This window comes from Besnoitia besnoiti (genome assembly GCF_002563875.1).
Source record: "Besnoitia besnoiti strain Bb-Ger1 chromosome Unknown contig00018, whole genome shotgun sequence".
Taxonomy (NCBI): domain Eukaryota; phylum Apicomplexa; class Conoidasida; order Eucoccidiorida; family Sarcocystidae; genus Besnoitia; species Besnoitia besnoiti.
This window is the reverse complement of record NW_021703918.1, coordinates 1-273437: the sequence shown is the minus strand read 5'-3', so window position 1 is coordinate 273437 and position 273437 is coordinate 1. Positions and strand designations below refer to the sequence as shown.

At 58.3% G+C, this 273437-nt stretch overlaps 36 protein-coding genes and 3 non-coding genes across 39 annotated transcripts; 20 read left to right on the top strand and 19 right to left on the bottom strand.

The window, feature by feature from the left end:
- Window positions 1–1571: 1571 nt before the first annotated feature.
- Window positions 1572–7336, top strand: BESB_032850 (uncharacterized protein; the record flags this gene model as incomplete). The annotated part of the gene is made up of 6 exons (XM_029361877.1): window positions 1572–2733; window positions 3006–3110; window positions 3547–3769; window positions 4107–4782; window positions 5150–6507; window positions 6829–7336. 6 exons carry the CDS (start codon window positions 1572–1574, stop codon window positions 7334–7336), a joined length of 4032 nt encoding a protein of 1343 aa, XP_029215097.1.
- A 1393-nt stretch (window positions 7337–8729) lies between these two features.
- On the bottom strand, window positions 8730–11471 carry BESB_032840 (casein kinase ii regulatory subunit protein; the record flags this gene model as incomplete). The annotated part of the gene is made up of 5 exons (XM_029361876.1): window positions 8730–8981; window positions 9199–9291; window positions 9626–9751; window positions 10015–10125; window positions 10926–11471. 5 exons carry the CDS (start codon window positions 11469–11471, stop codon window positions 8730–8732), a joined length of 1128 nt encoding a protein of 375 aa, XP_029215096.1.
- Window positions 11472–13824: 2353 nt separating this feature from the next.
- Window positions 13825–17774, top strand: BESB_032830 (uncharacterized protein; the record flags this gene model as incomplete). Its single annotated transcript, XM_029361875.1, has 7 exons — window positions 13825–14838; window positions 14988–15054; window positions 15314–15450; window positions 16445–16566; window positions 16904–17036; window positions 17437–17503; window positions 17728–17774. 7 exons carry the CDS (start codon window positions 13825–13827, stop codon window positions 17772–17774), a joined length of 1587 nt encoding a protein of 528 aa, XP_029215095.1.
- A 7229-nt stretch (window positions 17775–25003) lies between these two features.
- Window positions 25004–29554, top strand: BESB_032820 (putative phosphatidylcholine-sterol O-acyltransferase; the record flags this gene model as incomplete). The annotated part of the gene is made up of 7 exons (XM_029361874.1): window positions 25004–25702; window positions 26065–26244; window positions 26434–26654; window positions 27165–27288; window positions 27793–28467; window positions 29082–29176; window positions 29278–29554. 7 exons carry the CDS (start codon window positions 25004–25006, stop codon window positions 29552–29554), a joined length of 2271 nt encoding a protein of 756 aa, XP_029215094.1.
- A 3168-nt stretch (window positions 29555–32722) lies between these two features.
- Window positions 32723–39646, top strand: BESB_032810 (MAC/Perforin domain-containing protein; the record flags this gene model as incomplete). Its single annotated transcript, XM_029361873.1, has 13 exons — window positions 32723–33088; window positions 33561–33855; window positions 34261–34437; window positions 34799–35216; window positions 35497–35693; window positions 36140–36417; window positions 36858–37010; window positions 37344–37507; window positions 37770–37896; window positions 38165–38276; window positions 38566–38657; window positions 39115–39220; window positions 39408–39646. 13 exons carry the CDS (start codon window positions 32723–32725, stop codon window positions 39644–39646), a joined length of 2724 nt encoding a protein of 907 aa, XP_029215093.1.
- A 2533-nt stretch (window positions 39647–42179) lies between these two features.
- Window positions 42180–43247, top strand: BESB_032800 (uncharacterized protein; the record flags this gene model as incomplete). Its single annotated transcript, XM_029361872.1, has 1 exon — window positions 42180–43247. The coding sequence occupies one exon, from the start codon at window positions 42180–42182 to the stop codon at window positions 43245–43247; it is 1068 nt and encodes a 355-aa protein (XP_029215092.1).
- A 2244-nt stretch (window positions 43248–45491) lies between these two features.
- Window positions 45492–47247, bottom strand: BESB_032790 (RNA recognition motif-containing protein; the record flags this gene model as incomplete). Its single annotated transcript, XM_029361871.1, has 4 exons — window positions 45492–45687; window positions 46054–46271; window positions 46557–46772; window positions 47170–47247. The coding sequence occupies 4 exons, from the start codon at window positions 47245–47247 to the stop codon at window positions 45492–45494; spliced, it is 708 nt and encodes a 235-aa protein (XP_029215091.1).
- A 3689-nt stretch (window positions 47248–50936) lies between these two features.
- BESB_032780 (uncharacterized protein) lies at window positions 50937–52628 on the top strand (the record flags this gene model as incomplete). Its single annotated transcript, XM_029361870.1, has 1 exon — window positions 50937–52628. The coding sequence occupies one exon, from the start codon at window positions 50937–50939 to the stop codon at window positions 52626–52628; it is 1692 nt and encodes a 563-aa protein (XP_029215090.1).
- A 2370-nt stretch (window positions 52629–54998) lies between these two features.
- Window positions 54999–65660, bottom strand: BESB_032770 (uncharacterized protein; the record flags this gene model as incomplete). Its single annotated transcript, XM_029361869.1, has 7 exons — window positions 54999–55955; window positions 56375–60873; window positions 61235–61692; window positions 61878–62013; window positions 62330–62651; window positions 63291–63371; window positions 63693–65660. The coding sequence occupies 7 exons, from the start codon at window positions 65658–65660 to the stop codon at window positions 54999–55001; spliced, it is 8421 nt and encodes a 2806-aa protein (XP_029215089.1).
- Window positions 65661–67764: 2104 nt separating this feature from the next.
- On the top strand, window positions 67765–70389 carry BESB_032760 (uncharacterized protein; the record flags this gene model as incomplete). The annotated part of the gene is made up of 1 exon (XM_029361868.1): window positions 67765–70389. The coding sequence occupies one exon, from the start codon at window positions 67765–67767 to the stop codon at window positions 70387–70389; it is 2625 nt and encodes an 874-aa protein (XP_029215088.1).
- A 1946-nt stretch (window positions 70390–72335) lies between these two features.
- Window positions 72336–72689, bottom strand: BESB_032750 (uncharacterized protein; the record flags this gene model as incomplete). The annotated part of the gene is made up of 1 exon (XM_029361867.1): window positions 72336–72689. One exon carries the CDS (start codon window positions 72687–72689, stop codon window positions 72336–72338), a length of 354 nt encoding a protein of 117 aa, XP_029215087.1.
- A 965-nt stretch (window positions 72690–73654) lies between these two features.
- On the bottom strand, window positions 73655–79282 carry BESB_032740 (sugar transporter ST2; the record flags this gene model as incomplete). The annotated part of the gene is made up of 10 exons (XM_029361866.1): window positions 73655–74001; window positions 74259–74376; window positions 74807–74986; window positions 75310–75414; window positions 75887–76057; window positions 76536–76775; window positions 77209–77300; window positions 77660–77798; window positions 78237–78356; window positions 78602–79282. The coding sequence occupies 10 exons, from the start codon at window positions 79280–79282 to the stop codon at window positions 73655–73657; spliced, it is 2193 nt and encodes a 730-aa protein (XP_029215086.1).
- Window positions 79283–80550: 1268 nt separating this feature from the next.
- Window positions 80551–82804, top strand: BESB_032730 (aspartyl protease; the record flags this gene model as incomplete). The annotated part of the gene is made up of 17 exons (XM_029361865.1): window positions 80551–80818; window positions 80878–80980; window positions 81039–81169; window positions 81223–81284; window positions 81343–81381; window positions 81440–81501; window positions 81557–81605; window positions 81664–81694; window positions 81762–81825; window positions 81885–81922; window positions 81984–82079; window positions 82139–82191; window positions 82249–82320; window positions 82382–82412; window positions 82466–82587; window positions 82646–82672; window positions 82730–82804. The coding sequence occupies 17 exons, from the start codon at window positions 80551–80553 to the stop codon at window positions 82802–82804; spliced, it is 1323 nt and encodes a 440-aa protein (XP_029215085.1).
- Window positions 82805–83449: 645 nt separating this feature from the next.
- Window positions 83450–84789, bottom strand: BESB_032720 (uncharacterized protein; the record flags this gene model as incomplete). Its single annotated transcript, XM_029361864.1, has 2 exons — window positions 83450–83601; window positions 83754–84789. 2 exons carry the CDS (start codon window positions 84787–84789, stop codon window positions 83450–83452), a joined length of 1188 nt encoding a protein of 395 aa, XP_029215084.1.
- A 2156-nt stretch (window positions 84790–86945) lies between these two features.
- Window positions 86946–90889, top strand: BESB_032710 (uncharacterized protein; the record flags this gene model as incomplete). Its single annotated transcript, XM_029361863.1, has 6 exons — window positions 86946–87122; window positions 87581–87677; window positions 87860–88806; window positions 89232–90329; window positions 90398–90598; window positions 90758–90889. 6 exons carry the CDS (start codon window positions 86946–86948, stop codon window positions 90887–90889), a joined length of 2652 nt encoding a protein of 883 aa, XP_029215083.1.
- A 1580-nt stretch (window positions 90890–92469) lies between these two features.
- On the bottom strand, window positions 92470–97086 carry BESB_032700 (uncharacterized protein; the record flags this gene model as incomplete). The annotated part of the gene is made up of 1 exon (XM_029361862.1): window positions 92470–97086. One exon carries the CDS (start codon window positions 97084–97086, stop codon window positions 92470–92472), a length of 4617 nt encoding a protein of 1538 aa, XP_029215082.1.
- A 6395-nt stretch (window positions 97087–103481) lies between these two features.
- BESB_032690 (uncharacterized protein) lies at window positions 103482–113937 on the top strand (the record flags this gene model as incomplete). Its single annotated transcript, XM_029361861.1, has 8 exons — window positions 103482–106353; window positions 106611–106986; window positions 107258–107338; window positions 108001–108077; window positions 108468–112029; window positions 112426–112522; window positions 113132–113333; window positions 113888–113937. The coding sequence occupies 8 exons, from the start codon at window positions 103482–103484 to the stop codon at window positions 113935–113937; spliced, it is 7317 nt and encodes a 2438-aa protein (XP_029215081.1).
- Window positions 113938–116637: 2700 nt separating this feature from the next.
- On the bottom strand, window positions 116638–129315 carry BESB_032680 (uncharacterized protein; the record flags this gene model as incomplete). Its single annotated transcript, XM_029361860.1, has 18 exons — window positions 116638–117023; window positions 117399–117655; window positions 117960–118493; window positions 118802–118980; window positions 119322–119573; window positions 119879–120127; window positions 120412–120477; window positions 120920–121052; window positions 121366–121438; window positions 121788–122202; window positions 122651–123094; window positions 123797–123942; window positions 124286–124369; window positions 124699–124846; window positions 125623–125938; window positions 126551–126638; window positions 127126–127381; window positions 127972–129315. 18 exons carry the CDS (start codon window positions 129313–129315, stop codon window positions 116638–116640), a joined length of 5370 nt encoding a protein of 1789 aa, XP_029215080.1.
- A 4571-nt stretch (window positions 129316–133886) lies between these two features.
- BESB_032670 (dihydrouridine synthase (dus) protein) lies at window positions 133887–135539 on the bottom strand (the record flags this gene model as incomplete). Its single annotated transcript, XM_029361859.1, has 1 exon — window positions 133887–135539. One exon carries the CDS (start codon window positions 135537–135539, stop codon window positions 133887–133889), a length of 1653 nt encoding a protein of 550 aa, XP_029215079.1.
- A 2778-nt stretch (window positions 135540–138317) lies between these two features.
- BESB_032970 lies at window positions 138318–138389 on the top strand. Its single transcript has one exon. It is a non-coding gene; the product is annotated as a tRNA-Asp (tRNA).
- Window positions 138390–138575: 186 nt separating this feature from the next.
- On the top strand, window positions 138576–138647 carry BESB_032980. The gene has a single exon. It is a non-coding gene; the product is annotated as a tRNA-Asp (tRNA).
- Window positions 138648–138989: 342 nt separating this feature from the next.
- On the bottom strand, window positions 138990–140409 carry BESB_032660 (uncharacterized protein; the record flags this gene model as incomplete). Its single annotated transcript, XM_029361858.1, has 3 exons — window positions 138990–139164; window positions 139443–139752; window positions 140229–140409. 3 exons carry the CDS (start codon window positions 140407–140409, stop codon window positions 138990–138992), a joined length of 666 nt encoding a protein of 221 aa, XP_029215078.1.
- A 204-nt stretch (window positions 140410–140613) lies between these two features.
- BESB_032650 (uncharacterized protein) lies at window positions 140614–153970 on the bottom strand (the record flags this gene model as incomplete). Its single annotated transcript, XM_029361857.1, has 16 exons — window positions 140614–141037; window positions 141471–141626; window positions 142015–142124; window positions 142420–142700; window positions 143159–144406; window positions 144824–145097; window positions 145414–145929; window positions 146243–146443; window positions 146846–147335; window positions 147596–148438; window positions 149132–149325; window positions 149534–149691; window positions 149981–150152; window positions 150991–151126; window positions 151982–152232; window positions 152549–153970. 16 exons carry the CDS (start codon window positions 153968–153970, stop codon window positions 140614–140616), a joined length of 6876 nt encoding a protein of 2291 aa, XP_029215077.1.
- A 2696-nt stretch (window positions 153971–156666) lies between these two features.
- BESB_032960 lies at window positions 156667–156738 on the bottom strand. The gene has a single exon. It is a non-coding gene; the product is annotated as a tRNA-Arg (tRNA).
- Window positions 156739–159946: 3208 nt separating this feature from the next.
- On the top strand, window positions 159947–171560 carry BESB_032640 (adaptin c-terminal domain-containing protein; the record flags this gene model as incomplete). Its single annotated transcript, XM_029361856.1, has 13 exons — window positions 159947–160195; window positions 160937–162944; window positions 163129–163334; window positions 163542–164703; window positions 165085–167187; window positions 167444–167877; window positions 168277–168546; window positions 169049–169228; window positions 169518–169579; window positions 169974–170107; window positions 170432–170502; window positions 170879–170997; window positions 171419–171560. The coding sequence occupies 13 exons, from the start codon at window positions 159947–159949 to the stop codon at window positions 171558–171560; spliced, it is 7140 nt and encodes a 2379-aa protein (XP_029215076.1).
- A 2072-nt stretch (window positions 171561–173632) lies between these two features.
- BESB_032630 (uncharacterized protein) lies at window positions 173633–175843 on the top strand (the record flags this gene model as incomplete). The annotated part of the gene is made up of 1 exon (XM_029361855.1): window positions 173633–175843. One exon carries the CDS (start codon window positions 173633–173635, stop codon window positions 175841–175843), a length of 2211 nt encoding a protein of 736 aa, XP_029215075.1.
- Window positions 175844–178350: 2507 nt separating this feature from the next.
- Window positions 178351–179932, bottom strand: BESB_032620 (putative U6 snRNA-associated Sm family protein LSm8; the record flags this gene model as incomplete). Its single annotated transcript, XM_029361854.1, has 3 exons — window positions 178351–178609; window positions 179069–179237; window positions 179902–179932. The coding sequence occupies 3 exons, from the start codon at window positions 179930–179932 to the stop codon at window positions 178351–178353; spliced, it is 459 nt and encodes a 152-aa protein (XP_029215074.1).
- Window positions 179933–187768: 7836 nt separating this feature from the next.
- BESB_032610 (putative eukaryotic initiation factor-2B, epsilon subunit) lies at window positions 187769–192820 on the bottom strand (the record flags this gene model as incomplete). The annotated part of the gene is made up of 7 exons (XM_029361853.1): window positions 187769–188323; window positions 188759–189052; window positions 189614–190204; window positions 190534–190710; window positions 191231–191419; window positions 191967–192256; window positions 192658–192820. The coding sequence occupies 7 exons, from the start codon at window positions 192818–192820 to the stop codon at window positions 187769–187771; spliced, it is 2259 nt and encodes a 752-aa protein (XP_029215073.1).
- A 38-nt stretch (window positions 192821–192858) lies between these two features.
- Window positions 192859–193680, bottom strand: BESB_032600 (uncharacterized protein; the record flags this gene model as incomplete). Its single annotated transcript, XM_029361852.1, has 1 exon — window positions 192859–193680. One exon carries the CDS (start codon window positions 193678–193680, stop codon window positions 192859–192861), a length of 822 nt encoding a protein of 273 aa, XP_029215072.1.
- Window positions 193681–199116: 5436 nt separating this feature from the next.
- Window positions 199117–203895, top strand: BESB_032590 (uncharacterized protein; the record flags this gene model as incomplete). The annotated part of the gene is made up of 4 exons (XM_029361851.1): window positions 199117–201294; window positions 201573–201769; window positions 202234–202591; window positions 202915–203895. The coding sequence occupies 4 exons, from the start codon at window positions 199117–199119 to the stop codon at window positions 203893–203895; spliced, it is 3714 nt and encodes a 1237-aa protein (XP_029215071.1).
- Window positions 203896–206713: 2818 nt separating this feature from the next.
- BESB_032580 (uncharacterized protein) lies at window positions 206714–207756 on the bottom strand (the record flags this gene model as incomplete). The annotated part of the gene is made up of 2 exons (XM_029361850.1): window positions 206714–206889; window positions 207228–207756. 2 exons carry the CDS (start codon window positions 207754–207756, stop codon window positions 206714–206716), a joined length of 705 nt encoding a protein of 234 aa, XP_029215070.1.
- A 3037-nt stretch (window positions 207757–210793) lies between these two features.
- Window positions 210794–218588, top strand: BESB_032570 (peptidase family M3 protein; the record flags this gene model as incomplete). The annotated part of the gene is made up of 13 exons (XM_029361849.1): window positions 210794–211536; window positions 212002–212095; window positions 212224–212454; window positions 212796–212880; window positions 213427–213625; window positions 213910–213979; window positions 214244–214335; window positions 214711–214777; window positions 215040–215194; window positions 215733–215839; window positions 216354–216818; window positions 217281–217854; window positions 218327–218588. The coding sequence occupies 13 exons, from the start codon at window positions 210794–210796 to the stop codon at window positions 218586–218588; spliced, it is 3144 nt and encodes a 1047-aa protein (XP_029215069.1).
- A 6161-nt stretch (window positions 218589–224749) lies between these two features.
- On the top strand, window positions 224750–227036 carry BESB_032560 (uncharacterized protein; the record flags this gene model as incomplete). Its single annotated transcript, XM_029361848.1, has 3 exons — window positions 224750–225321; window positions 225634–225759; window positions 226382–227036. 3 exons carry the CDS (start codon window positions 224750–224752, stop codon window positions 227034–227036), a joined length of 1353 nt encoding a protein of 450 aa, XP_029215068.1.
- A 3745-nt stretch (window positions 227037–230781) lies between these two features.
- Window positions 230782–242255, top strand: BESB_032550 (uncharacterized protein; the record flags this gene model as incomplete). Its single annotated transcript, XM_029361847.1, has 4 exons — window positions 230782–235318; window positions 235637–236112; window positions 236247–238917; window positions 239191–242255. The coding sequence occupies 4 exons, from the start codon at window positions 230782–230784 to the stop codon at window positions 242253–242255; spliced, it is 10749 nt and encodes a 3582-aa protein (XP_029215067.1).
- Window positions 242256–244702: 2447 nt separating this feature from the next.
- BESB_032540 (methyltransferase domain-containing protein) lies at window positions 244703–248947 on the bottom strand (the record flags this gene model as incomplete). Its single annotated transcript, XM_029361846.1, has 3 exons — window positions 244703–245322; window positions 245849–246524; window positions 246746–248947. The coding sequence occupies 3 exons, from the start codon at window positions 248945–248947 to the stop codon at window positions 244703–244705; spliced, it is 3498 nt and encodes a 1165-aa protein (XP_029215066.1).
- A 3960-nt stretch (window positions 248948–252907) lies between these two features.
- BESB_032530 (uncharacterized protein) lies at window positions 252908–256747 on the top strand (the record flags this gene model as incomplete). The annotated part of the gene is made up of 2 exons (XM_029361845.1): window positions 252908–253683; window positions 254359–256747. 2 exons carry the CDS (start codon window positions 252908–252910, stop codon window positions 256745–256747), a joined length of 3165 nt encoding a protein of 1054 aa, XP_029215065.1.
- Window positions 256748–258359: 1612 nt separating this feature from the next.
- BESB_032520 (DNA-directed RNA polymerase III RPC2) lies at window positions 258360–263459 on the bottom strand (the record flags this gene model as incomplete). Its single annotated transcript, XM_029361844.1, has 4 exons — window positions 258360–259654; window positions 259966–261715; window positions 262058–262105; window positions 262494–263459. 4 exons carry the CDS (start codon window positions 263457–263459, stop codon window positions 258360–258362), a joined length of 4059 nt encoding a protein of 1352 aa, XP_029215064.1.
- Window positions 263460–265186: 1727 nt separating this feature from the next.
- Window positions 265187–267419, top strand: BESB_032510 (uncharacterized protein; the record flags this gene model as incomplete). Its single annotated transcript, XM_029361843.1, has 3 exons — window positions 265187–266238; window positions 266342–266606; window positions 266970–267419. The coding sequence occupies 3 exons, from the start codon at window positions 265187–265189 to the stop codon at window positions 267417–267419; spliced, it is 1767 nt and encodes a 588-aa protein (XP_029215063.1).
- A 1331-nt stretch (window positions 267420–268750) lies between these two features.
- BESB_032500 (uncharacterized protein) lies at window positions 268751–273031 on the bottom strand (the record flags this gene model as incomplete). The annotated part of the gene is made up of 8 exons (XM_029361842.1): window positions 268751–268834; window positions 269267–269386; window positions 269954–270143; window positions 270538–270645; window positions 270993–271140; window positions 271615–271782; window positions 272005–272098; window positions 272843–273031. 8 exons carry the CDS (start codon window positions 273029–273031, stop codon window positions 268751–268753), a joined length of 1101 nt encoding a protein of 366 aa, XP_029215062.1.
- Between the last annotated feature and the right edge of the window lie 406 nt (window positions 273032–273437).

The window sequence follows — 273437 nt, the reverse complement described above, 5'->3', positions numbered from 1 at the left end:
GACGCACTATGGATTGTCAAAGGCGATCGCTCCGGTATGGCTATCTTCAAGCGGCTACTCATTCTGTGTCACCCGGCTGACCTTAGTCTTGTTCCGAACGGAGGTCTGGGTTAGATGGACGCTCTTTGAGACCTAGGGTAGCGGCGTCTCAGACATGCAGGTAGCACATCCTTCTGATTCGCGCAGCTATCGTGGATAGCCGCCGATCAGGAGGTCCCAAGGCTTTTTACACGTTTTGGAGAGCCTGTGCAAGAACTTTGGCAATTCTCAGAACATGTGTATTACTAGTCCAGCCTGGAACAGGTTCCGTGTTCTTCAGTTCTGTGGAGACCCTGCGTCGTATTTCTCCGACGCTCCTCCGGTATCCTAGACAGTGTGGCTGTAGAGCATTGATCAACTGATTATCGCATTGCTACATATGTATTTTAGTATCTAGCACGTGCCTACACACAGTACCAGTCCTGGTCTAGGCCACCGCATGAGAGCAGGAAGCATGGCAAGGCAGTCGCATTCAGGAAAACAGAGAGCAACGAATTCTTGTTCTTGTTCTCCAGGAGGACATGTGGGTTCTCCAGTCTTTTAAGGCGGTGCACCGGTGTCTCCGTGCGTTGAAGTCTCTCGCGCCGACTGCACGGCCCGCTTTTCGCGTCGGCACTTTCTCTTCCTCGTGCATGTGTGTTGCCGGCGGGCTGCGCGCCTGCCGCAAGACAAGGAGACAGAGAAGAGAAAGCAGTGACAGGGTACTGAGGGTTGCGGAGAGTAGAGAGCTCCACACAAAGCAGAATCTCCCACGTCGACCCTTGGATTCCTCGTCCCCGAAGTGCGACGGGGAAAAAAAGTCCGAGGCCAGACAATCTCCGTGCCTCTCTTCACACGACCGGTATCCGTGTCGTCTGCACGCGAGTGTCTCTCGCACAGCTTTGCCGCCGACTCTGTGCAGAAAAGACAGTAGAACGAAGGCCTATTTCGCTTGCCAAATTTTCCCAAGCTGCTGTCTTCTCGTCGAAATGGACTGTCGGCATCCTCACCAGGAGAGACAAACTGCATCTCAACGGCCAGTGTGACGTGCGAATATGTAGCCGTCTGTCTTGAATCGGAGCTTGTCTGAAGTATTTCACGCTGGTGTGTGTACGCGGGCATTCTTCTGTTTTTTCTCTTATGTAGATGCGTGCGCAACGGTCACCCTTCGTTTATTCTAGCTCACCATACCCGGCCGTCCGTTCATTTGCAGAGGTGTGCGACGCACGCGGGGGTCGCTCTTATTTGTGAAACCCCAAACGACAACCGCCTCCCCGCGGTGAATCTGTCGGCGCGCGCGTGTGTTCGAGCTTCTGATCTACGCACAGCGCAGTTCCTCCGATCCCGTCTGAGCTCGTCGATAACAAGAGAAGGCCTCCCCGCCTTGCTGTCAGGCCGCTCAACCGGCCCCCATCCCGCGGGCAAGGAATGAGAATGTGACGCCGGTACTCGAATCGAAAAGACAAGGCGACTCATGCAGGTTCAGTGTCTCCGTTGCCTCTCTCGTGCGATCATCCGCGTTCCGCAGCCTGAATCAGGACCTCGAAGACAACATGCAGGACGGGGCGGAGCGGAGGGCGCCGCCGTCAGGGCGGTGCAAACGTCTTTCTTTTTCCGGTACTTGCCGTCCTCTCTGTGTGTCGTTCTGGCGCGCCGTGTCTGTCGCATCGCTTCTTCTTCTCATCTGTCTTTCGGGCTCCTCCTTCTTCTCCGAGCCACGGCGCAGCCTGCTAGGCGCCGGTCTCTCTGTTTTCGCCTCCGCCTCGGGTCCTGCTGGCTCTGTCCCCTCTGAATTGTCTCTCGCACCCTCCCTCGACCTGCGGCAGGCTGGCCGAAGCTTCCCTGTCGCCTCGCTCCGCTCAACGTCGAAGCAGCAACGCACTGCGACGGTCGCTCGGCTCTCGCCGCGAATCGGCGAGACGGACCCGGCACCCTCGCCTCCGAAGTCTCCGCTTCTCTCCGCGACTCCGCTTGCGTTTGCCGGGCCGCGGCCTGACTTGGAGGCGAATTCCGCCGCGCTGGAGCCCAAGCGCGAGAAGGCCGACGAGGCAGACGCGGCAGGCGAAGAGGCAGACGCGGCAGGCGACGAGGCAGGGCTACTGCTGGACATGCCGCCGGATTCGCCTCGCCTGCCCTCGCAGTACGTGATTGCAGGATTCGCCGTCCGCGACTCGCGCGTCCTTCCGCACGAACTGATCGCTCGCGTGGAGCAGGAGCTCCGCGCGAGGGCGGCGGCCCTGCCTGCCTGTCAGGCGGCTCCCACCCCGCAGCTGCCGCTCTCTGCAGACCAGAACGCGGCGCTTGTGCGGGCGTTCGCCGCTGTCGTCAATGCCTGGTACCTCGAGAACGGCTATCTCTTCGCCCGGCTTCACCGGCGGCCGCGGTTCGTGCCTATGCAAAAGGAGCACCACGGATGGAACGAAGGCGAAGGACACTCGTCGCAGGACGCCGCTCCCGCGTTTCGCGTGGAGTTCGACTGCGCAGAGCCCCTCGTCGCGAACCCACCGCTAAAAATCACCTTCGTGCGCCGCGAGACGCCCCAGGAGCTCGACGCGCGCGGGGCGGAAACCGGCAAGAAGGCGAGGGCAGGCGCCGGTCTAGTGGAGACCACAGGGAAGCTGAGGGAGGACGTGCTGGCGAAGCACTTAAATCTGCGCCCTGGAGCTCCCTTCAAATGGGACGTGCTGCGCTGGCAGAGAGCCGCAGGCGAGTCAGGTAGGCGAAAGCAAAACGAATGCAGGCAGCCGCCTTCTCGCATCCATGAAACTGAAGCACCAGTGCAGCGAGTCACGCGGAAAGCTGCGGGTCTCTCAGGGCCATAGGGACGTGGAAACACATGCCAAGGTGCGGATTAAAGAGGACGCGAGCGCCTAGGCAGGCAGATCGCAGACGGCATGAGGATGCGCGATGAACGACTTGAATCTGATGCACGGTTGAAGGGCTCATTCCGCAGTTGCTTTATGTCGCGTAACTGGTTTCGCCTTCAGATCTTTTCGAGGACGCGCAAGCTAATGCCGCGGTGCTTCCCGGCAACGAAGGCATTCGTGTCGAGGTGGTTGCGCTCGAAAAGCCGTCGCGCACGCTGCGCCCAGGTAAAGGCCGCGCAGGCGGCAGACAAAACTGTGACTCTTTCACTCGTTCATAGGCATATATATATGTACGTATTTGTCTTTTTCTTTGCATGAGCGTCCCGCGGTACGTCACCCGCAGTGCGGGCGCCGAGGCCGCGAAGAACGCGCCGGTCTGTGAATCGTGTCGCAGCGCAGGCTCGCTTGATCACGTCCTCCGTTGTTTTGCGAGACGCTGGTAACAGACTGAAATGTGTCAGGGCTTAGGTAAAGGTGGCTTTCAGATGTGTGAGGCGATGCCACTAGCGCCCGGATCTTGCCTAAAACACTTTGTTCCTCGTGTTCGTTTGCATTCTAGCCGAAGAGGCTTTGCTTTCTTGTCGACTGGGCACGCCGCGGAGGATAGGCATCGGCAGTCCAGGACCTTTTTGGCGCGAACACTTCGGTCTGGCGTCTGCAGGCATTTCGTTTCCGTCCTCCGCGCCACGCGACGTCCAGGGGCAGCTCCTGTTGGAGAACCGCAACATCGCGGGCACGTCCGCCCGCGGTCGGCTCGCGCTGCGGCTCTCTCCGAAGTTCGATTTCTCGAGGGAGAAAGATAAAGCGAAGGGCAGCCTCGCCGCTGTCTCGCAGACTTCTTCATTCTCAGCCGACCTCCTTCTCAACTCTCTGTCGCTCGCCACGTGAGTGCAACACAGTCACTGAGAAGGCTTTGCGGGCGGGCGCGGACGCGCCCTGGGGGGAACACGTTTGCGTGGATATGCGCGTAGATACCTACGTGCGTGTACGTGTTTTGTATGTCTGTATCCCCGTTGCATCGATGGCGACGGCGACACGTAGCCACGCCGGAGGCTTGGCGTGCCTGCGTGTCTACCTGCCTGCATGAGTGGGCGCCTCAAGCCGGTAGAGTGACCAGCCGGCACACGGCGTGCTTCCCTGTGGCCCCGCGCAGGGGTCTGCGGGGTTGCAGCTCTGCAAAAGCATACTTGCGAACCCGCTATGTCTCGAGTTTGTTCTCAGAGACCAGGAGTCTGTGCGCCTCTCGGCGTCGGCGTCCTCCACGTTGGAGTCGCCGCCTCTTGTCGCGTCTCCCCAGCCGCCCGGGACGCAGGGCTCGGGGTCAGCTCCACTACGGTCGCGCCTGTTCGCCTCGTTGGCAGCCAAGAACCCGCCGGGCCCGGCGGCTTCTCCAGCGAGCTCCCCGAACTCGACCGACAGCTCTGCAAGCTTGCTCCTGCCTGCAGGCCACGTCCGCGTGAGCTTCTCTGCAGCCGCAGAGAAGCGCCTGGGCGAGGCCGGCAGCGTGTGGGGCGAGGCGAGTGTCGAGCGGCGGAAGGGGCGGTATCTGCACTTCGCAGCGCCCTCCGAGCAAGCAAGCGGCCTCGAGGCCGCGCCCGCAGCCCCTGGGCATGCAGACGGAGGAGACAGGCAGGGCAGCGTGGGCCCAAGCGCCGAGCCCAAGGCTGGCTGGACGGACAAAGTAAAGCAGACTCTCAGGCAGGCCCAGCCGCTGCTTTCGGCCGCCACCGCAGCCCATCCCGCCGTCATCGGGGCAGAGGAAGTCGCCGCTCTGCGCCCGCTGTCGCGCTTGTCTGTCGGCGGCGGGAGTGTCTTCGGAGATCCAACTGTAGGGCACGACGTCGCGAAGGTTGCCGGCGGTGTGCGTCTACGTTTAAACTCCCGACCTGCAGACTCGGTAGGAAGCACACACGAGAAGAAACCGGAAAAAAAGTCGGGGATCTTCGTGTGTCAGTATCTTCGAACTGAGCTTGCGTTTATGGAACCCTCATTGGCAAGTGTATTCTCTCTCATTTGGGCAGTTCGCTCCATCCGCCTCCGGGATCGGTTCAGCGGCGAGAATGCGTGAACGTTCTTTCCGAAACGTTTTTAACTCGTGCATCATCTTTTCGACTTGCGAAGGACCTCGCTCTTCTGCTGCGTCCGCTGGCATAGCCAATCGCAACCTGCGATAAGTATCCTTAGTGACTGCTGCAGCAGGGCTTGGACGTATATTAAACACTTCATCGGGAGTTTTGTCTGTCGATGTTTGCTGCGATTTTCAGCTCAGAGAGAGGCCCTCCAGTCCTTCCACGTCAGTGGCCTTCGAGGCCTCGTCGTTCGCAGGTGTATTTACCCCGTACACGGTCAGCGATGCTGCAGCAGCTTTCTCGGTTTCTGCGGCTGGTGCCGCGCCATCTGGCGCTTCTGCGGGAGCACCCTCGCCTCCCGCTTCGCAGACATCGTGCCTGGGGTATTCATGGTTTCCTGGGTGGCATGCGGCAGCGTCCGAACGGCAGGGGGGTTTGTCTTCTGCCCTGTCGTCTCTTTCCTCGTCCGCTTTCTTTTCGAATCTCGCGGAGCGACTTCATCTCAAGCGGCTGCTTCACGGCTCCGCGCTGTCGCAGCACTACTTGACGCTGAAAAATAAGGTCGGTCCGGCTGTCGCCTCCTTCTCCTCTGCGGCTTATACGCGAGCCAGACAAGCAGGCGGATGGGTAAGGGACAGAGCGATGACGACGGTTCCCTTTGCGCCTCAGTTGTTGCCTTCTGGCTTCTCGCACGCACCGGCGTCTTCCCTGTACCGCACATCGCCTCCCCTTCCTTTCTGCGGCCTCTCCGCGTCGTTCGCTTCGCGCACGGTTCCCTTTCTCCAGAAGGCGTCTCCTGCTTCGGACTCGGCAGGCGGTCGGGGCTTTTGCCGGCGCGTGCGCGGCTGCCTCGGCGCGTTGGCTTCTCCGTTTGACCTCGCACACCTCTCCCTCTGCACCCGCTTCCACCTCGATGTCCTACTCCCTCCTCGCATGCTGCTGGCCATGCTGTCGTCCTGCGTCCCTGCCGCCGCGGTCTCGTCGCCCGCGGCCGCCGCCGCCTCTGCAGCGCAGAAGGGCTCGCTGCGTGTCCTGTGTGAGCACGCGCGAAATCTGTCTCGCAGCCTCCTCGCGAAGGCGTCTTGCTACGTTTCCTCATGTCGCTCTGCCCTGGCGTCTGCGGAGGAGCTCCATAAGCGGGCGGCTGCTCCAGGCGCCATGTCTTCTCCCCTTCCTCATCTCGCCTTCGCTTCGCTTCCGTATGCTTCCTCTGCGTTTTCCGCTGACGCGCCTCACGGCGCGCCGCTCCCGTCTTCCTCCTTCTCTGCTTTTCCGCCGTTCCCGGAGGACAACGCGGCCTCTCGCGGGGGAGCCGCGCCCGACGCGAAGGCTTCTGCCGCGGCGGCCTTCTCCGCCCTGCCGTCAAAAGAAGACAGAGACCGGCTCCGCGCGACCTCCCTCCGCGCCGCCGCTGCACGGTTTCCGCCCTGGGAGATGCTCAAGCTCAAGGGAGAGAAAGGAGACAGGGTGCGTGGTTGGGGCCGCGAGCCTGTCGGGCTCTTCGAGGCGGTTGCCAGTGGCTCTCTCGAGCTGCGGGTCCCCATCGTCGCCAGGTGAGTGCGAGGTGGCGAACGTGACGCCTACTCCCTGGGTTCGTGCGCTGCTGCGAGGCTGCCTCTGAGCTGGGCTTTAAGGCGTCGGCGCGAGGGTGTCACACTTCGGCCTCGAGCTCACGTTTGCGCGCCATGGAGACACCGGCGAGCTGCGGACGCGCCTCTATAAAGGCGTTTGCTCTCGTGTTTCTCCGGAAGGGGGGTCCGTCTTGTTTTCTGCTGGATATTTGCAGTGTTAAGCGCTTCCTTGTCTGTTTTGGGCTGGGTCTATATCTTCATTCGTGTTGAGCTGTCTCGTTTTCCGTGGCCCTCTCTGTTCAGGGCTCGTCTAGGCCCCGCCGGTCCGCGCGTGCCCGTGCAGCTAATGGAGCTCGCGTTCTTCCTCGACCACAGTCTAGGATTCTCTCCATTCCTCCTTCATTCTTCCTCGCCTGCACCGCCAAGCGCTGCTGCCGCCGCCACAGCGGCTGCGGCCGCCGCCTTGGGCCCTTCGACCGCGGTCGGAGATGGAGCCTTGGGCTCCGGGGTCCTGACCGATGCAGCAGAGACAGCGTCAGGCCCCGGCGGGAGTCGGCCGCTACGCTTTCTCGCCCAGGCAAGACAGCGCGCCTCCCAAAAGCGTCAGGAGCTGGAAGGCAGGTTGAGGGGGGCCATGGATAGTCTGAGAGAAAAGACAGGCTGGAGCGCGTGTCAGTATCCTTCCGTTGGCATGGCTGTTCGAATAGCTCCCTTCTGTATCACCTTTGCAAAGCCCGTGCGGCTGGGAGAGACGGGACTCTCTTTTCTGCCTGGCCGATTTCACATAGGCATGATCAACGACAGCTTTTAGAAGGCGAAAGTGCAGAAGTCTGTGAGACGATATACATTGTCCGCTGCACATGACAGCCGGCGAGAAGTTCTCGTGGGCGTTTCTCAACGAGGCAGTGTTTTTGGTGAATTTGTTGTGACGGCAGGGCGTGATGCATCTCTCATCGGAATGCCACCTTAATCCTGTGTGTCTTCCATCTGCGTCTGGAGGGAGAACGCGAGACGCCATATCACTTGTGAGTGCCCAGTGGTTTATTTTTTACGTCACTCGAGGGGCGCTGGGGCTGACGCAGCTACACCAAGATAGTGTCTAGGTGCTGCATGTTTGACGGACGGATCATATTCAATAGACCCTTTTAGGAGCGATGACAAATATGCTGGTCTAGTTTTTGGCGACCACGCGTACAGTTCCTTCCTGTCGAATGTTTCTGTTAGGGAAGCCGCAGCGTGGTTCTTTGCGTTCCACCCACTCACGTCGTATGACGAAGTGCCGCGGTCGCAGCTACGAGAATGACTGCAAGATCGCTTGATGCAGCTAGGAACTGACGCACTAAGAGACAATCGCACAATCGCGGCTTTTGAGGCCTTTGCCAAGGGATGCGGTTCTCCTGTTGCAAAGGAGAGAGGGAGGCACTCGGGGCATGCCATGATCTAAACGCTGCAGCGGGAAATCTCTCGCGGCACGCAGGAAGCGCCGCTTGCCCAGCTCAAGGGTGCATGACGGTGCTGTGTGGCAGCGTATCTGTGGGTCAGAGCAGAAGGCTTCGCTACTGTCACGAGGAAGTAGCTCGCACTACGCCGTGGAAACACACTGTCGAATACCCAGTAGATTCTGATGCGCCACGTGCAATCTACAAAGATAGGCCAGCACCAGTATTCCACACGTTTCTAGCGGCAGGCTCCGACTGGACCTTCCGCGTGTCTGCATGCTGAAAAACGCCTGGCTTTCACTGTATCCAGTTCAAGAAAAGACGCTGTCGAGGCCCAGAACTGGGATACGGGGACGCGCGTTGCAGCTGGAGTCGCGCGCTGTGACGCTCCCGCGAAAGGCTTCCCAGTGAAGCGTCAACATTTGAGCAGCCGTCTCTCAAGGACAGAGAGATCGCACTAGTCATTGGTTTCTGGAGTCTAAACCCGAAACGGGAAAAACGATAGCTCGTCTCCGCCACCTCGTCTCCAAAGCAGCGCTCTGAATCCCTTCCCATCAGCCTTTCCTAAAGCCTTCCCAGCGGGCTACCGCGGAGTCCGCGTGCGTCATTCCCCGCCTGGTACCGACTACCCGATTAGTTCTCACATACAACATCGCTGCTTTCATCTTTCGTCGCCCTCTCCCCCTCTCTTTTCTGCAACAGTGACTCAGAGGCGCCTCTCTCGCCTGCCTGCCTGGCCTCCTTCTCCTCTCTCTGTGAATCAGGTTAAGTCCCGGTCTTCTCCCAGTTGCCGCTTGGGCTCTTGCTCGCCGCGACAACCGCGGGCTGCGAAACCCCTGCGCGAGCCTGCCCCTGCGCGCCTGCGACCGCGTCCTCGCCCTTCTCGGCTCCAGCCGGCGAGGCCTCGTCGCGATCCTTCCGGGCGGCGTCAGCAGCAGGCGAGCCTGGGGCCCGCGAAGTGGACAGAGGGCGTCCGCCCGCCGCTGAGGCCGGCACGCACTCTCTGCCATACTCGCCCTGAAGGAAAAGGGAAATCGAAAAATCCTGAGCTACGAAAGCCGAGACGCCGAGCGCGGGCACACCTGGAATCCTGAACCAAGGAGCCACGGTAGGCAAACCCCAGGCAACACAGTGGACGGAACACGGCGGCAAAGTGAAATAACGAGAAAAAAAAGGAAAACAGAGCCGCGCTACCGAACACATGGAAAATCAGGCTATTCACCAGCGTACTCACCCGCTCCAGCTTCAACTGAACGATCGACTTTTTGTTGTGAACGCGGAAACCGAAGATCTTCGACTGGTAGGGCACCGGGACGTCAAGAGGGACCTGGGCACAGACGGGAGCCAATAAGAAAAAAAAAACTGTACGCGAAAGGAGCTGGAAGCGCCAGCAAGGTGGGCAACTCGACGCGAAGAGTCGTATTGACGAGAGACCGAGAGGCGCCCGGACAAGCGGCGCCGAAAAACCCGCAAAGCAGCCTTCAGGCAACAGACGAACGCAAACAAAAACCGCTGGTACGAGCTCGTCCAGTAGAGCGAGGGCACGTTCCCGCGGACGAAGACAGCCAGCCGAAGAGCGTGGCCTCGTGCGCGTGTATAGGAGACGCGAAAAACCCCGAAAGAGCAGAAACGAAAGACAAGCTCAGGAGTCCGGATCTTACCAAATTGGGGAAGGTCTGCAAGAATATGTGCGGGAAGGAAGGGCCAAAGAAGGCGCCGTCGATGTCCTTCGCCTCCTCACTGCCTTCTCGCACCTCGTAGGCCTCTTGGCAGAGAGGACAGTACAGCTGCAAACACAAACAGAAAACGCACACTTGGCCCGCAGAACAAGAAGTCAACAAGTCCATCAAAGACCGCGAAAAGGCAGCAAGCGGAGAACGAAAAAGTGAATTCGGAAAGGAAACAGCGCCAGACAGCGAAACACAACCGCGCCACAGCCTCTGCAGGTCGCGAGGGCCGCTGAGGTGCAGCGACGGCTTTGAAAAAAATATGCTGGCAGGCGGACTCGGTGGCTTCAGAAACATGCCGATTTCTTCGAAACAGGACTGACCCGCAGGCGGTGGGAGCGGAGATCTGGAGAAAGGCCAACAGGCAAGACCGGATGGCGGTCGCAGAGGACGCGAGGGCATTCGCCGAACTGCCCCGCGATGTACTTCTCGCGCTGAGAAAAAAAAGTGCACGCAACGATTCACAGGCGCATGAGGAGAGCCCGGATGGCAGGACTAGCCGCTAGCACGAAAACAGTTGTGCTCGGTCACCCGCGCGCCACACAGCAAGGGCCTCAAACCGCCGGCAGCCAGGGATCACGAATATATATATATACATATATATATACATTTATACACATATATACATATACGTAAGCATACACTTAATTTATATACATATCTATGTAGTGACAGCACCCGAATGAGAAGGACAATGGGATGCACGGCTTCAAGTCGCGCTAAAGAGAAGCGCGCATGCATCGCAGCCTACGCAATCAGGCGTCGAGTCAAAGGGCGCGCACACTCGTTCCCCGACATGCCCTGGCATGCATTTGTTCGCCCATAGCAGCGCAAGGCTGGTGTGCCACGTGTACGACACAAGGCGGGCCCGCCGGACGTTAGCCGGGGGTCACAGGGCCCGCAGGGCTCGTCCCACGGGTCTCTGGGCCGGGGGCCGCCCCAAGGCGAACGGGATGCGTCCGAGCGGCGCCCGCTCTTTGGCGGAAGAGGCGACACACAACACAGGCGGCGTGCGCCCATGGCTGAGGGAGAACGAAGCGGGAGTACGTGCGTTGTGTTTGCACCACGTGCATCTCTAGAGAGCAGATGAGCGCCTTGTGCATTGACGGGAAGCGCACACAAATGTCCCCCTTGTGACTGAACGAATCCGTCGACTCCAGGCTCCACGTTGCACACAACCTGCTCTACGCCGCAGCGGCCGTGCCGCATCGCATCGCTTCGCATGCAAGCTTACCATCTGGGCGAGGCCGCGCGGGGTGATGATGTAGCGAGCGTGAATGAGGCCGTAGAGGTCCATGGCGTCCCGGTAGACCTCGAGGAAGTGTTGCTCATCGATGTCTTCATCGTCGGGCGCAGTGCCGAGAATCATGTCCAGTGCGGCGTCGTAGTTTCCGATGATAGGCTTCAGGCCAAAGAGGTTGAAGGTGTCTTTGATGTACTCCTCGTCGACCTCGCCGAAACACTCGTGACCCTCGAGTGCGCAGAACCAAGAGATCCACGTCTCGCCCTCGTCTTCTCCGTCCTCATCGTCGTCTTCGTCCTCAGACCGCGTGAAAACAGACGCCGCTGTCACTGCCGGCGCGCGAACCGTGGATGCAGGCTCTTCGCGAAGCATGCGGCCTCCCTCGCCTTCGCGCCGCCCTCCCAGCTGGCGCACCGCCTCCTCCCGCTCGCCTGCCCCGGGCAGCAGCGAAGACGACAGCTCCCCGGGGGCGAACTGGCCCGCGGACCGCGCGCCTCCCGGGCCTCCAGCCCGCGAACCCGAAGACGTGAGGGTCATGGTGAAACCGTGGGCGAAGCCTGAGAAACGGCGCGCTGGCAGCCGAGGCGGCAAACGGCGGAGGAGTGAACCGGAAAAAGACAGCGACGAGGCGCGGCGTCGCAGCGTCCCAGGCAGCGCGAGAGCAGATGCAGAACGTCGCTCGAAGCCGAAAGCGAAACTGGCGCCGCTGCGAGTAGGGAGAGGGAGACACGAGAGGAGGAGGAGGCGAGAAGACCAGAAAGACGCGGCCGCGACGGATCAAAACCCAAAACGCAGGAGATTGACTCCACACGAAGACGAGAAGAGGCTAGAACGGGAAGCCGAGTGCCTCCAAACGACCCTGGGGAGTTTAGAGTGCTACAAATGTGGATGGGACGCGGAAGGAAGGGTTCAGAGTTAATGTGAAGAGACAAAGGAGGGAGCTTAGTGCCCTCAAAGAGACGTGGCGCCGCCGCGCGCGGACAAACCGAGCAAAACAGAGAATGGTAAATAAAAAAAGCGTCCAGAGAATATGTTTGAAAGGGGAAATGACGACGAGGAACGCAAGCACGAAGACTAGAAACGAAGGACAGAAAGACAATGAATTAGATGGAGGGGAAAAAAGGTAAACGCCGCTTCCGCGAGCAAATCCCAGAGACTTCCTGCGTTGAGAACGCCAAATGGGGCACGTCAGCCCTCCGTTGAGTGGGTTCTGTCCACTGGTGCAACTTTACGAAGAAGGCAAACTAAAGAATTCCGTCGGCACGCGGGCGTTCCCCGGGACCGGCGAGGCCGTCTCCCGGACACAGAGGACGCGCCTCCAAGCGTCAGTGTGGATGCCTCCTCCGCGGAACCGATCCCAAAACACGCGAGCCGCGTTTGAGGTGCAATCCCGATAGCAGAGAAGAAAACACGTGAGAGTTCAGGTTTGCTCTTGCTGCTGATGCATGCAGTCGACACGGAGCCGAAACCCAAGTCTGGCGCTCTGACTGTAACTCTGCGTTTCACGCCGACTGAGGAAGGAACCTTTCGGGACGCGGTGGGGTGCTCGCTTGAAAGAATCGCCGTTGAACAAAAGGCGTAAACAGAAAAGAGGCATAAGAACGTCACGCGTTTCTCGCTCCTGCGGAGGATGAAGACGGCGGAAAGAATCACGCTGAAACGCGTGGTAAGCTCTACACGAGAACTCCGTAGTGGAGTCTCTGCGGAAGGATTCGCCGGCGTGTCGCGAGATGCTGCCTCCGAACAAAAAAAAGCTTGCTTAACAGGCGCGCGAGCTTCGCTCCTACATGAGAGACAACACTCAGAGAAGCCGGTGGAACCGGCAGACAGAAGGGAGTGCGACAGAAAATTGAGGCCTCGTTCCCGTCTCCTTGATCGGGGGGCCACTAAAAGCAAAATACAATGCGCCTCGCTTAAACACACACAACGCTACGGGGGCGAGGGTCAACGGGTGTCACGAAGGTCTCGCTCCACTTGTTCATACATCCGTTTGTGTCACTGCCTGCTCCAGTTTCTCAGAACCGCCTTCCTTGACACGTCCCTCTCAGCGCAGCCAGCATGCGTTTCCTCCGCGCAAAGTCCCCCCTTCTTTTCTCCAATATACCTCCAGGCTCGGCTTATAGTCGAGAAACCCCTGGGCGCTGTCGTGCGGAGGGTCTTTGCAGCGCCCCGTCCCACTCCCGCTCTTCTGGTCAGGTTGTACCGCCCCCCCCCCCCCCCCCCCCCCCCCGGCGTCCTTCGAGCGTGGTCGCCGGGACTGCGTTCGACGTTGCAGAGAGAGAAGCGCACACCTGTCGTTTGCCGCCGTTCTGAAGATGCGAAATCCGTGCGCAACTTAGTTCGGGAAATGGCGTCGCGCGAGGCGCCGCGCGGGGGGCGGCCTCCGTCCGCGACGAGGCTGGCGGGCGCCTCTCGCTCGACGCGGGCTACCAGAGGTTCCGCTCTGGCGGGCGAGGCTGGGCGGAGATTGGGGGGTCTCGGGAGGCCAGAAAACAGCCTAATTGGCTGGCGATCAGTTCACGAAGATGGCAGCGAACCGGCTGTCCGCTGCTTGCATCCTTACCCCCGCGACCAAGTGGTTTGAGAGCACCTGGGGTCAGCGCCCAGATGACGCTCACGCGTCAAACATTCTGTAGATCGCCAGGTCATGATGACCCAAGGGCGGCGCGCCTCGGGTGTTGTTTGGCTTGTGAAAGAGACGACAAATTCGTGCCAGGGTTTGAACTCGCGGCCTCGAAACCGTTCCTGCCAGCGACCGGGTTTCTGCCGGCAGCTGCCTGGTGTTGACGACGTCCGGCGTACGGGGCACGCGTGACTGGTGCGAACCCCCCAGATTCAACGTTATACCCAGTTTGAGCTCGATCTGCTTACGCTTTATTTCCCCCCCAAAATGGCAAGCTCGTCCCTTCGCTGGCTCCTGATGTCGCCGACACGCAGCGGAAGTGTCCAAGGCGCGTGTCCAGGGTTCCTCACGTTTCGCCAAGGCAGAGCGGCCCGCCAGTTGGCTGACTCTCGTCGACCGCCTCTGCAGTTATGGGCCCTGAGTGCTCATCGCCGCACTGCGATGTCGTTCTCGAAATGGCGACAGACGTCTCACGTTTTCCAGCACGCTTCGCTCCTCACCAAGCCTCCGAAGCGTTGTCGCGCTGCTGCTGCGGAGCTCACGCCGCCGGCCTTCGCGAGTCAGTTGTCACCGGCTCGCCGCCGTGCCCCTCCTGTCTTACCTCCTGAGGCAATTCCAAAGGACGCCGGAGTCCAAGTGGCCGAGAGGGCTCTTCTTTCTTCTGCTGGAGCGGAAGCTGCTGCAACCCCGCGTGGTCTTGTGCCAGCGACCCACGGTCGCGCGATGACTAGCCCCGTTCGCCAGGGCGAACACCGCCCGCTGCCCTCTTTCTCGGTGCAAGTGGCGGGCGATGCTTACATCGTGGACAGACCTGGCGAATATCAAGCCGAAAAAAAGAAGCCGCGCCAACCGCTCGTCGGATTCGTTGGACTCGGCAACATGGGGCTGCGCATGGCTACCGTGTTAGGGCGGTGTGGCGTGCAACTGTGTGTGTACGACGTGATGGCGCGATGTGTGCGGCTCCTGGAGGAGTCATTTGGCGCCGTTCCAGCGAGTTCTGTCGAAGACCTCGGGCACAAAGTCCGTGAATCCCACCTCGCCTTCAAGAAGAAAGAAAGCGCGAAGGCGCAGGCGGGCGCGAGGGGGACTTCCAACGCCACGCCGCGATGCCCCATCGTCATCTCCATGCTGCCAACTGCCAACGAAGTGCGAGACGTCGTACTCTCCAAGGGAGGTCTCCTCGATGGCCTGACCGGGGACAAAGCAGTCGAAGGGCACAAAGACTCCTGCAGCGGCCTGGTAGTGGACTGCAGCACAGTTGGACCCAATTCAGCTGTGGAGGTGCGTGCACATCTCGCGGGTCGCGTGTGCTGGCAGTGGACGTTCTGGAGATACCCATGAGACTCCGTATGCGCGACAGAGTCTCTGCAGGCGTATAGAGGGCCGTGTGATTACCTCGGGATGTCGCTTGAGTCTGTGCGTTCCTTCAGATCGCCCAGGAGGTGCGGGAGCGAGGCCACCGTATGATTGACGCTCCGGTCTCCGGAGGCATTCCCGGTGCGAGCAAAGACATGGCAATGCAAGGCGCGAAGAAACAGACACTCTGCGGTAGCCTCCCTGCGCCAGACCAGATGCCAAGAAGGAGGTAGTGGGGGGGAGGGGGGGCAGTCTCAGCATCGTTTGTGCACTGATATGTGTACACTGGTCTTGCTGCCTCTGTGAGCTGCCAGAGTCTCCGTAGGTCCCTTTTTTCGTGTCCTCTGCTGCTACGGCATATGCATCGCATAAGGCCACTCTTCTGTGCCTTACTTGCCAGGTGCGACGAATGGGAATTTGACCTTCATGATAGGTGGCGCCGCGGAGGATGTCGAGGTGGCTTCCCCCGTGCTTAACTTCATGGCCAAGAAGATCTTCCACTGCGGTGAATCCGTTGGCACGGGTCAGGTGTTCAAGGTAGGTGCCCCATTTTGATGCACTGCGACTGGAGGCGTGCAGATTCCATCTCGGCGCCTCTTCATCTCCACCATTCCGTGTTGCAGCTCCTCGCTACCTCCGATTTCAGTGCCAAACCTGTTTGGTGCTCGTCATCCATCACCTACTGGAGGAGGGAGGACCCTGGCTCATTTAGTCGCCGTGTTCGTAGTGTAAGGTGGAGAGACGGAGGCGGTTGTAGTCGAGATGCAAAGGTGCTGAGGCCGACGCCTTCATCCTTTTTGCCTCTAGAGCGACCGTGACCAGATTGCTCTCGTTGTTTGTGCGGTATTTGGTTGTGGAGGAACGGAGCACGCTTCGTGCAGTGTTACGGTCAAGCTGTTCAGCACAAGTCATCCATCACTCAGGCGTTCACGGGAGTAGGGAGGGCCCTGGCTCACTTAGTCCCCGTGTTCGTAGTGTAAGGTGGAGAGACGGAGGCGGTTGTAGTCGAGATGAAAAGGTGCTGAGGCCGACGCCTTCATCCTTTTTGTCTCTAGAGCGACCGTGACCAGATTGCTCTCGTTGTTTGTGCGGTATTTGGTTGTGGAGGAACGGAGCACGCTTCGTGCAGTGTTACGGTCAAGCTGTTCAGCACAAGTCATCCATCACTCAGGCGTTCACGGGAGTAGGGAGGGCCCAGGCTCACTTAGTCCCCGTGTTCGTAGTGTAAGGTGGAGAGACGGAGGCGGTTGTAGTCGAGATGCAAAGGTGCTGAGGCCGACGCCTTCATCCTTTTTGTCTCTAGAGCGACCGTGACAAGATTGCTCTCGTTGTTTGTGCGATTTTTCTTTTCGCAGGAACGGGTCTCCTCTGGTGGAGTGTTCCTGATGTTCTGTACTCCGTTCTATCGTTTTCGTCCAGCCTGTTAGCCAACGGCGGCTGCTCATCATTCCGCTGTTGTGTTTATGGAGAGTCTGCGTGCGGTTGACCGAGTTGCATGCGGCTGTCGGCTGGTGTCCGCCATCTTGCGCAGGTGTGCAATAATCTGATCCTGGCGACCACAATGCTTGGTGTGGCTGAGGCGTTTCGCCTGGGCAAATCTGCCGGCGTGGACTTAAAACTGCTAAACGAAGTTGTCAACGCGTCGTCTGGAAGGTACGCGTCTGGGTGTTTGTCCGGGGATGCGCACGAGATTTCAAATTCAGCATTTGCGGCAACAGGCCGGCTTGCAGCAGACGTCTGGTTGTTCATTTTCCGGCGCAAGAGCTCTCTGTGAGCAATGCCAGTTATGGGAGAGGTCGCGAGTTTAATATCTCATTGGAGGACTGAACGAGAATGAAATTCCCAAGTTAGTCACTGGGCTTCACGGAGGGCACCCAACCGCGTCCTCGTTTCTCGTGTCTGCGCCTTTCATCTTCTGCATGCTTATGGCGTGTAGAAGGCGAGTCACGTACAGAGTCGGTAGAATGTGCTTCTGGTTTTGCCCGTACAGGTGCTGGACAGCTGAGACCTACAATCCTGCGCCGCTCGCTGATATGACGGTTCCCGCGAATCGAGGCTACAAGAGTGGATTCTCTTGCGAGTTGATGGCAAAGGACCTGGCTCTGTGCCAAGAGACTTTCAAGGTGAACAAGCTGTGTAAACGGGAAGTAGAAGGGAGGAACTATTGGCAGTGAGCTCCAGCCGCGTTCGGCGAGTTCCTGAATTTCCTCTTTTAGCAGCGGTTCCGTGTGAGCTGCTCAAGTGGATGTTTGAGCAGTTCTTACAGCCGTTGGCAATCGGGGCTGCAAGGACGGGAAGAGTGTCACAGGCTGGACAGGAATACAGACGCTGTGCAGAGAGGGGGGGGGCGTGAGAGGCAGCAGAGCAGCTGTTCTTACAGAACAGAGGACTGGAGGAACATGCAGTGCAAATCGCATTACTTGAAGGCCGCGAAGGACCGTGAGGACAAATAGGGGTGCGCGAGATGAGAGAGGCAAGAGCTGCAAAGGTGTTCATCTCGGTTTTTCCATGTGTGTGTCTCAGGCGCAGAACCTCACGTGTCCCGTGACAGACGTCGCCTGCAGCATGTTCGGGCGACTGTGTGATGAGGGTGAGCAGATGTTCTTGCAACAAAAAGGTGGCGGTTTAGATGAGAAGGTGTTCGCCTCTGGTTTTGCGATGGTGCGCGGACCGCGAATCAGTAGCAGGCATGATTCGGAACCAAAGCACGGCGCAATGCTGATCGAATCCTGTGAGTGTCCGGCCTTTCTCGTTGCGTCCGACCTATCGCTTTATACATATGTTCGTTTTGTTGTCTACTCGTTAATCTTTCAGGTCACGCAAAGCTTGACATCGGATGCGCGTTCGTCCACAACATTTGAGCGCGGACACACGGAGACAGAGTCGGACGGGTTGTTGCCGGAATTGTAGCAAGCGTTTTCGGGCTCATACTGCAGGGGTGTCAATTCGACTAGCTAAAGGCGCGTATAGTGTTGCATCCAGTCGAGCGTTGCTAATGCTGGATGCGTTTATCTACGGATGAAGTATAGGCGCAGAGCATGGACTACTGAGAGGCGTTCGCGTGCCGCGGGTGCACACATATCCGGGAAATGCTTTCAGACGATATGGAAAATTACGCAAAGAGCGTCACCGACAAACGTGCATGTCGTTTGCGTGAGGGTGGTATTGCTCAACGCAGGGAAAAGAAAATGTTCTTGCCAAGTGTTACTCATACCATGTCTTAGGGAAGCTGCATCCGCAGCAAGTCGTGGTGCCACGTTCTACAGGCATCCTTGTGCGGGAGGGAAAATCAGGGAAGTTGTCGCACAAGTCAGTTCAAGTTGCTTCAGCTAGTAGTGCTAGCAATCGTGTTCATTAGGCAGTATTAGGGTCTTTCAAACTACTAGTGAGTCTAACGTATGCGCCGTACGATGCATATTGTCAATGGAAGACAGCGCTACGGCGTCACGCCATATGCGTATCTGAAAATATGTGCATTTAGGGTCGGGCAGGGCGGAAAGGACATTGTGTGTCGTGATTTCCAGCAATCCGTACCCGAACCAGAGGAAAACGTTTTAAGTTTGCGCACACGCGCAAGGGCCTTGTCATTCAGGGGCCGACGTCGTAAATGAAAAGGGAATGTTGACGTTTTCCTCCGTTACTATATAGGGGTTCCTTTTCCTGGACTCACCTTTCAGTAACTTAAAGGGTGTTTAGGGACAGTTTGTCTTTAGTGTTGGCAGTGCGTATGCGCGTCCAGTTCTGATCACAGTGTCGATGCTTGGCCCTAAGTCTGCACTCAAAAGCGTCTCGTGGCAGTGTGTTACAACTCTCATAGGCTTTCATATCTAGGGGATACCGACGGTGTTTGCTCACGTTGTGTCGCACTTTCTAGGAAACTTCATTGGGATCAGTCCTTGTACACGTAGAAAAAGCTTTCAGATCGTGTGCGTGTTTACGGGAAATTGCCTTCTTCTGGTTTAGGCGAAAAGCGCCTGCAAGCCCCCAAGGGGGGTTAATTGTAGTCGGCGTGATTGTGTCAGCCCTGTATCTCCCTTTGAGCGATTGGTACGTTCCCCTTTTCCAGTTTACTTTCCCCGTCCCGCCTTTTTAACATATAATCTCCATTCTCCGGTACACGTCGCAGATGGTGTCCGGGTATGGGCTCCAGGGAAGAGTTTTTGCAGTGTGTAGCATGGGCGCTCCCTCGAGGTGGCGAGGCCACCTAGGTTAAGGTGCGCTCGGCTTCATTCGTGGACGGATAACCAAAACAGACATGCAAACCTCACCCAGTTTTCAGGGCATTGTTTGCCTGTCAACTTCCGAGAGTAGAGGTGTTACTGTTCAAAGAAGCCTTCACTCGCTGTGAAGGCGGCTTTTTGCCCCTTCCACCCCCACAGAGCTCTTTCAAATGACGTCGGCGCCCCTTCGAGACGTATGACACGCTGGGAGTTCATGTATGTGTTACGCGCGCAACTCCGAAGCAGCACACAGGTGGAACCAAATCAAATGAGCGCAACTTTGCGGTGTTCAACTGGAGACAGTCCTTAGTTCTGTAGTATAACTCCCTGTAAGCACGCACTCTAAGGCCCTCGGGGAAACCGACAGCTGTAGGTGCTCTTCCAGTTTCATTTTTTCGTTGCGGTGAAGACCGCCCTGGAAGCTTCCATGCCAGTAGGAGATAGGCAAGAGTGCCTCGGGGGTCGCCCTGCACTATAACTTTTGAGGAGAAAGGTGCTGCCTCAATGTGGCGGCGCGGAACGCTCCGCTGTGTACGAAAATACCTCGTTTCTTCCGCACGCCAGCTTTCAGCTTGATGAAACCTTAGTTCGCCATAGATGGGACTTGCCGCTACCCGCCAAGTCGTCACGCATCTGTGTCGTGAAGTCTTTATGGAGGTCCTCTACCCTGTAGAGAAAATCACCACTTGAGCACAACAGTAGCTAGAAGCGAGCGCAGCGAATTATTTGGTGAATTATTTGACGAAGGCAAGTCGGAATGCAACTTTGCTCTCGCATTTTGCGCTCGACTTGGAGGTCCCGCCAAGCAGTGGTGTGGTATGATTTATAATTATATGAGAGGTGCAACACGCCATGCGGCACTCTGCACTCTCCACTGTGCAAGGATTTCAGCATGTAGCCGCCACAAGCAGACAGCAGCTGGGCAGATGGCTGCACACATCCGGCCGATTGCCCGATCGGCATCACCTTGACGGGAACCGAAAGTCACCTAAATACAGAGACTCACAGCGGGTGCCGTAAAAACGTCAGCCCGACCGGAGGACATTCTAGCGGGAACCTGAATCGGGGAGCCTTACCGCAATTCCCCCTGCCACTTGGTGCTACTGCAGTCAGACACAGCGACCCCGATCAGGTGTGGCGGGGGGCTTACCGACAGATCGCCGATGGAGGAGGAGTGACGAACGGATTGACTGTAGGAGCCAAATCGTACGACGCGGCGATCTCTATGAAGTTATCTCGTGCGCAGACGACCTGTTCACCAGCAGGGGAGAGGCGGCAATCAACAGATCGACAGCGAAGCTGTGTGGAGGACGTCAGAAGAGCGGGGAAGCACGAGACGGAAAAGAGGCTCTGTTCGACAGTCACGCAGTGCTGTAACACATGCTGTGCTTGAGCATCTCACAGCCACAGTGCAATCTGGTCAATTCGCGATAACGCTGGCGCGGGCGAGCACAACATCTCCCTCCCTGAAGAGTAAACACCTATTCGCCAGTGGGCAAGAGGGGTATCAACTATATGGTGGGGAAGGAACCAGTCGCACTGAGGCTACCATCGCGGCGTACGCCATGTACGGATTTGCGTTCGAGCTGCGGTTTCTGCGCCGCAACACTGATCGAGTACAAATGCCCACGCGAACGCTTCACGCTGAGGCAACCGGCACAAACATTATTCTGTTTCCTCACCCATGGAACGTTCGCGATGGCGGTGCAACCAAAAGGCGAATGCGCGGGGCTATCGTCGATGCTATCCGCTTTCATCGCAGTACTATGTGCGCTCTCAGGGACAACGCAGCGTTGTTGAGATCTCAAGAAGCATCTCTGTTGTAGGGGGACCGGCGGCTGCCATCTCAGCCAGTGCACCTGCAGACGCGATGCGGTGGATGGCCCTGCAGGTCGCCAGAGACGGGATGAGCACGCGGTGCGTACCTCCAAGCTTCTGAGGACGTCCAAGAGGACCAATGCCGCCTCCGCCTCGGTTGTCACGTCATCGCGCAAACCTGGCGACACCTTTGCCCCGTTGTTCAAAACATTGAGGGCCCCCGAGTTTGGTCGCGCGGGGATGAACCACCCGACAGCACGCCCCTTACAAAACGCAACAGCCCACGACATGTGTAATACACCGCGGCAAGCCGAATCGGATTGTTGAGAGGTGTGAAGAGCACCCGCCCCGATTCGCGGGGAGGTGTGCCTTTTTTCTGCATGCGCAGCCAGGGACCCCATTGTAGCAGATCGCCCTTCTGTTGAGTGAGAAACATCATGCAGTTGCACAGACACTTGACGTCTGGCGTCAATCCTCTGGTTCGCCACAGGGACGCTGAAACTCTGCCCGTCACGTCTACCTTCAACGCACTTCATAGTCACACTTAAATTGCAGGACGGAAGTGCATCTGGCGGCATTGTTCCTCCGGCCTCTGTTGGTGTTGCTGTGTCCCTTCGTGCAGAGAATCCGTAACGAGCTACATCATTGCTCCGTCGGATGGCCGAAATGGTGGCGGTACGCAGGAACTCTTGCAGGGGCACACAATTCTGCTCTCGCTTCTTGCACTCTCTTCTACGTGCCGCGTTGTCGACCTTGCAGAACAGTGCGCGTCGAATGTTGCCATCAACGGCTCGACCAGGCGCCGAGCGGAGGGCGCGGCTTCCGCCATCTGTAGTCTTGTATTCAGTTAAGATGCAGTACCGTCTCTGTTCTGCTGTCGCGGCGGTCTGCCAGTGTGCTCCACCATAGTCGCAGCTGCATTGCCGGTTCTCCGGCGTGGAAACCGTAAGTTCTTCGTTGTCGGCGGGCGCGACAACCGGCCTCGCAGACTTCACAGATGCCGCATACATGGGCAGCATCCCCCCCTGTCCCTTCACCTGCAACAGCGGAACCGTGACCAAGGACGTCGAAAGCAAGCGAAAGAAAAGCTGAAGCGTGTGGGTCCCGCGCTCCTCCACAGAAGAAAGGTGCCAGACAGAAGGCATGTCCCGCGTTTTCGAGTTCCATGCTGGACCTTCGACACCCCCTGCGGACTCAACTGTGTCTCCTTGAACAGTCTGTACGATTTGCCCCGCAAATAAATAAACGCCAAGGACGCCTTGTGCTTTGAGGGTGCCCTGCGAAAGCGCGCAAGGGAGCCATGGGCGGTAGATTGCTGCTATGGTGAAGAATGATGCAGTATGTGGTATTGTGGTTAGCTGGCTGGGAGGGGCATTTTGGATACCAGTCGACTGCGTTCGCCAGTGTGAAATCATCACGAAACTCTACAGACGAGGAAAGGTCCATTTAGTGGTCACCTGTCATACTACCCACCTCCAGAAAAACGCACACGAATTGCCACCGCCTTCGTGGTTTTCCGCGTGGGACGAAAGGACAGGCGGGTCCCCTGGATGCCAAGAATTCCTTGCGTGTAGCCGCCGCCGCCGCCTCTCCCACACGATTTATCGGCATCTCCGTGCTGTATGCAAGATCGCCGCCAGACGGGATGCTCAATCGATCCTGAGGTGCGTCCTCATATCTCTCCGTTTTCGGCAACCCATCTACTGCGGCCCATCCTGTGTGAGGAGGCGCAATCTTGAGGCATTTCATCTCGGACGAGTTGAGGTCCAGGAATTCGTCTGCCACCCACGTTCCCCGTATACCCCATCGACAGCTACGACTACATTCCTGTCTATCATGAGTTTTGCCAGCCCCGTCAGTGTCAGCGTCGCCATTCTTCTTCTCGTCTTCATCCTCCTCCACCGCCCTCTCCACCTCCTCCTCCTCAAAAATCACTGTTCGAAGGGCTTGGGAATCACTGCAACCAAGTGTAGGTGGTGCTGCGCGGTACGCGGCCAGCAGCACTCCGCACCCCGCCTCACTAGTCAGTCGGCTTGATGGCGCAGACCTTGGGGAAGCCAATTCGGTTTCTTCCCGCCTACTATTAGACAAACCGGTTTTGCTAGGGTCTGAGCTTCCGGCGGAAATAGTCGCTCCCTGGTGTTCCACCGTACGCACCAACCTCTCTTTCTCGTGTTGTCTGGCTGCACAGCATGCGCCACACAGGAACATCGAATCTCTGGAGAAGTATTCTGTGCAATATCGCACACCAGTATCACTGTTCGTCGCTCAGGAAACGTTTTCCCGCTGCAGATGGGTTGGTGACAAGGCTAGTGAAGAACCGCCTCGCGTATGCATGTGCGCCAGGGATGCATGTTCGCTCTTTCAACACCATGCACATTCTCTCTCGCTCTCCACGCACTTGCGCAAGTGCTACATCCAATGAGTCTGCTGCGGGAGGAGTGGCGTCGCGGGTTACGGAAAACGATGGGCCCACTGAAGTTTGTGAAGGGCCGGTTGAGTGTACACGTGACCAGGTTCTTTTCAGCTGCGCCAGTCCATTCTGAGTGGGAGAACTGTGTTTTAAGGGAGCCTTACAAAGCGCAGGGATGGCTATGGCATGGGAAACAAACAGTCGAATGCAGTGATTTCTTGAAGTTTGGCCACTTGCATCCTCAGTCCGCTGGACTTGCCCGGACGTGGTGCTGTCTTCTCGATCCTGGGTATTGCCTAGGTCCAACAGCATCACTTGGGCAAAGGCATGAACCACCTGCAACTCCATCGGCCGAAAGCCAGCAGATGTAAAGATTGAAGACTGAAGTATCGCTGGAAGAGCGACACCGGGGCCATCGCAAGCGCAGTGCGCCAGCAGTGAGTTAGACATGAACACCGAGACAAGCACGGACTGTTTTGCTTTTCTGAGCGGTTGAATCAAGATTTAGGATTGAAGTAAAGATTGGATTTTCTGTGGAGGGGATTTTCTCTACACAACAGAGGCACTTGCGAGTGCAGTCGAAGTTGGTTGCGTACACGCCAGGGTCACCATGGCCTGCACACGACGAGGCACGGGGATGAGACACCGTAAGTCTGCAGATCCTCTGCTATTTTCTGCGGACTTCGCGTTGCAGTTTTCCAACGGCAGGTGCTGAGAAAGAACGCAAATCCAGTGTTCCCAGATTTGCAGTTGAAAAGCCCGACTTCACGCCTCGCAAGGCGAAGAAGGTCCACGGTCTATGGAGAGCGTGGGCGTATCTGCTTTGCCCTGCGCGAGTCACTCCTTCGTGCGCGGTGCCCCCGTCCACAACATTGCCATTGCTCAACAGGAACAACGTTTTGGCTCTTCGCAGTGGTGTCCTCGCGGAGCCAGTACTCACTCTTGCCTGTGGACAAGCGACAAATAGTGTGTGAATAAAGAATGCAATGCCGATCGAGCTTCGCGCTCCATTTGAGCTCACGGAGATGCCACTTTCGCTGTGCACCGGGACGGAGGAGGTCTTCCGCCGCCGGACACGTCTGGCAGCTTCGTCGATTCTTCTTTCGTGCATAGCAGCTAAACGTCTGAACGCTGGAATCTGATACGGAGGGCAAAGTGAGAAAAACCCTTCATGACTTTGTGACTCATTTCCAAGTACCCAGCCGCATTCCGCGCCACTTCTCCACGTTTGTGCCGTCCGGACAGCCAGCGTGCTCCGGGGTCATTCGGCTGGGCCGTTGCGTGTTGCTTGGAAAACTGAATACGCTTGTCAAAGTGAGAAATCGCACTCCACTTCTGACCATGCGGGACTTGAAGCGAACCTGGGTTCGCTTCAAGACATTTTTTCTTGGTGAGATTGAGAGCATCTTCGGAACTGCAGTTTTATGCTCGAAACCCCGGGATGCTGGACCTGTCGTGGCACACGAGTCACTCAGAACTGAGATTTAGTTTAGAGACGGTGTCCTTCTCTGTTATGCCTATGTTTTTCCACTCATAGCCGTCCACTCCACTTCGTTAGTCGCCGCACGTCGTATCCGCTGTCTTTTTGGCGGTCCTGGCGTCTGTCATTGCACCGGTTGACGGCGTGCCTTCCCGTAAAATGTCGGTGATACATGCACGGTCGGGGAGGAGAGTCGCGCGCTCGAAGGTTTCTTTGCTCGCAGGCCTTCTTCTAAGCTCTGTCATTCTCTGCGGCCCTCTCGGCACATTTGGCTTCAAAACCGACGTTCCTGCTACATCCCCCTTCTCGCCATTCCGGGCCTCGATTCGCGCGTCCTCTTCGGCCTCCGAACCTGCCGGAAGCTTTCACACTTCCGCTTCCTTCCCGCCAGGAAGTGTTGACACACATGAACCTGGTACCCTGAAGACGGCCAGGAGCTCGGATTCCGACTCTGAGGCCCTCGTCCGCGACCCCGATTCCGCTTCTCACAGCGCTGCGTCGTCTGCAGCTCCGTCTTCTGTATCGTCCCCTTCCGCTGCGCTCGGCAAGTCGGCTGGCGACGACACGGATGGCGCACCCTCCGCCTCTCGTGTCCACGGCCCCGACTCTGCAGTGGACCACGCGCTGTTTGTCGTTCCCGGCATTGCAGGCAGCGGCCTGTTCGCCACGGTGAAGAACGCAGTGATTTCCGCCTGTGAGAAGTCGCCCCTAAACTACCTCGTCCCCTTCCGTGTGTGGGCTTCGCTGACGCTCGTCCTGCCACCCGCGAGTCACCAGAAATGTTGGATCGAAATGATGAAGATGAAAGTCGACGAGAACGGACAAGTGTACTCGTCGCAGGACGGAGTAACTGTCGAGGTCAGTGTGTTTCAGGACCACCCACACACTCGTGTCTAAGCGGTGCGTTTGCGTTCTTGCGGGGACGGGGGGGAGCGGGGGCGGGGGACTTATTCGACGGGGAGGCGGCCTCCGGCTGGCTCGGCGTGTGAGTCTTGAGTCAAGACACGCAGACTGTGTCTTTTTGCTATTGTCAGGCTCCCTGAAGGGAGCCTCCGTGGCGTGTGCGAAGCACGTCGCCCGCTCAGCCTCATCGGCAATGCGGAGGCGGCTGGTGTGCAGCGAGGGAGCGTCTCCTGAGGCGGAGTCCTCTTTTTTGGGTCAGTCCGGTGGCGTAGGACCGGCTTACCACTCGGGTTGTTTGGATGTGGCCTTGTCTGCAGGTTGACGGATACGGCGGTGTCCACGCAATCGACTACTTAGATTACTATATGAACAACACCTACGGCGTCCCTGCAAGCGCCTACATGCACGTGATGATCCGCACGCTCTTGTCGCTCCACTATGCGCAGTTCGTCACGCTCCGCGGGGTCCCGTACGACTGGCGCCTGCCGCCGTGGCAGGTGAGGACAGGCGGGGACGTAGACAGCGACATAGAGGTGGCAGACGGGGGGACGAGGAGCAATAAGCCGACTTCGCGCACAGGCACATGTATGGGTAGAAGCCCCAGGCATGTCCCGCTGCTGTCGGTGCCCTCGGGCTGCGTGTGAGAGCTCGCGTCGTGAGGGCTGCCTCTCTACGCGTCTGCGCAGCTCGACTACGGGCAGCTCAAGGCAGACATTGAAGACCGGTACGCGGAACTGAAGAACAGGAAAGTGGACCTCATTTCCCACAGTCTAGGCAGCATTGTCCTTTGCTTCTTCTTGAACCGGGTCGTCGACCAAGCGTGGAAAGACAAGTACATCGGCTCGATGACCCTCGTGGCGCCCGCGACAGGAGGCAGCTTCAAGGCAATCAAGTCGTTGCTCTCCGGGTGAGGAAGGCCGGAAGGCCGCAGCTCGGCGCTTCTTCTTAACCCTTTAATCGATTACGGCCGATGTCAGAAGCTCTAGCGGCGCGGATACCAGAACGTACATACAGAGGCGAATCGCCTGCCTGCTTGTCTTGCGTGTCAACTGAGTATGCACGCGAAGACAGACATATGCTCATGGGCGTTTGCGTCGGTAGCTCCAGTTGATCACACTTACACAGACAGGTGTCAAGAGGTTGCGTTTGTTCTCAGAGGGGTTACCGGCCTGTGGACTAAGCGCGGCGGGGCACACACTGCTGATTTGTTTTGTGGCTCGCACACGCTGCGGGCTCGATAGGGGGGAAGCGGGGGGGGCGTAAGCTGCCCCTGTGGCTCTCTGAGACTCTCGGACGCTGCACAGAGGATACAGCCGCGGCGCATTGTCTGGGGCCTCGTCTGTCGTGAGCTCAAGCGTACACGTATCTCTGTTTTGGTCCTTTGTGGAATGCGCATGTTCGCTCGGCGCTCTTTCAGATACGACGACGCAACCGACTTCGACATCTGGAATGTGATTGACATCAGTCTTTTTCCGTCAGTTCTGTTGCGAGAGCTCCTGCAGACCATGGGGTCCATCTACGCGTTGCTGCCAGACCCGGCGGTAGGTTGACTGAGGGGCGTGTGTGCCTCTAGCGAGGCCATCCCTGCTACCGCTCTCCAGAGAATCCGCCAGGTAGCCCGGAGTCGATTCCTGCGGCTGCGCCGGTTGATATGTGTAGGGAAGTGTTGCTCTATGCTTGCATCCACGCGCGTAACAGACATGCGCACGCGCGTTGAATTCGTGGTAGTCCGCGCGCATGTCACACCCGATACGGGAACAACAAGTTACTCACATATATCTTCTTCCTGGAGGGTGGATCTACATCACTGAAAATGGGCGCGAGCCCCCCGGTCATGCCTCGCCCGCCCCCCTCCGGCTCGCGCCACTTAGCGGCCGGTGCGCCGCACCATATGTTCGCATTCCTATTTGTATACCGAGGACTTCTCTCTCGAGGCTCCAGACGTTTCTCTGGGCTTGCAGGTGTGTGAGGCCATGAAGCGCACCCGGAGGCGCGTGCGTTTACGCATTCGCTTTGAAGTGTGCGGCCTCATCTGATTCTCGCAGATATATGGCCCTGATCGTGTGGTGATCCGCGTGGCGCGTCCGCCCAAAGATCGACTGCCTTCCGCCTCTCTGCCTGATACACCTGCCCCGCCAAATGCACTCGAAATCCAACCAGCACGCGCAGCAACGGCAGAGGACGCGGCAACGAGTGCGAGTGCCACAGCATATGGCGAGATGAGGCGCCTGGATGCCGTCATGACGCATGAGGAGGTTGTGGACGAGCGGAGCAGAGGCGACCGCGGGAAACAGCTGCTAAATACGTTCACAGGAGTTCCATCCAGTTACGCTGTAGGTGCGGAGGAGACGCAGCCACCTCAGGGTGAAGCGAATGCGGGTCCCCAACGCGCCCGTTTGCCATCCGTTGGAGGGGCTTCAGCAGAGGCTGAAGAAGATGCTGCCGACTTGGAAGTTCGCCGACAGGCCATTTTGCGAGAATTTGAGCTGCAGAACCGCTTGTCGCCCGAACAACGCGCTGCGAGACAGCGAGAAAGGCATCGCGCTTTTGTTGAGAAGGAAACCCGTCGGCTGGAGGACGCCTTGCGCCGAGCGCAGGAGCAGGGATTAGAAGAGGACGTCTACACGCTGTCCAACTGGACCTCGCTTCTTCCTGCCGACCTCCAAAGGAGAGTGAAAACCGCACAGGATACGATGGCAGGCGTTGTTTCCGATCCAGGGGTACGCGTCTGCAGAGGGACGTGGGCAAGCGAGATGGGGTAGGGGGGGGGAAAGGGGGGAGGGTGGAGGCCTCTCGCTCGAAAAAAGGTTGGCGAGAATCAGCAAACAGTGACTCGCACGGGCACTGCAATATGAGACGGCAAGGAGACGAGTAGTGCAAAAATCCCCACGAGGCGACTGCAGCGATGGGGAAAGGGGTAGCGGTCAGACCGGATACAGTGACATGAGGGAGCAGAGTCGAGTAGCCACCGGGTAGTCAGTCACAGGAGCGCCACATTTTAGGGGAAATACGAAGAGAGGATGATGCATAAAGGTCTACCCTGACGTACGCGCAGAAACCGCGATAAGCATGTAGAGGGGCACGGACGCAGGAAGCAGAGGCCAGTTTAGTTTGAAAAGCGTGGCGGCGGAAGGAAACTCGAGGGAAAGAGAACACAGGTAAACACGAACCCACAGAGCACGTCACCGGTGAAGGCGGAACCAGGTGAGAGAGGTGGCATGATGAGGAATAGAGGACAAAACCTGTGACGCCAAAGAGAAGGCATGCGCAATCGACGAAATATGTCGTCTGTATATGGCCGTACCTCGTCTGTTCCTGCGCCGCCGGTATTCAGGTTCCGGTCCGTTGTATTTGGAGCACGTTCGAACAGCCAACGACAGACGTGGCGTACTACTACGCGACAGGCTCTCTCGATCGCCATCCTATCAGGTAATTTTGTTTTATTTCCAGTGCCCGAACGTCGCAAGGCAGCAGAATGTCTGTGGAGCCGCTCCCGTTGCTCTTGCGATGTTCTCTGGCGCTTTTCTCAGGATTTTCGACTATGGAGACGACACGGTGCCTCTTCCCTCCCTTTCCCTCTGCGCCTCGTGGCCTTCCACAGTGCAGACAAAGGTCTTCAGCAACCTCGATCACATGTACCTGTTTACAGATCCGGAGTTCAACCGTTATGTCTTTGACACATTTTCGCCAGCCCAACCAAATGCGTCCGGAGGCTCTGCTGACAAGAAAACACAGCAGGACAGAGTGCCCGGCAGCTCGCCTTCCGGTCTTTCCGGAAGTGTGGGCGCCGGCGGTGAAAGCGCCTAAAACGCCGAGTGTCACGGCGAATCGTACAGTTAGTCTGCTCGCTGTCAAGGGGCGTGAACATGGTCAGGTGCATGGTTCCAGGATGATGCCTCTTGCTTAAAGGATAATTGCGCCAGTGAAGGGACGCGAAGAAACAAACTACGTGTCTTTTGTCCGTCGAGCGCATCCGCCGACGGCGACTTCAGGCTCTTTGGTTAGCGTAGAAGGAGGATCGCGCTTGAAAAAGCCGCTGGTTTGCGTCAACATACGCTGTAGTTCAGGGTGAGCCTTGCGTCATGCTCAACCCCAGCGGGCAAGCTGAACGGCAGCTCGAGCTTACAGAATAACCTATAGCTCTGGCCGCGGAGCTACTGCTGAGTTCTCGTGTGTGGGGAACCTTGCCACATGGTGGCGTCCAGATTCGGAAGTAAACGACGTATCCGTGGCTACATTCGCTTTTGCATGCACCGCCTTCGGGCCTCGTGTTGCCCTTGTGATTTGCTACTGTATACGGCGACCCACATTCTGCGTACTCGGCCTTCTGCGCCGCCTCGAGTTACTGGGGGTGATCTACGCTCCGCGAGCTCGCGCCCACAAGCTCGCGCTGGCGTCCGTGTCTGATAAAAAAGCCATATGTATCCCACCAGTTACTGCACATGCTCTTCGGTCACCATTCGGAACTGGCTCCGCAGAAGACTCGGTCACCTGCGGAGCGAGGTATCCTTACTGCGCCTGTTGGTGTTCCACGAGATCGTGGAAGCAAACCGAAAACCGGCCAAAGGTTTTTCAGTCATCCGCTTCGAGCCTCCTGCTGTTACCCCGCCGTGCCGGGCTCTGCGGCGCCTGGGCGGCGAAGGCGTTCTGTCGCACAGTCGACGGAAGCGAAATCTGCGGCAGGGCGAGGATAGAGCTGTGTCCGTCGACTTTCCGAGGGATGAAACTGGTATTAGTCAACCCAGGACACAGAACCAGTGGGACATTGCGCCGGTTTGCTGCGCAGGATCACGCGCTCAAGCATCCACAGAGGCGGAAATGAGCCATGCTGTCTGCATCCCCTGCAGAGACTGGCGAGTCCGCGGCGACTCCACCACCTGCTACTTGACTTACCTACCAGACACGCTGAGACGGTAAAGTTATGCCGCGGGTCCCCCCTCCCCCAGTTCGCGCTCGGTGTGTTCTCGCGAACGGCACGTCATACGCCCACTCTATGTTTGGCCCTGGAGTCCTTTCAGCGCTAAGACTGTCTCGCCAGTTTGACCTCGTTTTTCTCGAGAGAAATGCTGGAACAAGCAGCGCCTCCTTCACACAGTGCCCAGTCCCACGTTCGAGGGTCTGCAGTTGCCATCCTGCTGCGTTCATCGTGCACACGGGACGATCCGAAATGCCTAGTGAATTACGTGTCTAGTAGTATTTTGGTGGGATTGAAAACCATTTTTTCTCCCAGAAAGTAATACCACAGGCTGTTGCCAGAAATCCGCGTCCTCGTGTCACGACGGAAAAACAGTCCAGTTTTTTGTTCACTACTACTGCTGTTCTTTCTCATGCTACGCTTGCAGCGCGACCAGCACTGTTTCCTACGAAGCACTGCCCGGTCCCGGACGTCCCTCATTTATTATCTATAATAGACGCATGCCCGTCCAATGCACTATTCTATATGTTTCAGCCCCGTGGTACCGCCTCTACCACAGAGCCATACAACTGCATAGGGCAAGAGTGATACCGCCGCCGCTATATATACGTCCGCAAACCATCGTGGGTGACAACCCCCAAGGCTGGAAGCGAACCATCCGCTTCTGCACAGGCACGAGGCCGTGCTGTCTCTACCATTTTTGCATCTGCCCCGCCACCGCAAAATTGCCAGCATGCGTGGACATCGTTGCGACTCGAACGCAAGGCGATGCCACCACAGGCCACGAATAACACAGGCGACGCGGGCAGCCGCCGCTTCGGAGAGAGAAAACCCGTGCACCGGGACAGACGCGGACGGTTTTGTGGGGGCGAAGGACAATTTCGCCTGGCCCCTACCGTCTCCTGGCGGGTGGGGACTCGCTGGCTGTTGGGCGGGAAGAGGGCGCGCGGAAAGAGACGCCCGCGCTGTGACGACAGCCAACTCGCCGCGCCCTCGAAGAGGCGGGAGCAGAGTGGACTCGGGAGCAGTGTGGACGCGGGAGCAGTGTGGACGCGGGTGCACCACCACGCTACTGTTTCGAGCCAAGTAGCGTTGGTATCTTCCTCCTGCCTCGCGCTAAGTGAAGGATCCATCTCACGGCGCGTCGTCCTCAGGTCAACCAATCTACCTGTGTCTCTCAAACACGAACTCTTGCTCGTGCGTACGGCAGCGCAAATGGAGTGCACACCGCTCGAGGCGGTGCGAACCCCCTAGCTAGCAGCTGTGGTACGTCAGTGTACGCTTCTAGTCGTTTTCCGAGGAGGCGTTTGTTGCACGTAGACATCTATCCCACTGTCCTCTCGCGGTATTCATCGAACTGAGAGTTTGAACGACATTTCGGACGCCTCTTTCCGCGAAGCTGTTTTCCTGCACCCGGGGCTGGAGACGTGCGCTCCAAAGCCGGCTGCATCGATTTGACGTGGCGAAGATATTACAGCAACACCGACGGCGCACAATCGGGATCCTGCTCCGCTTCCTCTATCAGTAGACGATAAGTGATTGTCGTACAGCTTTCTGGTGCTGTTTTCACGGTGTTTTCAATTCCCCTCCGTGAAGCGGCAGGGGATTGCTAACCCGCCTTGGACTGGGAATTCATCCCCTTCCGCCCTGAGATCCCGTCCACACCCCCACGGGTGCACCGGAGCTCGCGACCTCCTGCCTCTGCCAGCTCTTCGGCCGTATCTGTGGCTTCTCCAAGCTCATTTCACGGTCTGGAATCAGTGGCTTCGTAAAGCGTAGGTAGGCAAATGCAGTTTTATTCCAGGTCTGTCCCCCTGCGCTTTTAAAAATTTGAGGTTGTATGCTCCGGAAGGGGTCGTATACCCCCAACTGGAACCCTGAAGCGGGGCGAGATCATTACCCCGCTTCTCCCTTCCCACGCGCTTTTTTTTTTCTGGCATCCAAGAACTGGCTTCGCATGCTTTTTCTCGAACAGAGAGCGCTGGGCCGCCTCCGTTCTTGTGTGCTAGCTCAGTTCACTTGCCGTGATGTTCGCCAGTCAATCTGGTTCCCGGCGGTGGATGCGCCACCGGGTATCCCCCTCGGTCGCTCCCGTCTCCTGCGGCAACTCCCGCTCGATGAAGCTCATCCAGCTTCTCACCGGTAGCTCCGTACTTCTGAGCGCAGGGTATGCAACCGTTTTATGTGCCCTGGTGGCACTCGCCGTATTCAATGCGTCAGTTTCGCCGGCAAATGGCATTTCCGTCCGATCGGACACCGGCAGGGTGCTTTCCGAAGCGGCGTCCAACGTCGACTGGCAGTTTGACTCCATCAAGAGCAGCGCCTCTGACGAGCTGAAAGCATCTGGAACCGATCGAAGTTCCCTTCGAAGCTCGATCCGATTGCACGACTCGCCGTCTGGATCTGCAAGGAGCCTGGCGCAAATAGTAGGCATTGAATATACCAGTACCGCCGCCTGTTAGATCCTCTCTATTCTGAAAGCACAGACGTGCACTTTGGACTTACTTTGGCAGGCACCCTTTGTAATGAATGCCGCTCCGCCACGTCGTCTTGTCGCTGGCAAGCAATCACAGGGGGGTTGGGTTTAGGTCTTGAGAGTGTTCAAGAAAGGTGGACTCCAGCATGTTTGCATCAGGTGTAATGGTCGAACTGCACGACTTGTGTTGCACTGATAGTCAGAACGTGCGGATCAGAAGCAATGGAATATTTTGGGCGTGTTTCACAATGGAACGCCGTGTCTCGCGTCCCACTTTGCCACCTCGTGCCGAATCAGTGAGCACCCAACTGAATATGCAGTTGGCGTTCGAGTGAACCGATATGCGTTTCACGAATCTCTAGCGATGTCGGCCTCAAAGATTCTCACTTGCTTGGAGCAAGCGTGCGTTTGTACTGCGGCAGGGTGGCGATGACTTCGATTTAGACCTGAGCTGGGACAGCGATGACGATGCAAGCACCAGCGCCGACAATAGTGATGTAGGTGATGTAGACTCGTTGGAAGAAACCAGCGATAAGGCCACACAAAAAGAAGATGACCTGTTCGGTGATGACGAAGAAACTGACGAGGACTCAAACAACTTTACGGCTTCATTGAAATCGGACGACAGGAACATCAATAAGACGAACAGCAAAAGCAGTCAAACCGTGAAAGATTTCTTCGGGACAGTGCCAGTCCAGTTTGACAACGTGTTCAAGAGTAAGCGGCAGGGAGGTGCTACGCGAAAGCTCAGCGCCATCCAGCTCACGCAGCATCCGTGTGAGATCTGTTTAGTCAGAAATATTAGAGCATCTGGTAGGTAGCCCACACACATGCTCCTTGCAGGGTTAAGTTGCAGCGGTTTATATTCCTTGCTTATAGCAGGTGCCTACCGAGCGTGTCAACCATCCTCAAATGCATAGCCGCTAGCCGAATCCTCCACTTTCCACCGTCCCAGCGAGAATCGAAAGGGCTTAAGAGAGTGCACTATGCGCGCGTCTGCCGTGCTCACGACGAATCTGAAGTACGAACCGGGCTGGCAAGTGACAGATATCTGTCTGACATGTTTGCATGTCGGGTTGTTTCGTATTGCTCTGGTGACTTCTCCCATATCGAATGTACCAGAACCATCTCCTCTCGCTGATCGTTTCGACGACAAGGCCTCTGAGGACAGAATTCGAGAAATAGACCAGCGCCGCGCGGATCGTCTGACGGCCGACACTGAGGGGATCCGATCGCGAATTGGTGCAGAGCCGCTGCAAAACATGTACACCCGAGCGGTGGAAACCTCGCCATCAACGAGTAGGGAGCTACATGGTGGTCAGAATGTTGCGGAGGCCCCGGTTGCCCTTTTGCGATTTCACATCGAGTGACACGCCTGATGTCTTTGATTCCACTAGGCGTCTAATGGTTAGCTGCTGGCTTTGTGCGCGTTCGTTTAGCGTCTTCCCGAAGATAGCCTACGGCAAAGAGGGCGCTGCCCACCAAGCGGGCACATGTTTAGCATCGACCAGCCACAGAAGGATTCTGCGATGGAACATGTTTGACGGCGTGCAAGTTCCTGATGAGCCGCCGCAGCGTGTCGTGCAGGCAGCGCCGAAAAGGTCCTACCTCCGGAGGTGGCATACCTGCGTCGTCTCGGTTTTCCTTCCGCTGCCTGCAGATTTCTTGGGAATTGGCTACGATAGCATCAAGGGAAATCCCATCGGAGACCCCGAGATGATGGTCGATCCGGGGCTTCGCTCCCCTATCATCGTCTTCTCATTTAAACAAGACGAAAACGGCGTGACAAACGACTTGAACTATCTCCAGCCACTTGGTGCGTACACACGGCCTTTTTCCGCCTGCCGCCAGTCAGAAACTGTCAACGAGTTGGATACCCTGGCAGACTACCAGAGTCAACTCAGTGTAGACGCTTCGCTGCAGGGAGGAGATCTGCTGGGAGTGAACAGCTTCTCGGGCTCAGCCGGCTACAACCAGTTCGCGCGAGATATCAGCTCAAAGGAAACAAAGGCCTTCATGATCAAGACCTACTGCATCCGTTACGAAGCAGGAATCGCTCAAACCGAGTCATTCAAATGGTGAGAACGCGTGAGACGCACGGCGATGCGAGACGTCCCCCCTGAACAGTGTCGCGTTGCGCGGACCCGAATTCTCGTGGACAGAGTAGCTTCGCTGTCAACATTGCTCAAGGATGTGCGCGTGCGCCGTTGCGTCCCGCTGTCGTCTACCCTAACCCTTCACTACGTCTCGTCCTGTAGAGCAAAGATCCAGCGTGTTGGCGTGCTGCAGTCCTCGCTCCGTGGTGCTTTCGCTGTGCTCAGAATTCTCTTCGTGCTCTGGGTGTGTCCGTCCGTACAGGAACTACACGCTTGCCTTCCAAAATGCAGTGGAAGCATTGCCCACAACTTTCGATGGAACCCAGGCGGATAACGCTTGCACTGTCGAGCAGTGGCGCCAAGACCACTCGACGGACCTTTGCCAAAACACCAACATTCCACGCTGGATTAGGTTCATCGAGCAGTTTGGCACACACTACACTGTTCGTCTGTTTGCAGGTCAGTCTCAGCTCCGAAAGGTGCGCAAGGCGTGCGCCGAGGTAGTGAACCGCTCGTCTACTAGCCTTGCTGCAGACCACCCCAGAGGACTGCTCTGAGCGCTGATGGCGTGTGAGGGTCGGTATCGACCCCTGCCCTAGTGGGTTCCATCTTAGCGTATTTTCGCTGCGTATCTATGACTCCCTTTGACTCTATATCACTGAAGCGGGTTGCAACTCTGCTTAGCTGCAGCGGCACCCAAGGGCGCAGTGAGGACGCCTTTGGAAGCGGTGTGGCCTGGTTCATCTCCCCCGTCTTAGATTTCTAATACATGCGCACTGCAGCGTTCATGCCCATACTTCACACGCCGCGGGTGTCATGCTGCGTTCTCTCGGCGGAGCAGACGAATCGGTGCCGTCCAGTCCTTGCTAGAGTTAGCGCTTTTCCTTATCCCTTGCCAAGTGCAGGAGGCAAGATGACGTACAAGGTGACCATGAAAGCGGCGGACGTGAAGAAGTTGAAAAAACGAGGTGTCGACGTTAAAGCACAGGTCAAAATCGCTCTAGGCGCTGTAGGCTTCGGTGGGAGCACGGCGACCTCATCGAACAAAGAAGACATGTCGGGCACACGCAGTTTGAACCTCGAAAAGGAAGCAATTGTCATTGGTGGAAAGCCCCCGGCAGATCTATCGGACGCGAAGGCAATTGCGAGTTGGGCAGATACCGTCGAGGCCCTGCCCATGCCCGTAAGTTTTTTCGGGAGGGAGGAACGCCATCAGAGCTGAGGTCGCGATGATTTTCGCAGGGCGTGGTCGAAATGCTCCGGGGGCCTCTATACGCCATGCTGAGCTTGCAATGCGCGCGGGCGCTCGCGTGAGGAGAGAATCTCGTTTCTCGTTTCTTCCGTTGCGTCAGACGTGACTGGATTCAGTCCGCCTGTCCCTCCCCAGGCGCGGATGAAGGGGTACGATGTGAACCGATAGCAACAAAATGCAGTATGCGAGTATAGACACACACGGAAGAAATTAACGTCGAGACAACCGGCGGATGTTATCTCCTTGGTTCTGTCCTCGTGTACCACCGTAACCTAAGGTGCTGCGCCGTACTCAACTGAGCGCGACTTGCGTGGCCCGGGCAAGGGGAGATGGGCACTCAAGAATTCTCTTTGTCGTCGTTCTTTTCTCAGGTCAAGATCGAACTGAGCTCGCTGCAGAACCTGCTGCCCAACGACAAGAAAGAGGCATTTGAGCAGGCTGTCGATTACTACGGAAAGGCGTATGGCATGTCTCTAATGGACATTCAGTCGCTTGAAGGCAGAGCAAGGGCGATTCAGGATGTGGTAAGGAGCGAGGTGGCTGCTTTTCCAGTGGTCATTCCGAACATGCTGTCTGCGCAAAGGAAGCTAGTCACGCTCCATTTTTTCACGAGCCAGGATTCATAGAGCCCGGTCCCAGTCTGTCAGTGACTAGGGAAGTATGCAGCAGCGTGCGAGGGGTAGTTCCGGATACAGCGACAGTATCTGGGCAGGCGCATGCATCAAGAGGGAGAGGACTGTGAGTATTCTTTATGTTGGTGGCCGTCGGGACAGACATTGTGCTCGCTGAAGACGCATGCGCATGCCGCGCGACATTCTGGTGCCGCTTCTGACTTTGCTGACTATTTTGCTATGCAGCTGAGAGACACGACCCAGATTGCTTGGGGAGGCGCCCCTCCAGGTTTCGCCATGTGCCCCAAGGGCCAAGTTGTTCTGTTTGGCTTTGCAATAAAGTTCAACTTCAAGGTGCCCGTGAAGGACAGACTTGCTGGGTACCACCTTGTCGCATGTACAGCAGGAAGGTAAGGGCTTAAATATAGAAGAAAAAAGCAGAATCCTTTTTTTCTGCTTCGCCATCACCCTAAGGAGGCACGGGTTCCAGCGCCTGCCACTTATCTCCCCTCCCGTCCGAACCTGGTCATTGTAGAGATCGAGAAGAGGTTCAGTGGTTATTAGAGGCATGAGTCCCGTTGTGTGTCGTGTGATCTAGCCCCTGCATTATTTTCGCCAGGACCTGCGTCCTAGTTTTCGCTGATGCATTGCATTTCTTGGGTGTGCTCTCAGAGAGAAATGCGACGGGACAGGTACCTGGAAGGAGGATAACGACGACGAACGAATCTACGTGGTGTGTGGGCCCGAGGTCGTGAACGAATTTTACCAGGTCGTCGACGAGAGCACGCCTGGTGAAGAGGTAGGTCCGGCCTTACTCGAGGCCTGTCGAGCGAGGCGCGCAGCAGCTCAGCATCTACGTAGGTTGCCACAGCCTTGCTGTATATCCTGCATCACGTCGAATGTGCACAACATGGCAGGCCTGCAACCAGGTTTCTCAGGTGTGCGTGAGGAATAGTGTCACAGATCGAGGGCATTCGCGCGGCTGCTGTCGGACTAATTCTTTGAATGCTCGGTTCACTCAATTGGCCAGGTCCCCTTCCATGGCCGTGTGGGTCTGTTTTGTGCAGGGCGCTGAAGCTACGTGTCCTGAAGACACCGAGATCGCCTTTGGGTTTGGTCTTGGCCTTCGAACAGGATTTTACAGCGCCGAAAATCTAGCGATTGAGCCCTGTACCGCTGGTAAGAACCTCTCGGAAACGAAGATGAAAAATGTGCCAATTGTCGCCACCCTACTGAGAATAGTGACCGCCCTGTAGGGAAATTCCGCCTGAATATCGACCCCATCTGAACGAAACACCCGGGCGGCTCGGTGCTGCCAGTGGCTACCCGGCAGCAGACGTTGTGAATGACTGCGGACAAGCGGTATCCGCCAATCACTTCACTGCAGCTCACTTGCTGTTTTCTGGGCGTGTGCAAGAAGCATGCCGCCAATGCAGGCATTTCGTTGCCCTGTTTCGTCTCGATGCAGGACAAACAAGTTGCACAAAGAATCTGAATAGCCACACAGCGAAAACTTACGTTTGGATGGTTTGCGCGGAGAAGACTTTCCCGGGAATCGCAGTAAGGAGAGGGGATGTACACTGCGTCAATCAATCTAACTCTCGCGGGGGGGGTCACGTAGCTGGACACACACTCCATCGCGTGGATGCGCAGGGCAGACAGCATTCCACATCTCGGGGGAAGCTAGAATGGCGGTCAAGCGAAATGTCAGCATCTCTTATAGTGCTGTTTCCACGCTCGGTAAAGCCTCAAGATACTTTGGGTGGGTTCTACGAGCTTCGTCTCAAAGATGCCTAAGTTGTGAAGAATACGCAGGGCTCCCAATGTGTGCGAGGAACCGTGAAGCGTCGTTGACTGCAGTGGGTGTGGGTGTGTCGGCAACAGGCAGGTTTCCTCCAGAACGGGATTCCCTGGTGTCGCATTCCTGTTACACGTTTGGCAAACAGCAGTAACAAAGGAAGGTATGCTGTATGTGCTCCATCGACTTATCCTCTGTTGTGTGGTTGTGTGGGTGCAGCAACTGCATAACGTCGTCGCTATTGGTTCCACAGGAAAGGCGTACAATGGGAGTCCCTATGGGAATGTAACGCTCACCTGTGACGCCAACGAAAGCGTTATCCTTGGTACGTTTGGACTGGATCGTTGCTGCTTTCAAGCAGACACGCTCAGCGCTTGGTGACAGAACAGCCACTGGCTTTCGCTGAACCGCTAGAGAACATGTGCCATATTCGATGCCACCCCTTGGACTCGGATATCCACGATGCCATCATCGGCCGTGATTCCGTCGTTCGATATGTCGCTTGTGCTCAGGTTACGCTCTTGAAGCACATACGCACCTAACATTGAACAGGCATGCCTTCCGGGTCTGTGACAAGGATGTATCGCCGTGTGAACTCAGAGGTTCAGGCATAAACAAAACGGTGTTTGGCAACGATCGGCACGGTCTCTTCGGATGGTTACTGTGTTCTGCCCCTTACACAAAGCCGGCGGAAGACATGGCCGGCGAAGGGGAAACAGTTGACGAGAAAACAGAAGAAAATGAAGCGTAGAAGCTGCCGCCTTTCGGTCGCTCAGATTTCGAAGAGCATAGGGGGGCGCGATCCGAGGCTGCCGTCTCTGTGCATCGGTCTCCTGTTTGCCTTGCTCCGCGTTGAGCAGCGGATCTGGCCGGGTAGTGCATGGCAAAAGCGGTCCGTCCATTCCGTCGAACAGAATAGCCTCATCGGCTGCCCTTCCTAGTTCACAGCGGCACAGCCTTGAAGACATGCCGTGTTTTCATGTTGGCTGCTGCCACCCGTGAAAGGTGAGGAAACACGGGGAAGTCGTTTGCGCCGGGTGTTTGGCTCTTGAGCGTGAAAATTGAGGGGAGACGCAAGTTCGGATAATGCCGAAGAGAAGCAATGCGCAACCACCTACTAGGGCTTTAGTCAGTAGCGCTTGCTTCGATGGCGGGTACTCTCTGTTTGGGGTTGCTCTCTGTCGGAGGTGATGGTGGCAAGTTCCCAAACGCATTTGGGAACTTGCCACCATCAGAAAATGGGTTGCGGGGCAATGGCTGGGCACTGCTTGAGCTCCTCCACTTTCGTCATCCCTATGCTTGAGTGAAAGCATGTAGTGTGTGTCTGTCAGTCCGCAGCACCGAATCCGTATCAGGTTCCGCCCGAGGTGTTCCAACGTGCGTGAATGCAGCTTTAGGGTAGCGGTAGTGACACGCCGAAACCAATGAATTTTTTTCGCGTGTCTCGTGTGGTGTGTTCCCCGCACACCCCCGAGTCCCGGTTTGTTTTTTTTTTTTAATGAAGCAAACACGTCGCTTGTGAGTCCGCGGAGCCTATTTCTCAGTGTGTGATTTCTGAAGCGGTGAAAAACCCCTTCAATCAATGCGCACAGGGCGCGTGTCCATGGCGGAGCAGCAGCGCACGCCGTTCTCCGAGATCAGGCGAAAGTAACACAGGTGCAAGCGCACGCTAACGTCTCGATGGACGAATGTTCTTTGTGCCTGCTAAGTGTGCGACACTGAAAGTGGCTCACACTTCAAATGTATGTAGCCCCAGGCGATGGCTGTAGCGTATAGCGTCATGGCAGAGAACGGTGGCCGCACGTGTGCTGAGGTCGTAAGCCAGTTCCACGTCCTCTATAGTGGGTTCCAGGACAACAGCAGAAGCCGTTTTGTCAGTCGCTAGAGCTAAGAGCCAACAAAAGCCTTTCTCCACCAACTCTGACCCGCACATTCGGAGTGTGAGCGACTTTCAGTGTCGCACACTTAGCAGGCACAAAGAGCGTTCGTCCATTGAGGCGTTAGCGTGCACCTGCACCTGTTATTTTCGCCTGATCTCGGAATCATGTGGGGGATTACATGATTCGTGGTAGCCGGGCAGAAGCAGGCAATTGCAAGGACCTGCACACTGCAGTGTCAGTCAGCGCAAGGAGGATCCAGTCAGTTCTGGTGATCAAATGCACAAGCTCCATCTCGCCGTGGCCCCCTAGTGTGTGACCACACCACCAGTAGCCTGACGGAGTAGACTAGGCACCGGGAGGCAAGGGCATTACCGGGCCGGAGTTTTAGCGAGTAAAGGGGGGAATACCATGAACTTAGTGTCGAATCGGGGAGGTGGACGCGCTCGCAGTAATATTCACACAACCAGGGAGATTTCTGATCCGCAGGTCTCTCGGACGTGTACCGCCGCTGGCCGCCTGCCGGTCATATGGTCGGTGCTGGTCACCTTGTGTTGTGTACGTGGGATTTGTTTGGTTTCAGTGCACCTTATTCCACGGCGAGAAACGTTTGCAGTTCCTTGGTACTCTGTGTCTTTTCTACAACGCATTTCTCTGCATTCGCCAGCGCATTCCTGGAGTGTGCATGGCTAGTGGCAGGTGAGTGACAGTGGTCGCTGCCGTCTGGCTCCCAGCCGCTCACTACCACGTTATAAGCCATCATCCCTCTGCTACTCCCACAGATGCACAAAATACATCCCTTGTTGCTCTGTTTGAGTCGGCGCCATCCCGAGGATAGCTTTGAGATCGAGGTACCGAATACGGATACTGGATAAAAGCAACACACCGTGTCTTCATAGCGGGACATCGGCGCCGCACCAGCCGCGCATCATCTCTCAGTGCCTCTCCCTGTTCGGTTACAGGGCTACTTGAGTACATCACATGTGATGTCCTCATCTGTTCAGTTTCGTTAGAGGGCGACACAGACTTCCAAGTTCCTGCCGTGCGGCTGAGGTAACTAAGACACTGTCGAAAGCGGAAAGAGGCGTCTTGGATCCGGCGCCTACTTAAGCTGACGCTGAGTAAAGCCACGCCAAACCGACGTATCAAGCGGGCGGAAGTGGACTACAGCAACTCCATTTGCCTGCTATAGGTAGGTGATGCTATTCTGCTGCCGGGCCCACTTGCAGGGTATTAACCCTGGCAATCTGCGGAGCTGCACCTGCCATTTCTGCTGAAAGGGAGGGGCGAGCAGGACAGCAGACGGTCGTCTGTGTGGATGATGGCCGTAAGAGAGAGACGGAGGTCCATACTATGCACGAAGATGCGGCATCGATGGCCTCAAGAAACTTAACAGGCTTGCATTTCATGAAGATAAACACGATGAAGAGTCACTCTCTGGATACCACTGGTGCTGCGGCTGAAGCAGTCTCAGACCTTTTGGAAGAGAAAGTTGAGCACGTCACCGACAATCGTCTTCTTCAGACAAAAGTGGATAGCTTAGAGAAGAGGTGCGCCGCACTCCAGCAAGCGATTGCAGAAGAGGCTCCAATAGGAGATCCTGTATGGGTGAAAGCGGTCTTCGAGAGAGTGTATGGAAAACACACTGTACAGTTTGACCAAGAAAATGCCCTCTCATACTTCCGACAGTCGGACAAGAGAATTGGAGAGAGAGGATTAGACGAGCTGTATCACTGGAGAGATCTTTATGATGATTACTTGCCGGCTGAAGACCGCGAGGTGGACCCAATGCTACAAGCCACCCGCCGCAGACTTCAGGCAGAACCAGGAGCGGAAGGTAAGAGGAACCTGAACAGCCTCCTATTATCACTAGCATTGATTTCTGGCTCCCGGAAAGCCAGCTGGTGCGAGCTTATTGCGCAGAGGCAGTATATTGACACGCAGGCATCTGTGGCAGAAAAGGGTGATCCAAAATCGGACTGCATTACAACGGCGCACTTCATAGCTGCCGTAGATCGGGCACAGAAGGTGGTCGAGCGGATCAGACGTTCGCATATACGTGAACTCGACTACTTGCACCAACAGGCACAACTTTTTCAGAAGGGTGGTTTCAGCATGAACTCTTCCCGACCCGTAACAACAAAGGCGGAGTCGGCAGGCACTCGAACAGAGGAATTTTATAACGACCGCGTGCTGGAATATCTATTCTCGGAGGTGGTTTGCATATACAAAACGTCCACGGGTAGGCCAGGGTTCAATAACAAGTGTATCGCGTTTCTTGAAGTCCTACGCAGGAGCCTCCTTGCTCAGCGAGAAGAGGTTTGTGCCTCCAAGGAGCTGCAAGGATGGGAAGAGGAAAACAGCGCCAGAGAGTCACTCGATGAGGCTAAGGCAACAATTTTTCTAACTGAGCTAGAGAAAGGCGTGGAGATGCACGTATTTTCTGCCCACGCGATTCCTCTGTTTCTGTACTAATCGTTCCTGTGTCGACTTGCGCGTCCAGCATATAACGGTTGTACGACCGCTGCTGCCGTTCACGGGATCTGACCGACAGCGCAAATGATTGTTATAGTTGCACTTTTTCTGTATTAGGTGAACGACAGCCGGGAAAGGTCTCACTGGTGCCCTCAGGATCCGAAAACCACATGTTATCGTGACATAGTCACCAGTTAACATAGTCACCAAAAAATGTTTCTCGACCGGCGTACTAGTTGGTTGTGTGCAGGTATGGTTCAGCGTCTGTGCCGGCGGCGTTACGTAGGAGAGTCGGCGCCGTTTCTTGACATAGCCGCCGTTCCGTGCTTTGTGGTCATTCACAACGTACTCCTGATTACGCAGGACTATTGACTGGACAACGGACGGCTGGTCTCGCTGCTGTGTAGGTGTGATTTTTTTATTCTCCGCGCTCAAAGACACTGCGCGCACCGTCCACCACCTCTGCGCATCAGCAGAGAAGCGCGCACGTCGTTGTGAGTTTAAGAGTGCGGTTAGGGTCTGATCACTGAGTTATGGCATCGTTCGAAAGAGGTGTGACTTGTTTTAGGGGCCATTTATAGCTCGTATGTCTTCAAGGTTCCCGCTATCGCGTCGCCCAGCGGCTTAGTACTGGGGGTCTAACCCTTGCGGTAAAGAAGTGGTGGAGGCGCTGCGGTTTTCATGAAACGACCGATCGACTCACAATACCCGACTCCCATCGCGTGAGCCTCTTTGCATTCCGCCCAATGACGCGAGTTAGAGCTGCACACCTGATGCAGGACGAACATGCTGATGGCGTAGAACATTGGATATCTTGCGGCGTGGGTGGATTCCAGGTTGTGCAGTGAATCAGATGACAACAGCAGAGGCGACTCTACTTTGCAGCTTCAGCGTGCAGTTAGCGCTCTGATATTCTTTTCTATGCTCCGCGTTTCAGTCCGCAGCTATTCAAGTGCTGGCAGGGTTTCGGGAGAGGCTCGCTGGGGAGTTCGCTTTCTCCACAGCCGATACGTCAAGCCACTAAGGAAGCTGACGACCCGCAAAAAGCATGGGTCCCTGCGGAATGCCGGTGATAGAAGGCATTCCCTGTGTATCCTCCTTGAGCATGGAGCGCTGCGTGCAGCTGAAGAAGACGACCCCAAATATAGGCTCGGGTCGGTCATCGGCTGTGACGTCCGGTGTGAATGGTCTGTTGCTGAAGTGCTCACGACATCGGCGTGCGGCTGTACTCGCTTGTCGAACACGTAGGACAAGCCCCGTTCGCGATGCTGGACCCAGAAGAGCGTCTTGGCGACAGCAAATCCGAGCTCTCATGTCTCATCAAGCGCCGGTTCGTCGACCTCACGGGGCTGAGCATGCCTCTGCTTGTGGCAGCAAGCGCTTCGTGCGCGTCACGTGCTGCGCCCTGAGTGTACGAGTTTTGTGACAGGTACCACCGATTTCGGGACGCAAGGGCCTCGACCTGAGCTAATTGCCACGCCCTGCGCACGCGGCGGTCTATTCTCCGGTCTCACCCGTGGCTGGTCCCTTTGGACTTTCCCCTGTGGAGCAGCTTCCGCGTCTCGCGCAGCACCTCTTTCGGCCAACCGATGGACGAGACCGACTGCTACTGTCTCTCCTTCGTCGGGGGCTGCACGTCGGTTTTTCGAGGGATGAATCCCTCCGCCAGTGACTCTCCTCGGCTTTCCTCCCCGCATCTGCCACGTGTCCTCCTCCTCTAGCTCCGGTCGCTCTATGATCTCTTGAGGGGCTTCGCGAACTGGTGCCGTCGGGCCTTTCGCGCCAAGCACTGTGACGGCTGCAAAGACGATTTCCTCTTTCTGCTTCCTCAACAAGCCGCCTGCTCTTCTCCTCCCCAGCAGTGTTTCGGCTTTCGCAGCTTCCTGTAGTGTGCCGAGCTTCACATGCGCGCTCCGGCGAACAGCTCGTTCGGCCACGAAGAGAGACTTCAGCCCTCGCTGGGTGATCTCCTTTCATCCTACGGGTGCAAAAAGGGTGCGGTCAAGCAGATGCCAAAAGCCGACGTGAGCAGGCAGCAATCCGTAATAGGACAGGAGAATGTAGGATGGATTTTGCCATGCACACAGGATTCAGTCAAAAATGCTATGTGAAATGGTCCCAGGGGTCCTGGTAGAGAACCAAAGCCCACATGCATCGTGCGCTGCACGGGAATCAACAATGTGGCCCCCGACACATCAAGGCGACAAGAATGCGGTGCACCTCAGGTCGTTTAGATCTGCTCTCTCATTCGCTTGCTCTACACGGTTGCATCACCTCTGTGTGAATCTGGTGTAAGTCGAAAAAATGAAGACCCAGAAAACCAGGGGGAAAGCACGACGAAACGTTACATTCGCACCTTCTTCTGCTTTGATCCCAAGAGCTACTTCGGCTCCTGGAGGCACAGCGCCGGTCTCGGCGGAAAGACGGACTTCTTCTGCGTCTGCGACAGCCAACAGAAAAATGCGGACGGGCTCGGGCTGAATTACTGGGGACTTCACTATGATCGCAAACCAGTACGGCAGGCTCAATGAAGATTCACGTAGACAGTGTGTTTGTTGATTCAGAGCTTGCGCTTCCCCGTCCAACTTTTCTACGTATCCGCAGAGATGCGGAACCTTCGGGTGATGTGGGAAAGTCGCTGACACAGAGTATATTCTATCTGTTACACTGAGAAATATGCAGTTAGCTGCGATGCGTACGGAAGAGCGCGTCGGGGACAGCCCATCATGATACGCGGATGGGGCGGATGGCGCGTGTGTCACCACGATGAAGAGAACCATCTAGTCAAATGCGTGAGCCGCCCGACCTCGAAGATGAGCGGCTGCTCTCCCTGCGACTGCGGTCCCTGCTCCAAGACCTGCATGGCCGTCGTGATGAAATCGAGCCATCGCTGTTGTTATGGTGGCGCCCTTCCGCCGAGTGCCTGCTGCGGTATGGCGGCGACCTGGACAAGTTCCAACGCCCTCGCGGGCCTGTTTGTTTTCTACTTGCCCTGTTGAAATCGCCGCGAAGCTCTCTACGTCTCTGCAGTTCCATCGTATACACAGAGAATTGTGGAGCCTGCCGAAAAAACTGGCTTGACCTCTTCGAGCCTCTATCCTCACGAGCGGCACGTTCTGCACCATATGCTTGGTCCGTAACTTGGCCCTGAGCTGAATTTACTGCGTTTGCAAAGCTAGGTTTTTCTCGGAACTATGTAACGTAAAGCTAACTCATATATTGCATTTGCTATGTCTCACTTTCTTTGCTAGGTCTGCATGTCCGCAGTCCGACTCTCAACAGGAGAAAGAACCTACTTTCGGCACTTACCATTTGCAGCGGATCTGAGCGGCCTTTTTTCGCTATTGTAACATGAATTGTTGACCCGCTAAGCACCGTATTGTGAAGCTGGTGCATGGCGTCATATGCATCTTGGCTTGATTCGAACTCAACAAAACCGAAGCCTCGTGGTTCTCCGGTGTGGTAGTCCAGCGGAAGATACACGTCGCGGATCGGACCAAACTCCGCAAAGGCCTCTCGCACTTCCTGCGTCGCGGCACGCATCGTCCAGTTCAGCCTGCTGGGATGCATGCCGCTACGGGACGAGCTACTTGGCTCATCTATGTACATGGTCCTGTTCTAGACAACAATGCTATCGAGCAGGCGCGTCTCTCATGTCGACGTGGACCTGTATGTACTTCATCAAACAGAAACCTGTGGAGCTATGGGCCTTGATCCAAAAGATCGGGTCGCCTCCATCTTCAGCGATGACTGAATAGTGCAGAAGTAGGAGCCGGTGCCTCGCCCAAAGGTACTGTGGAAGCAAGCAACTGTGACAACCAGGTCGCGACGTGACATGACTAGCCCGCTAATACGTGGAAAGTAGGTGAAACTCGCCCCTTTCCGCCGACGTCGTGCTCTAAATCCCCTTCAGTCAACTCACTTCCGGACTTGAATGGAAACTCAAGTTACGCACGAGGAGCGAAAGCCGGGGACGGTCGCTCTCGCGATCCCGGTCCATGATTCCGAGCTATTGTCCGCTGTAAACCAAGGTGATCCGTATATCGCGGACACTGTCGATGTTTCAGGATTTCTTATCGAGGAGCTTGGGTATGCCCTATTGCCTTCATGAAAGGCTGCACGCGCTGAACTGAGCCTTTCATGTAGGGAGGGCGGAACCGCTACAGCAGTAACGGCTTTTTCTTTTTTTTTTTTGGAAAATCGTCACTCGTCTTTCTGGATGAGTCCGCCGATCAGAGGTTGCGCCAAACAATATAATCGGTTTAACAGCTGAGGTCGTTTGCTTTTGCGCTGACTAGACAACTCTCTGCGCGGATGGAGGGGCGGGCGCACATAGAGGGCCGTGAGCACGCCTGGAGAAGTGCTTCGACTTCTCATCCAGCGCGGGCGATGACGCTTAGTGACACTTGTACGTCTGTGAACGTGAGTTAGAAGTAAAGCTACGAAGAGACGTAACTAGTTAAAGACCTTAAGGAAAGAGAAGTGACGACGTTCGCGATACTCAGAGTTTGCTGATACGGGATCCCGGAACTTGTGGCATATCAAAAATTTGAGCAAGATGGCCCCGCAAACGAGAAGCTGGCTGTAGGTGTCAAAGCAGAGAGTACGTTTACGATCGGCAGTTGTGTGCCTTCTCCTAGAAAAAAGAAACGCTCTGTCCTGTCACACACCAGTCTTTGCGAAGGATATTGTGCGACCAAAGTTTCAAACACAGCGGAGGGTGGGGGGGGGGGGGGGGCGGCGGCGGTGTCGGGGGTGGACGCCCAAAGACTGCAGGCAGTCGGGGGAGAAATGAACACCACCACTACTCTTTCACAAACTGCCGCAGCACTTCCCCGATATCAAGGCAGCGTATCCCAAATACAAACTCAGGAAGACCTTAAAAATAGAACTGCTGCCTGGCACTGTTACTGTGATGAACTCGCAAAACCGGTGCTACCACCAGGGGGGTGTCAGACTCGAACAAGCCGTTGCCGGCAGTGGACGAGATGTCTGCACCTGCGCTGCATCTGTGCAGTGCCGGCATGGCCCTTGAGCGTAACCCCTTATTGTAAAACGTGTTCAGTTGAAGACACAGGATCATCTAAGAAGTGGGTCCATCGCCGATAGATCTCAAATTTAAGCCGCAGCGGCAGTCCCTTAAATGAAGACACAATTGTGTCGATGTCCACGTGTGATACCGTGTCGCTCGCTCGTAGCGGCCATGTGCCCAGCAGTCCAGCACACGGCTCTCACACTCATCTATTTTAGTGCTATGAAGAATCAAAGTCTCGTTCCTTACAAATTTCTCCCTTGCGGGACAACAAGCCATATCGCAAAGAGTCATGACACGCCAGATCATATGATTCCCTCCAGAGAGGCACCGGGGGAAGCTACGCGACGATACTCTCAGGAATACGGGCTCGGCATCGTCATGTTCACAAGAGATCTCGCTTTCTGTCGACACCTGTCTACGTTCTGATTGACGGAATCACCTGGATAGTGCGGCCGAGGCATAGCCCGTGCTAGATAAGATGCCTTAGTCGCCCTTGCACGATAGGAAGAACAATTAGTGCCAAATGCCAAATCACAGTCCCTTTGAGCCACCAGTGTTCGTTGCAGCCGTAACTCCATTTCTACCTGCGAACTCAGGGTGCTAAGCGGCTCCTACGCACCAGCCTACTGAACGAGATATCTGCGGCTATCGGATGGGAGGACTGGAGGGGCGACTACCACTTGAAGGGGAAGGGCGATCTTTGGTCCGATTACGCGCTACTCTACGCCCAGTCGCTACATGGCCAGAAGCATATATTCTCTGCCGGCTAGTACCGTCGACTGCAAAATCACTGCAGGATACATCTGACGGTGATTGGCATGGCGTTGAGACGCAATGCACCGCAGCAGACCCCACTGCAGGGGATGTCGACTCAATGCGCGATGAGCAGCCGCTCCCTGGAAACAGCGTGTGAGCGGTGCTTTGACAACGAATAGCCCTGTACCATGACAAAACAGCATTCAAAGGGCTCGTTGGGACGACCATGGAGATCAGCGGATTCAGAGACTTGGTTCAACTTTCCACCGTGTTATTCGTATCAAAGAACGGTGGAAAACGGCGACTTCCTTCTTTATCTTCGGGCCGAGTGAACGTGGTTAGTGGGGTGCAGTACAGAGTAGCACCTCTGGCTCGACCAATAGATCCTTAGAACCAGTCACATGTGCTAATTCCTTGGTTAAGTGACGCTTGTAGTTGCCCTATACCTCGATCAGCGTCTCACAGCAGAATCAATATACTGCCACGCCATGATTCGATTCAGGGATTAAGACGCGTGCCTCACCATTGCCTTAGCAGTTACAGAACCAAGTCACATATTCGCGTCCTATTAACCCTCCAGTAAGATGCCAGAATATTCTACGCCTGCCAGTCGACTCGTCCCTAGTTTTCTCGCCAAGTGTGCAGTCATAGAACACGCCACCTTGTGAGGGTGAACGGCCGGGCCTCAGAGGCAGCGTGGACAACAGTCTAGTATAGACTTGGCACACCACAGAAAATGAGTGGGACTGAAGATCCTTCAAAATACAGCGATTCGTTTTAGTCTTTGCAGTGTGTCTGCCGTGCGGATCGTTATAAACTCGGAACCGAATAAACTATCGGTGACCACTGCTGGCAGCAAATTTGCCACTCGTTGTAAGATAGCCTCGAGAGCCGGTTTCAGCGCGGGCGCTCACCACTGAAGGCGCAGTCTCGCTTCGGTGAATGCTGCAAGTAGATTAAACACGGCATGGCAGTGCCCCCAATATTTTTCTCGCTGCAAAGGGGCAATAGTCTCAGGAACAATTCCGGCAGTCCTTCTGTGTCGTAGATGCAAGTGATACGGCAAAGCGCTCCGAGGGCATGCATGAGAGTCAACCCCTCGCGGGAGTTGCCGCAGCGCTTATCAGCGCGGCACGACACACGTGCTAGAGGGGAAAAATTCTGAGTCCTTGGCGACCCCTTCTAGTTCCCCATAGTAAACCTGAATTTATTATCTTGGTAGTTTATATATCTAAATACGCTGAATTATAAATCAGGCTCCGATGCTGTCGCGGGTCCGTGCCGATGACACGCTTGATGCTCGCAGAGCCGAATCTGAAGCTACCACTCAATCAGCCACAGATCTGAAGGCCTCGGTGCCAGCCAGACATGCAATGCGAATATTCTGCCTGAATCCGGCGGTCATTGTTTTTCTTTGACGGCTGGAAACGGCGCCTGATTTCTAGTGATCATAACCCGCGTCGCACACCCCCAGTTTTCGTCGCCGCCTTGAGCCGGAGCATTTGACTCTCAACGCTCACCAGTAGCTGCGGCCAGTCTTCGGCGCTTGCGCTTTCCTTTCGTGCCTCGCTGTTTGGCCAAAGCCCAAAGCCTCGACTCTGGTTTCGCGCGGGAAAGCGCTATTTCAGAGCTTCCGTGCTTCGTGCTTTCCGCCCGCGCCGTGACAGGAGCCTCGCGCCTCTGTGGTGGCGTTGGTACACCCCTCCCTGGGCATGCTCGCCCTGCAAGGAGCAGTGGTACGCGCGAAGAACTTGCAGCGACAGATCGTCATCTCGAGTGGCGTGTGATCTCTTCTGCCTGCCAGGTGGCGCCTTTTGCTGGCGCGCCTCAAACTTCGAGGGCCGCAGGGTCGAAAGACCCGACCGCGTACCAAAAGGAAGCGCGTACAGGCACGCAAGATGGCGGCGCTAGAGCTATCTTCGCGGCGACTCATGAGAGCCGCCGACTCTGCAACATCGGTCGAGAACAAGCTGCAGGCGGCGTACATCGGAGCTGGCGGAGATGCAGAAGAAGGTGCCACGGCTCGACCCTGGCAAACCAGGTCTCCGGACTGCCGGGCAGCACTAACAGTCGTGGGCGTGGTTCTTGTGGTATTTTCCTCTATTCGAGGTGCTGATGCGGCTTTCCGTCCCACACGACATCTTGCGCGTTTCAGGGAAGTATACGAACAGGCAGCTCGCCCTCCGGCTGGCGGGAAGAATACCGCCGTCGAAGATGGTGTAGCGCCTCACGGGCAGCAAGTTGTGCATGTTCACTTCCAGTCGAAGGAAGGCCCTACCTTCGCACTGCCCTTCGTTTCTTCCGAAGCGTGGCGTCCCGACTCTCGTGCTGTCCATGAGGCGCCTGCGCAGCCTGAGAAACTGTCTTGGGGTCGGCGCTGGCTGGCTAATGGCCTCGCAGTCACAGCAGTTTCTCTCACATTTCTGGCCATGAAGGATCTGTTGACATTGTACAAACGCTACAGAAGAGCGACGAAGGCACGCGTGATTGAGAGCCGTAATAGACGCCAGCGGATCTTCCTGATGGATCGCGTTTCAGACGTCAACCGGAAGCTGAAACGTTTCTCGGCCTCTTTGCAGGAGCTTGAAAGAGAGAAAAAGCATCTTAAAGAGGCAAATCTCCACGGAGCAGGTGGTAATGCCCTGGCCTTTGAGCTAGCTCAACAGGCCTCCTCGCCTGCCCAACCCACGCCCTCGACGACGTCGGAAGGGCTGGAGAAAGCGACTCGGAGCGAAGCACAGTCAGCTTCTCCTGACGCTTTTAAAGAACACCGCCAGATTCTGAATAGCGAGGGTGCCGCGGGTGAGAAGACATGGCATTTTCAAGGAAGCACAGGCGACCTCCAATCCGTTCCCCGTCCCGTAAACATCAGAGTGGGGCCGATGAAGATTGCTATTGCTCGGATGCGCTTGATCCGCCAAATTAAGGACGTTCTATCGGAGCTGTGGCATATACGAGAGGAGCTCCATGCTGCTCACGGTGACACGCTCCTCTTGTACATCGAGTCGGTGATTCGCGAGGCGAAGCAGCTTTTAAGGCGGGCTGAAGGTAGAGGCCGAGGCCGTGATCAAGATGCAGACGGCGACGAGGAGCCTGAGACGGGGGTCAACCCTAGTGCAGAGGAAGGAGAGCAGGAGGACGACGTGGATATGGATGACCTTGCCCCGTTGCCTCAAGCTAGGGAAGACGATTGGGTTTATCAGAACGAGAGCCACGGGGAGGGCCTCGGCTACGACAGCATGCGCGAGATCGTCCCAGGTATGAGAGGATTCGGCAACACCAAGGAACCACAGCCCGCTGCGCAGGTGCCGGATATGCAGCATCCATTTTTCGCGCACCTAGAAAAACCACGAGAAGCCTCGGTGGACTCGCGTGTGCGAAAGATGGAAAGAGTGCTTGAAAAACGGCGGGATGTCGATGATGATGATGATGTAGCCAAAGGAGCTCACCATCTTACTGGTGAAGAGTCTAGCAACACGGTGACACGCGCGTATCACGTCATGCGGAATAACCCTGGTCTGAAGCCTGCTCAGGTCCTGGCGCTGCTCAAAAGGACAGACGCAAAAGAGGCTTTATCTGGAGAGCACTAGGCGAAAAAACGATGCGAGCGTTCTGGAGAATGTGTAAGCCTCTGGTCTTTGAAGTTCAGATTTGATGGTTCCTTCCGGCCGGACGCTCCCTTACGCCGTTCTAAAGCGTCAGGTGCGTTGTATCCCTGTGCTGGGATGCCAGGTGTTTCTGTCGTTGCCGCGGCTGGCAATCCGAGGTACGCGGAGTTTTTCGTTTATGGAGCGTGTTGTGATCCCAGCCTGCCACGTCCGCGTGCAGGACACAGCGTGGCGCAGCTTAACGACGGGACGGGTACGTGGTCGAATGCAGCTTGCAGCTTTATCAAATGAAGCTCGTTTTCTTCAACGCCAGTGCATGGAGCGAAACTAGCTGGCTGGGGGCCCGATACAAAGTGGTGTCGGTGACAAGAAGGGCGTGTGGGAGTGCCGATGATGTAGTTATTGTGGCTGGCCAGGGAGGGAGGGGGAGCCGGGGAAGGGGCGGAGGGGAGATATAGCTGTAAGCAGGCGCTTGCTTTTTTGCCGCATGCTGGCCTTCGGGCTGGAAAGGAATGAAACATTTCTCAATAGGTCTGTTTATTCCCAAACATCCTAACTGAAAAGTACCCTACTTTGTCAGGCTCCTGCTCTTGTCGACAGCTGCTTCGATCATGTAGCTTCAGTACTCACAGACGCTACAGGATATCCCGCAGGATGTCTCAGAGCGGCGCAGGTCATACCCAGACTCAATGCCCAACAGCACGCACTCGGCGAGACTCGTGATACAGTTGCGCTTCCGCTACCGGATCTCACTGACCCGTCTCACCTCGCCCAAGGTATGAAACAGCCAAGCAGGAGGGTCAAGGTTCTGTAGATTGCAAAGGCGGACACTGCCGCGCATAGAACATCCTCGATACGTTCTCGTGCCTGCGGTCTCGGTTCCCCTAGTAAATGAATGTAAATTGTGTATCTAAAAACGAGACTCACGTGACGAGCCTCTCCTGTCCCGCCTGGATTTCCAAGGTTGCTAGAGTAGCTGCAGCCTCGAACCGTCACATCTCGTGACGCAGCGCTCTCTGCTCTCCATCGCCTGAGCTTGGCGCAGGGAACTGTGGCGCTACATGAAGCCACACTGAGCGCGACAACACCTCTACGATGTCTGTCCTTAACGTGGCTGTAAACGCTAGCCTACCAAGCGTGTAGACAGCGAACGCACACACTCTACACCAGTTCCCAAGCCGCTGTCTGAACCTTGTGGTTAGAGCTGACCATCCAACCACTCAAGCCGCCTTCGACCAGCGCCACACCGTGAGACATAAAATTGTCGTCCCGGACGCACAAGGTTGCTTTTCGCCTCCAGGAGTCAGAGCCACATGGCCCCCCACGCAAAACACGTGCGTGCTCACCCGTCCCGACAAGGGAAACAAAATGTCTGAGCCGGCGGCACAGTACATATACATATATATGGACGCACATATATATATTTCTCTAGATATATATACTCCTGTTGTTCCGCTTCCACCTCGCGAAGCGCTGAACGCGGGACATACGCAAACTGATGGCGGTTTCCCCGCATGCAACCACACGCAATGCTTCGCGTGACCCCGGTCCTGTGGCGCTTCGATGGCTTCGGTGTGCCTTCCTCGCTGAGCGACACTGCCACCCCAGGCGAGACGAGTCGCGTCAACACCATTCACTCGATAACCATCGATAACCATTTCGGCTGCTGCGTCCTCGGCACCAGTTTTTCCAGCGTAAAGCAGGATGTCTGCAGCCTGAAGCACGAGGAGAAAGGCCCCCGACTTGTGTCAGAAGAACTCTTTTCAGCTCCTCCGAACAGGATCGCACTGCTGTTGGTGCAAGAACGAACGAAGCATCTGCGCGATCGTCTGGAAAGAAGGCCGCCGGGATGCATTCTGATGCCAACAGTCTTTCATCAGAGTCCTGCGAAGATAGAGAGACAACACCAAGCGCGGTTCGACCCCCGAAAACTGTAACCAACCTACGTAGCCCTTTCACACACTGAAAAATGTGAGCACGTTTAATAGAGCGCTGTCGACGCCGCTCAACGCATTGGCTCCTGGCCTCTACTTTCCCGGTAAACACCCCTTAACCAGAAGAGATGACGCAGTGCACGGCTTGCCACAGGCCGTAACAACATAACAAAGCTCCCTGTCGCAACGAGCAGACACTCCCACCTACGCTACGCTTAAGTCTACGAAACGAGACGCTGCATCTGACGCCAAAAGTGGGGAAACACCGACCGCGTGCCCGCTCGATTTCGCGTTCAATCGAAGACGCGCACGTGGGCGTTCGATTCAGAGTGTCACATGTAGCCTGCGAGTAGCCATAGGCATGAAAATAGTCGTCTGAGGAGCGCTTGGCCCGTGTGTGTCTGAATGATTTCGAAGCTTACAAAAGCGGGGAAGGACAGTCGGCCGGAATGCGAGACAGATCTGGGCGTTCGCCTCGCACTACGTGTTTGCAAACTTCTGCAGGCGAGAACGGGACGAGGACGGACGCTCGCGGCCGTTTCTCACTCGCCTCTCTAGTTTTGCGTGCTCGCCGACGCTCGTGCGGACTTCGACGCTTCAAGGACTCCCTTTCAAAGTTCCCACGCTCTCCGCTGCTCTCCCTCCGTTTGGCCTCGGCATCCGTCTCGGCGCTGCGCGTAGAGGAGCCGCCACTGGACGCTGACGCTACGGAAGCTTCGCTGGCGCCCGAGGAATGCCCTGTGAACGCATCCGAAGGCCTCGACGAAGCTCGCGAAGATACCGAACGACCTGGGGACGCGCCGGCGTCTCTCTCTCCGCGCCTGGGTCTGTCACGCGATAGACCGACATTGCCTGATCTTCGCGCTCGTCCTTCCAGTCCTCTACACCGCATCGGATAATGGCTTCTCTTGACCGGCTGCGCGTTCAGCGGTTCCCGGCTTCCTCCGCGCTCCGCGTCCCCGTTGCCTCCGCACGCGGCGCCGGGCGTCGCCTCGGCGCTGTCGCTGCCCGCGCCTTCACCGACCTCCTCGGCGTCCGTCACTTCGTCCGCAGAGACGCAGTAGGGCAGCGTCTCAGCGAGGAGCTCGTAGAGCACGACACCGAAAGCGTAGACGTCGACCTTCTCGCTGTACTGCCCGGCGGCGATCACCTCGGGAGCCATCCAGTAGTAGGTCCCCGCAACCCCCGAGCGGGGGCCGCCACCGGCGTCGCCATCAAAGGCCCGCGCGCCCGGCGCAGGAAGGGGGCAGCCAGGAGGATGGAGCGCGAAACCGGCCGGCGGCGCCTCGCCGACGCAAGCGCCCGCCGAAGGCGACAAACCCGCGCGATGACCCTCAGCGACAGTCGTAATGCGGCTTAGGCCGAAGTCTGCAACCTGCGGGAAATGAGAGGGCCTCAAGCGCTTGCGGGTTCACGCAAAGCGAATCGACAAGTTCGTAGAACAGCGCAGGCAGCTGTAGAGTGAGGCGGATGCGCGGCAAAACACACACAAGCGACGTGAAGTGGACAAAGGAGCAAATCACCACACGCGCTGCGCAGAAGGACAGGCAGAAAACGGAACAAAACAGAAAACGCAAGGAGAACAACACCGGGGAAACGAGCGCAAAAGAGACCTGTGCCTGTCCCTGAGAGGCAGATGACTCAAGAGCCGAAGCGATGTATCACAGAAGAGAGAGATCTCGAGGCGTCCTGCGACGCACCAGACACTTTGCGCAAACGAAATGATAAAAGGAGGAGACGCGAGCCGCATTCTGGAGAGGCCGCGCCCTCGTGGATGACTCTGAAGTCCCTCACCTTGGCGTGCGGGACTTGCTGTGGATGCAGGATTTTCTCAGTGAGGAGGATGTTCAAGGACTTCAGGTCGCGGTGGATGATAGGCGGGCGGGAGCCATGGAGGTACGCACAGCCTTTGGCTACGTCAAACGCAATTTTTGCTTTTTGCCACCACGTTAACGTGATTTTCGATCCTTTGGCCTCCCGCCCGTCTCCCATCGCCGCTCCACAAGGCGACGAGGAGGGACGCCTCTGCGCCCTCCCAGGTGTGTGCCAGCCCTCGGCGTCGCCTCCCTTCCCACTTGGATCTCCACGCGAGTCCACGCCTCGCCTATGCTTCCTCCAGTGCGTCCTGCATCCCGCCCCCTCCTCAACGTCCACGTCAGCGCCGCCCTCCGTCGCCTCTGCCCCCGTCGGACCTGCTTTCTGCCTCTCTGTCGCCTCGTCGTGCGCTTGTCTCCGCTTCCCGAGCGCCTCTGCACCGCGTGAAGGCCCTGCGTCGGCGCCTGGGGCTCGCGCGGGCCTCGTCTGCACCGCCACCCGTCGCCCTTGGCGCTGGAAGACGCGGTGGCTGTGAAGCAGGTCGAAGAGACTGCCACCTGCACAGAGCTCTGTCACGACGAAGAGGGGTCGGGCGCGGAGGTTCGCCCCCATGAACAGGACGAGGTTCGGGTGTCTGAGGCGCAGCATGATCCCCATCTCTCGCTCGAAGTCGCGCACAGCGTTCAACGCCATTGCGTTCTGCGGAAGGATCACGCGCTTGATCGCGACATCCGTCCCCCGCCACGTCCCCGAAAACACCTCGCTCGACGCGCCGCTGCCGATCTTCGCCTCCACGCACAGCTCCTCGAGCGAAATCGCCCACGGAGACTGCTCGGCGTCGCACAAGTCCTCACCCGCAACCGCAAACACGCCTGGAGGCGCCGAAGGACCGGGGAATCCAGAGCACCCTGCGAGTGCAAACAGAGCAGGCCCCACCGCGCCAGCGTCTAGGGCGCGAGCCTCAGCCGCGCCTGTCCATCCATCTGGTCCCAAAACATCGGCAGCTGGAAGAGGCGGAGACGCTTGAGGACCGTACGAAGCTGGGGCGTCTGCAGGCCAACGCGAAAGTGGTTGATTCGCAGGACCCCCCTGCTGGAAGAGAGCGCCCTGGCACGGATCGAGAGGCGACCCGTGAGGCGGCCCTAGGGGCTGCCGCTGCGGCGGGCCTGCTTCGTATCTACGCGGCGCAGGGAAATAATAGTCGAAGACGTCCGCATGCCACTCTAGTCGCCCAACGCCGTGACCGTAGTCGGCGCCAGCAACGCGCTGCTGCGCGTCTTCAGGCCGGCAGAAATTCGCATAGATCTCGCCCGCATCGCCTGCTCGCGCCGGACGGTCGGGCGGCGCGTACACATACACGTTCGGATCTGCGCCAAGCGGTTGGACAGCAGGAGAGGGAAAGACGCACGGAGGACAGGGCTGAGCGGGACTGTAGAGAGGATGATTCGCGAGGGCGAGATCGGACGATGCATCGTGTAAACAGTTGAAGCCGCCCACGGCGGCAGTAGGCGCGCATGCAGCGAAAACCCCGTGAAGCGACGGCGAGGACGCGGAGAGATCTGGCCACGTCTCCTCAGCGCCGAGAGACGCCGCTGAGAAGCGGCCCATTCCTCTCTGCGCGTCCCCGTTGCACACGCCAGGACGCCCAAACGGGGTCTCTGGGGGCTGCGCAGCTCCTTCGGGCATCCGCTGCGCGCCCAGAGGGCCGCCACAGTAGCCAAAGCCATCGTACAGGCTTGAAGTGGCGTTCCCGGCGCCCGCCACACATGGCGGCGGACGGAGAGATGCAGCCGGCCACGACGGACGAGAGAACGCTGGTGCGGGCGACACGTCGCGAGAGGCTGGCGCTGGCGAAGGGTGGGCTGCCTCGCGCTTCTCACGCCGCCGCAAATGTCGGTGGCCCTCGCACTCCACCGTAGTCCCCCGTCTCTGCGGGCGCCCACAGTCGCCACGGCGTCGCGACCTGCGGCGGCGAGCAGACGGTCCGCCTCGCTCGCCCTCTTGAGGTGGTGGGCCGAGCTGCGCGGTTTCGTCGGCGTACGCTGCGTCACTGCTCCGCGAGAATCTGCCTTCTGAGTCCTGCAGCAGCGACGGGTCGACCTCGAACTCGTCCGCAGGGGGCCCGGCAGCAGCGAGGCTCTGCTGCGGCAACCTGTTCGCCCGCTGCGCCTCCACTTGCCGCGCACCTCGGCCGTCTTCACTGGAGCGTCTCGGCCGCGAGGGGAGCCCCTCGTTGTCGGCTCCGCGACGGCCGTGCGGTCTCCCCTGCGCGTCCTCGTCGCGGCGAGGCGCCCGCCTCTCGGCTCTCTCCTGACCGGAGGCTTCTGCGTCGAGCTCTTCTCCGCGGCGCGCGGCTCGCTCCCCGCTGCGCCCGCGCGCCGCTGGCCCGCGCTTCTGCGCGGCCGCCTGGCGGCTCGGCGCAGCCGACTGCTGGTGGTCTGAGCAAAGACTTGCTGGGGAGTCTGCGGGGGCGCTGCCGGCCGCGTAGCGCCCCTGCCCACTCCGGGCGCGCGGCGCTGCAGCATGCGGCTCGAACGGGTTGCGAGACTCGCGGGAGAGCGGCTCCTCCAGAGCTTCTCGCCGCCCTTTCCTTGAGAACGACAGGAGAACTTCTTCGAACGAAGCAACGGCGGACGAGGGGACCGCGTCGTCCTCATCATACGACGAGTCTCCCTGACGACGGTTTCGAGAAGCTGGCCTCGGGGGGGGCACGAGCTCCGCATTCCTGCCTCGGCCCCGCTGGGCTCCAAAGCTGCACTCGCTCGCCCCCCGGTCGTCCTCGGGCCAGGGCGGCCAGTCCCCGCCTCTCCCGCCCTGTCCCCCCCAGTCGAGGACCGCGCCTCCGCTGTGCCTGGCGAGTGGCGGACGCGACGAAGCCGCTGACGCTCTCCGCTGCGTCCTATCCCTCACACAGCTCCGACGCAGTCCAGCGCCTCCCCCTATTCCCGCGGCTTCCTCCTCCTCCGTGAGCTCCTCCTGAGGGCTGTCGTCACCAACTGAGTGCGAGGAGTCGCGGCAACCCGCAGCGCGCGAAAACGACAACGCGACTAACGCCGGTGCGGGCGCAGGCTCAGAGCGGCTAGGCGCGAAGAGTTGAGGCGAACGGTCAGAACTCAGACATCTGCCTGGCGCCCTAGCGCCGGAGGACCCCAGACGCGCACCCCTGGAATCTGAATCAAGGCAGAACGGATTGCCGTCGGACTCAAGAGAGGACAGCAAACAGCGCTCCTGCTCCGGGAGGTCGCTGCCAGTCTCGTCCTCTGAACGCCCCGAATGCAGAGGAGAGGACCCCTGTTTTGGTCTCTGCCTAGACCTCTGCCGTCGCGCTTGCAGCCGCGGAGTCTCCGCCTCGTCTCTCTCGGCGGAAGCCACAGACGGCCGCCGCAGTCTGCCAGACTTCCTCGACGATGCGCGAGAGGCAGACGGGCGCTCGCCATATGACAACGACGAGGACGACGAGTGACGCCGCAGACGAGCCTCACCGTCGTACTCTGGGGGTGCGATAAAGACCGAGTTGCTCTGCGCTCCACGCTTGCCCTCTGTGAAATTCACGCCCCACGGGAACGAGCAATCCCGACGATCTCTCCCGCGCTCTAAAGAGGGCTCGCCCCCCCCCAACGACGTCCCTACGCGCATGGCGGACACGAGAGGAGACAGCCGCGCCGCAGCAAGACGAGGGCTGCGAGGCTCCTGAGCGAGACCCTGGTGCCCCTGGAGCAGCCGCGCGCGCGCTCGTTCTCTGTTGTCGTCTGCTGTTCCCCCGTCTTCTCTCTGCTTCGCGCGTCCACTGGCAGCCCATGCACTCTCAGATACGTTCGGGGGGGCATCTCCCTTGCGGTCGTTGCGCCACTCGTTGATGCCCTCGTCGCAGATCGCGAGTCCGCTGGACAGCGAGACGGACAGTGACGACGGCAACGGGGGCGCGCCGGAAGGGCGCTGGTGCGAGGCTCGGGGCAACAGGCGTTCGCCCGCGGGCTTTGCGTGGGATTTGCCGATGCGTGTGTGCGTCGCGCCGTCCTCTGTAGGTCGCTTAACGGTGGAGAAGAGAGTGTAGAGGCCGAAGGCCATGTCGCCGCCAAGAAACGCCCGCCAAGAGCGAAAGCAGTCCGCGGACGCGCAGGACGCGCACGCAGCCGACGCGGAAGGAGCTCCAGGCGCGAAGGACGACGACGGCATGTTTTGAGAAGCGGACGCGGAGGAACCGGATGGGCTTCGCGCGGCGGCCCGTTCCTCGACAACGACGTCCTCGAGAGAGGGAGCAGGCAGGGGCATATGTGCCTCGAGACGCGTCAGGTCGAAGCGGACGCAGACGCCTCCACTCTGCGGCAGAGAGCTCGCCGCGAGCCGCAGTGAGGACGCGGATGCGAATGCGGAAGCCGGAAACTGGAGCAGGTCGCCGAGGACAGAGAGGAGACACGGCGACAGCTGCCGGAGGCGCGCAAGAAGCCGAATGTGCGACGATAAAGCACCTGACCATTCTGAGAAGCACAGTCAATCCCGCAGACACATGCAGAAGACCGTCCAATCATATACGAGTCGCACTTCCTCTCGAAGGCCTCCAAAGCGGAGCGACGACGTCCAGCGCAAGTCCCGTCACCACTGCTTTCCCCCCCGCCCCCCCCCCCCCCCGCCCCACAAATCGCGTCATCCTGCGCGCCCCGCGGCTCCGTCGGGCACCTATTCAGGCACACGTACCCACAGCCAGACAAACGAATAGACGACGACGAGAGCCCACCACACAGCTGTCTTCATGGCTGGCAGGACGGCCGCGAGGTCCCAGGTGGGACGCGGAAATGGCATTTTTCATATTGCGCGCAGCCCGTTTCTTCCAGGCCCTACCTGCAACCTCTCGAAGGCGCCGGACGGCCTCCACGAGCGCGGGTCGCAGCGCGTCGAGGCGCGCGGGCAGTTCTTGTTCCCTGCGCCTCCGCAGCGTCCCTTCCCTTCCTCGATCGCCGCGCGCCGCGAGCGCCTGGACGAAAGGTTCTTCGGGCGCGCCTGGACATCTCGCCGGCCTGTCCATCCTCCCTTCGCGGTGCGGGAGTGAGCGCGTCCGCGTCCTCGGCGCGGAGCCGCCCCTGCCGCCGCCCGCCGGCGAGCACGGGCCGCTCGGAAGCGTCTCCTCAGCGCAGGCGCGAAGCAGCGCGAACAGATGCAGACAGACGGAGAACAGCCCCCAGGCCTCGTCGACCAGGTGACACAGGAGGACGGCGCACAGCGGGAAGACGCGGGTCTCGGCCTGCGCGACGCAGGCCCGACAGAGCGCCAGCACCGGAAGCAGGAGTGTGCGCGTCAACCTGAGACAGACAGACACGCGGTACGCGGCAGCGACCCCGATACACTCCCCGTTCCCTCCGCGAGTCCTTGGCGGGGTGTCGCTCGCAGCCTTCTTCGTCTGTGGGTATCCCAGTCACCGGCTGCGAACCTCCGTTTCTCCCGCTTCCACGTTTCACGCTTCCCGCTACGACTTCGCGTCGCGTACCTCTCCAACACGCCGACCGAGACCGGCGAGAGCGGCGCGGCGTCGCTCTCTGGGCCTTCGCCGCAGGCGACCGCGGCGAGCGCCGAAAGGCTCTCGAACCCGTTGGCGCGCAAAAAACCTTCCAGCGACCAGTTTCCTGCAGCGAAGAGCGGAGGGAGCATACACGTAGAGACAGTCGGAGGCCACTGCGCACAGAGGCGACTCAGGCACCAGGCGCCAACTGGCTGACGCAGTGGTTGCACCGCCGATTCAAGACAAACAGGCGTCCACGAACCCAGATGAGGTGCACAGTCTGGGGCGCGCGCAGGCGGACAGAACGAGAACAGTGAATCAGCGGAGAGGAACAGGAAGGAAATATAACGAGGCAGAGAGCGTGTTGGAAGCCCTGCATGTCCACACAAGCAAGGGCGTGGACGACGATGACGAATCATAATCCATGCTCGCAGATTTACCAGAGAAGAAGATATCGAGGTCCTTCAACATCAGGCGTTTCTGCTCCAGCCATCCCGCGTATGCAGCGACGAGACGCAGACTCGTTCCATCCCTGTCGGTCTTGGCTCTGCCGTTTCCAAGTGCTTCGCGCTCCTCTCTCTCTCTCTGCTCCCTCCGGCCAGCCGCATCTCGTCCGCCGTCTCCACCCCCAACTTCTGAGTTGAGCACAGCTCCGTCTCGCCGCGTTCGAGTCGCCCCAGAGACGACGGAGAGAGCTTGCAGCAGAAGCAGCGGCAGGCGCTCGAGCGGCGCGCTTGGCGCTGACAAGAACTCCGTTGGAAGCTGTTCAAAATGAGAGACAAGAAGAAAGCAGATCCTTTGCAAGAGGACAGGACGATACAGACGTTGCAAACATGCGATACGAAAGAGAGGGACCGCACCTAGGGCTAACAAGGTCTGACGCCAAGGAGAGCGCGAGAGACGCACGCATCCGCTAATCACGCAACAGACGAAGAAAACCGTACGCAGCAACCGAAAGAGCGGCAATGGGGTGAATGCCCTCCACAGCAACGATGGGGGTGCCGCGGCGCATGCCAAACAAGATGAAGCCGAGCCGACAGGCATGCACCAAAGGACCCCAAAAATCACGTGCTGCGCAACCAGAGTGGAAGTCTTCCCCGCCGCGACTCGCAGGAGCAACGGAGACACAGAGACAGAGCCGACGCCCGCCCTCCGCGCAAAGCTCATCGCATGCAATCGAAGGGCGTAAAACCACAAGAAGATTCTTCTGTAGTTTGGCCGCCAATGCTGGCTCAGGGAAGAGTAGAGTCCTGTTTTGGCGAGATAGAGCAAACAACAGCGAAGTGTTGAGAAGCAAACGACACCGCAGGCAGCGGCCTCGACGCGCTGACAATCTGGGGAAGCTGAACGAAGGCAAGGCAAACGTCAGGTAGGTCGCATGCCACAGACAGGCCAACTGACCTGGAGGGAGAGACGATGCGTGACGAGAAGGAAGCGAAGAGCTGTGGCTGCGTCTTCCCCCGCGCGCTGCACGGCTCTCAGCTGCGATCGAACCGAAACGGAGGAATACAGAAACATAGTTAGGAAAGCCGAGCCTCGGGGTTTGGTCAGGAAGATAGGCATGCACGACGACGGCACCGTGTCACACCGGGGAGGAAGGCCGAGAAGCTACGAAAGGCGAGGCAAGTGCGAGGAGGAGCTCTTTTGAATTTCACGAACGGAGTTACACATTTGATTCTCTTCGCCCCCACACGTTTTAGCAAGTTTATAAGGTTACAGACGACGAGGGACACTGAACGATGGAAGGGCGCGGCTTATCGCAGATTGCACCGAGGCCGCTGTCGGCTGCGCAGACCGCCTCACCTGCATCGTTTTGGCGACGTGCCGCAGCGCCTGCACGACGGCAGGGCGCGAGCGCCTGGTCGCGGCGAAAGTCTCCCTGGCGAGCGTTTTTGAATCGCTTCCGCAGGCATCCTGCCTGAAGAGTACAAGTCTGAGGAGCCGCTTCAGCTCGCTCAGGAGCCGGCTGGCCATTTCGCGGGCACGCACCTCCTCGCGGATCGTCTCCGCAGCTGGCGACGCCCTGGAAGGCAGCTCGCTGCAGCAGAAGCAACAGCGAAGCACGCTCTCCGCCAGCGCCTGCTTCTCCTCTGAGCGCAGCGCGGACGCGGAGTATTCAGACGCGCGCGGCGAGACGCAGGCGGCAAAAACGTGCGAAGACGCGGCAGCGTGCCCACGAGATGCAGAGGGCTGCGGGGGCGCGACAGGGCCGACGGGCATTCCAGGCTTCCCAGTCCTTTCGCCCCGAGACCTTGAGGCCCGAGACCCCGGGGGTGTCCCCTCTTGTGTCGGCTGCGCAGAGCCCACGCTGCCCCCAGAGTGGAGGAGACTCGACGCCGAGGAGGAGCCGGTAGCGGGGCGATGCTTTAGCCGATGGAGGAACGTCGCCTTCCCGAGAGATGAAGAGAGGGCGCGCTTCCTCAGCCAGCGAAAAGGCGAAGAGAAGCTCCGTCGAGTCGCGGCGAGGGCTGACCGGGAGCACGCAGCGGGAGAGGACGAAGCCGCGGGGAGAGTCTCAGCCAGCCAAGGCGACGACGAGAAAGCGGGAGGAGGAAGTGAGACTCGCGGCGCGGCAGGCCGAGAAGCTGCCTCGCGTCCCGGGGGGCTGGGTGCGCGGCTTGCTGGATTTTCTGCCTCTCCAGCCGAAGAGTCAAGAGCGGCGGAAGGGCGAGAAGTCGCAGAGGGCAGAGCGGCCGATGAGAGACCGGCGGGAGGCCTCGACATGGCGGCAGGCGGTGGCCGGCGAGAGACGTCCACGCCTGGAGCCAGAGGTTGCGACGGGCATCGCGGTGGCGGAATGACTCCGGCGGGTCCCTCGAAGACACGGCGGAAGGCCTCCGGCGACGAAGCGACACCATCGTAAGCCGCGGAGCCCGCATTAACAGACCCCAAACCACCAGCTGCAGCTGCAGGCTGCCCCTGCGACCGACCCCCCGCGCGCTTGGCGTCGTCGCAGCGCCGTCTCCACTCCCCGTGCTGGCGATGTCGCAACCAAGAGGCGCACGGCCGGACGCCTTCAGCCACTGACGTGCCTTTAGCTTCTTCACCGTCTTCTGGGCCGTCGACAGGCGGCGCGCCGAAGCCAGCGACATCCGCGAAGGCGAGCGGCGGGTGCGCCGACCGCGAGAGTTCGACGTCGCCGTCTCCGCCCTCGGGCAGCCAGTCCCAGTCTCCGCTTCTCGGCGTAGACGCTGACTGCGCGGCAGACTCCGCCGGCAGCCGCAGCGAACGGCGCATGGAAGAAGAAATTGGGCGCGGAAGAGGAGAGAAGCGCACGCGAGCTCCGGCAGGTTGCGGGTCTCGCTTCGATTCCGCGCGGGGCCTGCGACCAACAGGCAGACAGGCTGCCCCGCTGCCTCCTTGCATTCTCCCTGTGTTTCGCCGCAGGCCGCCGCTCCCGTCGATGCGTTGACCGCGCCCTGCGGGCTGTGTTTCCTCAACTTTCCTGCCTTCTCTCCTGTGGCGTCGTTGCCTGCAGCTGCCCGGAGTCAGGCCGGCCAGCTCGGCGTTCACCCGCTCGCGGAGACCCCCGAACGACGCGCAGCAGAGACGAAGGAGGAGTCCCTCGTCTGCCGCTGTCCCCCGCCCCCTCCTGCCTGCTGTTCGCGGGTCTGCCTCTGCATCGGCGGCCTCGTTGTCTGCTTCATCCAGGTTCTTTCCCGCCTTAAACCGGTCTTCGGCCTCCTCCCGCGCGTGCCTCACGTCGCAGTCCCTCTCGCCGCCCCCATTCTCCAACGATCCTCGGCTTCCACGCTCCCCCTGCGGCGCCATAGCTTCTGCGTCTTCGCGAGCCTGGCCCCGCAGCGTGAGCGAAGACGATGCAAGTGCGCGAGGAGAGAAGAGAGAAGAGCGTCTGGGAGGGGCTCCGAGGGCGCTTGGCTGACCTTCTCCGTGGCTTCTCCACTCTGATTCCTCCCTGCCGTGTCGTCGTTACATTCGTCGTTCTCTCTCCTCGGTTTCCTGCCTTCTCCTGCTGCCTCATCGCGTGATGAGGCTGGAGAGCGACCGCCGCGCGACTTCGCCGCGTGCATTCCAGAGGCGGGCACGCAGCTCCGTGGAAGCTCCGGTATGCTGCCGATACCCCAGGGTCGTCTCAGATTCCTGCGAACCTCAAAACGGAGGCTACCGTTTCGCGCCACGCCTGGCGTTCTCCCTTTGCCTGGTCTGCTCGCTCGGGAGCGAAGTTGCGAAACGAAAGAAAGCAGCACGCCTTTTCAACGAAGACAAGCTGGTTGAAGGGGCGGAATGAAGAGAATAAGACGGAGTGATCGCAGAGGGTACGGTTCTGAGAATTCGCAAGGTAGAACGCCGGAGTGGTCGTGCAGTTTTCCGCACAAGAAGAGAGCGACAACACCGGGAAGCAGCACCCCTTCACCTCTGTTTCCTGTCCCTGACCACCCGCATTCCAATCTTTGTTCACACAAATCTCAAGGCGCTTCTTTGCGTCTAAATCCGCAGAGTCTGCATGTCGGTCAAGCTTCGCTCCCACTGGTCCGGGCGGATGGATCTGCTTGTCTCCTCGGAGCTGTTGGATTGCACAAGTGTCTCGACCTTATCTCCCCGGCTGTTGGGTTTGATCTCTCCTCTCCCGTCTCCTGGGCTCGCCGGAAAGCTCTTTTTTCAAATTGAAAACGGCGAAGGAGGCGGCAGAGTCCGGTACCGACTTGCGCAGCGCGGAAGGCAAGCGAAAGACCGAGCAGAAAAACGAGAGCGAGGAAGGCTCTACAAGCGACAAGAAAGACGAAGGAGAGAAAGGAAAAAAAGGCGACATGAAGAGAAGTCGTTCGAGGCAGAAGGCATGGAAAATACTGAAGACAAGAGAACTCAAAAACGTAGCTAGCGGCGCGAGAGACATGTGAACAATGGCGAGACTGGCGATGCTAGGCTTTCTCTGGGAGAAAAGACGGCCTCGAGTGTGTCACCTTCCATTCCGCACGAGGCGGAAGGGCGCCGCATGAGGGGGCATGTTCGACAGGAGACTTTTTCTTCAACTGAGCTGCATTCTTTTACGAAAGGGGCGATTTTATCCGTCCTGGCGTCTTCGGGAGAAGACTAGAACCCAGGGATACAGTCGCGGGATACGCACTTCTCACTGCGGCTGTTCATCCTTCGTGCCCTTCAAAGGGACAGCAGCGCCAAGACTCTCTCGTCTTCTCAGCCACGCATTCATTGTCGCGGCAGCGAGTCACAAATCTACATCTTTTTCACGTTTTGGCTGGCGTTTCCGCCGTTCCTTCCTTTGTCGCCTCTGCGAGAAGCGCAGCGCCGGTAGCACACGCGACAGCATCGACGGCGGTCCATAGATTCACGCACGTGTAAGCAAACTCATACAGGGGTGAGTCGATGCATCTACGCGCATCCGTGTACGCAGACGCGTGTCGTGTGTAGGAAACACGGCTACCGAACCTTCCCGCTTCTCTGCGAGAGTTCGCAGCGCCCGTCTTTGTAGGACTGTCGCGGCCTACATGTCTTCATCTGTGACACTACCCCCCCCTCCCCCCAGCGTGTTCTGCCGTTAGCGAGCCTCTCGTCCGATGCTTTGCCTTGCCCTTTCGGAGTGGTTGGGAGGCTGGTAGGCTTGTGGCGGAGGCGGCAAGTTTTTGAGGCAGCGCTTCTTTCCGGGAATATCGCACCTTCCGCAAGCCGTGCGGAGGCCAGGGCCTGCGTCTCCCTCGATGAGAGGTTCCTTTTATCTCGCGCGTTGTGACAAGCTCCTGATTCAGCAGGGTTCTTCTGGCGACGTAAGAGGCCGCGCGCTTACGCAGGGGCTTTCCGTGCCTCTGTTCTCGCCTCGCTATTCGGCGTCATTCGTGCCTTTCGTGTTCCGTGTTTCCTCCCGCTCTCCCTTGTATGCCTTTTCTCGCTCCCGCCCACCATGAGGGCGATCGCCACTCGCGTCTCTGGAGGGGGCAGAGAAGGCGCGGCGACAGCGCGTCTTCTCCTCCGCTTCCGGCCTCAAGCCCGTGTGTCTCTTCAGTCTGCGCCTTCTGCTTTGTCGCTCTCGTCCATCCATCGTCGACCGCCCCTCGTTCTCTCTTCTTCGCTGCAGCCTGCTTTCAGCGTGAGTGCTTCAGAGCCTGCTTCCCGGCGCTCCCAGGCTTCTGCCTGGCTTTCCCTCTCTGCTCGCGCCCTTTCGTTCTCGTCTTCCGCTTCCCCGGCGGAAGTATCGCACGCTGAGGTGCTGGTAGTGGGCGCAGGGCTGACCGGGCTCACCGCGGCGCACACGTTCTTCTCTCAACTGTCTCCCCCCGCGCGGCGAGCGCTGCAGCAGCGACTCTCTCTTCAGGATGAAGGCTCGCGGCAACGACATGCGGCAGCTCCTTCGTCCTCCTCCGCTCCCTCTTGTTCCTTGCAGCAGGGGTCGGCCGTGGTGATTGTCGCGGAGGCTGCGGCGCGGACAGGAGGCTGTATCCGCACGCGGACGTCGTCGTGCGGTCGGTTTCTGTTTGACGTCGGCGCCAACAGCTTTCGGCTGACTAGTGGCACCTTCGCCCTCCTGAGGGACTTGGATCTGCTGGCGCATCTTCAGCGCGCAGACACCAGACTCGAGCGCTTTGTCGGCTTTAACGGGCGCCTTCACTCGCTGCCCTTCTCCTCGCTCTCAGCGCTCTTCTCCTCCGACCTCCTCTCGCGCGCCGGCAAGCTACGCCTGCTGGCGGGCATGTGCGGCGTCTTCCCGCCGAGGTTCCTGTGGCAGATGCTTCATCCTCGTGCGCCCAGCCGCGCTTCCTCGCCGCCTTCTTTTGCGTCGCCCTCTTCATCCGCCGAGAGCGGGCAGTCCTCCGCGGGCGTGTGTGCCTATCTGCAACGCACGCAGGAGGACGAGTCCGTGGAGGAATTCGTTTCCCGGCGCCTGGGACCTGAGATGCATGCGAGGGTGCTTGATGCGCTGGTGACCGGCATCTGCGCCGGCGACGCGTCGCAGCTGTCGATGAAGGCTGCGCTTCCCGCGGCTTACAAGGCCTTCGATCGCGGGTTGATCTTCTACGCGCTTCAACTCCTCGCCTCGAAGCTCGTCTCCGCGGTGCGGGCTTCTCGCGCGGCGGCCGGCAGAGCGGCTGAAGCGGAGGCGGACGCAAAGCGCAGAGGCGAGAAAACACGTGACGCAGGTGTGGAGGGCGCGGCAACGAAGCGGAATCACCACAGCATGCGCGACGACCCCAGTATGACTGGTCCTGACATGCAGGGAATTGTGAACTTCGACGAGGGGATGGAAGTCCTCACGAAGGCGCTGGAGGCGCGGCTTCCTCTTGCGGCATCTCACGCTTCAGGCGAGTTGCCAGCGTGCTCGCTTCGCACGCAGTGGAAGCTGAAAGAGCTGAGTACGGTGGAGCCTCCGCGAGCCGCCGGCGACCTCTTGTCAGCCGCGCCCCCCTCGGGCGCTTCTTTTGCGTCTTCGCGACCCTCGTCTGTGTGGTTCGAGGCTCTGTTTGAGACGCCCGACGGGTTGCGGCGAGTACGCACGCCGCAGGTGCTGCTAACAGTATCGTCGGCTGAGACGGCCAGGGCCTTGCGCTCCTTCCTGTCTCCGGGCCTGCTGCATCGTCTCGAGACGCTGCCAGCGGTCTCGATGGCTCTAGTCACGCTGGTCTACTCCAAGCCTGAGCTGCGGCGTCTCTGCGGCGCGGCTGGTGCGCCCCGCGATGGCCTCAAAGGCCCCCGGCCTGCTGGCGAGGCTGCGGCGGAGGAGCCGCACGTCTTCGAGGACTCTGACACCCCGGCGGCAGCCACGAAGGCCAGCCACGGAGCCGCAGGAGGCGCGCGGAGAGAGGCCGAGCGCCGAGCCCGGAGGAAGTCCTCCTTTTCTTTCTCAGGGGCGTCTCTTGCGGACGGTTCTGAGGGCGAGAAGCCCACCGGGATGGGCTTCGGCTTCCTCCTCCCGAACGCGGAGCGCAAGCGTCGGCACTGGAAGACCCTGGGCGGCATTTTCGTGTCTGACGTGTTCGATGGACGCGTGTCGTCCTCGGCGAGCCTCTCGATGTTTGGGCGCGAGCTTGCGCCGGCAGAGAGCGGCGAGGAAGACGTGAGCCTCGTGACGATGTTTATCGGCGGCAGCCACGATCAGGAGCGCGTGAAAGAGAGCGACGAGGCCCTGGGAGTGGCTGCGACTGAGGATCTTCTACGCGCATTCCGCAGTCTCTGCGGCGCTTCGGGGGGCTCCTTTGCCCTGGCGCCGGAGGAGAGAGAAAAACTGAGGACGTGCGTGCGCGTCCTGAACGTCGAGCGGTGGCGCTCAACCATCCCTCAGTACGTTAAGGGACACGGGAAGCTCGTCGAGGAGTTGCGCCACGAAGTTGCGGGCAGCGTGCGCAGATCGACGGCAGACGCCCTTGGCAAGGCCGCAGGGGACGACGAGCGGGGAGGCGAGGAGGGCGGGTTGATCGTCGAGGGCACCTGGGTGAGCGGCGCGGCGGTCGGAGATCGCATCGACGCGGGCAAGAAGGCCGGGCTCCGCATGGCGAGGGCAGCCGCCAAACGCGCGACCCCCCCTGAGGAATAGATGGTTGAGGACGCGAAGAAAAAATGCAGGTTGAGGGTCGGACGAAGCACTGCGCATCCAGTCGCGCGAGGCCTGTGCGAGCTAGCACCGGCTCTCAATTTCGTAAATATATATATATATATATATATATATGCATATACACTTGTGTGAATCTATTTGATGATGGCAGTCGTCCCGTGTGTAGGTACTGAGTGTGTTCTCCAAAAGGCATGTACTGACTGAATTGCTTGGCTGTCTCATCACAGTTTTTTCCCTTGTAAGCGTTTGTGGAGTTACGTAGACTCTGTCCCCGTTTATGCTTTGCTGTAGTACCACAAACCAAGCTGAAGCCTTTCTCCGATCGCATGTGGGTGGCATTTGCTAGATAGAGTCTGCAGAGGTAACTCCTGTGCCACGCTGCGCCCCCCTTGACTACTAGAGGGCGCCCGCGCGAGGGGAGTGTGACATCTACTGGGAGTCGCTTGAGAATTTGTGTCTACGCACGTGTAAGATGACGGCAAATACATGTCTGGACAGCTGCCGTTCGATAAAAGCGAGTGCTAGCCTTATGCATGTGGAGCAAGACTCTGGGAGATCCGAAGAGAAACGCATGTGCGGCAGCCTCTGTCTCGTGTAGGTCTGCGGCGCCCGCCCTCCAGCTCCAGCGCCCCAGCGCCCCTTTCTCTGCGGCGTGGGCCCAACAGCGATTTCCCGACTGCACACGGATGCCGAGGGAATTCACAGCGCAGTTCTCGCGCGCCTCCCTCCCTCGTTCGCAGTGATCTGCTGGCTCGAAGCCTCAGTGCATGCAAACGCGGAGCTCTTCTTCGCGGCGAGGCCGTGGGCCGGTCGGGACTCCTTAGCGCCTTCAAAGGAGGCGAGGCGCGGAGCCGCGAACAAACTCGCAGGCGTATGTGACTGAGCGCAGCGAGCCGAGCCGCGGTACGTCTGTCGAGGAAACCGATGTGAGCGAGGGTCGCGACTTTCAGATCCTGCACGTGAGAAGAAACGGGAACACGCCTCCCGCGACGCTCGCGACTTTCAGATCCTGCACGTGAGAAGAAACGGGAACACGCCTCCCGCGACGCTCGCGCACCCACGAAGCGGCGGCCAGTAGCGGTTTAGGGTTTAGGGTCGCAATACATACGGCGACCCAAGTCGAGCTCTACGCAGTTGACAGGGCGCGCATGTCTGTGGGAGGTGTCCACGATCGGTGGAGACAGACATGGATGCAAATTGGGGTTCGAACGTTTGGTCGGACTGCGTCCTAGCCAGAAAGCTCTGTGTTCACGGCGGTGGTACTTAGATCCACGCTAGAAACACATCTGTGACCACACACGAAACGACGCATGCACACATTTACACGAACACCAGATACAGTTGCCAAAAAAACGATGCTTAGCTCGAGATGGTGACGCAATGCAGCGTGTGGGGGGGAGGCGGGGGCCGGAAGGGGGGGGGAGCGCAGTCAGCACTTCGCGACGGTCGAGGAACAGAGCCTCTGCCCCGGTATCTGCCTTCCACACACATGAATACGCATGTATATCTGCCCGGATTGTGATATCTGGTGCGCAGCGGATGGCCCCCCTGGCTATCCGCAGCAAGGGGGGGGGGGGGTGGGGTCGCTTTTCAGCGGCAGCCTAAACATGTGTCCCTCCATCTCTTGCCGCGCACATTTAGGCAGTTCGCTGGCATAGTCGGCGGCGCACCTGGCGCTGCGATAAAAGAAGAAGACGCGGGGCTTGCAGGATGCGATGTCGCGCCGCGACAAGCAGTGCAACGATGCGGACAACGCCATGGATGCGAAGAAGCTTGAGAGCCGCAAAACACGGAGCGACACTCCGGAGGGAGGAGAACGCAATCGGCATGAAGGAGAAAGAGGCCCCCCGTCTGCTTGCCAAAAAACAGTGCGACCAAAGTAGGCAGAACAGCCGGTCTTCCGCCGCCATCGTGCCGCAGGTGCGGTTTTAATTTATCAATTCTGCATGCCCCTCGCGCGGCTCACTCGCCACTTGGACCGAGCGATAGCCGCCAGCACGCACGGGGGCACGCGACCCGTCTCCGCCAAATACGCCGGCTCCTTCTACATCCCTTTTCTCAGCCAGTCGCGCGATCGCGGCCGCAGCTTCCGCTTGCAGAGCTTCCCATTCCTCCTTGGGCAGGCGCCGCCTCATCGTCGAGACGTTCTCCCCCTCGCGCCGACGCAGGACTTGCGCCTGAAAGGCTTCCCATACCGCGGCGTGGCAACGCGTGGGCTGCCCGCAATTTCGGGGTTCCTCAGCGCCGCTCCACCGCCGAATCACGGAGTGAAGCCGCCCCATGTGTCGTGCCGGGGTTCAGCTTGTCTGAAATTCACTAACGCCAGATTTCTCCTGCGTAATTTCACTCCCTCGAGGCTGTCGCAGCCGAAACATTTCTGCGACTCCGACGCACTCCGCGGGCTAATCGCGTCGTGAGGGTAGGTCGAGCGCGAGTCCCGCGGGAGCCCCGAGGCGCAGTTTCCTTTCTCTCAAGCTCAAATTAGTTTTTTAAACTCAAACGCCCAGACCGCATTAGGCGTTCCCTTTGAAGCCGCCCACGCACCAAAGCCGGCAGTGCTCGGAGGCGACGCGCTCCGGTTTGGGCTTCTCATCGAGTCCGCAAATGACTTCGGCACAGTCGCTACGTCCTTAGAGGCTGTCACCGGTAAATTGCACGGAGAAGGTTGCGAAAAAGGAGGGATGTCTGTATCTCATAACCGGAGTCATCTTCAGTACTCTAGGAACTATATTGTCTTTGTTTATTCGATTTGAGTTATACAGTTCTGGTTCGCGGATCATTTGTACCTCCTGTGCGCATGAACGCAGGCGACGAGGACGCACGCGCGACGCACAAAGGCTGGGTTCACGAAACCTCTAAACGCGTCCCGAGGGTTGACTCTGTCGGGAGCTGTCGACTTGTTGCCCCATCCGGAACTTCCCGCGCCTGTTTCTGTCGAGGGTTGGCTTCTACCGAAGCGGCGCGAGGAGCTGCGTCTCGCTGTCCGCTTGCTTCCCCCCAGGCCGTGGCGTCAAGCTGCTAGTGTCCAGCGGCACGCCTCCGAACGCCCCAACTCTCCCTTTGTCTTCCGCGTTGAAGCGCGCAGAGCGGGGAACACTCTGCGCGGCTCGACAGCCGCGTCCTCTCAGTCTCCTCTCGCTCAGCTTTGCCTCCGCGGCCGCTGCAAATGCTCGGCGTCTCTCCCCAAAGTTTCCTCCCTTCCAGGCGCCTCCAGAGGAGGCACTGGCACTGCATTTTCTCTGCCTGATCACGCCACCCGGCCGCTTGCAGCGTCCCCTTCAGCAGGCGCTGGCGTGGCGACTCTCGCCCATTGCTGCTTCTCATCGATTGTGAGTTTCGCTCCTTCTTCGGCCGCGGCCTGCGAAGAGGGATCTGAGCACGACGCAGGCGGCGAACCTTCAGGCGACGGCTCACCTCCCTGCAAGCCTGCGGCGCCGCCGACGGCGCCGTGAGACGCGCGACAACACGTCCGCGCCGGCCCTGAACGATTCTTTCTCTGCATGTCCTCTAGGGAACGCCCTTTAGCCTCCGGGACGAAGAAGCCGACAAAGAGGAGCGCGAAGAAATTCAAGCATGCAAACAAGCCAAAGGTCCCTGCACACACGCAAGCAGAACAGATCCAACATGCGATGACAGGGCCGCCACACGCTGCCCTCCAGCATATCAAGCCTGCGAGATCAAACGCCATATACAGATATATCTTCATCTGGAGAGAGAGAGCTCTAGGCACGCGAGCAGAGGAAGCACGGGCATAGGCGCACTTGGCGTGTATACATGTCTGCGGGGAGAAAACAACGTGAAGACGAGACCTCAGAACAGACGCGAGGGGCGGGGAATACAGGAGGCCTTACCAGGAATGGATATCGCTGAGAACAGAGGCTCCAGCGAAAACTGAACCACGAAGGACAGAAGCCAAAAGGTTGTGATCGTCAATCCCATGCCCAGGCCTCGGAGACTCGTTGGCAGAACCTGAGAAAACAGAAAACAAAGGGACGAAAGGGATAAAATTGAAAATACAGGTTTGCCCCGGCTAAAAGAAACCTGACGCGGGGGCCTGGTTCATATCTGCTCTGTTCCTGTGCTGCAGGCGAGATTTCCGACTCCAATGATTTCACTAGGCGCGTCATTCTGAGTCTTTTCACAGAGATGCTCCACTGCACATCCAGCGCGACACGCGTGCCTCGTTGCCGGATCGCTGACCCATAGCGTTCTGCCTCCCTCCCGTTTTACACAGACTGCATGACATTTCTGACTACAGAGATGCATGAACACACATGAACTATACGGGCATCACGCTCCTGCAGTGGGGCATGCGGGCACGCATGTCCATATGCTGGCTCGGTAGGCCCTACAGCCGTACTCATGAATCGGTCTGTAGGACGCGAGAAAGGGCACTTACCTCGCTGGCGACAACAAACATGAGCGCCGCCCAGCTCGTATTCCAAAAGAAGATGTACAGGAGGAGAGTGGAGATGAGCAGTTTCGCGGAGAAGGAAATTCCCTCGTTGCTCCCTCCCGCCGCCGCACACGCCGCCTGGGCCGCCTCCGCCGCGCCCCCACTCTGCAGGGCAAACCCTGTCTGCAGACAGAACAACCTCGCACAAGCCGACGTCGGAAGCAGATGTGGCTGCTTTGAAAGGCGAGTCACGCACGAAACAACATAGCAGTCACCCCCAGCCCTCCATGTGACTTTACACACGCCCCACGCGTACGCGCGGACACAGAAGTGCAAGTCCGTGGCACACGAGGACCGCATGCGGCGGCAGCGTGTGCGCACACTCCGCGCGCAGCAGTGCACACGCAGGGGGTGCCTGCAGGTGGGAGGTGCCAACGAGCAGGAGACTGAAATAATCAACACACGCGCAATCACACGCGGTGGAGGGCGAGCTCGAGGCGACTCACCACCATCAACAGATGGCACACGAACGTCCCCGCCGTGCCCGTGAGCAGCAGGACGCGCCTGCCCCATCGGTCCACCAGGAAGATGCAAACGACGACGCCGAGGAACTGCAAACACGAGCCGAGGCACATCAGGCAGGGCAACACACACACGCTCAGCTCTATCTGGGCGGAGGGCGCGGCGAGCAGACCCAGCCGTAAGGGGGCGAGAGACGAGCGAAACACGCAGGCCTTCGTGTGCACTCAGGCGGGAACCGCGGCAGAAATGCGGAGGCCTCACGCACGACACGACGACGGGGAGACGCCAGACTTACAGGGATGCAGGGGACGAAGGGGCATGCAGGTGGAGGTGGAGAGAGCGCGAAAACGAGACAAGACCCACAAGCCCACGTCCAGCACAGCAACGTGAGCCGGACACGCATGCGCACGCACGCGTACGCCTGCAGGATCCGGGAGCCGAGCAGCATTCTTTTCGCCAAGTCAAGTCGAAAAACAAGATCGAATCTTATATCTGCCACCTCTGGGCGCGCAATTCCTCAAGGAAAAAACAGCCCAGGGACGCACACACAGAAGCACTCACCTTGACAACTCCGACGCCGACGCCTGGAATGAGCGGGTTGCACACTCCGGCGAGGCGAAAAACATCAACTGTGAAATAAATGACGCTGTTCGCTGCCGTCATGTTTTGAGCAACCGCGCAGCCCACGGCGACGAAAAGACTCCTGCGGTGATTGCGAAGCCGGTCAAAAGCCTAGCAAAGACACGCAGAACAAAACGCCAGCGCCGCGCGACTAACTCGCGGCTCTCATTGAAACGACAGCCACAGGGGTAAGGCGTCAACACGCTCTGCCAACATGCATGTGTCTAGACAAGTGTGTGTGTCTACAACCATATGTATATATCGGAGGCGGATTCAGGCGAGTAACAGAGGACGGCAAAGGGCAGAGTGAAGACGAGACACCCGGAGCTGCACAGCGCTACTTCTATCAGCATGGGTTTCAACAAGGAATTACACATACGTACATGCGTTTGCCCGTACAAATGATGCCCTGTATTCGGGCAAAAATAATAGGTAACGCCGACTAAGGATAAACGCGGAACGGGACACGGATCGAGTGTCAGCTCGCCTTTGCTTGGCTCCACCAGGAAACCAGACGCTTTCGATGCTTATTGATAGTACCCCCCTTCTGCATGCGAAGGAATCACTCGCTGCGGCTGATATAATTTACCCTTGTCCACTTCCTGTACAGTTTCTCGAGCGGCCCTGCAGAGGCAGATTCGACGCCGTCGCACGCCCCTGCGGCCTCCTGGGAATGATCTCGATCTGCTTTCAGCTCCTCCACGATTCTACAGATTTCGGCCTCGTCCTTCATCCCCAGCTTCCGCAGCGAAGCTGCTGCTTGAGCGTCTTCGCCTCGCTGGACGAAGAAGCGCGGGCTCTCTGGCAAGATGAAAATCTCGCCTAAGACCTGGAAAGGAACCGTGCATGCACAGACAGGGAGAGGAAGGGGCTCGGTGCCGAGAAGGAAACGGAACACGCACGCGCAGGCCTTCACCGTGGGCAACGCGTACACTGCGCGGATTCATGAGAACTAGATTTCCCATTTCTCAGGACCCAAGAAAATGAAGAAGGCAAGGGGACCAAGCAGGGATGCACTGGCCTGCTGCGCATAGAAGAAACGCGAGAAAAATAGAGCACAACGCAGCCCGTGGTGCAGGCGGACGACGACACGAACAGAGGGGAGCGCAGCGCCCCTCTCACAGCACACGCAAGCAGAAAAAGACGCAGGCGCATACGGTGCAACGTATGCTGCGAGGACCGCAGCGACTATCATCCGCCATCCATCGAGGTGTGAACTAGGCGACAAACAGAGAAGGGACCCTTGCCCGCGTTCGGTTTACCTGCACGCCGGCAAGGATTCCGCCCATTCCGAGCAGATACCGCCAGGCGCCTTCTCCAAAGCATGCTGCCATAGCATATGCGACCAAACAGCCTGGCGAAAAGCAACGCGCAAAACAGAGCGCACGCCGGCGTTGGGTTTTACGGAGAAAACACTCTGGCGCAGTGCAAGGACCCGCGAGTCCTCGATGCGTGAACTGAACCCACCGACCCCGTGTCTTCATCTGACATGAACAACCGAGGGGCACTGAGTGGGTCACGGACAGAGAGAGACATCCAACGAAACTGTTGCCCCACCGGCACACGGCAAGCGCCTCGCCGGCCTGCAAGGAAGCGCTGCAAGGCTCCAGAGTCTCCCCACACTCACATTGACCGAGTGTGGTAAGAAGAGGAGGGGGGGGGACAGAAACGGACGGCAGAGAGCGGAAGGGGCCACGAGTCGCAGAGACCTACCGAAGCACTGCGCAACCTCTTGACAGGCGACCAGCTGTCCACGGCGGTCAGAGGGCGCGACCTCGCTCGTGTACGTCGCGTAAACGACAAAGCCGAGTCCCACTCCCATGCCGATGAGGAAACGGCCAAGGAGCATCACCTGCAGACAAAGCAAACGAGCCCGGGCACGCAAAAAAAGCGATGGTGCGCGGAGACGCCATATCGGAAAATCCGACGACGCTGTCGCGAACAGGGGCCTAGAAGCATCCGAAAGAACGAGATCCCTCTTCGAAAACGCTTATGTGACAGGCGAGAAGAGGGGCGAAACCGCCGTGTGTCGCAGGCAGCCGAGCGTCCAACACGTTTCGCTTCGAGTGTGCTTCTGGCGACGGAAGGCACGCGCAGATGGAGTATGAAGTGTGACCGTGTATTGGACTCGCTACACAGACGTCGAATTGAAGCAGTGGATAGTGGACAAAAGCCCAAAAATCCAGCGAATACGAACAGTAACAATGCGCCTGGCCCGCGGAGGGCGTGTGGCAGCGCGCGGGTTCACTTTCTCATATGTTGTCGCTGGACGGCTACAGACGCAACTTACCCAGAATGCTTCTCCAACGCCCATGGCCACGCTGCCTAAAAGAAGGCAAATGTCGCTGAGCGCCAGGCCAGATTTACGGCCAATGCGATCCGACATCCACCCGCCCATAACACTGCCCACCTGCAAAAGATATGCCACACACACATACACAAACACGCACAGTAAACGAAGCCGCCACATGCCTCATGCAAGAAAGGTTGCAGGCAAGCAGCCCCTTGGACGAGCATCGACTTCCGCAACCGACTTTGCAGTTGTAGCTGGCAGGCCCGCATGTTAGCTGTAGGGCGTGGACGAAACCCTCAATTACACCGAGGGCAGTGAGCGCAGCGCCGACATCCGTGCCGATGAAACCTTGAGGAACTTACTGCCGCTCCTGGGGCGAGAATGGCCACGAACATGGATTTTGACAAGCACGAGAAGCTGCCCCCGCAGAGATGGAAGTTTTCCTGGATTTCGCTTAGCACGGTTGCGACAACGCAGAGGTCGTAGCCCATCAGAAGACCTGTTAGGGAAGTGAAGCTGACAACAAGAATCATCATGGGGGTGAATCGTGTCTTCTCAGGAGCTGCCTCGCAGCTTGAGTGATTCTTTGACGTGTTCCACGTAGGAGACCGTTTGCCTCCAATGCCAACCTCAAGAAGTCTCCATGGTTGTTGCGTGCCACTCGCAGTGGGACTCTTCTCCAACTCGAAGCCAGACCATGACGGGGTACGTGCATTATGTCCTGAAATTGTCTTCCAGCATAATGGTATCCATTTCTTTTCCCGACTCTGTGCTTGTGCACCATCAGACGTGAGTACGCTCCCGCTCCCTCCTCGCCAACTGTCCGCTTCGGCGTCGCCTTCCGCGCTGCGCCTCGTCGAGCCACGTGAGGATCCATCAGAAGACTCGGCGTCCTTCGTCGTCTCACACAACCCAACAGGCGCTGCTGTCTCCGCTGCCTCATCAGAGAAGGAACCGCATTGTCCCTGCTGGCCCTCTGCGACGGCAGGTGTGTCTGGTACGGCAGCTGTGCCACCGACGTCTGAGCGTCCGTGGACCGCCATGATTTCCAAGCAGAAAAAAACCGTGAAAGCAGAGAGAGTGAAGATTGAATCCGAAACCCTCAGTCACAGTGTGCGTGACAAAAGAAAACTTTAGACTTGTCACGCCGGCCACCTACGTGGACCATCCCTGCCACAGTGAAGCATGTGGCACAGTTACACTCTCACAGTTGTGCAACACAGCCATAATGCGTGTGGCGCTCGATGAAAACAGAGGCAAACGACCCGTGCCCGTCCGGCGAAGCATACGACTCCTGGAACGCAAAATCAGTTCGACATATCTATCATTACAGTGACCCACAGACCTGCGAAACTGGTCCAAACTGTAGAAGGGGGCACGAACAACACCTCGGACCGCCAACTATCGAGAAGCCCCTCTACGCTGCACACTGGCGCTTCACTGAATCGTTTACACTTGACAGAGAAGGCTATAAAGGTCAGACTAACGAAACAGCTCCTCGTGTGCAGCATGTATCAAACATGGACAGGCAATTCCCCTGTTTAAAGCTGTGAAGTCGAAAAAGTCATGTAACCTGGAAAGGGCATGCTACACTGAGCTCCCTGCTAATGGGAGGCAAAGTCTGTCATACATCACTAGCCGTCGTCGCCAGAGTGGAAATCCACCCACACCACCTCAACTGACGGAACAGCCGATTTGACGGTGCCGACGCAACCGTGTTCATTGTGCCTTATGATGTGAAGAGTTCCTACCCCACGGGGCGTACTACCCCTCCCGTCGAAGAAGCGACAGAGCCGAGCCTGGCAAATAAGAGGAAATCCTCCTTAAAAGGATCCGTTTGCCAATACAACTGTGTACGTGTATGGTATGCGCGACAATGCATGCACAAATTTTTCGAGATGAATGCTCAAACGGCCTGTCGACGCCGGCAGTGCATGCAGGACTCTTGGTGACCAAGTCTTTCGCGCCCCTACGGCAGCTTGTCGTAATAGAGAAGATCATGTGATGCTGAAGGCTTCTCAGTTCGTTTTCACCATCATGGATAGCTCTATGTACGCCATGGTTCCAGCGATGCGACTCTGTGTGCAGCGTGCTAACCGTCGCTTACAGTTCCGCGCCACTGTGCCCTGGTCGACCCGCCCGTGGGCAACTGAATGTGGCACATCGTCAAACGGCATCGTCAAACGAACTCAACGCTCCTGGTGTACCTACGCCACATTCAAAAAAAAACTTCACCACATTCAGGCCCATTTTTCTGTTGGCCTTCTTTTGTCACTCGGAGGCAAGTCGATCGGCTCAGCAAGTCAACAACATGAAGGTTTTGAGACTGGCGGCTGCCACTGTGTTGTTGGTTGCGGCGGACGTCAGGGCAGCCAAGGTTCGACACAGCAACGTGTCTATTCCTTTGTTCAAAATAGACAGCAGCTATGAAAAGGAGCATGTGAAGCAGCTACACCAACTACGAAGTCTTGGGAGTCGAATGAAGTCAATGTCTCGATTTCTTGAAGTTCGACAACGGCCACTTTTTTCCGTAACGGAGATTCCGTTGCAGGATCAAGTCATAGCGTCTAAAAAATTGGGTACGATGCGCCGGAGAAAAGCAACTACTGCAGCTTTTGAGTTGTCCACTTTTTCGTAGCCACGTATTTCGGAGAAATTGGCATTGGGGATGGGCCGACGACGAACTTCAGAGTTCTGTTTGACACTGGCTCTTGTGAATTCTGGGTGCCAGACGAGACCTGGTGAGAAGCCGCCGAAACTACTGCGGCGCAGATGCTATGCACTGATGAAGTTCTTCAGTCTGTCCATGCAGTGCATGGGCCACAAAAAATACAGACGGAGTGAGTCGTTCGAGCCCAGATTTAATCAGAATGGCGAGCCCAGCCTTATGAACGTCGTCTACCTAAGTGGCACGCTGCAAGGCTACGACGGTAGGCACTTGTTTTCGCCAGATGATTTCGTGTCCACAGTAATGCCTCCGTAGGATACGACACGGTGCATCTCGGCAATGGTATTTCCGTGCCGCACACAAACATTGGATTCGGCGTAAGTATGAGCAATCGGGAAAATACGCTACAGACAGCCCCACTCAATGGATGTACAGACTCTTGTCGACATCCCGCTCCTCAGGGACCTTGCTTGGGTACGCGTTGTTTTGGATCTTCCTCTCGTTACTTTTTTTGAGCTTCTTCGCATCACAGGACGGCATAGTGGGCCTGGGATTCAAGAACCACGAGATAACTCACAGAGGTGTATTGCCGCTGTACGTTGGACATCTCAAACTTGACTTGCTGCTGCCTCAGCAGAAACATATGTAGTCTCGATCACATCGTCCAGACGAAGGCACTCGAATCGAAAAATCTCGGGGTATTATGTTTTTCACCCATATATGGGGCAGTCTCGGCTGTACCGGTCTGGTGGACAGAACCAATTCGCGTACTACCTGAGCGCAGATGGTGTGTTTCTCTGGCCGCTGTCGCCGTCGTTGATACGCATTGATAACTCTTCTGTGGATTCCTGCAGGTGGCTCCATGACATTTGGAGGAGCGGATTTGTCGAGAAAGCAGTTCCCCGAGGAGGAGTTTAGGTGAGAACTGTGGCACCCCCAGGGATACTAACAAAATGCGACTGACTTACTGCACACAGTTGGGTGCCTGTAGACCCTTCGAATAGCTACTGGACAGGTTAGGCGCATGTTCAGACTAAGAAGGCGGCAGGTTTCTCATGACAGAAGAGCAACACCAGTTAAAGTTCTCGGCGTTCGGAAAGAACCCCGATCATTTGGTTCATTTGCTACTGTGACACGGCAGTGGGCGGACTTGAGTCGATTATCCCAACAAGGTAAGCACCTTCGGTTGTTCACATTAAGTAAGGAGCTTCACAATGCCTCGGGTCTGCAGACGGCGCAAAGTCTATCGTTGACACGGGCACGTACCTCATTTACGCACCTCTGGTAAGAATCAACCTATTTCAAGCGATATACTAAGCAACATGAGTACATGCAACTCAGCAAGTCGTGGAACGCGAACTTAGTGGTATTTCGGTTACTTCCTGCAACGACAAGAAGCGACTACCTGATCTGGTACGTCTGGAGCCTGATCACTGGCAGTTATCTGGATTAGGACTGACGTTGCCCGACGCAGGTGCTGCAGTTCTTGGGTAACCCAAATGCCGGTATAGCTCAAATCTCTTCAGATATCTCGCAACTACTGCACGGCAGCGTGCAGGGGTGGGCTCTGTCGTGGAAATACGGCTGAGCCCCCAGGACTACGTGCTTGAATTCACTGAAGATGATGGTAGCCACGAGTGCATGCTAGGCATCGTGCCAGATGACGCCCAAGACGAGGACGTGAGATGCTCAGAGTTTGGTAGTATTACTTGCTCTAGAGTCCAAGTCTGCTTTCCAGGGCATTGGTGGTTGGACACTAGGGCAAGTACGGAAACTCAATAGCTGCTTTCTACAGGAGCTGACGCAACATGTCTCTGTTTAGGTCTTCCTCCGGAGTTACTACACTGTCTTCGACAGAGACAATCTGCAGATTGGATTTGCCCGCGCAAAGCATTGAAGCCGATGACTGTCGCCAGGGCACCCCATGTTGACAGCCACAAATTGCTCAAACCTGGCATCTCTGTTCGAACAGGGCTCGCGTTGGTGACGCGTCATCGCCTGTGTTTCGCGCCATCTGTTTGCGGGGACCTCGATGACATTCCCCAATATTTCGCACAGAGGGGCCAAATTCTCGACACACAAAGGCTGAGGGAAGCCTCTCTTGTTGCTGAAACGAGAGAACTTGCAAAGCAGCTTCGAAGCATTATTTCTCTGCACAGTCTGGTTCACATGCCACCTCTCACACACAGATCTCCCCTCCGGAACCGCAGCGCGTACGTATTTGCCGAACTGCACATCAATATTTTAATCCGCACACGCGCACCACTCCGCTTGTACTCAGGCTGTTGTGAAAGCTTCCCAAAACAGTATCTGCTTCCACTTTCGTTTCCCCACGTGTTTCTACTTCATGCAAAACAGTATGACACTGAAAGAATTACAGAGCCTTCATTAAACACGCGCCCAAGGTGGACACGTTTTTATGCATACTTAGATTTCGGGTACTTGACACACAACCAACGATGTGCGTACTCGAGACCTTTGCCCTGAGTAATTCGTCATCTGGCCAAACAGTGTAGCTCCTAGGACTCGTAGATATTCCCACTCAGTTTCGTAGCCCCAGAAGGTACGCACCAGTGTCACTCAAATAGAAGGTGCCTCCTATGAGGTAAACATTGCTACCAATACGGAGCTCCTTGTATTCTTGGGGGTCGGATGGGGGGACGTATCCTACAGGCCAGCCGCTCAATTTCGCCACTGCACGCAGCAGCACAACACACATGTCCGGTCCTTTCGTGAAGCAGACAGCTGCTCGCCTGGGTTGCCAGGCCCACTCCCGTACGGGAGCTCATCTCAGCAACCCGAATCCAGCAAGCGAGGCGAAACACGATACGGGTCATCCGCCTCACCACGAGTAGTTTCCAGAATCTCCTGGAAGTTGGAATGGGTAGTACTCGAGCTTTCAGCAGTCGTTGGCGCTTCCGGCGCGAACTCCGTTGCTTCCAGTCCCGCTTTTCCAGCAAATTTGCTCTCCTTTGCCGCGTCGCGCGGCGCCTTGCCATCAGAATCGGTTGCATCACCTTTGGATTGCTCGGCATCCTCTGATTTTGTGTTAACATCAGGATCTTCATCGTCACTAACGGAATTTCTCTTTTTTACCATTGCATCTTTGTCCTTTTTCTGCTCCAGCCCTTCTTCACCCATTGAGTCAGTATGATTGGTAGACACCAGGAGCAGCGACTCGTCAGACTCGGGTCCGTGATCAGCTTCCTTCTTCTCCGTACCACCGGCACTCTCTACCTGCCTTTGCTCAGAACCAACCTGAACAGCTTTCGACTCTGTCAGCAAGAATCCAGTCGTGTCAGCCAAGAGGGGCTCCGCCACGACATATTCCCACGCCTGCATGGGGTGCGCTGCCGATGGAGACTGTACTGTGGACGGCGCCAGATCAGGAGCCGCCACCCGGTAAGGCATCTTGAGTGGGGTCATCAGCCGAGGGCGTGCAGTGGCCTGCTGCGTGACAGTGTACATCGTAGGGCTGCTCTGGTAACACACCTCGGGGGCGACATGAAGAGGAGGCTTTTGCACATACTGAAGCGGCCCGCTATACAGCGGGATCGGAGTGAATGTATGACCATGCTGCCTGACAGAAACTAGCTGCTGAGGGGCTCCCAGCGGTGGCACGTATGAATGAGAGTAAACCTGGTCTTCAGGGACGTGAATGAGCCCCTGCCTAATAGCCTCTTCTTTCAGCGGCGTCGTGGTGAAAACCGCCTTGTTGGTTACGCCGCTCACGGTGGGGTACATTCGAAGTGCGTTCTCCATCCGGAATTGCTTTTCAGTGTTGAAATCTCGTGCAGGCCTTTGGCAAGTCAGGCAATCGATCAACGCGCCAGCAGCTGCAAATTGACAGGGGTGCCACAGGGACATGGAGGCGACCAGCATTTGAAGCGAGTGTGCGGCATCAATAGCCTGTCCAGGTCTATCTCCAAGCGGCCACTCAGCCAAGAGATGAGCAAGGCGAGAATCACGGATTGGTGCTTGTCATCGCCGTGGGAAACTTACTCGCGAATGGGACTTGCCAGAACGAAATCCTATCGGAGGCCGGCCTTTGAAGGACAGCAGGATCTTGATGAACGTACGCCATCCTCCACAGCTTGTTACGTCAACCCTGAGTGAGAAGCGCCAGTCGCAGCAAGGAGAACTGAGAGGCTCTCACGATGTCGTCTCTGTGGTTCAACATTCCCCCCCTCGGTTGCCGGAGCGGCACGCACGCGCTACACAACCTCCCTACCCAGGACAACGACCGCTCTTATGCAGGAATATTTTTCAGTTGGTAGACGGGGAGAGAACAACTCTAACACTCTCTCAGATGTCACTGAATCTGAGCGTTTGCACTGGCGGGAATAATTTGGGGGGTGCAGAGTCGCAGTTCGATGCGGCAGCGGTTCGTCGCACGCCGGAACAGAGGTTTAGCCCCGTAGCCCTTCAGATAAAATACTAAAGAGGCAAAGAGACGACCACACACTTTTCAAACGTCCAAAAAACCCCATTTTCTCTGCGTAGGGGACCCGCCCCTCAACCTCCCGGAGTCGACTCACCGAGATAGCAAGAGGGCCTTCGCGACTGAATCCCTCGAACGTACCTTCGCAACCGTCTCGAGGACGTAAAACTGGATGGCGACCACGACGCTTGCCTGTGACACAAGGTAGATTGCTACAATCGGAAACAAAGTTTGGCGACGTACAATGCAGACTAACGGTATGGAGTCGCAGTCGCACGGCTCGCCACGTCTCAAAGCGTAGCCCGGAAACGGTGGACTAGTCTCGATCGTGGAGAGGAGTGGGCTGGAAGGCTGGACTCAAGCGCGCCCGCTACGAGAGCCACGAACCCAAACCGCGCTCGATTCATCGACGCCGCCTCCAGGCTTACGCAAAACACTAGTTCGCGCGCCGAAGATCATCGGAAGCACCTCCATCTGGTGAATAAGTAGAGAAACGATGCACGTCAGAACTGTGTATATTTGACACTTAGCACACTGTCGTTGACAAAGCTAGCGGAACGACCCCCAATTGCCGTGCCACGGCATGGCACGTGCTGAAACTGCGGAGAGCAGCACCGAGGACGTGAACACACTCTCGGTTGTCGCCCTAGTACGGCTCGTTTCCCGGATTCTTCTCGGGAGGCGACACGCTCCGGACCCCCGAAATGGGTTAGAAACCGCACATTCAAAATCAGGTAACTGCGCGAGACAAAGGCGAGGAGGCTGTTTTGAGTAGGGGGCATGCGAGGCGAACCCGATACCCGCCTGGTAACGCAACCAGTGGAACCCCCCTGGCCTCGGGGGGCACTCAAAAGAAGCTGTGGAATCCGTCGTCTGGCGCCTCACAGTGATTAATAGCCTCATCAGTTTTCTCTTCGTCGCATGATGAGGTAGGTAGTCAGTTTGTTGCGGCAGCCTCTGTCGACAAACCGCCACTGAGCACGGCGCTGTGTCGGCCTGATTCGATTCCTGGTGCTGGTCAACTTTTCGAGGCACAGGTGTGGACAATTACACGAAATCTTAGGTTCTACGCTGGTATACAAGTACCACATTTCTCGTAGTGGGCACCCGACGAAGATCTTAAGGGCAGCCAAAAGTTGCGGTCGTCGTGTGTTTGGTGGAGTTCTGGTCGGACTCTGGGAAGATGTGAGCAGTCTCAGTCCGCCGCGTTCACTGCTTATCGCTGTGACAGCCGCTGCGAAGTTGGCAGTCGCTAGAAACCGAGGCATTGGCTAAAGGGGACATCCTCGATTGCGTTTCCCCTGAGGTGTGTCGGCTTAGGTTCCTCGTGCCGCGGCGCTCCTTCTGTGGGGCCGTCCCCAAAGTTTTCTGTTCAAGGCTTTCTGGCAGCGGTAGGAGAACGTCACGACTCAGCTAGTTCCCCGTCTCTGGGCGATACGACCCTCGCTTAGCAAGCGAAACTTACCTGTTGCTCAGTTCCCGCCCGAGCGACCGGAGCGGGCAACTGGCAAGAGAGCTCGCAGGGCTTTCCGCAGCTCCCCGAGGCGCCCCGCGTTGCCTCACCGACGTGTTGCTCTGGAAGACGCCCGAGCTCACAATGCAGGAGGATGACCGAAGGCCGGCTGAATCCCGGTTGCCGCACGACAGTCGCCACCGCACCTTTCTCCTCGTTCGAGACTGGATCGATGCGCACAGAGCGGGCATCTCTACCAGCCTGTACCTGGTCGCGGGAGCGTCACTTTGGCTTCTCAAACGCAGCGTCCGAGACTACAGAGTAGGCCAGAGCGACGCCTCGAACGAGGGACAGCGTCTTCTGGACAGAAGAGTCGGAGGGGGCGCTTTAGAGCACGCCTGGAGCTTGCGTCGGCAGAAAGGAGGAATTACCCAAGAAATTTGCCAGTTGGGGTAGCGACCAGCACGCGATGGCAACACCGAAGGGGAACAGCAGTGCGAGTCAAGGGCGAGCAGAAAGGCGACGATACATTCCGCGCTAGAGGGCGCTATTCGCGGGAGAATTGAAGGGGAAATGCGGAGTCTGTCGAACGGCGCTGGGTAGAAAAAGTCGGTCCTCGCTCTCGAGCGAACAGGGGCGGCGGAGCTCTAACCACGTGGGCGTATCTACGTTTGTTGTATCGTTGCATTCCGGCCGTTGAAAACGTGGTGTGGCATCGAGTGGTTTTCTGCGGCCTGCTCTCTTCAGCTGCTGTCGTTGCCGATTTCTCTGTGTAACAGGTGAACCGTATCCATCAGGTTGCCGACATTCCAGATTTCCTTTTGAAACGCCATGCTACATTGAAGGGCGTCATTGCCTCAGTCGAACCCCTTTCGGGTAAGCTGTCTTTTCTTGGTCGTTTTCTCTTTTTAGTGCGTCTTCTCCGGCAGAAGCAGGTCTGTTCAGTGAAGCACTTTGCCTGGCTCAGCGCCCGCTTCCGCAGTTTCCGCAGTTTTTTCTTTGCCCTGTGAAACGCTCGCTAGCGGGGACATCCTCCGTGTGTCTGTGCCTTTCCGCAGGGCTCTTATATTTCTACCACGTGCCTATGCTCCACCGGTTCATTCTTTGTTTCCTTCCTCTGCCCATTCTCGTTCCGCGCCCCGTCTCGCCCTCGAGTTCGGCTGGATCTCACAAGGCAGGAGGAAAATCCAGAGGTTGCAGCGAGCATCTGTCGGCTCTGGAGAGAAAGCGATATTCAGTGCTGGCAAGCCTGTTTCCTTCGTCTTCCGCATCGCGCTCGCTCCTGCCTCTTCGACTACATTCTGTTGACTTTCCTCATTTCCTCGCGGCAGGTCACACCGGGCAGACGATGCGCGGCGCAGAGGGGGCCGCTGGTGTGGATTGGGACTTTTCATCTCCAGGGCGCAGAGGAGGGCAGATTGTTGAGGAAGGCGACCTTTCGGGGCGAGGCAGGGCGAATCCGAGGTCAGCTGAGGACGTCGTGTTCGCTCTCAAAGAGTTCCTCGATGCGCATCTCCTCCAACAACGCGTCGCCGTCACCCTGATCCACAGAGAAGAAAGACTCAAAGGATGCAGGCGCGGAGAGGACGGAGGTGACAGTGAACTAACGGGGGAAGCCGAGCGGGAAGACGACGCCGGAAACAGGCGGAACGGGTTCAGCTCAAGTGAGACGCTGGAAAGCCGGCAGAAGGGGCGGGCATTCCACGGGCCTCGGCGCGGCGATGCAGGACGACGGGACTCCTCGCTGTCTCCCTGTGCGACACAGGAGCAGTTCGAGGCGTGGCCTTCTTGTCATGTGCTTCGTGTTCGGATGCACTACTTCAGAAAAGGCGTATTCAATCTCCGCCGCTTCGATCTCGAGGAAGAGCTGCTTCGCCGCGGACTCGCAGTCGTCGCACGTGAACGCCTGAGGGAAGAGCAGCTGCGCAGACCGGAAGAAATAGGAACGCTCGCCTCAGTGTTTGCCTTCTTCAAGCGGCGTCGTGCCGCGCAGCGACTCCGGCAGGTAAGTCCCGAACGACCGGCGCAGAAACGGAAAGCAGTCACAATCGTACTTGGAGCTCCTCGGTGTCACAGAGCCATGATGTGTGGAAGTGTGGAGTATCAGCTGGGTCGCGAGCGGGTCTGCACGCTTCTGAGTTATGTTTGCCTCCTCGACGTAGCCAGCGCCATTTGACTCTGCATCGTGTTCCCTCTGAGTGCGGCCGCGCTTTCGCCAGCAAATGCAGGCGGGGCCCGCCGGCGAAGTCTGGCGCCTCTGCATGCGGGGGAGTGTGCGGTTTGCCGACTTACCACAGGCACAGTGCCTACAGCTTTCCTCAGTACGGGCTCTTGTTGCGCTGGAGGGAGACGACGCGTGTAGGTGATCTGCCTTCCTCTCACCCCCCCTCCCCCCGAGAGCCTGCCCGATGCGGTTGTATATGCCTTCAGCTCGAGGCTCTTGAGGCGAAAGCCAAAGCGAGTGGACTCGGCATCTGGGCTGTCGACTGCCGCGGTGAATGCGCTGCTGAGCGGGGCGACCCTGCGAGTCAGGCTTCTTCTGGACCGTCAGCGTCGGTGCATCGAGGGAGAACAACGACCCGCATGCTGAGGACTTTGGTGTCAACGGTTGCGTCCGAGGCGTCGTCTCTCGCTTCTTTGCCTAAGGACGCGTCAGCTTCGCCTGCCGCCTCTTCATTTGCTTCGTGTGCCTCTTCGTCCTCGGCTTGTCCTCCAAGCCCGCGTTCTGCGGCTTCGACTCCGCTCGCCGCTTGTCGCAATTCCCATGCGGGTACCTCTCGTTCCGCTTCCCCGTCCGCTTCTTCGTGCTCGTCTCCTTCATCTGTGTCTTCTCCTCTTCAGTCGTCTCCGCCCCGCTCTGAGTCGACGTTTCGCCCGCATCTCCCGTTAGTGGGTTCGCTGCTGGGCAGGGTGCGTTTCGAGTTTCTGCAGCGTCTCGCCGAGTGCCCCGTAGAGCGTACGCGTGCGTCCCCTCTCTCTCCAGGCATGCGTGCCCTGAGGGCGAACTCGATTCCCCCTATTTATCCTCGATTCTCGTTTGCTGACTGTGTCTCTCCACCGGCGGCAACCTCGCCTCAAGCCCCATCCTCTCGCCCGAGTTCTAGCTCTTTCGCCGCCAACTCGGGTTCCTCTCCGTTGTGTCCTTCGGCTTCCGCGTCTGTCATTGGCGAGTCGGCGTTCTCGTCGACTACGAGATTCCTGAAATTCCAGCAGAGCGCAAGGCGAAAACCGTCGTTTCGGGGGGTGCGCTGGCCTTTTCTGTCATCGCAGGCGACGGGGTGCTTTGTGGAGGACGGAGTAAATCGCATTTCGCATCTCCGGCTTCCAGCGGAGGCTCTACGGCAAGCGAGCTCGAAGGGGGGAGGTGGAAGGGATAAACACGAAGCGAGCGCAGCGGAGTCGTGCGGATCGGAGGTTCTGAGCGGCGCGCGCCAGCTAGCTGGGTTCACACGGATGTCTCGAATATCCGGTGAAAACGTAACACGACTCAAGCACTTAGCGTCGCGCCGCAGGGCAGCGAGGCTTTTGGTAAGGATGCAAGCTAGACTGTAACTGACGACAAGTGCCGACGCCCCCGCGTTTTGTTTGCGCTGCAGTCCTTTCGAAGCGGAGAGGCTGCGAGGGAGGAAACGGCGGCGGCTCGAGCTGCGCGACAGACGCCGAGCGGGCTTGGGGGCTTGCCTGGGCAGGCACACAGAGGGGTAGATGCCATGAGAAAGGCGATGAATTGTCCAGTCGCGTATAGCAAGAGACGCGACAGAGGAGGCGGCGGTGAAGAAGGCGTCCGCGTTGCAGGAGTAAGGCAGAGTTCTGCGTGGAAATAGGGAATTTAGGACCGCAGGGCGAGAGAAGGGAACGGACCTAGACACGAACCGTGCTTTTTTTCGTGTTGCGCGCCGTCCGGGAGCTATGTGCATCCTGTGTGCTACTAATGTTTACCGTTTTCTGCCATTCAGATGGCTAGAGACGGCGCGTCTGGCTTGTTGAGCGGCCTGGCGCCTCGACAGCCCAAAGCAAGGGACTGGGCGTTAGCCGCGCAGTTAGCAGCGGCAGAGCTCATAAGGGTGTTGAAGACAGGATTGCTGTGAAGGCATGGAACCTGAGAACGACATGCGCGTCTTCCGCTCGGCTGCAGCCCCTACGTGGCAACGGCGCAGCGACTATTTGCCAACTGCTTGGCGCTGCGATGTATGCTTTGTGTAAGGATGTCGAGTTGAACAGGCAGAGAATGGGTGGAAACCAGTATCGTAGCGCATCTGGCTGCAAAACGACAGAACGCCGATAGGGCTGGTGTTGTTTTTTTCCGGCCCCGCTCGCCTTCAGTTGGCTCTGGGGATGCCTGACACTTTTGTTTTGCGTCGCAGACGAAAATAGGAAAGTGAAGAAAACTGCGACAGAGACACGCTTCTGCTGCAATAAGCATCCAACGCGTCTTGCCCCACTGTGCCTCACGTGCCGCTGCGTTGTTAGAGGAGGCGGGTGCGTTCTTCAGCGCGAGTTCCTGCCGACTCTAGTGACTAACAAATTGGACTTTATTGAAGAAATATTTTATACACACGCCGTCTCGAATATAGCATTTACGCGTCCACACACCAAGGCTCCACTGGCACTGACATCAGCACTGCGCACGCAAAGACGCACCTACAAACATTTGTGGCGGTGGGGCCTGACCCTCTCGAGTCGAAGCCCGCCGCCAGTCCCGGAAGAGCCCCAGGGAAGTGCACGCGCTTGGTTGCTCATATTGCACTTTACGAAGGAAGTCTGTATCTCCGTCAAACCTAGAAAGACGACCGACGGCAGCATCGCGCACTGCCTGTCCACGCAAGAGGCCGCTGCGCGTGCTAGCCCCGATACTGCCACGCATGCGAAGGATGCATGCCCTTCGTAAGTGGCTCATGCAAACAGGCCAACCCATGTACTCGGAGAACGGGACTATCCCGCACGCGATGTCTACAGAAGCCAACACGGATCTCAAACGCCGATACCGAATAATCGCGTGGATGCACTGCCAGCAACAACGCCTCTCGCACACCAAAACACGCAGTGAAGTGCATAGATTTGAGTCGCACCAGTGCCGCTCGTGAGGGCGTAACTATATACAACTTTGCGGAGCCGAGTCATGCACCGAAATCGATACACGAACGGACGATGAGGTGCTGGACGTCGGAAACAGAAGCCACGGGGAACTGGCAAAAATGACACGACGGCACAACACGAAGTCGCGCACTGGCGCTTCTGTCCCACTCGTGTCTCGCGGCCTCCGCATACTTCCGCGCCTTCGTGTCTGTAGAGAGGTCGGAGGACGTTAGCCGACAGAACCATCCATCTCTGCACTCTGCATTGTCACAGAAATAATACACGTTCCCACGAACGAAAAACTCTTGGTACCAAATCTGCGTTCCTCTGCACCGCTGGGCTGGCCCCGGGCACGCAAGGAATAGGGGGGGAAAGAAAGAATTCGTTAAGATTTTTCAGACAACGAAGTGTAAGGATCTTGCATAACATACCTTTAGATTTGCTTAGCATTGTAGAGCTTAGTCGTCCAGATCGACATAGGCGGCTTCTCTCGAAAGACGCACAACCCAAACTGAGCAATTCGCTCACACGAACAGAGTGGACAAACGTGGCTCGACTGAGAGAACTACACCGAGCAGGAACACAGGCAAAATCAGCGAAAGACGGTGGGCAAGGAAGGAAGATGGAGAAACCCTCTGCTTGCAGAGGGCGCAGCGAACCCCAGCAGCGGGTTTCTATGAGCTCCACGATGGTGCGGGGCGGTGAGAATGGGGTCCCTGCAGCCAGTCCGCGGAGTTCGGTCCTGGCCTGCCTCCATTTCGCTTTCTTCGTTGACCTCTGTCGGCAGCGCACACAGCGCATCATCTTCCCTCAGGTCAGCCGCGCTGCCGCAGTGCCCCTGTGGGATGAGAGGCGACTGACGCCTCTCTGGTGTGTCTACCAAAAGCTGCGAACGCGCGACACAAACTCCGGATCTATCCGAGGGCGCCGGATAAAAGCACGAATGCAGCGGCTGGTCTTCGTCCGCATCCATGATGTGCGCCGACGCGCCGCAGGGACTTTCTCCACGATCTGGCATCTGGGTCTCCGATATCGGAGTGAAGGCGAGGAGGGGCGGATGAGGCACACGCTCGTCCGCGGCCTGCAGTTTTTCCGTCTCCACGTCGATGTGTGCTCCCCCGGGAAAACCCATTTTTGCTTGACTTGATGGACAGGTACGCAGGGGAGCGAAGTCCCTCATCACGGGCTTCCCCTGCACACAGACTCTTTTGTCGCCATTCGTCGCTGCCTCGTTTTTCTTTCGAGTCCCCAGCGACCACCCTGTGCATGCAACAGGGTCCACCTGGGCCCACAACGGCGGCGGACGCCTCCCTAGGAGGGTCGGCAACGCCGACCCTACCTCGTCTGCTTCCGGAGCGTGCCAAGTCTTCGGCAACTTATCCGTCGCCGCGCTTGTCGCTCGGAGCCGTGTGTTGGCTGCCTCAGCAGCTCTGATCGGCGTGGCCTTGGCTCCGTCCAAGGAGAAAGAGGCGCAAGGCTCGTCTGCGGTTTCTGAGCAGGACTCAGAGCCTGCCGCCGCATCGGCGCACTGTACGGCTGCCATCCGTAGGCGGCTGCTCCACGAGGTTGGCGCAGGCGGAGGAAGCTCCGCCGCGCCGTCATCCATACTCGGGAGGGTCAGGGGCGCGGGACGACGCTTCGACAGGCCAGATCGGCTCAAAGAAACGAATGTCGGCCGTGTAGCGCCGCGTTTGCCTTCGCGTGAAGTGCCGGACGTTGGGGTCCGCCGACAGCGTTCCCGGGGGCTGCAGCCCCCCGACACCCCACGAGGCCCGCCCGACGACAACCCGGTTTCCAGCGGCAGCTCCGAATCGCTGGGCTGCGGCCATCGGTAGGGCGGCATCCCGCCGTTGGCGCCACGCGATGCCGCATCATTCCAGACGTAGGGGAGCGAGCTCTTGTCCGCACTCCCGGTTCTGGTAGAGAGATCTCCGACGGCGCGACTTCTCTCCAAACCAGCCGGGGTCAGGTCGCCAGGCACGGGAGCAGAATGCTTCGGCAATGGACAGCCTGTCGATTGCGTGCTCGGGCGAGGCGCTGCAGATCCTGCCTCGCGTTTAGGAGAAGTTCGTGGCTGGTGATAAAGGTCAAAGGAATCAGCTGCTAGTTGGCAGCTTGAGGCTGGAGGTTCGCACACGGTACAAACGCCTACCCGGATGTAGTTCTCGGCATCCTTGTGAGCGCTTGAGACGCAGGGTGCTGCCAAAGAGTTCGTACTAAAGACTGCCGAATTTCGGGCACCATCGCCATCCCCGGTGGCCTCGAAAGGAGATATCCAGCTGCTTTCTCTTCCGCAGTCACAGATAGTTGGATCACACTCGCGGAGCAAACGAGGGCTTGCCGCAGGCGAGCGATGCCGAATAGGAGACACGACAGACGCTGGGGAGGGCAGCGCAGGGCCACGTGGCATGAGCAGGGCAAGGCGCAGCTGCTGCTCCTGGCGCAGTTGCCAGGCTAGCCTTCGCATCTGAAGTTCTTCCTGGAGCCATGAGCGTTCCATCTCTTCGTTCTCAGAAGCCTTGGATGACGGCTGGGGCATCGCCACGCTCTTGCCGGCACTTCCACTGAGGTATCGAGCTCTGTCGCTGAGGGGCTGTTCATCCGCTTCGGGCACCCCAATGCCTTCGCTGAGTGGAAGCAGAGGGGATTCTTGGACGTCTGCATGCCCCAGGGTTCCCTGCGGCTCGAGCCCACTGCCGACATCAGCCGAAAAGGATTCCAAGTTCAGGGGCGCCCGACTGCGGTGCCCCGGAGTGGGAACAGGGAGGCCCCACACCGCTGCAGGGAGTCTGCAGGCGGAAGTTCCATCCAGTTTCGCTGTCGACCGAAGGCGAACAGGAGTAGGAGGGGGCGCCGCACGATGAGCGTCTGGCTCCGTCAGAAGTCCACAGTCTGCACGTAAGTTGAAGGCGCTGGAGTCACCTCCGTTTTCATGACTCAGCTGCCCTTCACAACGATCCGAAACGTAATTTCCATGATGACTCGCCAGAGGGCTTTGCACGCCAATAAAGTGCCGCTGAATGTGACTCGCATTTCCTCCCGGTCCTTCCTGCATCTGGGCGTCCCAGCTCCCACCCCCAAACTCAAGCTGGTGAAGCGCCTCAGGTCTGCTCCACCGTTTCCCACGGCGAGTATCTCCCCGCAGCGCTTCGCAGTTTCGGGCGAAGCTGCCATTTACTTGGGCGTCGTCGACCTGTTCTGAAAGGGCCTTCTCAGCTTCCTTCTCCTCCACGTCAGGCTCCAACACGGCGTCCACGGAATCTTGTTCGTCTTGCGGAGTCCAGTTCATTTCTGGGGTTCTACTTCCGCTCCGATTTGCCGATGTCCGCTCAGCCATTTTGGCCCGGACGGCTGTCCACACCGCCACCTGATCGGCTGCATTGACGCCTAGAAGTTGCAGATGGCGCAGGGAGCCAGACCCATTAGGCAGCGGCGCTCGTTCCTGAGACTCCTCTCTGTTGCGCTCTCTCAAAACTCCGCTTTTCCGCCGTTCCTCCCCCTCACTTGGAGCGCTTGCAGGAAACTCAGCAGCTGCCGGGCTCTCGCCGCTGGCGGAGACCGTGACTGCATCTTTCACGCGTTTCCGTAGGACAGTGGCAGTTGCAGGGGCACGCAGCTTTTCAGCGTCCACAGTGGTTAATCCTTTCTTTGTGGGAGTCCCCACCGACGAGAGCTGCTCCAGGCTCGTCTCCGAGATGAGCACGCATCTAATTCCTCCCGCCCCACTACAGGGGCTAGCAGACAGCCTGGATGGTGACTGGATCCCAACCAGGGCACTGGAGAGCATGGGCGCAGCCACGAGAGCTCGAGAGGATCTCCAGGCGGCGGGTGAGCGGCGAGGCTGCGGCAAGGAATCCACGGCCGCCGTCTGGCTTTCTAGCGCGGGGCGATGTGCCGTCACTTTCAGGGCGCCGCAGGCAGACTCAGCGCCGCTCCACAGGCGCTCCGTCCTCCGGGCTGCGTAGTATGGCGGCAGCCCGCCCGGCGACTCGTTACTCCGGGGGCTCGGCGCAGAGGGCACGCGCCTCCCCACGCTCAGGGGACTCCCGCACGTCGCCGTGTCAGCGTTTCTGCGCCTGCCGGAAGACGCTGTTTCATAAGAAAGATTCGGAGAGGGAAACCGGGCGCCGCCATCGCCAGCCCCATCTCGCCCACGTACTGCCTGGAAGCGGAGGCCTTCGGGCGGCCAGGCTCCGGTCCCAGGCAGGTCGTGCACATAATTTCCCGGCGCAGGCGTCGCGAAGTCTTCGAATGCCTGTCTCCCGCCGCTTCTCGGAGTGAACGTTCGCAAACAGGAAAGCGAAGCTCGCGAAGAGGCATGACAGCTCGACGCAGACATCGTGGAAGTCCGTGCAAGAGGAGTACTCTGCTGAATAGACGAGCTGTAGACCCCGCCAACGGCGTCTGAGTTGTATTCGGCGCTTGCGGGGTTCGGCGACGGCCAGGCCAGGCCCTCCGTTCGCCCCGAGCACACGGCGCGGAGGCCTGCGGTGATCAACGTGTCTGCCTCGGCTCCCGCACCCGCTGGGCTGCAGGAGCCGAGGCGAGACGCGTGTGAGCCGCCATCTGGCTTCCAGGCAGCGCCTGCGAAGTCGCGCTCACAGGGCAGCGCTGCCTCAGCCGAATGTGTCTGACCCCACGACGCAGGCCGCCGCGAGTTCAGCAGGCTCGCAGCGCCGCTGTGTGGGGTCCTCGGGCTGCTGTCCTCGCTGCCGGTGCTTCTGGACGAGGCGACAGTCATAGAAGCGCCGCGCGTCAGCCCGAGCCGCCGCTTCCGCGCGTACTCGCGCGGACAAGAAGACGTCACTTCCGTAGCGAGGGAGGAGCTGCTGCTTCCTGCTGAAAAAGGCGGTCGCGCTGCTTCGACATCGCCCGCCGTCAGAGCGTCAGGACGCAGAGCAACTCCGCGAGAAGGAGTGTTGAGGCGCGCTTCACACGTAGATCCACAGGGTGGACCTCCACGCGAAGAGCGCGCGCGAGAGAAGCGCAAGGCGCCCTCTGCAGACTGAAGTGAAGTAGGCACAACGTACGCGGAAGGCATTGCCGCCTTCGGCCTCGCGATGGGGTGTGGGCACAGGAGGGAGACGCAGGGAGGGGGAACGCATGCGTCTGCCTCGCGAAGAGCGGAGAGGAACGGCTGAGGCCCGCAACGATGTTCACTGCATGGAAGAACGCAATCCAAGCTGCTGCGCGGGGTCGGCGGCGACATGTTTATCGGACTGCTGCAGCACCCATCGCAAGATGGGGAGCACAGCGTTCTGCCGGAAGGTGTCTGCATGCCGGCGGGTGATGAGACACATCCTTTGCCGTCTGTGGCGTACCACCCGTGGCAGCCGCTTGGAGCCCCGCAAAAGGGCAGCAGCACTTCTGGGTGAAAAGTATCGCACTCCTCGTCTGCCACACAAAGCTCGGCCGTCGGCACGTTGGAAGAGCCGGACAGAAGGGGCTGACACGATTGCGGATATGACGTCGGCGACTGGCTGTACCGGGCAACCTTCCGCTGCGTCAGAGTCTCGACGCTTCATTTGCCAGGAGTCGCCGCATCTGGCAGACGAGTGCCCCCCGTCCTCGCTCTCTCGTCCTCTCACTGGACAGCAGCACGTCAGCGCTGCAGCGTCTGCCATCCTCGCGGCGGATCGACATCCGAGGGACCCAGTCATGCAGAATCCCGCAGACTGACTTCCACAGATGATGTCGCCACTGTGGAAATAAACCACTCGATGAACCAGTCAGAAGCGCTCATTCGCGCGTTAGAGAATAAGGCGCGTCTGTGTGGCGAGTGAGCTCATTTACGCTGGGGATAGTGATACGAAAGAGTACGGTGCCGAGGCGGGAAAGGTCCCCTACAAAGCGGCTTCAGCGAGCGCAAAGCGCCAGTGACCAGAGCTGCCAATCGGGCACTCGGAATCAGGCAACGAGCTCGTGGACAGTCATCAACCAATTGACAGCTACATCACGCCATCTGAAGGTGTGTATGCTTCCCTCTGACATCCACTGAGGCCACAGAACAGAAGGAAAGAAAGCGGGAGGGGGGGGGGGGGGGGGCGAAGATGAGCCTCGCAGTTCGGGTTACCCTCTACTCGACCTAACGCGGAAGAGGGAGAGAAGACAATGAACGCATGGACGTATACAAGTTGTGTCGTGAACTGAAAGATGCGTGGCCTGAGACTCGGAAAACAGACAACTACGTAGACTCAACGCTTGACGGTGAGTTGAAGTACGAAAACTACCGGAAGTACGTCGATACACAGTGAATCATGCAACAACTGGCTGAGTCAAGACATCTCGATACCTCGGCCGAAGGAGGACCACGGAGCATGTAACTCAGATCTACGCGCGCGGGACCAGGCAAAGAAAACACTGGTCGTCGGTAAATAGGGAAAAAACAAAATCGAATCCCGCCGCTCACCAGCGGCGTCCCCGATGAGATGTGCAGTCGTCAGCTTCTGACCACGATACAGGTGAGCGCATAAACGACAGCACTGGTGTGTTCAACACATGCACAACGTGAGATGGTCCCGTGTTCGGCATCGACTGCTGGCATTGACAGAAATTGGGAACAGAAAAAAATGCAAGCCGCTGCCGCATCCAGGACGCGGGCTGTTAAAACCATCGTAGCGTCCTCAGCCTCACCGGGAAACCCAGCCGGAGGACAATCAAAAGAAATACACGTTGAATAGAAACAGGCGCTCTCGGGAAGGCGCAAAGTTCACTTGCCTTCGGGGTGAGAGGAAGGCGAGGCCTATGTTAGGGTCGCCGAGCACAGTACCAATAGGTACGACGCCTAGGGAACACCACGCAGATCGACGATACCGGCCGCTGGTGCGAGGCAGTGTCGATGCCCGCAGGGAGGACGTGCGTAGGGAAGAGAGATATTACTCTGTTAGTCTTCCCTGGTTGTCCGAAGAGACTGAAACGAATTCTGTGTCACACAGACGGGGTAGCAACGCAGACGAAGGGTCCCGGGGTGATGCAGCAGAACGCGTGATTCGTCATGAAATCCGGGTCGAAACAGAGCCATGCTGAGCATGAGACGGCACACAACCCTAACCAATAATACGGCGAAAAACGAATAGTGAGAGACCGGTCGGCCGATGAAGCACGGATCCGTTTCACATAGGACCGCCTCCCCATATGTCAGCAGACGACGACGCAAGCAAGGTGCTGGTCGTCGGGGATGCCGCCGCCGTTGAACGTACTCAAATGCGTATGACACAACGATGCGCAATCGGTTTTGTGTGTGTAGTCATCAACCAACGGCGGTACAATCATAACCGGCATTGGTTATTGGGTGTTCGCTTCCTTTTTCGCGTTTCGCCCGACCACGGAGGAAAACGAAGCTCCCACTCACTCCATGGGTGACAGATGAGATGGCACCACGCAGCAGCTCCCGTTCCCGCGTGGCTCTGTCACCACGCCATACGAGGAGGTAAATCACGATGTATCCCCGTAGACGCAGCTCCAGCGAGTTCCGGGTTTTTGTGAAATGACTGAGACAAAGTGCGTACGGAAACCCAACTTCGGGAACATTTCGCCCACAGGGTGTGCTGAAACACGCGGGGAGACATGCCTCTCCAAATCGGCCGAGGGGTGTGGTGATGCGTGGCGATGTGCGGGGGATGAACGGCATAGCCACGAGGGACCTGGGCGAGCATCTGCCATTGCCCTCGCCGTACGCAAGCGAAACTCTCTTTCGGACGTCTCTACAGTCCCCTCAGGCTTGCTGAGAATCTGTTTCAGGATGCCAAGAACGAAGCGAAGATTCAGCTTGCTTTGGTGCCACTAGAAGTCCGTGCGAGTCCGTAGTGCGCCAGTTCGAGGGACCGGGGTCGCGGCCACACCACGACACACCAACACAGAGGAAAAGGCAGATGCACACCTGCTTACTTTGACTAGAAAGCCGTATCACTTGCCATACGACGGTTCTGAACTAACGGTAAAAGAGAACACAAGGCTGGAAATGTCTGCCCACGATACTATTGCAGTCAAAAGCCACTACTAGCCGGTGACCCTACCTACTGTCCCCCTCTTCTTCCCACCTCTACCCTCTCCCGCCCCCCCCCCCCCCCCCCCCGCCGTCCCGCCTAAACCACGTATGCGGCGCCTCGGCGTTCGATTCTATTCTGCGGGTTCTGGCCTCGGGAACTTCCATCGCCTGCCCATCACACCAGACGAAGCTGCGAATGTCACGACTCAACTGCAATGGCCAACTCAAGTCGCTAATGAATTGTGTTTTACCCCTCAAGGCGCCTGCACTCGAATAACAGACCTGCGTGCGCTTCGAACAATGAGAAGACAGGAAATCAACAACTGAAGCATGTGGGAATGAGTACTGAACTAGAATAAGGGTGGGTTCATTCTACTTAGGACTAGGCAAGGACAGAAAGGACGCAGAAGGTAGCATGGGCTGTTGCCCGGCTCGCGCGGCGTGCCCCTTCATGGCCAAGTGTTCTTAGGACTGTCTCAGCACCAGTTCCAATTGGGTCATAGAGGGTCTGAGGGTGCCGTTATCTCATGGAATACTCTCGCCTGGCTGTTGCTCGTGGCATTCCGGTCCGAGGCTGCAGACCCGTTCCCATGCGCCCGCTTCCCTCGGAACCTCAGTCTACCGCTCTGCGTGCCGTTTCATCATCCTGGCCACGGACGACTGCCACACTGTTGATTCTGATGGGTAATCTGCCGAAGTAGAAAGGTCGTCAGACGCCCGAACTCGTTATTCACTGGCAGCTGAAAGGCAATAGGGCACACCGCGGAGTGGTGTCGGCGTGGCGCGCAAAATTGAAGGAGCAGCTATGAGTATTCATGAGGGATCTCCTGGAGTTGCCGGCACATTGATCTAGTCTGTCAGGCAGCCTAAGTAGCCGAATGCGGATGGTCGTTCGCTTTTCCAGCTCTGGAGATTCGCCTCGTGGGTAGACTGGCTCCCTTGTGGACCAATAGGCTATCCTTAATTATGCATAAAAGTCGGGTTCGTGGCGAACGTTTGCATGCCATTGGCTGACGGAATTCTTGGCTGTGACGCAAGCTCTTTCAAAACCCCCATGTCGTACGACGGAACACGTTGGCGAACAGAATGAATGGAGTGACAGTGGATTTCAAAGCGCGTCTTCTTGGCGCTTCCGTCAGCACGCAAGAAGACGCGCTTTGAAATCCACTGTTTAGCCTCAAACGGGCATAGACATGAAACTAGAGCAAAACACATGGCCGTCAATGCTACCTCGAGGTCGTCTGCCGGTCTCAGCGCCTCAATGCCTCCCGAGGTAGCCTCTTGCGAGGATGAGGCTCTGTAAGTCGGTCGTCGTGTTTCCCTGGGCACAACTAAGCTGCATGCCCGAGGGGCGCCTTTCGGCACCGCAAGGTGTCGTCGTTGGAGGCTTCCCGTCTCCCGTTCGATGCGGCCGTGAGCGCCTTATGCGGTTGCAAAGCGCTTTGAATCTATTCTAGCTGCCCTCTTAGGGGAAGCACACTGCTCCTCGGAAGACGCAAGCGTATCACTGTTTACGAGAAAGAGTCCTCTCGTTTTCTCCTTCCAGCAGGTGTTGTCGCGTTGACAGCAGTAAACAAGTCAGGGTTTTACCCACCGCGGTGTGCAACAAAAGGGTTTTTGCGCAACAGCTGCGATCTCCAAAAAGCAGGATATTTTTGGCCGCGCGAGAAGCTCTGTACGTATTTGCCTGCATACATAATGTCGACTTAGCAACTCTTTTCAGGGCGACTTTTTTGTGCAAGTCTGTTGTTCGCCTTTGTTTCAAAACCGACCTGCGACTGCGGTATTCTAAACCTTCGGTGAGGCCGTTCTTTATCCCGTGAATAGTGAGCAGGCTGTGCTTTCATTCTTCTGCCAAACAGAGGGTTGAGCTGGAAAAACCGCCCTGCAGCGCTATTGGGGGGGCTGGTACAGAAGGAACGGCAAGTTCGTTGTTTGCCAGTACCTGGATACCAATGATGGGGAGCTCGTGGTTCAAGAGCAAGACGGTAGGGATCTGGAGTATTTCCGTTTAGAACACGAAGGAAAATTTGGCTTCAGACAGGTTTCAACGCCCGCTTTTCCTTTTCCGGGCCAGAGCCCGAAGGCCAAAAGCGACCTGTGTTATCTTGCGTTTCGGCCTCTTTTTCTGCACGCTGTTCTTTGCCCCGCACAGCGAACCGTCAGCTGAATCCCGGTCTACACCCATTTCGCGCTCGGCGTTCAGCGGTGTGACCATGGAAGAATTCTGTGGTGCATGCGGTGTCGATCTGACAGCAGGAATCAGGTACAAACGTAGTCCTTACGTAGTGTTTCTCAGCCTCTTTTTACGACGAGAATTGCAATACAGGAGGGCAGTCAAAAAAGCGAAGGCCCGTCTACGAACGCTGAAACACCCCCCCAAAACGTCTGCGTGAACAATGAGGGTTGTTTAACGAGGGACGGATCTACCCTAGAGAAACAAAGGACGGCTCAATGCCCACACCATTTGCGTCCACGGATGAGCGTGTTGCGAAAAGGTATGTAGGCTTCTTAGGGCAGTCCTACATTAACAGTGAGCTTTCTACCACGTCAACTACTTCCAACAAACAGCAAATGTTGCAGGCACGGCTGTGTACTGCGCCTGCCAAAGGCAAACTCCAGTACCTCTCTCATGGTCTTGCATGGAGGGCCCCCTAGTTAATTACTTCCAAGCGGCGGAGTGCCACGTCGGCTGGCTCCCGCTCCTTTCATATTTCTTCGGTACAAAAATCGTTAGCGCTTCAACAACCGAGGCCGTTCCTTCGAAGGAATCTGCTGTTGAGTTGTCGTCTCGAAGGCGTATGTGTGGTTGATATCCCTGCTTGCCTTCTCGGCGGGGACGATTCTCGCGTTTCCCTGATATTAGGCTGAGAACGATTCAAGGCTGTGGATGTTGCTGAATCGACGCAGGTGTGAGGGAACGTTGAAGCCTTTGTTTTCGGGACGTCGTGCAGGTTTTGTTGCTTCCAAAGAGCGTTTTTTCAAATGTCTTTGCTTGTATGCGTTCTCCATTGCACGGGAGCAGCGGCCGTCCTTTCTCATTCCCCACTGTTTCTCTTCCATGAGGGCGAACTAGCAACTGTCGAGGGCCCAGGCGAGGCTCCTGCACGTTTTCAGGTCATCCGCAGCATTCGTATCCGCCTTCTTGGGTCATCTCTCGATGCGAAGCCGAGTCTCCTCACTGTGACCACTCAGCTCCTATCTCAGCCATGCGGCAAGGAACGTCTTACTTGGCGAGTGAATTCCGTTTTCAGGAGGGGAGATTTGGAGCCCGCGTCCATATGCATTCCGCGAAGAGGGGGTAGAACCACGCCTCGGTTTTAGTTCTGCCCGCTGCATCAACGACTCAAGGATCTCTCCTACGAGCTTCAGGTGCGGCTCCTATTGAACATGGAGGCCTCCGATACGTGAGCAGGCACTACGTCGGCTCTCATACCTCGTAGTATTTTCTATAGCTACTCGCACAAAGCAGGTTTGGCTAGGAGAATCCTACAGGTCACTCCCAGTGCGCGGTCATTCGGAGACTGAGATGACATCCCGCATAATTCCGATCCAAATAATCTCGTGTACACATCAACCGCGAGTGATGTGGAGAGACGTTTAGCAAGGGAACGCTGATGGCTCTGACGCACTCGCCAAGTATTTTCGCCGCGCCGGTTGTACTTCCGATGGCGGCTGAGAGGCTCACCGTCCATCCTGTCTCCCCCTCTCTTTCCCTATTATCTACTGAGCGATCCTGCAGCATCTCCGACCACACAGTGCCTTCATCTGTTGCTGACGGCCGCTGTGGGAAAGACCTCTCCCAGCAGCTAGAGGATGTGAGGTCCTGTTCCCGGCGGTCGAAATGCAAGCCTGAGATTTCAACGGGCAACGGACAGCCCAGTTTACTTCCGCCAGCCGGCTGTCACACAGTGTCGCGAACACGTTTGCGCTGGCGGGCGACCACCACAAGGAGCCACCCAGCACCGTATGCAGGCAGGAGCGCGCTGAGCTATGGCCGCATCAAACTGCCACATAAAAATATGCGGCAAGCCTTGGACGGTTCATCTTCAGAGAGAGGTGCTTGCAAAACCACCTCTATTCTGCGGCGGACGAGGACATCCGCACCACGTAATTCCGCTTCTTTTCCCCGCTTGCATCTCGGAATACAAAGGAGCAAACATCCCAGTAACATACAGAGTTCTGCAGAAGGCTCGCTGACAGAGACGCTTTGTGGTACCGACCTTAGACTAGAACGAACACGCACCGCCCTCCGGCATTGGGCTGACGGTGACATATTCCCCAATCTGCCTGTCGCCTCTTCGCACTCAACTGCCACGCCGATCCACGGGGCCGAACAGGTTCATCCTGTCATACCCCAGTCAACATCCTTCCAGCAGCAACTGAAGCGATTCTGCAGAAAGGTCAGCGGGCGTCTTGGAGGAGGGCTTTTGCACAGACATCTACGCACCAGCACTGTAGCTGAAACTCAAGAGACGGACGATACGTCTCTTCGAGGGTCAGTCGAACGCTGCAGACCCTCGAAGCTCAGCTGTGGAATAAAAATTAGCTCGTCCTCGGATCGATCTGCGATGTTCAAGTTTGACTTCCCCAGGCGTAGAAAGCGGGCACATACACATGCGCGCAAGCGCGCCATAGAGTCACAGCGTGAGCAGCGTGCTGAGGCGAGCCAAGACGCGAGTGAGAAGCGTCAGGATACAAACGACGAGGACGAAGCCGCAGAAAAGCTCCGTGACGACAAACCCATGACTTTCAGTTCCTGTTACCGGGCATCCATTCACGACAATTGGACACGGTCGACACGAAGCGGCCGCGATCCCTCTGCCTGCGACAGCCGCGCCGACACGCCTTTAGATGGGAAACTGTCTGGCGGCTTCAGCTTTCGCGAGGCAACATTCGACAGACCGCTGGCGAACGCAAGCGGCACCCCAGCCGTTTCTGGCTCAGGACCGGAAGGCCGTGCAGGGAGGAGTCGCTGCAGAATGCTGTCGAGAGCTGCTCAACGCCGTTGTCGAAATTCGCCGAGCAGCGACTTCGTAGATATCGCCGTAGACTTGCCTACGCTGCCGCCCTCGGAAGACGACAACAAGGCGTCATCCGACCGAGATACGCTGCACCGAAGACCCGCGATGGACGACGAACTCGAACAGTCGCCGGAATGCTCGACGAAGACCGGCACTTACTCGAGCGAGGGCGGAATAAGTTCTCTCCTCCGTCGAAGCACTGGCGTGACGCCTGACGATCGCAAGCAGGACGGCGTCGACAGTTGGCGCCACAGCAGTGGAGTAGGAATGATTTTCCAGAGCGAGCCCTCTGGCGTTGGCAGTCCGCTGACACAAGGACTCGTCGCTGGCATGAGCTATCCGAAGCGCTGTCAGCTGCTAGCGAATGCGCTGAGAAGTCCTGACGCGCCTATGAACACGCCCCGCTCCCCCACAAAGAGAGAATGCTGGATGAGCGCCCCTGTGGCACTAGATCGGGGTGGTCAGCTGAACTTCGCTTCAGCTGCGGAGCAGCTTTTTCTGATGGAGAGTCCTGCGGGTCGGTGGAAGACGTCTGGGCGTGGAGGCGACTCTTTCGAGGCCTTTAACGTGTCAGGCGTGGTGGACCGAGTCGTCGGGCGGGCGGCAGCCGACGATGCGCACAGGCATTCATGGTCGAAGAGGAAAGGCGTTTCCCCTCTTTTCGATACCAGTGGTACCTTTCCTATACTAAGCAGAGTGGATACAGCTACAACCACAGTGGCGTCCACCCCGCTGCAACGACAGTCAACTATCTCATCGTGCTGCACACTTCAGTCTCTCCGGTCGCTCGGTTCGACAACCACCATCGTTCGGGATACTTCAGCCTACGACACCAGTTTCGACTTACCCCGCACAGACTCAGCCTCCCTGAAAACCCCTGTAACATCGCCAGGCTGTGCTCCTGAAAGCGCCTCAATGACCAACCAGCCTGTTGTTTCCGAAGAGTCGACGAGCCCCGTGGCTGCGGCGGCATACGAAACAGCTGCTTCGCAAGAACTCTGCCATCTCAGTGCCTCGCCGGCGTCTGAAGATGCTTTTTTGTACCCTGCCGACGAGCGATCTTCGTCCCCCGATGAAGCCGCCCAGATACCGCCTGAGGCGGAGTCATCCGGCGACTCTGTAGCGGCTAGAAGCGTTCTCGAGCCCTTACGAGAAGTCAGTGCCCGGGGCGCGGCGACCGGCTTGGATACCGGTATGCGTCTGCACCACGTGGATGGAGTCCTGCGCGTTGGACGCCTGCAGGACGCATCACGGATCGAGGATGGCGGGGCTCTGTGTATTGTTTCCTCTTTTAAGGGGACGCGCACGCAGGAAAGCGGAAAAAACCGAGGAACCGACGCAGAGCAGATCCAGCGCTGCATGCGCGGGAGCTGCGGGTGCGAAGACCCGAGCGTGGATGCGGTGCGGCGTCTGCTTGGATCCCTTCGACTGACCATCAGAGACTTCGAGCTGCTGGAGACAGTGGGTAAGCGCGACCCACCCTCTTCGTCATCCGCAGTGTCTGTAATATTCCGCGTGGACTTCTATGCTTGCGCAGTCCAACGAGGCAAGTCACACATCTGCACGGTTAGGCGGGTAAGCGAGTCTGCTGCAGCCCCAGCGAAGAGTCAAATCCACCCCTCGCGCTCAGCGCCACATGTGCGCTGTGAGAAGCTTCGCACTCGTGAAGTGCTTCCGAGGCGCGTTGGAGTCTGCTCTTCATCTGCTGCTGCGCCTCCGCAGGAACGGGTACGCTGGGAAGAGTCTATTTAGCTCGCCCGAAGCCTCCGAGAAGGAAGCGGTTGCCGTGGATCTCTCACAGCAGCGCGGAATGCAACTGGGTTAACACCGCGTCATTCGCAGACGACGTTTCAAGCCCGTCCGCTGCAGGGCAGGCCGTTTTCGCCTCGGCAGCTAGCACTTGTGGTAGCGGAGACAAGGGCGGGAAGGCGGAGGCCTCGGCGGCTGGGTTCGCCCAGAAGTTCGACTTGCTGAGGAGCTTTCCCATGGCGCTGAAGGTCATGAAGAAGCGGCAGGTTCTCGAGCTTGGCCAGGAGAAGCACGTGATTGCAGAGCGGAGTATCCTCCAGCAGCTGCGACACCGCTTCATCGTCAGCATGTAGGCTCGAGGCCACCAGAGTCACGGCTGCGGGTTCGCACCGGCCTTTTGTTTCGACAGACCATTGAGGCTCAGCAGCGCAGCACCAAACACACCAGCCTCATTCGCAGCATTGGCCCCCGCGCGCCAGGTGCAGGTGGATTCTGACAGTGGCCTTCCCTACAACTCTCAGAACCTGCCAGGATCTGAGAGAGTCAGTGAGGGGTCCAGAATGCGCAGACCCCGTCCTGCACGCCAAACGTGTGCGTGTTGCTTTCTTCCGACATCTCAGGATTTGTTCGTTCCAGGACCGACGCCACATCTACCTGTTGATGGAGTTCGTGAACGGCGGCGAGCTGTTTTCACTCTTGCGGTATGGACGCCACAGCGAGGCGCCCTTCTCCCTGCAGCGGCCAGCGCACTCGGCTCCGCAGAGCCTGTCACCTTCGTAGAGAGCGCTTTACCCTGATAAACGGAAACCCCTTACGGGCACTTCTCAGAGCGGAGCGGCGTCGAACTCTGCCGACAGAGAAATCCTGCTAGGACAGCCTTGCTGTGTAAAGATAGGAAGCATACGTCCCTCAGACATGTTGGGCATGCGGTCTGCAGCCTCAGAGAAACGTTCTGCGGGAGTAGGGCACGCGAGTGGCTCCACGGTTGTTTTCGCTCTGCACTGCAGCCGAGAATGAGAAAGGGGATGAGGGCAGGTGCTTTCTGCAGCCAGCAGGTCGCCAGTACTTACTCGGAACCCAAGGTGCTAACCTCCGTGCGACCGTCCACAGCAACTGCGCGGCGTGACCTGCTAACGCCGCGAGATGGAAGAAAAGAACATCTCGCGCAACTTCTGCTCGCTTGCCGAGGAACTTGTGTGTCGGGGGCGAGTCCAGAGTAGCGGCGTCAGGCCCCGGATCGGGGGATGTTTTCAAAGTCTAGCTCCTGTTCTTGCAGCTCCTCCCCTGCGGGGGGGCCATCGCCCACGTCTGTTTTTTGTGCTTGAATGCGCGTCGCGATCATCTGACATCTTGGATCTTTTAGGAGCGAAGGAATGCTAGACGAGCGCGACGCGCGCTTCTACATTGCGGAGATACTTCTCGCACTCGAGTACCTCCATGGTAAGCTTGTCTTCACTACAACAGAAGCTCGTGTTCCCTGCGTGTTCGCCCGCACACAAAGGACCGGCAAGCGGATAGCGATTTGCATGCTTGTCGTCGTCTACAGCTGCTCCTTCCTCCTCGAGAAGCTTTAGTTCGTTCTTCTACGAGAGCGTGGCTCTGTGAGTCTTCCGCCAGTTTCCTGAAGAAAGGGTGGCAGAAGCAGAAACAAGAAGCTTTTCTGGCCGCCTCAGATGAGTCCAGAAGCGACCGCCGAAGTCCTGCAGAGCCTCATGGGGGAATCCCTGGACTCAACTTCACCTGGGCTGTCTTCGACCCGGCTTTCGCGATTTTGTGGCAGTCCCTCCGCGACGTGAGGGCTGGGGCGCTGCGTCCTCTGTGCGCCTGCAGAAAGAACGATCGTGTATCGAGACCTAAAACCAGAAAACATCCTTCTTGATCACCGGGGCCACGTGAAACTCGTCGACTTTGGCTTTGCCCGGTCGCTCAATGCGTCGCCGTCCTCAGCGGCCCTTCCTCGAGCTGCAGACTCCTCCCGCGTGCGCGAGGTCAGTCCAGGCTCTCGAAACCGGCACCCCGACCCCTCGGCTAACCCGTGCGTGGTGGCGGATATTCTCGCCCAGCGGCGTGGCTCCACAGCGAGGCGCAGCGGACAGGACGCCGCGTCGCGAGACTCGTTCGCAGAAGAAGCCCCTGACGCGGTCCCCCCGAGAGGCGGTCGGGCGGCCCCACCGAGTTCATGTGGAGGCGCCTGGGACGCGGCAGCTTCAAGCGCATTTTCGCCGCTCCTGGGCACGCCGCCCCCACGCGAACGTGGCCTCACGGCAGCGGGATCGGATGCCATCTATCCCGTGGCGGAGTCCCTCGATTTTACGTCCATCGAAATGAACGTGAGTACGGTACCGGTGCAGAGACAAGGGGTTGCGCTGCTGGGTCAGGGCCCATTCGCGCCGGCGCGCAGCTGCGCGTGGCCGTCGCCGAGAGGGCCTGCGCCTGCTTCTTCCTCGTCACCGTCCTGCGGAGACGCCAGCGCGGAAAAGGATCAAACGTACACTGTGCTGCACCGCTTGTTGCCCCGGAGCCAGACGGGCGGCGGCGCAGTGACCTGCGGGGCTTCTCTAGCTTTCGTAGACAGAGCCAGGAGTGCGAATGGAGAGCACAGTGGGTGCGGACTCCTGCTTCCTCCTTCCCGGGCTGTGGCGCTGCCCTTTGGCGCACGCGCCCCTTCTGACAGCGACACAAATCCGTCATCGACTCCGACGGGGGCGAGCCACTCAGCGCTGCAGAGCCGTTGGCCTCCGCAGGAGAGTCTGTCAGCCTCCTCGACCACGCGGCCGGAAGGACTTGTTGTTCCCTCCCTGCCTGGCGCTCTCGCGGCAGTCGCGTCCACCCACGGGGGGCCCTCCCCTTCCTCCGTCGTCATGTGCGACCGCTGGACGCCGCGATGCGCCATGTGGGCGCGCGACCTCCCTCAGTCTCCCGCGCCGCATCTGCGCGAGCCTCCGCGCTCGAGGCAGGCGTTTGCCAACACGGCCAGAGCTGGGCACAGGGCAGAGTCAACGGACGCGACCCCCTGCCGCACGCGCCTCCGGTTCTCGGGTGTTGGTCAACTCCTACCGCCTTGCGGCTGCGGGACAGCCCCACTCGGCGCTTCTTTTCTCGGGTCACGGAGTTCGTGGGGAAGCCTCGGCGCTGGCATCGACCTGGCGAATGACGAAGGATTTCCGAGTCTGGTCAAGCGCGGAACGAGCCCGGAGTCGTCTGCTCCGCCGGCGCCCACTGCAGGGTCTCCTGGCCCGTGGGCCTCCGGGCATTTTCGCGTGCGCGTCGCGGCGCAGGGGCCGTGCCCAGTCGAGGGCGAGACGCGCGGCTCGGCCGGCAGTCCCCCGACGTCGTTTTCGTGCAGCGAGGATGGCGATCTCGACCGTCCTCTGCGGCGAAGCGCCTCGCTCTGTCGGCTGCGCAGGCGAGCAGCCGCAGAGGACGGGGCCTGCTACCTGCCTCGCTGGCACTCGCCGCGTGGGAGCGAGAGGCGGTGGGGCTCCTGCGGACTCTCCGGGAGCGAACATCTGGTGGACGGCGAAGGCCCGCCGACGCGCGCCACCAGCTGGAGTTCCATCCAACTCGATCCGCCGCCCGGCAGCCTGCCGGAGGACTCTCAGGCCGGGGGGCGACTCTCCAGCTGTCCCGCGGCTTCTTTTCTTGAGCAGTGGGCAGCGTCTGACCCGCACGTGCGACTGCCCAAGCGGACGTCCGCACCCCTGCAAGCGTCGGGGTCTGGTGCACCAGCGGCGTCCTACAGAGACGCTCTGTCGTGTTCGGGAAGGCACTGGCTCGATACACAGGGGGTGGAGGCCCGCTGCAGCGGCTCGTCCTCCGACGCGCCATGGAGTTCCCCGCTTCAGCCCAGGGAGCGAGAGGGGAGAGAAGAGGCACACGCCGCTGACGGGTCTCCGCGAAGGCCAGTTCAGGCTCGCGCGTTTCCTTCACCGTCCCGCCGTCTATCTCTTTGCCCTTGGGTGTGTTCGCCGCAGTCAAAGGCAGCGGGCCTGCCCGCAGAGTTGCCTCCGTCCTCGCGCGGCGAGGGCAGCGCCTACGTTCGCTGCCGCTCGCCATGGAGCGATTTAGCATGGCTCGAGTCTGGCGACTACGCAAGCACAGCTGCGCCCTCGTCGGCGTGTGCGTCGACGCAGATCAGCGCTCTCTCGGGGCCGTCTTGCCCGGACGGGTCTCAGCCGTTCGCCGCACAAGTCAGCATCGCGTCGCAGGCTGACGTCGCGTCGCCGGAGGCCTCGTTCTCCGAGGACGCGCTCTCGCACAGCACTGGGCGCGCGGCCCCTCCAGCTGACAAGCTCCCTGCTGCGAGCTCCTGCGGTGACCTGACAACGGCGGCGCCTTGGGCTTTCCCTCTGCGCTCGCCGACGTCCGGGGCCTTCCGTCCGCGCACGGCTGCGAGCCTCGCGTCGCCTTCCTCGTCCAGCAGCGCAGAGCTCTCCAGCTGCGGCGACTCGAAGGCGGTCTCGGCTGCCGGTTCGCCGCCCCTGGGGCTCACGCCGGGGACCCGCCTCGGGAGCACCCCAGGCCTGCCTGACGGCTGCTCGCCGAGCCCTGGCCGCGCGGAGACTGGCGAGTGTGCGGCGCGTCTCCCCTCCAGCCAGTCGGCGTCGCCCCGACCAGGGCACAGCCATGTGTGCAAAGCCGCGCAGGCAGCGCAGCAGGGTGCGGCAGCTGCCCCCCGCCGCCCCGCCGCAGAGACGGCGTCCGAGGAGGAACCGAAAACTGCGCCTTGCGCGGCAGCCGTCGGCCGAGGCAGCGCAGCGCCGTGTCGCCGTGCGCGCGAGGACTCCAGGCTGGCAAGGCACGCCTGCGGGCTGCAAGCTGCCGACGGCCTCAAAGGAGACCCTGGCTCTCTCGCCTGCAACGCCTGCGCCGTCCGCCGCCGCGTCGACGAGGTGCAGAGCGCGGGCACGGCCTCGCGCCAGGCCAAGGAGACAAAGCCGACCACCGGCGCCACAGCGGCGGGCGAAGGACCCTGTGGCGGCGAGATCGCATGCGGCGGCGTTTCGATGCGTCGGCGAGTGGCGGCCGCGAAGGAGGCGCCCGGGGCTCGAGAGAACGGCGACTGGGAGGGTGTTTCGAGTTGCGAAACGTCGCACGTGGAGCTTTTGGAAGCACGCGCTTTAACTGACGGCGCCGCAGCGCCTTGCAGCCCCTTCAGAAGCTTGGCTTGCTCGCCGCGACGGCTTGTCTCCGAGGCCGGGGCCTTTGGAGACAGCTGGGCGCAGCCGCGGAGGAGTCCGCCGCAGCCGACAGAGCGGGTGGAGCGCCTGAGGGTGTTTACGCTCTGCGGCACGCCCGAGTATCTTCCCCCAGAGGTGCTGCTAGTGACCGGTCATGACTGCAAGGCAGACTGCTGGGCACTGGGCGTCCTGATCTACGAGATGCTTGTCGGGTACGCCTGAGAGGGAATACGCGCAGCAAAGCACGCGGAAATGTAGCTGCTGGCTAGGACTCCGCCTCTCAGCCGCACTGCGCGCCTCGCGACGTGGCTAGCAGAAGCCGAAGAATTGCAGATGCTGCGGGACTGCAGAAAAAACCTGACAGTCGCTGGGATTCGCGGGTCGGTTTGAACTCGAAGTCCGATTGGGGGACTTCAGGTTTGTGCTGCGACAGCGGTTCAACGCGTCCTCGAGGGCTCTTTCTCTGTGGCGTATATCCTTTCTTTCTCTCTCTCCCTGCGCGGGTTAAAGCGCTTTGGCGCACCTGCAACTCTGTCAAGGCTATCGCCGTGACTCGGGTTGTTAGCATTTGCCTGCTTGTGTTTTTTCCGCATCTGGGCTATGAGCAGCCAGACGCCTTTCTACAACGAGAATCCTCAGGAAATGTACGAAGACATCATTCGCGCCCCAGTGCCGTTCAGCCCCCGACTTAGTCCCGTCTCCATGGTGAGCACCCCTCCTCGTCCGCCAAGAGGAGACACGCCTTTGCGCGTGCCCAGCGCCTGAAGTCCGCCAAGCAGCTCACTGGAAGGCTAGGCGTTTGTCTGAGAGAAGGGACCAAAAGCGGAAACAGAAATTCACGAAAATTAAGCGTATAACGCACTGAGGCTAGATATCCAGATTCAGAAGTCCTCCTTCTCACTTGCGCTTTTCTGCTGCGTTGTGGCGACCTAGCCCCGAGGGTCGGATCGAGGAAAACACGCTGAATCTACCCCATCTATCTATCTATCTATCTATCTATCTATCTATCTATCTATCTATCTATCTATCTATCTATCTATCTATATATATATATATATAGAGAGAGAGAGAGAGAGGGAGATACGTGGGTAGATAAATACGAATCGATATAGATAGATACGAATAGATATAGATAGATACGAATAGATATAGATAGATAGGTAGACTGACAGATGCGAACACATAAATATAGATGGATGGATAGATATATGCGAATACATATAGATAGATGGACAGATAGATGGATATGTGAGCGCAGCAGCTCGCCGCTGCCGCTTGGATTGCAACCTCCGTTGTTGCTTCTGTGGTGTGCAGGATCTCGTGGCGTGTCTTCTGCGCAAAACGGCGAGCAAGCGCCCGAGTCTGCGGGCTCTGAGGCACCACAGTTTTTTCACGTCCGCAGACTTTGACTGGGCGGCAGCCGCCGAAGGCCGCCTCGCGCCGCCTTTTGTGCCACCAGTCCGCACACGCACAGACACGCACATGTTTGACGAGTACCCCGAGTCCATCGGCTCAGGTTAGTTTATTCAAACAGACGCAAGAAAACACCTGGGCGGGGGGTGGCGGGGAGCGGGGGAGGGGGCGGCCGCGGGTACATGCAGCGCAGCACATTGGAGTAACCGTGCAGTGTTAATGACGGATGGTAAGTTCTATCCCACTGAACAAATAATAAACTATTTTCTCACGGTCTATCCAGTGTGCACGAGCTCACCGTGAATGCCCATCTTCGATGACGTCTCAAAACACTCGCAGAAGGCTTGCGATGCAGCTCGCCTTGCACCGCATCTCTCACTGATCCTGAAAATACTTCAGTTCTGGATTGGCGTGAGGGGCGTCTGTCTTCCTGGGAGTACGCTGTTTTGGGGGACGCCTTGCTCACGAGTCTCTGCGCAATGTCTGCTGCCCCCCATGAACATACAACATAGAAGGTAGAACTGAATAGGTTTAAACTTCACAATGGATGCGTTTCAATCTTAACTTACTGAACACCATGGTAGCGAGGATACCCTGATAGGTAACTCCGTCCATGGGCATCCAAAGAGCTGCTGTGCTTGTTTCTGCGGCGTGCAGAAGGTCCATCGCCGACGGCAGACGAAGATCACTGGTTTCAAGATTTCTGAGGCGTCCTTTCTCTCCATCGAGTCTCGAGTTCATTCCTCAGCCGCACGGTTTCTTTACTCCTGAGGCACCCTTGCGCGTTCTTTCTTGCCGTCCCGTGCGCCCGCTGTCCTCCGCTTTTCTCTCTGTGTCCCAATGTCCCAATCTGAGACATGCACGTCCGTACTTCGGTCTATCAGGTATCTGCGCGCCAGGTCGGCTCGATGCGATTTTTTTTTTCAGAGGCCGTCTTGCTGGGGCGGCTGAGGCGTTCAGTGGAAAAACAGGCCGCACCTATTTCTCTTGCAAGCAGCCGAAGATTGTTACCTTTACGACACGGTGCCACAGATAAAAATGCAGCCGCGTGCGTATGCCGAGGCTTCGCTTCGAGACAGAGCGAATGGCAACGCCATAGCTTCACGTTCGCCTCTCCGCCCCAATGGCAGCACAAATGTAGACAAACACGCATGCTCACTACGACAAAATTTACCTCCCAGCACCTGCTTCATCGCGCGGTTCGCTTTCAACTTAAGCGGTGACAATCACACCCCCGCTGGGTTGCGGGAGCGGCAGATCCTTACCGCTGGTGCACCTTGCATAGATACACACAGGCCACGCAAGACGCGCACCTGCTTCGGACATTCACTTAGCGCAGTCTCGAAAAAAAATGAAGTAGTAGTGAGGCAATCGCGCGACGCTCTCCTTGGCACAGTCTAAAGGCATGAGGACGGGATGCTCTCGCCTACTCCCGGCCGTGCGGAGGAAAGACGTGGAGTGGAGGCAAAGGGAGAAAAGCCGACATGTCCTGCTCTTGCGTGGAGATTCCATGCGACAGAGAAGGCAATTTCTAGTATGGTAGAACCTTCGGATGCGGACACGTACAGTTCCACGTTGTAGGAAACGAAACGTCACAGCGAAGAAGGGAGGAAAGCACAGGAAAGAAAGGATAAAACCTTGCTATCTAGCGGGGAGCCAACTGAACCGACAGGAAGCCGCGGACGTCGGTAGACGGGGGCACAGACGGCCGAAGAACGAGATAGGCAGTGAGACAGTATCAGGATTCGTTCGGCCGTAGAAGATCCACGGGATGCTCCCGCCCCCGGCATACACCTCTATGCAGAATGCGTGGCACCGAAGCGCGGTAAAGCCAGACTCGCGGAGACGCCTGGCAACCGAAACAGTCCACCCCAAGTCAGTTTTTCGTAAAGTAGCCTCCTCCAAATTCCGTTCCTCGGCGTGTTTTTCGCGCTCTCGCCCGTGGAAACCGCACAGGCCGCTTGGAGCCGCTCGCGCAGCCGCCTCCTTCGCGGGTCCGCGCCTACGCCACAGGGTCTCCTGGCGTGTACGAGCCCGTTGTTAGCTGCCTCCTCCGGCTGTTTACAAGCAGCACCCTCTTGTCGCCGATCCGCGTTTTCGAGGCGCAAAGCCCTCCTCTTCTTCCTCCTCTGCAACTTGCCTTGCGCGTCTCGTTCTCCGAACTGTCTAGCACGCGCAGGTCTCCACTTCTCTAGTATCGAAGAGGTAGCAGGCATTTCGCAGTTTACCTCTGTCGCGCTGGGGCGCCGTGCGTCCGCGAGTGCCTACAGAGAGAGTCTGCGCTAGCAGAACCCAATAACATCTGCCCGTTGTGCTCCTTTGAGCTCTAATCATAACCCAAACAAAGACCCAAGGCGCATATTCTCAGTTCAAAGTGGAACCGCACTCTGCATGCGGCAGGTGCGCAAGCGAAGTTCGCCACGAACCGCCTCTTCTCCGCCACGCGCAGAAAATCGAACGCTTGCAGCACTCTTTCCTTTGAAGCACTGTTCGCAGCGCCTCCTCTGCGAAGACGCTGCAGGGGACACACGGCGAAAAAAAAATCTACCTCTACTCGCACGCTACAATGCGTCTGTTGCGGCGCGCGAAAAGATGTGCCTCGCGGCTGTCCTCTGTCAGGCCGCCTTGTCACCTCTCTCTGCACTACCCCTCCACGTGAAGACCTTCGATGCTGCGCACTGTAACTGCCTGTGTTATTGTCCCTTCCTGGCGTATACACTCTCAGGGTTGCTTTGAAGAAAAACGTAAATAAAGAGTTGCAAGATCCAACGAACGCCCTCACGCGCCTCGGCACTTCCCTTTGCAGCATACATGCGTGTCTGTGACTGCATAAATGAACATGCACTGCTCGACAGACAGGTCACAATACAGATGACATGTGGGCAGATTGATACTGCAGATGTGACGTCTCCTGGCCTCTCCTCTTACTGCATATATACATTTAGATCTGCAGAGAGAGAGAAGCGGAAACCGCTTGCCTGTGCGGGCAGCGCCGCCGGAATCAATACGTGTGCGTAACTTTTCCCGCAAGACAAGGGTTGTTGCTACGAAACTGTGAGTCCTGCGCATGCGCAGGCGTGCGCCCTTTAAGACGGGCACGTGGTGAAGGCGCCTCCAGGGAAGTTTCGGCGCATGGAAACTGAGAAAGCTTCATTCAACAAGCGCAGCCAAGAGAGGTACAGGTATCCCGCTCTCATCTTGTTCCTGCGTCGCTCTCTTCGTACGCGTCCTCTACCTCCACTTCTGGCGTCCGCTTTGCGACAACTCCCGGTCTCATCCTCTTCGTTGTATCTTCTTCGGTCTCCTCTATGAGCGTATCCGTCGTCTCGCCGTCATTCTTCGCTCCCTCTGTCTCTCGCGACTTCTCTCTCCCCCCGTTGACTGCCTGGGTTCGAGAGCGGCTCTGTTCATGTGTCTTCCTCGTCGCTGTCGTCGCGCAGCATGTCAGCCACGAGCTCATCTGACCACTTCGGTTTCTTGCCGTCGGGCTCCGGGTCGCCTCGCGCCTCGCCTGCGCCCGACTCTCTCCACGACTTTCTCTTTCTTTCCTCCTCGCGGGAGCCGCCCGGCGCGCCCGTGCTCGCGCTGCTCTCTTCCGACAGCCCGCCGTTAGCGTCCTCCGCCTCAACCGTCCCCGCGCCCCACAAATTCCGCGGGGCGAGAAGGCCCTCTCGCCCCGCGGCGCGGGGACTGGTCCACGCCGCGTCGCTCTGCTCCGAAGAGGGCGAGGCAGACAGGGAAGGAGACAGTCCCGGCGGCTTCCGCTTCAGGGCACCAGAGAGCAGGCGCATGCCTGAGCACACAACCACCACACTCACGCTTGCGTTAGGAGGGCTGCTCCATAAATGCGCTCACGTCCGCGGAGGGGACGGCAGCAGGTGCAGACTCGCACTTGCATGCAGTCACGCAGGTTTAGGAAACGCAGAAACCAGCCAGAAGCGACCACGTCCCCAGAAACAGAGGCCCACAAACGACACGCAACAACGAAGAATCGTCATATATAAATGCATGACTCTACATCTGTATATGGCTCTATTTGTCATACAGGGGCGCCAAAGGCAGCGCTGGCCGTGTGCGCGAGGCCCTCATAGCTGCAGAGGATGCGCGAGGTGTAGGACGTGTGCCCGCGCATGATTCCATTCGCAGCAGAGTGTGACTGGATTCTAACCTGCAAGCAGTTCGCTGCCTTTCTCGCCGTCTTCCATGTCGTCGGCGTCCTTCAATCCATCCGCATCCCCGCTGCTGCCCGCGCTGCGACGTCTGTCGGCCTCGCCTTTCGCTGGAATGCGCCCCTCTGCGCGGGTCGCGTTTTCTTCGCACGAATCGCCTGCCGCCTCTGTCTCAGGCCCCGTCGCCTCTCCACTCCTGCACTCGGCGGACGCCGTCGGCGATGACGACGAAGCTCCCGCGGCACTGCCTCCAAGCCTGACATCGAAGCATGCAATCAAAGCCCGAAGTGCAGTCGAGAACCCGCCAGTCATAAACAAGGTTCGACCCAATGACATATAGAGATGTGCACAGAGAAGTGTGCGTGGATGCGCAGAGAGGAACCACCACCGCAGTTCCGGTCGTCTCTCCCTGTAGAGAATGGCCTGCTGCACACACTCCGCATTCGGCGTCCCTCGACACGAGAAACACACGCGTGTGCTACCATACATATACATATATATACATACATGTATATATGTATGTATATTTATGTGTATGTTGTCTTCGCGTGGAAGCTTACTTGAGTTTGACGGCAATCTTTTTGGGTCCGGAAGCGGGTCGGCCCGGCGAGGTGCCCTTCGAGGGGCTGGCGGCCCCTGTGCTTCGCGGCGAGCTGAGGAAGGGTCGCGCCTCCGTCGCCTGGTCATGGTCGCCCCCCGCGCTCCGGGATTCGAAAAAAGCGAAGGCGTCCTCCTTCTTCGCCGCGAAACCTGCCTCCTCCTTCGAGCTTGCCGCCGTCGTCGCCTCGCTTGCGCTCTTCTCGCTGCGAGTCTCTTCGTCTACCTTGAGCGGTCTCAGCTCCTGGCGCTTCCTCGTCGGCGGCGATTGGCTCTTCTCGGGAAACGCCTTCAGCAAGAAAGATGTGTCGTCGTCGTCGTCCTCTTCGTCGTCGCCAGGCTCGCCCTCGCGTGGGGCGTCAAGGAGGACGGCAGGCGAGAGAGCCGCGGGCGGTTTTCGGGACGCAGACGGCGGTGACGACGGCGGACTTTGGTCGTCGTCTTCGTCGTCTTCGTTGTCCTCATCGTCGTATCCGTCGACCAGCGAAGACGACGACCTGCAGCCGCCAAACGACAGAGACGCGACGCATGCAGGGAAGCGAAAAGACGATGAGGCCAAACTAGGAGTCGCACTCAGCCCACAGGGGGCCCCGCACGCAGAAGGCAGAAAAAAGTTAAAAAACGGGAGAAGAGATACTGAAGCACCTTCCCGTCAGAATACCTTGCACCCTAAACTCAGCGGCAACTGGATCACTGGCCGCCTCATAGTCGTCCTCAATCAATCCACGGAAAAGGATCCTCCTGGACTCGAAACGCCAATGCTTCGCTCGCCTGCCCTTCCTGCGCTCTGCATCGCCCTTCCTACCTGGGTGTGTGACTTCGTCTGTTCATGCTCGATTCTTCATCGTCGCTGTCGGGCGAATTTCGCGGCGACACCGAAGAGCATTCGCGCGCATCTGCCGGCGGAGAAGCGACCTCGTCGTCTTCGTCTTCGCGGTCGTCGGACAGAAACCAAGACTCCTCTTCCTCGTCCTCCAGAGATCGCTGAAAACGGCAAAAAATCCGTGAAAACGAAAACAAATTTGAGCAAAAACGAAAAAAACAGAATAGAGTTCGGTCTGGGACCGCCACGCCACCAGCTGCGTCTGGCGGCCACTTTCGCCCCGTCCAGACAGGTTCATCGAAGCTCAAATCCCTGACCCTTCAGCGCACACGCTTACATTCAAATGTTTATACACAGTCATATGTAAATACATGTATACATCTAAGTGCATATCTACATATATATGTGTGGATGTATTCAGACACGTACGGGAAGGAAAAGGTCTACACACCGGCGGTCGTCCCGGAAATGGAACAACCGCGTAAAAGTTGCGTCGGCTTACATTCGGGTCTCGGCGAATCACTCTGCCCAGGCTCGACCGGAGTGTGCGCGCGGGCGCCCGGCCGTTCTCGTCGCCGTCGCCTGCGGACCCCGCGAAAAGGTCTCTTCCGACTCTCCCTCCAAGCCCTCCCTTGGGCGACAGAACGCGCGAAGACGACGGCGAGAGGCAGTCCTGCGGAGACCTCAGGTGAAGCGACTGCGAGAGACTCAGAGGCGGCTTCGCGACGAACTGGACGTAAAGGTCGTGTAAATCCTGAAAAAAAACTCGCGCAAGAGGTGGAGTCTGCAGTTGCCTGTCTGGAGGCCCTCGGGATCTGCCGCCGTCGAGGCCCCGAGCCCCCCGCAGGTGCCCCGAAAGCGAGACTGTCCGCACGCAGAGGCGATGCAAAGCATGCAGAGCGTGAACCCGCGAGAAAAGATGCTCTTGGGCGTGACTAATTGAAGGGCTCGCATAGCTAAACTCTGCTGCATGCGTAAAATATACGTATACCGGTATGTAAATGTACGAATAGAGGTCAGGCGGCGGCTGTGGAGTCGACACGCGGTTTTCTCCCGTACCTGCAGGATCTGACAGGGGCGTCTGCCTGGATTCTTCATCATTTCTTTTTGAATGTCGCCAATCCAATGCCGACAGAAATCATCGGTGAAGAGGAACTCGATGATGTGAAGCGAATGCGAAGGAGACTGCGGCGACGCAAAGGACGTCGCGCCCGCGCCCAGGGCACGGAGACAGTCGAGGACGACCGACCCCAGCATCGACGAATGCTGGCGGCGCGAGGAGAACAGAGAGATGGAATGTTGCTCCTCCTGAACACAGAAAAAAAGAATGGAGGTATGTGTGTTCCCAGCTCGCCACACGCATGCACGTGCCGCGCAAACGCGCACAAATAAACACTTTACAGCGCCAGCAAAAGCGGGATCGGTAACGCCGCCGGGCGAGGAGCGTTTTTTTTTTCTAGACGCACAAGCAGAACACAGGGGGGGGGGGGGGGGGGGGGGGACGACCCCACCGCGAGCCTTCCTCACCGACAGGCGAGTGAGCGTTGACCTCTCCTCAGGCCACGCGACTGGCGCATCACGAGGAGACGTACCTTCAGCATCCAGATGATGGGACGCATGACTTTGTACTGCACAAGGTGTTTGTCGACGTAGGTGTCCTGCAAAAAGGAAAAAAACAAAACAAAAAAAAATCATATCCTCCAACCAGAAACGTGCAGGAGACACCCTCCTTGGTCAGTTGGCCACGTTCCTAAATGCAAAAAGTTGCACCATTTGAAAGTCACGCCAAAGCAGCTGCAGCCGCCTACTGCGAATATGCATCTGAAGCAGGTCGACCGAGATCGACGAACGAAGATTCCTCTCGCCATCCCCCCCCGGCGAAGACGGCACAGTCTGTGCGCGATTTGAAGCAGACCAACAGACATTTCGGAAACATGTTTTAACCAGAAGTCCGACTGCAACAGATACATATTGATATATATATATATATATATATACATCTATGTATAGTTGTATATAGGGATAGAGGCAGGCACCAAGCTCAAACTCACAGGTGTCTTGAGTTTTTTTTCACAAAGCATGAGGGCAGATCCAACTTACCTTGAGCGAGATGCAGGCGCGAATGAACTTCACCGCGAAGAGGGCGAGGAATTTGTCAAATGTGGGGCGGAGTGCAGCAAGGACCGCGCGAATCGGCACTCTGTCTTTTTGGATTCTTATCTTGAATCGATGTCTGCCAAGAAGAAAACGCACACCGCGGCTGCAATTCGAGGCGGCGGCGAGATTCTCTCCGCGAAGCAAAAGCGAGCGGAGTGCACACAGTCGATAAATGCAACGGCGTTGTGGGAAGACAGATGCTGCGTATAGAGATCGAGTACGGAAGGCAACTGGAGGGGATGAAGTACGAGAAACGTGAAAAGAGAGACAGCGGGTCAAGGCAGGAGGACAGACGGCGCTAAGAAACAGACGAGGTCACAAGAAAGTATGCATAGAGATACTGAGACCGGCCACCACGACCCAAAGTGAGACAAGGAAACTGCGCTTACTTGTGCGCCGGCACGCAGTGCGCGAGGATTTCAAGAATTTGCTGCTTCGCGTGATGAAGTCGGTGGAAGTCGTCTGCAAGAAAAAAGCGTGTCGATGCGAACTGAAGCGAGTCACGTGCAAAAAGCTTTAACCCTAAACACTCGCTCTAGTGCGTGTGCGTAACCAGGCTCTCGCTCTCAAAACACACGCAGACTAACAAACAGATAGACAAATACACAAACAGATAGATAGATAGATACTTACATACATAGATATAGAGATTCGCAGGCGAGTTGTCTGGAGTGGAAGCGAGGGCAAACTAGCAGCCAAGCACGAAGCAAGCAGATAAGAAGCAAGAAAAGCCGCTGCGATCATGTCCACGCGCCTTCGTTGTTCGCGTGAACGTGTGCGGCGCGATTCTTCGTGATTCGCTTCAGCTTACTCGGCGACATTTCCTCGGCGTTGAGCGGCAGGAAGAGAGTGTGAAGGAGTCGATCCATGACACCCTTGTCGTAGAAGAGCATGTGGATTTCGTCTTTCTCGGGGAGCTCCATGACCGGGCTGCAGACGACTTTGATCAAAATTTCCTTCACCTGAACTTGGACAGAGTCGCTGTCGCAGGTCTCTAGCGTCTCGGCGAGCAAGAGAAGCAGCCGCGACTCCTGCTTCGCGTCGTTCTTCGCCTCTGAGAAAAACGCCTGTCGCAGCAACTGCGGCTGAATCTCCGCGAAGGTGTTCAGGATCTCCGTCGCCACGCAGACTGGGTCAGGGTACGGAAGGCCCGAGAGATCGAGAGGGTTCGGCCGATACGACTCTGAGCCGTCCGTCAAGAGAATCTCCTTCAAACGCTCCTGGTACTGAGGGAAGACGCGGAAAAAAGAAAGACGGCACCGTGAGGCCGCGATGAGCATGCCAAAAAAGAGGACGCTCAGCGACGGCGCACGCACCAGCACACGCCCTACCGACAAAGAAAGCAGATGCGCAGCCTGCAAAAACACACGAGGGAGTCCTACGGACAAACCTGCGCCAGTGAAGCGCAGACAAAATCCAAAAGCCCAACCCCGCAAGGGCTCAACAGAGAGAGCGCAGCTGCTGCGACGAGCTGCGCAGTCCAGCGTATATGTCTATGCTCATCGCTGTGAGGTTGCGGGTGACCTCACAGCGATGAATCCACGCGTTGAGTCCCCGCAGCTCGGCGCGAGGAGACGCCTCTCTTAAGGCACTCGCGTTGTCCTCCTTTTCGCAAACGCTTGCACACAGTCTTGTCCAGTTGCATGCGTTTTCAACCGCGCGGATGGATCTTACTTCTTCGGCCTTCCTGTTGAGAGGGAGGAAGTGTCTGTTCCAGTTGCCGACGGCGGGGGCGGTGCCGTCTAGGTAGCCGCGGAGTTCAAGGAGAATCATGTGTTGTTTGATCTGCGTGAAGATCGAGTGCTTCTCAAGCATCTGCTGCTGCAAAAGCTTCGCGAGGTTCTGTAAAAGCTCGCGCAGGAACAGCGCCGCGAAGAAGTCCTCGCGAAGGCGCTCTCGAAGGACGGCGAAACACGAAGACGACGAGTTCGAGTCGGGCTGCGCGTGAAAGCCGAGAAGTCCGTGCGAGCCGTAAAACGACGAGGGCGACGAAGGGCAGCCTGGCGGCGACGGGCAATCCCGCAAGAGCAGGCGCAGAACTTCTTGGATGTTGCACGCCAAAACAGACTGCAAACGATTAATCGCCGCCTCATCCAGGTACCGCGTGATTGCCACGTCCTGAGCAGGGAAAAAGACACACACCGCACAAGCCCGAAACTCTTCATTCGCACAGATACACAGATCTAGATATATATGTATATGTAAGTGTGCGTGCGTATGAGTAATATATATATATATATATATAAATATATATCACATGAAATCGGAGCTGCGCAGCCCCACGCAGACGAGAGGATCGACTTCGCGTCCATCCCGAAACTCGAAAAGCGCTGCGCAAGCACCTTTCTTGCGACTTCACGGACGTTTTGCTCGCCCAGCCTTGAGGCGCCGCGGCTGCGAGGCTTCAGCCTCCTGTTTGCGCGCTGCACGTGCTCGGAACACACTTCTCATCCTCTAAAAAAACTTGCTGTCGAGGCAGATACTGGCTGCAGGGTCACAGAGTGTGAACCTGATCCGTCCTCTCAATTTTTCTGGCGGTTTTTCCCCGGTTATGGACAGAACACCTCGTTAGGCTCCGTCTCGCTATTACCAGAAATCTTTTTTTACGAATACAACAGGTATTATCTTAGGAATTACTGAAGAAATTTCATTTGTCTTCGTCTAGATATTCTGAATTAGATTCTGGTTTTGGAGTTGGCGTAAAAGCACCGATACATTAATAATTAGTCTAATTACAGTTTTCATGAAATTCTGTAAATTTAGTCTTTCGCGCGACTTCTAGGGCTGTTTATAATTTATTTTCACGTTTCCAGTGCCCACCTTGAGATACATGAGCCGATAGTGGAGATGCACATGACTCGTGAAGACGGGATCTTCGAGCTGAATAACGTTGTGGAACTGCGCGCGCTGACCAAAGAACTCGCTGTGGCGCATCTCCATGCCCTGATGCAAAAGATCCTGGTCATCTGCGAAGCAAAGCGAAGCGCAACGGCAGCTGCCGAGAAGTCACTCTCAGCGTCGAAACGAAGAGCCAGAAAAAGAGACGCAGAGGCCAGCTAAAAACAACAACGCGCCCGGCCAGGAGGGACAACGGTCTCACAGACGACTGAAGAAAGGTCTTCAGAACCTTCTTCCGAGCCGTGGAAAGGAGACGCAGGCCGAGACAGCCCCCCAAAAAGTACCTGAGATGGCAGGGAATGTGTACAGCTGTGAAGAGATATTTTCAACAAAAAATCGACGAAGCGTGGCGCCCTGAACGTCAGGATGTTTGGGCAGACGGTATGCAGACGTCAATTTCCTTTTTCTTACACTCGAGCGACTTGAGCACATCTGGCCAGAATTCGTCGCTGAGGAGGACCTCCAGGGCGTCGATGTGTCCGCTCCAAAACACCACTGCAGAAACGCATGCGCCACAGAAAAAAAACTCCAGTGCTGCTCGCCCTGACGCCGCTCTCCCCTACCTTGAGGAGGGAAACATGAGCTCTGAACGACTCTCCGTCACGACAAGAGGTTTTTCTTCTATCTTGTGCGGCGTCGCTCAATAGTTGCACGGCACATGAATGCATGCGTATCGCTTGTCTCACAGGGAACCGACACAGAGTCTACATCCCCCGACGGCATTCACGCATGCCGCTCTCGCGCTGCGACAGCTACGCACTACGTCGTTCGGCACTCTCATGCACCTCCTGGCAGAGTTTTCGGTGAAGGCCCTTCTTCCTCACGCATTTTCCGAACGATGAACGCAATTTGTTTGAGCTGCTCAATCTTCTCCGCCGCGATGCACTTCCGCATGAAGGCGAATAGCAGGTACAGCCAGTGACGCCCCAAGACATCCAACAGCACCAATTCTCCTGTCTGGGGATGCGGAAGCTGGAAAACAAAGAGAAGCGGGAACGGGGCGAATGCACATATGACAGGAAAGCGGCAAAACAAAAATCGCCCGGCTACTCCATGCAGATGCACCTATATGTATCCGAAAATATGTACCTACCGATATACACGCGTATCCACAGAAATATATATACATATAAACATATATATATATATATATATATACATATATATATATATATATATATACGGCGTGCAAATGTACACACCAACCTGTATCCAAGAATATGTGCATACCGATATAAACGCGTATCCACATAAATATATATACATATAAACATATATATATATATATATATATATATATGTACGGCGTGCAGATGTACACACCAACCTGTATCCAAAAATATGTGCATACCGATATAACACGTATCCCAACACATATATATACATAAACATGGCTATGCGTCGGGTCGAGTGTCACGCCTGCGAAAAACCAGGAGTGCATCAAACGAATGTGTGAATGCTTACACAAATACCTCTCCCACATGGACTAGAACTACATGTGGGAGAGGTATTTGCGTAAGCATTTTGCAAGCAGAAATCTATTCACTGACAAAAGGATTGCATGTGAATACAGAAGGATATGCATCTAGGTACACGCAAATATCTGCGCGCGCGTATTCAAGTCAATCGCACGAGTGGAAGCCGCTTTTTTGCAGCCGACTAGGCGGGAATCTCCCAGCCAAGTCAATCTTTTACATCAGGGGGCCTTTTCCGTGTTCCCCAGTTTTCCGCTCGTCTTGGGCTCTTACGTCGAACTCCATGCGCGTCATCAGCATGTGGAGGTTTTCTTCGTTCGGCGTCTCCAAGATGTGATGAGGAATGACGTCTGCGCCATCGAGGCCGACGACAAGCGGATCGATGCCAGCCTCGTCTTCCTCGTCGTCTTCCCGTTCCTCCCGCGCCTCCTCAGGCCGCAGGCCCAAAGTGCTTCGGGCGCTCTGAGCGCGCATGCGCCGGCAGTCCTCTTCGGAGCCGAGCGACGTCGCCTCTTCGCCCTCTTCCTCCTCCTCTTCGTCCTCCGTGCTCCCCGCACAGCGATCTGGCGCCTTCAGCGTCAAATACGTCCTGCAGCGCCACCAAGACAGCGAATGCTGTCGAAGTGGACATTATCTGAGCCACCAGCACGCTCAGAGAGCGCGACGGCGACTCGATATCGCGGGAAGTACGGAGAGGAAAACACAGAACCCGAGAAAAGGAGACAGAAAACGCAGTCGCACCCGTCGGGAAAACGAGAAGAGGGAGAAAAGGGCAGCCTGCGACCTGATGCGCTGAGCGGCGAGCCGACTGCCGCAGCGAACCGTCGACCCAAGGCGGCAGCCAGAGTACCGCAGACTCGCGATTGAGAAGGGACATGAACGCAGATGCATGCACACAGATCTATGCGAGATGGAAGTCCACAGGCCCGTAGGTCGATGTATATATATACACATACGCGTAAGTACTCATAAGCATAGATACGGTGTAGGGTTACATATATATATATATATATATATATATGTATACGATCGTCGCCCTCAGGAGGCACATGGGTGAGCAGCGGAGGAAAGCCTCGGAGGGAGTTGTGGTGCGAGGAAGGATGGCAACAATTTTCACTTCTCTTTCATTTGCAGAGGGAACGCACGCCATCGGAGCGAGAGAAGGAACGAAGAAAAAGAGGCAAGCAGAAGAAGTGCCTACCAGCAGGCGAAACAGCCGTGAGGGTGCTGAAACGACAACGCGCGATAGAGATCTCCCGTTTGGCCTTCTTGCCACGTGATGATGGAGTCTGGGAGAAGCATCGAAAAAACACGCGACGCACAATCAGTTGATGCTCGCCTGGTGGCTTCACAAGGAACGCATCGCCGGAAGCAAACACAGACGAGATGGAGACGGGGGACGAAAGACAGAAAAAGAAAAGCGGATTTTTGCTTCGTGCGTGAGCCGTTCCGTTTCAGCCGACTAACGGTTTCTGCCTGTCGTGTGGTTTCGAAAACGCGAAAATTGCCAGCCGCGGCTGCCCACAACTGGCTTTTTCCCTCGAGTCTATAGCAAGCTTTCGCTCCACCCCTCCCTCTTCTGGTCGTGTCCCCCGAGTCTCCCTCCTGTCTCTTCGTTCTTGAGCTCTATGTCTCCACGGTTGCATGCGGAGAAGCCAAGAGATCTCTCAAAGGAGGCGGATAACGTCGCTTGCCGCTCTCCCGTCGCCTGTGTGGCTCTCTCTTTCTCTGAATTCTATTCTTCTCGTTGCGCAGCGGTGCGCTCCTCCCGCGTACCTTTCTGGTGCTGGTAGGCATAGTTCTTCGCGATGGCGGTGTTCACGTAGACGCGCCCGTTCTCTTCGTCCTCGACGACGAGCCGCGCGAGGCCCGATTCGTCTTCTGCGTCGCGCTGACTGGTCTCAAGCTCATCCTCTTCGGCGCCGACGCTCAACCGCGTCGCTGTCTCGCGAGCCTCTCCGCTCTCGACGGCCGCAGTCCCCCGCCCGTCGGTCACGTAGAAGTGCCCCGTGCCTTTGTCAATCCATCGGCCCTAACGGCGAGAAGAAAACGGAGACAGAAAAAGTCAACGTCAGCGTCCAGCGCCCGCGATCCAGCAACTCAGCCCGCGACCGCGAGGCCTAAGCGCGCTGAAAAGCGGAGACGAGCGCGGAAACCCTCCACGCACGGGACATCCAAGAAGCGACGCGGACGCGCCGAACTGGAAAAAAAGGAAGGCCGAGAGAATAGAGAAAACAGGGAGAAGGCGGCGAGAGCCTGTCCCCGAAGAAACTGCACGCGCCAGAGTCACGGAAGATCCCTGAATATGCGAGTGTGTCTGTATCAATGTATATACCTCCCTATATATATATATATATATACACCTTGTACTCCCTCCGGCAACGCCGAGATGGAGAGGGAAAAGAGATGCGATGTCGATTGGGGAATTTTGCAGGAAGTCAAGTAGATACGGGCGCACATCTCCAGGCAACGACCTGTGGCAGACCGAGACGAATAGAGAGATCTCGAAACACACGCGCATAGATTGGCGCCATGCAGAATAGATGTGAGCACGAGGCCACAGGGATAGAGAGTGACCAGATGATGGGGGAGGCCCCGCCTCATTCTGTCGGGAGTTCTCACCGTGTCGTCGACTTCGTAGAGCTTGACTCGTCTGCATCCGAGACTGAGGGAGTTGACAGGGTGGACGCGTGTCTTTTCTTCCGAACCGGATTTTCTTCTCTTTTTCCTGTGTTTGTCGCCGCCTTCTCGCCGCCGCACGTGGCCTCTCCTGGTGCTCCGTTTCGCCTTCATCGCCATCTCCCGCCGCCGGACCGCCGCATCTGTCTCTCCAGGGCCGCCTCCGGAGTCGTCTCCAAGGTCGCTGTTTTCGTTCTCAGATCCGCAGGCCGCGTTGCCGTCGTTCGCAGCTTCGTCCAAGGCAGCATCCTTCTCCTTGTCGTTTCGCGCATCTTCCGCCTCCTCCTGGTGGCGGTCCCTCTCGGTGAGCGCAGGCGTGGCGTCCGCGGGGGGTGTCGCGACGTACCCTTCTCGCTCGCCGTCCCCCGCCCCATCTTCCGGACGCGCCGCGCGTCCTTCCGGCTCTTCGTCTTCGCTGCTGTCATCCTCGCCCGCTTCCTCCTCTTCTTCTGCGCTGCTGGAGACTGCGTCGTCGTCGGGCTTGCCGGCTGCAACGTGCGCAAAGTGCTGTGCGACGTACTCCCGCACGACCTCCGCGGGGGAGTGCAACAGAATGTCAGGGCGGAGCTCCTCAGGCAGCGCGTCGCTCATGTTCACCCCAGCCTTCGCCGCGGCCGGCGACAGGCGCCGCGCCGGCATCGCCGCAGCAGCGCTCGCGGAGGAGGCGGGAAAGAGATCCAGCGCCGACGAGGGGGTGGAGGCAGCCTCCGCGACCGACGCGCTGTCAGCTGGCGAGGCCACGGCGGCGCAGGCGACCGAAGAGAGCGGGTCGGACGCAGGTCGCCCCGCGGGAGGTGCCTCCTCCGTGTGTTCGGGCGAGCCTGCGGCGGTGGGAGAAGAGGAGCCCTCGCGATCCGCGAACTCGGCGGCCTCAGGCCACGCCTCGGGGATGTTTGTGGGCGCAGACGCGTCGACGCCCGAAGGAGTTGCGGCCGCGTCTGGCGCCGGCGCGCTCGCGCCACACGGGAGCGCGCCGGCGACAGGCGCCTCCGCGACGTTCCCTCCGTCCTCTGCCAGTGCCTCCCCAGACCCGAGAGACGGCGCGACCGACGGGGAGAAGACTCGCGGCTGGGAGCCCGCGGCATCCGCGCCCGCCACCGCCACGTCCCGCGTCGGCGAGGACGGGGCGGACAGCGGCTCGGAGTCGAGGTGGCTGGCGGTCGGCGAAGAGCAGTTGGGGGACGCGACGTCGTCGTCCTCCTCCCCATTGGCCGCGTGCAGCTTCAGGGGCGCGTCGTCCCGCCTCGCCGCAGTCAGTGCCCCCTGCGCAGCCTCCGGTGTCTTCATCTCCGCCTGCCTGGACCTGTGCGTTCGGATCGATCGGTTAGTACCCTCTCTCTCCCGCGTCACACTCTCGGCGTTCTCATCTTTCTGTTGTCCTCTGCCTCCCACGCCTAGACGTCTCTCGCAGGTGTGTCTCCGTGGCCGCCCCACTGCTGCAGCGTCAAGCGCGGTCGCTGCCACCGTCTGGGCTCTGCGCCTCCTGGAGCCCAGCGCGCGTCTGCGGCGCCTCTACAGAGTCGTCGAAGGGCGAAACCGAAGACGTCGCTGCCGTTCTTCACCCCCGAGAATGAAATGGCATCGCCGGAACGCGCCGGTGGAGACTGGAGGCGCGCCCCGCGGATAGGCCAAGTTGCTTGGCTCTCGAGATCGCCCGTGCGCCGGGGTCTCCTGCACCCACGCGCGAGGCCCCGAAACTCCGGCGGCGCTTGCCTGCCTTTCTGCGTTCGCGACCCGCCCGACGACGGCGAGTCAAGCGCAGAAACCGACTGCGTCCTTTCCGCGGAAAGACGGGTAGGGAGCCTCCGGGTCACACGTGCGCTACATCGGCGCCTCGCAGAGGCGAGCACGTGACAAAAAAAAGCAAAGAGGGTAACTAAAGCTCGCGTACGAGTGTCGCGCCACACGGAAAAAATCGGGAAACAAAGCGAAGAACGAGGAAGAAACGATGCAGAGCCGAAGAGGGGGGGCTTGGTGGAGTGACAGACAGACGGGAAAAGGCTGAACGAGCTGGCGAAGGATTTTCCCCGTTCGCATGCAGGAACCGAGCGTCGAGAACGAACAACTGAGAGGAAGGCCCTTTGAGCGACAAATACAGGAGACAAACAGACTAGCCGAGCAGCGCGCAGTAGTAGCAATCTGAGAGGATGAATGCCGGAGGAGGCAAGAGAAGCAAACGATCAGTTGCAAGCGGCGAGTCAAAACAGGCCGGGAGAAAACAGCCACGGTGTTTGAACCTGTATCTGCCAGCAGGAACGTAGAGAGTAGTGTGGTTCAAAAGAGAACGGAAAAAAACATAATTAAGGACAGACAGCGTCTATTTGCGCAGCCCACCGGGGACTGCCATGAGTACGTGTGTTTGCGGAATTCTAGTCAAACTGGACGGCAGCTGAACCCTGCAAACGCGGCGGCCTTCCGGCGCGGGAGTGCAAGCGTCGAAACGCGACGGGGGATCGACAGGAAGAGAGAAAAAAGCTTTAGAGCAGCGATGAGGCATTCCGCAAAGTGAAGCCGCTTGAGGCGACGATGCGGAGGGACGTAGAACACGAATCCCAGAAACAGTATGCTGCTGCAACACACGCGTTCCCAGCAGCACAACTTGCGTCCTACAGCGTCGCCATCCCTCTTATCCGGTCTAAAAGCCCATTCCGCGTAGCCGTGAAAAGATTCGAGGTTATACGAGCTATAGTCTCGTTCGCAACTGTCTTCCACAGCGCTGCATCTGTATGGATCGCCACGCAGGAAGTGACCGTAGCCTGCTGCATAATACTGATCCAACAGAAAGCAAGAGTTTCAGCAGAAATTTCCCTAAGAACCCTACGTGAAAACAGAGAGAAGTGAGAGAGGAAACAGCCAGGGGGAAGGAAAGCAGCTGATCATCTGCGCGACCCCCCAAAAACCATATCCCGCGTTGCCGGCGTTGTTTCACATCGTTCTCCATCAGTTGTTTCCAGCACAGTCCAGCACGAGGCAATTGCAATCAACAAAAGATTCCAGGAGAGATCCACGTAAAACAACGAAAGGACTGAGCCTAAACAAGCAGCTTCGTCTAGGCGACGAGAAAAAGGCTCGTGCGAAAAACGGCGCATGTTCAGTTCGCAGGTAAAAGTCGGTCGATAGGAGGGGCGAAAAGAGCGGAAGTGGGTTTTCGCAGAGCTGAGACATGACCGTCGAAAGACAGCGAAAAAGCCCAACAAACCAGGAATAAGCGAGGGAAAACGTTCTCTGGAGAGTCCTCGCTTCATACCGCAGTACAGGACGCGCCTGCCGTCGGCATCTTTCTGCGGACAGCGCGCTGGCGGGAGGCGCCTTCTTCCTTCAGCTGAAAGCGGCAAGAGGCAGAGGAGACGACGTCTCACCCGTGCCCTGTGGCGACAGTCTTCGGGAGGTTCCGAAAGGCTGCTCGACAGAGTTCGCAAAAAGAATACCCCACACAAACTCTGGTCTCACCCGCGTTCACTGGGAAAGCTGAGACAGCACCGTGAAGGAATTATGTCGCCGAAGGAGTCGAAAATGAAAAAAGACGTAGATCGCTCCCAGTCTAGCCGGGACGACCGTAGAAGACGAGCAGAGCAGGCCCGCGCTTTCTCTGCCTGCGCGTGGACGAGATAATGTGCCAGACACATCTGGGTGCCTTCTCGCCGTCGGCTTATACTCGGCGAGGCTTCGAGCCCTCGACACGCGCTGTGACAAACGGACCAAGGCAGATGGGCGCTTCCCGGAGAAGACTGAATTCTTCAGCAAGAAAGTCGTATCGATGCTTGGGTGAAACGGGCAGGCCAGCCTCTCACTTCTGCCGAGTAAGCAAAGAAAAATGCAGCCACGTCCCTCGCACCTGTGGCGAGCAAGACAACGCGTGGATGAGGCGGCGCCCGCAATGCCGGGACCGGGACGTTGTGCAGCGAACACAGGGGAATGGGACGAGTGTAGCGGTTTTTAATGTCGAATGAACGCGGTTTTTTTCACCCTGACGGCGGCACCTGCGCGCGTCCCATAAGTGTTTGGCTTCCGGCGCGGCGTCGCTACGAGATCATTGCCGCGGGCTCGCTCCTTCACCGCATCCAACCTATGCTTTGGTCGCCAACGCCTTGCAGTGGTGTACGACGATCCAACGGTTGGTGCTAAAATTTTGTGGATGCTCGAGCTTCCGGCTTCTGCTTCTCTTTCAGTGTAACTGGTGAATGCGTGGCGAAAGTTGTGGACCTCCAGGAAAGGAACGGATTCGCTCATCAGCCAGTCCCGCGAGTCGAGGCCCAGATAATGGTTCGATTCAACGAAAGATGGTTGGAGTCAACTGATGATCTCCCAAGCAACCACGGTCGACAAAGACCATGTTTTCAAAATTGAGAACGTTATGGATTTTTGAAACGAAAGACAGTTTTCTGTGGGATCGAGACTCTGGTGTGGCTGGAGCACGCACAAACTCCAGCACGCTTGCTTAGACCTCCGAGAAAGTCCTTTCTGTTTATTGGGATTATAATTACGGCATTTTAATCTGAAGGTTGGAAACGCGCAGCGTTCACTGGCACCCCCCACGGCGTGCCGTCGTTTCACCCCCTGCTATAAAGAAGAGCCCCCCTGTGTCTGTAGTATATCATTCACTACTAGTAGGTAATCGTTTATGTGCGACGGAGGAGTGGATGTATGCTGTCGTGCATTTCCTGGATGCCAAGTTTGCTCTGTCTACGGTCTGCTATTGCGCATGCACATACACGTGCAAGAACCGTTCGGAGAAAAACTTCCATAACAACATATCACATATCAGTTGTTCGTGCATTCAATCTATCTAGACAATCATACAGTAATGAGGTGCGCGTGAGAGTCCTAGTAGTAGTAAGTTTAAACTGATACATCTACCGAAATCGAAGGGGCGAACATGTTGTGAAGAGAGAATGATTTAACGCTTCTTTGACGGTATTTTGCATCATGCAACTGCAGAAAAGCCGCTACTACAGTACATTTGATTCACTCGAGAGGCGCTAACGCCGTCTGCTTGCGTTCAAGAGCACCCGGCTTCACTGGACGTGTCCTTTCATCAGGAAACCATGGCTATGGATGTAATTTATGGTTAATACTTGAGGGTAGCTGCTTGTGGCAGCTTCACAATCAGGGCGGGTCCTATACACTTTTGGTACGACTACAACAAAGCGTTCTCTATTTGCGAGAAGAAAAGCCTTTTTTAAGCCGTGCGTCTTACTCTATTGCTGCGGAGATGTATTTCGTACACCTACACTTTTGTTGTTTCGAACTCTCGTGGAGAAGCCCAAGTGCTCAACGCAATCGTAGCTCGCTGGTTGCCTCCTGATTGCTACTGCAGCAGCCTCATTGAGTACCCGGCATGTAGGCGGCGGAACTGTGTTCGACGCCATCGTTTGTTGGCAGAGCTGTAGAGTCCGCTGTGCCGTCATACGCCACGGTAAAGACAATGCCTCGAATAGATAGGGTTCGCATTCACGTCCGCTGCATGATATAGCGGGGTACTGTCACTTCTATTCACGTTTCAAATAAACAAAGGGAAACATCGAATTGACAACGGACAGTCGGTGCATGCGCTCGCTATCGGCCAGGCCAAACAGTGCTGCACCGGAATGATAGGAATCATTTTCACACTAAACAAAGTCAGACAGTGACCAGTCTGGCAAGCCGCCATCTGCTGTCGGCACTATGCCAACAGCAGACTGCCGTCTCTCAGTAGCTGGCATGCAGACGCCACGCGTGTTTCGGACTTAGCGGCACCCGCAGCGTGCCCAGACCATCGCCACACTGAGTTCTCCTCACACCTCTGAAGGCCGCCCCGTTGCCTCTAAGCACGCGAACTAATTTTCGAGTGGTTCCTAAGATGTGAGCTTAGTGTTCCATTATACGAGGAGGTCTACTGGAACAACCTCCATGGCCTTGCGAATAATCTCGCCTGCCGTCTCTGTCCTTGGGAACTGGAGCCCGCGGCCTCTCGGGGCCAGCATCTGCTTGCCGCATTCGCCTAAGTTGGTGCGAGCGCCCGTCTGCCCACGTGCCGCTGTTCTGTGACCAGCCTCTGAGCTGCAAGAGGCACCTGAACTACCGGCGCCGAGCTGAAGACTGTTCTTGAAAGCGCGACTTCCTGGCTCGCCGGCAAAGAGATTCAACAGCGGCTTCAGCAGTGCAGCTCGACTGCTCCGTTTAGGTTGCCCCTCCTCTTCTCGACCAAACTTCAACCGTGCTGTGCCCTCTTCTTGCCGCTCCTCTGCTGCAGGGGAAAGCCCCTGATTCCTCTCTACTTCGTCGGCGTACCGGGCATATTGTTCCAGTACTTCGGCCCTTGCCGGCTTCGCCTCGCCGTCCCTCCGCGTGCACCCGCGACCACTGCCTCCCGGGTTATCCCGAACTGTACACTCTCCCGGTGCAGCTCTCTCGCCTACTCCGCCACCTTCTCTGCGCGCCCGTGCGAGCCGCGCTCCGGTCGTTCCTCCGCGACCAGAAGAGAGCTCAGCGGCCAGACACCGCCGGCGGCGCAGCTCCTGCGAAGCAATGAATTTGTCCGCCTGAGAGCCCCAATACCAAGGCTTTTCCAGTAGACTCCGTCCCACCATGATTCCGGCGAGCGCGTCGGCTGTCTTGACCAAATGGTCCTCTGCTTCCTCGAACGATTCGATGCCGCCATTGAGGGTGAACGAGAGGTGTGGGAAGTCCGCACAGAGCCTGTAAACCCACTCGGGCCGCCGCTCAGGAATACTGCGATTCTCCGTCGGGGACAACTTGCCAACAAGCACCCCAGGACGGGCATGGACGACGAAGTGTCTCACAGGACTGTGCTCGGCAACGGAGGCAATAAACTCCGCAAGCTTCTCGTAGGTGCATGACGGAGACCCCGACGGTGCAGCGGCGGCCGTGTCCGCTGCTAACTTATTTGCGCCTGACCGCAAAAAGCGGCGATCCTCTTCAATCCCCACTCGGCATTTCACCGAAACCTGAAAGCCACGTACCCCTAGTGACTCTTTCAGCTGAGTCACTCGCCCGTCGTTGCCTTGTCCGGAGCATGTGCTGCTGCTCATAGCGGAGTCGAATCTCGCTGAGATCCGCGCGGTGGCGTTGCTCAACCCATCGAACAATGCACAGCATATGTCTGCGACGCGCGCGGGGTCTTCCATAAGGAGCAGTCCGAAGGATCCACTCGCGACGCGCGGGCTAGGGCAGCCGCAGTTCAGATTGACAACGAAAAATCGCCCTCGTCTCGTCTCTCCGCGGCTCCGTTCCTCTGATCCAGTTTGGCACAACGCCTGACTCCGAAGGAGGCGGGCGACCGCGACAGCGCCCTCCAGGGTCCCCGCACCCACCTGCAGAACTACGTCGTTCGGAACTGTGGAGAGACTCGCAGCTTCCTCCCGAAGCCTTCTTTTAATGGCTGCCGGGAGGTCGTTGTCGCCATGCGGAGACAGAGGCGCAGGAGGCACCGATACCATCTCCGTGTACAGAGTCATGCGCCGAGACATCAAGCTCATCAGGTGCCGCCAGTGGGTGGTTGTGTGATCCATCATCGGAGCAGCAGACAAGAGGTCACAAGAGTCAGCTGTAATCTGCTGAGACGGCGCGCCCTCACGCACACCATTGCAGAAGGAAGCGGAAAGTCCGGCAGAACGCGATGTCGCCGCGAGAAAGCTGGTATTTCCCAGTGAAGCGCAGAAGCGAGTATCCTTTGTAGAGAGCGACCCACGAGGCTGCCCTCTATCGTATGAGGCTTGAAAAGCTGCACTGCACGGAATCCACTGACACCCGCTACAAATGGACAACGCCTCCCGGCCGTTCCCTCTCATTCGATGTGGCGGCAATCGAAACAGCACGGCCGCGTGCTGAGAGCGCCCTTCGTGAGTCCATTTTCCCAGAAAGCCGGTTGAGGCCGCGGGGGGGGGGGAGAGGAATCCCGTCGCAGGCGCGCGCAACCTCCTCGGGCGCAGCATGTGGAGCACACCATAAGTGGACTGCCGTGACTTGAATTCGAACGGGTGCTGACGAAACAGCTGTTCCTCGCTCGATAAGGGAAAACGTCGAGATGTGGTCTCCTTTCCACATGCTCCGGAGCTTGCCGCATCCACTCTATGGCCAGCCGGCGCCGATGAGTGGGGCTTTATGAAAAAATGGAGGTAATGTGGTGCAAAGAGGCTCAATGTCAGGTGGGCGGTCTTTGCCGCACCATACCCAGCAGACGCGTGTGCAGGCAGTAAATGCGAGACGCGCGTACGGGCTCTTGTGGGCGCGGGCGCCGGCGGTTGACGGCGTGCATCAGCAAGGCGGAGATGGCAGAGACGGGCTGCCTCCGAGGCGAAGGGCGAGGCAGTGGAACACAGAAGCGCCACAGAGAAGAAAAGCCAAGCCAAGGCTCGGTCCGTCCGGCCTGTGTGGAAACGCCGCCGACGCAGAGCGCTCGTCCGGCTGTGCTTCTCGTCGTGGATGACCCGCGAGAATACATGACTGGAGTGCTGCGGAAATCTGCGGACCGGAGAAGCGCCTTGGACTCCCTCCATATCGCCTACCCGCCGGATAGAATCGCTAATAGTGGAACTGCTAGACCGCTGTGCAAATGTTTCGCCATTGTGCCCCATTATTTCGAGAAGAACCTTGCCAGACAGTCATGTCCCTCCGGTACGCATCCCTCGCGACCGGGCAGAGACGACGTGAAGGTGGAAGGCGGGTACAGAGTCCAATCATTATTAGACTCTGTATGATCAAAGACACCAACAAAGGAAGACACGTGTGCAGTGTGCGAGCTACCTCTTCTCGTCCAACACCGTGGGCGGAAAGCCACTATTGCCCGCTGGCTGGCCACCGGCAGAATCATTTGTCTTGATCGTGCATGCGTTCGGCGGCATGCAATGGAAGAATGCAAGGCAAGCCATGGGCAAGGCCAACCTAGGGAGAGAGAAAGAAGCCACGTTAAGGCAGGAACCGAAGCCGGCTTGAGCACCTAATGGCCATGGAATACCTGATTCCTGTTTTAAGGCCGCATACTGCCTCGTTCTTTGTCCAGTGTCGACTTCTTCGCTGAAAGAATCGAGACAAAACGCGCGCGTCACGAACCACGGAAACGCGGTTAAGCACACGCGGCTCTATTGATAGATGCGCCTCGTGCAATCACTATCGAACCACATCTCCAGCGTATAAACCTTTGTAGCCCTCCTACACTCGCTCGTGAAGAGTCTGGCTTACGCACAGGACAGTTTACCTCGGCCGCATGGTGTGCCAACGAGATGCCCACACACGATACCGCAGCGAGCGACGAATCGGCCCGCGCACAACAGAGCATGGGACCACGCCGAATCTATTTAGTGGGTACGGCCGCCCTCCATGACTCTTGAAGGAGTGGGGGGTTCGGGATGCTTCCCTTTACTCATTCAAGTGCGAAGACCTGCTATCCACCGATGTTCCACGCCGGTCGAGCTACGTCCGTTAGCAGAGGAGCCAGTCGGCGGTATCCATGAGCGATGATTTGTCTCCATTCCCATCAGTGATTGGTTCTTTTCAGGTCTCTTTATGCGCCATGAGAGCATGCGTGGGATGAGTTGTCAGTTGGAAGCCTCGGCCCCAGTAATCGTGTCCACTTCTCTACTTCTACTACCTCAACAACCTCTGATGTGCTCAACCGGAATTGCGTAGCGCCCCGACCGGCCGACCTTGGAGACACAACGGTTTCTGCAGCGGCCGTATGTCGAATTACAATTAATTTGCTAGCGGTCGTTCTGGGCTGAAGACAGCCTGCCCAGGTTTCCAGCTGCGACAGAACACGAGACGGAGGCACCCTTCACCAAGGACAGCAGCGCTCGGTCGAAGTTGAAGAACATCGCAAACAAGATGCCCCCGCCCCATTAGAAGTAGTTCCTATTTTCTGACAGTGCCATTTCTCGGATGGGGACCCCCCATGGCAGGGCGCACCAGTGCAGTAATTCCAATTTGCGGCCACACAGAAACAGCTGCTGTGTCACCCTGTGACGGTCTTCTTATCACACATTGCCCCCACGTGGAGTCTGGGAGCGCGAAGAAAATTCGTAACTGCAAAGAAATCTTCGTTAGGCTCACTGGAAGACTGCGTTACTTCTGCCACGCCCCCAGGGGCACTTGCAGACAGTGACAAAGGGACCGCACGATATCCTTCACACCTTGCATTTGGGGCATGCAGCTATTCTTGGCACTGAACTAAACATGTCGAATAGATTGCCTTAATCGGGGCCAGTATGAACGAACGTATGATCTCTGTTCTACTCAAGGCGGATGCCAATTAGGCCACGTTACATACCAGAGTAGAAAACAGCAAGTGTCAGTCCGAGATAGTATAGTGGCTAGTATTTCCGCCTGTCACGCGGAAGACCCGGGTTCAATTCCCGGTCTCGGAGATTGTTTATATTTACTATTGGTCCGAGTCTATACTCGTTGTCTAATCCAGGGGGGTCGCATCATATCGAATGTAGTTAATTCATACTGTGCACAGCTTTGCAATTTCGGGGTTTGCCTCTCCCTTCATCTCATCGAAATTTATTACGTCAGTAGAGCGACGTAGGATGTTCTCGTAACACGCCGCGTCCGAGATAGTATAGTGGCTAGTATTTCCGCCTGTCACGCGGAAGACCCGGGTTCAATTCCCGGTCTCGGAGTAATTCTTCGTTTGTCTGTTACATTCGTTGTGTAATTTCGTTTACTTGATAGTGCCATCAACTTTTTCGTTTGCGCTTAAGGTCGCCACACAACCGTTTCTTTGAATCAGCGCCCGTGCGAAGGTGCCAGTAGCGATATTTATGTTCAAGCGACCGATGTCTTAAACCTGTCGCAGTGCAGCGGGGCCGCTTACTGCGCGTCGGAGGGTGTGGCAACAACCGCCCCCTGCGTGGGGTGACCAACCAATGGCAAGAAAGAGTCCACGCGCTTGGAAATTGGAAACGTAAAAAGGGCGTGACCTCGGATGAAGGCTCGCATGAACTGAAAGTCGCGACGAAAGTCTACCTCAACAACTGCAGGACGTCTTCCCTGAACTGTGCCAGCTGCTCGATTTTGCGTGCCCACAGTCGCCTGTTGTGCATCTCCTCACGGTAGCCCGCTTGAAGGTGTTTACGCGCCTCCGTACTCGCTCTCCGCACCTCTTCAAGCGTGCTCAAAAATGCCGCATTGCGTACCCTACGTGCCACAGTGTATGAGAATCGGAAGTTGCGTTAACCACGTACCCTCCGAGCAGCCTCTAGCAGCGGAGCCAACGACGCTTTCGTCCTAGTGCACTGGTGTCATTTACGCGTGGAGGGTGATGAAAAACTATAGGTGCCTCGTTCTTAGAACACTACAGGCGACTCCAGTTCCCAGGTACAGACAATCAAGTTCTTCATAACTGCAGCACCTCGCCACCCCATGCTATTTATTGCAAGACTTTCCCCCTCCAATATGCGAACATCATACCGTACCTGAGCAGCTGTTTGTCGACAGGAGACGAGACCGAACACAGCGCCTTGGAGAAAGCGACGTCAGGCTCATTTTCGTCGGCTGCCTCGTCAGTGCGACTGGTACCAGGGCCAGTCTTGGCCAGTTTTCCCGCCAACTGGGGGCGGCGCTCCTGCTGGAGAGCTGTCTTCTCGTTATCGTGCGTGGCCGCGGCCGAAAGTGCTCCGCCCTCGAGGCTCTTTGCATACTTCGGAGGGCATATCGGGGGCAGCGGAGGAGCCAACCACCCCACGCTGTCGTTTGCCTCAGAAGCAATGTCCTCGAAAGTGGCATCTGTGGCATCCGCCGAAAGCACACAGGAGTCAGGTAGCGTTCAAGGCCGATGGAACACCTCCTTCTGCCAACAGCACGGCTCTGCCAATGAAAGAGCGCCCAAATTTCCCCCTCTGAACACGGGCAAGCACACACTAAACTCATTGCATACGCTCCGTGAGAACGAACGCGCCACAACACCACACTCGATCCTCGCGACTGGGTGCTGGCGCCCGCGGTGCAAAGTGCCGCCGCTTTGTCTCCCTAGGGCACTGCATGAGGTCGCTTTCCACGCACAGAGACTGTCAGCCTCTTGTCTCGCAGCGGTGGCCCATATTTCGAAACCACGCAGGCACGGCTGCAAAGCGGGGAACAACATTTCTCCCTCGACACCTTGCTCGTTACTGTGACGTTCCGGCTTGCAGCAGCGCCGGTCCCAGCTAAACCAAAGCCATCGCCGGCTTTGAGACAGAGGCCCTGCGAGGCCACCCATTTACCGAGGCTCCAAGGCTGACGCGGAAGGCCCCGCCACTGCTTTGCAAAGTCGTTTGAACAGTCCTGCCCTAAGTTCGTAGCTGAACCAAAGCTGGGGCTCCTCGTGGTAGTATCTAGGAAGGCGGCCACTCCGCTCCCGCCTTTGGCTGTGGAGGCGTTTTGCTTATTCGTGCTGGGGAGCATTTGTGCAAGGTCGAAGCTGCTGCAACGCAGCAGTGAGCTGTTCTGCCGGAGTCGCCTTTTCAGGGATCTCCTGGGCATCGAGTACGACGAAAAGGGAATATCGCTAGGGAACCGCAGACAGCCACACAGTCGAAAGCACACACACCCCGATGACAGCAACATCGACTGGATAAGACGCTGCGGCAGCCCCATGTTTCGGGAAAGCTACACATACGGCTGTCTGCCAGCGTAGGCGACACCCGATGTAGGCCTGTTTCGTAGCAGCCTGCCGCTGCCGGCAGGATACGCATGTCCGCAGGTTATCGCGGTCGGCTTCGGCACCCAGAACGCTAATGTTTGGGGCCTTCCACATGTGTAAGCGAAAGTATTCCTGGACACTAGTCTTTTGTCGTAGCCCGACGGCGGCAGGCGCTGAAACTTTGCCGCAAGGAAGTACCCGTCGATAGGCATGAAGTCGGCTGGCTGAGGGAGCCTGTCCAGCACTGCCACGAGGAACTCGAAGTGACCGATGCAGCCATTCGTGATGAACGCTGAGGACGCATTTAGCATCCCGGCAGCTCCTGAACACAGCTTGAGCAGCAGCGACAACATCTGGCTTGAGCGTTTCTCTTCGGCGAGACACAGTTTCCTGCAGAATACCAGCAACGCACGACAACAGGCATCGGGCGAATGTACGCGATTGGCGCAGAACAGCCATTCAGGGTCCAAGCGCTGGACCCTGTCGGGGTCAGAGTTCCAGAAACGTGGTTCCAAGTGCATCAGCCTCACGAAATCCTAGGGAGGGGGGGGCGTTAGGTTTATCTCCTCAGCTGAGTTTTTGTCGTGTTTCCTGAAACAGGCTGCTCACGGCCACGCGGCATGCTGCCCTCTCCCCAGTCGGTGCTGCTGACAGGCGCCTGGTTGCGAAAAGAGAAAGCAGAATGGCCAGCGAGGAGACTTCACGCGGGGGGGGATGCGGAGGCGCACACGTACCGCAGGCCGCAGCCTGAGGCTGGGCGCCAGAGTTGCATGGGCTGTTAGGAGGCCTCGAGATTCGAAGCGCGGCGAGTACCCAGCCGTACCTTAAACTGTCGTTGACCTCGGTGCATTTCAAATGCGCGTCGAGGGCGCGGCGGTTCGTCTCCCACTGGCTCTTTAGCTGCTTGATCAAACCCGCGTCAACGGGATTCAGGCGCTCGTCCAACGGCCGGCCATTCCCGAGGTACCCCTGAAGCTCTCTGCGTTCACAAGACGCGCCGGTTCAGGGCAATACGAGAAGACGGCGCACAGCCCGTCTCTGCGCGACGCGGGTCGACTGTGAGCAAGGTGGAACCCACGGGCCTGCGGCAGCATGCTTCCCGAATTTCCAGCCCCTTCCGCAATCTGCGCCAGAGGGTAGAAGTGTGAAAGGACTGGAGCCGCGAATACCCGGACGATGAAAGTTACAGCGTCTGAAGGGACTCGGCGCGCGAGCACCAGCAGGGTTCAGCGTTCGGGGGCGCGGACGATCGGCCTCCCGCTGCGGGCTGTGCGTCTTTGAGGCTGACCGGAAAAGTGCCCAACTGAGAGAGCAAGGAGCACGAGGCTAAAATACGTCTCACGCCAGCTCAGCCTCGAGGCTCTTACTCGAGTTGACCTTGAACCATTTGCGCGAGGTCGAGGAATATGCCGCACACCGCGACCGGGAAGAGATCGTTCCTTACGTGGCGGCAGACACATCGAATCGTGGAGACGAGCTGAGCAAATGCAGTCAGCAGACGACCTCGCATCGACAGCAGAACCCTCTCTCTCCCTGGCGCAGGGTTGTGCGCGGGTTTCGAACTGGGGTCCATGACTTTAGAGACGAAAAAAGTGAAGCGCCGCGAAAGGCAGACTCTTCTCAGGCCCCGATGGCGTTCAGCAGCCTGGAGGCATGTGTCAACCAACTAAAGGACAGTTTGCCAGGCAGGAAGCTGATAGAAGGTTTCTAGCAGGTTGCCTCTTGCTGAGTTTGTGATCGGCGAGTGTGCGGAAGGTTGAGAGGTCACGCACCTTTTGCCTGTTGGCCTCGGCCTTGCGCCGAAGATACTTGGCAAAAAGCTCGACGTAGACAGGGCCCTCTTCGTCTGCTGCAGGAGCGCCGTTGCTCCCGCCGCTTTTCTTCCCGTCTGGCGACCTGCTGCCTGGGGAATATGCGGCGGCGGTTGCAGCGGCTTTCGCTCGAAATTCTTTTTCAATGTCCTCCACGGCTGCCGCGTAGGAAGGGGGCAAGCTAGTCACAGGTCCCAGGAGCCACTGGAGCATCGTCGTCCGCGCTGCGTCTTCCACCGCCTCTGTCTCCACAGGATATCAACCACGAGCGAGACGGCACACACAGGGACTCGCGTCGACGCGCAAGGCTCGACAGGCGGGACTGCAGCTGGGCGCGAGTCCGCTGCTCTGGCTCGGCTAGCCGATCGCCAGTGCTCCACTTTAGCACACACAGGGCAGCCGCACCAACGCCTCGACGGGGACACCCGCGAAGCAAACAGACGGATGCGCATCCGGATAAGAGAGAGCCTAATCTCTGCCCCGAGCGCCCAGCCTGTGGCGCTCCCTGCGGATGTCTGGGGGAGCCGTCAAATCCCGTGGAGAGGAAGGAATCGACGCCAAACATCTACCCCCTAGCCCCTACACGCCCGCTTTCCACGCCCGTCTGCAGACACGCCCCCCCCCCTACCCCGCCCCCCCAAGTGTTCGCCGTGGCATGCTTTAGAGATAAGCCGCGTCGCAGCCCAGGCCGTTTCCTCACCTCGCGACTCTTGCTCAGTCAGGCCTTCACGCTGCGCGTCCGCGACCGCACTCGCGTCGTGGGGCCCGCGGGGCAGCCCGCCGCCGCTCGTCAGCCCCGGCGGGAGGCCCGCCGCCCGCCTCTTGGCGTCTCCGCTGTGCACCCGCGTTGCGTTTTCCCTCGCGCCTCTCTTTTCACTGGCGCCCTCTTTCGCGCCGCCGCCGGTCTCTTCGGCGCCCGCGGAGGGCCGGTAGTCCTGCAGCAGCGGAAGCCCCAGCAGAACTTGCTCGGCGCCGTCTTTCACTCTCGAACCCTGGGAGGGACCCAGGCACTGCAGCCGCTGACAGAGGGCGAGCAGGGCGGCCGCTGCGAGGGCGTAGCCGCTGCGAATTTCGTGAGCTGCATTAACGCGAAAGACCGCGGCAGACCGAGCCGCGGCGCCCGACCCCGCCGCTGGCGAGGGCGCGTCCTGCGTTTCTGCGCCTCCGCCGGCGCGCAAAACAGGCTTTGGCGAGAGAGCGGCGGGCGAGGCCGCGCGCCGCTGTAAACTCCTCTCGGAGAGTGCGGCCTGCACATGAGACGCGAAGGAGAGTGCACGGCGCTCGTGGGTCGGCGGCGCGTCCATCGACAGGAAACTCAAAGCAGGAAGTTGTGCCTGGGCCTCCAGACCCGCAAAAGGCGCTTCACAGCGGGCGCTGCTGGGGAGCGACGAGCTCCGGCGCAGGGTCCAGTCCCCTCCCGTTGCGGTGTGGAGTTCGCTGCATCCTCCCACTGACGCCGCCATCGGCGGAGCGGCTATCGATCTGCCCGAGCGCAGAGCGTCTCGCCACTCTTTCTCGGCGTCGTCTCCGGTCTGTGGCCTCAAGCTTCGCCAGGGAGGCAGCGACCGTGCGCCGCGCGTGCCTGCCTCCTCCGCCGCCGCACCGCCGGTTCCGCTGGCGGCTTGCCGCTCACGAGGCGAAAAAGAGAGGGGCGAAGGGGGCGGCGGCCAGGCAGAGGCGGAAGGAGCCTCTTCGAAGAAGTCAAGGATAACGGCGGACGGGCGCCTGAATTGTTTGAAGCGCCCTCTCCCGCGGTCTGCCGCGTCGAGACTCCCGGCTGCTGAGTCGCCCAGGCCGAGACGAGCGCGGCGGCGCAGCGTTCCAGCCACCTTAGTCGAGAGCGCAAAACAGTGAAAACAGCGCTGAGCTGCAGCCTCGTAGTGCTGCTGAAGGCGCTGCAGCGCCGCGACCGCCGCCCGCTTGGGAGCCCCGTGGAGGTGGCCGAGCCCTGCAGGCGAGTGACAGCAGGCGCAGATACGCGCGCCAAAGAAACGCAGGACATAATGAGCGCGTTTTCAAACCCTGTGGATGACGACGCGCATGCAAACAGAAGAACCCGTGGCGCAGCGTGGCGGGGGAAGAACCCAGGGGCGCGAGAATCAGTATCAATTTGTAACGAACTACGCGGCACGCCACGGCTCAAACCACAAGACAGCGCGCATATATATATATATATATATATATATATATATATATATATATATATATATATATATATATATATGCAAAGGTATATATATATATATATGTATTCGCAGGTGCGCGGCGGGGGCCGCATCTAGGGCTCCTCATGTGACTTTGTCCGGTTTGTAGGCGCTGCCTTTCGCTGTTGGAGTGTTCCTGCCGCACGCGGTGGGTCGCTTACCATAGAGCCGCGCTGTTCGGTCCTCGAGCGACGCAAAGTGCGCCTCAACCTGCCTGTGGCCTTCCGTCGCAGTCGTCTCCAATCGCTCTCGCCAGCTGGTCACGCGCGCCTCCCAGTCTTCTCTTCGCTTCTCAATCTCTTGCAGCCACTGGTCCCTCTTGAGCGCGGCCTCGCGCATCTCTCTCTCTGGAATCGAGGCGAGAGGCGCGCTGAAGAAGGCCTGAACCTTCGCCTGCGCCTTCTGCAGCCCTGCAACCAACTGCTGCTCAATAAACTGAAAAAAACCAGAAAACCAGCGAAAACAATTTCGCGCAACACAGAAAACCGGGGAGAGAGCAGTAGGGGCGATCCCCAAGGCACGTCAACGAAAAACGGCAAGCGAAATACACGAACGATACGATGAGAAGAGGGCAGTGGAACTGTAAAGAGGAGACGGCTTCCGGAAGAGAAAGACGGAGGCGTGTAGAGCAGAATCGAGCGTAGAGGAGCCATGCACACGAGCTCCCGCATTCCCCGTATCTCTGTAAACAGGCGTAACTCCACACAAGCTCATCGTCAAAAAGACGCCTCCACCTCCGCGTCCGCATGACCTGTATTTTTTTTTCGGCGTTTTTCTTCATTTGGTCCTGTTCCTGCACACAGTGTTTCCGCCGCCTCTTCAGCTGCTGCATCAGGCAGCCGCCAAGCCGCCCGTCGCGGAGCTCCTCGGGTGTGCCCAGGGGCTCGTCGCTCGCCCTCGCGCCTCCGCCGCTGTCGTCCTCTCCCCCAAAGAGCGGAGACTCCTCTGGGGCCCCCTTGGCGTCGCCCTCGCTGTAGGCTTTGACTGATTTTCTTCGCGTCGCGGCGGACTTCCCCGGCGAAGCGCCTCGGCGCCGCGAGGGGGCGGCGCCGCCCGCGGACTCTGCGGAAGCGGCGACCGAGCCCGGGGGCTGCGGCGGCAAGGCAGACGGTGCAGAAAGGAAGCAGGCGGCAGCGGAGGGAGAGGGAGGGGAGAGAGTAGCTGCGGAGGCCGCCGCCCGGAGGCTGCTGTGGAGGTCCTCAAGGCGGAGTTGCTGGATGTCTCTTTGCGCCTCCACGAGCTCTTGCATCTGAGCCTCCAGCTCGTCCTGAAAACCCAAAAACCGAAAAAACACGCGCCGCATGCGAGCATGCCGCAAAGTCACGAGAGAGACCTTCTTCCACATGTCTATCGCATTCAAGGCAGCCAGGCGCCTAACAACCGCGGATTCAGCGCAGCGCCACAAAGACACCGCCAAACGGCAGCCTGAGCGGGCGAAGGGCCTCGCATGTCTCTCCTCGCTTCTCCCTCCTCGCGTTGCTGGCGGTGTGGGCGCCTGCGTATGCCGATTCGCCCGCGCTGTCGACTCTGTTTTGTCTCCAGCCATGCGTGTCGTCTTTCCTCTGTATTGCAGTGGTTACTTCCGCTTGGGAGAGGAGGGCCTGTTGAGACGCGACAGTCTGCGCGAAGTTTCGCAGGAAGCGCTCGAGCCGGGAGGCGTGCGAGGCGAGCTGCTGTTGACGCTGTTTGTAGGCAAAGGCGAATGAGGCGACTGTCGCAGAAGTCGAGTCGAACTCTGCAAGCGTGCGCTTCATCTCTAGCAGAGCCGCGGAGTAGGTTGCCTGTGTAGAAACAGGCAACTCAGAGAACGGCCTGGAATCACCGAAAGCAGAGAAAAAGGAGAGTGAAAAGACAGGCCGCTTTCGCGAGAGCGAGCACTCTGTGAATTCCGTGCCGCACACACGCGAAAGGCGTGCTAGATGCCAAACACGCGCAGGCGCAAGGCTCGAGGTTCTCCCGCGGGCGGGTTCCTTGAGGAAGAGGCTCAGCCAGAGCCCGCATCGCAGCTGAGATCGCGAAGCGGAGAGAAGACCTGCGCATACGTGGCAGCGGTGCCCCCACACGCCTATGTCTGTGTCGCCCTGCATGCTCAGACGAAAAGGCGTTTCTTCTTCATTTCTTTCTCGTCTACTGATTTCACTCTGGAGGTAAAACCGTTGAGGTTGAACGCGCGGGGGACGTACCTCTCCCAGTTCAGTGGCTGCCGTCTCGAGTTCCTCGAGGGTGCGCACGACGAAGGCGAAGGAGGCGTCGCGCAGACGAGCGAGGCCTTCCTTCCAAGATTCTCTGAGGCTCACGTCCGCGAACCCGACATCCTCCCGGCTCTCTCTCCCTTCTTCTTCCTTCAGACTGAGCCCTTCCCGCGGAGGGAAGAGGGTTTTGCTCTCCTCTTCTGCCGAGTGTCGGCCGCTCGGCTGGGGTTCTCGCGCGCCTGGCGGGCAGCCGCTGCGGGGCGGAGCCGCGGGAGAGGCCGAGGGCGGCGGGGGCGACGCCGGCGGAGACGCGCAGGCAGCAGAGAGCGGCTTCGTCTCGCCTGGAAGGTCGGCGGCGGAGGCATGGGACTCGAGTGTTGATGTGCGCGCGGGCATGGAGACTCCTGAGTCGAGTGAAAGGTTCCCGAGGAGCGCCTCGAAGGACATCAGCTGCCGATACACCTGGCCGCCGGGGTCGGTCCTGAAGAAGACAGGCATGCAGAGACACGCGACGCGAAAAAACGCAGGCGTGGAGAGACAAATCGTGGAGCGTGAACTCGACCACGGAGGGGACTCAAGAGAGAGGAAGTGGCACAGCAGATGACGCCAGGCCCCTGCAGCTTGCGCGGCCCTCCTAGGCTGTGCCTAAGGCTCCCGCCGAGCGGAGAGCCTTCTCGGCAGAGACAGGCGCGTCGGACGCTGCGCAAAACTGAGGCGCACTCGTCGCCCCGCGCCGCCTACCAGTATGTGTGTTTGTCTAGATCAACTTCCTCTTCTTCGCCCGCCGTTGCTGTCCCCTTTTTTTCTCCGCGTTTTCGCCCTTCGTCTGCTTCGCCCTTCGCCCCGCCGCCCGAAGTGCCTCTGCTGGCCGCCCCTGTGGCGCTGCCGTCCCTCGAAGCGCCCCCCGGCGCCTTCTTGTGACTCGCGCAGCTGGCGGCGTGCGCCGCCTTGTGGTTTCGCCTGACAGGGCCTTCAGCTTTCTTCTCAGCCGCGCGCGCTGCCGTGGAGACCGTCCTGCCCGCTTCCGCGTCAGGCTTTGAAGGTGGCGAGCGCGTGGAAGGCGCCGCGGCGCGGCCTCGTCGGCGGGCGTCGCTGTCCGCAGCAGCGCAGGCTGCCACTCTCTCTTGCTCCAACGAAGTGCGGCTCGCATGCAGCAGCTTGTCGTCGCCCTCGCCGCCCTTCGCCGCGGTCGCCCTCGAGGTCTCGCACCCCCCAGGGGCTCCGGCGCCGGATGGCGCCGGTCCCGCGGCTGCAGAAGCCCCTGCGGTCTCCCCACCACGGGGCGAGGAAAGCTGCGAGGAATCGGCCGGCGATAGCGACTTTTGGTGGAGGTGTTCGCGGGCCTCCGCGAGCGCGGCGAAGGCCTTCTGCTGCGTCGCAGAAAGCGGCACCAGCGCCCAAACATGAAGGAACTTAGAAGTTTCGCGCTGCTTGCGCTCCTGCGTCTGCGGCAGAAAGTCTTGACACCGGGCGCCGAGAGCCTTTACGCGCGCGCGAACGAGGTCTTCCAGGCAGCGCAGCTCGCTCTCCGCCTTCTTCTTCAGCGTATCCAAGGCGCTCAGGGTCGGCGCCTCCTTCATCTCGCTGGCAGAAAGGGAAGGGAACCCCCACGCCGCAGGACATGCATACTGGGCTTCGACGTGCCCAGACGTAAACGTTGCTTCACACTTGCACATGTCTGACCATGCCAAACGCATGTCATTTGCATGTCGTGCTGCGTGGGTGCGAGGGAGGAGAAGGGGTTTTCGGATTTCTTCGCCGACCAAAGTGCGGCGCTCGTCGTAGCGGGCCTTCTCACGTGCGCATCTCCAGACATCCGCGCCTTCAGCGAGTGCATCTGTGCAGTCGTGGGTTTCCAATGAAACGCGCATCTGAATGCCCACGGGGCTGCTCCCCGATGCATGCGTAGACTTCTGTGCAGAGGCAGGCACGCGAGCTCTACTTCGCTTCAGCCTCCGAACCGGTGCCTCTCGAGTTATTGAGCCAGTGAGACGGGCTCACCGCCCCGCGGGGAATTCCTCTTCTAAATCCCCGAGCACATCCAGTGCGGTCTTTCGATGTGGGTTTTCGGGTCTTTCACCAGGGCGTTTCTTTGATCTCGAGCCCCCCAATTCACCAACACAGAATGCACGTCACTCCCGAGCTGTTTGAGTGCGAGTTCGAGACTCCGCCCCATGCAACTTTTTGAAAGCTCGACAGGAAAACTGCAGCACACACACACTGCCTCAGAGGGCGCCTTCGCGTGTCCGCGCGCGTGTGTTTTTCTCTTTTTCTCACTCGCGAAGGGCAAGGAGGACAGCCTCTTGGCGTCGCGTGGCGTCCGCGAAGTCCTTCGCCGCTTCTGCAGCGACGCGTCGCTGCGCTCCGTTGAGCGTGTGGTGCGAGGCGCGGAAGGCCGCCAAAAAGCGGGCGAGGGCCTCGAGGAAGTTCAGCACCCGCAGCGCCGCGGCGTGCTCACCTCGCTGGCGCTCCTGAAAAAAACCGAAACAGATAGGGGAGGAACGGCTCCCACCTGGGGTTTCAGCGTCCGCAGATGCGCGCGTCCAGTTCAGTTTTCCCCCGCGAGAGATGAAGCCTGGTGCTGGGCGCGGCGGCTCTCCGGCGCGTGTCTGGCGCTCGCCTGGCGCACGCGTGCGCGAAGGTTGCCGCGGCCGGCGCCCCTCGAGGGCCGCCTCCGACCTCGATTTGCGCGGCCTTCGCGTGCAAGTCTGCCAGCAACTCTTGCAGGTGCTTCTGCTGAAGCGGCTCCAGGAGCTCCGTCGCCACCTCGCTCGCCGTCTCGCAGGCTCCCCAGAGAACGCGCGCGTCGTACAGCTCCACGCGCTTCGCACACTGACCTGGTGAAGAAAAGAAAACCGGAGGCGCACACGACATCTCATCCGGCCGTCTGCGTCGCCAGACCAACGAGGGAGGGAGAGGCGGAGGGGGGGGGGGGTGGGCTGGGGGGCGTGGCTCTCGCGAACTGGGCTGTGGGACTAGGAGGTAAACAAAACAAAAGAGAGATCGGAGGAGGAAGCGACGCCCGCCAGCGACTGCAGAGTCCACGCGGATACTGCCAACATATAGTCAAACCCCGGTGGGGAAACAGAGCGCTCTCGCGGGGCGAGCTGCCGTGGGGTTGCGTACGGATGAGCGCTTCGCAGCGGCGTCGCTGTATGTCTTTCAAGTCTGTGAAGTCGCCAGCGAGGTTGCTCAACCACGTCCTGCCCTCTTCGCGAATGCGCTCGAGGCGCGCGAGCCATCTGCGCACCTTCTCCGGCGTCACACAGGCCGGCAGACAGTCCAGCGCCTCCTGAACCTGTACACCGCGAGAGAGAGAATCCAGGCCGTTTTCCGCTGATGTGAGCCTAGACAGACGCGTGAACGCTTTTTCCTGGCCTAGCATAAAAGCCTTGACGTCTCTGTGACCCACTCACTGGGTGATTTAACTCCGGTGGCCTCATCGCTCGTCCACACCCAAGTGCGCAGAGCGGGCTAACGACTTCAGAGGGAACGCAGGCGGCGAATCACACACAAGGTGGATCCAAGGCATGCGAAGCAAAAAGGCATGACGAGCTCGAGGGAGAGTGTAGAGTCTCACTCGCCCGTAACGCGGCCTGAGTCAAGGAACCGGCAGTCAAGAGCGCAGCGAGGCGAAAGCATCGCGCTGCGCAGCCCGGCGATTCAGCGCAGGAGAGGAGACACGCACACTAGAAGAACGGTCCGCGACCGCGGAGACGAGGCGCATGAATGCGAAGGCGGCTGAAAGCAGCTAAGAGGGCACAGCACAAACGAACTCGCAACCCGCGGGGGAGCTGCGCCTCTCCGTTGAGGCGCCCAGAATGCGTTCTGTGAAGCGCAACACAGAGCAGCGACGCGCGCCGCCGGCGCGCGTCAGCGAATGACGTGCAGAGAGGCCTCGCATGCTGAGCCTGGGACGCGGAGACTCTTCTCTCTCGAGCGGCAGCGGTGTGAGATTCGCAGGCTGGTGGGGATTCTCACGCCTGCAGGACCCCAGAAACTCGTCTGTCCCGTGGTAGTCTATAACTGAGGAGGCTCAGGATATCGTAGCCGGTCGCCCCCTGCGCGCGTGGAGAAGGCATTTTCGCCCTCTGAGCAAAGCCGTTTTCGCCATTTTTTTCCGCTCTCGCACTCACGACTTCGTGGCGCTTGAGCGACAGCGCCTTCTCCCTTTCTCGCATCTGCGTCTCGAGCTGCTCCTTCTCCGGAGGCGACGCAAAGTCTGCCTCTCTTCGCAGCGTCCGCGCCGCCAGCCGGATCGCCCAGTCGTGGCTGCAGACAGGCAAGCGCCGAGACAGGCGCATGCAGCCGATTCGGTCGCGGAGGGCGAAAACGCATGGGGAGCGAAGCACGCAGCGAGCGCTCGCTCCTTCAAACAGAATACTACGGCAACGACGACAGTGCACGGATTGAAGACGGCGACAGCAGAGCCTGGAGCAGAGTCGGGAAAGGGGAGGGGAGGGTGAGGGAGGCGTAAACACACAGAGAGGGGCACCGGGGCGCTGCAGCAGCTGTCGCCCGGAGAAAGGCACGTGAGGCAGCAAAACAGAAAGACAAGACTGAAGCAGAGACAGAACGTCAACAAGCGAATGTTCACGTCGCAGCTCATCCAGGGACGTGAGAAGGTGGGCACGTCATGTATTTTGAACCTCTAAATATTGACATCAGGCTACAACAGACACGACGTGCAGGCGCACCATACCCAAGCAGAGACACTTCCACTCACGAAAGGCCTGGCCAAGACGAGACTTCCTCTAAGCACCCTGCGCACGCCTAACTCCCCACCTGCCTCTCCGCCTCTCCCTGTCCACATATATATATATATATATATATATATATATATATATATATATATATATATATATATATATACATACAGATAATTGGAAATAGATACAGATATAGAGATAGAGATAGACAGGTAGATAAAGATAGAGAGAGAAAGAATATAGATGTTCATGAGTGTGTGTGACTCCGTATAACTGCTCCACTGCAGTCTAGTTTTTCGTGGCTACGTCTATATCGGTATGTCCTCGATGACATTTCTCTACGGCGCCGCTTGCCGGGGTTGCTTGCTCATTCCCCCTCTCCGGTCGTGGCGGGTTCCACCGTCGTCGCGTTTCTCACTTGTGGATTTTGAGCTCGACTCTGCACTTCTCGTAGACAGCTGCATGCTGCGCCGTCCACGCGTCCACGGTGGTGACGAGGCGCTGAATAATGCTCGCCTGCGCGCGGTGAGTGTGCAGAAGTTTGAGGTTTTCTTGCTTGCACCAGTCTTCGATAATCCGCTCGATTTCGCCCCTGCTGTGAAATGTGATACTCTGAAGCTCGCGCGACAACTCCTGCATGCGGCCGGCAGCAGCTGACTTTCTTTCAAACTGCACATACGCAGAAGGAACCGAGAAGGCGAATCAAAGCTCGAAGGACAGGCGATCGGGAAGCGACAAGCACGTTCCCTGGATGAGCTGACGGAAGGAGGAATGGAACAGATGAGAGAAGAGGGAGAACGTGAAACGTTAAAAAATGCGAACAAGAGAGACGAAAAAGTCCGCATACCCGTGTGCGTACATATGTATCAATCTATATATTATAGGCGCGATGCGGGCGTCTGAGGGCTCAAGTATTTACTTGTCCAGATGCTTTCGATTCTTCGTCGACCCGTTGCTCTCAACTTTTTTCCCCTGCTTTTCTAACCTCGATGGCGTCCATGTGTGCGGCGAGCTGAGTGATGGTCACTCGCATTCCGTGTATGAGTTCTTGCGCGTGTTTCATGTTTTCTTCGAGAACATCTTCTGTCCACGCCTCCTCGCGTTTCTTTTGTCCTTCTTCATGAGTAGTTGCCGCTTCTGTTCCTCCTTCTGCATCTCCCTCCTTGGCTGCATGCTGGTGGGGGTTTACGCCATTCTCGCGCTCTCCGCCATTTTTGCAGTCGAGTGGGTCCTGCTCTGCGTACAGTCCGCCGCCCGGGCCTTTCTCGTCTTCGTCGAGGAAGAAGAGCTCCGCGCACGATGAGTCTGCAAGACGCGTTTCCTGTTCTTCTGTGCTTGTCGGCTTCTCGGATTTACAAGGAGCCACAGGGCGCTTCTGATCCTCTTCAGCTCCTCGTCTCCTGCCCCCCGTAGCGACCGTCAATCGCCCTCCTCCTTTCGCACTTGGCGCTACCGGCCCTCCCGGGGGCGTCGCTCCCCCGCCCCCTGCCGCCACAGAGACCGCATCCGCTGAATGCGGCGACTTGATCGCGCGCGACGGCTGTTCGCCATCCGGCGGCGGCGCGAGTGTTTGTGCCCGGCTTTTCTCTTTTTGCTTTTCTCCCGCTGACGAGTCTCCTGCGGCCTCAGCCGCGCCCCTCTCCGCGGCATCCGCCTCTGCCACCGCAGCACTCTGCGCGTTTTCTCGAAGACGTTCCTGATAGGCCCGCACGCGCTGGCGCTGTTTTTCTCGCCAGCGAATTTGTCGCTCGAGGCGGTCTTCTAACGTGGCCTGCAGACGCTTCAGAGCAGTTTCGCTAGCTTTCAGCGCGTCTCGAGCTTCCACGCCGCGGGCCTTCGTGCGCGCCTCAAAGGCTGTCTCCAGCTCCTTCCACTCTGCGTGCGCCGCAGCCAGAACTGCCTCTGCCCTTCCCTTTAGCTTGCTCGTCAGGCGCTCGCAGAATGACGGGGGGGGAGCTGTTTGCGTCTGGGCTCTTGCGGGTTCCTGAGTGGGTCCGCGTGGCCCTGTAGGACGGCCGCCCTCGTCGTGACTCTCCGCGTCTGCCGCGCACGCGAGCGCCTCAGCGCCTGCCTGTGCCTCTCGCGTCTTCGCTGATCCGCCACCTAAGGCGTCGCCGGTTCCTGCGCGCGAAAGGGAAAGGAGAGGAGACGCTGCTTTTTCCGCGTCCTCTCGCAGTGTTGCAGCGTCGGTTGACGCACCCTCGTAGGGAGTCCCTGCTGGCGACTGACTGGCGTTTGAAGAAGCAGAGGCGCGGCTAGAGGCATCGCTTGGGCCCGCGCCGCGCGGTTGCTCGTTCGCTGCAGACGGCCTCGACGAGTTCAGGGCCTGAGGAGAAGGCGAACAGGACGACGTTCGTCTCTTGGGAATTACGCGAGCGCGCCCGGCTGTAGGCCGAGGTGCTTGCATTTTTTGCCACGAGAAGGCAGGGAAGACGGAGAAGCCAACCCCACGGGATTGCAGACTGGGGGACTCCGCAGCGCGAGCTGCGTCAGTGTGTGCAGACGCAGACGTGGGTTTGTTTTTCTTGCTGTCTTCTCAGCTGTGAAACTCGCTGTGCACTTTCATCAGGAAGCAACCCCCGCGGGGTGTTGGTGGTCTCTGCCCAAACTGACTCGCTCAGCGGCGGGTGACGAGAGTGAACGGCGCTTTCCGCGTGCGTGCGAAAAACCAAAACGTGCGGCGTCCTTTACAGACACATGCAGAGTCCGCAGGACAGGTGGACAAGCCCTTCTCGAGGGCTCTCTTGACGCTCTGGCCGGGTACTCCAGCGTGGGGAACCGGTCTTAATCAAAGCAGGAAAAGAGGGCCAAGTGCCTGGAAGAAAGTGCTGCCGCTGCGAGTCTCGCGCTTTGCTACGGAGCTACGTGTGCGAACTGTTGACTACTCTGCCACGGTCGGGATGGTTCACGACATGTGCACATGTATGGATGTCCCAAAAAGCTGCTGAATGTCCAGCGGAGAGGTTCCACGCGCACGGTCAGGCAGCACAAGGCATTTTGTACAGCCCTAAAGCACTCTCCTGCTGGGGCCACGCACTCAGTCTGCGTGGCGATACAGGGTACACCCATCTGCAGCTCACACTCCGCGGACAAAGCCGGACAGCCCTTGCAGCTGGAAGGCTGACATTTGAGTTCTGGATAAGAGAGGCTTTTGGAGATAAATAGTGCACCACTATAGAGAGCACGGGCACGGCTGACACGCGTCCGCTAGCACCGCTCACGGCGTACTAGTTCCTCGTTTTGCGAGCTGAGAGGTCTACTCACACGGTGAGAGTGGAGGTGAAAGGCAGCTGCACACGACCAGTTGGTGTTCCCATCTAGAATATAGGCAGTTAGCTGCATCAACTGTCTCTCCAAGAAGCAACAAAAAACATCAGGCGATTTCCAGAGGCAACCTCCACGAAATCGCGCGTTCCCGCGCATAAACTCTTGTGCCCTTCGTGCACAGGAAAAGGGCAGCCCGACACACCGATGGACCGAGCGAAAATACCAGCAATGAGATTAACCGGGGACTTCGAGCCGTATTTCACAGAGCTCGAAGTTCGTAGATTCTGTTCGCTACTGTTTTTCGGCGTTTCTGTGTTGCCACGCAAAGTCGAGCCCCTCGTTTTGACTCTTCGTTCAAGGGACGTTTCCCTACAATAGCTTTGGATGGAGGATAACGTTGTCGCAAAACAATGCCAGGTAACTCTGTATCTCGTCGGGTCTTGTGCACAGCTTTGCCAGGCGGTTTGCCACAAAGCCTCGAAAAGAACTGGCGTGTGACGTGTTTAGTGTGTTCCACCTAACGCAAGGGCTGCACTTTATTCCGCCCCGCTGGAGTGCATTGTATACACGACGAGAATGCATTTGGCGGGTAGCGGCCGCAGTGTTCCTTTGGCTCTGCGAAATTCACTCAGCGAAGGAGCGTATTAGATAGACTTCGTTTGTCACTGTGTCAGCACCACATGGAAAGTCTCCCTGGATCTTTCCACCACAAGGAAAGAGCAGGGAGATAGTCCATTTTCAGGCGTAACCTATTGGTATACCCAACCCGACTTCTAACCAGGAAAGAGGCACAGAATCTTCGCAGGACTGGTGGGTGACTCTAAGAGGATAAGGTCAGTCGGTGAACGTGCTGTACGAGTGAGGACGTCAACTCCTCTTTCTAAGACACGTGTCCGTGTATCAAGTTGGCTCCTTACCTAAACGAGGTGTTTCCGTTACAGAGATGTATTTCCGTGCCTACAACCCTTTAGTTTCTCCCCGTACCGTCCTGTTTCTTGTGGCTTGGCACCGCCTCGTGGTTGACGCCCTCATGGACCGCTACGAAATGCTGTCTAGCGCTGACGCTCATCCATACACGCCGTGCGGCTCAGAATTCGTGGTGTACGGTACGTTCTGGTGGAGCAACACCCCCTGTCCTGCTTTAGAGAGAGTGATCCAAGAGGCACGGCTCCGATAGTAACGCAGAACAGGCGCAGGGAAGTTTTGATAGTGCAGATCGGTTAGGCTGAGGGAACTGTGCGGACTCGACAGGGGAGTATGGGCAGCTAGCTGGGCTCTTGGAAACAGCGCGACTAGAGAACCCGACTGACTGGCGGCTGAATCAGCGCTACGTTGTCTTGCGGGCAGGCGCAAGCAGAAAGTCAGCCCTTGTAGACGAGGGGCGTGGAGCCAAAACCTTGAACGCTGCGGCATCAACATGTTCTTGCGCGTCGACAGAACCGACGTAAACGGGTTTTTTTACCTCTCAGATCACTGGTAGGCCACCGTCAGCAAAGCAGATGTATTCGGCAGCTCCTGCGTCGATCATTCCCATCGTAGCACCAAGTTTCAGTGCCCTCAACAAGACGGAAATCATTGACTGCTGAATTCGTCTGAATCGAATGGACACGCACCATTCCTTTCCTCCGTCAGACGGGAAAAACTAGTAGGCTTCCGCTGAACACAACAAGACTCGTCCCCACGACAAACCTTCCAGCCTCCTTCCAGTCAACCGTGACATTTCCATCAGCACCTTGTGAGTTTCTGTACACACATACTGGCATCTCGCGTGTACGGCGGCGAGGAACGAAGACACCCCGCACCATGCTATTCCGCATAATTTCATAATTTAGAATATAGGCCTAGTAGGTTTCGAACCTACATAAAAAACTTAGAAGGTTTTTGCCCTTATCACTAGACGATAGGCCTTTATAAATTTTATTTTGGGTAGTATTGGAATCGAATGAGGACGATCTTGTCGAAGGGAAGCACTATAATAGCTACTAATGCGTATGGGTGTATGATATTTTACGCATGGGGAAGTACACTGTCCAGTCTGCATCTCACTATCTTAGTGCTCGCCCATCTCCTCTTCGGAGTTAGCTCGAAATCAACGTGAAACCAAGCCGCGCTTCTACATTGCGGTCAAAGGGTTCATCAAGGGGAAGTGCGAGGTATATGTACGGCGAACACGCAGGAAGAAAGTGCCTGCTTTTTTCTTCGCTCTAACGCCACTGTTAAGCGACAGAAGTAGCTTGATCAGCCGTGGTTTCACACCTCGCGTAGCTACTACTTTGATTGACCCGATGGTCACTTCAGTATCTATGCCATCAACCCTTCCAGCTACACAAATCGTGCGCATGACAGAAAACCGGCGACACGCACAAGGTACTTCGGTCGCAATCGTGTCTGAAGCAAGTGACGTTGTCGGGAAAGACTGTGATGCACGACATCGATACAATTTCGCACAGGGCACTTAGTGTAACACTAACCGGAAGAAAAGCAGTTTGCTACCTCTGGCTACACGCAAGAACGCGACAAGGACGACAAGTGTGTGAGGGGGAACACTTCGATCTCCTATGGGGCTCAGAGACTCTATCCATTGCTCCCCATTAATGAAGCAATTCTGAAGTGGTTGAGACCACACGACGACCCGGCTACGCTAGACAGGCGACAAACAAGAATGAGATCTGATAAGGTCGCCACGACAGAGGGAGGCCTTCGTCAGATCTCGCCTCGCTTTTCTCTGCGTATCCATGCTGGCATAGACGCGAGCGACGCTGAACACCTACTGCTGAGCGTGACTGTGCTGTGGTTTCTGATGAACCACTGAACACGTTGCCGTCGAAGAAGCGGCTGCGTAAATACTGAAGCAGTCCGCCGCGCCTCTCGCACAGCGCCACCTTGTGCCGTGGACTGCAATGCAAACACCATGCAAACGTGAGACGCGGTTTTATTGGTTAGTCCGCCTCTCTCAACAATTTTGTGGTGCATGTATCAACGGTCACGTGCGTCGAATCTTGCGTAACACTGCATCTCTGCCGGTGTCCGGCTCATCATCTGCCTCCGACACAAGATTAGTCTAAGCAAAAAGAGGAGACGATCCAGCCCAAATGCCTGGAGATAAAAAAAATTCTGCGAGGGAGAGGGGGCTGCAGGTGGCAAAAGGTCAAGCAGTTTCTAGAGCGGGGACGCGCCGCGGTTGTTTTCGCGAAACGGCAACCTCTTTGAGCCATAGACGCGTACCATTTCCGCCAGACTCAGTATTCGTGACGACATTGTGTCGCATCATGCAGTGAGAGCCGAGCCATATTACGCTGACTCGCCTTGCGGATTCGCGTGAAAGTAGGCGAGCGTGCAAGGTCGCGGTAGAGGCCATCTCGATTTAGTTAGGGCCTGCCTGGGCGAGTTTCCAAATGGACGAATCGCCAGGATCGGCCGGATGCTCATCAAAAAAGCTGTGTTCCTAGTCAGGTAGCCCAATTTGGAGTCGAAAAGAGTGTCTCTCGAGTTTTATCTCTAGTGCGGAGAATTAGGATGCTTGTCAGCCGCTGAGCTGGACTGGCATCGTGGCACGGAATTCCCAGTCATGGAATGCCGGTCGCGCACAGGAGCAGCTGACGACAACAACCGCCACGCCAAGTCTTTTTCAATCGGCTTGCGCCCATGTCCTGACATCCGCCTGCACGGCGAAACAGATCGTTGTCTAGTGGGTTCGCCCGACCGTGAATTATTGAAGAAATCTGCTGCGTGTGAATTCCCCAGTGCTCAAGAAGCTCGATCCAAGCCGCCACGGCAAGGCGAACAACTCCGTGTGAATTTCTTGCCGTGCCAGCCAAATCAGACAGCAAACCGATTTGGTGACCTCTGCATACATACAGGCGCTTTGTATTTTGTGTCCTTCTTCCCAGACGGATAGACTTTTCGTACGCAGGACGGAGCTCTGACTTCATGTTTCTTTTTGTAGACGCTTCTCTCCCATTCCTGCTTTTCTCACGCTCGTTCTTTGCCGTGTCGAAAAACGCTGTGGCGAATCGAGCAAGGCGCCCGACCCTGACTCAACCTTTCGCTCGCGCGCGTCATTCTTTTTAAATCGGTCGTTCTCTCCCTTCTTACGAGACATTTGCGTATATTTTCAACCGGATTTTCTATGTCCCTTCGTCCTGAAACCGCGTTGATGTCCTCTAGCTCTTGTATCGCGCTGCCCGAGTCCCACGAGCACGGAGCGCCTGCATTTTCAGGTGTCGGTCAGAGTGTCCAGTTTTTGTTCCCTTCCGTGAAATTTTTCCAGAATCTGCCAACGCGAGAGGTCATTCCCGCGCCTTATGTCTGTTGTGTTGTGCTACGTGGTCCGAGTGTCTTCCCTGTACGTCCAGAGTTTGTTATGTCTCTGTGGTCACCCTACCCCTGCTAGACCGGAGCGTTTCTTGCCTGGTTTTCTCAAATAAGCTCTAGTACAGCCTGACCAGCGTTTTGGGACGGGTCGATTCTCTGCAAAATTCTTGCCTTCCGGTGCGGCTGCACTCAGCTTGGAATCTTTCGTCGTTCACTGGTGCCAGAAACAGTGACCTCATTCTCGAACGCCAACACGGAGGAGCATGCTGCCCTGAATGGCTCATGTTTCTTCAGTGAGGCGTTCATCAATGAAAAGTCGAGACGGGGGAGAAGGGGTGACGCCCTTTCTCTTGGGTTCTTCTCGAGTTCTTCTCGAGCTGTCTCAGCTGTTTTTCGTGTTTGTTTGAGGATTTGTGAGGATTCCGCTCTTCGTGGTGCCCCTCGTTCGCGCTTTCGGCGTTTCCCCTCCCATCTGGTCGCAGGGCGCACATTTCAAAAGTTTTGCCCCCCCTGTATCGAGGACGCTGTTGGAGTCGGATCTTCCTCACCGCTTTCTCTTCCTCTCCCTGCCTGTAGTTTTGCCTTTTCGTTTTTCGCGACTTCCGGGCTCGCTGGTTTCTGGTCTCCTCAGCCGCTGCACCGCTCGCTGCCTCTGCCTTTCGGCCCGAGCTTTCTTTCGCCGCTCCTTTCCGCCTCTCTCGTTCCTCTTCCTCGCAGAGTTCCTAGGAGCACTTGCCTCGCGTGTGGCCGAGTGGGTGCCGTCTTTTTCGCCGGTGCTGTGTTTTCTGCTGGACGAGATGCGATGCGATTCCTGAAGCGCCGCAGCAATGCGTCGTCTCGGCGACGGGGTTCTGCGTCGCCAGTCTCTCTTGCCTCCGCCTCGATCCAGTCTAGAGAGACAACGCAAGAGGACGAAGCCGGCTTCGACGCGCCGTCTGCAATTGAAGACTTCCAAGCGTCTTCGCGACCTTCGCCGCAAGCCCAAAAAACCTCACTAGGATTGAGCCGAGATCGCGATGGCAGGCGGCGGTCCTCGGCGACACTTGACACGGTATGACTGGGAAAAGGGCGAACACGCCATCTCTGCGGAACTTCGCTGAACCTTGAACTGCCAGTTTGCATCTATATTGAGAGTAAAGGCGAGCCATATATGGGGGAGGGGGGGGGGGCGCCTTGCCGCGTTCTTGTATCTGCCTCTGCATGTAGCAGATTAATCCTGTCGCGCTGCAGCACATCAGGAGGACGGGGTATCGAGGCAGCCGGGGCTTGTAGCGCGATCGGAGCTTCTGCGTGGTTCTGGAGGGACTGAATCATACCCTGACAGCCGCACAATAGTTTACGAGGCGCACTTGGATTCCACGTCTCTGCTGTACATATATATATATATATATATATATATATATATATATACGCCAGTCTCGTCTCTCGCCCGCATGCACATGAGGGCTGTTCTTGTGCCTGGAGTTGCCTAGCTATCTGTGCATACATGCAAGCGCATCTTTAGGAGTACCGGAAAGGCGGGGCCCCCGAGCGTTTTCGCTGTTTTGTTGCGTGATTGCGCGTTGCCAGTCAAGGGCGTTTCAGCATTTTGTAGCGCCACGCCAGATGGACGCACTCCAAGGTATTTCCATGCGCATACAAACCACTCTGTCGCCGCCTTTGTCCGCTGTCGATACGCCTTTCTGTGGAGCTGTCTGCGGAGGCCGAGGCTATCCCCACATGGTGGTGTCTGCTTGTGTCGACGTCGTGTCTTCAGTTTTTCGGGTTTGTTTGTTTTCTCTCCTCTGCGCAGCTGGTGGCGCTTACGGCCGCGGCTCCGCCTTCGGCTTCGCTGACTCGCGAGGCCATTGCGACCGCTGTGTCAGACGCGCTGGTTTCTTCGCACCCGGCGCTGCTTCTGCGCGGGCTGCTTCCGCGTGTGTTGTCGCCTTCGTCTGGGGCCAGCGCAAAACTCGTTTTTCTGCTTCTCCTCGAGCGTTTTCTTCTCCTGTCTGCGTCGTGGCGCGCCGCGGCGACGTCTTCTTCTCTTTTCCCCTCCCCGTCGTCCTCTCTGCTGACCAAACTGCTGCCGTTCCTTCATCGCACCGCGCTCCTCTTACTTCTGCCGCCGCGAGACGGCGGGGACGACGGCGTCAGCTGCTCGTTCTTCTCCGCGTCTGTCGATAAGGGAAGGCAGACGCGCAGGGGCGACGACAGCGCAGCTGCGGCGGCCGTGCGCTTCTGGTCTCAGCTTGCGGCTGAGCACGAGCGCGGCCTCGCGTACTTTGATGGGGCGACGCCGCGATCGCATCTCCTCCTCTGCGGGCGCGCTGCGGCGCGGTGTCTCTTTGCCGGCCTGTCGGCGTCTTCGGCCTCGGGCGAGAGTCCGCACGTGACGAAGAAGTTCCGGGTCGTCGTCTCTGCGTTGCGCGCCGCCGGTCTCGACTGCACTCGGCACGCCCACGCCCACGGTGCACCGGCTTCGACCGCGGCGGCGGCTGTATCCGCCCTCGCGTCTAGGCCGCTGCTCGGGCCGGTCTCTTTTCAGTTTGAGGCCTTACGCGCGGCGCTCCCTGCGCTCGGCGAGGCCCGGCTCCGCGCTGTTTTGCTGCCGCAGCAGATCGAGGGCGCTGCGGCGACGCCTCCGCGTCCGCAGCGAGCCGCGCAGAAGAAGCGGCAGGAAGACAGAAGCGCCAGCGACGTCAGCGACGCGAACGAACTCCGCGAGCGAGAAACGACCTACGGCGTGGAGAGGCCAGCCGAAGAGCTCGAAGCTCGTGAAACGTCTCAGGCGGCAGATAGCGTTGGTGACCCAGAGGCCGCCTTCTGGTCCGTCTGCAGGGCAGGGGAGGGAGGGAGCGAGGCGCTCGAGGGAGAAGATCGCACATCGCTGAGCCGCGTCGGCGGCGGCGCGCTCGCTGGGGCCTGGGGCGTAGCGGCGCAGCCGCCGCGGGTGTCTCGCGAAGGAAGGCGTCCCTCGGCGTCGCTTGGCGCGCCTCGCGGCGTCAGCGCGGAACAAGAGCTGCCAGGGGGGGGGGCAGCGGCCGCGCAGCGCTCAGCGCGGCTGCTGAGCTCCGGAGTCGACATCGACGCCGTGACAGTCTCCTCGGCTGCTTCTTCGCCTTCTTCCAACCCCTTGTCGTCCTCCTCTCCGCCTCCGTCTCCTCTCTCGGCGCGCGTGAAGGAGGCGCACGCAAGCGTCGAGGGCTCCCGCCACAGGGAATGCACGAAAGACCGCCGCGCCGCGTGCGACGAGTCTGTCTGCTCCGCGTCGTCGCGGAGCTCGACTTCGATTGCCTCATCTGTAGCGTCGCCAGCGTCAAGTGTGCTGTCGCTGGAAGATGAGAGAGCGCCGGAGGAGGGGGAGACGCTGTCGGCTGGGACTGAGGTGGAGGAGCGCGACGGGGAGGACTGTCTCGAGGCCTACAGGCGGCTCGCGTCCTCTCTCCCTTCACCGACTGCCGGCGGACGCGGGGTGATGCCCGGACGGCCGCTCCTCTCTTCACAGGCTGCGCACACGCGCAGTTTCAGCTTCGAAAAGACGATGGGCGTCTTCAAAAAATCCTCGAAGAAGACCGACGCCGGCGCGCCGGTGCGGAGGCAGACCTCGCGTCTCAGCAGCGCGGCGGGCGGCGTCGAGCGAGACGACGCGAAGGCGAAGGTGCTTGGCCCGGAGAGAAGACTCTTGGAAGACTTCAGCGCCCCGCGAAGAGGCGAGAGCGACTTCCCCGCCTTCGCAGGGGACGACTTGCGCGAATTCTCAGGCTACGCGGCGAGCGATGACAGCGACGCTCTTAAAACCCTCGAAGAGAAACTCGGGGGTACGTGGGACTGCCGCGCACGAGCTGTCGGCCCTGCGTGCATGCCGCGCATACTTACATACATACATGTACATGCATACATGTGCATACATACATACATACATACATGTACATACAAATGTATACATACGTGTGTATATTTACTTTGCCTTCGGGCGCGGTCTGGCGTCCTGTTTTTTTGCAGCTGCCTTGTCGTCGGCGGAGTTCCTTCAAGAGATTTCGCGTCAGCAGGAGTCGCCACTCGAGGTCAGCGCGCCTGCGCTTGAGGAATGTTCCACGATGCTGGCAGGGTGTGCGTCGGTCTGCGCGAAGAAGCAAGCCAAACTGCGCGATGAGGCTGCGAAGGCGGTCGACCAAGGCAGGATGGAAGACTTCGCCTCCATCAGCAAGGTTAGGAGAACTCCACGCGTGTGCATCTTGCATCTTGCTTTTACGTTCGTGTTTTGGCGGGCACGGGCGTCGGCTTCGACGCGCTCGGGACTGTGCGGCTGCGCGGCTTTGCCTGGCAGGCCACGAGACGCGCATTGCGTCCTCTCTTTATGGGCGCGCTTTCGATGTGTAGCGGGCCGCCTTCTGTCTCGCGTTGCGCGTCTACAGGTGCTCGATCAGCTGAGTTTTGCGTTGGATGCATACGAGGGCGGCAAGCAGCTTCTTGAGCTCCGCCAACGTGAAGCGGATCTCGGAGTCGAGCGCGACCGCGGGGGCCTGCGTCCGGGCTCGGCGCCTTCCGAGCCGCCATCGCAGCCTGCCGCCTGGCAGCCCTCCTCGCCCGCGTCGCCGGCGGGAGCGGAGTCGTGTGGGGGGGCGGCTGGCGGGCCTGTTTCCTCGTCGGCAGGCCAAGAGGACGAAGCCTACGGGAGAGAGGGGGACACGGGCGAGGCAGAGGACGATCTCTTCGACCCCTTTTCTGCGAAAAAACGGGCGCCCGCGAGCGCAGCCGCCACCCGCGCCTCCCCGCCGTCTGGCGAGTCGAAGACGCGCGGCGACAGGGGGTCGCGGCGAACGGGGAGTCGAAGCGGCGAGCGAGAAGACGAAGGCGCGGCCCTGAGGCGGGCTGCGGGGAGGCGCGGGGCTGCGGGCCTCGTGAGAGGGAGGTCTGAGGAGGCGGAGCGGAGCCGCGACAGAGGAGACAGGGCGGGCGCGGCCGAGGACGACGCGCGGGAGCGAGGCCGGGACAGACAGCGCGGCGAGAGAGAGAGACAGGAGGGCAGCGGGAGGAAGCGACCCAGCGGCAGTCCGCCAGACGCCGGCGGCGTCGTGGGCGACGAACGTCACGAGCGGAGAGCGGACGAGTTTGGATCGCTGTCTACGGGTCTCACGTCGCGCAGAAGCCGTAAGAAAGACGGGCGAGAGACGAGAGACGAGAGGCGCAGGGGCGACTGCAGCCAACCCTTCCCGTCCTCCTCCCCCGAGCCCGGCGCGCCGGCAGGGGCCGCGAAGCCGGCGGCCTCCACGCCGCACACTTCGTGTCCGTCTGTGGGGTGGCCTGAGACCACGAGCGAGGCGGGTGAGGAGAGCGGAAGCCTCGAGTTTTCTCAGCAGATCCAGACGGCAGGCGCCGAGAAAGCGGATGTCCTCACGCCTTTCGAGCGCGCGCGAAGCGTGTTCGAGAAAAACCCAAAGAAGAGCTCAGAACAGCTACCTGCCTCGCTCTCGTTCCCCGCTGAAACCGTCAGAGCCAAGGACGAGAAGCAGAAGGAATCAGCGAAGCAAGAAAATTCGCAAGGCTCTCCAGATCCATTTGGATGGCCTACAGAAAGTAAGGGGAACGCCCAAGGCGTTGCACTGCTAAGTTGCCACGTGTGCCTCATCGCGCCCTTCACACGTTCGCTTCTGCGGCCTTCTCTCCGATTACTGGTCGCCTCTCTCTGTTGTCGTCTGCCTCCCGACTCCGCTCCCTATCCGTGGACTGCGGCGCCAGTTGGCGCTTCAGGCGATCGTTCATTCGGGTGGGGTGGACTGCAGGGTTTTTTGTGGCGCCGGGGTCTCTCTGTTGGCTCTCTGCATGCACTCGCCATATCGTATGCTACGTCGCAGAGAAGGCGGTTCGCGCGTTTTTCCTTTGGACTGCGAGTTTTTTGGCGAGGGCGTGGACGGTTTATTTTCGCATTTTGGTGTGAGTCGTGTGCGTCTTTTTCAGGCTTCGGCTTCAAGGTGTTCGACGAAGAAGAGAACTTGCTGTGGCAGGGCAAGCCGGCACGCGACCCCGCGCCGGCTGGGCTCGCCGGCGGGTGCGACGCGTGGGGAGGCGACCTGTTCATGATTGAGGAAGAAGAAGAAAGCAGCGACGCAGGCGAGGGCAGGTCGTTCCCAGCTGCCTTGTCGGCGTCGCGCAGCGGCGGGAAGGCGGAGTTCCCGGCTCGCGTCGAGAGAGCCGCCGAGAAGAAGCGCGCAAAGCGGCGCGAGGGGGAGGCTGGGGGGGTGCGAAAGGCGCATCAGAAAGAGGACAGCGAGCTCGCCGTGGGAGCTGCGGGTGCAGGCGAGACGAAGGGCGAGAAGCGGCGAGCCCGCGGCGGGGAGAGAGACTCGCAGCGAGGCGGGGGAAGGGAGCGCGAGATCCGCGATACGGAGCCAAGCGAAGCGGCCTTGAAGCTTGACGCCTTCGACTGGTTTCGCGCCGCCTCCTACCCCGTGCTGCCTTCGCAGCCCTCGAGTCCCTGCCAGCTGGAGGACACGACGGCGGCAGCCAAGCGCGGCGGAAGCAGAGACAGCCAACGCGACAGGATGCTGCTTCCCGCCGCGCGGACCGGCTCTCACGAGACAGAGAGAGAAGCGCCGCCCGCCGCAGGCGCCCCACCGACCGCAGGTCTCGCCTCGGCGCCGAGGAGCGCCAAAACGGGCAAGGCGCCCGTGATGAGGGCGTCGGCGTCGGCGTCGCGGAGCCGCAGAGAGGGTCGCGATGAGGGCGATGTCTCTGCGTTGGCGCCGGCACGCAGCGCCCGCCAGAGAGAAGAGACGGCGGTGAAGAGGGCGTTGGCGGGCTCGCGAGATCACGAATCGAAAAGGCACAGCCTATCTGTCTCGGCGTCGCGACACCCGGCGCGCAGCTTCGAAGAGGACATCCGCCCGACGCACGCAGACGCGTCGCTGCCGCAGGCCCCTTCCGCCGTGTTCCCCGCGCAGGCGGCTGGTGGCGGCGAGCCGCTGCGAGCCTCACGAGAAGAGCCTGTGAAGGGCGTCCGATCTGAGTTTTTCGAGCCCAACTCGGCGCCCCGCATGAACGCGCAGCGATCGTCTTCGGTTCTGTCTCCGCGGTCGGGCGCGTCGCGTCTGCCGCTGACGGGCCTCGCATCGGAGCTGCCGCGGTCGCAGAGCGAGGCGCGACGATCGCCACAGGTGTGCAAGGCGGATCTCGCCTCCACGTTTGAAGATTTCGAGTTCTTCACGACGGCCTGCTCCGACCAGACCGACTCGCCTTCCTTCCCGTCGCCTTTGGGCTCCGCGCAGGTGCCCGCTTCCGAGGCTGCCGGCGAGGAGACCTCCGCGCCTCCTGGGGGCTCCTCGCGGCGACGTCGAGACAAGCAGCCGGAGCCTGTGCGACGTCCTGGAGGTGCGGAGGGGCGAGGCGAGAAGAAGGCGACTTACGCGGACGCGCGGACGGCCGGTGGCGAGGGCGACGGCGGCCGGCGGGGTGCCGCCCTTGACTCGGGAGACAGCGGTCTGCTCGGGCGTGAGGGGACCTTGGGCGGCGCCGCGCCCGCGGCCCGACGACTCTCCGACGGCGAGGAGACTGGGCGACGCGAATTTCCGCCGACGCAGCGGAGCGCCTCTTCGCAGTGGCCGGAAAGCCGCCGGGGCGAAGAGGCGAAGCGCGCGCGGGGCGCGTCGCGCGAGGACGACGAGAAGGCGTCTGCGGCGTCTCTCGAGGGGGAGCGTCTCCAGGCTTTCGAGGAGAAGATCGCGCGCCTGGAAGAGCGCGAGGCGGAGCTGCGGGCGCTGCACGACCGCGAAAGCCGAGAGGCGGAGGCGTCGCAGAGGCTCCTCAGAGACAGGCTGGATAACGCCATGCAGGCATGGGAAGGCGAGCGGAGGGCGTTTCGAAAAAGAGAGGATGAGCATGTCGCGAAGGTCCAAGCGCTGAGCGGCAGACTCGTCGAGGCGGACGAAGAAGCCAAGAAGAAAAAGGAAGAAAACGAACGCCTGAAAAGCAACCTGCAAGAAAAGTGCAGGGCTCTCGAAAACGCAAAAGATATGTGGCTCCGCGAAAGCGCTCGCGCCTCGGCTCTCAACGACCGCCTTGACGGTACGAATATGAACTCGAGATGAGCCGCATGCAAGCGAGCACGTCTGAAAAGAAAGAAAATCTTTTACCCTGGTTCGTGCGACGCACACGGCCGCACGACTCCCCCTGGAGTCGAGGCGTCGCCAAGCGGCACACACGTAGTCGCGCGCAGAGCCGCTCCGCGCGCAGCGTCCGGCTCCTTTTCTGCGCTCACTTTCTCGCGGACAGCATCTCGCTGCTGCTTCTGCGTGGTGGGGTGCGTTTTGTTTGTTTGCAGAGGCCGAAGAGAAGATCGCGGATCTTCAGACGCAGCTGGCGACACTTTCGGCCAAGTACTCCGAGGCCCTGCGCGAAGTCGAAGCCTTCAAGGTTCTAGTTAACCATCCCCAGCCCCCGAGTCTGCCGAGTCTCGCCACCTCAGCGCAGCCCCCCTCTGCGCTACCCTCCGCCTCCTCTTCTACGTCCTTCGCCTCCTCGCGGCGCTTCAACGGGGCGTCTGCGCGCGACGAACCCAGCAAGGCGGGGGAGCGCTCGGACGAGGCCTGGAGCCTTCAGGGGAGAAGCGAGACGAAGCGCAACTCGAGTTTCTTCGCGGCGGACGAATTCTGGGGGCGAGAGCGAGTTCTTCCCGCCGACGATCGCGCGAGGCGCGGCACACGCCAGGAGTTTGCGGAGGTGACTGAGGTCACCAACGGCTTCGGCGAGGACAATGTAAGAAGAAGCGGGCTTTCTCCCTGCGAACAAAGAGAACGGGGGGCACATCTCCATGGGGGATGCCCGCGGCTGTCGGAGTCATCTGCGGGCGTCCGCGCATGTTGTCGTGCGTAGTAAACCCTAAACTTTTCTTCAGAGAGAGAGGAGGCGCCCTAAGGAGCAATCAGCACTCCGATGCCAGAAGCGTTTTTTTGTCTCCCTCGTGGTGCACTGCCTGCCGTTTGCTTCCTACTGGATTCAACAGCTGACTTGCGGCCGCAAAGACCTGCGCCGACGCTAGTTTTGCGGCTTTTTTTTCAGGCTGCGTATCCGTGCTCAGTTTACTCTAAGCCATTCCTGCGTATGCGGCGTTCTCTTGTCGATTTTTCCCCTTTTGTCTGTCTTTTTCCCCTGCAGATGCTCGGCGAGGGCGTCGCTTTGCCACCGCTGAGTCTATATGCCGACCTGGCGGAGGAGGCGCCCATCGGGCTCTCTCAGTTCCCAGTGCATGTCGCGAAGCCCGGCGCTTCGCACGCTTCCCTCGCAGGCTCGCGAGACTCCTCGCGAAAATCACGCGGCGTGGAGAGAGCGGACGCGACGCTCCCCGGCGTCGTCCTCGTGAGCGACAACTTGCGACGGCTACTGCTCGTCGATGACGCCTTGCTCTTCGAGGATGAAACGATACAGGTGCGGCAAAACGCGCGAGAAAGCGCGCAGGCACGCGGCGCCGCGGCAGATGCGCAAACGTGGATTCGCGCGTCTCTCCATCCGTCCTTTTGTTTACATATATACATGTCTATGTATACATATAGGTATACATGCATACCGACATACATGCGTATATACATACATGGATACATACACATACATATATACACACATATGTATACATAAATATGTATATATATATATATATATATACCACACGCGCATCCTCACGTACGTGTGTCTGCCATTAGGCTCCAGGGACACGGAAGCTCCTGAGAGCCTTGGAAGGCGACAGGCGGGTAACGAGTTAGAATAAAGACTGTATAGTTAGGTAATGTGAGGGGGACATCGAAGAGAGTCGAGACTCGCGTGGAGCCTCTCGCCTCAGCGAGCATGGCGCGGGGAAGTGGAGATATCAGGTCGCGTCTGTGAGCAGAGTGGAGCGCTTTTGACTATGTAGTCGCGCGATGTGTTTTTTCAGATCGGCATTAAGAGCACGTACCAAGGCCTGGCGGGACAGGTGTCGATTTACTACGGAAACAAGATGAGCGGCCTTTTGCAAAACGTGACGATTTCTTTCTTGAATCCTCAGTCCGAGTCTCTTGTGCTCCACGCCTCTCCCCTCCCTGCATTTTTCGCCCCGAAACAGCAAGTCTGCCAGGTAAAACACGCGAAGCGGCGACGCCCACTTACATGCATGAAACATCTCTGCTTTCGGCTGGTCGCTTCTCTGTCAGAAACAACCCTACACCCAATACATGTATAATATATACATACGTATATATTTATGTATTATGGATTAATCCCATATGTATATGTTTAAATGCATGCGTATGTATATATATATAAAGAAAGTTTCCGGTTGATACAGGCGTGTGCGTGTGTCGACTTGCGAAGGCTTCGTTGGAGCTACTGTTCTTTTTTTTTCGGCGTTGCAAATCCTTCTGCAGGACATCGCTCTGGAGTGCATCGCGCCATTCGACGCCTGGCCGTCGCTTCGACTTCAGTTCCTGTGAGCCTTATAGAAAGATGAAAAAGACCGGAATCTTTGGAAAAGAGTCTTCTGCTGCGCGTGGATTGCATGGAATTATAAGCCTGAGGCGGCAAAAGACTCAGGGGGGGTTCAATTCGTTTTGTCTCGTGGGCGCTCTTCTGCGGCTTCGCCTCCGTTCCGTGCGCCTAGCCTGTTTTCCGTCTCTGCGCGTCCCCCGTCTCTCTGGCTTTCGCGGCCTTGGGTGTCTCTGTTGCCTTGGGCTCCACCACTTCCTGCCAGGTCCGCTGCCTTCTCCGCAGCTTTGCGCGGAGAAGTGCGTGGCTAGCGTCTGCCCTGTCGACGCTTTGTCTTTTATTTCGAAACTATTGAGAGCAACACATTCTCCCTGTTTCGTTTTTCTCTTCGTGCTTAGGCTGGCAGACAACACGCCGCGGCAGGTGGACGTGACGCTGCCGCTGGCTGTGAACAAGTTCATGGAGGCCCGCGACATGGGAGCGGAGGAGTTTTTCCTGTTCTGGAAGAACGAGAGATTTGTTTTGAAAGAAAGTGAGAAACAATCGAAAGCTTGAAGGCGCGAGCCCGACAGTTGGGCCGCGGCGGGCTCTCCGCGGTCGCTGCCGGCGAAGGCGGAGAGCGTGTGGTGTGGGGCTGGGGGGCTTTTCTGGTTGAGTGTAAAAGTTGATGAAGTTTTGGATTTAGGAAATCTACCTGAAAAAAGGTTTGGTATTACTCGTGTACGTGCACCACACACAGTCCGTCTCGCCCAGCAGGTGCAACGGGTGCCTGTTGGAGACTGGCGGAGCTTGCGAAACCGTGCCTACTCGTTGCGTCATCTGTTTTTCTCTCTCTCTTTTGTCTCGTCGCCTTCAGCGTCCTGCGTCCTCAATCTGCATCCGCGCTTCCGCGGGTCGCTGCTGGCTGTTGCGCGCGCTTCGCAGCTCGTAAGTTTTCCTCCGACTGCCTTTGTGGCGCTGTTCCGAGACCAGGCGAGAGACTCAAAGCGTGTTTGTGTGTTTGCTCAGCCTCCGTGTCTCCGTTTGCTGCCTGCACCTTCGACACTACCCCGAACAAGGGGGAGGCACATGACGACTAGCCGGACGGGTTGTCTGCCTCGGTGCATCGAAGAAAGCGAGGCGCGAAAGGGGGGGTTTACCCGGCGTCTTGAAGTCGCTTCTTCTGCGTCGCCTGAGGACGGTGATTGTTTTTGCGTGCGCGTCTGGCCGTTTTGAGTATTACACAGAGCCAGGCAGCGTCGTCGTGGGAGTTTGCCTTTCGATGATTTCACTTTCTCCTGCACCTTTCGGTTGCGTTCTGCAGGGCAGAGCTCTTGCGCTTTGTCGCAGAGTCGACCCGAATCCGGAGAACCTCGTGCTGGCGGGAGCCTTTCCCCCGAGCGTCTGCGACAAATCCATTCCTCTGTCCATTGTGCTTGTCAGGTAAGAAGGAACCTGCAGAGAGAACGACTCGTTCGCGATCGCCTGGGTCGCCTAGCCCTTTTTCTTGCGGCTTTCTTTGTCCTTCGTGAACGTGCGACACAGTGAAATGTCTCCTCTCTCTCTCGCTGTTTCGCTGTCGTGCTTCCTCCCTTCCTGTCGGTTGTTTCTGTTTCTGTTTCTTCCCTTATCTCTCCTGAGACTCTACGCGCAGTGACTGAAGGATGCCTGGAGTCCGCTCATCCCCCAGAAGAGACTTTGTTCAGGTTTAGGGTCGACGACTGCGCACGTGGGCGTCAGTGCAAATCTGTGTCGCGCGAAGAGTCACGTCGCAGCCCCGCTGGCGCCACCTCGCGCGTCACGCGCTGACACTTTCTCTCGTGATTGAGTGTGGGCTTTCTCGATCTACCTGTTCTTCGTGCAGACTCGAGATCGGCCGAGGCAGACACCACGGGAAATGTCGTTTGGTCGTGCGCTCCGATTGCCACGTCCTCAGCCGCGGGATTCGCGATTTAATCAGTCTGCAGATTGCTGCGCCGCAGCCTGCTGCACTCTCTCTCGCTTGAAGCGTCAGTTTGCGTCCCACGCACGTGCCTCGAACAGAAGCGCTCAAATGCATGCATAAAAAAGTATATTATATACTTGTATATATGTTCGCGGCTGGAGAACGCGTAGCGTGGGCGCTGTGGGCCTGTCCACGCATGCAAGTACTGATACGAGCAATTCTCTTCGTTTACAGCATCTGATAGTGTCAGCGGGTCTCGATAGAGGCCGACTACGCGGAGCGTCTTCAGGGGGGGCAAAGAGCAATTTTCGAATTTGTTCTGAGTCGTCGGGAGAGGCTGAACGCGTTTTTCGTATGTGGATTTGCGTGTGTGTATATACGTGTATGTGTGCCTCGTGGTTTTACTTGGATTCGCTCGACGGTTTTGTCTGCCTCTGCGAGCGCACGACCTCTGTATTTCGCAAGCTAGCGGCCAGGCTGCACATACACATATATATGTTTGTAGACGTGTGTGCAGAGAATGCTGCTGGTTCTGATGTCTGGATGGGCATATACACATGGCAAGGCAGTTTCTCAAATAGGAGAAACTTGCGGTCAAGGTTACCGGCGCCAAAAGGGAAAGGGAGTATCCCTTCTCTTCCTGGGGAAAAGAACGTTCTGTGCTCCCTCTCTTTCGCGACCTGCCCAGCCCTGCCAATTCTGTCGTTGAATTTTCGTGAATGCAGAGTCTAGGAGATGCAGTTGTTCTGATCGTTGTTCTGTCCCCGTCTGGCCTACATTGCATCTTGCGACGGAGGGAAAAACCTAAAACGTTTATGCGCTTCGTCTCCATTCTCTTTTTCTTTCGCGGTCTCGTGCGGAACGCGAGAGGCAATCCGCGTGCCTCGATTGCTAAACGAACATCCCGACTCGCTCATGAGCCCCGGGCCCGACGCTAGACCTGAGTTAGTATTTCTGCGCCGGCGCTCCAGCATGGGAGAGGACTGGAGTAAAACGCGGAGAAAGCTCACGCTCCCCTCTCAACTGGAAATCTTCTTGCGCGTCACTCCACCGCACAGGATGGAAAAAGCTACTGCCGGCGGCGCTAGCACACTTCACGCTTCCTTGGAAAAAAAGGTAGACATGGCCCTAGCTATACAAAGGCACGTTCATGCTGACGATTGCGTACAGCGATCTGGGAAGGTTCAGAAATAATCCTTCCCGCGCAGCTTTAATCAACTCATGCCTCACTCCCAGTCGGTGAGCATGGAGCGCCACAAAGAGCAGGGTAGCCGGCGGTTGGCGAGTTCCTTCGTCAGCAGATGTCACGTTTTGGCGGACGCGAAGAGTTATCAACGGTATCGATGTCCTTCGTAGCCCCTGTCGGGAGTCGTTTGCAAGGCAGCGACAGAGTTCACTGGAGGAACGAGACGCGAGGCACCGAATTCCCAAACCGAAACCCAGCAATCTCATACGAGCGCTACAGCCCGCCAAGATGTCTCACCGACATCCCCCTGTCGCATTCTGTCAGACTTTCGTGAGGGGGCGCCCTGAGCGAGGCTCGTGCACAGAGTAGTTTTCGGCTTCCGCCTGCCCTGCCTGGGCTAGTCAGTCGCAATTTACCAACAAGCCGGCGACGGCGAGACGAATACATGTGGAGGTGTGCGTAGCTCTACAGATCAGCTGGAATCTGAACAGACTCTTCCCGCTGGTGATGCTGCCCGGGAGTCGTGACAGCGGATGGGGGATTGCCTGCATAGACGGTTGAGCAGGAGAGCGCAGGCGCCCCTGCCAGCGACTCGTCGACGACTACTTCCTTTCTTCTGTTCCGTGCACCCGTCGAGGATCACAGTTTGAAAGTGTACTCCATGTATATCAGCACAGAATCTCATGGATGGTAGCTTCCAGATCCTCGAAGAGGCTGTGGATACCAACATATGTCCTCTTGGTCCGTATGCACCAGATCCTTGAGGGGAAAGACATGGCACTTCCGCGCGGGAAAAGATCCAGTCCTGGGGCGGGAGGCTACCCTCGTTTTTGACTGGTGTTCAGTAGGTGCATGGGACATTCTGAGTTGCGAGTTCCATTATTTATATCAATCAGGTGTCCTGCTCTCTTTTCACTCTACCGTTTTTCAGTGTTTGCTGCGCCAAGATGGCGGGTGTAAAGGTGCCTCTGTTCTACTTCACCCTGTTTTTCAGGTTTTCAGGTCTACCCAGTGCGGTTCTGTGCCTTGGCAGTGACTCAGAAGGCTCTGCACATCCCTATCAGTTAGGCGACGCTGCGGATTCCCCTATCGCACATGGCACAACGGTCACGGAAGCAACGGCAGCAGACAACGAACTGATCACCATTCCCCCTGCTACTGGAGTCCCTGTCGGGCCTCCTGCGTCTGAGCACACTACGGTGTCCTTTGAAGAACTCCCGCTCTCCACCGACACCCTTCGGACTCCCAATGTGGGATCCAAACCCTCGAGACTGGGTCGCGCTTCTGGAAAAAGAGGCCACCATCACAAGAGCAGCGCCTCAGAGCCTTCGCTTAAAAGCCGTTCGAAAAGGAAGCGTATTTCCGCAGCCGTGCAAACTGAGCAGCTGATATCATCTCTGTCCGCAGACGGACAAAATCGTGAAGTCCCGCTCCCATCTCAGTGGCTCTACCCGCCGTACGCTGCTGAAAACCGTGAGGATTTACAGACTGAGGTGTCACAGACATTTCTGGACTTTGAAAGGCCTGATCTGGCATCTGTGCTTCCGTCAGACTCCCCAATTCTTAGCACAATATCTTCGTTGACGTCTTTGTCCCAGTGGCCGTCCTTGCAAACACAGCGGCCTCAGGGGCATGCTCCTTCGATGGTCCCTCCTACCTCTTGGGATCTACCCGATATTTCAAATGTAACGTCCTCCTTCGGGCGCGAAACGGGGTATGCGGAGGTCAATCTGAGCAAGAAAGAGGAGCAGTCTACTCGCCACGAGCTGGCGTCAGACGAGTTGGAAACTCTGTTTCGACCAGAGCCCACGAAAATTCTCGACATACTTCTCAAACAGGCAGCAGCACAGCAAGAGACCAAAGTGACTCCACCGCCGCCCTCTGAGCTCTCAGACACAGCGAAGCCAGAAACTGCTTTCTCCAACGCGTCTTCCAGTGGTGGGGATATGATGCAGAATGATGAGCACGTCAACACTGAGCGACGAAGCAGCTCCTCTCACAAAGGCAGGAGAAGCAAAACGTTAGATTCCCATACCCCTCTGGCTACCACAACGGCACGCTATCCGCGGCTTTCCGCACTGCTGGCGCAATGGAAGGGGAAAGACAGGAAACACGAGCGCCACACAGAGCCGCACGAAGATAACCTAACACACGAAGAGGCTGCAGGCGGCCCCCCTGCAGGGAATCTTTCTCCGCCTACGTCCTCTATTGCAGTCGTATCTGCGGAATCGGAAGAGCAGGAGCCTACGCAGATTCTTGAAACGCCCGGAGTCACTTCCGGCGGTACCACCGCCGCAGATCTCTCACCTGAGACTTCGAAGACGGCTTCCGGAGACCAGGCTGAACAGATAGCCTTGCCGGCGACTCTCGATGTCTCAGAACTTTCAACAAAGAACGCAACTGACCCGACGTTTTCTGAACTATCCAGCAGACTTCACCAGTGGATCGTCGCCGAGCCCGATGCAGCAGCATTTCATCAGATCACGGATCCCACGGAAGGCAGGGAAGCCGCGGAGGTGCAGGAGACGCAGGAAAAAACACGGAGCCAGTTTTTTGACTCTGTGATTTCCCGTGACGATCTACTGCAGGCGACCCTCGCCGTCTATCGCGCCCTCTTCCTTCAGCAAGTCCTGGAAAATCCTGATCTGGTTCTCAAAAATCCGAAAGGGCCGCTGGCGCAGAGCCAGCGTTTACAAGAGAGTGGTGACGACTCTGCCGCAGACACGAATCGAATGTCTCACGAAGGCTCCGCTCCTACCGATGATAAAGACGATACGGCCTCTATGGGGGACTCGCACACTGCTTCCTCTTCGACAGCGACAACTCAGACTGCGAGTGGACTTGCCTCTGCATTCGGACAAAGCCTCCATGTGGATACTTCATTGCCTCAAAATCCATACACCGCGGACACTCCGCTCGCCACAGGGCCGGTAGCGCAGACGGGCACCTCAGTCAAGCAGGCCACTCACCTCGCGAGGGCAAACACCGATGCGTGGTTGCTCTCTTTCGTTTTTCTGCGCTGGTTGGACATGTGGAGGCGGCAAGTCGCCATGCTTGAAGAGGCGGCCTCGACGACAGAGCCGAGTTCTCAAAGTGGGGAAAATGTGCTGCCAGCCGATCAAGCAGGGGACGGCGAGGCAGCGCGCAACCGAAAGTGATGGAACACTTTAGGCGCACCGAAGACCCCACAGGACGGAGACGTCATGGAGCACGCGTTTCTGGAGAAAGCCCCCTAAACAGACGGGAACGGATATCAGTAGGCGAAACGCAAAGCTGCAGCTATCAAGCCAGCGCTTACCGCAAACGGTTCTACGAGGGAACGGAAACTGAGAGTCCGCCACCGCGAACGTAGCAACATCGAACAGATGTGTATCGTCTCTTGTTCAGTCCCCCCGTGCTGTGTTTGGATGTTGTTCGACTTGTGAAGTGGGACAATTCAGTGAGAACTCAATAACGCCTGATGCTGCAAGAATGCAAGGATACTAGTCCCTAGAGGAGCTCGGCACGAAACACCCTTCAGGGTGTGCTGTGTGTGGGTGCGTGTTTGGAAGGCTTCTTCCAGTGAAACACCTCAGCACACTGATAAGGAATGTTTTGCGTCTCTGGGATACGCTGTCAGTCTGCTGCGGTTGATTTTCACTCAAGCCCGTGGATAGCGGCCAGCTCCTGTCGACTGATCAGTAGCGTTCGCGAGAACTAGCGCAGTAAGAAGCTAGACGGGCAAGAAACGCATTCGCACCTCCTACCCCGTGGTCTTTCTTCTTCCTTTCTGGTTGCCTTTTTCACTTTTGTCGCTCTGCAGGTGCCTCTGCGCTTCACTTGCTGCTCCTTCCTTGTTCCTCCCGGTTTGTCCATGTCCTTTTCTGCGTTCAGTTTGTGCCGTGTGCATTTTCCTGGATTCGCTGCTGGAACGCCTGCCTCATTTCCTGCGCCTTCTGGCTTTCTCGCTCTCCGCAGCCATTTGCAGCCCTTTACTGTCTTTGCCTCCGTTGTTTGTGGCCGCAAACGGCGCCTTTCCTCCTCTGTCATCCGTACTTCCGCCTGCCGAGCCACTCGTCGCTCCTCTCTTGGCTCTGCAAACCCCTCTCTTGAGCATGCGCCATTCTGATTGTCGCGGAAGCAAGCCCAGTAGGTATCTTCCGCTGCGCCGGCAGAGGCGCCAGGGTGCCGCTCAGCGTCGCACGCGCCCGTACCAAAGAGTTCGGCCGGCTTCCACATGCCGAAACGTGTATGCATGCTTCCACCGCCTTCAGTTTTCGCGGTCTGTGGCATTGGCCCGAGGCAGCAGCCGCGCCTTTCCTCCGCTGCGCACTAGCACTACGGGTCTACCGAGGAAAAGAAAGCAGAGTCGAACCAAGCTACAAGCTGCTGCTGCTGCCCTTCTTGATGGGCTTCGGCGCCTATCAAGCCGCGATTCTGTCTTTCTACGGCTAAGTCTGCGTGGGGCTTTTCTGTCTTTAGCTACCGTTTCTCGCCAGAAGAAAGAATTTCGACAGACTCCCATACGCCACTACGCGGAATCAGCGCTTCAAAGCATCGCAACTAGTCCACTGGCTTGAGAGCTGCACTACCGGGAGACAAGCGACATCCAGCGTGACCGCGTTTTTCCAGTTGCTCAGCAAAAGCGGAAATGCGATTTGATTAACTGAGGAGACAGACAGCGGTAGATAAGCGTCTGAGGAAGTGCGCGCGGAAGGCAACGGGGTGCAAAACAACACGAGACTGCAACAACACTCAGTGTACCGTCTCCATCGATAAAATGACTGAACACCAGACAAGCCACACACGCAACATCGAGAGGAGACCCGACACACGACGCAAAGGAACACGAGAGGTAGCCGCACCATGAAGCGCAAAGGCGTTAGGCAACGAAAGGAGAGGCGTGGCTTCAGAGAGACGAAAACTCTTACGAGTAGACTAAACGGCACACGGACCGTGGGATGTCAACCGAAGAACAACAGAACAGATAAGAAAACTAGAAAGACCGCAGTGGCAAAGCCGGAATATGGCTCCGCGCGCGGCAGATAACGATGCCTCTCTTGTGCACAGCCGACGCGCAAGCAGCCCCACGAGAAGGCGAACTGGCGCAACCCCGTCCACGCTGAAGCCGCCGCAGACAAGCAGAGGCGTGTTCCATAAGGAAACAACGCCGAGGAACTCACACGGCCGTGTGGTTCCATGCCAAGCGATACGCAAAGAAAATGCGTCGCCCAGCGGGAGCATCTCTTCTACTACGGTTTCATCTGAAACGCACAGCAGACAGACACATCCTCCTGAAGGATCGTCACCCCGCAACGCCCCAAACGGACTTTGCCTGCGTCCACATCTACGGGTAAAGGGACCGCGATGGGTGGCAGCAGCAGCAAAGCCATCTGTTGCCTCCACACCCATGCATGCGAACTTGGCGTCCTTTTCCGCTCCTTTCAGCAGCGAACTGACCACCCGATCCCCCTGAGCGCCAGGTGTATTCTACTAACATATCCACAGTTGGAAAACTAAACAAACTGATTGAAATGCTAAAAACTGCAGCACAAAAAATCGTAATCTTCCATATAGATGCGTATATACAGATGCATGAATACGCACGCGGCAAAGGAGGCGAGGCAGGGGCTCGCTCCTTTCGAGACAGAGCGTTCGCCTCGAGGATCTCTCTACATCTACACTTTCATCGACTGCCGCACAGGCATACGCTTCGATATTGGCCCTCGCCACAGCGGCGAGATTTCGGTTCGGGAGTGTAAAACGCGTTTCCTAGCCGCGAGACGGCAAAAACGAGACTTGATCGGAGAGCCACCCAGCGCGGTAGCATCAGACCAGCAGAGGCATCTCCGGATCCAAAACCTACCGGCTTGAGAGGCGCCGCGCGCACCGAGGAGAGCTGAATGCTTTCATCAACCTCGACGTCAACCTCGCCCACGACGGCACTGAAAAAAACACACAGACCAAAGTCGCTTTCGTCCGCGGGCCTGAAACTTGCGCGCGGGCGCGTCAAGCAAGCGCGGCGCGAGCATTCACTCACATCGCTACAGAAACGCATGCGTGTGAAAAGACGTGCTACGGCAGCTGCATGCACGGATGGCCCGAGGACCTTGAAATACACACATACATACATATAGTATGTGTATATATATAAGGGTACACGCGTAGTGTGCATATGCCATGGTACGGCTTGTGCCGCCATCGGACCGCTTCACGCGTGCGCGCAAACATCTCGCCGTTTGAAACGTGATGAGAGCTCATGGCACCGCCCCCTTGACCTCCAGCGTGTCGACTTGTGCGTGGCGCAAGGCACTCTGAGATCTCCCTGTTGCCGTGGAAGTGTCGGTGTGATGCGGAAACGCAGCTCGCCCGGCGAGAGACAGGGCGGGGCGGCAGCCTCCTACATGTTGTCGCCGCGAACAAGGTACAGTCCGAGGGCAATCTGCTCCACAGCCGCGTCCAAGCTGTAGATTCTCTCCTCGCATTTGTCAAGGATGACGTTGGTGCTCTGGTCGAAGCCCTTCAGAGTCCCCACGAAGATGCGACCGTCGGCGGTGACGATCTCGACTTTCTCTGAAAAAAAAAGCAAGGCGTGCACGCGAGCTGCAACAGAGAGGGCAAGAGACGGGCGCCCACCCACGAGTACGCACACGCGGAAGATGCGCCGCGCGTGGGCGGCGGGGCGGGGGGGGAGGGGGGGGGCGGGGGGAAGGGAGAGGTATGGCGAGATACGGGGGAAGCACAGCAAAGGAACGAGGCACCTCGCAGAGAGAGCATGAAACAACGCGTCACACAATTGCCCATCCTCGCGACAGCGATGAAGACGCTCAGAATAGGCGGCGGTGCAAAACAGCAGGGCAACAAAAATCGGGAAAAAAATTGAGAAAACACACGGATGCAGAGAGAGAGGGGCGGTTCGTCACTCTCCCCAGGTGCCTCTCGCCTGCCACGCCGAAGAAACCGTGGCAGATCTCTCGCCAATGAAAAGCCACACACGCTACGCGAACGAAGCAATGGTCGCACAGAGAGCGACGATAGACAAACAATATTCAGCTCAGCATGGACGATCAAAAAAACGTGAGAAGGCAGCGGCCAAAATCGACGCAGGAGAGGTGGCGAAGGGTTTCAAAACACACGCAGAAAAAGGAGAGGAGACGCCGAATCCGAAAGCTACAAAGAGTCTTGAACGGTTTAGGAAGAAGCACCCGACCAAACGAGAAGGGCTGCCTTCACTTACGGTCCACGAGACTCTGAAGAACCTGCGCCATTGTTCCGACTTGGGATGAAACACACCGACTTCCTTTCCGATGGAGAGACACGGCACAGGGTGAAGGTGACCCAGACCACGCGAAAGCAGACCCTGGGAAGACGACGGGACGAGGCGTACGGAAAAAGGGAGCTGCGGGCGCGCAAGCAGAACCGAAGAGGAATGAGCGTCGGGCGTGACAGTCGACGAGAGTAAGGACAGGCGAGTTTACACAGCTGCGTGGCAGTTAAAAAAAAGAGGCAAATGATGAAGACAGGAGAAGAGAGAGACGCGAAAAAAGGGTACGGAGACGATCTGAGCAGCGTCAGATGCTGCAAACGGAGTGTCAGGGAGTGGGAACGAAAGCTGCAGCTGCAGAGAGACACGCTTTAAAAAGAAGGAATTGCGAGGCAGTGAAGGTGCTTGTGACGTCGATTAACGCGATACAGGCAATGTCTGGGGTTTTGTCCACGGAGCCACACCCTTCTTCGTTTAGAATACAAGTAGCCTCTTATGGAGTGAACATGCAGAGGGCTATACGACCACGAGGGCGGAAAACGCGAAAGACCGGGGACAGAGTAAGGTCGAGAGCAGGCTCAACGAAGTACGACGGCGATGAAATGCCACAGGAGGAACGCGTGTAGCAGGGACGCCCCACTTGCAAGAGAAGAAAGCTTCCCAATGAGACGAAACACGGTTAAGAATCAAACTTCACGAAGTATAAGATACGGCTTTTCAGTGGTGTCTGGATTTTCCGAAAGTGCCGGGAGGGAGGGAGGGGGCAGCATCAAGACAACGAAGCAGATAGACAGTGGGGACGCAAACGCCGCGAAACCCCGACGGGGGACAAATTCAGCTCTGGGAGCTTCACAAAATGAAGCTTTGAGTATCCACCTCTGGTGAATCCGATCTGGTACGGGGCCTGCAGAGTGACGAGGTACAACGGCACGAGTATACGGGAACGAAGGAGACATGTGCACAGCACATTGTGCAAATGCGTGAAGACGGAACACGAAAAGCAAACTTCCACACAGCGATCGGCCTGCTATCTGCACACCTCAAGCGAGGAATCGTGGTGTATGGACACTGCGTAAACTTTCAAGGGGAGCCAGCCTGGCACTGCGAACAACCACGCACATGCAATTTTTCGCGCCGAGCTCACGGTATTAGCGCTTTTCGACCCCTTCCGGTATCCACACAGCGATATTTCACGGCAAGTTTACTGGAGAAAAGTGCACGGTGTTATATTTCTGAATGGCAGCCGGTTGAGCAAAACGGAAAACAATGTCAGGTTGAAACGGGGAATGCTATAAGCAGAACATGTACGTCATGCCACAATTAATTCCGAGGAGCCACGGAGCTTGGAACAGAGTAGGTGAGTGTGCGCTCAAACAGATTCCCTGATGAATTGCTTGCTCGTTGAGACACGTGACCATAATTTTACTCTCCGAAAGGGGACATTTTTTGGAAACGCCTGTGCTTGCCCGGCCACTCCCCGCGTAGACGCCCGCATGCAAGCAGGCGCAAGAGAAGGAAAAATAAGAAGCCCCGGCGACCTGCGGCGTCTCCGGCCGGCCCTCGGTTGAATTTGTAAGACAGCGGGGAAGTTAGCACTCGCTAAGAAACCACAAAGAATGCCGGCAGAGCCCTGCGCCACGCGGGAGAGAGGGCAAGACGCATGAAAGCGCGCACAGCTGCGACACTCCGCTGCTTTGTTGTTTCACACACGCGGTTTTGTCAGGCTCGACTCCCAATCACACGGCAATCGTGCGAGCAGCGTGGTAGGTGCCGTTTGGAATTGCGTCGGACTTGCCTTTTTCTGGAAAGGCCGTGCTACTGTACACTGAACGCACCGGCAGGACGCAGTGGGTACTGTGAAGAGATTCGTAGGGGCCCATGTTCGCCCCGCTTGAAAAAAGCAACCGTTTCTCCGGGGTATGTGTGCTCTGGCCACATGCACCAGAAGGGAGACGACGGGATAAAGGTTGGTCACAAATCTGAGGAAGGCGGAGGCGAGCCTTTTGCTTGCAAGCTCGCGGCAAGACGTGCCCGGGCGGGACAGGCGTGAGAGGTACGCAAGGGAACTGGAAGCAAAGATCCTTCGGCGCCATCACGAGCCTCTCTTTTTGACACGAGTTTGCCTCCCCGCTACCAAAGATCTCGGTAGTAGAAGGAAATCGGGGCGCATGTGGGGTGTTCGCTTTCGCTCGAATAAAAAGGCGATCCGGATCAAAAGCTTGCAACACTCCTTCCCTTAGGGTCTTAACAACATTGGCCTCACTTCGCATATGTGACAGCGCCGGGGCGTGGAAAGCGGCGACAGCAGTCACGGAGTGCGCACGCGCCGTCGTCATGTCAGTTCGTCACATTTGCCCCGAACGTCGCCAGGCACTTTCTGCCTGTGGTACCTTCTCCAGTTTCAAATGCGGGCACTCCCCCTCCCCTCCCCCCCCCCTTCCCCCCTCCCGTCCCTTTTTCTGTCGCCGCTGTTGTATCTGGCATGCGTGATCCATCCTAGCAGACGAAAAGAGATTCTGCACATCGCGCGTCTTGATATTGCAATAGGAGATACAAGGCTGGCGAAAGCCAGCAAAAAGCTCTACATACGACGGCGACCAGAGTCACCAATCGCACCCGTGTGATTCCATAGAAATGAACCGCCGGCTTGCACTGCCACCTTGCGTTTTACCCAAGTGGGATATCCTACCTTATCAAGTTCATGCTGAAACACGGTATGTATGAATGTAACCCGTATGCGTCGTTTTGGCTGCTGCCCTCAGCGTCCACCATCAAGAAGGCCCCAAGTACTCTCATATTACAATGCGACACCAAGGGCGTGTCTGTGTGTGTTCCCCAAATCAAGCTTCCCGTAGTCTTTGCTATGTATCACCGGTGGATGTGGACGTTCTACTGTGTTGCTGTACGAGGGAAGCTAAGGTCTAGAAGTTCCTAGGCTCGCCAGGAGGTTAGGCGGCAGTTGAGACGGATCGCAGGGTACCCCAGTTTTGCTTTGCTCCAGTCTGTGCTGCTACTAGTAGCTGACCGACACATACACTGATCCTCACAACGGCACTGTCTACGACACAGACAACCATCCTGATAAATTCGCTCACGGCGCATAGCTAGCTGACTGCCGTAGAGACAGTGTCAGACTGCGTGAGCACAGACAAAAGCATTTTGTAGCCGAGGACGGCACGTCCGCACACGGAACTGCTCTGCTGCCGGGGCCACCGCTTTGTGCCCCTGTCTGGTCGGAAATCCCAGAAGCATCATATTTACTTCCGACAGCGAAGATTTATGTTGACAGTTGTTTCTTCTTCCCATTTAAAAGGCCATAGTCATGTTCTTAATAATGGCTGTCTGTGTAGGATTCCCCTTACGCCAGTTCCCACGTGTTAGTAGACAAATGCGGTTGCAGCGAAATGCATGAACTGAATGTGTTCGACCACCTGGACACGGAGCGATGAATTCCAAATGAGGAACGCTAAGTGCCAAGACTAAGGCGGCGTATCCGGCGATCGACGCATGTGTGAGTGACGTCACATGCAGCTCAATCGTGGCGGTCTCCTCGCGGACTCAGCGTTGGGGGGGCATTGAACTCAGACCGGCATCTCATGCGGATAATCTGCAAAGGCCAAAACAGGAACATGCACTCGTGTTTTATTTGGCACGCTGATCACGATTTGAGAGCACACGCAAACGAACAACCACCGAGTTGAACACCGGCGCACGCATGCAGGTCCTGCGCCTTCTGCGTCCGAGAGAGGCAAGTTCTACCCAGTATCTGGCTGAGCTCGCCATGTGACATGCGAACTGCGCTATTTGTTTGCAGATTTCTCTTGTGATGGATGGACTTTTCAGGACTGGCGACGCAGCACAGCACTCCCTCCCTTATTGCCCCGCGTATTGTGTCCATTCCTAGTGCCTCTGGGTATATAATACCGCATGCACGCGCCTGTACGGCTCCCGAGACTCTGTGGCAGTGCACCCCTCCATTCACGGCTGGAGTAAAAACTCTTTGTGGCTGACAGTGTGACCACTCTGGCGATACACAGCCCGCCTTGGAAAGCCTGTGTCCTGCTTTACCCAACGGCGTTGACACGCGGGATGAATCCTGCGCTCCTGCAACTTGGGTCCGCAGCGACATGGTAGGCAGTGTACTGGACATTCGTGTCGGGGTTCCTGGTGCGCCTCCTCCAAGCCTCGGCGATAGAGCGGAGCCCGGTTCTAGGGACCGGGGGGAGAGCAGCGCGCTAGAGGCAGGTATCGGTGCAGGCCCCCTGGCTGCACTGCCTGCTCCTGCTGGTCCCCAGCGCTCTGTATCGGACAGACCTTCTTGAGAAGCAAGAGGTTGAGGTCCCAGCCCTGGCAGAAAAGGCGTGTCGGCACTCCAGTCACACGTCTGGCGCACCGGCTGCGTTGCGGACACAGTCGCGTACCGGTGTTGTGCCAGCCAGAGTTCGTGCGGCCACATCTGTCGAACAAAGGGTCTACTGTCGAAGGTGCCTGTAGGGGCGGCACCTTCGAATCGGGTTTGATACCCAGCAGCACCGACCACTGGCGATCCCGGGGACAAGCTTCCCGACGATCGCGTCGTCGGCTCGAGCGTGAAATAATAGTCCAGTCCGGGGACAGCACGGGGCCCTTCACCAGGCACGTACTGACGGAAGCTGCTCGTCCTGCGGCCGTCCGCCCTCACCTCCCGTGAGAGTGACCTGGCAGGACCTTCGGTGTCTCCGTGGCTGGGACGCGCCACCTGCCACTCAATCCGGGTACCCGCTAGCTCCAGTCTGTGTGGCACAGGACGGAGCGGAGGCAGCCTCCTGCCCGGATGCTCCGGGTTTGCTGACTGTAGGGGAGGTGTTGGTGTGGCCACAGGAACCTTGTAGTACACGTTTTGCATCTGCAAACGTAGCGGAACTGGCCTTCGAACCTTCAAGAGGAATCTGGGGCGACGCTTCCACGGACGATCGGAAGGCGGAAACTTGCATTTCTTCAGAGGAGGTGGCTCCAAACCTTCCGAAGGCTCTGAGGTTGGCTCCGTATGGTAATCAGGCGGGCGCAGAGGTGGGGGCGACGGGAGGATGCCCCTCCACACCCACGCGTGTAGCATACTCATGTTGCTGACGTCCCTTGGCCTTGTGGAGGCAGTCGACCCGGTGTGCCCTTCCCCGGGACGCGTGGGAAGAAAACCGCGGTCTGGCTGTGTCGAGGCGGCGGACATGGCAGAAGAGGTGCGCGGCAAGATAGGCTATCAGTCGAAAGATGCCGAGCAAAGGAAGTATAGACACTCGCGCTCAATGTGCGCGCTATGCTGTAGACGTAACGCCAGTTGCATCGTCAGCTACGAGTACTAAAGCTCCACACGCCGTTTACAGACGAGAAGGCACTCTCGATGACCAGAACCAACGCAATTTACAGGCATCCTGTGCTGGTCCACACATTTCTAAAAATATCCCATCCACTGGAACGAAGATGCGGGCATGCCAGAAAACCTACCGGCCGATGGAAAGACCTGTGTGGCAAGAGGGTGCCGGTGGTTGCAACGTCATTGGAGTCGTCGGTGTCACTGTCCGTCGGGACAAGGAGAACCGGCGACGGCTCGACTTCAGACTTATCATCACTAGCGCCTCTCAGCGAACCTTCATGAGAGAGTGCCAGCGTTGACAGGTACCTCCCAGCTGGCTGGTGGCTCGTGCTGGGCTGGATGCTCCTCTGCTCTGCAGGGGGGGCTGACGGGGTGGAGCCACTCGCACCTGGTGTTGTCCACACCGGTTGGCTACCTCCACTGACGCCCCTGCTATCGTCGCTGGACGCTCTTCTGTCAGTCTTTGAGGTGTGCTTGTGTCCGCGAGACGGTCCGGCACCACTAGCGCTGACCTGGTAAACTGACCAGCTCTGAGCGAGTCCCCCTACCCGTTCGTCGACCCGACGGTCGGTGCCACGAGAACTGAGTAGCACTGATACTATTAAGATGATCGTGACGCCTAGTGAGGCGCCAAGCAGCGCCTCAACACAATTCGTTGCCATTTCGTGTTAAGCAATCAGGGGAAAGGTAGCCCCTACTTAGTGGAAGCTTGCACTGGAACGTCGCACAGACAATCCAGCGCCCGGACACCGCGACGGCCAAGGTACTCCTGCCCGACCTACTCGAAGTCTGGAACCAACTGAAACCACCTACAGCTGGAAAGTGAACGCAAAGAATCGCCTGACCGCCCGCGATTACGCGGGGATACAACGCGCCACCACCGCTCGAAGACACTGCGAGCAGGGGGAGACAACGCGAACGGTTCCGTAGAAGGCGACTCACCCATAGGACAATCTAGAATCTCTAGAGCTGAAACAAACTTGCGCACTTTCATGGATTCGAAGTAAAGAGGTATTTCCTTGTGTAGCGAGTAGCATGGACAGCTGTGAGTGCGTTGACGCTCTATCCATCGTTCGTTCCTTGTGGTCGCAGAAGTTTGAACGCTTGGTCTCCTCATGCGCGGCTGACAGGGGATGACTCCCTAATTTGTATTCATTGTACAACCCCTGAGGAGCTTCAACCCGAAATTGCGACGGCTCCAGAAGCCGTCAACGATGATTCGGTGATGTACCTCCGTCACCCGCCACGCGCGCTCGACAACGCCCAGTGTACTTCTGCGTCGCTTCGGCATCGTGCAGTTCTCGGGATCGGCCGCCACGGCTATGGCTGCTCTCGGCTGCTGGCGTGCCGCAGCTGCCAGGACCACCATCGCGGATATCTGACCCTCCTAAGCCTCTGCATCTGCGTGCGGCCGGCAGACATAACTGCTCTCAGCCAGCCCCCCCTTTGGGGGTGACATGGACCCCTGAACACGGGGCCACCCCTCTGCGGGGTTTTGCGCTCACGCGGTCTTCTTCAACAGAGATGCTATTGCTCTTGCGCCTCCTTTCGCTACTTGACAGTGACGTGAAGAAAGTGATGAGACATTTGTGAGCATCTCCAGCGCATCCCCTTCGCTTGGCGCAACAATGTTGGCCCTGTGACACAAACATGTCTGGCGCCATTTCGCGCTGCGTTGTCCGCAGGCGACCGTCGCTGTAAACTACATGGGGGAGTGTCTCGTAACAGAGCAAATACATTATTTATGCGCACGAAGTATCTTAGGGATGTAGGGGGACCATATCGTCGCGGGGCCCAGACAACCGGTGGAACCTCTTCAGCGCGCATCGGCTAATCGCAGTGACCTCTGCAACCGCACAAACAATGGGGTTCCCAGTAGGCCTACACAGGCTAATCGGCTGCCTCACTTTGAATGCGTTCGCCGACAGTGCGACGCAGTTGAGGAGTGGTGACCTACCCGGGTTTGAATCCACTGAATCCCTTCGTTTCCCTAGGTTGGAGCCTCTTTTCTTCGCGATTCCGGCTTTGACAAGAATCTGTGTCCTGGCTGCGGAGCAGCACACCGGCGGTCAGCTCGAATGGTACGCTGTAGCGTGGCTGACCGCACCGGGTACCCACGAGCCCACGTTGAAACACGGATGATGTCTAATTAACTAAGAAGCTGACCCACAAAAAACATAGACATGTTTGACAACTATAAGCCTCTTCCTTTCTGCCAACAAGGAACATTCGTGTTTTTTAGCTTTTGGCCTCCACGGTTTCTCCCACTTTTCCACAGAGCCCCTTGGAGGGTTCGATGCGCATTTCTGATCGCGGACCCAAAGACTTCCTCGTCTTTATCATACGTTTTCTGTCCCTATGACTTGCATTTGAACCATCTCCCCAAGCCCCCCGCCTGTACAATTTCTGTCCTCGCACGCCTAGTCTCCTCTTTCTTGTGATTCATTCAGTTTTTCTTTACGTCTGTGCACCCGAATCCCTTGCAGTCGCTCAATTGGCTTCCTTGGTGCGCGGCTCCACATATTCGTCGTCACTCTCCATCTGTTCGAGGCGTAGCCACTCGCAGAACGCGACAAGCCTTGGATTCCTCAAATACATTTCGTCTTCTTCCGTGACAGCCAAGGTCTCTTGATTGACCTTCGCCTTGCCAGCGCCTCCGTCGCTGGTTCCACTCTCAAGCGTCGTCCCCTTTCCCCGCTTCCCGCGGTTTCTCATGAGCGTGAACCAGTAGGGCAGCGTGGCTTGACAGTCTAGGAGATCACATGCGTGCATAGTCTCGAGCAGTGAGCACAGCGCCGAGGGGCCGTGAAGAGGATTTGGAGTTTGCACATTCGCGTCTGCTTTGCTGCGTGCTTGCGTCTGCCCCGCTTCAACGGAGCCCCGGCCCGCCGCGGCCGGCGGCGCTCGAGCCAGCAGAGCTGTTTCGCAGAACTTCAGACAAGACGACCACAGCGGGAAGTAGTCAGGAGGAGTCAGCCGCCCCAGCGGAAAAACAGAAATGAGAAGTGACTCAACTCGGTGTGCCTCAATAAATTGCTTCCACCCCTGCAGCAAGGGACACGCACATCGCAGTGGACGCAACCCGCCTCAGTGGCAAACAGTCTACGTAGCCAAGCCGCGGTGCGTTCATGTTTGGTAGAAACACGGTGCACGCGCGAACAGAAAAGCCCACGCGGCTCCGCAGACGCCAGTTTCCGCCCGCGGACAGCCAGGCAAAGAGACGCTCACACACCTAGAGCCCCACTTCCCCGAGTAGACGACTGTGGGGACGCGCCCTTCGCAAATCTGGAGGCGCTGACCACTTACGCCCCACACTCCGCACAGGGCACTCACGCGACCTCACCAGGAGCCAAACGCACGAAGGACAGCTCAACGGTGCATCGGCGTGCCGTCGATTGCCTAAGCTCCATCACACTCTGCGACCTTCTACTCACGCCTAGCGCGGAGAGACTCCGCCTCCCCCTCACTGCGATCGCTTACCTCCTTGTTTACCGGCCCCAGACTTGCCAACTGAAAAAGGAACGCCCGGAGAGCGTGCCGGGCTGGATACATCGGGGAGTTCGTCTTTCCGCGAAGTTTCCGAGAAGACAGGAATGCCTCAATGGACCTGAGGAGATCATTCTGTTCCCCGAACGAGGAACTCTGCATATATTTCTCACACAGGGACAGCAGCTCGTCGTCCAGCCCTTCGTTGTAAACCGTGACAGACGGCACATCGGCGGCGGACAGCCCCGTCAGAACACGACGGAAGGAGGGGCAGCTGCGGAACTGGAACTGAAGAGAAAAAACAGGACACGCACAAACAATTTGGGACGGAGAACATAAAGATATACTCCACTACGCGGAAGGCAAGTCACGTAGGCCCCATCTACAGTAGCCCCCCTCTACAAGCCGACGGGCGTCAATGCTGTCAACTCTACGCAGACACACAGGGACACATATGAGTATATATATATATGGATGCCTGGAAGTGCTTGGTGCGCGATAGTATAGTAGAACTACGAACGTTGATGCAGAAAGAGCGCTGAAGACTGGCAAACCAGCCCGCAGCAATAACGAGCGGCGCGATCCAAAAACCACACGCTAGACCTCACACGAAAATGACTTCAGCCATTGCTTCACGTCTCAGGAATCCACGTCAGACTTGCGACCAGATGCCCCCCTCTCGTGCATACGATTGATTAGGCCTGAGGCTGTGGGACACGACAAAGCATTCATGTGTGAATCCACGTCAACAATGACGCGCCTTCGCGGACACGCACGGGACAAGACATGGAACTTCAGCGCAGGACACGCAGGCTTTTTGTGATTGGGGAGGCGCAAACGCCATCTCACGTCTTCCTCGGCGGCGTCATCTTCCTCTTCCTGAGGATTTCTTGCGAATCGCGGCATCCTGAGGGCGATGGCTGGCGCGATCGAGCCTCCGGGTGCAATGTGCGCGAGTCTGCTGTGGTCAACCCGTTTCGTGCGCTCCGACCTCCATTTTTCGAGGAGGAAAGCGCACCCTCTGCCGTCGCTCCCGACGATGCCGACGGACTGGCGCTCGGCGCCGGCCTCTGCATCTCCAGCGGAAAATCTCTCTGCGGACGGCGAAGCCTGTAGAGGGACATGCAGCCTCATGTGGGGAGGGACGACACAGGCCTCGCCGACGGTCACGTGTGAGCCTAGAAGCGAGCCGCGCTGCACCTCTGCACTGCGCTTGACGTGCGCGAAGGGGAAGAGAAGCGCGTCGCGAACGACGGCTCCTTCATCCACTTGCACGTTGCCGAGAAGAACCGCGCCCTCGACCACGGCGCCTCTGCCGATTCGACACCCTGCGCCGACGCAGGACGAGCGAACCGTCGCGTCGTCGCCGACCTGCGTCCCGGCCTCCACGACGCTCAAAGGGCCCACCTCGCTGCGCTTCCCGACCACGACGGAGTCAGCCTGAAGGCGCAAACGACCCCCGCATGGCAAGCAGGCATAAACACGAATGTCAACTGCAACCCAAGGAGCACTAGACAGAAATGCTGCGCATGCAGCATCGCCACAGCCAACGTCTCCTCGTCAGCGCCATGGCTGTCGACAGCGCCGGCGGGGAGACAGTCGCGGGGGGGGGGGAGGGGGCCCTCGGGGAGAACGGGCTGCCCGGACTCCTCCACGGAGACCGCAGGGAGCAGAAGGGACACGCAGCAGCCACGTGACCTTCCTTTCCCGGCGTCGGCCTGCGGAGGGGTCCGGCACGCCCCGCGGAGTACCCGCGGGCCGCAACTCACCTGGTATGTGCCGGATCCTTTGTAACGGAGCCGCGCTTGGTGAAGGAAGAGCGACACGGAGTCAGGCACGACGGGGTTTGACCAGCGCTCAATCACGCTCTGGCTGAGGCTGAAGAACGACCTCGGATCTGAGACGCGCGCCGCGAAGGGAGTGTACGCTGAACATCCGCGGTGCGGCTGAACAAGTTGGGAAAACCGACGACACCCACGTGGACGGAAAAAAACCTGCTCACGTGCCGGCGCCAGAGAGGCGAAACCGCAGGTCTCCTCGAGCGAGTTAACTCGACGACAGGACACTTTGGCATGCGCCGCAATGCGTAGACACACATCCACTGTGAGAGAGGGAGGGGGCCTTCAAAGGCTCCTTTAGAGAGATAGAATCTGCGCCCCTCGGAAGCCGCGAGAGGCGGCTGGACGACAACCAGCGGGGGAACACGGCTAGCGCGCTGCATGCACAGACGTGAAACCTCGTTCTCGTGTCTCCCGTTCCGATATACGTCTGAAGCACCTCTTACATCTCCTAGTTCACCATCTAGTTAGAGAGGGAGCAGCAGGAGGAGAATCTCCACCCACACGCGAGCTGATGTTCGTATAGAGACTGGAGCTCACTGCGCACACAGAGAGAGAGGCTAGGCGATAAACGGATGCATATGAGGTCTTTGAATTTCTAGAGGCACGACCGAGGCTCTTTCCTCACCTGCAGAACGTGTGCAAAGACAGAGTGGAGCTTGATTTCGCGGCTGACCACCGCCGGAATGAAATCTCTAGACATGCACATGAAGTCGAAGGAGTAGCGAAACATCTCGAGAACCGTGGGCGTGCAAATGGAGACGCCGGAGTCCACGAGGTCGTAGCGCACTTCAAAGCTCTCAGACGCAGAGCTCGCCTACAGAGGAGACACACGAGTAGTCGCAACTCTACGCACAGGCCTGTCGACACCTTCCCACCTGCGTACACCGAGATGTGGCGAGGCAGGCCCGACGTGGTATGCATCCGCTCTTTCGGTTCTCTTTCGAAGTGCGATCAGCCTGCCGCTACGGGGGCTGAACGAGTAGAAGAACAGAAATTCCCACCCAGATCGCCGTAGGCGAGCCCACATATGCATCTCTGCTCAAAAGCCAACCTCGCACATCGTGCCTGACAAGCTCCGCAAGCGAGACGCTGTTTTTTGCTTGCGACACGCAGAGCTGCAGCCACAAAAACTGCCCACGTCGTGCCGCGATCTTCACTCCTCTAGAGTCCTACGCAAGCTTTCTAGCCACCTCTGCTTATTCGGATTTCTACATCACCGCGCGGATATCATCGGGGGTAGGGGGGCTACCGCTACACGCCCGCTTCTGGACACTATACGAAAGGCTGCATCCTTATCCAAAACAACTTGCCCGTGCTCATACGGGAGGAGTCTGGATGCCTGCGATTCTGCGTCAACCTACGGGGCCTTGCTCCACGAGTGTCACGTCGCCGAGGCCGACGGACGCGCGGGATCTGAGAGAAGTCTGCTTGACGATTTCCTTCGTCTCCCCGTCTAACACGAAGGCCACGTCGTCAGACAGGAGTCGCTGCGGAGAGGTGGGGGGATGCGAGGAGTAGATCTGCGTCAAAATCTGCTCGCGGCCGTGGCGATCGCAGCTGGACCTGCGGCTCTCGTTTCTCTCTCGGTGGGCTGCGACGGCGCGGCGGATGTCAGCGACGACAAACGAGGTCGCCGACATGAGGAGGAAGTCTGAACCCACGCATCAAAGCAGCGAGCTAGACAGCGGTCACCATATTAGAGGAAAGAGGCACAAAAAGGCCGCTCCCGGCGAACATGACGGAGAAGCTGCCGCGGTAAAGCAACAGAACCGGCGGCGAAAAGAGAGGGCTGGCACACCGCCCGCGCCACCGCAACATTGCAGACAAAAGAGAGGACACTGCACAGTGAGACACCACGCTTATGGCGATGTCGCCAAGATCCCCCTGTTTAACACTTTCCTGCGAATTTGTCTCTACTTGTCAGTCTCCTGCTCTGACTCGTCTTTGACGCGGCCCCTCTCTACCACTCTGTAGCTTCGTCTCCTCTCTCGTCGCCCTCGCCTCCTTCATTCCACACCGCTTCAGCTTTTGCGCTTTCAGCTGCCTTCTCACCTTTCGCTAGATTGACCCGCGAATCGAAGTCCCTCAGAGCGTCACCCATCGACTCGACAGTCGGTGCAAGGAACACCGCAATGATCTGAAGCGGTTCCTCACGTTGGGGGAAGCGACTCTGCAAGGCTTCTGCTTGCTGCTCCACGACTTTTTGGATCGCCATCCCTTCTTCGTTATTCTTCAACAGGACAAAGATGTCTGTCACGCCTGCAAGGAAATCGACGCACGGAAAACACTTGGCGATTCAGGGAGATTGCGCGCCGCGCCGACGTGGGTGTCTCGCTCTGCCTCTCCGCGCCCCTTCGCCCTCGCGGCCGGGCTCCCTGCACGCCTCCTCTTGCCCGATTCCACGCCGGCATTTCGCGTCTGGAGACTAAAACCCTCTGCGGGAGTATGCCTGTCGGTTTCAAAATTCGTCGTCCCCGTGTTATTGCGCTCTCTGGTCCACTTGCCATTTCTCGCGAGGAAGTCGAGCGCGAAGGCAACGAGCGGCACGCCGCAGACAGGAAGGAGGGCAGGCGGAACTTCGCTGCCGACGGGGGCGAAGTTGGATTGCTCTTCGGGGAGGGCGAAGGCACGAAGAACTGAAGGCAGCGACGATGTGCAGACGGTGGCGGACGAAGTGGTGGGGAGGCGCACGAAGCCGCCAGCTGTAGGCAAATTGAAGGTTGTGCGTCTCTCTGGGGCCGTGCCCGCGGCGACGGGCGCCGATGCGCGCGACGCGTCCGGCGTCTTGGAACCGCCACGGACATAGCGACTACGAGAAAACATCGAAGAGACCTTCGAGAAAGCCCGTGAGAGCGGGCTGGACACAATGCTCCCGGAAGACAAGTACTGCTTGTGCAGCGGAGACGTCGGCGAGGCTGAAGGAGGACGAGAAATCGCAGGGTCCAAGGGGGGAACGGAAGACGGCGAAGCCAACTCTGGGAACGAAACGTCCTCGGCGCTCATACGCGTCGACACGCGACTCCCCAGCTTCGCTCGCAACCCGCGCCCCTTCGGCGAAGATGCCTCGCCCGCCATGGTGATATTTGCAGTCTCCACCTTTACATGAACAGGAAACACGCAGACACACTCTTTACCCGAGCCCGCGGAGCTTCGTCGCTGCTCCCCGTGTCGATTCTTTTTCGACTCGCTTCCCGCGTGTTCACGCCGGTGCTTTACGTCGTCCGCCGGGGTGCTTGCTGGCTCGACCACCCACTTCAGCTTAGTTCCTCGTTCTCCACGACCTTCACTCCCCTCTTCGCGGCGATTCGCACCCTAAACTTCCCCCAGGTACTTATTTTTTTGCTCTGTCTGCCGTTTGACCCGCTTGACCCTCGCGCCCCGACCCCCGACCTCGTTCGCCCAGCTGCCACAGTGCTGCAGGTGTAGGCGAAGCGGACGGAGGAGCGCCGCTGTTTTCAGCTCGGAGTGGATGGAGGAAAGGAACTGACTCGGGGGACCGTAGCAACTCTGCGCCTGGATGCGAGAAACCGAAAAGAGAGCAGCTAACGCCGCGAACCAGCGCCTAGGCGGCGACAAGGACCCTGCCTGTTAAAGAGGGAAGGAGGCTCGACGGCAAAGAGTCAGCAAAGCCGAGCGAAAAAAGCAAGTCAACAGTACCCCGAAACGTCATGCGCTTCAGATGCTGTAGATGCAACCCGGGCTGGAAGGCCTCATCAAGGGGGAGTGACTCCGCGGCGGAGTGACCACGTGGGGGAAGACGCGAGGGAGAAACAGATCTTTTTCGAAGGCGAGGAGATAGAACACTCGAGCCGCGTAGACAGAGGCAGTGAGGAGAGTCGCGCCGGTCTCTTTTTCCGCTGCGAGTTTGAAAAAAAGACCCGACTTTTTATCTGCGATTCGCTTGGCATCCGCCAGCCCGCGATGCTGAAGACACGCGGGGTGGACGGGCGCTGCGCCAAATTAGGTGACTGTCGAGAACACGAAAAGGACGAGCGACACGCCTTCCCTAGTGTTTTCGAATTAACACACCGTGGAAAAGCTGCGGTTTGTAACGTTTGCTTGCTCTTTTTGTCTCCTGTGCGGCTCGGGCGTCTGCCATCTGTCGTTCGGCAAACGGAGCAGCTGGCTAGATCTGCATCGTTCCGCCCTCCAGCGCCGCCCGCGTTTCGCACGGACGCTCTCGAGCTCCTGTTGCCAGGCAACAACTGAGAGACTATCCTGAAGAAAACCCGCCATGTCCCAGATATCTCCTAGCCCTTGAGCTGCTCGCAGGACAAAAAGAAGCACATAACGTGAACGGGATGCTTTTCGGACACAACCCTACACTCTTCGATTGCACCTTGGGAAAAATACGGCTCCGCCTCACCTCAACACCGCGCGACGACACCACGGCGTTGAACAGGTATGCCTGGCGCTGAACGCGAAATCCTATATGCGCCGCTTCATTGCTTTCCACCCAGCCCGAGATCCGTGTCTGAGCCCTGACAGGAAGGGCAAACCTTCTTGAAGATAGAATTGTCAGATCATTTGTCCGTCTGCCAGCCTCCCTAGCTGCGTCCAACGGGCAGAGAGCGCACCTTGTGTAACGAGGAGGGAAACTGGAAGCCTGTCCCTTCCACGACCGTAAGATATCTACACACTAACCACTTAGGTACACGAAAGACAACATGCAGATCCTGTCCGTAGGCTTCTGTCTGCTGCTGTATACCCGCTGCCGGTGGACGGGTTAGCTTCCCAGATCCACATCCGCCCGCGAGGGTGTGTACGTTGGCACTTCTTCGCATCTATTTTATCCACCATGCTAACTTCCTCTGTGCTTTTTACCGTCTCGTTCACGATTCCTGTGTACTCGTCAGTGTACATGTACGTATGCACGCAGTCCTATGATTGAATACCCTCATGCATACACCGCATACACGCAGAGCTACGGGGGGACATACAGTACATAGCTGCACGAAATGCAAGCGCGGGTTCACGCCCGTTCGCAACATTCCTCTCTAAACTTCGCCGGCTACCCGAGGATAGCAGAAACACAGTTGTGCGGTAGCAGTTCCGCCTCGGCGGCAGATGCTAAAAAGTACCACTCAGGTACGATATGAAGCTGAGTTACAAACTGGTTCACTGGTATGGAGTTATCTGGGTGCGATAATTCGACATAGCTGTGATGTTAAGGAGCATAGGAGATAAGGAACATGCAAGCACGTGGGGGCTCCTGCCTTTCGACATGAAACACGTGCGCGAATGCCCTCGTCTTCAACCTCAAGAAACGTCCGACTCATGAGAATGAAAAATCTTGTACGTCCACTTGAGTCAATTAACCTGTCTTCTGCTGTTCACTGGCATCCCGCAGAGTTACAGCAGCGCTCTGCAGTCTTCCTTGTAGCAAAATTACACTGCCCGGGAATTCCGCGCGCTACCCACACAGGTGCTAGCAACGAGGAGCTACAAGCAGTACAGGCGCGCCCATCCCCGTTCTCGAGACACACAGATACACTTCCCCAGGAGCACAAGGATCACATAGACAGTATTTCCTCTCTCTCACATCTACTTGGAAGGTGGCTTCCGCCCCGACCCCTCGACAGCTTGCCGCGTCGTGGCATGCACACCCCGTCTGCCCAGATGACGGCGTGAAACAGGAGTTGCGTTGAAAACTGATTGCTGACCGGTTCGAGATCGGGCAGCCAGAGGTGCTGGCGCGATTTGAATTCCCTGTTAACAGAGTCCGTGGCTTTTGCAGAGCGAGGCAGCAGTCGAGGGCTCCCAGCCTTCCATCGAGTCACGCTTTAACGCGAGCCGAAATACAGGAGAATCGACCGGTAAACGTTCCTCGACACCGTCGTGCCACGGGATATCGCCTCCACATCGCCGATTTCCGTCTTGCGAGAGACATTTGCTGGAGGACCTTGAGCTACGAGAGAGGTGGGGACACGCGCGACGAGCAGTCAATACTATATTCGATGACTTCAAATGTAAAGTAGAGCCCGTGCTGCGGCTCCCGGCGGGCCGCTTGGTTGTGCAACAAACAGGTGAGGGCAGCCTCCTGGCTCTCTTGCAAGCGACTCCGCCTTCGGCATATAGCGTCAACTTTCTTCGCCCCGTCGCAACTGCGGTAATTCTGTGCTTCATTCTGATTTCGTAGCACACTGCGTTTTGCGGGACCCATATCTGCGGCACCAGCGCTGAAATAACGAGAAAGTGTAGCCTGCGTGGCAGATAGACGAGAGAGGGGCGCTCTGCTAATAGAGATAAGGATCCTTTCGACGCGTGCTGCCGAAACCAGATTGGACTTTGTATGGGCCTAAAAAAGCTCACGGCGTGCCTGGCACATATGCATACAGGAACAGCAGCGTGCGAACGTGTACGAGTATGCTACGGCGCGGCGCAGATGCGCTGACAGAGATAGTGCTTCGGTACGGCAGAGTAACGGGGGCGAAGCATACAGGAAAGGACTAACGTACGCCAAGCGGCTGCTTCGTCTCTACTCGTGAAGCTGGCTTCGAGAGTCTGATGACTCGGATACAGGCTAACTAAACAACTCGTTCCGTTAATATCTGGTCGCTCATCATGCGTCTCCGCGCATGTCGGTACAGTGTCAGACCCGCGGCAAACCTCTCTACGTCGTTGATCGTCTCTACACACACCCATACTACCAGCGCGCGTCGCGATTCCTCTCTTGCGTCCTCCGTGTGCCATACTCCACTGTCTACATGTCCTTCCGGTGACTCCACGGGGCCGATTTTTCCGGACGTCCGATTTTCTCGGGTTTTTTCGCAGGGAAGAAAGCGGGCCTCAGCGCGTGGTCCGGTTTACGGTCGACAGGAGCACTTATCCCCGAAATATTCGCGTTGCTTCGTTTTTCCTCGGTCGAATCACGGGGATAGCAGGATGCGCGCCGCTATCAGCTCCTGTCCTGGTTCTCCGAGTTCCCCTCAGCTGTCTAGCTGAGCGTGCGCGAGACCGGGAGAGGATCCAGCAACAAAAGGCCACAACTTCGGCAAACGTAGCGCGATTGGTCGGTTTCTCTTTGGCCCTTTGATTTCAGCCGGGGGATCCGCAGACGCCGAGCGAAGAGAGAGTCTGCTGGTGAGTTTGGGAGCGTTAAACCGCCACACGAACGCCAGAACTCTGTGGATCTGTCGGGGGGACGCTATAGAGAGGGAGAGGGCCAGTGGTCTCAAATAGCGCCAGCTTCCGCAGGAAAGCGCACTGTCAGACTCCGGAGCTGGATTTTTTTTCAGAGTCTCTAAATCGCGGGACTCTCCGGTGTGCTCTGCTTTTGCCTTGTGGCTTTCTTCCTCTGATTCGGACTATCTCTCCCGTTTTCCCCGGCGCCTTTCCGGGCGGTATGCCGCGGACGGAGGTGAGAAGCAGCAAATTCGCCTCTCCTCTAGTGAGACGACAGCGCGACGAGGCGTGAGTCAAAGCCGGACTGATACCCGCCACACTACGCATGGCGGCGCAGTCGACTTTAGGAGACGCTTTCGCGGACGCCAGACACGTCCGGAGAGAGGGAAAGGCTGCGTTTTCTCTGTGGCTGCGGCCGTGGTCACGTATGTTTTGTATATAGATACCTAGCGTTATCTGCAGTTCGCCGTCTCTGGGTCATCATCGGAGGTGACCTTCCCAGCGCTCGTCCTGTTCCGTTCATCACCTCCGTTTCTTCTGGATCTGTGTCACCTACTCCGCGCTTGGAGAACCTGTTCTGTGCACTGCCTCGTTCGTTGTACCGTGTGCTCACTTCGTTCCGCAGAGGTTTTCATTTCTTTGCGGGACCCCCGACGCTGCTGCGGCACTTGTCCTTTGCGCTCTTCTCTACTCGTGTTTTACAATAGCCTTCTCTCTCCTGGTCTTTCTCGCAATCTTCGTGTCTGTGTCTGTGTGTTCTGGCGCATTTCATGTTTTCCCCTCCTTGCTGTACTGTACGTGCTGCTTTCGTTGTCTCTACGCGTCCCTTTCGCCCCCGCTTGGGCGTCCTCTGCATTCTGCCTTTCTGTGGCCGGTGCGTGTTGAGTCGGTCAAGCAGCCCGGTGGAAGGAAGAGGACTCTGGAAAGATGGGAGGCTCCTCGTTGGAATCGCTTGAGGTCGACGGCGCGCAGCGGGAAGTTGATGTGCGCAGCGTGCGCAGGTCGCCTCGGGGGGTTCGGCGTCTGCGGTTGTGCGATGCGTTTCGCGATGGCCAAAGATTCAGAAAAAGCAAACATGAAAGCGAGCGGAATCCACGCTGCGCCTCTGCTGAGTCACGTTGTCTAACGCGCTTCAGACGGTACAGACACAAGGGAGAGGACGAGCTCGGAGGCAGACGCCACCGGGCATCGGCGTCCCCGCGCGCCTCGTCCTGCAGAAGCATACATGCCGCTTCCTCGCGTCGGCAGGCAGCCAGAGGGCATGATTCCAGGTCTGAGGATACACAAGGGCGTCGCTGGCAAGAGACCGAGGACGTCGTTTGCGCACAGCGGGACAGCCCGCCCAGGAGCGGGGCGGAGGTCTCCTACCTCTCGACTCCGCAGGAAATGATGAGCTTGTGCGATTCTCTTCCAGCAAAAGATCCAGACGACATGCCTTCTGTGGCCTTCGGTTCGCTCCAGGACGCTGAAAGCGCCGTGTCTGTGAGCTCGGAGGGTCGCCGCAGCAGGCAGACAGGACCTTGCCGCGGAGGGGCGAGCCGAGGGGCCGCCGCCGAGCGCCGCTTCCCTTCAGGGTTTCTCTTCTCGCCTGCCTTTTGCGCGTCGTCGTCGTCGGTCAGCCAGGGCCCCACGTGGTTGTCTGCGGCGCAGACCGCGTCGGATGAGACGGTGGGGGGGCGGCCTATGTCCAAGACGCGTTTGTTCTCTTCACTGTTTTCCTTCTCGTCTTCGTCCGTCTTTCGGTCGCCTCTGGCGGACTCCGGGTCCTCTCCCTCGCTGAGAAGTCCCTCGGCGCGGCGTTGCTCGTCACAAGAGCCCCCGTGCCTCTACGAAAGAGCTCCCTCAGGGCCCTGTATTGCAGCCGGCGATGTCCTGCCGCGTTCGCCGCAGCTCTCAGACTGCGGCCTCCGCGGAGACCAAGTGGGCGTCAGACAGGCGGCCGAGAACCGCGGCAAAATGTACCGGACTGCGGCGACGGGAGTTGCGCCTCGCGGGCACAAACGATTCGTCCTGCTGCCTGTGCATGGCCGGCCGATGTCGAAAGGCGGCAGCCGAAGAGACCTCAGCGTAGTGGCGCCTTCGCCGCTGGGCCCCGGGGGGCAGGCGCTGTCGAGGGACAGCGACAAGTCCAGAAGCGAGGACAGGCGGGAGAGCGAGCGAAGAGGAAGGCCGGGCGAGCCCGACATGGAGAAGCGCAGAAACCAGAGAGGAGAGAAGGACGCGGCGAGTGGGTCGTCGAAGCTGTGGGGGCGGACAGAAACCGAAGATGAGGACGAAGAGAAGGGCACGCGAAGCACGGAGGGTGAGATTTACTCACGCCTAGGGTCCAAGGCGCACCAGAAGAGCACTTCCAACTTGCAACCAGAGGAGGCCAGAAGACGGCGATTTCGCGTGTCAAGAATCTTTCAGCGGCTTCGGCTCAGCGCTGCACAGACGTTTTCTGAAGAGGATGAGAAGCACTATGTGGAAGAAGTTCTCCATTTTTCGCGGTTTCGCTCAGTTCCCGTGGCCATTGCTGTGCTGGTGATTTCGCTGCTCTACACGCTGCCGTATGTGCTTCACGCATTCCAAGAGATCATGTCGCCCAGCGCGGCTCTCTGGGTGTATTTCTACTCGCCACCGGCGTCGTCGCCCTCCGCAGGGTCGCAGCTCGCTTCCACCACTGCATCTGCTGCGCCTTCGCTCCAGGCTTCTTCTTTGCAGAGGGGGGAAGGCCCCGAGGCGCCTTCGCCGGATTCCGCTGTCCACACTTTGGTGGTGATCAGCCTCGTTTGCTGGGTTCTCTCGCTCGTGTGCGTGTTGTTTTTTGCGATTTTTTCTATTTTCGGGGGGCTGTTTCGGCACGTCGAAAAGGTCCTCTGCGTCGTGACCGCAATCAATTTTATCGCACTGGCTTTCGGCGAATGCTTCCAGGTTCTGCGTATCTCCTTCACCTCGTCTGCAGCGCCGCCCTTTGTGTCTCCGCTGAATGCATCAGCGTCGCCTTCTGCGGTTCCCCCGCCGTCCTACGCTGCGTCTTCGCCCGCGGCCTCGAATGCCTCGGAGCCCGGCTCGTTCTCGGCGTCTCCGTTCTCGGCGTCTCCGTTCTCGCCGTCGTCGCTTGCGGAGGACTACATTTGGACCAGGACGGACTCGAGTTTGATTCCCGAGATTTTGATTATGCAGTTGTTTTTCCTGATTGTTCTGGATTTCATTTTCTGCGTGCGGATCCGCATCTCCCAGTGGCTCCACCTCTGCGCGGCTTCAATCCTCGTCTCGCTCTCGCTCATCCTCACCGTCGGCCTGCCGCTGCGGCCCTTCCGCCTCGTCTCCCTCTGGGCGCAGACCGTCATCGGCTGCTTCGTGCTGGCCAGCTTCCACTTTGCGAGCCGCGCACTCGAGACCGAGCGCCGTCGGACGTTCCTGCACTTTGAGGTTGCCAAGGCGCGCGTCGCGGAGCTTCAGCGGCGCGTGGACACGGACAAAACTCAAGGCAAAGTCGCCGTCTTCCGACTCATCCAGACGCTGAAACAGATGGGTGCCTATGTGCACAAACTCAGCGAGGAGCTCCCGCCGGAGGCCGCGGTAGGTGCATGGCACGCAGAGCGAGACGAATAGAACGCCAGACGCAGCCACAAAAGCCAGCCGATGCCCATGGACGCTGAAAAAGCGGAACGCTGGGAGGAAAGGACATGTCGAAGCGATGGAGCGTAACGAATTTTCGTGGGAGACCCTTCGCCCTTTTGGTGTCTCCGCTGCGTTTGTTCAGCCCCTCTCTCTGTTGGTGCATGTGCCGTGATTTCGGGTCCATATCCGGCACGCCACGCGCGCACTGGCCTGTCGTTGCGTGCGTTTTTTCTCAGGAAGATATGTGCGAGTTGGACGCGCTGCGCGTGCAGTGTCTGAGCATCGCGACAAGCTCAGAAAACCTCTACGCAGTGAAAGTGGATTTCTTACCCAGCGACGTTCTTGACATGCTCCAGCTGCCCGCGCAGGACTCCTTCGAAGGCTCAGCCGCCAGCGACAGCCAGGTCTTGCTCGGCGACAGCCTTTCTCCGAGGTGAGGGCAGGCGAGAGCCCGCCTTCAAAACGCGCAAGCGTTACAGTATAGTATATAGGTGTATATTCGCGCCCACTTTTGATCAGTTGTATTGACAATGTTTGTTACGTGACGAGCGGCGTGTTCAAAGTTACTGAACGAAGCTCTGTTGTGCTACAATGGTTTTGAGAATCCACCAATCGTCATTGAGACTATACCGAACACACCTCGTCTTTTTTTCGGTATTTTTTTCGATATAAATCCATCCTATAGCTAAGCGTTACTCTGTATAAACACAAGAAGACGTATATGCATGCACGGATGTTGGTGCGTGCTTGACTCGGTGCGCTAGGTGTGTGGGTAGAGACACGCACGTGCCTGTTTGTAGACCTGTAGGCGTGCCGCACTCTCCGTCAAGTGGCGCTATCAGCTGCTACAGCTTGTTGCGTATTCCGGCGATTTTTCTTCGTTTTCTGGTTTTACAGATTGCCTTGCTCTGCGCCGTGTCCGCTGTTCGCCTGCGAGTCGATTGAGGGAGGCCCGCTGACGTCGCCGGCAGCGTACCTCATCTCTCGAAAGAGCGCACTGGGGGTCGACGGGGCCTTCACGTCGGCGTTCGTTTCGCGCGTCTCCAGCGGCGTCCGTAAGGCCTCTGCGCCGTTTTCGGGCTTCCCGTCGACTCCAGGCGCAGACGAGGGTGAAGCCGGCGAGAAGCGAGAGACAAAAAAGGAGAAAAAGACCCCGTTCGTGCCACCTCTCGTGGCGAATGTCGAGCTGCTCTGCCACGTCGGGAGCTTCTGGCCGCTGGACGTGCTCAAAATCGATGAGGAGTGCGACGGCAATGTACGCGGCGGGGGCCGGGGCGGGGAGGGGGGCGGGGGGGAGTGCAGGGAAGCGTGCACCCATTTCGCCGAGGTTCATCTACCGCAGTCCCCACACGAGTTCTGAAGATTTTTGGGGAGCGCGACGCAAGTCCGCAGGCGAACCGGGAAGCAGGAACGAGGAGTGACTTGCGGAGAGGCCCGCTTGGCTTGCTGCCTTTTTCAGATGCTGCGACTAGGTCGTCCCGCGCGCGGTGGCATGGTCTGCGAGGGCGTAAAGGGGGGGAGGTGTCACTCCGCAGGCAGCGGCATTATTCGCGGTTTTTGTGCGTGTCTTGCTTGCAGGCCCTTCTGCACGTGGGGTACCAGCTGCTGGAGCCGTTCCTTTCGTCGGGGTTCGTGTCGTGCTCGCGTGACGTCGCGTTGGAGTTTCTGTTTTCGCTGCAGAAGCTCTACAGAGACAACCCGTACCACAACCAGGTGCACGCGGCGCTCGTAGGGCACTTGTCGATGTCGCTCTGCCATCTGCTGGATTTCTTTCGGCGCGACCACGCCGTCGACTTCTCGCCGGCGGGCTCCGCGGACCCCGCGGGCGCGGCGGGCTCTGCGGGCGCGGACGACCCGTCGCTCGCGTCTCATCGACTGGCGCTGACAATCGCTGCCATCGGACACGACGCGGGTCATCCGGGGCGCAGCAACAGTTTTTTGACGCAGTCGGCCTCGACGTTGTCGGTTGTGTACAACGACCGGTCGATTTTGGAGAACTACCACTCGTGTCTGACCTTTTACACACTCTCGCAACGCAGCTGCAACATCTTCAGGGGGAAGACAGTGAGTCAGTACCGCGAGATCCGCAAGAAGATCATCGAGCTGATCCTGGCCACCGACATGGCGCACCACTTTGAGTTTCTCTCGCGAATTGCGGCCCGACGCGAGAACCCAGACTTCAACTTCTGCGACATCGAGGAGGACCGCGCACTCGTCATGTCTCTCTGCATCAAAGTCGCCGACCTGGGCCACTGCGCGCTGGACGCAGAGAGCCACATCGCGTGGACGACGCGGCTGAAGCAAGAGTTCTTTGCACAGGGCGACGAAGAGAAGCGCCTCGGCCTTGCCGTCTCGCCGCTCTGCGATCGCTCGCAGCAGGGCCAGCTCGCCAGGAGTCAAGCGAACTTCATCGAGTTCCTTTTCCTGCCGCTCGCGCAGCACGTCTCAGCGATCGCGCCCGACGAACGCTTTGAGAGAACCGCGCTCGCCCGGGCGAGACAAAACATCGTTTGGTGGAAGCGCCAGCAGGCGGAGCTCGATGAAAAAGGCGAGAGCTAGGGAGACGCCGAAACGCCGCCTTATGGCAACTTCGTCAGCCACAGCCTACGCCGCAGCCGCAGCCTACGCCGCAGCCGCAGCCTACGCCGCAGCCGCAGCCGCAGCCTACGCCGCAGCCGCAGCCCCGCGGGTGGCTGGAGGTGCCATGTGGGAACGCCCTAGCTGTCGCGGTCGCAGCTGGGCGCGCGTGGATTGCGTGCGTATACCGTGTGTCGTGCGTTTCATATGTCCCTGCGTATGGAGAAATAGTAGGCATGTACATGTCGTCGTAGATGTCGAGACGAATAGCCTTGTTTGCCTAAGAAACGTGGAGCGTCACGGGTTCGCGTTTGAAGAGAGAGCCGCAGAGTCGAGTCCGCAGCGAGGTGATTAATTGCCCAAATGCGGTGGAGGTTCTTCCCTCCCTCCTGTGTCAGTTCGCCCGCCAATTGCGGCCCCATGCCGCAGCAATGGAGCAGAACGCGGGTGAGCTGCGGTATCGCTTTTGATTTTTCCTCGTTTGCGTGTCCGCTGGGTCTCCGCGGACAGACACGTGTGCACAGAGGGACTTACGACGCGTTGCGTCTTTCGCCCTGAGTGATAGGGCGGAGACCGGTGCGCGCCCCGCGGTTGGACCGCGCCAAGTCACAGAGAGTCGCCTGCAACAACGCTTGTCTAGATCTACGTTTTATTTGCGTTGTGGCGCCGCGGCAGTCGCGTTTATACACTTGGTGGAAAGAGGAGCTGCACGCATGTAGACAAACTACGTCGGATGTGTACGTAGGCACAAGGATCTGTATGCGTGTGATCTGTGGTTCTGGAAAGTTGGGACGAGATGGCTGCCAGACGACCGCAGGCGAGAGAGGTACCATGACGCACACAGCATTTCTTGCGGTTGCATGAGCGCCTGTGGAAGCGAGATGCTCGCCTTACCCCCGTCGTGCGTAGAGTCGGTGGATTTGTGCATTTTATTTATCTGTTTCGGATAGTACGTCGGGACGCCCAGGATTCAGTTGGCAGAGGCGCGCCAGGGCACGGGAGCCAAAGGCCGCTTCCGCTCCCTGCGTCATCACTTGGCGTTTTCTGCCCTGTCTTCGGTCTGCGTCGTGTCTTTTTCCGCGGAAGTGTAGCGCGAGCAGACGCCGGTAGGCAAAGCCCTCACACGTCGTAGCGTTTTTGTCTGGTTTCACGGTCGGCTTGCCGAGCTCTCTCTTCGCTTGTCGCTTTAGGCGCAGTTGTCACGCGCGAGTGTCCCCTTCGCGCCCCGCCCGTGTTTTCTGGTTGGTGACTCCGCGACATTTGTCGAGGCAGGCACGGTTCGCCTCGAAAAGCAACGTGGAAAGCCATGCGTCTCTGGACCTGGCGCTGCCTTGATTTGTGATTTTGAAGGGAGGACATCCCCCTGTGCAGAACGTGCGGGGAATGGAAGCCATAGGCTGACGCTCACCCTCATCTATCTTCAGCCTTATTTATGTATTTATATACACGTTTTTCGATGTATCTGCAGATGTGTACGCAGCTAGTTCTCCTAAACCCTAAACCCTTCATGTACGTGGACGCACTTGAGGTTTCCCTGCGGCAGCACGTTGATTTTTGACGTACTCGTCTGCTTCGTGCCTGTGCAGTCTGGTCGAGAGAGGCAACTATCTGAGCGGTGAAAACGTCTCTCGGGATAAACCAGAAGGCTCGAATCTAGTTTTTCTCGCGAAAATAGTCTGCAGAGCAGAGCTTGCTTTAGCGCAGCTCGGCTCATGCTATTTGCTGGCCCAGCCACACGGCGCGTATAACCTGCGTGTAAAAGTGCGGTGTACTCGAAATGCGGATTCAAAGCGGTGCGCATGGCAGATGCATGGACAGTCACTGTAATATGCATGCATAGAGTGGACCGCGCCATGCGTATGTCTACACGTTATTGAGCACGCCCGTGAACCTGTTCATGGTCAGCATCACGGCCGTGGCTCTCCAATCGTCGCGCGTGGGACGGAGAGGTAGAACTCGTTCTCAGAAGGCATGAAAAACTGCCTTGTTGTGGACTACAAAGTGTCACGAGCTGGAGCTGCTTCGCCCTGTTCAGCCCCCAGAGACTCGCCTCGCCGCTAGAAAGCCGTACGGCTTGTCAGCTAGAGAAACGAACTACTATGAGTAAATTTCCACTGTGTATTTGGGGCCATCTGTTGAAGTGAGCACTTTACGGACAACACAGTTAGAGCGAGGCCTGAGAGCGGAAGAGAGCCCTGTGCGTAAACGCCCTAGGGGTGGACTGTCGCCAACACTAAAACGAGGAGACAATCAAAACTTCACACATTGACCCGACCATAGCAGCCAGGGGCAGTCGGGGAAACTACGCGCATACACGGATCACAAGCACTCTCCAGGAAACTCGAATCTGCACCTTTCAGCACGCTTCGTTGCCTTTCTGGTTCGCTCTCGCTGCGCCAGTCCAGCCGTGCCGTTTACTCTGTCGCGAGAGTTCTCCGCCCCTTCCCCACTTTTCTCACGAAATCTGTCGGCCTTGCCGCTTCCCCACTTTTCTCACGAAATCTGTCGGCCTTGCCGCTTCCCCACTTTTCTCACGAAATCTGTCGGCCTTGCCGCTTCCCTGTCTGAGGCTGCTGCTGGCTCACACACACTCCACACTCTGCCCTCTTGCTCCTTCGCCCTTCGCTTCTTCTCTTACTTCATTCGCAATCACCTTCGCGGAGCGCACATGCCGCGTGCGCCTGCCTCGTCAGGGGGCTGTCGCTCTGCAGCTGAAACCTCCTCCCCCGACGCAGGCTCTAGTTCGTTGTTTGCCGTCACGGTTGACAGGCTTGTTTTGCGCGCGCGCGTCGCGTGTCGCTCAGTCGAAGTGCGCCAGCGCGACAAAAACCTGCGGCGCGTCGCTCATTTTCCACGGGCGGACAAGGGCGAAGGCGACAGCGACGTCGCCGGCCTCTTCGGGTTGGATTTCGCTCACGAACGCGTGCGTCGAGCCTGTCGCTCGCGTCGAGTCGCTCCCGAGGCCGAGCATGGAAACTGCAGACAACACATGCAGAGCAAGCAGCAGCTAACGACTGGAAAAAGCGATGATCCGCGAACAAACACAAACAACATACAGTCATCCTGTGTGACATCCCCCACTGCTTCGCCTTCGCTTCGCCGGCGTCGGTTCGCCCTCGCGCTCGGAAGTTGACTTTCGGTGGGCCATGCTGCCGCCCTCGCCTCGCATGCTGCGGCGGGACGCCGAGGGTCTCGGGTATGAATGCAAAGCTCGCCTCTCGCCCACTTATGTCTCCGAGCTTCCTTTTCGTCGTCCGCTTCCACCAGCTCGCGCGGGCTGTTCGCTCGGCGCGTCTCTGCCTGCGTTGGCTTACGGGGCCTTTTCTCTGGATGCGAGACGACAACGCCGTGCTGATTCAGAGGCTCGGCGAAGACTTTGAGAAACAGAACGTCTTCGCTGTCCTCCGCGCCTTTCTCCTCGTGCTGCTGCGGCTGGTCCGTCGCGTTGCCTTTTTTAGCGTCCGCTGCGCTTGGCGCCGTTTCAGGATCCTCGCCTCGCGTCTTCCCCAGTTTTAGCTGGATTTCTTTGAGGAAGTTTACAGGCAAATCCAGCCCCCGGTAGACTTCGAGCAGCACAAGCGTGTAGCCAGTGCCTGCATGCGTAGGGATCACCACCTGCATTGGTTTCTCCTGGCCTCGGCGTCCGCGTGCGTAGGCGAAGTGAACCCGCACTGGCTGGGCGCGGGCACCGCCCTTCGCGTCCTCGTGAGACTTCAAGGAATCCACAGGAAAAACAATCCTGGAGGACTCTCCGCAGGTCTCTGCGTCGCGCGAAGCGGCAGACAGTCGCGCCGAAGTCCCCTCATCGCCAGCACCCTGAGCGAACGACTGGAAACACAGCATAAACGCAACAAAGATTCTTGATGCGACACCTGCCGTGCCAACATGCAGACTTCACACAACAGCATAAATATACAGACATCCACATACATACATATATACACAGGTATATAGGCATATATATATGTTTGCACACACCGCGGCGAACATATATATGTATATATATATATATATATATATATATATATATATATATATATATATGTGTAGGCAGACAGTAAGCAAACGCGTTCAAGGCGTTTCGAATGTGAGGCGCGAGAACGCACGCGAGAACTGCTGTTCAAGCGGCCGGCTCTGATCTAAAAACCTAGTTCTCTGCGCCACTCCACAACCGTTCGTTCTATATCACCTAGGCAAAGGCTTTCTCACGAATGCCTCAATGCCACGCATTTCGGCAGACACGGTTCTGAAGCACTGAATACGGTACGAGGGACGCCTGCGCCAAGTGCTAGCCTTGGTGGAAACATGACACTCTCGCGAACTGACAACGGAGAGACGAACAACGGCTTTGACAGGCAACAGGCTACTCCACACATGCGAGAAAAGAAGCGAAACTATGCAGAGGCTGTTAGACGTTGTGGGGACTCCAATAAAAATCCATCACCTCCGATCCACCGCCAGCCTCAGGCGTCATCTAGCAGTGGCATAGAACAGGCAAACCCCAGCGTCCACCTCAGCTGGACAGTGAAGCAGATCGAATTGCTAGCGTGCATATCAATAGGCATGCCAGCAGATAAAGATGCATATAGCAAACGAAGAGGAGAATAGGCGTGTGCAATGGGTAGGCTCTTTGCAGCCGGCTGCCGCACCAGTGCGAGTCTACGGGGCTACGTCGTTTGTCTTTCTCTGCCTCAGTCGCTCACAATGCAGAGAAGGCAGCCAACGCTGAGCGCCAAGAAGAGGCCTTGCGGGCGCCTCCGAGCGTTCTGCCCCGCTTGGCTTGCGGAAAACCCCACGCCGCCTCGGGTTTGCGGCATGGTATCGAGAGTTTTGTTTCCCCGATCCTGCGAGCCGCAGCACGGTTCTTCACGCGCGCAGAAATTTCCAGGGAAGAGAACCGGAAACAAGCTTTCCAGCGAGGCGAGGGAAACGTTTTTACCGGCCGTTCAGCGGGGATGACACGAGAAACACGCGGAACGCCGTGAAAGAATGACACGAGGGAAGACTATTGACCTTTTCCTGGCTCCAGCGCCCGCGTCAGAGCGAATCGGAACGCGATAATCCGCTTGAAGACAAACACACCGAGGAGCGCTTGACACTCACGAACGCGACGCAAAAACAGGTTTTTTGTTGTGGCGAGCAACTTGCCTGCACGCGAACTGACTTTCCGCAGGAGGGTTGAGTGTCTGTGAGACAGCGGGTGCAGCCGGTAGGCTTACCAGAGAATGCACGCGAGAACGTCGTACGAACAGAAATGCCTTAACAGTGACCAATAAGCACTTTCTTCCCCGGGGTTGCGTCTGCAGAAGCACGCAATAAACGCACGGGAATCGAATCAGAGACGCGCGGTAAAGAAACACGCGCAGCGATTTGTGCCAGCGGCGGGCGCTGCTGCTACTTCAGAATAGCAACAGTCAAACAATAACTACAGGCTCATCGAGCGAGCGGCGGAAAACACCGCTTCAATGCAGAGAAAGTGTGTACTTTAAGAAAAACTCAATGGGAGGTCGAGTGCTAACCTACTCAAGCTTGACAAACGTTTAAGCGGCGAGGAGGGCGGACCCTCCAAGCCTGCGTTACAGGACGCTAACAGTTGTGTGCTTGTTTCAATCCTAGTGTTTAGTGCATTCTTTGGGAAAGTCCACAACTCTTTTTATAAGTGGTAGGGACGGGTCCTACAGTACTTCAGGAGCCCTGCAGCGTGTAGGATTGGCTGCAGAGGATAGGTTTTAGAAGACTGCCGCGCTGGGAAGGCCACATTGGAGCCAAGAGGTCTACGTATGTGTCTGCGCTTTTCTCTTTAAAAAACAGAGAGGGCTTTCCATTACACACGGTCCTACGACAAGCGGCGAGGCAGGGTAATCCTGTGGAGGAGAGCCCGAGAGAGAGCGCCACGAAACGCCCAGCTGAGCAGCAGGAACTGTTGATGTGCGAATGGAGTCTGCGAGCACCTGCATTTGTCGGTGCGTCCCCGTAGATGAATCGGTTAAACTGGCTGGCTGGGGCAGCGTCTTGGCTGTTTCGTGAAAGAATCGCCGCGCTGGAATGAGCAAAATCACGGGCAAGCGCGAGACAGAAGCGGGAGTCGCGTATCGAGAGGAAGCGCAACCGTTATGTCTCCAGCTGTTCCGTGCATCTAGCAGCACATGCAAGAAGCTTGTGAAAATAGAACACACGGCTTGCGGTCGGACAGCCGTTTCGAGAGGTACATTCTCCTAGTTCTGTCTTCGCTGCTTTCGCTTTTTACACTCTTTCCACACCCGTGGAGGAGGTGTGTGTACAGGGCAACTTCCCGGAGTGGGGCGTGCTGCGTCTCGATCTGGACCTTGTCAGTTCTGTTGCCGTTGAATGCTGCTCGACTTCACTCCGTCGTCTGTCCGTTTTTGTTTCTCCTTGCCACTTCCTCCAAGGTCTCCAGGAAGGTGAAGTAGCTCTGCTTCTACCCCTTCTTCGGCTTCTTCAGCTAGTTATCCCGCCTGGGGGGTGCCCAGGCGGCGCGGTACATTGCAAGTACGGGGCTGGAGTGAGAATCCCCGCGACATGCGTTTCCGCTGCTCAATGAACGCACACTGCCTGCCCTGCCTGTCTTCCTCTACAGTTTGCCGTCTCATCTCTCTTTAGATCCGGTACCCCCACCTGAGTCTGCGGCCGCCTCTATAATGCTTTTGGCTTTGCACGTGCCTTCGGGACTGCGCTGTGTCGGCCTTGAAGCTCTCAGCCCACCCGACGGCTCCTGCCAAACACTCCTTACGGGCGAGGTATCATTGCGACAGATGAATCACCGCTTTGCCTGCAGCTGACCCTTATACAAGACAACTCCACCGCGTGGCTCTCGTCGGTCTTGCGTTAGCCTTGAGTGTTTTCTTCCTGGATTAACACCATGCACGCTTCGGGGAGATACATCTTGAGCAGGCGACGCCGGCACCGCTCCGGATGCCTCGTCTCCGTGGTTCATCACGTCCCTTCTCACTCTGCTCGCAGCTCGAATTCTTGCGTTTCCACGCCATCGCTACCACAGTCTTGCACTCACGTTCTGCTTCAGTCCCCGTCTAGGCTTTCCTCTCTTTTCCTCCTGCCTTCTCACCTGCATTCGCCTTCATCCTCTAGGTTCGCCACTCCCGTGGGCGAGCGCCTGTTTATCTCGTTGCGCCGCCGGTCTTCCGCCACTATTTCCTGGCCGTATCCAAACTCTTCCCTCTCCTTTTGCTCTCTCTCTTCCGCGAGACATGGTGTTTTTTCATTCCTTTCTTCTTTGACACCCAAGGCGAAGCGCGCCTCAGGCTTGGGCAGCGGCGAGGGAGAGGGCCCCGGCATCCTGGCGCTCCCCGGTGTACATACACCTGAGGAACTTGTTCGCCTTGGCCAGCGGGCGGTTGCCGACTGCGAGGCACTTCTCGCCACAGGGGCGACTCCGACTTCCGCTGAAGCGGAGGCGACCACAGAGCAGAATTCTGCATCCTCACTCGAATCCGCTTCTTTGTCTGTCTCGAAAGAAGCGCCTCCTTCTGACTCCGCAGACGGCGCTTTGGCAGGCTCGTGGGAAGACGCTCGCCGCGCAGTCCAGGCACTCGACGCCGTCAGCAACACCCTCTGCAAGGTAGCAGACGGGGCCGAGCTCCTCCGGTGAGCTGAGTGCATAAGAGCGACGGCAGCCCTCTGTACTTTTTTCGTCAGACCCAGAACCACCACAGCATCGACAGAGACGAACATATTCTGAAACCGTTCATTAATGGTGATTTCTGTCGGGAAGATTGTTTTCGGAAAATTGACGACGTTACGTGCCTCCTCAGGTACTGGCATATGCAATGTCAAGGAGGAGTTCCCTGCAAACGCCCGGAGGGGCTGTCGCTGCCACAAGGCTTTTTTATTTGCCTTCTAATTCTTTCTTTGTCCTTCTTTTCTTGGACGTGCGTGGGCGTCTCCATCTCGATTCGTAGCAGCTCATCGCATCAGAGAAGCTTCGTTCACCGACTAGCCCAGCCCGGTGGCGGCTCGCCACACGACTAGTCTCCAGGCTGCGCAGTCTGGCTCTCGCGCTCGCACGCGCTCATGGAAAATGCAAATTTTCCTTTTTTTGCGCCGCACCAGACAAGTGCATCCGGACGCCAAGTGGAAGCAGGCTGGCGCGCAGGTCGTGGGCGACGTGCAAGAGTTCATGAGCCGCGTTAATGTGAACAACAAGGTGAGAGCCGCGTTCCTCACCTCGCTGCCGCCCGCGCCCCGCAGAGATGCAGCGACGCTCCTCAAGGCGCTGGCCTTGCGCGCCTCGCGAGTCGTTAGGTGTGCCGCCTCCCTCCGCCGCGCCTGCAGGTATACGAGCGGCTCCAGCGCCTCGCGGAGGAGCTGGGCCCGGATCTCGCGCAACCCGCCGCCAGCGAGGCGCGCCCGCAGGCCGGTGGTGAGGGTGCGATGCCGTCGACGGCGGCTTGCGCAGTGGAGACCGTGGCGGGCGCGCGGCTGACGCAGGAAGAGGCCGTCGTCTTCCGCAGCATGCGCGAGGCGATGGAGCAGCAGGGCGTCTTTCTCGAGCGTGACGCGAAGGTGAGAGCGAGCCCGATTGGCGAGGAAAAAAACTTTCGCCTCTCTCCATAGCGAGCGCCGTCTCGCTTCGTGGGGGGACGGCGTCGCTTCGCGCGGTCACGGGGCTCCAACGCGAGCTAGCGGCCGTGCAAAACACCCCGATGTGCGTGTGCGTGCATGCGCTTGTGTGGATTCGTGTGTACTTGCATGGGCATGCGCAGCGGCCTTCATGCTCATCCATTCCGAGAGGCTTTGGTCGGCGCGCTAGATAGGACTACCAAGGCTTATCTGCGTCTGCACCAGCAGCCGCACACGCCTCCAGAGCTTGTTCCTCCTTGCCTGTCCATCTGTTTTTTTGCAAGGATCGTTACCTTAGCCTCATGGCTGAGGAAGCGGCCCTGGCAGCAGAGATCGCGCAGCACCAGGAGGAGCCTCAGCACCGAGAAGGTGAGGGCTCGCAGCTTTTTCAAAAAGACGTCCTGCCGTTCAGCTGTGGCCTGCGCAGGTGGCAGCCTCTCTCCGCACGTACCTCGGTTTCTGGCGTTTGCTTTTTTCGCCAGAGACGCGTGTCTGTGTTAGAGATTCCTGGTGTCTGCGAGACGGGAGCGTGCCGGCTCGGTCTGTCGCGCTCCATCTCATCTGCCGTGCGGTTGTTGGAGCTCTCCTTGTGGCCTTCACTGGCTGTATACACAGTTCGTGAGGGGGTAGGGCGGGCTGCTGAGTTGTGGACGCGTGCTCTGTGGCTGGCTATGCGGATAAAGACTTCTTTTCTAGCCTCCTCGCTGGCGTTCCGTGAGGTGCTGGGTTTCGGGCTTCGCAAAGACGCTCCTCCGCCTCCACCCCCCCTCCCTTCTCCCCTTCTCCTCTGCTTCTCCGCTGTGGGCGTCGCGCGCTCTCGATTCGTTCTTCGCCTGCGCTCCATCGCGCCTTGGCGTGCGTTGCTGCCGGTGTCTTACCCCTTCTTCACTGCGGTGTCTTCTTCTTTGCGCTCAGGCCTCTGGCTGCCTGTGCGGGCGCTGCTCGCGTCGGGCCTCCGCGCAGAGCTGCTTGAGCACTCCCAGCACAGCGAGCGGGACCGCGACTCTCTTTTTTCTCCTTTCCGGCAGCGCGGCGGGTTCAGGCGAGGAGGGCGCGACGGCGAGTTGCACGTGACCGTCGTCGCTGAGAGCGAACTGGCGCACGCCGTCCTCAGGTACCTAAAGGCTACGGCGCGTGGAGGCCTCATGGAGCCAAAAGGGGAAGATCTGCAGCGAGGAGGCGGGGGGACGAAAACGGAACGAAGAGGGGCCCAGAAAGAAATGGCAGCCTACCGGAAGAGGAAGCGGCAGCGAATCTGGGCTGCGGGAGGAGAGACGGCGAATCCGTCTGTGAAGCTGATCAGGTCTGCGCTCGTCCATGCGGCTCGCCTGCTCAGGGGGCACGGCTAGTTGAATTATGATGCGCAGTCCGCCGCGGTTTTTGTGTTTGGCCTCTCAGAGAGTCGCGTGACCCCGCTCTGCGCCGGGATGTCTACACGCTACAAAAGAAACGCAATCGCAACGACCAAGTGAGACGAAACGCGGCGAGGGACTCTTGTTTAGAGGGCGTGTAGGTGTGCGGCTGCACTGCGCCTCCCGCTGCCGGTCCAGCCTTCCGTCCACGCCGCACAGATCCCTGCAGGCGACGTCGTATCGATACGTGTGTAGATTTGCCTGCTCTCGGGCGTGGGGGTGCGTGGCGGGTCGTGCTAGTGTGTTTTTGTGGGGGAGTTGCAGGAGTAAATTTCTTTTCAAATCCTTCCGCGACTCCCTCTTGTCGCTGGGCTCGTCAGATGATTGAAGCACATCTTTTTCGCTTGCTAGGCCTTCGGCAGGAGCTCGCAAAGCTGCGAGGTTACGAATCCTGGGCAGCCTACGCGCAGAGGTGAGACTTCCCGCAGGCGTCTACGCCAGCCAGTGTAGGGCCAGAGCTCCAGAGTGCATGCGCACAGACCCTCCTACAGCTTTCGCCTGATTTACTTTTTTTTCTACGCCTTTGTCTGGCTCCCCAGGTGGGAGGAAATTAGCGAGGGGGGGATAGGTGGATGTTTTGAGAGCGCTGGTGTAATCGCCGAAGTTGCGCTTGCCGGAGAGAGACCAGAGCTCCGGCCGGAGGTTTCAGAGTCTGCGAACACGCATGAAGTCTCTCGGGGGGTTTTCGGCTCCCTACTTTGCGTCTCTCGGCGTTTCTGTACACCGCCCTGTCCTTTGTTTCCGCCCCTCTGGGTTCCCCCGCGGTTCTTGTCTCTGCCGCCTTCAGGGACGGCATTCTGCGGACCCCGAAGAACGTCGACGCCTTTCTCTCCCGGCTGCTTCACGCACTCCAGGTTAGGGGTCGCGGGCGCAGGATTTTGCAATCAAACAAAAAGCGTCGCTTCGTTGGGCGACATGCATGCGCCTGCAGGCATTTCCCTCGTGTCAGCGCACGCCCGTCTGCGCCCACTACACATACACGCACCTCTGCTGCAACAGCAGCTGTTTGAGTTGCGTCTTTAGAGGCTGAAGATCCGTTCTCACTCCTCTACTGTCTGTCTGCTACGCTGCGACTCTGCGTGCTTTCTGTCGCTCGTCTTTTTTTCTCTCTCTCAGCCGGGCGTAGAGACTGAACTGCGGACGCTGTCCTCCTTCGGGGCTGCGACGGGGCTGCTTCAGCACACTCCAGCAAGCGGAAACCGCGCAGGTCTTGAGGCCTGGGATATTCCCTTCTTGATGCATGCGTACAACGCCCAGGCCACCGACAGGAGGTATGCGAGTCTGATCGGTATCACGCAATTTGGAGTGACTACCTCTGAGATAAGACTCTTCGTCAGCTTTTTTTGGGGAATCTGCACTATGCGTTGGACTACTGGTTTAGATACCCGAAGGCCGATTTTGACCGAATTCAAGTTTTCTTGGGTTTTTGCTTGACCGTGTTAAGTGCATTCGCAGAGCATAGTTAAGGTGATAACTGTAGTAGATATAGGACCAGTTAAGCAACACGTATTAATATAACAAAGATAATACAGGCAATCTAAACGAAAGGGGGAGGGGGGGAGAGAAGGAGATGAATGGCGGCACTACGTCGCTTTGCGAGGCTGGAACGACGGGGCTTCTGCTTCAACCTCTGATACACTTTCGCACGTTGGGCTCTCCGTCTTTGCCAAGGCACGCGAGGGCTGTTGTGTGTAGCCGTCGCGGGTTTCTTTTGCGTCTGCGCTGCGCCGTGTGCGACCCCGGCGTACCCCCTGCGGCGCCTCAGTTGCAGACTCTCGCGCGAGTTTTCTTTCCCGCGTGTGAGTTCAGCCCCGGCGCGCGAGTGTCGTTGCCCGTCGCGGAGCTCTTGGCGGGCATGCAGGCGTTGGTCGCGCGTCTCCTCGGCCTGAGCTTTGTCCGCACGCCGCCCGCGAAAGGTGAGAAAGCTGAAAACCAAACACTGCGCGCCGATGTCCAGACGCCGAGACGAGGCCAGGCGCCGGCGAGGGCTGGGTGGAGCGCCCGAGGCGTGCAGCCAGCTTCAGACCAAGAGAAGGCACTCCGGAAGGCGAGGGCGGAGTGAAGGCGGCAAAGCAGACGCCGGCTCAGGCCCGCCCGCAGGGCGCCAGGAGAGTCGTGAGGAGAGGAGCAGCCTGTTGTCGCGATGGCTTCTCCTGAGCTCGTCGAGAGAGCTGCAAAATATGGAGCCCAATCAGGGACGGCAGTGCCTGAACAGCTTCTCGGATGGAGGCGTCCCAGCGCCACGTTTAGAATGAGAGGGTCGGCGCATGCGCGGCCTTCCTGCGTAGGGCCATCCTGCATAGACGTTTGTGAACACCGGATCGCCACCCGAGCTTCCAGGTCTCCATTCGTGTACGCGACTCGCTTTCAGCCGTGCCAGTGTCACTGCCGCTTTGGCGCGCTGTCCTTCTCCCCCTGCTGCTGCCTCAGGAGAGACTTGGCACTGGAGCGTGCTACGCTTCGAGCTCCACGAAGATCCCGCGGCGCGCGCCGCCCGGATCTTCTCCCTCTCGTCTCCGGAGTCCTCGGCGTCGCCAGGCGCCCCTGCGACTTCTGGCCGTACGCCTGCTGCGCCGTCTGCGGACTTTGCGCGCTCGCCGGCGTCTCTGCGCGGCGTGCTTTACCTAGATCTCTTTGCGCGCCCCAATAAGACGCGACTGCTGGCGCAGTTCACCGTCCGCGGCTCGAAGCGACTCTCCTACGCGCATGCGCAGGGCTGGAGACTCGGCGGCCCGCTGTGGACGTCTTCAGTGCAGGAGCTGCCCCCGCCGCCCCCAGCAGAGGCCGACGCGCATGTGGCGCGCTGGGCGGGCCCCGAACTGCGGCAGCTGCCGTGCACAGCGCTCGTCTGCAGCTTCGCCCCGCCGGCCGGCCTCGACATGAGTCAGCGCGAAGGTACGCAGAGAGGGAGGGAGATGTGGAGAAAGCCGCCGCAGGGACAGCACGATCGTTGAGAGCGAGACAGCGAAGAGTTGGAGGGGGGGAAGGGGGGATAGACGACGGCAGGGCATGCGACTGGCTAGACGAGGAGGTCAACGGGGTTCGCAGCCAGGGGCCCGGACCTGGCCTCCCTCCGGACGGTATGTGAGGGCGCATGCGAGCGTCGACGGATTGAGCGCCTTGCTACCTCGCTGTCGACGCATCGCTCCATCTACGCACACATCTGCCGACATACGCAAATCCATCCATCTATGTTTTTTTATGACGACTTATCTGTGGGCAGTGCCTGTTGAAGATATGGCTGCGCATCGGCCAGACAAGAGTGAAGGAAGGGGTGCGACGCCTGGGTTTAGGGTTTAGGGCTTCGTTGCTTGAGGCCGCGGCTCGGGTGCGTGTCTCGCCTGCGACTGTTTCCAGGGCCCGACGTGGACCGACTTCTGCAGGACACACACCTCACTGCGTCGCTGAGCAGAAGTCTGCTTCATGAATTCGGCCACGTGCTGCACTCGCTCCTTTCGGAGACGGAGCTTCAGCATCTTTCTGGGACTCGCGGCGTAGTAGACTTCGCCGAGTTTCCGTCGAATCTCTTTGAGCATTTCGTTGCGCCGCTGGTCCTCGACAAGCTGCGCGCGCCAGACGCCTGCCGGCCGCGCGAGGCGGTCTGCAACTTTGCGCACCTGAGCGCGCTGCAGCTCGTCATGCATGCGCTGATGGACCAAGCCTTCTACAGCTACCATCCCGAGGCCTCAGCGCCGCCCGCCAACGCCTCCCGCTCGCCTCCGGCGCACCACGCATCCGCCGGAGACGCTCAGCTTGCTGCCCTGCACGCCTGGGTTGATCAGAGTTACGGCCGGCACGCCTGGCTGGCGGGCGCGCCTCTCGAGGGCGTCACTGCGAGACCGATCGCCGACATCCTCGGGAAGCCGCACGTGGCTCGCTTTGAGCACATCATTCACTACGGAGGCAGCTACTTTTGTTACCTCCTCTGCCGGTAAGACAGGCGCGGCCAGCGCGGGTCACACGGAGCGGGAGGACGGCTCAAACGCGTGACCGCGAAGAAGGCGACTGCGACGCCGTGCGGCGCCGTAGACCGGAGGGGGAGGCGTGGGGGAAGTAGGCGTGCGCCGGTCGATACCTGGTGCGCGCAGAAGACCGAATGCCGGGCGAGGAACGTGAAGCTGTGCTGAAGACTCGCCTGCGCTCATCTCTGCGCAGGCGAGCGTCAGCCGCCAAGCGGCTAACACATTCGGGCTCAGTTCATCGTTTTGAAAACTGGAGTTGCTGCATGCAGTGCTCAGCTGCCGGTTTTAGCGTAGGAGGCCCTCGCTTGCTCGTCTATGACCCGGTGCACGTGGCGGATGCCCCGTGCGTGGACGCCTGCACGCAGGAGCTTAGAGGGGCCTCTTGGAATCGCTTTGACCTGCTTCCCCGGGGGCAGATGCGTTTTGGCTTGCTTTCTTCAGAGTCATGTCGAGCTTCGCGTGGCAACAAGCGCTGGCGAAAGATCCGTTCAACCGGGAGGCAGGCAAGCGCCTGCATGAGGTGCTGAGTCGAGGGTCGGTCGACTGCTCGCTCCAGCCGATTTTGGATCTCGCAGGGCCGGGCGCCCTTTCCGCAGCGCAGAGGCAACACCTCCTGCAGAATCCGCACCTGCTTCCAGTCGAGCCGTTCCTCCAAGAGCTGCAGGCTGAAGAGGCCCTCGCGTCGGGGCTTCCCTTTCCTTGACTCATCTGAGAGGGAGATCGAGGCCGGTGGAGCACGCCGAAGGAGCAGAGAAGGCGACGACAGGGTGGCGGCCGCGGGAGAAGGCAAGCGCGTGCGTTTTCTCGCACGCGAAGGAGGCACCGGTTGCCTAGAGAGACTGCGGGTGTCTGCTCCCTGAGACGAAAATGCAAAGAGCTCAGCGCTCCACTCTGGGCAGCAGCTGCAGCGTGAGACGCGCGGGGGCAGCATGCCTTGGGAGGCCGCGCAGAGATAGCTGCGAGCTGGCTCGCCTCCATCGTCTCTCACTTTATTCGATGCTGTGCGACTTGCGCCACCAGAGCAGCGCGTACACATTTGTCGGGTCTCCCAGATGATTTTATTCGATCCTCGATGTAACTGTCAAACTCACGCGGGGGTGCCACAGCCGACGACGTTCAAATCAGGCGCTGCGGTGCAGCTCTGTCCCGTTGTCATGGAGAACGCTTGGCTGACGACTCAGGGGCATGCCGCAGCACGTCGTCTGCTGTGACCCCGCTTGCCGCTCACCACCGCATGCTCCAGCAGTGCTGCATGCTGCTTTCTTCACTGAAAAAAGCATACCGCCCCGAGGAAGCCCGCGCAGGTGTCCGCTTTTTCATATGGCGGGGTCGGACACCGTGCCGCCAGTGACGTTGGAAAAAGTGGCCCTTTCATCTGGGCTTCTCAACCTAGATACATGCTCATAACTACAGGAGGAAATATCCTACGCGTATGCACACAGATCGCGCCACCGCACTGGAGCGTGTCAATAATGACATGCACTAAGGACCGATGCCCGCCCGGCCGGCCCCTATCCCCTTCATACGTGCGAATATGCGGAATGCGACTTCTTCCGCGGAATGCCGCTTCTTCCACAGGAGCCAGAAGCCTCCGTGTGCTGTGTGTGTCAGCACCGTTGTTTGCCCAGAGGCTTGCGACACCGTGAACGACTGCTCCATATACTGGATTCGGAGCGCACACTGCTGACGATCTCTTCACGCAAAACCTGTCACTCCTATGGACAGAGCATCAACCGTGTCTCGATTGGTGTGGTCCCGTAGTTGCGCTACCAGACAGTCAAGTTCTCGATGGAGTCGAGGCTAGAGAGATCTCGCCAGTCTCGGTATTCCGCTTCCCTACCGGTGGCAGCGCACCGTAATTGGATCCTTATTGCGTGCTGGTACGAAACTGCTAGTAAACTGGCTGGAACATACATATTGGGGAGTTCACGAAGACACGAGAACTGTTGCATTTTTACACACTCCCGCTTGGCACTCTCACAACGCTGGTTCCTAGCCTGTGCCCCTTCCATCGACAAGGGAACGCAGGCACAGCCCCGTATAGGCGCTCCGGGGTTCGGTGAACGACTTCTCGGGCAGCTGATCCCTCAACTGAGAAGAGACGGCAGCACAGGCTGACCATCGAAGTCTGCAGGCGATGGTGTGCGTGGCCCTACAGCAACTTCCTGCTCAGGGAGAGGCTGTCCATTGCGGGATCCCGCAGCCTCTTGGTGTATCACTAGGGACTGTGCCGAGATGTCTGGGCTGCCCCGCCTGGTTGCTGCGAAGTCGTGAGCGGAGCTCGCAACTGGGCCGGTCTTCAGGAACAACGCGCAGCAGGAGCTGGACAGACAGCCCTTGCCTGCCGATTTGCTAAGCCATGTAAGTTTCGTGCAGTGTGAGACGCGCGACACAACTGCATCGTTTTCACCCGATGAGACCCCCGAGTGTGTTTCGACTCTCTTTGTGTCAGAAGCGGTCACACCACTGGAGGACCGGTAACGCCTGTCGTTGTGTTCGTATTCGCGTGGCGGAGTGATACCACCGCGAGCAGCCTGGTGCACGCCTAACTGTGTCCGCAATCGCTTTTTTGAATGATTGTTTTTGGCTGCCCATCTCGCTGGACTGTGGAAATCCTCAGCGGCAGAACAGTATCATATCGAGTAACGTCCCGATTTCATTCATGATGTAATGCGTGACGTGATTCCGTTTCCAATTCACCACGTAGCCAAGTACACGCGAGAAAACCGCGGTTGCAGCAGTCGCTGCTATTGACACTCCCGGTGGCTGGTGGTCACGATTATATTGAGAGGAGAGGCGCCCACAACATAACTATAACCTGTTCAGCGGGGTCAGCTAAACGGTGTTCTGGTTTGCGAATCAACGGTTAATCACCTCTGTCTAACTTTCCCTGGGCTTTTTCCCCCTGTGTTACTGAGACCCTCATTTATCGCCGCTCCGTCGTCTGTTCTCTGTGCGACTGTTGTTCCGATGGATCGTGGACAGCTGCAGCAAAACATACCAGACTTAGACGGGGTCCCTTCGCCCGCGTCGTCAAGTCTAGGTGGCGTAGACGGAAAACCGGGGTTGGGCACAGGTGAAGTGGATGGTGTCCTTTGTACGGGCTGGGTAGGTGGGACCTTGTTCATCTTGTTCATACTAGTCCTCATGGGTGTATGGCTGCGTAGATCCAGGACAGCGACAGAAGGTGTCGCAGAAGTGCTAACGGACAAAACAAACTAGACGCGCTCGTACAAGAGAAAGCCGTGGTTCTCATAAAGTAGCGGCGAGCGGTGGTACGCACCGACTTACTGTTGTCGTTGCGCAGCCCATAAAGCAGACTCTGATAATGCCCGTAGCGGGAGGTAGCGCTGACGTGATTCAGGGTTGTGCGGTATGCCGGCCCTGAGAGTGAGAGTGGGTGCTTAACAGAAATGTAGGTATGGGCAAAAGGGGAAGGATTGTTGCTTCATGGATGCACGTATCGATTCGTATACGCTCCGCAGTCGCAGCGCGACTGCGGAGCGTTCCTGTGGTTGCTCTGTCATGATCCGTATTCGGAACTGCGTTGATGCCTGAGAGGCACCACACTGGGAAGGCGTGACTACATTCTCCCTGTGTCCGCACAAAGTCGTGCGGGGTTAGCGCCGTCATGGTGAATCTCGACAGGCTGAATGGCTGGGCGGCAGCTGTAGGTATCTTCCGCTGGCTGGTGTGAAATGGGGACAGACACGGCTGGCTCGGACCACCCAGCCGAAGAACGTGGAGTGTCGTACATGAAAAATATTGTATGCCACATGCAGGCGGGCGTCCATGCTGTACCGCGAGTTAGAGCAGACGATGCATCGCGGTGCCGGTGACGAGCGAATGCTAGGAAATACAGTACGTTTGCTCCTGTGTGAACCGATGAGACAAATTCGAAACGAGCCACCTGTTTCCGTGCGCGGTGACACGGGGTGGACTGCTGAAGGAGAGACGCCATAACTTTCCTGTGAAAGACGTAACTCTTGAGGAGCCTCTCATCGCCATCTTGCACAGGGTAAAACTGTGCTGCTCTTGACCATCACGCAGACCGGTCCTTCCAAGATATCTGTGGAAACTAACAAAGCACTAGCAGCGCATTGACACCCTTGTAAGCCAGACGATTCGTTCCCCCACAAGGAGCCGCACTCTATTTTCTACTACTGAGGCGGAACAGATGCCTAGAGAGGTCCTGTATTTGATTCTTAAGAGCTGTTCCGCAGCAATGAGACCTATGTGTGGAAGTCCGCACCGTCAGCGTAGGTCCCTTCCTGTGTGTTTTCCTTATGCTCCGCGTGCGAAGCTTTGGCGACGTCTGAAAGCTGAAGAAGCACGAACTATTGCTTCTGAACCTCTGGAGACTGCCAGATAGCCTTGCCTCGTTCAGCGCCTCAATAATATGGCCCAACTCGTTCTCAGTTTCCCCCTTCTGTTGCGCAGGCGGTCGGACACGGTCAGTCTGCCTGAACTGTCACACCACCGTTGTGCATACACAAGAAGTCGATTCGTAGCTAGCATTACCACAGGGGCCCTCAAGGGCATAACAGCGGAAGCGCCTTCTTTCTTTGGGACTCCCGCAAACCGCTATTTGGGAGACTGGGTATGACTTGGCAAAAGTTAGCATGCATATCATTTGCAGCTTACAGGTGCCTCAGGACCAGGTAGGAAAGAGCCAGAACCATACGAAAGAGCTCTAGGACCCGGTTTGAGCGTGTTCATGTATTGCTTCTCAACATTATACACCTGCGGAACCGATATCAACAAAGTCGAGGCCAGGGACTGCATGTATATGGGCAGCAAACCTGCTTCCTGATTTCTTGTCTCAAGTCGCCGATGATGCTCTGTAGATCGCGCCTGGAAATCTTCATGTGCTTGCTGGGCATCAATTTCACAGCTGACGGATGTCAACGTAGTGAGATCGGCATTATATGCTCAGCGACGGCACGGCAGTTACCAACTTGGGGAGGCGCAGGTAGACCAGTTTGTCTTGTCTGAGCAAATGTGCCACCAAGCAGTCCACCTGCGAGACCACCGATGAGCCCTCCCGCCATCCCGCCTGTTGCAAGTCCCTGAGCCGCTCCGGTTAGTGCGCCCGCAACGTTAGCGATGAACTCGCTATGCTCCTGTCCCTCTTCGGCACACGCAGGGCGACACGAAAAAGTCAAGGCGCAGAGCGCCCAGGTCGCCATAATCTTCCACATAGTTTCTCGTGTGGGTTAATACTTTGTGTGTGACACTGGTGGCACAGCAGACGTGAGGCCAGTGTTTTCTCCCCCGACAGGTGTACTGGAGTGTTACTTTTCACACACGGTGTACAGACACGCAAGTTTACTTCGCCAGCCGGAAATGAAGATGCCAGTACAAAAGCTCTTTCGCTACTGTAGCCGGCCCAGAACGCACAGATGAAAGTTGTAGGTAGTAACAGACGGGCAAGGTAACGCTACCTCATCTCACGTTACCTCAGTCTCACGCTACCTCAGTCTAACGCTACGTCACCGACAAGAGTACCATCACTACCGCAAATCCAGGGAATGCATAAGCCTGCATCTTAACGATACAGCGTAACTGTACGATTTGGAGCACTACGCAAGTGCAGCATCAATAAGATCGGCTATCATTTCTGGGAGGGAGCACTAGTACAGAAGTCCTCCCTGACACCGGCGCAAGCGTGCGTGCAGTTTCCGGTTGCTGCTACGCAACACGTAAAGCTGTAGCAGCATCGACGCCGTGATTGCCATACATGGCGAAGGCGCCGGGTCGTCTGTGTGCTGCCACGCGTTGCTTGACTCACTAAACGTGGCCTCCGAGAGTAGCACCCTGCCAGCGACATGTGACGATCCAGCGTCATGTCTTCTCGGCGCTGGCATGTCACTTCAAGCCGACGCCAGATTACTGGATTGTTATTTTCTTCTTAAGTACTTAACGATGTGTCGCATTCTTTTGCAGCTTTTACTCACCAGGATATGACTTTTAAGCTGGCCAGCGGCCAGGAACCTCACTTCTCTGAATTCCTGCTCGGTGTCGCAGACCCGCGAGAGACGGCACACCACGAGCAGCGGCTGGACAGGGCGGCAATCGAGAAAGCAGCTGCGCAAGTGCGTACCTTCCGCTACGCTGCTGGTTAGTGATACCGCCACTATCATGGCATGATGCGGTTTTGTAGTTGTAGATTCATACTCGTTCTGTTATTTGCGTTATGTAAGCACAACGTTGGGCGATAGGGAGTGTGCACACCCTCGTTTACGCCAACTTTGCGGGGGGGGGCGCGCCGTCACGAAACCCGCCTCCCCCGGAAGGCACGTACAGGATCCGCACACCTTTGATCCACCGTACCGTTCTTTTCATCACAATTAGCATGTTCATTATGTATTCTCTGGTTTAGCGTTCATCTGTTGAAAACTAACCCTGTATCGAGGACGAGGCCGGACACACCAGTGCACGCTACTACTTGCCGCGGCCTGTGTGGTGGCCTCTTGCACAGTTGCAACGTCACGGGCCTCTGAAAACAACGGATGCACATATGCTATGGAGATTCCAACGCCCACACCATCCCCGTCCACAGGGGCGGTCCATGGTCACAGAAATGGGACGGTCAAAGAAGAGCCACTAGAGGTTCGTCTACCTAGCAACGAACGGAGTTGCGACCTTTCCCAGCATCAAGATGTAGATGCTTTGTTGTATATCGATTTGTCGCTGTCGTCATCTCGAGCCCTCATCTCGAGACTCGCTCCCTTGATCCAACAGATTCACCGTGAATCTGGACAAAGTGCGACCGTTCCACAACGACTTCCGGCTGACGGCGTCACCCCAAATTCATCTTCCAAACCGTCCATCCGTTTGCGTGTCGGTTACCACTTATTCAACATGGTCGACGACCCCTACAGCGCCCGATTTTGCCTTGGACGCCAGGGTGGTCGTTTCTGTTCGTTCCCGCCGGATGAGCCACCGGCTCTCGCGGAGCAAGTCTCTGGTCGTGCAATCGTAGAAGAGACGTTGCTTCAGCTCTGCCTGTCTGAGTACGCGGCCGGCGCGGCCGCTGGGAACAACCCCGGTTCGTCAACGTCACCGACTGAAGGTCTACAGACCAGCGGTCTTGCAGCAGGAAACCGGCTGCTCTGGTCATACCTCGATGCCTGGTGCCGTGATTGCACTGGAGACCACTTGAGAGGCGGAGATGTGGGGCCCACTGAACCTCGCTCTACTGACGACGAAATGGACTCAGCAGGGGAATCTGGTGGCAATTCCACCAGCGGTGAAAACAGACTATTCGAGCCCTTTGATACCAACTGCAGCCTCAAGAAGTTAACGAATCTTGGCGTTCCTGTGGAGGATATGGGAAGGCAATGTGAAGCTGGCAATACCGCGGAAAACCTTCTTCAACGTCAGATCGATCTTCACTTATCCCGCGTACCCGTTTTCTTCATTAACACGAAAGAGTGAGTGTAGTTTTGGTGCTCGAATTTGGAATGGCACACGTGTTGTCCACTACATCGCGATGAAGATGGTGAATTTGTTGTTCTCGGCGCATGGTTGGTTCGTGATTCTTGCGGAACTTTCGATGCCAGAGGCGGAAAGATAATATGTGTTCAGGAGTCTCAGACAAGACTAGGAGCTTCTCCGGGGTGTCCCCAGCCTGCCGGTGTTCGCTGAGAATTCACACGTGTGGCACACTTGCGCTTCACTCGAGTTACTTTTGTCATTGTTTCGGTTCTGTATTCTGAGGACGCGTAACGGGCCTTTGACTGCAGGATGACAGGTGGAGACCTAACTGCTGAGGCGATTGTGAAGGCACTGTGCCAGGCCAGCACTGGATGCGGCGAACAAGGAGGAAGCACGGGCGGTCCGTGGTCTCCATGTAGCGACCCGGCGCTCATGTACGCGTCACCAAAAAGAGAGTGATTCTAGCGTGCTGCGATTAGGGGGCTTGCCGCTGGGGGGACAGATGGGAGCGTTGGGGAGGAAATGCAGCTCTCAGTTAGCTTACGTGACGCGTTGTCCGACCAGTCAGCTATCCGCTCGCCCAACGGCATTCTTCCCGTCGTTCAGCGGCGGACATACCGTGTCTGAGAACATCTTCATGTTAGACCTTCGACGCGAGCCAGAGAGGCTGGCGTTGGGGGGCGACGTTCTGTCCGTCACCAGCACGACGGGAACATGACCTATGGGACGCAACCCAGTGCTGCTGTCGCACGCCTAAGCTGTAGAGATTCGAAGGTGTGATGAGGTAACGCATATTCGTTGGGGTGTGCAAGTGGGTGAGACATCGATGGAGAACTCCATCGCGTTCGTGCGCAGTGAGCCGGCGTCGAGTTTGTCACGCACACGTTCCTGCGAAACGCATCTAGGACACATGAACGGTTGCATCCGCTCTCTGATTTTGCGGCCAATGAGGAGGGCGAGGGGAGGGGGGGGGGGTCGCAAGTGAGCATATAGGGAAACGTACACGTGAGACAAACAAGTACCTGCCATTCTCACTGTATGTGCATGTCTCTTCAGGAAAGCGCCAACCCTGAGTGAAGCGAAAGGTCACCGGGGACCTGGCGGCGATGGGATTGCTGTTGCAGCCCATCTCTTGAAAACGTACGGCCGGTCTCCAGGAGACCCTGCAACAGCGCATGCCGATGGGGGAGACGGAGCAGCTGTCTCTACGGATGAAGGCGGTCTCTACAGGCTGACAAATTCGGAGGCGATCCGGTATCTTCACAAATACAACAGAGAAGTAACTCACAAGGCCTCGGGAGCGACAGCAGCGGCCATCTTCGAAGGAGGGACGGGCCATCCGAGCGCCGAAGGCTCACAAGAACCTGTGATGTCGCTTGGGTCCTTCCCAGTCTCAGCCGCAAAGCATCCTCACCCAGCAGCTGGTAAGCGCGATGCAGTGGGAGAGGAATCTTCCCACGTGCCTGACCAGACGGACGGAGCGATGGGCAACTCCACGCGTGAAGAGGCCGAGCCGGCTGGGGCAGGCCAGCCCGAGGGGGGCGAGCTTTTGTGCATCGGCTGGGGAACCCTGGTATGCATTCTTCTTTTCGGATTCGTCTTCTTCAAGTATTTGTTGTCGGGGAAAAGCTCGCCCGCTGAACGGCGAACACAAGCGAAAAATCCGGTGTCACATACCCCCTCTGCTGGCGCCCGTGAAAAGACGTTGTGAAGATCTACTGCGTTCGTGCGCTCTGAAGGTATCAATGCGCATGTGCCCTAGTGGAGTCGCTTTGCTTGCGTCAGCTTTCAGAACTGGGTATTTTTGCCAGACGTGCATTCTGGTCGGGGGTGCGGACGCCTGGTTCTTGTGTTCCTGCTGTGACGGCATTCCAGTGCACACAGCATCTTTTTCAGTAGAAAAACTGAAGCGATACTCTTCCATAGCTACTAACCACGGCACGGCCCGGATTGCCCGCGTGCCGGAGGGGGCGGGAGATTTCGCAGTCGGCTAGCGGCTTCAGCACCTGTTTCGTGCTAAACAGTACACCGGATCTCTCGGGTTTGTTTCCCCGAGTGGACGAGCGGTCTTCGCACCACAGAGGAGAACACGTACGCAGCACCTGTTTCACACAGGCCGGTACGCAAATTTCACTACCGAGGAACGATGAGCACAACGTAAGCAAACTTACAGTATCATTCAGCGTGTGGTCTCTGTTCCTTTATACCTTACCAACGGAGGAAGCGTTTACATAGCTGCGGTAGCTGCTGCTCGAAAACCCACAAAACAGGCGCTTCTCTGAATATTTGCTGGTTCAAGCCGGGAACACGTGCGGCAGGGCGGCGCAGTTGGGCCGTCTCTAGAGCATCCCCACCTGTGGAGACTGCTTACTCGCCTTCCAACAGCTACCCACGCTCGCTGAAACACGTACGGCCTGTCCCCCTAAAACAACATAGGCAACGACCCCAGATGCTCTGCAGGCACACACGTACTGCGCAATTTCCGGTCATTGATGCCACCTGCAAGAATATTCCGCGAAGGCAGGAAAGCGTCAAGCTTGTGCTACAAAAATCAATTGCAAGTTGCCCGCCGAGCACCGATGTTGGCGTAAGGTGTATCAGTAAGGAGTAACCAGAACAACTGGCAGCACTAGGAAGCCAGAGAAAACGCGTACATGACCAAAACCGAAGGTCGTTTTCAGCAGAAGCGTAAGCGTGACGCGCATCGAGTTTACCCCCCTCGCTATCTGATGGTTCCATCCTCTATACAGGCCACCAGTTCGCTCCTCGCGCCGTGCAACGGCTGCTGGTCGTGCACACATTTGCGGTCGGATATGCTTACGATCCTAGCACGTACAGCCCAGCCACGTAAGAAAAGCGTAAGCTCGTGTTTCTGCCGGCCGCAAGGAGAGCGTTTTGAGGGTTGGCGTCTAAATCGCAGCAGAAGAGCTGTTCGTCTCTCAAATGCTGCTCTCTTCGCTCAACTGGCTTGGCGTTGAACAACAACGAATTCTTGAGACGCGCATACGGTTGTATAGCGGGGGCAGCTAACACACCTCGAGCCGCGAGCGCTGGCGCACCTTGTCTTCGTTACGACGGACGCAGTTGTGCCCCACGATTCGTCCGATTGCTGATTTCCCGCACACATCGTGGCAGGGGAGATGAAGCTGTGGTGACAGATTTGTCACCTTTCATGTTGAATCAGAGTGGATCCGATCGTTTTAAAACGAGTGTACGTATATGAGCAAGCCGGAGGATTTGCGGCGTCGCGACTATGAACGGTGCAAAATTGCAACATCTAAATCGATCCCCGGGGGCGCCGGTCTCCCTGGAAACACTGAACTGTTTGTGGTCCGACTGGGTGGACCGCATCCAAGTGAGCTCTGCAACGTTAAGAACTCCAGCATCCTGCCATCGCAAAACAGTCCTTCGGCACTGCAGCGATTTCCCATCCGCCTTCATTCCTCGGAGTTCTGCCCTCCACTCAGTATCTGAACACGGTTGCATCTCCAGGTGTGCGTTGTGCACAGCTTTTTGTGTGCTGCCGGCGAGCGAGCGAGGCGCAGGAAGGATTGACTGAGCAAGCTGGTCACGCGACGGTGCGCGCCTTCCGAAAACGCGGCAGGTCGGGCGCTCTAGGAGCGCGCGTGTTGTTACGTACATACTCTCGCTGTTAATGTGGTCTGGTCCATCAATTTCCGGCGTCCCTGTGTATAATTAATCAAGATGTCTACTGCTAATTCGGGAATTGAGACGGAGTTGTTCTTTTGAAGCGCTTTGCGAAAAAGCGTGTGTCGCGCCGCCCTTCCTTTACTGTATTTCTCACGTTTTTTCTGCTTGCGACAAAACGCCCGAGACTGTCACGCGTCCTCTTTTCGTCGTGTCATTCCCAGCGGATTTTTATCCCTTTCTCTCTGCAGCTGCTCTTTCGAATTACAGGTGATAGGGAGGGAGGATTGTTGTGTGACGCTTAAGAGTGTCTGACAGAGACTGTCGAGAAGGGTTGCCAGCTTTTTCTGGATTCTTATGATTCGCGTCCACACTTTTTGACGCTAGGCTCTCTTCAAAGCAAACGTACGCGAGTTGCTCTAGTTTCAGAGATACAAAAGATGCCGTAACTCTGTGGAGGCAACGGAATTGTTAGATATACGCGTCTATCCCGTCCCACTGATGTAGAGTCGCTTCTCGTCGACGCGAAATTTCTGCAACAGCTTCAGCGGGTGTGCGAGTGTCTCCCCGGCGGTGAGAGGCTTCGAAAGTTGAGATATCTGCTGTATAGTGGAGGCGAATTAATTAAGGATGCGTTGGTTTTTTCCGCAAGCTTGGAGGAGACAAAAGACGCCGCAAAACCTCTTTCCTGGTATTACCACACCTCGATTGTCTCTCGTATCCCCTCTGCCAGACAGGTTTTACCTGCGACCGCCCGAAGCGGGCGTGGCTGTTTCACTTCAACGATAAAAGATGCAGGTCCGCATTTTGTGGAATAGAACGGAAACCTTGTTCCCTTTTCTGGTGTTGCGTGCTTCTGACTGGCAGTTTCCGTATTCTCTTCTTAGGGAAAGGAGGGTCGTTGATGGATTTTATGGGCGGACCCGCTCCACATTTGTTCCAAATGGACTGCCTCGCGGACACTCGCCGAGCCGCGACTCCTTTTCCACAGGGAAAGTGGGGAAGAATGGCAAAACGCCTTTGTTTGTGGCTTCCTAGTTTCGGATTGCAGATTTCCGGGGAAATCTGGGACTAAGCCCCCTCTGTTGCACTGTGAGTTTCGAGTGACAGCGTTTCATACCAGTGTATCTGCATCGCTACAGTGCCGGAGCACGCTTGGAGGTCTGTGCTCCGGCTTCTAACACGCTGAGTTCGTTTCTCATCTTCCCTTCCGTTGGCGTGTCTGCTAGCGTGCGGAGACCCGCTGCGGAGGCAAACGAGGCTGTTCATCTGCCCGACCTGCACAGCAGGCACCTAAACGTTTGCTTTCGAAACTTCCAGCATCCGGGACGAATATATCTGTGAAGTCTTCTCAGGAGTCTGTCTCGTCGGACGCCTTCTGCGCACGCACGGGGCGGCGCCGCGAGAGCCAATCTGTTTTTCTCGTTTGCTAGAGATTTTTTCGTTGATAGACTGTCTCGCTCTCGCAGCAGGAGTTCCGGTAGCGGAGAAGGGGAACGAGTGCCGCTCGTGGCAGAATCGTAATGTTGCAAACGGGTTTATCCCTTTTTTGTCACCTGCAAAACGGTTGTCTCTGCCGGCTCTCGACCCAGCGGCGGGTTCGATTTGCTCATTTGGTAGAGAGATAGGAACAAGCAACCTCCTGTTGACTGACGCGTGGTTTTTCTCCGCATTCTTCTTCCCCGACTTCATCTCTTGCCGTGCGCGGGCCGTCGCACGCGGTGAAAGATTCGGCCAGCCGGGGAACAGGCGCGGTCTACGGTGTCGTGCGAGGCGGAAAGCACCATCAGTGGCATCTCTCACGTGTGATGCCGGAGCGTGAAGTGGCGACTGTGGAGAAAGATTGCGCGGGGACGCGCCTCCCTGCGCACGACAGCCTGAGGGGGTGTCTCCCATGGTCGACAAATAGCGAGCACTCATCGTCCTCAGAGACCTCCACTCGGGGGAGCGGACGGCAGTTTCTCCGCAGCGCTGCTCTGGCGACAGGTAGCACCATGGCTAGAGAGCCTCCCTCGCCTCGTCCCCCCGAGTCCGAGGGAGATAGGCCTCCGAACGCCTCCCCGGCGGGGGGTCATAGTCACGTTCGTGGCTTCAAGCCGCGGAATTTGGCTGCAGAACTTGCATGCGCTGCCCCAGCAGGAAACAGTACGGAGGACGGGCGACCGAGCCCGGCTAGCCGAGACGCGAGGGACGCGTTGGTGCCCGCAGCGTCGCCGCGGTCGCGCCTCGCCTCAGAGATGGCGGCTGTGGGGAAGATAGGTTCGTACGCGTCCTTAACTGGAGGTCGCACCGTCCTGCGCCACGCAAGTCGGTCGCTGCCTCCACGAGAGCGAGATGTGTTCACTGGGAGCCCCAGTCCCTGTCGCTCCTGCGACGTCAGGGGCCTCGAGATTCGGGGGGCGGAGAGGCCCGCGCGGTTGAGCGTCTTCTCGCCTCAGAACGCGCGCGGAGACTGGGGCAGCGGACAGTCGGCGCTGTTCGGAAGCGGCGACTCCATCAGCTCCTTGCTCATGCAGACCCGCGACATCTTGTCGTCGTTTTCTCGCAGTGGGGGCCGCCAGGGGTCGTCTTCCACGACAGATGCGGGGGAGGCGGGGGCCGCCGAACGTCAGGGACGACTCGTGCGTCTGTTGGAGCCCGGAAAAGGAGGCCCCCCGTTCTCCGAGGCCGACGCAAAGGCGGGCGCGTGTCCATTCGCGTCAGCCGAGGTTCGACGCGCAGAGGATTCGAGGGCGCCTCCGTACACGTCGCTGGCTGGTCGCCTCTGCTCGCCTCATCCGCCGCAGTTGCTGACGCCCGAAGGCGCTGTGGCGCAGACCCCACAGAGGACGCTGAGCATCGACACGCCGCAAGGCATCGTCGCCATGGCTGAAGCCCTGGCGGCGAGCGACTCAGAGGGGGACGGGCAGGCTCCGTGGCCTGCGCCCCCCCTGACGCCTTCCTCCGCGGGCGAGGCGGGTATTATTCCCCGCTCGGTGTCGACAAGACCCGTCTCGCGGGGGGTCGAGCAACCAACGCGCGTCAACAAATTGACGACGCCGGGAGACGAGGAAGACATGCATCCTCGGTATGCGCAGTTGATTCAGCGGGTAGCGTCCATCCCGAACGCAGGACATGAATCGCGGAACCTGTCGCCAGCCGCGTCCTACATAGCCGCGGCCGCGCAGGCAATTGCTGCAGATTTCCCCGATGACGCCGACGGTGACACGCTGGCGGCTGACAGGCTGGCGACGCGCGGAAGCGACTCTCCAGCGCGGGACGGGGTGACAAGCAAATCGGGACCCTCCCCTGGCTTACGAGCCGTGGAGAGGAGCGGGGGGGGCGACGACGTCGGAGGCGACGGCGAGGGCTCGTGGGAGTTACAGAACTCGTTTCGAGCGAAGTGGAGGAAAGAAAACGGGCCGCGCTCCCCCGCAGGCCAGGCTGAAGGGGACTTTGCTGGGCGCTCCGTGGCACCGGTCTCTACTCTCCACGGCTTGATGTGTGATTCAGGGCCGGCCGCTCTCAGGGGAGCCGTCCCGCTCTCCTCTGTGAAGCACGGCCTGTCGGCTGGCACTGCTCAGCCTCCGGCGGAAGGCCCGCTTGGACACGAGCTGGCGGGTATCGCCCCAGGGTCAGACGCTCGCGAGTCTGAGCGCTTCGTTAAATTCGAGAGGGAGGCCGACAGCGCCGACAGCTGCTCACACAAGGCGACTGCACCACGCTGCGGAGGGGGAATGGACCGGGGGCGTCTCACGGAAGTGTATCTCGCCTCCCTCTTGCAACCGACAGACATGCTGCTCGATCGAAGCACTGCGCTGGCGGATGCGGTTGCCAACCCCGAGCTCCATCTGTATCTGTCAAAGTGCTTCCACAACCAGAGTGCGCGGCGGGACTGGACGAGCGACCGCGAGTTCGCATACAGTTGTACCAACAGCAGCTGCAGCGGAAGTGTCCCCTGCGGGATTGCGTCGCCCTCCATTGACCTCCTGCCCCTTTTCTTCTCTTCGGCACGCCATGCTCCGCAGGCGATTGCGCGGACGCCTCCGGGCGTCTGCGCCGCCGCCGCGTTGCCGGCGCTTGAGGCCGACAGCAGCCTGCACTTCTGCTACCGCGTCTCGCTAGAGCCGACGCGTCCCGTCTGCGCTCAGCTGGCGCCAGCCGAGCCTGCCTCCGCGACAACGCCGCCCCAGATGAAGACAGAGAGAGGCACATGCCTCAGGTGCACCTTGTCCGTCCCAGTCTTTGCTCCCGGAGACGCAGGTGGCGGGGCATCAACCGCTCAGGGAGGAGTCTCCGCGCCAGTTTGCTCGTGCGGAGGCGCGGACGAGACTGCGGGCGAAGGCCCGCGCGCCGAGCCAGGTGGGTTGCCCGCCGAGACGACCAGTTCCGTGGACAGATCTGTCGAGAGCTGCCTCCCATTCCCTCCTTCACTTGCCGTGCCCCCGGCGAGCCGCACTGCCTCGCCTGCTGCAGCACCTTTGCGGCTTCTCGGCAACGGGTTCCGCCGCGTCCCGCCTCTCGTCTTTGATGGCCCCCCGCCGTTCTGGAGCTTCGTCAGCTTCCAGTGTAACGCCTCGCCAGCGCAGGCCAAGCAGGGCAGCGCGTCGACTGCTGATTCGGGAGCAAAGGGCGAGGAGATCTTTGACGCTGGGGCTGGACAGGGCGGGGATGCCTCGAGTCTCCCTGTCGCGCAGGCAGATAGAAAATGGCAGGATGCATGCGAGGTTCCACGTGGAAGGGATCCGAAGGGCCTTGCCGTGGAAGGTGGTGATAGCGGGTGGCGCGCCCGCGGCCCCCAAGCGCGCATTCCCTCCCCGCAAGAAATGCTCATCAGCGTCAACAGGCAGTTGTTCCTACCCGAAGAGGAGCTGCGGGTTCCTGCCACCGTGTATGGCTTCGAGATCGCTCGGCAGGTCGCGGCTGCTGGGCGGGACGCAGCTATTGCACTCTTGAGCGCGAACGAACTGGAAGCTGCGAACCACAGCGCTGCCGAACGTGGGGCTCGCGACGCATGCGAGTCTTCTACCTCGGCTTGCAGGCTGTTTCTGATTTCGGATGAGAAGCCAGATGCCGCAGACGAGCAAGCGGACGCGCGTGCGTCAACATCGCCCAAGTCGGCCTCGACGCGGAGCGGCTCCCGACTTCCGTTTGTTGCGCCGGCCTCTTCCCTCGAGCGTTACTTGTGCCGGCGCGACCCGCCGTCTCGCGTCCGCGCAGCCCCTGCGAAGGCACGCGGGAGCAGTGTGTCGGCCTTCACGAGTGCGTCGCGGGGCACGGGGGGGTTGACTGGAGCAGGTCCTGCGCGGTATCCAGGCGGGAAAGGCGACGCTTCAGCTCCTGGGTACCGAGCGGACGAAGGCGTCTGGGTGATTCGTCAAGCGGGCACGGGGCTACCTCTCGCCGTCCGCGCTGCGGTGTTCTGTGATGGAGTCGACGCCTCCACCCAACCCCGCGACCCGCGCGCGCCCGCGAAAGGAGGCCGAGGCAAACACACTGACAGCGTCTCAGCCTTCTGTGGTACATCCGGGGGGGCAACTGCGAGTGTCGACGCCGCGCGTCTGCTCACCTTGGCTAGAGAAGCGTACGAACACGCCGGACAAGGCGCGGCGGAGGATTCCCCGTGCCGCGGCGGGGTTTCCGCGAGTCAGTATGGGGCTGGAGGGCGAAAGGCCGCCGCCGCGAGTGCGCGGAGGCCGCGCTCACCAGCGCGGCCGGGAGGGGCTGCAGCTGCGAGCGGTGGAGAGTCGTTTGAAGGGCCTCCTGGCAAGGGGGCAACGAGCCCACGGGTGGCGCGAGAGAAGAGCGAGACGCCACATCACACCGGCGAAGGCCACGGGGCGACCGAGCGAGGGAGAAGCTCGGGCGAGGGGGACGACGGCTCGCGGCCGAGGCTGTTGGAGCGTTTTTTTTTCGTGGATGCTCACGGCACCTCTGACACCGACCCCGTGCCGACACGCCTCAGGCGTGTCCGCCAAATGGCCTGCAGTTGGTTCAGAAATAAAAAACTTCAGCAGATCGTCTTCCAGTGGCGGGCGCAGAATCGCGCGCAGGACGCGGAGGGATCTTCACTAGCCGTTCCGGGCCAGGGAGCGGCCGCAGGAGATTCGCGGTCGGCGGCTCCGCAGTCCGCCACGACACTCGCGCTCCCGTCAACCGCATACCGATCGCCGTTGGCAGAACGGAGAAGCGCTGGAGGAACTCTTGCAGCGGGCGCTCTTGAGGGAGGTCAGCGCGGTCAGTCTACTGCCCCGGAGGGCGGAGGCGACGCGGGCCTGGGATCTCCCGGGGGCCCCGGGGGCTGGGCAGACGCTGGAAGACTGGTCAGTGGGCCGCGCCAACTCGCGGTGGAAGAAGCTGCAGAGGGTAAGCCTTGAACATCCGCACATGAATGCGAACTTGTATATTCTTCTGCGAGTCGTCGGGATGCCGTACATGTGGATGCGTTTAGGCACATGCGTATGCGCCTCCTTGCGTCGCCAGTAACGCTAGCCGCACGTAGAGATTCATGGCAGCAGCGTTTCCGCGACGGAGGTCCGAGTTTGCAGGGAGTCGTTTGGGCACGTTGTGTTTCGACCTCCAGTTGTTCGAAGGTTTGCCGTCGCGCGGAAAGGCTGGCCGCGCGTGTTGGGAGGTTTTCATTCTGGCTTGTCGTTGCATGCGATTGCCGCTTTCTGCCTTTAGGTCAGCAGATACGCCGACTTCATGCCCTGGCTCGCGCGCTGGTGTTTCGCCTGGAGGCCGTGGCGTCGCCTCTGCCACTCGACGCTTCCTGCTGCGGGTGTGTGCTTCTGTCGACGCTCCAATCGTCGCTCGTCGTCCCAGACCCGCCGAGGCCTGCACGGTCGGAGCGAGGCGGCAGGCAGAGTCGCCCCGCGCCCGATGGCCATGCCGACTCTCCGCCCGACCCCCTCCAGCCGGCCAAGTCGCCACGCAGCGAGGGCCCTGACGGCGCAGGCGCAGCGACCTGCCGTCGCTGCTCCTTCCGCATCGGCCTCAGGTGGCGAGAAGATGTCTTTGCCTTCGAGTATTTCGTGGCGCTCTGCTGCAGCCGCAGCCGCCTGCATGCGGAGAGCGCCGCCGGGGAAGTTGAAGATGAGGCCAACCTCGCAAACGCCGGCAAAGACTCGGCACGTGACGGAGGTGACGCCGACGGGATCGTGGGGGGGCAGGAGCCGCCCCCGATGTCGACAGACTTGTCTGGAAGGGGGTGGCCTCTGGCAGCGCGGAAGCAGGGAAAGATGGAGAGCCGCAAGTGGCGTCTGTCTTCGTCTTGCTCCACGATGTCTTGCAGCCGTGCGTCTTCGATTTCGTGTCTATCCAGGCTGCGTTTCGGGCCGCCGTCGGCCGCCTCCTCCCCTTCCTCACCTTCCGCAGAGAGGCGCTGCAAAGCCTCGTCGAAGCCTCACCCGAGTTCCGCGCGCGCGTCGCCAACCTGGCTGTCCGTGGGGGACTGGCGAAGGCGGCAGAGTCGGCGGAGGCAGCCGCGGGAGTCTGCGCAGCCGCCAACGCGGCCGTGAAAGAGGAGGACGCTGTCGCGGCGGCGACCAAGTCTCTGAACGAGTGCCTGACGACTGAGGCGACGCTGCGAAGAGGCGCCGGAGAGTCGAAGCGTTCCCGCGATCTCTGCCACCTCGCGGCCGCCGCGCCCTGTTCTCTCCTTGACGCCATGGAGGCGCTGCGCGAGGCCGACGGGCAGCAGCAGGGGCCTTCGAACGCGTTCGTCACGATGAGCGACGGCCCGGACGCGCCCGCGTCCGGCGACGCTCTCGGCGAAGACACCGAAGCCCCCTCGATTCGCCCTCCCTTCGTCTTCACCGACAGACGCCACCTGCCGCCGGGGCTGGACAGGATCCTGCAGCAGCTGCTCTTCTCGCTTCCGCCCTCATCCACGCCAGCGCCCGCCCGCGGGCCCACGACGCGACTCCACAAGAAAAGGGGCGCCGCTGCGTCCAGCGGCCCCGGGCAGCTGAGCCGCGGGGAGTCGATTAGCGAGGACTCAGGGGCCGGGAGCTTGCAGCAGCGAGTGCAGCGCGCCCTGGACGATGAGCCATTTCGCGTCAAGTGCAAGTACTTGACCATCCCGCTGTCGTCTGCTGGCTCATCGGCGTGTGGCGGCGCGGCGCCCGACTTGAGCTTGAAGCGGGATCTGTTTTTCGCATTTCTGTTTCCGACACAGGAGGCCCTCCGGCGGCATCGGGAGGCTCCTGCGGACGCTGCGTTGGGCGCGAGCGGGGAGCAGGAGAGCGTGGCGGGCCCTGTCGGCGCGCGGCTTGACCGGCTGTCGCCTCAGGAGACGCACGAGTGCCTCCGCGACCTCCTGCAGCGCCTTTGGCCAGGCCGCTGGCCGTGGATGGAGAGAGATGGGCCGCCGTCCCCCCCCTCTCGAAGCGGGCGGCAGCGGGAGGTGAAGCGCGAGGGCCTGTTCCTGGAGGAGGTGAAGCAAGAGGAGGACGCAGATTTTTTGTCGTTCACCGGACGGTGGGCAGAAGCCGGTGAGGCGCCTGGGCTGGAGTGCGGCCTCGGGTCTCAGCGTGGGCCTGAGATCGGGTCAAGCAAAAACGTCTCTGCAGGTGACGCTTCGAGGACCCCGGGGAGAGAGCCGACAAACGCACGCTCGGGGGCAGCTCCGCCGGCGCTCAAGCAGGAGCGTGGCGGGCTGAGCGAGGCGAGTGCGGCGCGCAGTGCGGATGGGGAGCGAAGTGTGCCCCAGATGGACACGGAAAGTGCCCAGTTGGAGAGAGCGGCGTCGGTGAGGCAGCCTAGCGGGAAACGAGGCCGGACGAGCTTTTCAGAATTGCGATCAGGGGCGACCAAAGCGTCGCCGCTCTTCGCAGCTGACCCGAGTGAGAAAGCGCCTGCCCGTTTCTTCGATACCGCGCCTGGTGGCGGCGGCTGCAGCTATCTTTGGGGGGCGGAGTGCCGGGACCCGCAAGAGGAGCTCCGCGATCTCCTCCTGCCGACCTCCTCAGGCCCAGCCAACGCCACTGGTGCTGCCCCAGCCCCCGCGGGGCGACATTCTGAGGGTGACGCGTCTGGCGCTTCGCAGGCGCCTGGCGATGTCCCGAAAATGGTTCGAGTACAGGCTCCCGACTCGTCTGTGGCGTCATCGTCATCCGCGGTTCTCTCGCCACCGATAGGGGGGACGCTTGCCCCACCTGGGGGGCTGGCCGATTCACGGGGAGATTCTTCGGCTTCAGAGTTGGCGGACTCCAGCTCTGCCCAAGGAAGCCCCGAGCAGAAGCGCAGACACCCTCCGGAGCTTGCGCTCGTCGCGCAGGGGGCGACGGCCGCGAGTGTGAAGGGACTAGAGGGCGGACGGGCCCCGACGGGGCCGCCAGTTTTCGATTCCAGCGCCAGCTCGTCGGGCCGCCCCGTCTCTTCAGCCTCAGAGGAGGACTCCTCCGGAACGGAGGGTGCGGGAGCGACGCTGCCGCTGTCCGCGGCGCGGGCTCCAGGGGGGGGAGACCCCGCGCCCTGGGCCTTCCGCCCCGCGGCGCAGTATCAAGTTAAAACCGCCCAGGAGAAATCGACTCAGCTCGTGCCCGGGGCGCGGGCGGGCGTCGACGGAAAGAGCAGCGTTCCTGGGGCGGGAGCCCCGTTGGCTGCCGCGGGCCCGCGGCGGAGACGAAGACTCTGGGCGACAGACGCAGAGGTCACTAACCTGCAGGAGGGCAGGGACTTCCGCATCGACTGGCGCTCTGACTGCGATTACGGCAACGGGGGCATCTCAGAGGGTGACGACGACGAAGAGGCGGCCATTCCGACGGAGGCGGCGGTAGCCGCAGAAGCTGTCTCTCCGGAGAAAGACGCGAAGACTGTCCGCAGCTGCTTCTCGAGAAAGCAAAAAGCGCCGATCTACACGTTCGAGGAGCAAGTGCCTGAGGACGAAATCTTCGGCATTTTTCAGCTGACTCCCGTTGGGGCGAACGCCGCTCCTGAAGGCGAAAAGACGAGGACAAAAAGTAAGACTCTTGGCACACCTCCAGACTGCGGCTTCCGCGCTGCTCGAGGATATACATATCTCTCTCTCTCTCTCTCTCTCTATATATATATATATATATATATAGAGAGAGAGAGAGAGAGGGAGATCGATAGATCGGTACATTCCGATCGATCAGTCAGAGACAGAGTGGATGTATCGCAAGGGTATGGATATGTGAGTGGGCAATCACCCGTTCTGCGGCTGTGTATCCAAGGCTGGTGTTTTTGTCCTCATCTCTGCGTGCCTTCTGCAGGTCTCCTCGCGCTGCTGCGTCAAGCTCCTCAGTTTCCGTTCGCGCCCTTGACGGGGCTCGGGGGGTCCCGAAGTCTGTGGTACGCGGGTCCGGCGCGGGCCGGCGGAGAACCGCAGGGGGCCCAGAGCGACGACTGCGGCGGCCCCGGCGCGACGCGCGCAGATGTGGCGCCGGCGCGTGCCTCGCAGGCCGCCGGCGGACTCGCGCTGAAGCCTAGACGGAGCTCGGACATCGCTTCCGTGGTGGCGGGGCTCGCGCCTGCAGCCGAGCCCCGCGGGCCCGGAGCCCGCGGCGCCGGTGTTGAGGAGCCCAAAATGTCTCTGTCGCTCCCGAAACAGGGCAGTCAAAAACAGGGCCTCGACACGACCCCGCGGGGGGCGACACCGAGTCTCCACTCCCCGAGGGGGATCCTCAGCCGGGAAGCGCAGACGTTCCTGCAGCAACAGCTCCGCCAGGCGGCGCTTCAAACGCAGGCAGCTGCAGAAGGCCAGTCTTCGTCTCTCTCGTCGCCCGCGTCGTCAGCGCAACCCCGCGACTTATCTCTTCCTGGACGGGCGTCCGCGCCCCTCTCGGATTTGTTTTCTCTCTGCGCGGCGCTCACGACGCCTAAGCCCGTTCACGCGTCTGCGGCCGCAGCAAGTGCCGCGGAGCCCCCCGCCTCGTCTCTCGCGAGCTCGGCGTCGCACCCGACAGCGTCTCAGGCTTCCCCCACACCCCCCTCTCGTCGGCCTGGGGGAGCGACCCCCTTGCTGCCTGCGAAATCCACAGCGGGCGGGGGGCCCTTCCCACCGGGCTCCGCGGGCCCTGGAGAGATGCCCGCTGACAGGCGCGCGGGGGGTGTTTCAAACAACTCATCTCTCGGGGTGTCCAGTGGGGCGCAGGAAAGAGCTACAGCCCACAGTGGCGGATCAGACACGGAGGGAGGGGCTGCTGCAGGAAACGCAGCACGGACGCAAGCGTTGGCTGCGCTCCTTTCCGCGCTGGCGCAGCAGGCGACGCAAAACGCCAGCCAACACGCTGTCACCTCGCAAAGGCCCGCCGCGGGGGGTCAGGGGGATCCGGACGACCACGAGCTGGCGGCGCGGATTCTGCAGGCGTCGGCCTTGCTTCGGGCCGCTGCGGACTCCGCGCAAGGACCGCATGCGGAGCCTGAGTCGCCTTCGGCTGGGACGACCGTTGGATCGCGTGAACTGTCTTCGCTGCTCGCGCTGGCGGCGGGCGCGCGGGCATCGCAGGCCTCCAGCTCTGCTGTGCGTGTTTACGACCCGCCCGCGTCTTCGTTTGCAAAGTCAGCCGAGCGGAGTGAGAGGCCCGCTGCCTCTGTTTCAGGACTCACGGCGGCGTGCGGGACTGGGGCAGGCGGCGACAGCGGAGGGGCGATGCGCGAGACGCAGGAACGCGACACAGCGGAGGCGGATCGTCAGCTTTCACGTTTCCTCGCAGCCTTCGCTGAAGAGGAAGGCCACCGTCGGGGCGCCAGCGAGAGGCAAGCCCACGGGGGCTTCATGGCGGCGGCGCTCGCGGATTTCGCGACAGGCTCCTCCTCTGCCTCAGCTAGTGCAAGTCGAGTCTCGTGTGAACAGCAGCGCCTCCGCGAAGCGCAGGCTGCCCTGCACGCCGCAGTCATCTCAGCGTCCCCGCCCGCCCCGCGAGAGTCCGCAGAGGCGTCCTCTGATTCAGCGCTGGGGGGGGCAAGTCTGCGCGCCGAGCTGCTGCAGCGACTCCTCGCGGCGGCGCAGGAATCTGAGGCCGGCGGAGGTCTGAAGCGCCCAGCAGATGCCGTGGCTGGGCTCCTGGAGCAGTCGAGCCCCAAGCGAGTCGGCGCCCACCGACCGACGTCCTTCCCCGAGGGCCCTCTCGCTCAGGACACCGTCGCTGTGGCGGCTGCAGCCGTGGGGTCGTCTTCGGCGTCGGCAGGCGCCGCGTCCGGGATGGAGGTTACAGACACCCGCCACACGCACTCGCTGCAGACACCCGCAGAGACGCCAGCTGCGGGCGAGGGGGGCATGTCGGCGTCGCTAACAGTTCCTGCGACGCGGCCTCAGCTGACGATTCCCGCCATCAAGCGCGCGAACTCGCCACGGCCGCAGAGCTCTGCGGGAGGGGGGGCTGGGCACGCCTTCCTGTTGCCGCCGGAGGGCGTCGGGGGGACGCCGGGCGGCGAGGAGGCAGGCGGCTCGAGGCGCTCCCAAGACGCGGGCCGAGGACGACGCCCCGTCGGCGGCTCACGAGCGACTGGAGCGCGACGTGACAGCAGCAGCTTCAGCGAAGACTCCCACCAAGATGAGTATCTGGGGCCACCGTCGTCGTGTGCGTCTGGCGCGCCGAGCTCGGGGAGCCGCACGCCGCGCGCGGGCGGCGGCGCGGCCGGCGAGGAGGACGAGCTAGTTCCCATTGGGGCGCTGCCGACGGGCGTCTACTTCGACGTCGCGAGACGGCTGTGGCGGTGCCAGTGGCGCGAGGATGGGAAACTGAAAAGCAGCGGATTCTCGCTGAAGCACTACAAGACGCTGGAGGCCGCGCGGGCGGCGTGCATCCTCTACAAGTGCGCGGTGACCAATACGCCGGTCGACCCCGCGTGGCTCGTGCCCGAATACATCCCGATGTCGATGGCGAGCAAGCGCCTGATGAAGCACCGCCAGCAAAGCGGCAATCTGCACACGGCGGCGCTCCCCGGCGCGGCGAGTCCCGCGGGCGCCGGGGGCGCGGCTGAGGCCGCTGGCGGCGCCGCGGGGGCCCTGGGGGGGCTCGGCGCCGGCTCGGGGGTCGGCAGCAGGCGGCGAAACGGAGGCGGCGGCGCTGGGCTAGGGGCCTCGCCTCGCCGCGGTCGCACAGGCGGCTCGGCATACGACGAGGCGTCGCCGGCGAGCTCGCGCAGCAACCTCTCCTTCGCGGCAGACGAGCTGGTTCTCCAGCGACTGGGAACTCTGGCGGCCGACCACATCGCCGCCCTGTCGGGGATGCGCGGCGACGCGTTGCCGCTCGCCAGCGTTGACCTCGCTGCGCTGCTCAGAAGCGCCGCCGATGCCGCGGGCGGGCCGGAGGGCCCTTCGCCAGGCTTTTAGCTCGTCAGCAGCGCGCTCGGGAACGCCAGGCGGATGGGCTCCGGGAGACGAGTCTGTCGATCTGCGTCAGGCCTTCCTCGCCCAAAAATGCAGACCGGATACGGCGGCGGCGCAGCGCGCAGTGAGGCAGCACCCTACGGCGCAACCTACGGCAGAGGGCGCGGAGCTCTGCAGCCAAACAACGCCATCGACGACGCCGTAACTTCTATATGTATATATATATATATATATATATATATATACATACATATATATCTGCACTCTTGCACGTCAGTTGCGGAGTCGCAAGTATCTAGCGAGTCAGCCAAGGAAGCTCGCCTGTCGATTCTGTTGCCGCGTACTTCCGCATCCATGTGCAAGCGCAACCGCGCGCCAGACTTCCAGGCAGACGCGGCGAAGGTGGAAATCGCTGCCTACGTTCAGGCGGCGGGTGTGAGCTGGCACGCGCGGCGCACAGGCGCCAGGCTCACGAGTGTCGGCGGAAGTGGAGACCGGTTGATGCGTCCGAACGTATGGCGAGGGCGAGCATTCTGAGCAACAACGGACGGCTCCACGCTCGTATCTACAGAGCGTCTAGGTATATCCTGCGTATGTAAATACGCATATATGTTTACAGCTAAAGATATATAGACATACGTATCCATATATATATATATATATATATATATATATATATATATATATATATATATATATATATATATATATATATATGTACATGTGCATGCGTACGTGGTGTATGGACATCAGCAGGTGTGTCGGTTTGTTGTCGCTGGACGCACGGCGGATGCGGGGCGCGGCCTTTCATTTCGTCTCCGCAGGCGCATTCCTAGGATTTAATGTCGCTTGTCGGCTGTGACAGGGGAGCCGGCGCGTAAGTGTGGCTAAAGCGGGCGCGCGCGGCGCCCGGCTCCTCGCGGATGGCGCTACGTCTGCTTACGCCGCGCCTGGAACCTCGCTGCGTGTTGCGTGCCGGGGTAAGCTCGTTTTTCCTTATCAAATTCGTGTGGGACTTGAGTGCGAGGCGAAGAACGGCAAGTCGGCGCGATCTCCGAAGGCTCTCCGCCTCGGGATCTGACAGCCGACAAGCTCAGCCGGCCGCGCAGCTTATCCGGCTGTGAATGTCTTCAAAGTTCTGACTCGCGTGGGGTCAGGGCGCGCATGTGAGCTTAGGTGCTGTGGGAGGGAGGGCACTGGAGCGAGAGTCGATCGGGTGTGTCTGGCTCCGGGTTTTCGTCTCTTTGTCTGTCTGTCACCTGTCTGAGCGTTTTTGTTTCCTGTAGTCTCTCTGCTGCGGTGCGGCGAGGCAGTCATGCAGTGTAAATTTGCGCACTTGTGCGTTTTTCGTGAGCGACTGCAGACGGGTGTACTTCCTGTGCATTCATCGTTCTTCACGTCGAAGGGAGACCGTGTGCAGGCGTCACATCTGAGGTAGCAAAAGAGGGAAGCAGATTCGGCGTGTGCCATTCACTGCGTCGCGATGGGTATGTAGTGCGCATTTAGCGGGAGAAGCCGGAGTCGGTTGATGCAGAAGAGGATATCTTGAGAGGAGAGAGCCCGCCGAGGCGGGCTGGCGGAGAGGGAGGAGGTGCCTTTAGCGAGGGCGTAAAGGCAGGGCAGGGAGTCGTCTGTGTGTCTGCGTGAGTGTCTTCTCAAGGCGGCATCGGTGCGACGACGTGCGGTTCGCGACGAAGGCCACCCTGCTCCTCCGGAGCCTAGGGGGCAAGAACTCAAATGCATTTTCTGCTGCATGCGCGACAGGCCACGGCTTCGCGCATGCGTGGAAGGGTCGGCGCACACTGTCTCGACATGTGCAGGAGCGTTCCTGTGGAGATATGTGCTTACATATATAGATATATCTATATGTGTGTATGTATATATGCACACACACATGGATATATGTATATGCATGTACACGGGAATGCTGCGTGCGCGCGGACAAAGTGATTTGGGAAGGAAACTTGTGAAGAGCTTTTTTGTTGACATTCCGAGTCTCGACAGCCGGCTCCATGGACGAGACAGACGCAGGCAAAGCTAGCAGCCACGTGACATGAGTTCTGCACCGCATTTTTCCGGTCTCGCACCGACGCTTCGTAGGGGCCAGCTGAGGCGTTTTGCCAGCCCTGTCTCCTGCGCCGCATGCAAACAAACTCAGTCCACATAAGTCAACACAAGCCACGGGGCTCCTCCTTTACAGTCTACACAGTGCCCACGACCCCACAGAAGGCACGCACACATTCCCAGAAAGCCAGTTGTGTCACCTGATCACTGCCATCTGCAACAAACCGCGTGTATCATGTGCTTCGAAGAGCCGACAACCGCTTCTGGCATTCTTTGCATACGTCTGTACATACGCACACAAGCCAAAGCCTCAGAGCCTCGTCGCATCCTTCGCAGAGAGGCGACCACGTCGCAGGGAGGCGCGTCCTGCCCTCCTGCCGAATGCGTTAGAGTTCCTCCGCCGCGAGACTCTGCGCCGCCTTCTTGCTTTTGTTTCTCTTCAGAGGAACGCCTTCCAGAAACGCGTTGACAGCCGACGCGGCGTGCGGGGCTTCTCCCGCGGGAGACGGCGCTGTCTCCTGCCCTTCGCCGCGGGGACTGAGCCCGTCGGGCGCCGCGGCGCCGTTCTCCTCTGGGTGGGGACTGGGGTGGGCTGTCTGCGGGGCTGCGCCGTCTCGCTCGTGGGTGGCGGCTTTTTTGAAGGCAAAGACTTTGTATAGCGCGAAGGCCTCGAACTGAGGCTTGTCGAGTCGACTGCTGGCGTTGAGGCGCTCGAGCCAGCGCTTCAGGTCGCGCTCGGACTTGGGGTCTGATGCGGCCGCAGCGAGGAACTCCGGGAAGGTCATGCTGAGGACAAGTTTGAGCCCCAGCGAGGCTCCGATTGCGCAGAAGCTGCGCCACGGAAGCACGAATTCCTTCGCGTCGATCGCCTCAGAAAGGAAAAAGTGATATTCCACGCCAAAGTCCGTCGCCAGCCGCCTGCGCAGGTGCTCGCCCACGGCGGTGCGCGCGCCCATCGGCAACTCTGCAAAGAGATATTGCTTCCATGACGAAGGATCCGCAGACCCTACACGCACGCATCGCCACACACACACACACGAAGTGAAAACAGCACGACAGGAAACTTCTTGCAAACTCACACGCACCCGAGCTCTGACTCCCTAGTACCCCAATCAATCCACATATGCCTATGCACAGGCGTGATATATATATATATATATGCATATGTGTGCGTATGTGTATGTAGTTATCTAAACCATTCTCAGCACGTCCTCGGGGGAGCTGCGGGTAGACAGCGGCCGCTCGCCTCCCCCCCGCCCCCTCCCCCCTCCCCGGTGCCGATCGGCTGAACGTTTCAAAACGCGTGGGGTGTCTAAAGACGTCGGGCAACGCGACAGCGCGGGCACGCCACTCCCTATTTGCATGTCCAACCGATATGCCTCTATAAAAACACATGTATGCGATGCGGCTGCCACGGATCTGTGAACCTTGTCGGCTGGTTTTCCGAACACCGGCGGGCGATTCGCGAGATTCTGGCGAGAGACGTGTGCCGAGACTTCGGCTTTCTCGTCAGCTGGAGGGCCGCCGCCTACCTTCTGTGGCCTTTAGTTTTTCTCGCGTGGAGGCGAGCCACGTGTCGCTGATGCCTGGAGCGCCTTTGAGAAGCTGTTCGAGGACGGCGGTTTCGAAAGTGACGCTGTAGACTTCGTTGCCGAACTCACAAGTGTCATGTGCTTTGACGCCGTGCGCGTCGTCGCTGCGGCCGCGAGCGTCCTCGGTGCGGACCTCCTCGGCCTCCACGTCAAGCTCTTCGCTGGCGGCCACGAAGGCGAGCTCGAGGAGGTGTTCGGCGAGGGCGTTGCAGCAGACAGTGCTGCCGAGAAGGAGCCCGCCGTCTTTGAGGTGCGCGGCTGCGCGGCTGAGGACGTCACGCGCTTGCTGCTCAGTTTGCACCATGTAGTGGATGGCGAGCTGGCAGGAGACGACGTCAAACTTCTCAGCGCGCAGGAAGCCGAGGGCCTTGCGGTCTACCAAGTTGCCCACGTGAAACGCCGGCGGATGCAGCATCTGCTGCAGCAGATGCTGGGACTGGTGCCTCTCCCGGACGCGCCGCCGCGCCTCGCGAATCTCGGTGACCGAGAGATCGACCCCGACGAACTTGCCGATGCAGCGCTCTGCGTACTTCCACAGATCCTGCCCGTGCCCGCACGCCAGCTCCAACACCGTCTGCCCCATCGACACAAATTTGTTGATCAGCAAACGCTTCACCTGGTCACAGAGACACACGCACGACACGACAAGTCGAGTTACCAGGTCACTGAAACACTCCTTCAGATCCCCAGGCTCTGGAGCGATGGCAAAGGCGGGGGGACGGGCAGGCAGTTTGAATTAAAGATGCGCTCGAGAGCAGTTGATGACTCGATATGTAGTTTGCGGAAGAGACGTCATTACTTGGGTCCATAGTATGACTCCTCAATCTTGACTCGCACCTGATTATTGTGTATGCGAAGCCCGCCAATTCTGGAGCGGCCCGCGCTGACGAGCTTCCTTTGGTTGTAGTGTTTCTGCACCGCCTGGACGACGTCGCCCATGTAGCTGGGGAAGTAGAGCGGCCGGTTCGCCATGTCGCCGACGCCAAAGTCGCCTCCGCCGACTTGGTCCAGCCACTCCGCCAGCACGTGGGCGTTCTCCAAAACGAGCAGCGCAAGCGCGCCAAACGCATTTCTCTGGCCGCGTTTCCTCCGCTCCAGCTGCCTCTGCAGCTCTCCGCCCCTGGTCTCCAGGTGCACGTACACCTTCTTCGTTTCCTCGTAGCGGTCGACATCGTCGGCGGCGCGGCCGCCTCCTCCGCCTGCCGCCCCGTCCGCCTCTGTGTCCGCCGCCGACAGCTTCGGCGCGTCTCCAGCAACGCCCTTCTGGTCCCAAAGAAGTCTGTGCGCTGCGCCGGTCTGCCCGCCGCCCTTCTGAAACGCGTCCTGGAGCAACAGGGTCGGCGCCGGCGTCGTGCAGTCTTCCATTTCCCCCTCCTCAGTGACAATCAGCCGCCACCGGGGGCCGTGCTTGGACGCCCACGAGCCGGAAGTGCCTCCTGGTCGCAACTCCCAGATATCGCGAGTCACCCATGACCTCTGTATCACCTTCTCGTGACTCGACTGGTATTCACTCTCTGCAGCGAGCGGCGCGTCCGCAGAAGGAGAGGCGGGCGAGTTCGAGGTTTCGGCGTCTTCCCTGGAGAGAGGAGAAATCTGCAACCGCTGTGCAGTTGATGTCTGTCCAGCTGCTTCAGAGGCCCACGGTTTTGCAACCTCCGACTCCGCAGTTAAACGAATGTGGTGATCGCTTCTGGGGCGGTATATCAAGCGGCTGCCCAGCGGTACGCGCTCGACGACTTCAATCTTCCGCTTCGCGTCATTCCGCCGGCGTTTGGCGTTGCCGCGTTGGTAGCCCGATGGGGAGGCGCCTGTCTGGCCTGCCAGAGAGGAAGTCGGCGCCGAGTCCGGCGAGGAAGTGTGGGCCGTTTCAAATTCCCCGTCTCGCGCTTCGGACGCGAGAGGCGTCGTCTGCGCCTCAGCTCCCTCCTGGCTCACTCTTTCCTCTGCGTGGTGGTGGCGTTTCTCTCGCTTTTTCGCGCGAAGATATGCCGCGGCCTCGTCACGGAGGTCGCCGTTTTCCTCCTCTTCGTCGGCTGAAGAGTCGGCAGTGCACAAGCGATATCTGAGCACGCGGCCCGCCCCGAGGCCCTCTTCTGCGTCTTCTTCCCCACGCAGCAGTTGCTGTGTATGTACCCCCGCTCCAACTGTTTTCCGCCCGTCTTCGCCCCACAGCCTGTCGACGACTTCGTACTCGCGACGCGAGGGCTGGAGTTCATAGGCGCAGCGCTCGCTCTGCAGCAGCCTCTGGAGAAGTCGCTGCAGTATAAAGTTCCTCTGCTGTTCATCGCGGACGCTTAGATCGACGCTATCTTCTCGATTCCCGTGCTTCTTCGGCTTCCCGTCCGCCTCCGCCGGTCTCTTGGTTGCATCGAGAGTCTCTTGGAACTTGACCTCCAAGCCGACTTGCTCCTCCAGCATCGTCTCCAACGCGACAGGCAAGTTGATCTTCCATCCCGTGTACTTCCCCACGATGCTGCCCACGCACGCAGAGACCACCAAGTCCTGACGCGACGCGGCGCCCTCTCCTGCCGCCGCGACCGGCGCAGAGTCTCCTCCGCGGCCGTCAGCCGCTCCAGGCTCTGCACCCTGGTGGCTGGCGTCGCAGCACTCAGCTAGGAACGCCTCAACGCGACCCTCCACCGTGGGGTCATACGCGAGCAGACGAACAGTTGACAGGAGGCGGCCGCTGCTGGGCAGCCCCAGGCGCGAAAGCAAGTGGGTACCTGCGCGGCGGCTGGAAATAACTGATGGCACATCGGTGTCGCCGGCTGAGGCCGCAGGGGCAGAGGACCCCGCCGAGGGAGAGGACGAAGCAGAAAGGCCCGCTGCAACCCCGTCGTGCAGCTGGACGATGCCGCCGGCCTGGGTGCCTGGAGCAGGGGCGTGCGCGAGGTCTTCGACGTGCGAAGCAGCGCCGACCGGCGCTTGCAAAGGGCGAGAAGAGGCCTCTTCTGCCTCCTCGGCAAAAGCCGACGGCGGCGTAGCTCCCCATGCGCTCTTGGGCGGAGGACGCCGCGACGAAAACGACGGTCCAGACATTTCGGCAGCCACTCCGGTTGAGGCAGAGTCTGCAGAGATAGATCTAGACGTTCAAAAAGGAAAGAACGGGGAAAAGAGTGGAAGCGATGGCGGGTGAGAGGATACAGATGCATGCATGGTGTTCGCGGGCTGCAACACGGAAAACGCAGGCACTAGAAGCCGATGCATGCGAAATGACTCGGGACTAACTAGAGGAGTAAGACGCAAAGCGAGATACACGAAAGCGGGCAGACTCACACCGTGTGCCATGACAGGAACACGTAGGGGACCAGACGGCGCACCCTGGATTTCTCCGCTTTTGGATGGTCGCCTGAGTCTTCCTTGGCAGCCATAGACAATTATCGACCTTCAAAAGGCACCAAAGGCCACTTCAAACCCTACAGAAGGGAAATACCCTGCGGGAAACTCCACATCTGTGAAAGGAATGGCAGGACGTTCTTAAAATGGTGTCTCCCGCTCCCGACGCGTTTCGATGTGCCTTCCGCCAGTTTCGCTTCGCTTCACGCACTTTGTCAAACGTCTTCTTCCGGCGGCGCTCCTACATGCACGAAATGCAGAAACGAGTGCCAAGGAATCAAAAGGAAACTATACCGATGGGGAAGCGCCCGCCAGTTCGTCCGACCTCATCACAAAATGGAGCCTGCCCGCGCAAGATGTGTAGTGAAATCTGGACGGCTACCGGAGGGAAATGCAACTCATGAAGATATGAGGGCGAGTATGACCGAAATATCGCCAGGAACTCGTTTTTCTTCCTTCATTTTGTGTGGTTTTTTTTTTTCAGCGCTCAGCGGGTACAGATCACGAGCTCGCATGTGGTTGTTCGCCACATGCGAAGGGCCGCATGCGCGTGCAAATCGACGTATAAGACCACCTTGCCCTCTAGAAACGCAGTCTGCTTCGACAGTTCGAGGCTTTATGATACGGGTCGTATCCTAGTAAGCCCCCTTGCGCGTTGCATTACTCATAGTTTGGTCATTCTACACATTCGTTCAGAAGACCTCGCGTGTAGGTGCGTCAGTCTCGAAAAGTTCGCTTGTGCGCGATCAACATCGGCCGTCTTATTCAGGCACAAGTCGCAGGCAACAAGATCCGGTACGATAGCGTTAAGGGCTGCGCCAAGACACCTTTTGTCCAACCGGCATAAAGTGAGAGGGGATGTGTAAGTTTATAGTGCAACTAGCACGTAGTCACACGAGCCCCGACGCGATCAAGAACTCTTCGGTTGTAGCAAGGGGAATGTAGGCGGTGTAGAACTTCAAGTACCATGATGCAACGATAGTGGCATCCAATCCGATTTGGGGGGCTCTGCCGTAGACATTTGGCAAAGCAGCGGAGGTGCCGTGCAGCAATGCGGTAAAAAGTTGGAACCGTCAAAGAGCACTAGAGAACAGTTCTCACTCAGATGTCGTAATTCACCTGCAGATCTACGGGTGGCTTTGTTTGCGCAGAGTGGTATATGCAGACGGCCCACCTACATGGATTCAATGATAAAGGCTGCGTGAACAGCTGGCTGCTTACCTACAGGTCATTCTTATAAGGCAATAATTCTCGTTGTAGGGGAGCATCACCATACATTGATGCTGACGTGACGAATAAGCACTGAAGAAGGTTCGCCACCGCATCTACTCAGGCAGGTATTTCGAAGCCGCCAGTATGGTTGGTTGCTTTGTTGGTGTGGCGACAGCCACAGTACCTGGATGGTGACTGCTGTTGGAGTGTGCCACCCACGACGTACCTCTCAGACGGAGCTTCTTTCTGTCTGAGCCCTATTCCTACATGTGCGAATATCTCTGTGGTTCGGTCTTGCATGGGCAAGACGCGGCAGAGCGAAGGGTATCAGATACCCACGGAAAGAACAGTGAGTACCCACGAGTGTTGGCACCGCTTTACGCGCGCGAGAGCGTCGCGCCGCGCAACAGTTCCGTATGCCGTTGCTGAACCTGCTTCCTCGATCGAGCTTCGAGCTTGTAATGCCCCTCAATATTTGTGTCCTGCAGCAGCTGTGAGACGAAAAGACGTCCTACTACCGATAACCGACTAACTCAACTGCGCGTTTACGACTGCGAAAGATGGATCCATCAAGGCGCCGCAGCGCAGTTTCTCCTCCCTGTACAGGAGGAGGACTCCTGAAAAACTACGCATCACAACAGTAGCATAGTACTGCTATGCGTCCGGGGGCCGTTATTGCCCCGTAGGGTACTCACTGTTCTTTCCGTGGGTATCTGATACCCTTCGCTCTATCGCTTCATGGTGGGCCAGCGTTTCGTGGTTGGCTTTAATCGCTGAAAGGCATCCCATTCCATGACCACACGGGTGCTAACTAAACGCGGAAACAGTCTCTCAAGTCCGAAGCGCAGCAGCGCTCCCGCGTACTGCAGCTATGGTTTGATGCGCTGCACGTGTTGCGGTATGTTGGTATGTTCTACCCGTGTTTACGTGCCTTATGATACCAGTTTTGGCTCTACCGGGCGTTTGCTTCCTTCCAGACTCCACTTTTTCTACTCATCTGGTGATCCGGATGTTGGCTCTCCCATTCCGTTTGGCTCGCCGGGCACGCTCCTTTGGGCCTCACCTAGAGCTCCTGCCAGATGATGGCGAGCGATTGTCACCTGATGCTCACTATTTGTGCAAAGTTACAGAGACGCGTATTTTCGTTCCTCGCCCCCCCCTCCTCCGTATCACGTTCAAGGCACCGCCGCTACCCGTGCACTGGACGTTTGCCTGGCGCGGTGCCCCCTTCTTCGTGCGGCTACAGCCCCGACCCCGCGTGGGCTACAGTGTGCTGCCCAAGACGCATCAGCGCGACCTCCCATTTCCGGCGCGCAGCCACACGGAAGACTGAGGGAAGACCCCTTTTTCTCTGTAGGGGGAGACCATTAACATTTTCTTTCGTGCTATCGGACGTTTGAGGCAGATCGTTTCTCCTGTTACTTCGGCCTGTGTCACCTTGCGACATTGAGCTCCACAATGTCGCAAAAACATCTCACTCACGAGGTGGCTCGCTGGATCCTTTTCGGAATTGTTTGTGGCGTCCGCGAACGCCACAGAGTTTTGCCCTCCGATATTCACACCCCGATGTCTAAAGATACCGCCTCACCTTGACAGCAACACAGATCACGACAGCAAACCAAGAATGTTGGCGCGTGCACAGACCGTCGCATTCTGTCTGCTTCGCAGCTGTGCCGCCGTTCAGTATCCCCGGGTTTTTGACCATTTTATTCTGTTTCACAGTTTTCATGGCTGTCACGTGCCGCTCATCTGTCTCTCGCAATCGTGTCACATCCTTATTGGTTCTGTTTCGTTCCTCTCTAGAGACCTCAAGTATGTAGGTACTCAGGTCTCTGTTTCGAGGGCTTGATATATCAATCTGGTGCCTCTCCGATCATGCCTCGATGTGAAACCATCCGCGTCGCTTGCTGCAAGCAGTCGACCTTGTGACTTGCGAAGCATGTTTTGTACACTGTACTCACAAATCTCATTCAGGCACTACGCCCTCAGCGTACCCAGGCCAAATCCTGATAGGCACCTCACCGATGCTACACCGTGGCCATCTATCCCCTCCTAGGTTGTCTCATCCTTCAGCTTCAATCCTTTGGGTTTCCTCGCCTCCCCCGTCTGAGATGTGCTGAGCTTCTATTCCCACGGTTTTCGCTCGTTCTCCCCCTTTCAGGAGCATTGCTCCTCTGCGGCGTTTACGTCCACCACATGTGCATTCCATCACTTGCCAGCTCCGCTTTGTTTGTAGCTGCCGACAGCATCCTTCTCTTTACAACAGCAAATTTCATGTGTTCTGCTGTTGTATGCCTTTAGTTTCCCGTATTGTTGGGCTGGGGGGTTTGTCCATGCTTTCTCTTGAACGAAATGGCTGACAATGTGTACCTTGAAACCTTTTCTGCCCCTCCCACCCAAGAGAGAGCCAATTCATACTTTTCGTCTTCCCGCCCTCAAGATCCCAGCGTTATGTCATTCGCTACTTCCATGCCTCCGCCGCCCAATGCCCCGTTCGCGCATCCTCCGTCCGCCCAGTTCCCTCCAGTTAGTTCCACTCCGCCTCCCTTGACTCTACGTGATTTCCTTCAACTTTTGGGGGAAAGCGTGGCCGTCCTCGAAGGGGTTCGCCTTCTGCTGCTGCAGTTGGTTCAGTGGGGAGGCGAAGTTAGCAGTGTTCTCCGCTCGTCCACTTTTCTTCACAGCATTTTGGCGCTGTTTCTCCGTTTCGTCCGCTTTCTGTTCTCGCCGCTATCTCACATGGTTTTACAGCGCGGCCCTGCTCGGTGCAATGCAGAGCCACAGGAGCATAGAAATGAGGACTACAGCCTTCATCTTCATAGAAGTCAAAAGCGTAGGGAGAGAGCGAGAACAGGGGGCGAGGCCTTATCCGGGCATGAGAAATCGTCACCCATGCTTACGGATGCACTTCAAAATGCCTGGACGTCTGCCGCAGAAGCGCATACATCGGCCGCCAATCACGCGGGTCAGCAGGCCGACCTTGTGCGGTGGTTCGAGGATGAAGACCGCCGTCAGCTTGTGTCAAAAGCTCACGGCAAGCTGACGCAAGATTCTGAAGGAACGCGCCGGGGCAAGTCGACATGGAAAGGAATTCTTTCAAACTTTCTCGGCTTGGATCGGGCGGGCGGTGGCGCAGCTGTCCGACCCGGCATGCGCAGACAGTTCTTGTACGTGGCGGTCGCCTTTGCCTTGGCTTACCGCATTTATTCCCTCTGGAAGACGTACAGGTACATTAACACGAAACTCAACGCCATCTCAGCCTTGCATGCCACGCCCCGACGTCTGGCAGAACAACTGCCTGTGGAATCCTGCGAACGGCTTCAGACACCGCACTGACTCGCCGAACACTCTGTGCGCCTCACTTGGAGCAACGCAATGCAAACATACCACACACTTCTTGCATGTATGCATATACTCCATATTATTGCATGCTCACCGGCCACCAATAACGTTTTACCTCTTACGTAAGCGAACCGCTCCCTCTATGTGACTTGTCCTCTGTCCAAACCCCGATACGCGAATGCTTGCCGGTTTTCTCCTCTGTGAGTTCCATTTATTTTGGTTCTCTTGTGTGCCGTTTCACATGTGTCCGTATGGATGTGCCTACGGTTTTCGCCCTTGTCTGGGTTCCACCCACGTCGTCATCGTGACACGAGGGACTCGCCTGCCGGCGTCGGGCTTCTGTAGCTGGTGTGAGCTCTGATTCCTTGCTACTACGACTGTGCATGCGCCAGCCCCTCGTAGCGTCAGTTCATATATTTTGTAACGCGATCGTGGCGCGAATAACGTTGTCGCAAATCAACCGTGCGGGCCTCTCTATTCTCCGCCCTTCGCCTCCGCTGCGCAGCTCACACTTACAGTGTTTCCTTGTTTTGGGTTGTGCTGCTTACGTTTCACTACAGAAGTCTTCTCTCTGAGTACAAAGAGAGGGTGCGGCATGTCATGCGGCGACGCGCAGCGGCGGAGGAGCGCGCTCGGCGGCAGGAGGCACTGGAGGAGCAAGCCAGGGAACAAGCGGAAGCGACGGAGAGGCAGAGTCGCCAGGAGCTTCTGTACTCTCTATTTCAGTCGTTAAGGACAACACGTAACTCTCTGCTGATGTCCTCTGCGGCGTCATCTCCTTCATCTTCAGGTTCCGCCGTTCGCGCGTCCGCGTCGGGTGCGCCGTCTTCCTCTTCCTCTCTGTCGACGACGCCGGGGAGCCCCCGCGCGGCGGAGTTCCACGGGGACGGTCCGGCACAGACAACTCCGCCAGACAAAATTGAACATGCCAGTTCGCTGTTCGCGGATGCGCCTTACAGATTTGTGGTTGCGTCGGCGGCTTCGGCGATGCGGAAAGGGTCGTTTGACGCCTGTGCTCTGGGGAACGGCGTCAGGGCCAGTTCGCGTGCCCTCGGAGGAATCACTGAAATCGTGAACGCAGGAGAGGACGAACGTCGAAAGGGAGTGAAAGAGACCGAAGACGACGAAGACGAGAGCGAGGATGTTGACGTTGAATCGCGCTTCCACGTCGTTGCGTGCGACGAACTGGAGTCTCGAGAGCTGAAGCGCAGGCAGCGCTTCAGCACTCATGATCCCACGCAGAGAGGGGCGGAGCGAGAGGCAGAGGAGACCCATGAGAGAAAGGAGGACTCTGCAAAGTCATATATTCGACGTGACAACACAGCGGCGGCCTCGGATTCGTTAGGACATTCCGTTGGGAGTCTCTCTTCCAACGCGCCGCGAATGCGGCCGGGCGAGCGTGCGTTTGAAAGTCGCGCCTCGACATCCGCTTCGCTGGCGAGTCAAGGCCTCTCGGGCGCCAGCGTGGGCGGCATACTCGCCCCTCCACCAGCCCTTTCTTCAGTTAGCGGGGCAGATATTTCCTTCACAAAATCTCAGTCCTCCGCGTCTCCTTTCGCGTCGTCTTCGCCGTCTTTGTCCTCGTGTTTGCCGTCTTCGCCTTCCTCTTCATCTCAGCCGCACTCCGCGTCTTCGTCATCGGCTTCCCCGCGCCGCGCGTCGGTCTCTGCAGCACACCAGACAGTGGCTGCCGGAGCTGCTCCATCCTCGACGTGCGGCGAGCTGAAGGCTGCGAGTGAATCGCCCGTCGTATGCGCACTCCGGTTCGGGGCTAACGAGAGACGCCAAACGCCAGCGTTCGACGTGAATCCGTTTCTGGCTCTGCTCAACGGAGACGAGACAGGGACTTTTCTCTCTAGCCGAAAACCACAGTGTGATGTCCTCGCGGAAGCGCTTGCGGGGGAAACGCGTGCGTCGCAGGCCGCTCCAGGGAGAGCGGACGACTCCTGGAACAAACGAGACTGTGACGGCGACGAAGATCGCGGAGTGCCCTCTGCGCGAACGACGACGGGCGAGACTCAGGAGGCGCCCGCTTCCTCAGTGACGCCCCATCCATTCCGTCCTCTTGCTTCCTCGGCCCCTCGCTCGGAACTTCCTTCATCGACCGGCGGTACGTTTGCTCTCGCGTCGCCCATCTCGCCTGCGGGTTCACATTCGCCGGCTTCCCCGCCAGCTTTGCATCAGTGCCCTTCGTCGCCGTCGTCGCCTTCGCCTTTGGCGCTTCCTCGGGCACCATTGCCTTCTTCGTTTCCACTGTCCGCGTTCCTTCCGCCTCACTCATCCTCGGCGCCGCTGGCCTCGCTGCCGACGCATACGCCAGCGACGCCGGGAGTCGACGCTAGCGGCGGCGTCCGTGGCGAGCGCGTCTCTGCCGCGCTAGCTTCCCACAGCCCTCGCGAAAGCGAAGAGGCGACTGCTTCCTCGAGTCCACCAGGGGGCGAGAATCGACGTACAAGTGGCGGGAACCCTGAAAGAGACCTGCATGAGCCTGTGCTGTCTGCCCCGGAGGCGGGCAGACGCGCCCGCGAGAGAGCAGAGGCTGCAGCAGAAAAGCGGCCGGAAGGCGCGGTGGACTGTGGCGAGGCGCGCAGCTCCTCGGTTCAAGCCGCTCGCGAGCAGGGAGGGTCGGGGGCGTTTTGCGGACAGAATATCGCGCGTGAACTTTCTGGCTTCCAGGAGACAGCGAAAGCCACATGGCGCTCTCAGCAGCAGGATCTAAGCAGTCTGCTGAGCATCCAGGCGCCGTCGAGTCGCGGCCGAGAACCGCACAAGCCTTTGACTCGCGGATATGACGGCAGGGCAAATACGCGATCCGAGGCCCTGCGAGTGAGTGTGTACTCCGAGAAAGATCTCAAAGACGCGCAAGTTACGGGAAAACGTAACGCCGTGACCGGACGCCGAAAGCAGCCGCGAGGCGGCAGGAAGGCGCGGGTGTCATGTGAAGTATAGGACGACCCTGCAAGACGGCGGTGGCAAGGACCGACAGAAGCAAAGTCTGGCGCATCCAATTTGCACGCGATTGGAAGCGACCTTGTCGTGTGCACCCCAGGAGGCGGTCAGAGCGAGTGAACCAATTTGTTTTCTGGTGAAAGAATGCGAAAGTGCCGGAAGACGCGCGCGGTGAAGTGCTCTACGAGGCGCGGGTCAGGTGCCCCCCCCTCTCCTGCTATCCCCTTCCGGTGGGGCGACAGCGCGAGATCCACTAAGGACTGTTTTTCTTTTCATTCGAACGGAACGGGATGCTGAAAATAACATTTCACATAGCCGCTGTACAAGATTTGCTAGGTGCTCACAAACATGTCACTAGCCCGGGCGTTGCTGGTGACCGTGCGCAACCCCCGGGCAGCCATCGTCCGAGTTAATTATACTTCCACTTCGCAAACTCCACAGCCGTCTCTTGCGTACCAAGCGCACTTCGGTCGCCTGCCCAAAGCAGAGATCTAAACACCATGACCCGGGACAGGCGGCGTCTGCTGCGCGGACGAGGGAGGGAATCGATAGTTGATGTTATCATGGGCTGTCCAATACACAGCCGCGCCCACCGGGGGGTACTAGTTGACAGCATAACCGTGATTTAATAGACTTTTCATTTGCGTACGTACGTATATTTCAGGGTACCATACCGAATCAAAGCAAACCGACTGCATCTGAGCCAAATTGTGTCCTGATTCCGCGCGAGTCTGCGCGACTGTTGGTACGCACAGATGTGCGCCTTTCGTTGAGGCCGTATGTGGAGCTGTGACAGCGGCTTACGCATGCGGCGTGGCACCGCTATATACCTCTCTTCCTGGATGTCTCTAACTGGGAATTTATATGTAGCAACCTACATCGGTATGTTCGACATGTATTTGATCTAAATACCTATGTATGAAGCCGTGGGACGTACTGTTAGGCGCGACTGCCTCTACGTGAAGTCATCGTCACCCCGCTGCTCGTATACCCAGCGTGCGCCTAGGTCGAGCGAGCAACACGACGGCGTGCCGCCGCATCTCATGCGCTTTTTGGCGTTGCCCAACTGCCTGCTCTGCTCGTTTTGCCTTGCACGAGGTGCCTGCCGGCGTTTCGATAAATTCCGGCGAAAAACGGTGAACTGAGGCAAGGCGTTGATCGGCCCGGGCAACGGCGGACGCTGGATCTCGGGACAAAAAAGGCGTTCTCAAGCCACGAGAGACGACAAGGATACAGGGAACACCAGCACTGAAAACAAAGGAGTGGCTTCAGGGGGACAGGGAGAGCGGGGCAGGTGGTATCTCGTAACACACTGCAGAGTGTCCGCAGAGCCGCACCTGCGTAAAGATGCATGCACACCTATAGTCGAGTGCTGATTACAGAGACCCGCGAGCGAAGAAAGAATGAGACACGTGCGCAAACCAGAAGACATCTCTCGCGAAGCACACCTGAACCGCACACCGAACACGTAGACGCATACACACGCTTGATGTTGTGGGGCGTCCCGAGCCACCTTTCACGGATCCGCAGAACGCTCTTTTGGCCGGCCTCCGATGTGGTGCGCTGCGACTTCCGCGTGTCCTTGGCCCTGCGATTTTTTGGCTGTCAGTCCTCACATTTCTTTCACGTGGAGCCTGGGGCACACGTTCATGCTCATGAGTTCCTGGAAGAGCAGCTTGCATGCGTATGGCATGCGAATGGTCGCGACGTTTTTTCCAGACTTGCAGTAGGGACACCAGCCCTCGTAGCCCATGAGGCCGCAGGCAGAGCAGACGCAGGCCTCGAACGCATCTGAGCTCAGCATCAGGCGCTCCATGAGCAGCGCGCTGCTCCCGTAGGCGACGAGGCAGTCGCGTTCCATCTCGCCGAGGCGCAGCCCGCCTTCTTTCGCCCTGCCCTCGGTCGGCTGGCGAGTCAGGAGCTGCCGCGGCCCGCGGCCTCTGGCGTGGATTTTGTCCTGCACCATGTGCTTCAGTTTTTGGTAGTAGATCGGTCCGGCGAAGACGTACGTCTGGAGCGCCTCGCCGGTGATGCCCGACGTCAGGTACTCTTTGCCAGAGTAGTGGAAGCCGTGCGACGCGAGGATCTCGGCGAGTGTCTCCACACTCACGCCGCCGAACGCGGTGCCGTACTGACACGCGCCGATCTGCAGCGCACTCTTGCCCGCAATCAGTTCCATCATTTTGCCCACCGTCATGCGCGAGGGAAATCCGTGGGGATTCATGATCAGGTCAGGGCACCAGCCGGACTCGGCGAACGGGAGGTCTTCCGGCGGGACGATCAAGCCGACGACACCCTTTTGGCCGTGCCGCGAACTGAATTTGTCGCCGAGTTCGGGCAGCCGCGTCTGCCGCATGATCACCTTGTAGGTGCGACAGCCGTCGGAGTTGTCCGTGCAAATGACGCGCTCCACATACGACGGCACCACCGTTTTGTAGCGCGCGAAAGAGGGCGAGTAGAACGAGTTGTCCAGCTGCAGCGGGTCGCTCACGTGCTCGCGCGTGTTGGTCGGGGAGAACTTGTGGACGTAGACCTGATCTTCCTCCAACAGCTCGCCGACACGCACCACGCCGTCCTCCTCCAGTGCCTCGAAGCGACGCGGAACCACGCCAGCCCCCCCCGCCTTCCCGCCAGCCAGCCCCGGGGCTTTCCGGGGACCGATCCCGGAGCCCGCGAGCGCCGACCGGGCACGGCCGCTCTGCGCGCCGCCCGCCCCCGGGACCGCAGCCAGCGGCGGCGGAAACGTGCGGTCCACAGAGCCGTTGAAGTACTTTTTCAACTCCACCGAGTAGCGCCGCAGCGCAAAGCACCGCCCGAAGCCGCGGTCCACCGCGCCGCGGTTCAACACAATCGCGTCCTCGATATCGTAACCCGAGAAACTCATAATCGCCACGCTCGCGTTCTGACCTGGAAAAGACACGCGAAACACACCCGAACGGGGGCAAAAAATGGACAGACGCGGAGTCGCACACACAAGCCAATCCGTGCGCACATAGGCGAAAGCCCAAACACCCAAGTAGCTATCTCTCTGCATGCAAGCGTGTCTACAGACTCCCGCTGTAGATCGCCATCGTGCCTCGCGGAGTCTGCAGGTCGACTCCTCCGTCGCGTCGGCTGTCATCCGCGAGGCGGCGCCGTCGCCTCTGTGCTTCGAAGTGCTTCCTGGGCACCACGTCATTTTCGCCTCGTTTACTTCGCGTTTCGCAGGAGTTTGTTACCTGCGGGGAGTTCCTCGAAGTGGACGAGATCGAGCGTGCGGGATTTGCAGAGAGGTTTTTGGGGGTAGACGAGGAGGTAGAGGAGCGTGTCGCATCGGTTGAACTGGTTGTAGGCGATGGCGCCCATGGCTTGTTTGCCCATGGCGCATTGGTAGGTGTTTCGTGGGCTTTGGTTGTGGTTAGGGAAGGCAATGAGTCCGGCGACGACGCCGAGAAGGGTCAGCGGGTCGATTTCCAGGTGCGTGGTTTCGGGCGTGATGTCTTCTTCGCAGAGGGCAATCAGCAAGTTGTTCTCCTCGTTCACGTCGATCCACTCGAGAATGCTGCATCTCAGCAGGTCCATGAAGCACATCTCGCCGTTCTCAAGCATACGCATGTGCTCCGGCAGCAGCCGCGGGCGGCCGCGCTCGACGACGATCAGCGGCCGCGAGAGGCGGCCGCCGTCGGAGGCGATGTAGATCGCCTTGTGAGCTTCGTTCACGTGGACTGAGACAAACTCGCCGACTTCGCCGTGTCTGCGCAGGAGCCGGATATTTTTCATCAGCTGGCGCGGGCGTCGATGCACGCCGAGCAGCACGCCGTTGAGCATCACGAGATACGTCCCGCGATCGTGCAGCTCTTCGCCGGTGATGGCGTCTGCGTCCTCCACGCCTAGGCAGAAGGCGAGCGAGGCGATCGGCTTCGGGTCTTCGTCCGTCGTCACGTGGGTGACGAGCGCGAGGTTCTTCACGAGGCCGCAGGACTCGCCTTCGGGCGTGTCGCAGGGACACAGCATTCCCCACTGCGAGGGCTGCAGCGCGCGCGGTCCCGAGACCTTGCGACCCTTCTCGAACTGCGAGTTGATGCGCGTCATCATGCCGAGTGTCGCGATGTAGGACAGCCGCGACAGAACTTGGGAGACGCCTGAGCGCTCCATGCGAAAGCGCTTGATCGTCCAGTTTCCGGTGCTCAACGCCGTCTGCATGCCGCGCGTGATGATGTCCGTGGGCAGATTGCGGAAGCAGTCGGGGTAGGGCACGACGTCCTCCTTGAGCCTGCCGCCGCCGCCGCGCGCCTGGTGGTACCGGCTGAGTGCGTAGTCTGCTTGCTTCTTGATCTGTGTGCAGAAGCGCTTGAAGAGGTCTTCGAAAAGCAGCGAAAGGAGCTGCCCGGCGAGCTCCAGGCGCTTGTTCCCGTAGTAGTCCTTGTCGTCCATCAGCGACGGGTCGCTGGAGGCGTCGAGGACGCGGCGAATCATCAGACAGAGGAAGCGCGACTTGGCGCGGAAGTCGTTCCCCGTCGTCTCGATGTGCGACAACACGACGCGATGCAGGACGTCGACGGCCTCATCAACAACCGACTTGGCGCTCCGCCCCGCGGCTCCACTCGCGCGCTCGGCGAAGGCGCGCGCGACCGGCGTGAAGAAGCCCTTCGCCTGCATCTTGGGTCGAATGCGACTCCCGACCCACAGCAGCGCCTGCTGCTGCGTCAACACGTTCTCTGTGTGACAGTCTTGCAGCGACAGCGACACCGCCTCCTGCGCGGTGTTGCCGCTCAAGTCAGGCAGCGACGCGCCCGCCCCAATCATCTGAACGATCTCCTGATCGGTCTCTATGCCCATTGCCCGCAAGACGATGCACGCCGGCAAGTCATCCAGAAACGAGTTGTGCCGCAGATACAACTTGTTGTTCTTCAGCACCACCGCCGTCCGCGACTTCGACTCAGCCGTCGCCGACGTCACCGTCGCGCACACGTTGTGCTTCATGTCCGTCTGCGCGCACACACACGCACAGACTCCATCACTGATATCCAAACGCGGAAACCGCGCCGTGCAAAAAAGTGGCGCGCAGAATCGAGTCCTCACGCACCTCCAAATCGACCTGCACGGGGAGAAAACTCCGTGCCCGCGGCCGGGCTGCTCGCACTCTAGACGCGAGGAGAGACAGCAAACTCGACGTAAAAAGGACAGCGAAAAAGAAAAAAACACATCGAAGAGAAGGGTGGTTTTACGGCGCGAGAGCAAGGCAAACGCTCCTTCCGCATGCATCGGCAGCGCGCGGCCATTTTGCGGTGTATTTGAGGAGGAGCACGTATAGAGACTGGAAGGCCTTACTTCAACGATGATTCTGTTCTTCGACAACTGTTCCTGCATCAGCAGCACCTGAGCAGCACAATATGCCACACACGATCCCACACATGAAGACAGTCACTCCAAGAAACGGTGGAAAGAAAACAACTCCACATGAGAAAAAAATACGTATACATTTCTATTTAGTCGCCTATACACGCACGCCGATACGCATACACGTGTATATATACAAGAATATATATACATATATCTACAATCCAATACATATAAATATATGGTGCTGGTAGGTGTTCTGCTGCATCTGACTGGCGGCCTCTTTGTGGGCAGTCCCGCAAACTGCCACGGCAACTGAGGAGGCGTCAGCCCTCAATGCGCGGCACCGTGGCGAGCTCGCAGATTTGCGTGTCTGTCGTTTTCTCGCGCCCGCATCCCCTGAGTTGTTCAAAGCGTCCATGCTTGCCTTTTCGGTGCCTTTGACGATGAAGTACCCTCCAGGGTCGAATGGACATTCACCGAGTTTTTGGATCGCTTGGGGGTCTTTGCCGTGGAGGACGCAGACTTGGCTCTTGAGCATGACGGGGATGGAGCCGATTTCCACGTTTTTTCTGCGGATAATTTCGTCACCTTTACTGTACTCGGCGTCGACGAAGACGGGCGCCGCGTAGGTAATCTCGCGGATGCGGCAGATTCGCGGAGTGAGGCGCTGCAGAATCATCCCTTCCTCGTAGCGTGGCGTGCCGACCGAGATGTTGAGGAACTCAATGAAGAAGGAGGGATCGATGTCGCTCTTGACGAGGCGATTCGAGGGTGCACGAATGATGTTTTGCAGCTCCGTGTTCACAAAGAAGTTGTAGGAGTCAATGTGCTGATGCACCAGGCCCTTCGCGGCGAAAAACGCAGGCAGCAAACGCCACTTGTCCGGCACGGTGCAGACGGGCTTCGCCTCCTTGTACGGATCGAGCTCCGCGCCGCCGCGCCCGCAGGCCTCGCCCCTGCCTCCGGCCGCCTTCTGGGGTTCCGGCGCGAAGCGCACCACTTTCCGCAGCCCCGCCTCCTCGCCCTGCGGCGCCGAGCGCGCGAGAGGAGACACATCTCGCTTCTCAGAAGGCGCAGCAGCCAAGAGCCGCGGTCGCCCGCGGTGCGGGCAGACGTAGGGGACTGAGCGGACAGCGGGCGCATGCGCCCCATAGGGGAAGCGCAGCCGCGTCGCGGCGGAGGAGGCCTCGCCGTCGCGCGCGCTGGCGCAGGCGGAGTGGCGGGCTGCCTTCGCGGCGCTCTTCTCCAGGAGACCGAGCTGGGGCGACAAGGAGAGAAGCGCGTCCGCCTCCGCGCCGGGCGGCGGAGCCCGGGCGCCCTGCGCAAACAGCTGCGGCGAGAGAGCCGAAGAAGACGGCTGCGAGGCGAAAGACTTCTTACGCGCGCTCATCTGGACGAGAGAGGAAAGAAACGGCGCACATCAGACAGCGAGAGTGAAGCTCGCATCTTCAGCACGCGTGCCGGCTGCGGGTCGGGAAGAAAGAAGGCGCAGCGAAGTCTCTCTGTTACCAAGTCCCTTTGACTCGGAAGCACGAGACTCCCTCCTAACGGGAGAGGAAAGCACAGAGACAACAGACGGCTGCATGCGCACACGTAGAGGCATAAGCAAGGATACCTCGGTGAAGAGACTCGCAAGCGAATTCGAGCAGATCTTGTGGCAGCAGAATCGCCGTCTGGAGCGAAACTCGGCAAAACGCGCAAGTTGCGGCCCTCACAGCCGAGCGGCTCGCACGCGAAAGCGGCTCCCCGACGCGAAAAGAATTTCGCTCCTCTCAACAGAAGGTGATGCTTTGCGGCAGACGTAGAAAAAAAACCAAAAATATTAGCAGATGAACACGCCGGAGTTATCGCCTCGTTCTCGCCTATTTCTTTCCGCAGGTCGACTGCCTCAAAACGCGCCGGCATCGCGTTTCTTCGTCGGCAAGCCTCCCGGGAAAGGAACGAAACGTGGAGTGAGGAGGACTCTGTTGGACGAAAAGAAGAGGGAAGGAACTCTAAGAAAAGAGAATGAAAAACATTTCAAACGCCAGTCGTTCTGAGGGGTCGACCGCATCGACGAGATTTCGCAGAAAATATCGTGGGAAGAAGCATGCCCCCACTTCTCGCTGCCTCTGTCGGCTCAGCTCTCTCGAGACCTTTTTTGTCTGCCATTCTCAGGGCCGCGTGCACGAGTTTAGTTCACTCATGTCTCGTCTGCCTGGTATCAATCTTCCCTTCCCATTCTCTCGTTTTTTCTATTTTTTCCAGATTTTTTATCGTTTTTTCTGCGCTCGTTTAAGCCCCTGTCCTCCCTCGTTCATGCCTTCGATGCACCGAGACGGCGACTGTTCGCGGCAGCTATCGCGAAGGCGGTTTCGAGTGCATGCGCGCCGGGAGTCGCTATCGCGCGCGAAGCACCAGAGCTGTCGCGTCTGTCTGTTTTGAAGAGGCATTTCCGCTAGTTTCGCCGCTTTTCCTCTCTTCCGGTCTGCGCGGCGCCTCAAACGCACTCTCTTCGTGTCTCTCTGTGTTCCGCTGTTTTCCGCCCGTCCGCGGCGGGTGGACGAGGTCCCAGGCTCTCCAGCTACCTTGCAGGATGCGCAGATTTTCTCGCTTTTTTCAGTTCAGTCAAGGAGGCGGCGTCGATTTTTTCAGCGCTTCGCTCTCAGGCTACATCTCGGCTCTTCGTGCTGCGCCCTCTCCCTTTTTCTCTTGTGGGTTTTACCCGGAAGGGTGAATCCGCGCCCGAGCGGGAAGAGGCTCCTCGCTTCGTTTTTTCGAGCCACTGCCTGAATGCGCTTGGCGCCGAAAGGCTGAAATTCTTTTTTCTCCGCAGTCTTGCTCCCTCAGTCCACGCTTCAGCCGATCTCTCATACAGCTCGACGTCCGCGTTTCCATCAGCCTCGCTTTCTCTCTGAGTTTTGTCGTTCCGCCACTCGCTGGACTTCTTTGTTTCGTTTTCGTGTTTGAGATTTCTCTGTTGTAGGCCTACAACCTGCTGTGTTTTGTTGTCGATTGTTTCCCTTCTGCCGCGGTCTTTGTCGAGGCGCTTTCCATTTTCACTTTCTTCTCGTTTCGCTAGCTCCGCTGTCTTGCGTCGAGTGCCGCACGGTTTTCTCCTCTCGGGCTCCCGCGAAAATGCAGCTTCGAGACTCCGGCGCGTCTTTGTCGGCTGCCTCGGCCTCTCTGCTTCCAGGCTCGCTTCCTGTGGAGCTACTTTCAGAGGATGACCGCCGTCTTCTGTCGCACTTTCGCGTCTCGCTGGAGACGGTGACGGGCTCCATGGAGTCGATCACGGCTGCGAGCGAGGCGCTGATGTGTCGCGGGAACGCGCCGGTGATCCACCACCTGTTTTCGGTCTGGGTGGACTGCCTGAACTTCCATCGAGACAGCGAGAAGGTGCTCTTCCTCCTGTACGTCCTGAACGACGCTCTCCAAAAATGCGGTGGGCGGCGGTGCCCCGCGCTGCTGCAGCTCGCGCTGCAGCCGCTGCGCATGTTTTGCATCCAGGTGTGCAGACACCACGCGAGCATACTCGACGCGGCGATTCGCGTGTTTAAGATCCTGAAGATGCGCAAAACGTTTGGCGGCGACCCGGGCGGCGACGCGATCTGCAACGCCTTCCTCGCGCTCCTCCAGGGCGGAGAGAACGCCGAGGAACTCCCGTTTCCCTCAGTCGCGCCCGAAGTCCTTCTGGGCTCGCCCGACGCAAAGGCCGCGGGGGCAACGCTTGTGGCGGCCTCAGGCGCAGCTGCGAGGGCAGCCGAGGGCGCGCTGCACACAGGGCTCCCCTCCTCAGTCTTCGCAGGCGGCGCCGCCGCTCCCGCAGTCATCGACTCGTTCAGCGTGCAGTACCCCTCCCGCGGCGATGAGCAGATCGCAGCGATGGTCGACAAGCAGTTCGAGGCGGAAGAAGGCGAGACGCAGTTCCGCCAGGAGGTCAGAGACGCTCTGCATGCGCTCGCCGCGCTGCAGTCCGCGATCGCCGACAAAGACGTCGCCAGGCAAGCAAGAAACGCGGAAGGGGGAAGGGGGGAAGGGGGGAAGGGGGGGGTTAAGAAAGCAGAGACTAACGCGGGCGCTGGGAATCGTTGCGAGCTTCTGCACACGCGACGCCTGCTGACGCCCCGCGACTACGGAAAGAAATCGAGGCTGGGAGAGGGAGCGGACGTGTGTCGCGCGAGTGATAGGTGCTGAGCTAGTCGAATAAGGATGCCCTGGCTGTCTGCCTGAGGTTGCTGGATGGTGCTTCTGTCGCCTGTGCGTTCGACTTTGGCGTGTGTCCGCGCGCAGGCAGAAGCAAGAGAGTCACCTGGCGCATCTGGCGCGACAGCAGAAGGCGTTTGAAGAAAACCAGAGGCAGAAACGCGTGAGTTTTGCGCAGTGTGGGGTCCTGCCTGGCGACGAGGCCGCGCAGGCCGAAGCTGGGGGCGCGACGGGGCGCGAGGAGGAGACAGCTGAGGCGACGGCCGCGCGGCTTCAGGCGCAGACGAAGGCCACTCAAGCCAAAGTCCGGCTGCTCATGGAGCTCGAATGGAATCAGCGAATCGAACTGCAAGTAAGAACAATAAGCACAACGCGGTCGAGATGGCGGTATCTCTGTATCTAAATATATCTATATATACATTAGATGTATTACTATAGAGATTTATATGTATGTTCGCATGCGCATCGGATTTGGTAGACCGGCAGCGCGGCGAGAGGAAGTCGCAGCACGCATGTGTGGACGTAGTTATCCCAATCGAAGCGACAGGCATGCGCGCGGACGCGGAGAGGGACGCTGCGGAATCATCCAGTTTCGGTATCTGCAGCTCGTCGAGGACGCGTTTGGCACACGCGGGCATGGCACGTAGTCGTGTGTGTGCTCAACCGATCCGCGTGTATTTTAGAACATTTTTCCCGATGTTTTCCGATTTTTCAGGAGCGCCTGGCGCAGCTGGCGTCGCAGATCGAGAGCCGCATGGAAGAAGTACTAGCCCGCCACGTGCGCTGTCGGGAAGTCAAGACCGTCCTCGATCGCGCCCTCCACGTCGCAGCCCGACAAAACGCCGCCGCAAAAGGCCTCCGCACGCAGGCCTCCCCGCCCTCGTCTGCGCCCGCCTCTCCATCCGCGTCTTCTGCAGCTGCAGCGTCAGCCGCTTCTTCCGCTTCTTCCGCCTCTGCCGCGTCGTCTGCTTCTTCTGCGCCTGCTCGCTGCGACGCAGGTACCCCCCCAGCGAGACCTGAGGACCCTGCGGCGCCAGCAGGTCGCGTGGGCGAAGGCGAGACTGGCAGGGGCGGTGCGGGCGTCGAGACCCTCGGGGGGGCCTCTGGGTCCCCGCGGAAGACAGATGGAGACGCAGACGGCACAGACGCCGCAGCGCAGGCGTAGCGGGGGAGCACGGGCGGCGCGTAATGAAGCTTGGAGAACGAAATGAGCAGCACGCCGAAGCAAGAAAGCGGCGAGATAAGCGAATCGTGTAAAACGCAGGCACGCCTGTAGAGAGAGGAGGTAGACGACGTCAAAGGGTGTGCCGCGAAACCGCGTGAAGAAAGGTGGAGCGCCAGGCGCGCAGGGCAGAGGCTTTTGCCTCGGTTCAGTGCTGCGGAATCGTGTCTACATGCGAATCGCGAAGTGACTGTGCAGCCTTGCAAACGTGAGCAGGGTGCGTGCAGGGCGGTGGCAGTTCAATTTTGTTTTTGTTTTGCAAGTTCTAGGGGATGAAGAAGGCCCGCGCGGAAGCGCTGCTGGGTGCCTCTACTCGCTTGGCTCTTCAGGGTGCGCAGGGAGAAAAACTCGAGTCGCTGCTCAAGCCTTTTTCTGTTTGATCGCTTTCGCTCGGCTCTCGCCTCGAATGTCTACCTGTCGCCCGCTGCGCTGGACGCCTCCCACAGAGTCGGCGCATGTCTCTTTCCTCAGCTGCCGCGTGCTGTTCAATGCAGCTCGGATTCTCTCTTAGCTCTCTCATTTGCCTGATGTGTTTCTGTCCTCTCTGGTTGTCGCAAAGCCCCCTTGCCCGCGCGTTCTGTCCATGCCTCGCGGCTGCTTTCAGCGTTTGCCGTCGAATGTTCGCTGCATGCCTCTAGTGTGCGTCTATCGCGGCTTGGTGTGTGAGAAGCAAAAAGGTTTAGGGTTTCCCCGCTCCAGGCGAAAGGGTTTCTGAGGCCGTCTACTCGAAAGGTGCGATCGGGCACATCGAGAACGACAGATGAAGAACGAGACGCAGACTAAACTCTGTCGTTATTCTATCAGACATGCGCACGTCAGCCTATATATATATATATATATATATATAGGTTGTCTTTATCTTGCCCCAAATCCGCAATGTATGATGGACAATATATATATATATATATATATATATTGTGTCTTTTCGATCCGGCAGATGCACTGTAGACTGAGCATTTACTTACACATAAATACTCTAAATAGTACTCTATTTATCTTATCCTTCGTCTGCACTTTAGACAAGAATATGACACGCAGCCCCGGCTCTGCTCAGGCGACGTGGCGTGGCTGTCGCGCAGCGTGACGAGGTCGAGCGTCTCAGCGAAGATCCGCGAGGCATGAACAATCAGCTTTCCTCTATTTGAGTTTTTCGCAAAAGACGCGAACGCCGCGCCACAGGGCGAATCGGAACGAGGAGGAAGAACGAGAAGGTAGGAGAGAGAGAAGTGCGCTTGATAGAAAAACAGAGACTGGCGCTCGAAACCTGGGGACGCTCACAGGCGCACGCGCCGGACTCCATCTTTGACGTCGTAGGCATTCGACTTGGCGTTCCGGGCTGCCATTTTCTTTTCTTCTTCCTGAACAAGAAACAACAGGACGGCGAACGACGTCTGCTAGAGCATCTACCTCTGCCTCCCGGACAGATCACACAGCACAGACGACGTGGCGCACGTAGCTCGCATGTATATATACATGCAAAGAAATATATATATACAAATAAGTACAGGTATCTACATCTACACAGAGGTACATACATATACGCACATTCTTGAATACATGCATATAAAATATATATATATATATATGCTAATATGTATGTATGTAAGACCATGGATCTCCTCACGTACTGGCATCGGCATCTCGATGGAAATACGCGGCCAACTTCCGGAGCACCAACGCTCGGAAAGGCACGCTCTTTCGACGCCTCAACACCTTGAATCATAAAAACTATCCATACGATTGCAGGACGACAAACAGGGGTTCAGCTAGCTTTGGATTGTTGTGCGTACCTTGCGCAGCTGTTTGTTTTGCTTCTTGACTACGCGCACCATGCGCTGAGCTTCCTTTACCGCTTTCTTCCGCTCGCGCCGTTCCTCCGGCGTCTCGCCCTTTGGCCGCAGCGTGACGATCTGCGCACAAGAAGACAAGGGACGCGGCGACATGAACAGATCTGTAGATGCTCAAGCGAGATTTCCTGCATCCCTCCCGCTCTCTCTGCAGGAACACCCGTCGCTCTACGCATCTCCGCAAGGCGCGAGGCGCACGCTCATCCGCTTCACCTCTCCTCCCTCTCCCCCAAACTTCAAATCAGTAATGCACATATATACACATACACATGTTTATGAATACATAAATGTTTGCATATACATAAATGCATATATACATATATGCATGTGTAGATATATCCACAAATAAATATAAATATAAACTGGGGCGCTGGAAGATATAAAGCACCATGTTTTGTTCAGTGTGGCCGTCTATCAAAAGCGGCATCACGCGATATAATGGCAACACGTCCACGCGGTCCGCTGTCTGTCTACGCATTTCACACCCGTCGACTACGAGAGCCGCGGTTTCTTCAACTGGCCAAAGAGGCAGTGAATGTCCTCTTCTGAGCACCGCTTTGCGCGGATCAAATGAAGACAGAATGTAGTCCTCAGAGCACAGCCGCAGCTTCCCCGATTCGCTCTGCTTACGCAAGCCTCGTTCAAGCCTTCATGTGGCAGGTCGACGAAGTCGTCTGCTGCTTGCGCGCCTTCTTCTTCGCTCCCATCTCCCTCTCTCAAAGGAGAAAGGCCTGAGGCTAGCGAGGCCTCTGCAGTGTTTTCAGGCTTCGGCGCGTCTCTGCGAGGGAGGCCGAGCGTCTGCAAGTTCGCGCCTTTGCCTCTGAAACGCACGCAAAAGAGGCGCAAAACTCAGGTGCGGATGTGCGTTCACTGTCTAGGCGACCATCGATAGTTACGGCAACTCACCGGTGCAGACAAACTCGCCAGCCGTTCTCTCGAGAGACATGCGCGTGTGGAATCCGCGAGCCTTTTCGAAACCTGAGCAGTATTCTCGGGTCCGCCGTCAGCATCTCATATGGATGCATCCGTCCATCACATACAGAAATGCACACGCGGACCTATATATGCATATTTATATATACATACAAATAATATGTACATATATTTAGATAGTGCAGAAGACTCTACACAGTGACGCAGGCGTTATGGAAACAGAGAACTGCACAAATGCACGAACGCGTGCATGCACGGATAACGGAGACTTTGCCTCTTACTCTCTCAGTTGGCGGACTTGGTGCTTGAGAATGTGCGTAGGGGGCAACGCGATCTTGGTGGGAACGAACGAAGAAACGCTCTTCGTCGTCAGAACCGTCTCGCAATCCCTGAGAGAGAGCAAAGGAAGATGCAAGATCATTTCTTTTGCAAATGCAGGCGGAGATGCAGAGGCGCCCAGGACCGATCTCCCGCAAGCTCGCGAAGCAGTTCACAAGGTGCGACACAACCCAGCGCGGCTCTGCTTCCATCGCATAACGAAAAGAAATAAATGCATATTTATACATGTATATTTAAATGTGAAAGTGGGAGCGCGTTAAGCACTTTGCGCAGCTGCACGCTGGATCGCGGCCGCGATCAGCACCCCGAGGAGTCGACGAAACACCCTAGGAAGGGCTGTGTCTAGTCGCCGATGAAGACTCGAGCCGCGGGGCCGACAAAGAAAACACCCACGCACCAGCGTCGCTCCCCCGCGCGCTTTTCGTAGTCGTTCAGGTCGAGGAAATCGAATTCCTGTCGCTTCTTTCCACCGTCTTTTTCGGCCTCCTCGTCTTCCGCTTGCTGGCGAGCGGCAAGCTCTTGAATCCGCGAAATTTCGGCGCTGTCTGGAAGCAAATAAACAAATATACATAGATAGAGATGGATAGAGATATGTGAAGTACTACGCATGTAGCTAGGTTCATAGATGCACCGGAGAGCCTACAACCCTGTTCGCCACTCCTCAGAACTCCTACACGCACCTCACTTCTAGACTTACACGCAGCACAGAGTCGGCCGGCACATTCAAGGATAACAATATAAATATATATAAATGCAAATAAATATATTTGTGGAATATATTTTTTGGATTCTCAGACACGGCTCTTCTCCAACCCGAATAGCCTCGAAAAAAAAGGTGAAGTGCTGCGCAACCCGCCCGCCATCGAGTTCTTAGAGAAAGTCCCCTAGCAGCACGCGACAGGCGGAGCGGATCCTCGCGTGCGCCGCGGCGCCCGCGCCTTCGCTCTAGAGACCGAACTGCGGAGAGGAAGAACGCGGCAAGGCGACGCTTGACGCATCGCCCGCCCTCGGAAGCCTACCCAGGGGCTTGAATATTTCTCGGATCTCGTTGGAGTCTTCCTTCTCGTCGTCTTCAGACTCGACGCGTCTGTGCGCCTCTTGTTCGTCTGAGGAGTCGTCACGCTTCTTCTCCTCCGGATGTCTCTGTCGGTACTTCCGTGACGTGCTATCCACGCAGACCTTCCGCCCTAAAGAACAGAAATCAAAAACCCAGCAAAAGAAGAGAGAAAATGCAAACAAAGGCGCCCGCGATGGTTGCGCCCGACGCCCCGCCGCGCGCGTCCACGAAAGTACTGCAAATGGGTTTTTGTGGCCGCCGAAACAGGAGGGCGCGACAAACCCTAAACCCTAAAGAGTAGTACAGCGAGCATGAAGGGAGTAGACGCGAATGCGCGTGGTAGCCTTCTTACGGCGTGCCTGGTCCTGAAGGAACTCTTCCATCGCGTCTTCCAACTCGCTCATGAGCAACTTGTCTTGATCGTCCTCGACTTCCTCGGCGTCGAGCTGAAAGCAAAGAAAGAAGAGATGCGCCAACTCTGAAATCTCACGCAGATGCGAAGTGGTCGCCAAACCCAGAAAACGGGCGCAGCAGACACGCCCCCCCAAAGCGAAGGCGATTAGCCACGCGACGCTCGGCGCGAAACCAGAGGGCGCCTGCAGCATCAGCGTCCGTTTCTTGCGGCGTCTTCGTGCGGGCGGGACTCGCACGGAATAAGCATCACAGCATATATATATATATATGTACGTATGGATATATACATATACATACATATGCATATATGTATATATATGTATATATACACATGCACATAAATAGGCACACGTGCACAGGGAAGTCTCTGCTCCTTCCCTGGGTTGCGCCCGAGGATAAAGACGTAGACGGCTATTGGTAGGTATCGATACGTATGTAGACAGAAGCAGCAAACAGCTTTGGGAATACATACACCATTCGACATATATATTTATATATACATACATAAATCTACAGAAGTCGAACCATAAACCCCATATGTGAATCGGCAGCCGCTTCACGCAGGGCGCTTTTCTCCGTTTCGCGAGACCGGCGCTTTCGGCGTTATCATTCCTCTTGCACTTTCGAGGGTGAATGTGAAACTCTCCGGAGCGTCTTTTCGATATTTCTCTGCTGGCGCATTCACTCGCGCCGACCGGCCTCAGCCTATGCCTCAAAAGTCTTCGTATGATTCCAAAGTTTTGCCTCCTTCCTTCTGCAGGGCGCAGAGAGTTTACCTCGCCGATGAACTCGTCGTTATATTCCTCAAACACTCTGTCGAATTTCTTCTCGAGTTCTCTCTGCTGCGCGCCAGTCACAGGCCGGACGGCTTCCACCTTCTCAGAGCTGAGCGCAGGAAACACGTCGCTCGCCTCTTCGTCCTCTTCGTCGTCATCCTCTCCCCCCTCGTGGAGCTGCTCCCGCATCACCGCCAGGCGCTCGCGGATCGCATAGAGCTGCGCGCTCTCCAGGTTCTCTTCGCCCCAGAGCAGCGCGTCTTCATCGACATCCTCCTGGCGCACACGCACACGCCGCGAGAGAAAGCGAGCCGAGTTAATACGCCGCAAGGCAACATGCCGCCCGCCTGAGGTCCCTCGGCGAAGTCCGCCCTAACCTCCGCTTCCGCGAGGCGCACAGAGGGCAGACCCCCATGCAGATACAAATATATGCATATACATAGGCATTTATATATGCACTTGTGTGTATACAGACACATACGGATTCACATTGATTCCTATGTGGGAACCGTGGAGCCGGTCGCCCGACAGGGAGATAGGCCGAAGGCGATACAGCCGCGGACAGGCAAACAAACCGCCAACTAAAACTTGCACA